General features: G+C 33.4%; 3 protein-coding genes and 1 pseudogene across 7 annotated transcripts; 1 reads left to right on the top strand and 3 right to left on the bottom strand.

Moving 5' to 3' along the window:
• Window positions 1–74,059: 74,059 nt before the first annotated feature.
• On the bottom strand, window positions 74,060–112,132 carry LOC124356973 (protein stoned-B). 4 transcript variants are annotated; one of them, XM_046808316.1, is made up of 14 exons: window positions 110,248–112,132; window positions 108,239–108,392; window positions 106,496–106,674; window positions 105,117–105,303; window positions 104,429–104,562; window positions 103,416–103,642; window positions 102,262–102,496; window positions 99,909–100,077; window positions 98,885–98,999; window positions 96,527–96,693; window positions 93,210–93,361; window positions 89,496–89,706; window positions 86,308–86,487; window positions 74,060–79,368 (listed from the first exon to the last, which is right to left on the bottom strand). In XM_046808316.1, exons 1-13 carry the CDS (start codon window positions 112,130–112,132, stop codon window positions 86,337–86,339), a joined length of 3,966 nt encoding a protein of 1,321 aa, XP_046664272.1. In that variant the 3' UTR covers window positions 74,060–79,368; window positions 86,308–86,336. The 4 variants fall into 4 exon arrangements, with proteins under 4 accessions (XP_046664272.1, XP_046664271.1, XP_046664273.1 ...); XM_046808315.1 differs by having other exon boundaries at window positions 86,319–86,487; XM_046808317.1 differs by having other exon boundaries at window positions 86,319–86,487; window positions 105,117–105,300.
• A 35-nt stretch (window positions 112,133–112,167) lies between these two features.
• Window positions 112,168–131,647, bottom strand: LOC124356974 (protein stoned-A). Its single transcript, XM_046808319.1, has 2 exons — window positions 131,386–131,647; window positions 112,168–114,749 (listed from the first exon to the last, which is right to left on the bottom strand). Exon 2 carries the CDS (start codon window positions 114,721–114,723, stop codon window positions 112,168–112,170), a length of 2,556 nt encoding a protein of 851 aa, XP_046664275.1. The 5' UTR covers window positions 114,724–114,749; window positions 131,386–131,647.
• A 12,367-nt stretch (window positions 131,648–144,014) lies between these two features.
• LOC124356972 (zinc finger CCCH domain-containing protein 14) lies at window positions 144,015–194,819 on the top strand. Of its 2 annotated transcripts, none has more exons than XM_046808314.1 (15): window positions 144,015–144,261; window positions 148,611–148,653; window positions 151,014–151,184; window positions 153,587–153,922; window positions 157,061–157,144; window positions 158,758–159,491; window positions 160,482–160,697; window positions 170,912–171,017; window positions 172,520–172,636; window positions 174,790–174,925; window positions 177,835–178,046; window positions 181,656–181,767; window positions 187,353–187,483; window positions 192,354–192,457; window positions 194,439–194,819. In XM_046808314.1, exons 1-15 carry the CDS (start codon window positions 144,223–144,225, stop codon window positions 194,541–194,543), a joined length of 2,646 nt encoding a protein of 881 aa, XP_046664270.1. In that variant the 5' UTR covers window positions 144,015–144,222; the 3' UTR covers window positions 194,544–194,819. The 2 variants fall into 2 exon arrangements, with proteins under 2 accessions (XP_046664270.1, XP_046664269.1); XM_046808313.1 differs by having other exon boundaries at window positions 172,517–172,636.
• Window positions 194,820–200,306: 5,487 nt separating this feature from the next.
• LOC124356971 overlaps window positions 200,307–213,111 on the bottom strand; it is a 13,877-nt pseudogene continuing 1,072 nt past the window's right edge.

Genomic DNA, 213,111 nt, shown 5'->3' with positions numbered 1-213,111 from the left:
ATGGTTCAGGTTTTATTCAACAATTATTATCGTTTTTTATTGTTTATAAAAATGATCAGTGTTTAATATTAGGTAATAGTGTACTGGAAATAGCAATAACATAATAAAACACACACACAGATATACGCGAGGACCTTTTCACTGCCTAGTAGAAGCCGCTAACAACAAACTACGAGTAAAATAAATGTCTTCTCTTGAATAGTAAAAAAAGTAACCTAAGCATAAAAAAATTGTAAATCCGTTTTTTATACGCGACGCATATTACTATTAATATTCATCGAAGAAAGCGTGAAAGAAATTCAATCTGATGTTAAGGCATTATTGTAAATTAACATTAAATGCTTTAAAAAATCATTAAATTTTAAGAGTCGGCTGGTGGTGTGTTAGTTGTAGTGCCATAACAACAATGATAAACCTCATGCACTTGTACACCTCGTAGAACTGTGGAAGATGTATCAATTAATTATACAATTTTACTTAATCTAAAGCTTTTTTTAGTATGTTTCGATATTTCTGTACTTATAGATTATTGAGATGAAGAAATAACACTTTTTTGCACTTCATCGTTTAAATATTCAAAAGTTTCATTGTACAAAAAAAATAACGTTTCAATGCACAATTATTACGTATTTTTAATAAGACACGGCCATAAAGCTACGGTCAAGGGCGATATGGGCGTAAAATTTAATGAGGTTTAACATTGTTATTATTGAAGAAAACTCAAGGTCATTTCAATGCCGGCTCGTAAGTCTTATCGCGCGTATTAAATCTTTAAGTCTTTTGTTTTAATATTCAGTTCATAATTAATCTTCAGAGTCAATATGTCGCAATAAATAGGCTATTAGGGCCGATAATGGTTTTGATATCCAGGTCACATTCAAGCTGTGGGAAGAAGTGGTAATTCTGGATTCTGGTTAGTCGATATTAATGATATAAGAAGAGATGAGTCAACGGTGTGGGATGACGGAGGGGGGCAAACCAGCATCAGTGGGCGTGTTAATCAAGTACTTGACATTGCCCATGCAAATGCTGGCAGAGATGCAACAATGGAAGCATTTGTTGCAAGCCGTCTCTGACTGAATTTGGGAAGATAAGAAAGTGACCCTACGTGGTTTAATTAAACGAGACATGACGTATCGTTGTTCTTCCTATACGACCGAAGAAATTAAGTTGGTGCATTGATTTTGGATTTAAAATACATTTGTTATTCGAAATTCATGGCTGATTAATATTTTCCTCTGAATGCAGAAAAGTAGAACTTATCACATGAAGTAACAGGCATTTAAATTTGTAAATTTAGGCATTTTGTAATTTAGTCCAACTAAAAGAGGCTGATTATAAAAAATTTAAAATCTTTACATGCTGTATGTACATGAGTTATATAACTAGAGTAGCTTGAGGGAATGACGTGATAATTTATTAAGAAAATAATTAATTTAGTATTCTTAAAAAATTAATTTCCCAAGTCATAAATGAAAAAAAGTCTAACTCTCTGAAACTATAACTCATGTACGATGTGCATGTTTTAAATACTTTTTATTTGGGTCTGATTAAAACATTGCCTATATTTGTTTAAATGTCTGAAAATTCACGTGGAAAAATTAAGAAAGTTATATGAAAGATATTAAAATTTACCATTAAAAACCATGTTTACCAACTCCAAAATCGTTCCACAACCTTGTAAATAAAAGACACTTAAAAATCAGAGTGCCTAATTTTTGTATGTCTGGTTAGATTAATAATGAACATTATGATGTTGAAAATAGTTTAATAAGAGATGATTTCACCAATGGCAAAATCTCTTATTTCATTAAATATGAGGTACATCGACCTCATCCATTATAATAGTATTAATGAACATTAGGAAAATATGAGACAAAATGGTTTTTACACCTAATGCCAAGCGCCCGTCTCATAGCATCTGCCTCTTTTAGCAAGTCCGTTTCTGAAGTCAATATTTTTTAACTACAAATTAAAATTGTTTTTACTTAGGACAATTTTAAACATGTACCTATTATCATAACATGACTGCCGATGTTCCGTTAAAAAATACGAAAAATAAACAGACTTGTCTTGCATTCAAAAACTAAATGATTTCTTATTTTTCCGATAGTAAATATTCTGTGTCATCATAGTCGTAAAACTTGTTTTAGATTTGAATTAGATTTTGAATAAAACTTGTTGCTTCTATTAAGAGCTAACTTGTGAGCCATCATCAGACGAGATACATGTGACAGACAACCACGATACATTGCCAAATTGTGCAAACCCCAAGCGAGCATACATATTGTAACTAGCATCCATACTATCACATGGAGAGTAGCTCTCTCTGAGAATACTACCGAATCTGTTTATAGCTGTATTACATCTTCCTTAACGCTCTTAAACTTAATGTGCGACATATATATTAGTCTAGTAGGCAGTGGATGATGCCAGGTTTAAGTGGTGTCTAATTTTACGTCTGCTTATTTCTGCGATATTTGTGAAGATAACAAGGAATGAGGTTACATAGATTTAGCGTTAAGCCTGGTTGCCACATAAAAGTCTAACGGTGAAAAAGTAATAATGGCGTTTAGTATAACGTGTCTGTAGACGAGTACGCAACTTTTAAGAGTTATGGTGACAATGGGGAACCATCTTGAAATCCACTCTTCTGGATGTTTGAAGAATTTTCCTAAGTTAATATCAGACATAATCTTGAATTGCCTTATTCGCAGAAGTACAAATTTCAAATTTGTTTTGTTTTAAGACATTTTTGTGTAACTTATAACTCGTACGGTTTAGACGGTTCGACGTTAAAAGGCCAACCGTACTAGACAAGACGTAATAATGATCCTTGGCACAATTTGACTTTTATAGTGATGTATCCAGATTTTGCCTTTCACTAAATGTCAGGATTTCGGACATACTCGTATCATTGTATTACAAGCAGGATTTTACAAGTGTACTACGATCCGAGCGTCAGAATCTATACCCTTCTTCAGGGTTTAACAGATGATGAAAAGTTGATGTACAGGGTTAAGCAACTACAAATCAATATATGGCGACGAATAGTAGATTTTAAACCAAGTATAAAATAATGTATTACTGCGGTAGCTTCCATTATATGCGTCAAATCGATCGCCGAACCTCTCAACTGATTGGAACTATTTTAGGTTTCATCTTTCCGATTTGAGGGTTTGATTAATAAAACCTAATGCTAATTTATCACTCATAAATCAATGATATTATTTTATTTCTACAACTGAACGAAGTTTCATGGAGTTTATAATTTAATGAAACAGTATACATTAATATTCCATATAGTACAGTATTGTATTATTTTTCTTAAAATGTTTGGGGATCAATCCAGTGTCCTTCCCGAACACGCCCCTGGTTATGATTAATGACTTCTTAGTCAGAGTTGTATTGTGACTAATTTTTGACTCTAGGCTCTTTATTATTGTATGGTTATTTCTAGGTTAAGTAAACAGTTCTTTGTTTAAAATATGTTATTGACGATGAGTGTATTGAGAGGATAAAAGGATTTCGGATATTTGCCACCATTATGTTACAAAATATATAACACTACAATTCGAGGATTGAAATGTACCCACTTCATCAGGTGTAAAAACTGAATACATGAACATATTCTTAAAACCTACAACGTGTGGCAATAGACTGCCAAGACAAAACTGTTACCATACCCGCCAACTGCTTGAAGTCCAGACAGAAGAAAATGAACCTAGGCACTGTCACTAACCAGATAACAGAGCAAAAACAACACGTCACATCGGAACAACCGAAAGTGGACCACTAACAAGAAAACCATTGTCGGCATTACCTGTGGTATCGCGGCGGGTCATTTGACATAAGGTACGAAATTTAATAATAATCGATGACAATTCGATGTATTTTGTAAGAAAATTAATACGTGCAAATGGGTTTTAAATACACATTCATTCCTTTTTCAACATGCATACTGTCACGAGCCTAAATGTTATAGTTAATACATGTTTTATAACCTAAATAATTTTAGTTGTGCCGAGAACTGACTCGAGTCAAAGAACCCGTTTCACATTTACTATAGTTGTAATATTTAAGTATTACCCACTAGTTTTATATAAATAATATGTCATTGTACATCTAATAAAATTGGATAATTAAAGTTATTATTGCAAATTATTTGCACAATGCTTGTGCTTTGAGGTATTTTTATTCACACATATTAAATGTCCACTATCTTGAAGTAGACTCATGCAAAATTGTCATTATAACTTTTTTAATAGACATTATTGACGTTAACATTAAATTAAAATAAAATATGACGTTAACATAATATTGGGTGTTAAAGGTTTTGAAGAAAAATGTGTTTTAATAAAAACGTATACATAAGACAGTTTGCCAAAAATTAAAAACTCCAGCTATATCTTAAAATGGGTTTACTATAACCACAGGAACGATCCCCTAAAATACCCGACAAAAGTTCTGAAACCCTCTATTTAATTAACTTTCATAATAGAATACTATCTGTATACTAATTTGTTTATTCTGCGTTTTCTCGTTGCTTAATCAATTATCTATTATACCAATGTAACCAGAGAATTACTTTGTGACAGACGAAAATCACGACTCTCAATGTTTAATCTCTCAAGGTCAACCCCTTCGATACATCTATACGTACGGATAGGGATTGGATTTCGTTCACCAGCTGGAGGGAAATGCTTCGCTAAACGCTGCGCCAACAGAGAAAAGTTTGTTTCAAAATTAGCGGGAATGGGAGAGAATACGGTCTCTGCACGTTTACAGACGACTGGACGTGAAGTACGGTTCACTACGTTCAACCAATTATGTGTGTACACAGTATCCACTATCGGAACATAACTTTTTATTTCCGGACACGGATCTCAAAAGCCAAAAGCAGCCAGCTTTGTTGCAACTGAAGAGTAAGTACCATTGTTCGTTGTAGTTTCGAACAGCAGTTACTTCTACTTTACAACAGCTCTGGAACTACCAAGTTTGTAAGTATGCTTTATAATTTTCTTTACGTTGTATATTTTCAACTGACACTTTACATTGAAGATGAATATGACTTTAAATGTGTAGCGACATAAACATGTACTGAATCTGCATACAAAGATAGTTTAGGAGAAGATACGATTAGGCTTGAAATAATTTATAAGAAAATAAAATGTTAAAGTCAAATTATAATACGTATTCAATTATCCTGCTTTATGATTGCATTATCCTAGAACCTTACATAGGCAAAACAAATATTAAAAAGAAGTATAGTATTTCCAATTACTGTTGTATCTTTTTACTAAAAAATGTTCACTTCTTCTGACGTAGTTGAGTTGTAAAAGTAATAACATGTCTGGCACTTCCTTATATTGGCTATTCCTCATTTTTATGTGACGATGCAATATCAAATTTCAGAGAAACTAAAATTCAAATAAACAATACGTTATAGACTTGTCACTAGCGCTTATAATCATTTTGGGATATTTCAACATGAAAACTTTTGAAACTGGGATATAAAAACTCGGAAATTAAAAATGTTAGTTTCTATACAGAAATTAATTAAGAGTGAATATACATTTCGGATATGTTAGTGATTGAAATACACTCACTGGATCTTTCCCATTAACTACTGCTAACCCTAGCTCGTAAAAATGTAATGTATAGTAAATTATTTATATATCTGCATGTAGATATTGGATATTATAACCCAGGGCAGTATAGAATATGTATTCCAATTCTCACTAATGCAGAGTTGCTAATTCTAGTAGATATGTAATGAGATAAATTCATTTACACACAAATTCGTTCATTGGATATTAAATTAAATTAATAAATACAATTTTCCGTTATCAAAGATTTTCAAACCAACAAAGTTTTCACGAGACATTATACCAACAAAGAAAATGAAAATCACAGACTCGTTTTATGTTGTTTAGTAATAAATTAAAGGCTGTTATTGAATCATAGTAATTTTATTTACAATGAATTTCATGACAGAATTTTGTGGAATTGTGTTGCATTTTCGCTTTTCAGAGTCCATATCGAATATCATGTGTGATTGTGAACACCATAGCTGCCGTAATTTTTAGTTTATTCAAATTAAACTTGGTACAATTGGAAAAGATCTTTAGGAAATCTCAGCCGAAAAAATTCAAGCATTTGCATTTGTGCAAAAGTTCACCTTGACGTATATAAACATAAATCGTGTATTTTAATTACAAGCAATTTAAAACAACTTTTATACTTCTATGGATTTGTTATACTTTTGAAGGCAATTGAATGAATGGTTTTATATCTTGGCTATCAGGCATCGTGAAGGAAATCAGAAAAGAGCTTTAGAATCTTATGCAATTACAATTATTGTCGTTCCTACGTTTTGATAACTTGTAAGGTTTCCATATGGTTGCCGTATAAAATGGTAGTATTTTAGATAAAATAAACATTAAGCTTGACCCCTAATTTTATTATAAACGATTAATTTTCTGTCCTTAGACTGATATAAGTATTAAACATATTTATTGAGATAAAAGACTATCGTAACATAATAATGCACAAAGCGTATATTTCTCAGCACTTGTGAACAACCGACTTAATCAGCCTGAGAAGAAGAAGCTGTAGCGTATCTACGACGTTACGCTACATTACAACAATGTATGGCAATTCCGTACTGCAGTATCTTCCACTTTATAAAAGCGCGGGAACTTCCGTCTGGCTATAAAACGCTGTTCTTTAACCTCCGTTATTGTGCGAACCAGATCCGCCCTTTCCTTTCTGCAGCTACAGTGTATTGTGGGGAAAATGTATATACGAGGACTTTATCATCTGCTATGTAATACAGTCACTAAAGTATCTTTCCTTGTGTGTACCCTTTTTAAGAGAGGTTTTCTATGGCGATGTTTTTTTTTATAGATTGAAGCAAACGTGTTTAAGGAGAAAAAGTCTAAACCTATTGCAGGTTTTTAAAGACCTTCACGGGAATCGAATCCGTGACCTCCCGTTTAGAGAGTCGTAGCTTTACTCTTAGTTTACAGTGTAGAATAATATTTTCACACTAAAAAAATCACTAATGATGATTATTTTCGTTGTATAAGATCATATAATGCCCAGTAAATTTAATCACTTATGAAACCAACTCTAAATTGTTAGGTTACTCTAAAATAAGGATCTAATCTAACGGGCAGAGAGAGAGAGAGAAGTAAATGATTGTTTATATCCGAGATGCTGATATTGGTTTTACTGTCATAGAATAAATACATAAATCATATTGGTATTGAATAAAATAATACATTTGTACTGATAAAACAGTACCATCTTGTTTATTATTTTACTTCGAGTAACTAACTTTTCACAATATTGACAAAAGTATGTTATTAGTAAAGATTAAAATAGTATTATGAATCATGTTCCTTACATCTACATTTTGTAGTGAACAATGAGACTAAGCACTAATAGAGAAGACAGCCATCATAGTTGAAGGTAGTAGGTCTTACTCGATCTCTGTCTAATGTTGTTAAGCAGGCAGAGTATTCCAAAATTTGGAAGGCGTCATTGTGAAGAACATTATTAAAAACTGTAATTTATAAACTTTCTTCATTTCTCTTGACTGCGATCAATGGCTGTGTAACTTGAAACCATTCTTTCAGCGCGTAAAATTTTAACATTTTTGTACGATAAGGTTTTTTATTCCCAAGTCATAGACTTTTGAAAAACGTTCTCTGAAGACAAAATCTATAGCAAATTTGTCTTGGTTTACTAATCAAGGAATTATAGGCACTTAAAGTAGTGAGTTTGGGCAATTTTGTAACGAGGCCTTAATAACAACGGCTCAAAATAACTGTGTGGACATATAACCTTCCTTGGGAGTGACGTTTTTAAATGCTTATGAAATAATTAAAATGCATATTTTAATAAAATATAATCTAAACAAAGACATGTTTCTTAATAAAATAATACTTAAGAAAATTAAATGTTTTATAAAAAAATAATGTATTCCTTCCAGACATATTTCATATAGAAACTGTAAAATATTTATACTTATCTCCAACAGCTTTTAATAATTCGATTATAAGATGCCCCTACATTATAATTTAAGTGTTTACACCTCGTGAAATAATAAGACTGGCGTTTTTGTAATTTTTAAAATTAAATCAACCACAAAGCGGTTGAACTTTTTCACATTTGATAAATAAATACTCGTTGGAATCTCAAAAAACAGCAATTTTTTCCACCTTTTCACATATTTTACCTCCTAATATGAAGTAGAGCAAGCTGATATTACTTTTTCGCTGGAGAATTACTCTGGTGGAGACTGCCATAGTGACTCACTTCCCCTTATTTCTTACTCGTTGCGAGTAACTTCCGCGTATTGTGTACTAGTTGTGTATTTACCATCCCAGGCTTTAGTTTTACTCAAAACAAGAAGCTTAGGAAACATCTCACTGAAATTTTTATTGTGAATGGATGTTTGAAAAGGATGAGACGACAGTTTTGTAGAAAGGAGGGAAAGTAGGAGGAAGCAGAGATGAAGGAAGAGGATGTACAACAATCCGCTGTCAAGTACTAGGCTTCACGGCGAATCGCACCGACCTACCTTCCTTGAACATACATAGTAACTTATTTTGTACAATAGAACATTAAATTTTACCGTGCACGTCACACAGGCTTATGATATTTAATACTTTATATGTTAATATAATACAGCATACAGCATTAACTTTGTATTACTACTCATAATTCTGCTGACCCCACACATCGCTACTAAAAGATCTCTTGTAGGTTATAAACTTGTGACATGCACTTCTTACTGAATAATAGTGTGGTCCTCAAATGTTAGCTGTCGTCTGATTTCAACACAAATGTTTCATGTAAAAGAATAATTGAGTATGGGTTATACAGAGTGGGCAATTCCAGATGGCCACCATTGGGGTCTCAGTATTAACTTTGCAGTAAACTTTAAATATCTTTACCTTGTAACTAAACTTTTGGACGCCAATTTCCAATATGGTGGTATAATTCGAAATTTCTTTTGGGAACCCATACTTTATCTGACAATATGTGTTTAAAAATGTAATTTCCGTTTAGCCGTCTGGAGTGCTGAAAGCTTAAGAAACTCTTTTCCACATTTATCAAAGAGGCATGCTTTACCACTTGCAAACAAAACAATCTAAATTACGCTGCAATCTTTTTCTGCGAAATGTTATAAAGCTGTTATAATTTCAAAAAATACTTTACATACAAAAAACGAACTTAAATTACTGTTCAAAGCAATTATTTGTGATGGTTTAGTTATGACTCAAAGCAGGTTTCAAAGTAGCCTCTATCTTCATAAATACAGGCATAGAAATAAGGATAAAGTTCTCAATTTACTGTTTTCTGTAAAATTAATACTTTCCGACACCACAATGGGGGCCATCTAGAGTTGATCACATTGTATAGGTATTTGTGTTTTAGTTATATACACAAACTAAAACAGTACAGTTAGTGGGACTTCGTTGGGTAACGTCTAAATACCTCTTTAGATACCTCAGTGTAAATGATCTAATTATCAATTTTATCTGTTTACCCTTAACAACACAGTATTTTATAGAGAATTTGTCAATATGTACTTACAAATTTTAAAAATCGTTAACATGTAAAAACAATGTTACTTACTTTCGGTCAGCTTGGTTCAGTCTATTTTTTCAGTCTTGAGTGTCACTGAAAACGGAATAAAAACTCAGTTTTATTTATTTATCAACGGACAACCATTTTTATAAGAATAATACAAATTAATTAATTCAAGACAGACAGCATAATCGAACAAATTTACAATAAAACATGGTGTGTTAGTTTTGACTATGCAATAAGTATAAAAAAATAACAAATCATAAATAACACTAACCAACTCGAAAACTAATATAACTTGAGTATAATAACATAACAATAACAACAAGATAAAAGAAAAGCAACGATAAACATTTAAGAATTAACAAGATAAATTTAGAGCAAATAACAACAACAAGAAATAAAGTAGCAGAACATATTACTTTCCGTTTTCTTTTTTAACATATTACTGTCAATTTTATTACTTGTGAAAAGTTCATACAATCAAGATAAAGTTCATACAATATCAGCACAATAAAACACGTGTTTAGTTTAATAACTTGGCATTTAACATTATTTAAGAATCATCATCTGACTAGATCAACAAAAATCACACTGTCTTAATAACGTCACGAGTATTTTTCATTGTGTTCTTTAAGTATCAGATTCATTGCGTATAAAAAGTGTATAAAGAAGTCACGAAATATGTCCTTAGTACTAAGATGTAAATGGAATGTCTTAATCGAGTGCTTTATGTGGCGTGAACGAGGCATAGTACTTACTGTACATAAACGTAGTAGCTAACGTAATCACTTCACGTTTACTTTCGTCTCAGAATGTTGAATGTAACATCGCCTTGTCATCGTAAGTGTGCAAGTTCTAGACAGGATTGAGCCTTTAAGATAGGCTGCTTAGGTGAATTGCCGCCAGGGTTCGTACCGCAGCCGTGTAGAGTAGACTCAGTAACTACCAGAACTGCAGGGGCTGTACGAAACCTAACACATCTGTGGAGGTATAAAGGAATTAGATAAAAGACTGCATTTACGAAGAAACGCTTGTTGGGTAATTTATATCAATATCCTTATCTGAACAAGCTTTAAAAACAGTGAATAAAAATCTCACGTGAATACTAAAATATCCCAGATGTGGCAGCATCACTAATTATTAAAATATGTTATTATAAGTAATATTTACTCAGATACTTTCTTATAAAAGAGAAAGGATTTTTTTCTCAATTATAATTATACAATTATAATTTTGCAATTATAATTTTACAATTATACAATTATAATTTTTCAAATATATGAATATTAGGCAGCATTATTGTGAAAAATGGTGTTTTAAATTTTTAACAACATTTTTTTAGCCTTTAAAGATACTATTTTGAAGAGAGGAAAATTGAACAAAAACCGCTTTGGTCATTCCACGAGAAGTGAGGGCATTTGAGGCAAAATTGTGTGGCAATATAGTCAGTAGTAGTGGCAATATTTTCATTCGTTACAATTTGGCCTTACTTCAAAATGTTCTAAATACCTAACTAAATTCTTGTAACTTCTCGCTGAGTGTTAAAATTTTATTCCTATTCTCTCTAATATATTAGAAAATATATTTTAGTAAAAAATTGTATTGCAAATTTAATTACCATTATTGCATTAATTACAGCATTACAAACACCATAATATCACTCTCTAAATACAAAAGAATTTTAGACATTATGTACAATAATTAGACAAAATATTCAACAGTAAGTAATCAATTAAATTATTTTCAGTTAATCCAACAAAAGACAAAACTCGGTGTAATATTTCAACCATGGCAGCAAGCTGTATGGATTTATCAAAGGGAAACCTTCTTTATGCAGTTTTCTTTCCGAGTAGAGTATCCAATTCCAAATAACGACAGTTTGAGAACTAACATTGGAACTTGAAACGTTTAAAACTTGGCTCCAACAAGATCAGCCATGAAACAAAATTGCGGCCATTCAAACCAACAGCTGAGAAAGAGTGGGAGGATGGCGAGTTTTATAACAGCCTGCTGACGTCATTCCTTCCCAGTAGTCAGTGGAGACTCCTGCGCATTCCTAGCACATTGTTAACTAATATGATGCCGTTGTTCATGAAAGACAGTGATGGATTTAAATATATCGTTAGTTAAAACTTGCATCGTAATAAAAAAAAATTAATTCAAAATAAAAAAAAATTGGTTTTGTTAAAAAAATTTTTGGTTTGAACGAGCCAAGACAAAGATGAATTGTGTAAATCTGAAAGCAGCAAATACATTTTTTACCATTCATATTTTAATTTCACCCGGGCACCTTTCCCGACATCGCGTCGTTAGGTTTAATTAGACGAGGTGCCCCAGCGGTGCCTAGTGGCAGAAACGAATTGGCTACCCTCATATCCGTCTGACACGCAAAGCACTGAGCCAATTTAGCAGGCATAATAACGGAGTTATACTTCAGATATTATTTTTACTTTAATGATTACGATAAGCAAAATAATTACGATTGTCGCATGCTCTTCGTTGTAATCAATTTAAAATTTATGGTTGTTATTAGTTTTGTTTGTTTTACTGTGGCTTATCAGTTTAAACATCAGTTATAACAAATTTAAAGATAGTTACATTATTAAAAGTTAAAAAAGCTTAATTTTATGTAAACAATAGCAGTTACCCGCGGCTCTTGAAAAACAGGGATATTAAGGAACATTCTTTTTTAATGACACTCCTAAGATAAGTCACAGTCACTGATATATTAAGCGACCACATGTTAATTTGGAAAGCAGTAATATTTTGAAGTGCAATACGTATTTTGTTCAATTATATTACCTACTAGTATTCAGACCACTGAGTCCTGACAACAAAAGGGTTATTCAGTCAATATTTAGTTACAGCATGTAGTTGCAGTTTTATTATCTGAGCGAGGTTTGTTTGATTAGAACTACATCAGGTTATAACATGTTCGACAGACTCAGGTTTGATTATTGATTTGTCTGTTTTTCTGAACCAAGCAGTGACAGCAGAGGACAGTCGCCGGACTCATACAATTGGATACTCAATGTAAGTCCAATTTTGGATAGAGATATTTTTGAAGTGAAACTGTTTGGAATGATATATGTTTATTTGTAACTGTATGAATTCTGTCTGAGCTATAAGTAAATACAAAATAAAAATAGTAAATAACGGTGTTTGAGACATTTGGTGAACGTAGAGAAGCAGTCCTGCTTACAGCATTCACTTCTGCACAGGGCACTCGTTAGAGCTGGTATCATTGAAAGTGGACTACACCCACTAGTCATAAATTTGAATAAGAAAATGTAAATTGGAGCTTTAGTCATTTGTAAAAAATGCAATTTAATAATTTTATATTGACGGAGAACCATTACTGGAACCTTTGAACACGATTATGAGAGATATAAACAATTTACTACTAAAACTGTTCAGCTTCTTATTAAAAATGTAAAACTATTGTCAAGTACAGAAACAAAAACAAAAATGAACAGGAATATTACACTTTATTGATGTTAAAGGTAATAGGTAGTTACCAAACTTTAATTTGAGAGAAATTTAAAACAAAAGTGATGAAATCTATGTAACAATAGTAAAAATGTCGAAACACTAACGAGAAGGTTAATTTTGAATTAGATTAACAGAAATCCATTAACTAGCAATCCCCTAGAAAATAAAAAAAAAACTAAACTTTGGTAAAAAATAAATGTCTAAAACTTTATTCACTGCTAAGTTTGATTATAAATACACGGTCCAGATTTCAGTATGTCAAGGAAGCGGCCCTGGTTACATTAAAATAAAGTCACAGAATAAACATTTATTAAAAAAAAACAAACAAAAAAAACAGTATATTGTAAATGTTGTTTTCAAAATAAGTCATATGGAATTTTTTGTAACTTACAACTGATAAAGCTAATTTATTAGATTGGTTGGTTTCAGTAACTAGGTTACAATCAAAGGTTTCATACAAAGCTTGAAAGTTTTAACTTAACCTGCAATGTAATATTTGTAGCAAGCTAAACGCTAAAGGGCTTTTTACCTGTGTTTTGTTGCCTTTGCTACCTCTGTTTCACAACTGAAAATAAAAACATCGGTCCATTGGGATTAGCTCTCCGAGCTAAAATGTCCGCTGTGCGGCGAACGTGTAGTCTCCCACTTTTACCCGAGTGTGATGTGGTTAAACTACGAGTATGTTGTAGAGGATAGAGAAAAAAGTACAAATGGAAAAATATCAATAAGTGCTGACAGGCATGGTAAAATGTCAATGATTGAGTAAGAAAATCATCTTTAGAATCTGATATTTTTGGAGTAGCGGGTTGGGTTTTTTAAATCTTGTTTTAAACATGGACAATATTAGTGAGATATTAATAAACAAGTATTTGTTGATAATCAAGTGTGGGTGAAATTACGTAGCACATAATGAATCTAATAGTTGTAATAACGCAATGAAAAATACTTTTGACAATGTGAAAAAAAGCGTAATTATTGTTGATTTGGACATTATATAGTCCAATGGAGATGTGTAAATAAGAAAACAATAAAGGCACTAAATAAGAAGTAAATTAAAAACAGTGAATTTTAGTCAAAACAAGTTGTGTTATATCGGATATACCATTTTATAAGACGTGGAGTGTTATTTCAATATATGAGTTACTGGTTGACTAGTACGGTTGATGGGGATTGAGTGGATTCAGCATCAAACTGACTCCTACAGTGCAGTTGGGCGGTTGGAGGAGAGGGGCATCTTTTCCAAAAACATCTGGCTTTCCCTTAAAACCCATTTCTCGGTATTCTCGTGACCCAAGAGCCAAAAACTGGAATATTTACTAATGTTTCGTGGATGGCTAGTAGAGCCTCGGCCGCGCGCTCAGATCCCTTGGTCCATCTGTAGATCTCCGAAGAGCGACAGAATATAGTGCCGAAGACTGGAGCAGCCTTGTAACTACACTCGGTAAATGTGCTTCTTCCTCTGTCTGGCCATCAAATGAAATAAGTATTGAACGGAAATGAACCAATTATATAAATTTCTTCTGCTCGGATACAAACTATCAGAAACAAAGTAGTTTTGTTAGGTTTATTTTGGAACACACTGAACTGGTTGATATTTGAGAAATACAGTTATACTATTTTGATAAGAACTGACTCGTTCATATATTTTGTATAAAGCAAAAACTAGAGAGTCTGTGGTCCATTGTTTTTTTTAGGTCCTGTGCATTTTGTATCAAATTTGTGATTAAAGCATAAGGTGTATGTTTTTAAGGTAAAATGTACAGGTAATTGTGATTGATCACGTTAATAATGTTTACAATGTACAGATTACTCCATGCAGTAATTATTTATTTATTTAGGAATAAATATAAAACAATAATACTAACCGCTGATTTTGAAATTAATACAAGACAAGTTTCTTCAGAAAAAATTTAGTTATTAAATTGATCAAGGGTTTTATGTAATGCAAGCAGTCACTTAAAGAAAGTATAAACGTGGACGTGATTGGATAATCACAGAAAGTGAAGAGAAGCGAGCGGTGTTGACAACCGAAAATGCGTGCTGATAACCGTAGAAGTAATGGAGGGTCTGCGGTCTGAGGAGCAGTGGTTACCGGGGTAGAATGGAGGTAATTGAAAGAAGCAGCTTCTTCACAGCGGATCTGCTGTCCACGACAAAAATTAAATCTTCAAATTAAAAAGTCTACATGAATAGCACATTAATCAGACATGATATTGGTTACAAAGGTTTGCTCGACTTTAATAGTCAGTTAGAATTAATAATGGCGTTAACTTTGGTGAAGCAAACTGCCATGTTAGTAGTGAGGACCTCTGTTGTGACGGTGTACACTTCTACAAGAAAGGGGTTTCTCGACTAGGATAACAGTTTCACTGTGTTTTTTTCAGTAGCGTTATTTAGTTTTGACACCGAGAGTGAGCAACCTTCTCTCTCGCATGTCAGTGATAGACCTAGTCTCAGCCTAGTTTTCAGGGTGAGAGATCCGTCTGGAGGCTGCCCTAAAGCTCATGGGGGTCTGAATGTCTCTGGACTCGGATACTGTTGTGATAGGAGAATTGAGGAGATGGAAGAACCTCATGATCACGCTTTTAAAATGCTATCTCTTAACACGGGATTCGATAAGATGAGTTCACTCTTGTTTTACCTTAACTTTGATGTGCCTGGGATACCTGCATGAGATATGGCTTCATCCTGACACTCCTTCGAGCAGTATACCATGCTGGGTGTTGGTGGTGGTGTTGTGGTTTACATCAAGAATGGCATTATTTTTCAGCAGTATTCTGCAGAACACATTGGCCCTGGTGTTGAGAATCTTTGTGCTGGCCTGAAGGTGAAGAGAGCTCTACTGGCGATTTATGTGGTTTACAGACCACTCTATTTAAGGTATCCATATTTAAGGAACTTGGTTCATTCTCTGTTTGTTGATCTGGCAAAAGGAGTCAAATCAGTAATATGTATGGAGCACCTGAATACTAACTAATTGTCTATTACATCCAAGTTTTTACTGCGTCCCCTGATAGATTCTAATTCCGTAGAAGTAATAAATAAGCCTACTGCAATAACAGAAAACTCGACAACCTTGTAAGACCACATTATAGTTTGGGCGAAGACTAGGATCGATGCCCCCAATATTAAAGATTATAGAAAAAATGTACATTACAGATCACAAACTAATTTTCTTCGTGCTAACTTGTAGAAAACAAAAGAAGTTGATCTGCTATAGAGCTTAAAGAAGTGTTCACCCAGAAGAGACGGTTGCTCGATTTGCATAACAAACTGGAATAGTGCTAAGAATATTTTCGATGTGGATGAGAAGAAAGAGTCATTACATAGAATATCAGTAACACTCGTCATTACATTGACGTGGCTCAAATTGTCTGTTACAAAGTAACCCAAGCAAAAGCTCCAAGGTAATTTATAAAATACATAAAATAAGAAAAAAGAAAAAGAAATTTTTAATTAAGAACGCAGGAAAAAAATACTTATTGAGAGCAGTATGAAAGAGGAATATTATGAATTAACTTCTGCTTCAGATAATCCTAAAGAGATTTCCTCCTGCCTAAAACAATGTCTCTACATTGTTCCAGGCATTGTTTCTAGCTTCCGGTTAGAAAATTATTAAACTATAATGATATAACAGTGAATGAGATAATTAAAAATTGTATTGAAATGGGGTCAGGACATGAAGTGGATACAGAAAAGAACGTAAATGGCAAGAAATAGTTTCATTTTACCAAAGTCGCTGAAACAATTTATAAGGTCGGCAGTGATTAAAATAAATTCCAGAGCATCTGCTCATGATAGAATCTTGATTCAAATTTTAAAAACAGTACGTACTCCCTTGTGTACAGATGAAATAATTAGTCTGGGCTCGCGGCTCTGGCACTACTAGCCGTTTCAACTAAGTTTCAGCTCGCTCGAGGTTCTATTTCGCTGTCACGCGCGCAACGTTTCACAAAACTCATTCCATTTAACACATGAAATGAGCATTTTGCCATTACTTTATCGTAATAAAAGTTATATCAAATTAAAGAACACATTCTTGTCTTTCCAACCAATACGTATAAAAAATTGTCAATTCTAAAATAATAATGTCTAAATTAGTAGAAACCAAGTACAGTTTAGTTTGGTTAATTTTATGACATGAAATTTTCGCTCTGCGAGGAAGTTTTTTATTATTCTGTCAGTATCAAACTTCCCGTGGAAAAGTTTTAGAAAATCGATTAAACTGCATTTTTTGTCTAAAAAACTTTTTTCTACGACCCCTCATTCCGGGGGAAATTAAGCGTTATCTTAATATTTATAAACACTCGGCGTGCGAGCTTCTCCCAGTCTCAGTACGGTCCTTCAGTTCTTTTAGCGTGAAAGCCATTGCTTACCTATAAACCTCACCTAATATAATTTCTAGGATAAAATAAGGATAAAAGTTCAGTTTTTAACATTTTAAATCTTAAACTGTATTTAAATGGCTTAAATATAAAGCTAGATCCTTACATAATAGAAATAGAACAGAACAGTGTTGTATTCAACATTCTTCACAGTTTTTTAATGACAGAAGTAATTTAAAACATGTTAATAAATAATAATAAAATATGTACAAAGTTAATACATACGCTTCAATCCAAATCTTCAATGCCGCTCAAGTCATCTGGCGCGTTTTCACTGCTTTCACTGTCACTCTGCTGCCGAGTGAAATGATCATTGATTCCACGAGATTGTCGATTTTGGGGCTCAGCTGAAGCATAATCATTTTCAATTTTTTTCACGTGTTCGCACTTTCTGGCCCATTTCTCTGCACCTATAAGTGAAAACTTTTCTTCCGCTAAAGACTTAATACTTGAAAAAACTGCACTGAATATTTCTACTGGCTACGTAGTTTTTCACTTCAGCCCAAATGAGTTCAATAGGGTTTAATTCCGGGTGGTATGGTGGGAGCCGAAGCACAACATGTCCTCCACTGCTGGTCACTAGTTTCATCAAGCTCATACCTAACAAATATCGGTTTATTTAGGAGAATAACCCTGTACAGCTCCGGGACTAGCAAATCATCCAAAAAAGGTATTTGATGTTTAGAAAGCCAATCTTTCGTCAATTGTTTCTTTACTTTTTGAAGTAGGTAATTTGTCTTTTTTGTACATTGTGATAGGGGGCGTTATCAACAACAATAACTGATCTTGGTGGGTATGTTAGGCAGAAGTTTTTCTCTCATCCATTTCATCATTGATTCCGTATTCACGTTATCGTGGTAATCACTCGAATGACTCGATGCCTTCCACATTGTCAATACATTGGGAACAAAAAACCAGCTTCACTTCCTGCGTGTATCATGATCAACCGTTCCCCTTTCGAAATGGGAACACGCATTCCTTTAGTTGATTCGTCAGACCACGATGAACTTGACACATGACTTGTCAGTATATAAGACTCGTCTAAGTATATAATTGAACGTCCTTCATCTCTCTGTAACGTTTGAGTGCTCTTAAATACGAAATTCTTTTTTTCTCTTATTTCATTAGTCTCGATCAAAAGCTTGCGGTTATTTTGTGTCCTTCTCCATCGAAAACCAAGTTCTTTAAGAATGTTGTTGAGGCTTGATTTTGATCTTTAAAGTCGATCCGCTGTTTTCAATTCTTCATGTAACAAAGATACAGTTGGTAGCTTGTTTTTTTAGAAGATGGAACTCGTACACAACTCGCCTTATCAGAGCTTTGTCAAAGTCATCCAATCCTGTAATAAATAGGCTTTTTACGATTCCTTTTCAATTTGTTTTGGGTGAGAAAGCTACTTCACCATTGTCATTATTAAAAACGGTTAAATGTTTAAGCTCTTTATTAATTCTTGAGATTTCACGTTCTGAGACGCCTGTAGCTACTGCTGTTCGGACACGGGCCTTTGCCAAGGGAATACTTAAATTTTTTTCATCAGCCTCCTTTTTCATGAATGTATATACATTACTGACAATTTCACGACTTTGACTGTGCAAAGATCTACCCTTCAGTTTTGATTTCACGCGGTCACACATATTGCTTATGAAATAAGCTTCTTACTAAAACAAAATAACACAATACAAAAACACTGAACGTAATAATTATTCTCAGTTAACTGCACACAGTAAATACACACAGCTTAGAACAACTCACTGTTAATACTGAAGTTTAACGATGCTCACTCTATGACAACAGATGTCACACTGGTAATTATATTGTTTGGAGGGAAGGTTTGCTGGAGGGAAAGATGAGTCACAAGTCTGCCAGCCCTTCCGCTGGCCCGACCTTGAAGTCCGCCACCGTGGCGCGGGCGTGATGTTTTCAGGAATGACCGATTCACACACCCCTCTTCCCCCCGCGCCATAGCCTACCACCGACCGGCCGCGCGCCCAGACTAATTATTTCATCTGTACTAGGAGCAATAATGTATTTTATATATTAATCGTTAGTGAACAGCAAATTTCCTAAGGCCTGGAAGATAACGATCTCTACCAAATGTAATAAAACCGACCAGGACACAGCAGTTAAGTCCATTATCAATTGTGCCTGTTATGTCGAAGATATTAGAGAAGATATTCATACGACAGACGATGATCCTCGTAAATTCTGTTGAAATTCTCCCAAAATTACGCTCTTGTTTCAGGAAAAATCATAGTACATGTACTGCACTTGTTAACTTATTTAGCGATACTTATCATGCTCGGAATAATGTCAGGCACAGGTCCCCCTGAAATGCTATATTTTCCCCAGGCTTTCAACTCAAAAAGCGAGATGTTGATAGCAAAGGTAAAATACTATGTCTTTGGAGGGTATTAGGTGTTCTGTGTGGAACACTTACCTGGTAGACAACGTGGTAAGATCACTAAAATGGGAAACCAGACGTCTACACCTCTTGTAAGGGAACATGGGGTTCCTCAAGGCATCTTCTTGGGTCATTTTCTGTTTAATATCTTCACACAAAATGTTCCTGTGTAAAAAATGTACAATTCACCACTACGCAGACGGTTGTCAGTTCCACTTGTCGTAAGAACCAGCGTTAATGAATGTAACCATTGATGAAATAAACAATGACTTCACATGAATTGTTCTGAAAAGCAGTATTAAAGTGAGAGACGCTTGGAAAATAAAGGCATTTTCATTTATTAAAAATATGTTATAAAAGATGAAATTGTTAAACCCCACATCTTAACCCACCTTACAGAACTGTAAGGTAAAAAGCAAGGTAGTAGCTTTTATTGCATCAGTTACGCAGTCATTCATAAATCATTCATGGAGACGAGGTTTGTTGAGGTCCGGGGTACTATTTCAGTTGATTGTGAGGTCGGACGCTAAAGCTGCACCACATAACTTTGATTGCTACCATTCAAATATTTTTGGATCAGCTACCTGAGTCTCCCTCTCTCTCACTTCACAGAGGCCATCCGAGAACTTTTATTTTCGTGGCTCAATTTACAGCATTAGCTGAGTAATTGATAAGTAAGTGTAACTAATACAATCCAAGATAGTAGGAACTTTTCACCAGGTAGTCCTTAGATTCCTCCAGTGGTTTCGTTTTCTACACGCTTCTCTCCGAGAGAAATTAATAACCACTTTTAAATGTTTTCCATTGTTGCCTTAATTTAAGTTTAGCTGCAACTTAGTTATAATACAATATTCAAAATAGTATAAATTAGTTTTCATTACATGATGTTTCACACAATTATATCAATGTACTAAAAAGTATACACAGCTGATTAGCAAATTTATAAACATAAATACCTACTTTATAGAACTGTAATTGAAAAATAATAAAAGTAATTACAACATTTGATATTCATGTCTTCGTGCGAAATAAATATTCAATTTTCTATTCATAATAATTCCTTTATGTAAAAGTATGTGAGATTCAACTATTAGATGAACTTATTTCTAGGGATTTTTTGAAGAGATTATTTAATATTGTATTTCACTGCTTCTCGGATACGGCAAAATTAGACATGTGCATGTCGTGTGAAGTTTTACGATATTCTCTATGTTTTGAAGGTAATAAATGCATTGAATACTTAAAATATGACAATATGAGACTAAATCGAGCTATGTAAGTTAAGCTCCATTTCACTTTCCACTTAATGCAGTGTTTGAGATCTGATACTGGCACATATTGGTTCCTGGAATCTGAAGTTCAGATCTGTCAAAATTACTCTTTGCATATTTTCAAAATCTGAGACACTTAGGCTACATATGAGCTCAGTCTGGTTACCCAGTAGTTATCCAATGTAATCTAGATGAAGAGTTATTCTTATTGTCTCATCAAGTACATGATTGTCAGGTCTCAGTATTAGCTTTACATCAACCCTTCCCGCCATCTTTAAGTGAAGTGGAGAAAATTCGGTTGCTACACAGTGCTTTCAGATGATGTCTAGAATATCGTAGAGCACTCAATTGTGCACATGTCTAGTCTTAATAATGGCTGGAGGACATTAATTGTAAAAATAGTTTGGGGAGCCGATAACCTTAGCAATATTTCAAGTTTTAAGTCAAGATGAATGAAGTGTTTCTATAGTTTAAATATTTCTCTTAAAACTATCTCAAAGTTATCAAATTCAAACCTGCATTTTATGTAAGTAAGTATTAAGATACTTAGTAAGTTAAGGTTAGTGTGTAAATTAAATTGTATAGTAAAAAAAATCAGTACTGTTTAAACGGACCCTATTAAAATGTAAATGAGGATGTCAAACTATTAAAAACACCCCGTCAAATGGAACTAAATAACATTCTCCGGCAATAATTCTGTAATCACCTATAGAATCGTGGCCATTGAAATGTCCGTGTGTGCTGTGCGAAGTATAAACTGGCAGGAACAGACCAACACTTTAATTGTGTGGAATCCAGCACCGTCTGTCGGCGCCGAATGTAACTACGTAATTATCTCCGGTAAACACAGCACGTTGTCACGATCGGCGACATTTAAATGCCACGGGCTCGTTCACTAGAATTGCGACACTAAGTAATAGACAGGCGCCTAAAGTGTCTTCATAAAACAACGAAAGGCTATAAACAACGCATAGTTGTCAGGGGCTGCACCTGAAGAAGGGCTCTGATGTGGCCGGAGGACACGTAGAAGGATTCTGTTTAGTGTTTAGCATTACTATTGATTCCTATTTGAAGCCAAAAAGAAGTGAAAGGACGGTGATTGCAGAAGTATACGCCGCGGGCGGTGCTTAGCTGTGATTTATTGAAATGCCGTGCACATCCTCTGTTATTGGCTGTCCTTTTAGTCAGAGTTGTCCTCGTGCAGCTCCTAAAACGTGTTCTAGAGTGAACAAACCAACTGGCATCATCTGATTGATTTCCTTAGAATACCAAACGTGACAGAAAACAATTGGACCTGACCTTTTCTGATTATTTCACCATATGCTTTGAGCGAGGCCATTTGGTTGTCACATTTCGTGAAAGTGAAAATTTCTCTTTATTATTCTCGTGCAAGCTGACGAACTGTCAAATGTGATGACGAAGTATTGTGCTTTACGTTAGTGGCAATCACATCAGCAACGTCATCAATTACTTTCTCCCAGGAAGGAAAATCTGCGTTTCCTACTTAAATACTCAATTCTGGACTACGTATTTAAATTATATTTATGAAAGCTCTAAATATGAAATTTAATATTTTTTAATCGGTTATATCAATTTTACCTGTAAGAATATGTATCTACAATGTGACCTATAAAATGACTAGTACAAACAAAAGTCATGACTTTTAATAACTAGCACATAATCGTGTCGTTGATTTGCCATCAAATGCTAAAGTTATCTTGTGGCCAACAATGCAGTGAATTTAAATGTAGAATCGTTTATTCACGAAACTGAATGTGGCAATCTTCAAAAAGGTCCAATATCTCTCAAGAGTACTTTGAACATACATTTTTACCACATGCCTGTTTCACTAATTACTTCTGCTTTGAAAACCCTTTTGCAATAATTGCAAACAAGAATTATTCTTGTTTCATAAAGTAGACCGGGGGTATGCCCATACAATGTTCCAGAAGTTTTTATTGTTTTGCTGATGATGCACCATACGTGGACATAACCAATTTATATTTATTTATGTATTTATAAACGCATTGAATAAGATGAAGTCGTAATCTTGTGTACATGAGAGTAGGCCCTACGTTAAAAAGTAATAAATTATCTAATTTCTATATGCGTCTTTACAATTACATTACTAACTATGGCATTTTCAACATTTTTTAACTGCAACTACATCAACATTTTGTTATAAAACCTATAATGATGTATTGACATTTTATATGAATATAATACGAATTAGTAACCGAATGAACAAAGTGTAGAGAAACATTGCAGTGTTATGCTTACCGATATAAAAATTAACATTTGGTTAAAATATCTAATATTTCCCTTGTTAGATTCTTGAATAAGTATGATGGATAAGATTCAGTTCATTCCATTGAGGTTATTCATAATTAGTAATATACCTTTAAACCACTTTGTAGGTAATTATCAACCTTAGCCTATTAGTTCATAACGATTAATAGGTAGACAATTCAAACACATACATGAATGAATGTACTAAACATCTGTTAATGATTGAATTCTTATGAATTAATGAATTATTAATATATTTATATTGCGCAGCTAAACAAAATATTATGCTTGTTAGCGGAGTGCCTGTTTGAATAAAGTGATGTACAAATAATGGTTGTGTAAATAGTTGAATTTTGTTCTATTAAGGACGGTTTGCATCAGTATTAGCAGGATCTAGTGGATGTTTATCATCTGTGGATAACACATTGATCCAGTGCTAGATGCCTGTAACAAAAGAACAAACTAAACGGTAAATTGCCATAATGAGAGGCATCAAATGGTAAAGAATATTTTATGTTGAGAAAATTACGGAAGCTGTTTTGGTAAACGCACTATCCAACAATGATCTTCTTTCACTATTTCGAAAGTGAAATAATTAATTTATAATATATGCATTTTTATTTAACCGACTCAACTAAAAAAAAAAACATGTAGACGGCTGGCCCTCAAAAAGACATTTTTAACTGTAACGACACACCGCTTTTATTCCTTTAGAATTGGAACCACAAACTTGAACTACGTGATGTCCAACAAGGTCTACATCTGCCCTAATGTGAATATCTAGCTCTCTTGGATTATAATTAGCTTTTCAAGAAGGAAAAATAATTAGCTGGAAACATATTATGTTCTTCAATTACTGATGGAATGGCGGAAACGAATACATAGTGGATGGATTTCGACCACTCAAATTAGGTGGAGCGAATAATAAAACTTGAGCAGCATTAAACTGATTTAAAAGAACACTGCGTTGAAAATATACTTGGTTAATTCAGAGAAAACAAATCACTTTCCAAGTTTTGCAGTGACTTTATAGTTAATGAACCAGTATATAACAAAGCTAGACATTTAATACTCGATATTAGAGCTGGTTCTATCTAAATAAACCTCGGAGTAAAGAAAATAGAATTAGTCAATGAAAAACTTACAATGGTAATGTAAATGTAAAAAATGAAATAAAGTAAATGTAATCAGAACAAAATCCATTTTTTATATTTGGAAACGAATTGGATATTTTGTTTAGATGTTAATAAAATAGATAAGAAACAATCTAAAGATTTTTTCAAATATAAGAAAATGGAAAAAGCTGTGTATGTTACTACTGTACTATGTAGTTTCCGACATTTTCGTTTAACGCGGACAATGGACGACCGGATATAACTACAACAAAGAGTTTAACTCTGTAGTGAACATGAGGTTTTACTGTAACGAAGTCCTCTATATTACTCCTGCTTCAAATTAAAAGTTAGTAATTATCAACAAGGATTAAAAAATCTGTATTTAAACTGTTATAGGATAGTGATTTTAAATGTGTCTAACGGAGTTCTAATTGGACTTTTATCCCTCTCTCTCAAACAACACTACCAAAAGTATAAACAAATCTTTACAGTATAATATAATTAGGAAAAAAAACAGATTTACTGCAATTTTCTAGGCTCAAAACGAGGTAAATAATCTAATTCGGTTTTCAACCACAAATCTCCATAAATTACAACAAAGGAGGAAAACTAGTATTTCTCATTTATTATTCAGTTTTATGGAAAATGTAGAAATAATTCCATAGCAGACAAGGACGTTCATTATTTTTATTCATACAATCTGTATACAATGCCAATGTTCTTTTACTGTACAATTTCACGTTCCCACTTTGAGTTTTAAGTTTATTTTTGACGAAGGATTGTAAAGTAAACAGAATTTTCCGGACATTCGCCATCGTTCAGTGAAACAAAAAATAATTAATACTACGTTTCGAGATCTGCAATCTGATCTCTTCTTCAAGTGAATTACTAACCTAACACATTACTAACTAGGTTCAAATAAACAAATTATACCAGAGCGTTGTGCCACGCGTACGTTAAGAATCACAACCCCCATGTTGTGTGTCAACTTCACTAACTCTAAACAGTGTACCTAATAAAAAACTAAACACAACACTACTTATTAAAACTGAAGTACAGAATACAGGTTACAATAGGCCTGCGTTCGCAGACCAATCACCTACGACGGATTGTGGTTACTGACTTACGCGTGTCACAACGCTCTGGTATGATTTGTTTATTTTAACCTAGTTTGTAACTATGTGTTAGGTTAGTTATTCACCTGAAGAAGAGATCAGTTTGCATATCTCGAAACGTAGTGTTAATGATTTTTTGTTTCACTGAACGATGGCAAATGTCCAGGCAAAAATTGGGAATGTTCCGTGAGTCTCAATTTGTAGACATTTATGGTTTCGTCTTTTAAACGGACAGACAATTAATTTTTTCTATACTATGCTGTTTTAGGAGAGACAACTTCACTAACTCTAAACAATGTACCTAATAAAAAACTAAACACAACACTAATTATTAAAACTGAACTACAGAATACAGGTCACAATAGGCCTGCGTTCGCAGACCAATCACCTACGACGGATTGTGGTTACTGACTTACGCGTGTCACAACGCTCTGGTATGATTTGTTTATTTTAACCTAGTTTGTAACTATGTGTTAGGTTAGTTATTCACCTGAAGAAGAGATCAGTATGCATATCTCGAAACGTAGTGTTAATGATTTTTTGTTTCACTGAACGATGGCAAATGCCCAGGCAAAAATTGGGAATGTTCCGTAAGTCTCAATTTGTAGACATTTATGGTTCCGTCTTTTAAACGGACAGATACAATTAATTTGTTCTATACTATGCTGTTTTAGGAGAGGAGACCTCCTTGACCTTTGACCTCTTATTTTCAACTTTTTTAATAAAAAATAACAATATTAGGAACGATTTCATTAGGTCGATTAAACTACGGGTCATTTCGATCGATTCATCGTTCCAAGTGATTAGAGAACTATCATAGTTCAAACTTGACTAGAGGACACTGTGATCTGGGGCACGCTATTTTACATGAACTATAGTTTTCGTGCTGAACGCCTGTAAACTGCCGTACAGTCCCAGTGTCGACTCCCGCTCCCGCGCCAGCCACACGGGCGCGCCGCGCCGCCTGAGGAGTCAATCCCAGCTACAATTGTTTCCCCCCAGATTACGTTGCATTACGCGGCACCTTTGTGGCTCTCACTGCGGCCTCCTCAAAATTACACATTTTCTTAGCTAATCACACAAAGGGTAATCACCATTATCTTTGTTCGGTTGCAGATTTGCCTGTAACATTTTACTGCTTTTATAGTTTCGAAAGGACGTATACCGTGTAAAAAAGATTAACCTCTATTAAAGTACATTTACTGGGAAGAAATACGATTATATATCAATATCCTGTATTTTATAATGTTACTGTGGATAGTTCGTCAACGAAAACGTTTGTAATACCTGATCTCACAATAAGAGCTAGAGAAGACTTCTTCACTGTGAGATGACATTTCTATCCTGCAGAGCCACTTATTGTTTCCCGGAAGTGCAATAATAGAGTCTTCCTGTCGTCTGCATCCGGTCTCCATGGACACAAAGGTGCCTGCGAAAATTGCAGCTGTTACGGACCCTTTATTTGGCAGGACGACATAATAGAAGACTCAAGTTGTTTGACAAAACAATGGTTTCCTTGTCTCTTGGTGACAGTTAATTAAACTGAGCCTGATAAGTTGAATCTGCAGTCTTAATCTACTAAATTATCCTTTCCTCCTGATTTAACTCTTCTCGGTGAGGAGTCCTCGTATTCCTGACTGACATGACATTTTTTATACTAATTAAATAAATATTTATTCACACATTCACACCACAGCATAAACATAATGTACACTAGTTTCTCTGCTATAGCGATATTATTAAGTACTATTTATGAAATTGCAAATTTTTAATTCGTTAAGTATTCACAACATTTTAAGGAAACAATATGTTTTAAATTATCTATCCTTCATTTAACGTTTGTTTTTTTTAAAATATAAAGGAAACATAATTTTTACGGATATTTACCTTCGTCCGGTAATATAAAAAAAGCAATAACACTAAGTTTCGAGATTTGCAATCTAGCCTCTTCCTCAAGTGGCTAATTAAACTTAACTGCAATCTAGGTTGAAATAAACTTTCCTGAGCGTTGTGACACGCGTAAGTCAGGAATCACAGCAAACATGTTGTGTTTCAACTGGATATACAGTACATGTCTAAAATGCAATACAAATCTTGGATATAATAAAAGTGGCACACTTTAAGCGAGATATTTAACTTCTTTATGAAAATACAAATTTATGCTGTATAATAAAATAATTTTAAATAAATAGATGATACAACAGGTAGCATACCTTGTATTTTTAACAAAATGCTATTCTTTAGACGTATACTCAATAGAAACACCAATGTTCGTATAATTAACTCAAAGATAAACCTTGAAAATGTATAGTTTTATTTTGTATATACTTAAATGCAGTCCGTTGATATTTAAAATATTAAAAATTGCATGAGCAAAATAACCAAATAGGTAAGTATGCATAATAATAAACTATGTTAAGGTAATCAACAAACAAAGAAAACAAATAAACACCTAAGTTCACTACAATCTGTCATAATGCCGATATAATGTTTATCTGTTATAACAACAGATAAAAGTGTCATTTGAATATCGGCTATAGAAATGTGTCCTGGGGAACTCCAATGCACATTAAAGTAAATATTTACAATAAATTGTGACTCGTCTTACTTATTAAACTGGAGAATATGATTTTACCATTCAAATTTCAAATATATAGTTCGATTCGTTTTCGGAATATCATGCAAACAACTATACCCTTCAAATCCTATGGAGTGACATGGGCCATCATCGAACTCAACATTCCTTAAATTAACAATAAAGAAATTAAGTTTAATGCAACATTTCAAGTCTATAGGTCAACAAGTCCTCGAATGATTATTCGAACAGAAAGACAGACATAGAAAGTGATACTAGTTTCCTGTTTGAATGAATGCTTTGCTAGCGTTGAGTCGTGAGGTATTCGGTAAAGCATTAAAGCATGCTTTAGCTATTAAATTTGCTGTTTAAAATGGATGAATGTTACTCAATTGAAATCTCTCTTGCAATAATATAGTTAACGTTATTTTGTTTATACGGTTTATTATTTTTCGTTTTAAGTTAATTATTACATATGGAGATACGCAAACGTCTTCCAACCCTTCTACAAAACCAAAACACTCGATAAAAAATTAGATGCAAACAAAAGCTGAAACGTTTAAGAAACCTTCACTATTTTATTGATTTATTAATTCTACCGATTATAAAATCAAGAGACAAAGTGTTATACTACCTTTTTCATATTTGTTACCGTTTAAAATATCATAAATTCTTATTTTAGTACTGTAAAAAGACTAAATTCAATTAAAAAACCTCTATTAAAACACGTAGTATTACGTAATATTATTCATTCAATGGATATGATTATGACTCTTGAAAATACCAATCAGGAGTTTATTATCTCTGGCCATGCGTTGTTCTTTCTTGACTCTTTGCAACACTACCTTGCAGAAGAAAATAAGAAAATGAATTCTAAATTTAATCTAAAATAACTACGAGATCGAAAATACGGGAACATCATCAAAGAAACTGCGCCTGTAGAGGCCTCCATGAGCAAGCTGCGGTCTACAGGTGGAATTAATTTGAAGCCAACCAGGCCCGCAAATGTAATTATATCTGGGAAGATAATTTGATGACCACATTTTGAATACAGCTTATACTGCGAGTGAGTTAACCTTTAATCTTACGGCTTTTCTTTAGATGTAGAAAAGAGCCTTTGTAAAGTAATTTGAAAAGTAAGAAAACTTCCAGTTTGTATTTCTATTATACTTTTATAAATTGTTTAGGTGTATCTGACAATGTAGTATAGTCGAATCGAAATGAGAAGATTAGCCTATACTGCCAATATAATGTTAAGTTGACTCAACCTTTTTCCTTTTAATTCGAATATAAATAAAAACCAGTCTCTGGTTGGCTGTGCTGAATATTAAAAACAATTTCTAGTTTTCTTAATAATCCGTCTAGTTTATCAACACATAAAAATTGAAAAATCATGAAGGTCTAAAATATAACAATCACTCTCAGTTTTGCTCCAATTTTTTTAAAATGTTTGATCATTTCCCATGCAAGAAAAACTGAAGCTTTACATTGAACAATTTATCTCCTTATATATACTTTATGGATTTAATTTCTATATATCACAAGTCAGATTGTTTACATAAGGAAAAACTAGTAATAGTTTAGACAATTACTTTTATGCTTAGGTTGTTATCTACCATTAGTTTGTTTTTTAAATAAGTTAGAAAATGCTATAGATTTGGTAAAAATGTAAATACAAAGAAGGAAGAAGATAGAGAACAGCTTTTGTAATAAGCACTAACATGATTCCTGAGTATGGAATCTTTTTCTGATTATTTATGTTGGCACAATATTTTTTGAGTGGGTTAAGTGTTTACATCCTATACCCAATCTTATGAATTTATTTAGTAGTTTTGGGCAATTTTCTCCTTCAATACGGCTTTAGGAAGAATGACAGAGAATAAGGCTATAATTTTTGTACGGTAACGTGTTATATATGAACTATAACACACAGAAATGACATGCACGAAAGAACGAATATAGCACAAAAAATTAAATATGACAAGCCTCTTATTAGCATGACACATTACAGCTCTGCCAAAGCGATAATGAAGGATCGGTGTACATACAAGTTATCAAGATGACTGTGTGGTCTAAGGAAATGTTACTCTCGGCCAAGGAAATGACAAGTAGTTATATCATCCTTTCTACATACACATTCTGCAAAAAATTAGTGTCTATTTGAAAAATGTCATGATACCCCACATTAATACTATTAAGGATTTTAATTGTAATGTGTAGTCAAGAATTATTTTTATGTTTATTCTTTAGAGAAGGCATCTTAATGGGCGGTGGAGTGAAAAATAAATCAATAAAACGTAGCCAAAAAGCAATTGTACCTGATTTTCTACGCTCCATCCTCGATAAGTGCAACAAATACTGTAACTAACTAACATAAAAAGTGAACGGTATTTTAGAATCGCATTTTTATAAGACATTGTAAAATTTAAACATGAATAGCCGAATTTATGCATAATCTAGTAATAACATTATGAGGTATTTCGCGGACCAATGCATTGAATTTACTGCACTGTTGGCTGTGACGAAATAACAAGGTTTACCATCTTGTGAAGAAAGTTTTCAGCTGTTCAATGCATTTATTATATTTTCTTTTTTGTTATAAAATAAAACTAAAAAACTCAACTGTTGGTAACATGTACTAGTACTCTTACAACTAAGCAATACTCTTAACACCGACAAAGACCACATTTAAGAATGTTTCGATCGCTATTTATGAACTAATCCTTACTTACTGCCAAGCAATCCAATGGTCATGGTTTTTCACGGTGACATATTTCAACGGCCTTTCATTCCTTCACCATTGGAATTTTGTAGCAGTGGTAGTGGATGGCTATGTCATAAAGTTAAAATATACAGCGTACCACCAACATTTTCAGGTATTATTCCTAGACCAAGGATAATTGTAATATAATAACTTTCCAAAAAATCAAAAATTACCCAAACAGTGGCCATTTTTCTACTTAATTATTTTTAATTTGAGAACGTCCTTTTGTAATAAGTTGAAATTTGGCATATACCTTTATAACCTAAAGGACAAATGGCAGAAAAATATGAATATTTTGAAAGTTTTATTTTCAAAATTGTGGTTTCTTAAGTTCTTTAAACGTAAATATCTAAATATGAAAAATTCACAGTCATTGCATTTAAGTTAGACAATTTAATAAAAATCCAACGATACCAAGGTTTAAGAACATAAGGGGGGATAACCCGTTTTTTAAATCCGAGTACTAAACAATGTCAACTGTCATTATGTGACAGCACTGTTTGTGAGCCACGTCATTTTAATACACGGTTTTTAAAAAGCACGTAACCTCCCTTATTTCACTTTCAATAAATTTTCTTAAAGCCTGGTATTGTTGGATTTGTAATTAAATCATCTATTAACTAAATGTAATAACTATAACTTTTTAATCATATGCAGTTTTTTTTTTAGATATTTACGCTTAAAGATTTTAAGAAGCCATCATTTTGAAAATAAGCTTGTATAATAACACAATTGTTTCTGTAATTAGGCCTTTATTACAGGATTAATATTATAAAGATACATACTGTACCATATTACAGCCCATTAAAACATACCGGTTATAAATTATTTAATACTTAATTCTTAATAACAAAAATGGCTGCTGCTCGGGTAATTATTAAGTTTTTGATAGTTTGAATATTATATTTTGGTTTATATTTGGTCCAGGAATAATACCTGAAAAGGGAGGTAGAAAATTCTGGGATACTCTGTATAGCACGCAAAAGATTCTAAAAAACAAATAAATATTACTTAAAGAGTTCACAAATTTTACACAAAGTATGATGGCGAGTGGTACTCTTCCTGGCTGCAGCGCGGCTACGACAGGTGGAGTGTTTGAGTGAAATGTGAGAACTCTATCAACTGATAATTATTTTTTAATTTACTTGATCGTATCTGTTTTGATATATTTTTTACTTTGTAACGAATCCATCCACCATCACGACTACAAAGTCCAACGACGAAGGAATAAAAACCCTTTGAAATATGTAACCTTAAAAAACATAACAATAGGATTGTTTGATGTTAAGATATAAACCGAATTTTGAATCATTATGACGATTTTTGGCTATTCACAAGAAATTATAATTTAAAAATCATTCGTAATTGGTTCAATGATTTCTATATACCCAGCAAAAATTAATTCCATTATTAAATTTGAGATTGTCTTTACTACACATTAATATTTTTCTTGCAACACCAGTGCTGTTTTAATAACTACAGATTTGAAATTCAGCAGTGTGTGATCGTAATTAAACGAAAGGGTGTGAATTTTGAATATAACATTCCTTAACAATAAATTCCAGTACTTGTAATGACTAACAATAACTAATGCGTAGTGTGATATTAACCACTAATCAAATAATTATTATATGATGTAGTTATAAGTGTGAACTTATTTTACTAATTGCAAAGTGCTTAATTAGATCTAAAACTACTGCTGTATAATAGCTTTTAATAGAATACTCGGTAATGAGATTATTTCTGACAGATAAATTTAAATAAAACGTTATTACTTATTTAGATTGTTTTTTGTGTACCACTGTTCAGTTTTTACCAATTGTACTGAACATATTAAAATTATTTATTATAACTGTACTTCTCTTTACGGGAATTCATGGGTTGCGTCATTTATATGTAATACATTATTTAAAATACACTATAAATGATTTAAAATATGATTTGTTTAAAGATAGCAGAAGTCTATATTTTATACTCACATTCATTTGACGACATTAACTTCTATTAAGATATAGAATACATTTTTTATAGGTTATTTTGGTTACAGCGTACAGGTGTGTTCTTAGTGTCATTGTGTTTCAATTTAATGTAGCTTTAAAATGACATGTCACAAAATAGGTGCAATTTAAAGTTTTAAAGTTACTTCCATTTAACCCCCTTTAAAAAGAGGTTGAAATTTTTGTTATCCTCAAAAAATCAAAAAACGGAACTTTATATGTCTGGTGAAGGTTGTACATTGATATATCAATCCGTTTGGAATATATTCAGGCCTATCGGGACTTACTTTACACCCTTAGAAGTAAAGGGTTGTTTGCCCATACCTTTGATAGGATCGTCGTAGAGATGTATTGTTCATGTTATTGTGCTTCTTTTAAATTTACCTTTCAAATTATATGTCATAAGACAGAGGTTGCAATTTGAAATGACCCTCCTTTTCCCCCCTTTGAAAAGGGGGAGGGGGATAATTTTATCCTTCATAAAGGCCCAAAAATATTTTAATAGGTTTGGTGAAGGTTTTACATCTATATCTCAATCTGCTTGGAATATATCCAGGCGTATCAGGAATTAATTTACACCTGTATATTTTTACAGTATGTATATTAATTATGAGTTGAGAGAGTGGCATAGATTGTTATTATCTTATGACCTATACAAATGATCTAACCGAGCAAATTCTTGTTATTATTACTATTATTTAAAGAAAAATCGCTGAAATAATTATTAACTGGTTTCAAAAACGGTAAATTTTATATACTTAAACCAGTCTCTATATCTTTTGTCCGTTTTCCATCTATTTATCCACACTAACCGCATAAGCGATTTTGATTATTTTTTATAAAAGAAGGCCACTTCCCACTACTAAAAGTGCTCCCACTCTAACTTTCTTAAGGATTGTGGCTCAGTTTATGTACTGGGAGTTGTTTTGGAAGTCGCACATATAAAGCCTTATGGAAAAAAACAAGACAAAGCACTTTGCAACGATATGACTTTCTAGCACACCTCAGGAAACATCATTCATCGAGTTTGTTTCCGGGATGTTGTGTGGATAGAGTCCGTCCTGGAGCAATTGGGATGGACAGGATACAGAGATTGGATATTATCAAAAAACCCAGAGATAGCTCATAGTTGCTTCAGTAACATTCTATAGGGTACCAAGAGTTTATCTATGGGGCTTTTATGATATATCAGTGAGAAACGATAAGCAAAGATGTCATTTTCTTCCAATAACCAACACTTACCTCATAAATGCTATAACAATCAGTATGTTTTTCATGCTAATGCTCCAAATATCCTTTAAGGATTCTCCTGCTAGGAACAGGTTCTTGCAAATGATTCACGTAAAAAATGGCAAATATCGTGCACTTTTTCGACCCTGTTTTTTTGTATTATAAGGTAATGAGAGATATCTCCATTTGAAGATCTTATTAATACACATCCGTACGCAGTTTATTTTAAACTATTTCAATATTTAAACACCGAAGTACAGGACGGATTTAATTGTTGTTAGTTTAAGATTCTATGTGGTGTGTGTTGTGTACATCAATAGTACAACGTATACTAACAGGTGACAGTAAATGAGTGCGCTCGGAGCCGGGACACACGTTGCTATCCCAAGTTAGTTTATGATTCTATGTGGTGTGTGGTGTTTACATCAGTAGTACAACGTATACTAATAGGTGACAGTAAATGAGTGTGCTCGGAGCCGGGACACACGTTGCTATCCCAAGTTAGTTTTATGATTCTATGTGGTGTGTGGTGTTTACATCAGTAGTACAACGTATATGCTAACAGGTGACAGTAAATGAGTGTGCTCGGAGCCGGGACACACGTTGCTATCCCAAGTTAGTTTAAGATTCTATGTGGTGTGTGGTGTTTACATCAGTAGTAACATATGCTAATAGGTGACAGTAAATGTGTGCGCTCGGAGCCGGGACACACGTTGCTATCCCAAGTTAGTTTATGATTCTATGTGGTGTGTTGGTGTACATCAGTAGTACAACGTATTCTAACAGGTGACAGTAAATGTGTGCGCTCGGAGCCGGGACACACGTTGCTATCCCAAGTTAGTTTATGATTCTATGTGGTGTGTGGTGTTTACATCAGTAGTAACGTATACTAACAGGTGACAGTAAATGAGTGCGCTCGGAGCTGGGACACACGTTGCTATCCCAAGTTAGTTTATGATTCTATGTGGTGTGTGGTGTTTACATCAGTAGTAACGTATACTAATAGGTGACAGTAAATGAGTGCGCTCGGAGCCGGGACACACGTTGCTATCCCAAGTTAGTTTATGATTCTATGTGGTGTGTGGTGTTTACATCAGTAGTAACGTATACTAATAGGTGACAGTAAATGAGTGCGCTCGGAGCCGGGACACACGTTGCTATCCCAAGTTAGTTTATGATTCTATGTGGTGTGTGTTGTGTACATCAGTAGCATTAGCTAATGCAGACTAACAGGTGACAGTAAATGAGTGCGCTCGGAGCCGGGACACATGTTGCTATCCCAAGTTAGTTTATGATTCTATGTAGTGTGTGTTGTGTACATCAGTAGCATTAGCTAATGCAGACTAACAGGTGACAGTAAATGAGTGCGCTCGGAGCCGGGACCGCTCCACGGGTCGCCTCCCAATGTCAACATGAGACCCGCCCATATGGTAATGTGATGGTTATCACTGTATTGTTGCTGGCTGATTACAGTCTCTATTGTTCGCGCATGCGCAGATATTCCATTGTTGCTTTTTAATTAGCCCACTTGGACAAAGCATCTGAGACAAGGCTTGCTTTATTTGAGCACCGATTAGTATCGGCATGGTGCCGTATGTTCTTTAACTTTGTTCCGTGCGGCAACCTTTGCCCATCGCACCATCTAAAAGTGAATTGTTAAGCTTTAAAAACTGTATTGTTTAATAGAGCACAATGCAGAGCACTTTGGGTCGTTTTCAATATTCCGGATGTAATTAACATCTGTTTGTGTGGGATATACTGTATTTTACATAATTGAATAACCCGCGAGTCATCTGTAATGTAGCAACATATTCAGCAACCCACTCAGGGCTGTCATCCAAGCAGAACACCAAAAGTTTAGGCCACAACTAAACTAAACTTTATAAATAACTGAAACAATTTGATATAAGTTATGTTGTAAAACGTACGGTACATTTTCAAAAAGAAGTAAAAGTTCACTTAATAATATAGTCAAGGGCTACATTGTTATCCGTTTATTTTTTCTATCGAAAACTAATTTGATTTTATGAATGAGCAAGAAAATGAATGGCTCGTTCAACTTTTGAAACATTTTGAACGTTCCTCTTGTGGAGACAGGTTCATGACAGTTTAAAGTGATTTCATTATTATACGGGCATTTAAAAATGTTTTAATGTGATAGGGTAAGCCGCAAAGTACAATAAAAGACTAAATTATAAAAACATATTTTAGTGAAAACTTTATTGAAATGCTTTTCAATATAACAAGATGTCATGTTTTCTACTTAATCTTTCAATAAATTATTATTAATGTTAATCTTAGATTACTGTTAGCGTGAAACATTAACTGTAGTCACTTTACTAATTTGAACGGCTCGTTTTAGAAAGTTAAACATGTTACTTATTTACGTGTAAATCTCTCACTTGGCTTTTTATTTGAGTATTAACTTCCATTAATGTTAATGTATTCCAGCAACTATTTGATTTCCACTTCAAACCGAATTTACTTTTAATGCAATATTTCAATATTATATTTTTCAGTTACGCTCTAAACACCTATTCCATAGTGTTGACTTTCCTGAAGGCAACTGAGAAACACATATTTGAGTTTCCATTGTTCATTCATAAAAAGTACTAAAAGTTGTAATATATTCTTATCCACTGTTCATGTAAACGTTCAGATCCTCAGATTTTTCTTTTCTCAGGCTTTATAGCATCCTTGCTCCATGAACGTCTAGCATCAAAAAACATAAACCATGTAAAACAAAAGAAATCACAATCTGTCGATGACTTGAGTTGTTTAAGAATCCACTAGATTGCTTGAAAACCCATCCCAAAATCCCGTTTTTGTATCCATTCCTACCATTAGCCAAATCCTGAGTGACCATCGCTTATGGAATAAGAAGTGTGAAGATACCCGTACGCCGGAGGCGATATGAGATTACAAGATGCTGAAGTTACGGTATCCTCTGATAACATCACTGATCAACTCCTGACTCTTCGCTAAATTACCCCAGCGCCATTTTCGGTAACCACCGACTTCTCAATGATCATTTTATTGTAAATATAGCTATTTCATCCCTCATATCGTCTTCTCTCTTTTGTAACTTAACTGCTCTTCTCAGTATATTGATACGCATCAGACTTCGCCACACCTTCATTGTTGTTATTACAGCTCACAAATCTTTTTGATAATTTCTATAGGGCTCAAGATTAAAATTATTACAGAACGTAGGCCTAAAGATTTTAAGAATAAATTTTGAATGATTTATTCATATCGGTTTGCCTCAGTTGTATATACGTTGAAAAAGTCTATTTAATTAGAAATACTCTTAGAAAAGATCTTAAAAACATTTTTGAGAAAATAGTTATCAGGTACTGTTCTAAGCCTTCATCCGATTGGTGGTTAAGGAGTTATAAATCTGAACTCCACCACATACTACATGAACCCATTAACAACATGACGGTTAAGGTTTCATGGCCTTGATAGTATTTTCAAAAGTAATTAGTAAATTCGGTCAATTATTTATGGATTTTTGGAGTTTTTACTGGACTTAAAATGGTCTTGATTGATCACGGCCGGCAATGTTAGTTGCGTTAGACTCTTAAACTTAGCGGTATTATTTACTTCCCGTTAGCCAAAAGACATACTCGTATTTCTTAATCTTATTCATTTATAGTTTTGTAATGTTTGATAGTATTTAATTATTTACGACAATATTGCATTTAGTCATGTGTACTTGCTATGTATTCTATAATCAGCTTTTAACTGTTAATTTTTTTTAATTTTCATAAGAAAAATGTGATAAATACGGGATGATTTTTTTTATCTAATACAGCAACGATTGTATTAAATTGTAAAAGAATTATAAAAATAAATCTATGTATTTATTATAATATGAATTTCCATAACTTTCCTTTACAACTTATTTGTTGAGGAGCCGTCTAACTATCTCTACTAAGGTGTTCGGCTGTTTCACTTCATGGAAGTTCATACATTTCCTCTGGCTTCTTGGAGTGAATACTCGAAACTTCAACATGTGTACTCTTTAAACTTGTCAGTCTATCGTTAAATTATCACACTTGAACAGAATTTGCATTACCAACGCTTTTCAGATGAGAGGTAATAAAGAAGAAAACACTTTTTTAAGAGTTTTAACCGTAAATTACGTTCTTAAGACAGACTCCATAAAATGGAATAATTGATGCAGTAAAGACAGGGCATCACGGGTATTTAGGCACATGTGGTTAGGCCTACTAAATAATGCGAGGCATTAATATGACCAAATAATAGAACACAGTTGTAATTTCCAAGCTGAATACGTCCATAATATTAATTGTTGATTATTGTACTCGTAATGCGAGAGAAAATCCAATTATCCTGTGTTTTGAAGTTTAACAAAATTTTTGAAGCCTAATTTGAAGAAGGAGGTTAAATTCAATTAGATGCCACAATTATTTTAAACTTTTCCCTCCGATACTTTACCAAATGAAAGGGTAATGCAATCCGAAAAGAAACAGTTTAAACTCTTGTGAACAAGATTAGAAAGTATTTTAAGTTTCCTAATGTCTTCGGTTCCGTTTCACACTGATGGCGATGAATAAAATACATTCTAAACAAAATAACAATGTGAGTGGTCCGATCAGGTATTAGATTTATAAACTTAATTGGATGGATGTATTTCTATTGAAAATCTATTAGTTTATAAAGTCCAGCTGGCCAGTCCGTTATCTTTATAGTTTCATTGATAACGCTGTAAATCACACTGTCAAGTAAAGTTGCCTCACGCATGTGCAACTGATGTCGCATAATGCAAGTAAAGAGGCAATTACGATCGCAAGCACTTGCGACAGCTGCATCGCTGGTTGTTGAGGGAGTCACACATGGCCGTGATATCTCGACATTGTTTAGAATTACAATTTTTATGTCCGATAATTGTCTGCAATAGGACCTTACTTCCTTTCAAACTAGCTATATTCTACTACTAGCATAGCTTCATTTTCAGAAGCGTAGCTTATGAAACTGATTTTTAGTAGTTATTAACCACAGACTTATCTATTGAATGGTTTTAGTGGGGGAGCAATTAATATTTGGGGCAGTTAATTAAATTTGACCGCACATCACTTTACAGTGAGATTACTTAGTAACAATAAAGTTAAAATGAATACGATAGTTATGTTTTGTTTAAAAAGTCATCGATGATAGTTAAATTTTTCTTTTACTAGACAGTTTCATACCTAAAAGTAAAGTTTGAAAACAAGAATTACAGTTTGAAACGTTTGAATGTCTGTTACAAGTCAGTCATAAAAGAGAATGACGACCATTTTAACCTACAGCTGAGAGAGAGTTGAGTTTACAGCTTATTATAGCATGATGTTGACGTTAATGTTTGCGAATTAGTCATAATAATTTCTTGTGAAATTAATTGAAATCGAATTTGACTATTGCCACTTCTGACTTCTAGAAGTGAATGTAATAGTCCATGTTAACTTCCAAGACGTGAACTTAAAATTTTTTCATCTTAATATTTGATCAATCAAAGGAGTATTGAAATTGTGTAAATTGATTATTCATAAAAAAACTTAAGCATTGCTAAGTGGAGAGAGTTTTCCACTTATATAAAGACAGTACGGTAGGTATCTTGTCGGTGTACATATTTAATCTATTTCAAAAGACTATACGTATGAGTAGGAAAATATGTATGTTTTGTTTGCAAACAAGCTCAGCTGTGTTTGTAATTTTGTTATCGTACTCGTTAAAATACAAAAATGACTTGCTAATTATCCTATCACGTTAAGTTATTTATACAAAACGCTGAAATCGTGTACAAAATCGCCTTGAATTTATTAAATCGAATGTTTTAATAGAGTAGCAATTGAAAGAGCTGTTAAGAAGGGAAAAAACATACCATTTAGTATTAAGCTAAACAATAGGACAACCATAGGAGAAATAAATACATATTTCATTCTGTGAAACACGAAACAACACCATGAAAACCAAAAAAAGAACCAACACTATCTTATGAATTAGAGTTACATTTTATGAATTTCTGAATTTTCAAATATACTACTGTAATAATTTTAGAAGTATCACTTTCATTTCAAACATAACCTATAGAAATAAAATTGTTATACTAGCTTTCACAAAATATTTATACATTAACACATTGGCTGCGGTGGATGCAACTACCTTCGCAGCAGTGAAGGTTTTCAATGAAAGATTTGTGCATTTCGGATTAATTACATGGGTCTTTAATTTATTTTTAGACTTCAAAAGGACAAATTTTCCGTTATTACTGAATTTCAGTTGCATTTTAAATATTTGTATTTTAATATGTTGTTTGTGTTTGTATAGCCGATTAACTTATCAGAAATTTTGTTATTATGGAAATACTTAATAACCTAAACACAAACTTGTACCGGGTGGAACACAAGTAAAACAATAAAAACGCTAAGAAATGTGTTAACACGCTTGTGCTGAAACACATATTATACGAGTGGAGATGTAGGTGTAATAACCCACACGTGCTCCTGCAAGCTCCGGAAGGATAAACCAGCAAACAAACCATAACTATTCTGTCTACATCCCTTAATACGCCTTTCACACCATATATCTCCAGGATTGGTTCCCTCCTCACGTTGCCAGGCGTATATCAATAACGTATATCGTAAAATCCGCGGCCCGTGACCTTACCTTGGCACAGCCACGATATTTGAACTAATCAGTGTATAATGTTTATACACATATAACTATATGCTATATTTTTGTATTGGTTTTAAACGTATGTCGATATAATATTTCAAAGCATTGGCATCCTTCAAATTTTAACTTAAATCAATCGTTTCATTGGCTGAGCGTTAGCGAAGCCTAACCACCCGCTGGAGGCTGGAACAATTTTATTTCTAATTGTGTGTCTGTCTGCACAATTCTCGAGAATGATCAGACTGCTTTTGTATGATGCTTCATTTCTACATATACAAGAATGAGTTCTGTGGTAGTTAATGTCCATCAATGGGAGTTTCCTGAGAGTTATTGGCTGGAAAAATGTCTTTTAGGGGGCAGTAACGTTTTTTTCTGTCCGTTCGTTCCAAATCTCAAGAGTAAAGTGAGTTAAACATCTATAATTCTTTATAGAATCTCAGAGATACATGTTACCTAACATTTGGAGTGCCATACACCTATCTTATTTTTATACATTGGTTATTAGTTTTATTTATGCATTTGTATGAAAAATAAGATATTCCGTCTCAAACAAAATGTGAGGCTTAAAAAAGCGTGTGAGCCATACTAACTTCATACATATAACATTTTGGAAGTTGGCCGCCCAGATGTTCTTTGTACAAATTTGATCAAATTGAATGTTACACACAGAGTATTGTGCACAAATTGCAATGTTTCAAATCCTAATATAGCACACATTTTACGAGAATTGTGCACAACCGTACGAGAATGCCAGGACTTGAAGCAGTGCTGGTGAGTTCCTATCACGAATCTCGCAGTTGTCTAACAGAAAACCTGTAATTTTCAAAATTCTTCATGATATCTTCGGGTAAAATTCTAAAATTTGCAATGCCCACTCTAGGAGTGGCCACTATGTATATTGCCACAATTTTGTATATAGATTGACATACACCGTAGTGCTAGGCTACAGCTCTCTAATCAAGAGGTCACGGTTCCGGTTCCCGGGTAGTTCAGTACAAATGTTCAAGTATACTCTGACCTTTTTCTTCCAAAATTCAATTAAAACATCACTGGCGTAGATACGTCCTCTTAAAATAGGCTACTACTTATAATAAAATCCCCAATCTCATACTTTTATTTCAGAATAACATTATTTACTTTTTGGTACAATAGGGGCACCTTAACAAACTCGAACTTTATTATCTTTTACAGAAATTTTGCATTTCCGTTCCTCCAATTATCATAATACTTACACCGATAAATAACTGAAGAACTTAATTTCAGGTGCAAGTAAATAAAACAATAATTGATTATAGAAATAGTATTTGTCATATATCCTGAAAGATTTAAATATGTATAGGTGTATTGGTATTCTACAAAGCATAGCTTCAGTTGGTTTGAAAAAACAAAATAGTGAGCAATCTATCTGAATCCTTTTAAGTTGTATGCAATTAATGATTAATTTCTTTCCAAACCAAAATCTCTCCAGAAGCTTGGATAAAATAGAGTTTTAATAAAATGCTAAATTGTTTACTAAACTAAAACAATATTTTGTGGAATTTGGAAAATTAACTACAGCACACGCCAGCCATACACAAGGTTTTTACTGCCAATACTACAACTAAAACCTTTAAAATAAAACTGACTCTAAAAATTAACTGTAAACTTCATTAATACATAAACCGAATAATATTTCATTAAATAAACCGTAGTTTTATTTCCAAACAGAATTTAGTGCAAAATGTATTTTTACGAAATATGACCCAGATTACGCGAAGTTGGTACTTCACATCACAGTGTAATTGCTTAATACCACGCCTATAACTCAGTTTAGTGATAAACGAACTTGGCATAAAATTGCTGTTGTAAAATGTCATAGACGAAATACTAATTCATACTTTATTCTAGTAGGTACGTAGTTCTGTAAGTCATTACTTCTCATTAGCGCAGTGGCCGTTCGTCGATATGATTTAACGGCAGGGCTTTAGTAAAACCGTTGATTGAAGCCGATTCAATACACTCTTTATGTGAGTCGCACTAAATGCAAGCGAGTTAAAACAGAATGGTAATCGTCCATTAAAATCATTTCGTGATGGGTTCATTAATACGTTGTAATTACATTGAAAGCTGCACCACACAGGGGTATAAGCAGCTTCATTAAACGTGCTTTTCATCGCATTACAAATTAATATATTCAATAATTTCTGTGTTAAAGCTATGCAAACTGTATAAAGCTCAATATTTGTCTGTGCACCAAATGGAATTAACACTGTTATTAGCTCTCAACTGAATGATGTTGCTATATCGTTTTGTGTTATTAGAGAGGTATATTGCCTATGTTTGGTTATTAGTAATTCAAATAATTATCACGTTATGCTGAAGTAGATGTAATGTGTAGTGAAATATTACACTGGTGATTATAAGAATACATTAGTTTTAACAACGTTAACATAAAAGAGCTTTAAAACATTTTACAGTTCAATTACTATCCATAAGTGAAACCTGTCAGGATTTACTTGAAAACATAAAACATAGGTTACAAAAAGTACAGACTAATAAACTTAACAAACATAATACAGATATAACAAACAAATACCTCCGGTATAACCTGTTTATAGATACCTAATGCACATTAAAAACTATTATAATGCTAACTATGTTAGCTAAATTCTCATTAAGTAAAGAAATATATGTTTATAAATAAAAATAATTTCTCAATAATACTTCACACGTTATATAAGTGTTAAAAGTTCAAAGTTGTTAAATACAATGTACAATTGTACATATGACAATTTTCAAGTTATCAATGGTTGATGAATTTTATTATTTTCATTATAATTAAATCAGTATAAAGGTTTGCCTCTTTTGTCCTGATTCGTTCCAAAAGGGTCTTCTCAAAGACATTAATGGTTTTTAAGTAACGCGTTTCTCTTGAAAAACAAATGTACTTAACACAAATTTTAATCCCCATCATGTAACCCAAATTTTATGTTAGCAATATCATTTTTCTAATTTTTTAATACAATATTTTTAAAACGCTCTCAAGCAACCCCTTTACTATAAATATATTATTGTTTAGGTTCTTTAGCCCAACGTAATCAGATCATTATCATAATCAGATAATTAATATAATTCAATTCATAATCAGATAAGTATCAAATTTTGAATCTGAAAACTGCATATAAAAATGCTTGTAATAAAAAGATTTATTTGTACGAGTAGTTAATTTACGTATTTCGATGAAAGAGTTACAAATTTCCTGGTTCTGCCATTGCACCTTCTTACCATTCAAAGTCGGGTTTGTTGTTTGGTCTAAGATCTACAGAGTCTAAGGTTATCACAGTTATACTTCAATGTATTAATTTTATTATGTTCGAAAATTTACAACCTACCTGCTTAGCTTAAGAATCTACAAAATTAGGAACTGCTTAATTAATTTAATTTAATAAATTTGTGGCAGTAGGGTAGTTTTTTGTCTAAAATGTTACTACATAAACATTGTTCATTGGCTAAGAAACACACACAAAACTAATAATTTGTAGTTATTTCAATATTATAACGAAAGTAACGGTATACGACAAGTGTCTATGTATCTTCATACATGTTGGTTACTTCAAAATAGATTTTTACTGTTTGAAATGTTTTTAATGTATCCATTGTGGCATACAGATATTCAGTGCAAAAGAAGTAAAATAATATGAGTAATTAGTCACTGTTCACATTTCGAAAATTTTAAGAAATACTTCAGATCAGATTGAGATTCGGATACTATACCATAACGAGTAATTATGTTTTGTTTACTATCTACTCTGTTATAAATAGTATTACAAAAAGAGTTGAGAAAAATATTTTCAATCAATATACATTAATAACATTTAATATTTTTCATATAATAAATGTCAAGACCCAAACGTTTTATGTCTAAAGCCGTAGAGTAGATCGACAGAAATAAAGTCATTTGCTATCATAAGTATTTTATTTTTCAATAAATTTTAACAGGCCTGATATAAATAAATGTGTTATTAAATGACGACAAAACAATATTTTTGCAAAATGGTTGTAAGAGTAATGGTTTTTGAGGTATTTTGGAAAACTTTCAAATGCCTCAATTCTGAAACTGAAAATGGTATTTATTTAGTGTTTTGTAATGTTCCTTTAATGGGCTTAACATAAATAGATAGTTTCAAGTTAATATCATTTACCGTTTTTAGATCTGAGTTTTAAATTAAAAACAAGTATGGTAAGACAGACAAATGAAGCGAGATAGGACATAGATTCTTCTTTGCTTATTCTTGTTTCTACTATCATTTCCCGAGTTATGCCAATCTCTGGCGAAGCAGTTTGTATATATTAGCATACCAACCTTTAAAGAGTTGTCATATAAAATCTTCATTCTTATTACCCCATAGAAATATTATCATACTCACTTTGATATTTTCAGGTGTCAGTTATACCAGAAATCTACCATTACTTAGACTCAGTTGGAAGGAATACCGTATTTCACTTCTATCAATGCGGTATGATTGCCAACCTTACAGTTTTAGTATGATTAATTTTGGCTTCGTGTAGTTTTATTATTGGGTGAAATGAAGTAACTGTATTCTCCATTGCATATTTTACATTTCAGTTCGATTCACTTAACATAATTACAGCAGAGAATGCATGTGTTTCACAAAAGCGAGGCTTCTCTAATCTCGAAGTTGCGAACAGATCGTCGGTAAGATTTATGGACGATAATAATAAGTATGAAGGTGTGACGATGGGTATCAGTTTAAAGCGCAGTTATGCCACAGAGGCAGATCGAGCGTGATGAAGCTGAGATAACTGTCTTTACAATAAAACTGTTGTCCAGGAGTCGGTGGTTACGGTAACTAGGACGTGCGGTAATTTTGAGAGCGGTGCTTCGAAGATAAAATTAATTTGAAGCCATAACATTCTGTAAGTGAGAGTATTATACAGCAATACGATGAAAGTCTTGTATTCGTAGAAACATATATGGAGTTTTTGTGTGTCTTCAACATCTAATTTAATATGTAGTCCGCTACAATATCTGGACAAAGTTAATAATGCGTGTATCTCTTTAAAGCACATTACTGATTGCTGGAGTTTAGCCTTTATTAAATACTTGAAAAGTGGCAAAATATGTTCCATAACTGTTAATCTCTCAAATTCTTTAAATATACACACCTGACATAACTTTAAGAGTGCATGAAAATTAATAAACAAACAAAATAAAATGACGAACACAATAAATTCATAAATGATAACAGAAAAGTTTAACATGGAATATGATCCAACAACATCAGAAGAAGTATAATTCAAGTTGCTTTCATCATCTTATTGATAACACAAATTTGCACATCTTTAAGAAGAGAATAGATGTTCTGAAAATCGATTTTTTCAGTTTTTGAATATGTTACGAATAACCTATCATTATGCTAATTTACAAGAATCGAGTTTATTTTTTCTACTTCATTCCGTATCCACTTATGCGAATGGATTTCACCTTCAGCTCCATTTCAATTTCCACTAAGTGCAGTTTCTAAAATCTGAGGTTGTTACAGCCTTCATTCTTGACATCTCAATATATCAAAATAGAAATCTCCTAGAACCGAGCAATATAAAGAGTTGTACATATAATATAATAGTTGTACAATATGCAATGCAATTTCACCCTACACTATTCACTTCGTACAAGAAAAATTGCCATCGTTTCCTACACCTGTTCCTTCAGCTTTTATGTTTAAATGGTGATATACTTTGTTCTCATTGTAACAATTTGAATGAATTGTAATTCGTTCCTCTCCTGTCTGTCTGCCTTTCCACAGGATATCTTAAGAACAAATTAAGCTATATACTTTAAATTGCTTATGAAACTTATAATACTTACAAAAGAAAGGCAGTATTTAGATCTCCACTGCAGGTCTGGTTGCCACGTATTGTATTCTGCCATACATACCATACAAGGTTGAAACGAATCGGGTTTTGGTGTATTCAACAGAATAATATTGTGTGTGTGTGTGTGTGTGTGTGTGTGTGTGTGTGTGTGTGTGTGTGTGTGTGTGTGTGTGTGTGTGTGTGTGTGTGCACTTGCGTACCCAGAATTCTTCTCTGGGAGGTGTCCGGTACACCTTTGATTCAGAAGTGAGGAATGGGGTCCCTAGAAAAGTTTTGATATATTTGGTCCTAAAATGGTTATTTTATAGTGCTTTTAAACTAATAAGAGGAGGGCGAAATGGAGGGCCAGAGTGTATAAATTGTGCAGTAAAATCACTTTACCATCAAATCACCACTAAGCCTATACTGGGATAAGTAAAATCTTCAGCAAAAAATTCAGTTTGTATGAAGTTTTTTTTAATAAGGGGAGTCTGTCGTCTCATTAAACCTAATGTTAAGTTTGTCATATATCGGTACCAGTTATTTAAAAACTACTATAGTCAGGAAAGCCAAACTTGTAATGACTCTTTAACTAACTTTTACACCTCAAATTTAAGTTTTTATACCTTCAGAATGTTTTAATATGCATATATACGTTATGAATAAAAACAACAACATTAAAAACTTGAATAGTTAAAAAAATACACCGTTTTTTAAACGGTTATTACTGAGTAAATTCAGTTATATCATTTAAGGGAGATTGAAAGAGACATTTAGTGAAAATTAAACTCTTTTTGAAAATTAAACTGTAACTAACGTTGAAATTTTGAAGTTTTCGGGAAATCAAGCCAATTTCAGGCCCATAAAGCCCTTATTATTCTTCTAGTGTCCCAGCTTCCTCTTCTTAGTTCTTACTGCTACTCTGATATTTTCGATCATCTCAATCCGATCAGTTTTTTTATCGGCTTTTATTTGCCGCATTCATTCAAACGCCTTTAACGCACAGTTTGCATCAGCATCACCAAAGAGTTCTTGCAACACCTTTACCCTTAATCTAAGTAACCAGAGTTTTAAATTCATACTAGAATCCTGTAGATAGACTTGGTTTTATTCATAAATTCCAAAGAGAGTATATCCATAAAATATGAAGCAAAAAACTCAATACATCAAAAGTTATATTAGTATAAGAATAAAAAATGGAAAAAAACCATGTGCCATATAACGTTGATAAATGTATGTAAATGTAAAGTCACTCAAGGCTTAGTAAATTTATATATACATGTTTTTTTATATCAAATTATTGATAAATAAATAAAAAATCAATACAAAATAATAAAATGAAAAATATATATTTTTAATTACGTCAGACTCTCCTTAACTAAAGAAGATTTAATCATAACATTAACAAAATAGTTAAGTTTAAATCACAAATCAAGACTAAAGCTAAATCTTGAAGTCTACTCTGGGATCACAAACTAATAGAGCTCCTATAACAGGAATTATACTAAAATTTAGCTTATTCATTTTTGTGTTTCTACAAATAAAGCTGTTTACTAACAATAACTTCAATAGTATATCAATGACAACGAGAAAAATACCAGTTTAATGCCACTTTTCATCCAAACTTTGCGCATAACTCGGAAACTTGTGATTCAATAATGATTAAATAAAAGTTTATGTATGCAAGAGTATTGTAATTGAGTATAGCCTATATTTTTAGAATCTTAGAACAGTATGGTAATAACATTGTTATAAAAATACCATCTTAACTTTTATTCTTTACTTAGTGATCCTTAAAATTTGGTGTTGCTCACGACATGGAGCATGTAATTTTGTAAACCACTATTAAAAGTTACAAGTTTTAAAACAGATTAAATTGAGCACGTTTTGTTAATTCACCGCAACCGGCAACTGCTCGTTTTATCGCACAAATCGTCACACTGCCTAGGGTGGTTTTGCCTCGTAATGACAACGATTGACAACAATCTAACACAGTTCAGAACTGCTCTGAACTTGTTCAACATGCTCACTACTGTAACAACTGACCATATCGAGACTACTCCAAAAGATATTTTGTACAGGGTACTTATCCTAAGAGTACAAGTCATCGCAAACCGGAAGTAGCCGGTACAGGTTACAGATACTCGTATTATACAAGTTTACTGTTCCTGGTACAAAGTACTCGCACTAGTTTAGCAGTAACAGTAATTGGAACATTTTAGGTGTACTCTGTAACGTATGATTTTCAATCAGTACGAGTACATTCTGCACTCGGTTAATGAAAGTACCGGGTACAGGGAGAAGCTACAAGAAATAGTAAGAACTAACCTCACTAACGTAGTTGCTGCGTGAGGGTGAAATATTAAGCTCGTTTTGAACTAATTTGTGCAGTATTTAGTATTTCGTGAATCAAAATAGTTATATAGTTTGAATTTATACATTTGATTAAAATAAAATAAATTTTATTTTTATTTCAAAATAAACTAATAGTGGAATGATTTTTGAAATAAAATTCTCTTGGAGGACTTGATCCATTCGTAACCCCCACCCCTCAGTCGGTTCGCCCTTGCATATGTACCACGGATGCTGGTGATATTAAACGGAATAATAACGTATGTACCTCGATGCTGATGGCGTTTTAACGTGGCTGAACTGTGATTTTTGGATCATTAAGATAACCAATCATGAGTCTGAACTAACCTATACTACTAGTTGTTACAATGAATATGAGAGGCATGGATAGTTCGTACACTGTTTCAGATATGAAAGTCACGTAAGATAAAGTCAGTGTAGTTAGTGCCAAAGCCTTCTCTCTTATTTCAATTACCTTTTCTCGAGTTTTCTGCTACAAATGTAGCAAAAATTACACAGTAGGCTTAAAACTGAATTTGGGTCAACGTGAGTGGCTTCAAGTGTTCTACTCGTTCTCATTTTCGGTTTATCCACTATCCTGTTTCTACTTCGTACTTCACTGAGGTCGTAGAAATCTCTCAACAGAAAGTACTAGTGGTGATCTGGTTTACTTTTAACTAACGAACTAAAGTTCAAATGTGTTACTTGAGTAATATTCTAAATCAGAAAATAAAGTGAATATGAAATAAAACAAAAAGGTATAGTGTTAATGGCAAGCAGCACCCTCTCCAGACCAACCGAGAAAAAACAAGTAATGGATTTCGAAATGAACATTAATTGCATTGCTCATCTCATTTTTACGGTCGTGTATAGCCAGCTATATCAATGACCGACTGTCGCACTGTGGGGAAAATTGCTATTTATAGGAGCTCAAAAGTAAAAAACTGAAGGTCATGTGAGAGGAAAATAAAAATACAAACCATCAATAAAGTCATAATTGTTATTGGTAGTTTCCTGCCTCTTTTGATTGTACGAGTATTGTAGGTCACTATCTAAATTATCTCATCTGACAGCTGTTTTTCTACCTTAATATATACCTAATTTTTAAATATATATAGTTAGCAGAAAAGAATTTTTACTAAAACTTTTTGTGAGTTATTCATATAGCAATATTACCGAAAGGTAAAACGCCAATAGAATGTAAACATAGTAATATTTAGGAACGTGACCTACAAAACCAACCTGTTCTAAAGATTACTTAATGTTAATAGTAGTGTGCAAATAGCAAAAATCTAACCGCTATAGCTCATTTTTTATTTAATATTAGAATAAAACTTCAAAAAAGAATGTAAGGTTTGTGTTTGGTCCTTTTTTCCTGCAACCACAAGTGCTATGTCATGTTGAAAACAATGCCACGTGTTTGCAAATTTTTTATCCATTATGCAAAGTATACCTGTATATTACATTTAAAAATAATATATTTGGCATGATAAGTAATTAATTACCACACATTTTAAACTTACTTTTAAAGGAGTTTCTTATTAATTGAATTTTTATTTATTTCATTATTTATCGCTCATAATAAGATAATTATCAAACTTTCTTGAATATAAAAACTGAAAATCAAAATTTATTGTACTAAAAAGATTGATTTCATTAGTACAAGTAGTTATTTAAATAGTAACTTATTTACATATTTTGATGAAAGCGTTACAACATTGCAGTACACCACTACTGGTTCTGCCACTGTATTTTTCACCATTCCAAGAGTTTGTTTGGTACTCAGTCATTATTTTGAAGCACATAAACATTACGAGTCCAAGGCTATCATTGTTATAGCTCAATGTATTAATTATGTTCGAAAATGTACAACTTACCTATAAGGACTTGGCTATCATTTCTTGCAGTAGGCTAACTATTGGTCTAAAATATTACTACATAAACATAGTTCATTGAGTAAGAAACGCTCACGAAAGTAACGGTACACATCAAGGTAAAATGTATACATGTTAGTTACTTCAAAATTAGTGTTTACTGTTTGAAATTTGTTTAATGTATCTATTGTGGCATATAGATATTCATTGCAACAGAATTTATTTATTTATTTACGGTAACACCATTAGTACATGGAAAAAACAATAAGATATTCTTATATCCAACAATAAGCAAATGAAAATGATCCACATTATAAATTATTAACAATGCCAAAATAAATTGCTACAACATAGCAATAACATATAAAATAGACTATATAGAAAATAACAATAATAGCATAGCAACAATAATAAATAGTAACAGTAATTATACAATCAATTATACATCCATCTGCACTTACACATATACTACATAGGAATAATTTATTACAATAAAAGGGGAAAAAAAAGAATCAAATGTATGCATGTAGAAAAGAGTAGAGGAAAAAATAGAAAGAAATAAATATATACACATATTACTATGAGCCAGGTGTCAATGTCTACAACAAAAGAAAATGTTTTTTCAGGTGCATAACACTATCACTGAAAAAGTCATGCTGGGAGGAGACGAGGTTTCCAAGTCTGTGAAGTCTCGGGATAGTGCTGTGATGTACATAATTGGTTGAGTAGACACGACGGCAGAAAGTGTGAAGGGACCTGGTCTGATGAGGCACTCGGAAGTCGATCCGCCTGAGCAGTTCTGGACAATTCACGTCTCCGTTAATTAGTTTATGGAGAAAAACCACATCTAAAAGTTGTCTACGCTTCACAAGCGAGTTCAAACCCAAGGAAATTCCCAAATCCTCCAATGGCACAGTTCTGCATTCAAATCCACATTTGACTCCAACCACCCGCAAGAAGCGATCCTGGACACTTTGGAGCTGCTGGATATGACCAACCTGATAGGGCGACCAGACAACGCTGCCATATTCAAGCAATGACCTCACCAGAGCAGTAAAGATAAACTTCATAGCTGCAACACTCAGTCCGCTTCTTGAAGTTCTGATCAGAAATCCCAGATTACGAGAGGCTTTAGTGGTGATGGCATCAATGTGGGATTCAGGGCCAAGACTGTGGGAGATTACGATTCCAAGATCTCTAATAGAAGTTTTACGAATGAGAGCAGAGTTATTGAGTATGTAATCAAACAGTATAGGAGCGGAGGAACGGTGAAAGGTGATGACTGCGCATTTAGCAATGTTCAACTTAAGGTTCTGCACACACCAATCATCCAATCCAAGAAGGCAACGTTGAAGTTTTAAGCAATCCTGCAGGGTTGAAACGGATGTGAATATTTTTATGTCATCAGCAAACAATAAACATTCAACATCGATACAGTCAATGATGTCATTGATAAATAAAGTGAATAAAAAGGGACCCAAGTGGGAACCCTGTGGTACGCCAGAGGTAGCAAGAAAAGGTCGGGAGGTGGCACCAGAAAATTTTACAGTCATGGACCGATTTGAAAGATATGAACGGAACCACTGAAGAAGGATGCCCAAAAAACCATAAGTCTCCATCTTAGCCAAGAGATGTGCATGACTGACCGTGTCAAAAGCCTTCGAGAAAAAAAAATATTATGAGTAATAATGTACTGATATTATGATAAAATTTACTGTGGAATTGTTCACATGACTAACTTCCAAAATTAAAAAAAAACTTCAGATCTCCTCAGGGAAAAAGTAGGATAATGAGTGACATTCCAATACTATACTACCATAACGAGTAATTTATTATGAATTGTATTATAAAAAGAGTTGTAGACAAAATATTTTCAACCAATATGCAGTAATAACATTGAATATTTTCATATGAGTAATATCTAGACCCAAATGTGTAATGCTTAAAGCCATAGAGCAGATCGACAGAAATGGAAGACATCAGTTATCGTCACAAGAAACCTTTTGTATATCATAAGAGTACAATTTTACCTGAAGTAAAATTTATCATAAGTCTAGATAGAATCTATAATTTTTCTGTAAAGTATTGATTTGTAGTAAGCTCTTAATAATATTCTAATTTTGTAAGCTATAATATATTAAACACTAATAGATGCATCTTTTTCATTAATAAGGCATTTCGTGTAGGGTTTATTTACTTAAACTATGATATAACGGTTAAAGAAGTTTTAATTTTAGTTCAGAAGTATTGTGTTGTCTATATGTATTCGATACTTAAGAGAAAAGTAAGTGCTTCTAAGCATTTAGTGTATATTATTTTATGTCCTAAATAGCCGTTACCGCACTGTGTCGTGGCTAGCCAGCTATACCGGTGGCCGACTGACCTTTGCTGTCAAGGCAGCGATAGCATTTCGGCGCCAAATTGCTGCCTTATCTCACGTAATTGTTGGTGATCTTCGCACCTGCCTCAGCTCGGGTCTGTAGCACTCTAGGTACCGTTCGGCGACCGTTCGCTGATCGCAGATCCACTTCCCACGACTTGGAGTAATCAAACAAATCAAACGCTTTACTTTTAACACTGACTACAGAAAGGTAGCAAGGCGCTATACTACATGTCACGTAACAGGCATCGCTGAAGTTTCAAGCAACATTTAAAGTCATAGATCAATATTACGTTCTGAAGATACTCTGCTTAGCAAACGCTCAGCTAAATCCCACTGCGGGTCATGCACCATCCTCGGGTTCAATTTTTGCTATGTAGAATTTGTTTCTTGAAAACCTAAAGTTTATAGCTCATATCGTTTTCGAGATACACTGCGGTAGACAGTAGAATAATTTTTCCTAACTCCCTAAAATGATAGCAAAATATTAAAAATGTCAAGTCTTTTCAGTTTTTGTTCTCTGCTGACACTTAGGTTCGCTAACTCTGCTACAAATCCAGCGGATGGCACCATTGAACTTTCTGTTTCCTAAATAGAAATACAGCTAGCTTCATTCAAAATTTCAAATCTATAGTTGAACTTGTTTTCGATCCATCGTACTCTCACCGCTCGAGACAGATGCAGACAGACAGATAAATAGACATGCAGGAAATAAATTCTGTCAGTCTCCTGATAGTATTGAGTTTATAAAACAGAAAACATTAACAATTGATATGTCATAAATTCCTTTTCATGGGCATAATACTCAACATTTTATTTCAGTGGTAAGTATCAATACAAATCCACATGATCAGTATTATTTTGTTATTTTAATTAGTTATTGCTTAGGTAAATAAAAATGAAATGCTAATAAGTACTAAATATACAACTTTATCCTTGGAATAAAACTGTTTTAAAGATTATTCCTCATACAGTTGAATTCAAAAATGTTAATATGTTCTAAAGTCGTCATTAGGTTACGTTTTTGGGTGGATATACATCTATGAATATAAGTATTATATATGCATTATAATAGAGATGTTAATGATAAATTTTTTGTGTTCATTGAATTAGATGTTGTGTTTCCAAAATATTCCGTTTCTATTTAATACAATTTTATTCTTCCTTGTTGAGTTCTCGTATTTTCTTGTATTCTTTACTATACTCACTCCAAAAATATTGTTTTTTATGTTAAACATTTTTAAATTTCTGTTACTGCTTACATTAATCTTTTTGGATTATGTACGTTATACCACCAATAGATAGTGAAAGCCATAAATAAATAATGTTGCCGATCCTTGCTGAACACGCGATTAGCGTTTGACAAGATGGTTGGGGAGCCAGTGTCAACTTCACTAATGTACTCGTAATATGTTCCTATGTTCCCAATATTAACGGCGATCCCTGGGCTCAGATCGATTACGACACTCGTGATATAATATTTTGAAAATTCATGTATGAAATTCCATTCTTCAAAATACCATTAAGAATTAAAGACAGCTCATTAAATGTGATAGAAAGGGCATTCAGAATCAAATGTGACACGTTCGTTATTGGAATTGTGAAATATTTTTAGTAGAAAATTGATTATTTGTTTGTTTATTTTTCTGTGGATGATATACATCTCCAGCTTTAAAGCGTGTATCACATTTCAATTACTGATAGGCTCATGCGATTGTTTGTTTTCGTGCGAAAATAACGTGCCAGACACGAGATTCTAAGGTTTGATACCCTAATAAAACACTTGTAACATATGAGAATGTATGTTATATACCACAATTATTAATAATCTAAACTTAAAATAAAACGTTTGCACACAACGGAAAACGGGCGGTCCAATCGTTTGTCAATGGCAAAAAGTCCTAATATTATTTTTTTTTTTATTTATTTGCTTGACATTTTCTGCTAACTTGAAAATGTGTTTTGGTGGCATTCAAAAGTAACGATTTAGATCTTAATTTTATGTGGGATTATAAAGTCCAGAAACATTATTAATTAATTCATAAATTAAGTCATTCATTATTAATTAAGTCATAAAAATTACGTTGTAGGAACTAAATATACGAAATAGTAAGACATTTATTTCATTTTTATATTATAAAAAGCATTTGATTAACCCCTCTGAACCTATTAAAAAATAACTTCTTTTGTTACTGCTTCAACTTACTAGATGAATGCTTCCACGTAAAAAATTGTGTTTCTCGTCAGTTCCTATTGACAATGGTTTGAGCGGGAAAAGCGCTCCACTTTTGTCGGATAGTGTTTACGCGGGAAACTGCACTACATTGTCTTCATAGGTTAGAAACATCTGTCTATTGTTGTTTTCCTAAAAGTAAAATTAGTTTGCGCAACCCTTCAAAACATTTGATGATCATGGTGGTAGACTTCTAATTTATTTTAAAACCAAAATCTACAACTTTGGTTACTGTCAATAACGGACTTATAAAATTACATACTTCATTTAAACTGCCAATGATTTATTTTAGAAAGGGATTTTATAATCATTGATTTAATAATGTTAAACACAACGCAATATTGAACGTCGTTATAGTTTTACATCAGTTACAAAATGGAGTTCTGGAACGTTAACACTAATAGTAGCAAATACTCTGTGAAATACTTAAATATTGAAATCCGGATCTACCAGACATCATGCAATGAACTTTGGAAATAATATTTTGGGTAAAAAACTGGTGAGCACTTGAAGGCCAGTCTGCCACTAGATTATACACCATTACTTGCAGCTGTTGAGTCATGCCGCGCTGCTCCGTCTCCACATCTCACTTTAGAACGTTATTGTAGCTCATTATACGGGCGGACATTCAAAACAGGAGGTAGTCTAGGAGTTAGACGATTCTCTGTTATACACAAATCAATAGCTAATGCTTTCAACACTATGCATGATACTTATTCATGTTATGCCTTCTGTCGGTCTTTTGTATAAAACTATCAATTAACTTTACAGTTATGGACTGTTGAAAAATCGCCATTAAGTGCAATGAAGCGTATGACAATTTTAATGAATCATATGATATTTCTGATTAATTTTCCAGCTATGATTATATTTTCCGAGAGTAAAGTGCTCTGGGTAAGATTGTGAAGGAATACAGTCTAGCATACTTATTAGTGAGCAATTTCAACACATATATTGTTTTATATTGCGAAACATATTGGTTTTTATTTTAAAAGTGTTACTTTTTGTAAAAAGCAAGTGTTTTTTAAGACTACAAGAATGATAATGCTTAAGGTGGTTCATGGGTAAAAATTACAACAGTACAAAAGGTTTTTAATTATCTAACGCTGCTCTAGAAAAGTAAATTAAATATAACAAGTGCTCTTTGAACACTAATGGTCCTTAATGTGATGGATGTAAATAAAACACGAACTTGCATAGATTATATTGAAAATGGCTGTAAATAAAGTGTTACATAGGGGAGTAAGCTGAAATTATTTGTGCAAAAAATTGATTTATGTAACGAATTCTTCTTCCTGCCGTTTACCACTTAAATAAAAAGTACCAAGTAAGAAATAAAATTGGTTAAAACCCCTAAATTCCTGTGCTAAGGAATAAGGAAGAAGACGACGTAAATTCAGAGGTATCTTTACCCTATTCAGTTTTAAAAATGTAAATGCATGATTGATTTATTTTTATATACTTTTATTTTTGCGTTCTATTCTGCAGAATAACGATGGTATACAAATTCAATTACAGTTCTTTAATTATTAGTTTAAGAGTTACTAATAATTAAATTAATTGAATCTTCAAATTAAAGGGTTAGACTGCACATATATTATGTATTTATATTTAGAAATAAATTGTATAAAAATTGTTTTCTTTTAAGCCATCAAGTTAAAACAATCTGGTTTTATTTCCAAACATTATAAAATTAAAATAATTCAAAAGCAATATGAAATACAATATGAGTCATTTAAGTCGATTTTAAAAGATAAGAATTGGAAAGTAAAATTAAAATACTATAGTCATATAAATGAAAGGGATTTAATATTTTTCGAAACAAATCTCAGCAACTGGAAAGGAAAACATGGAGGTCCTAAATTTTATAGTGGTTGATCAATTTCGTGCATTGTTATGAAGCTTTTGATTTTTAAGTTTAAAAAGTTCGTTAATACATGAATTTAGCTTGATTAATAATTAAAGTTTAAATGTGCTCTCCAAATAAACCATTTGAATAACTGTTACTAATGTGAATAAACAGTAACATTTAGATTTCACCATTGTTCATATTCTCTTCAGCACAAATATGTGTTATATATATATATATATATATATATATATATGTGTGTGTGTGTGTGTGTGTGTGTGTGTGTGTGTGTGTGTGTGTGTGTGTGTGTGTGTGTGTGTGTGTGTGTGTTTTAAAACTCATTTTAGAAGGAATATCTGTATTTGGGGCACTTGCAGGCTAATAAATATTTTACCTATTGCAGTTCAAATACTTAGAGTAATGGGAGTAAAAGTTATTCGAGGCAGTGCTCAAATACTACCCTGTTAAGCTAAGAAGAAGAAAAGTGAAGCAGGAAACAGCCAGCTCTCTGTCTCATTGGTGAATGGTCGTAAATTATCAAAAGCAATAACAGAAGTTATAATTTAAAGTAAAATAACATAACTACATTTTTTAATATTGACAATATTATAGACTTATGTATGGAGAAATAACGATTACGATAAATAAATATTCATACTAATTTCAATAAGCTATATAATGATTAATGGATTGTTATGTAAATAAATAACCATTTTATAATTAACATTATCAAAGAAGTAGCTACAAATATTTTTAAAACTAAAGGCGGAGTATGTTTTATGTAACCGACATTATGGTTGGCTGAGCTTTAGCGAAGCCTATCACTCGTGGGGCTGGAACAAATTCTTGTCTGGCCAAATATATATTTAAAGATAAATATTAAAAATACATAAAACGTTCTGCAGTACACTTAAATAGAATTCCAATATTGCTTTTAAGTTAACAAAGTGTACTTTTGTTTTAATAATCGGCTATTTTCAGGACTATGTCGATTTACGGGCCAAATACTTACTGTATTAAACATAAGAGCTGATTATCATAAAACTTTGCATACCTACTTTAGTCGTAGTCTTCTATACCATATTACAACAACACTCATTCTTAGACCATGCCTATTATCGGAGCTATATCGATTTGAAAGGCTAAACACTCAATATGTGGGTGTTCCTAATAATGAGTGATAAAATGCAATTACAGTATACTATGTCTAGAATATGTATGCAAAGTTTGATCAAGATTGGCTGGTACGTTTTTGAGGCACGGGACCATTTTAACTTCACGGATTTTGGCTCCTAAAATCGGTATAGCTCCGAAAATTTGCGTGGCTTGAGAAAGAGGTTTGTCATATAACATACCAGCCTATATCTAGAATATGGATGCAAGGTTTTGCCAAAATAGTTTTGAAATGTATTATATGTTTTATGAAAATGGGTTATTGCGTTTTTGAGTTACTAGAACATCCACTAATTCAGTATTTAGTCCGTGAAATTGATATAGCTCAAAAAATAGGCGTGGCCTAAGACTAAGGGATATTAATTAATATAGCAGGATATGTCTCGAATATTTATGCAAATTTTTATGAAAATCGGCTCATACGTTTTTCAGGTACGGGACCATCTATAGGATTTTCAGAAGATGGCCTGTAAAACTAGTAAGTCCCATAAAAGACGCTGCTAATAAAGATTATTATAACAGTAAATTATTATAATAACCTATATTAGAATTCCAATTAATTAGTCTCGGTATAATTTATTTTGTATTTGTTACATTTATCTACATATTACAAAACTAATGTAGTTTTTATATTAATTAGCTCAGGAACTAGGTTAGCAGTAGTTCAGGAAGTGGGTTAATAGTTGTATTTAGTGTCTTACAATTCGTTTTTTCTATGGATGAAATCTATGGGCAGTTTCACGCTGTTAAAATGTCGTATGCGACCTCAACGAAGCCTGTTACGACTGTTAGTGTGGCGTATTTCTACCTTGTTTATTATTAATGGAAGAACCAACAGTTTATTAAATGTCACTCTAAAATGTATTATAAACAAACTATTACCCTCCATATGTTTATGAATTAAGTTGTTAATTCTGAATTAAAATTTTCTCATTTTTCTGCATTGTACTTCCTAACGGATGCAAAAGTTAGAATGTTTCTGGGTCTATTGTAGAGGAAAACGTCTATCACCATCTCTTCACATTGTATGCAGATGTGAACTGTTCCCGAAGAAACGTTAAGTGTCCTTTCAAGTAAGGTCCTGACTGTAGAGTAGTTGAGCAGAAAGGAAAAATGAGGTCGCAATGATGAGGTCACTCTTATTAAACCAAATCAGACAATCTAAATGTGCATTTATTCATCGGTTTACTCCTTTATAGTTTATAAACACACAGCAATCCTCATAAATATTTTAAGAATGCAATGAATATCTATCTGTACGTCAAACTAAACATTGGACGAAGCAGCACCACCATATATTGCTTTTAAATAACCATAAGAATGTTTTTAAGCTAAGGTCCAAGCAGGGTCATACTTTTAATATTCGATATGTGAAGATTGGAATTTAGTGATTGGATGGCGTTGGAAATATCAAGAACATAAGTCTTGGTTATCTGAATTTACAGTAGAATATTATACCATACTTTTGATTGAACTTTCCAATCTTCTTCTATTAGCAGACTCCCTTATGAAAAATTAGTTATTGCAGTCATCCTCTTAGGAATACACAAGTATAAGAGGACGAAAAGAGGCCCTATCTTAGCCCATAAAACACGTTTTAGGTGTTTTAAATCGACATCTTAAAATTTTTTACAAAAGCTTCTTTCTAAATTGTCTTTATGTGACTCCATTAACTAACAAAATCTAACTAACAGGAGGGGAGTTTAGGATATAGTAATTCAGTTCAGTGAGTACGTATTTTTGTAACAAGTTATTCTATATTTTACTTATTCTAAAACGTATTGTATAAGCCCTTGGGTGTATTTTTATCTTAAATCGTTGAGTTTGTAATTTTACTTTACTCGATGACCTTATATTATTTAATAAAAAGTGAGTGTGAATTACCAAAATACCGAGATATCTAAAATGAGTTTGCAGAAACTAAAAATCATTACAATTTATTTTTCTTACCAATAACTCTTAGTCTGTCACTATAATGATTAAATTATAATAAAAAACATTTTTTAGTATTGTATACGTCACTTTTTCAGATTTAGTAATAAAATAACAGATTTATTTTTAAATTTAAAACACTGATCTTCCTGACAGTTTACTATGTCCAGTATTATAAATATGTTCTCAAAGCCCAATGGTACTTCATAAATACTAGAACACTAAGCAAATGTTCCTCCTAGGCTCGATAAACTTACTTCTTCTGACTAACTGGCTATAGAAAGCTATTTTTATTTCCTGTACCTTTGGAAAACGTAAACAATTACGGATGTATGAGGAATATTAGGGTGCTAGGAGCTTTCACTCTTTTGTGGCTTTCACTCTTATGAATAACTATATTTTAGAAGTCTGTGGCAACTTACAGTTTCAAAGGACGTTCGGAGTCTTCTAGAAAGAAGATTCTAGGAATTATTGGTTTGTAGAAGATACTGAGGTCTGAGATTTTGTATCCTTTCGAAAATTCCAGATATTAGAAGCTCCCGAGCTCTTGTAGTTTCCCTTGCTTGGCTAAGGAAGGATCAGTTTCTAAAAGATCTCATTATCGTTTGGTCTCTGGAAGATTTCAACCTCTAGTATATCGTGTCCTCTGGATTCTTCCATCTTCTAGAAGTTTCCAGGCTATAGCATTTCACGTCCCACTTGGCTATTTACGCGTATCTTTGGGAGCATCTCCCGACTTCCGGATTATTCCATTCTATAGAGGATTTCTGAGCTCATATTTAGAATGCTTCTGTCCTTTGTAAATTTCCAGAATTAAGGAATTCCCGCGAGCAGTAAGTACCAGGCCTTTACAAGAATTCTATCTTTAGAATCATTTTTTCACAAGATTCTCGCAGCCCTTGGACGTTTTTGAAACTTCTATCTTTTCCACGCAATTCTTGGCGCCTTATACTCATCACTAAGAAACAGTTTGTTCTTGTTATTAAAATCAGAAACTACTTAAATTTCAAGAAATACTGAAATAAATAGCTCTAAGCTTTGTACACATACATACATATTTCCTCTTTTGAAGTTGTTATCATCTTTATGCACTGCAAGAAACTGCTACTTCTCTGACTTTGAGGTTGTGGCCAATATAGGTTCTACTTAAATCTGAACACCTACTCAACCATATGCCGCGAATCTTTCAATTAACCTTGACATTACCTTATAACTGCACTCAGAGATATCAGAGATATCGTTTCTCTGTCCGTGTTCAAGGGCCTAACTCACTAGCCTTTTAACTTTAATCTTAGCCTTACAGTAACTATACTTTGGTTTGCATATATTATTTTTCTCCCGTTCAAAGTATAACTTTATGAAACGCCTTGAGTTGATGTTTTATTGCTTCAAACACAGTTATCAAAATCAGCTTAAAAATCACTTACCTATTTCCATGGATTCTTTTTCCATGTGCATTTGGTTTTTATCCAAATTACAACCATATTTTCGCATTAAAATCTCCTTTCCTCCAAGGAGAATTATATATTTTTTAATGAATTTTCTGGATGTGCCATAGGGAAATACCGATGTTTTTACTAATTCTGAAAATAACTTTGAAGAATTGGTGACAAATTACATTTGTATAAAAGAAACCCGTATTTAAAGCAGCAATGCAATTTAATAATCTGTATTAAAATACATTTTATATTTAAAACTATTATCTGTAGATTCCATACACAGAAATCTGTTAGGCTCCAAAAGGTGACAAAGTTCCCAGAAGAGGAAATATCCGTGCGTATAAGAGATTCCACTACTCGGCAAATGCACCGAGGAATTCAATACAAACCCAACACGAGCCGTCCTCTAAATGGATTGTGTTGTGTTAATGCAGATTGGATTCCTCAGATTAATTTAATCACAGGGAATTGGTTCTGGTATCAGCTGTTTGTTATACGGGGGTAATTAATATTGTTGACACCAGCTGGTAATTCAAGATGGCTCCAGACACTCTTAGGCTGCAGCTCTCCTTGCAAAGGGAAATTAAATAACATATACTGTTACAATGTGTGAACTTATAACAGTTAGGTCAGTCTGTATAAAAGTAACACATCTCTACACAAGTAGTACATACCTTTTAATGCTCTTTTCTGATGTTCGACATCAATACCCACCAGACGTTTAAAATACAATTTACACAAAGCCAATGCATTTTGAGTGCTTCTTTTTTCTATGATTTAGTAGTCGTCTAATCCATAAAAAGCAATATATAAAACTTCGAATCATATCTGAGAACTGGAGCTATTCTTGCTTGACCGTAAAATAAACAACATATATCAACTGGAGACTAAATCACGAATGACATCAAAATGATTAACTGACACTTTAAATAAGACCACCTCGACGAACATAACAATATAATGTGAGCCGCTCACCTTTAAAATGTGATAGTGACCATCTTGAACAGTCTTCACATACAGCATACGATTAAAGTACCTATGGAATATAAGAAAATTCCTAGTAATGACCTGGAATTACTCGTTCCTTTAGAGTATGCATCCAAAAAAGTTACTTTTAGTTTGGACGCAATACACAAATTAGGTATTTATTATTCCATGAAGGTATTTATTAAATTAAACGTTGGTAATGTGATGTTCATGTTATATAGAACAAATGGTCATATACATATACGAACTAAACTCTGGATAGAAAAAAAATATTAAAAGATTATTTTTGATATTTGCTTCAGTGATTCAAAAATTTAGTAACGCTATGTTTCGAGATCTGCATTCTCATCTCTTCGTGTTATACGTGTTACAAGTTTTACAAGTTGACAACAACTCTTTGACATGATCCAAAAAATCATCTGACCTCGAAAAACCTTTCGCTATCGAAAAACATTTGAACAATACATATGTTACAATTTTATTGTTCTTAAAACACATTTAACAGATTTATTGTCAGTTGTTACTGCTAAATACAGAATAAATAAACATATATCGATTTTACGTTACATTACTATTTATGTATTCAATATAATGTTCCTAAATCTGATATAGCGGATTCAATAAGTTCACCAAAATTAATGGACCCCAACTAAAAATATTGTTTTATTATAGAATCAGTTCTGATCAGTACCGTAGTATCTTACATTTGCAACCTCCTGTTGCATGCTTAATAAGTCCATCTTGATTAGTTCAGTTTGTGATTTGTTAATTGAAATACAAAACGCTACTAACATTTTCGATAGTACAGTTTAGAAAACCAATCAGCTAGTTCCGCTAGTTGGAACAATTAATAAATATTCGCATACATCAATATAGCTGTGTCCATTAGAGTGATCGCGGGGGGTCGAGGATTTAGTGGCTTTATTTTCCATTAGCAGTCGGTTTCAGTGCTATTAACACTCTCCACGAACAAACAACTAACGACGTATAGTATTCCCGTAACGAAATCGTTTATGAGGCAGTCATTAAAGCAATCACCGATGTCGCAGCAGGTACTTTAGTAGTCCTGGCGACACACCTGATTTGTTGTCTTCCTGTAAGTGGCTATTACTGTGTCTTGTGTAGTAACTATATGATCGGAAATAAGACCTCTTCTTAATCTATATCCTTTTTTACTGGTCCAAGAGCTCTGTAATTTTGCTATACTTTATTTTAGCCAACCCTAGACTACGGTCGAAAACGGAAGGTTACAAAGTTGATCTTCAAAATTGTAACAGCCATTTAAAATTACGTTTTCTGTAATTACCTAATTTTCCTATTGCAACATAAACACATTCCTGTGAATCGGAAAAAATACCTATAGCTTTAAATACAATTTGTTTTTATAGTATAGTTGTTCTGAAAAATAAATTTTGGTTTGATGTGGCTCGAATATGCGCCTAAAATGCATGCACCAATTAATTAAAACATTTACAACAAAGAAGGAGCCCCATGTTCAAAATAAGCAGCTGTTTTGACGCCTGTGACACGGATTTTAACCAACTTTGGCATATACATAAGTATAACCTATTGACCACGTTTAAGGACTGTAAGGAAATAGGTAGGTTAATAAGCTCATTCATTAGTAAATCATTCATAAATGACGGATAATTATTTTGTTGTCACAGAAATAACAAAGTGGAAGGAAAAGACAAGAGCAAAATATCAAACCTCAATATTTTTTGTTGATGAAGCAGCTGTGGTTCGGCTTATATCCTAGGATCGATTGGTCTCCGATTGTAGCAACTGAGGATGTCAACGTTAGGGTGAGTTTGCTTCTTACAAACAATGCACAAAGATATTCACGCAAGATACAAACAAATCAAAACTTAGATCACTAAAAAAATCAATTAAAGCAATTAGGGATAAGGAAAAACTCAGTACACAAATAAAAACAACCCTTCAGCCCCATTAGCAATAGAGAAATTAAAACATTGTGGTAATAAGGTCAATACATTAATTAGAAGTGCTAAGGAAACTTGCTATAGGAATAACATTTTATTAGCAAAAAGCAACGCAAGGGAGCTTAGGAAGAATTTGAAACAATTTATGGGAATCACAAAAGCAAAAGAAAATTTCTAACTGGAAACAATAGAAGCGAAACTAACTAACTAATTTTAGAAGTTGGTAATAGGTTTAATGATTACTACGCCAATGTGGGTTGTAGTTTGGTTGGAGCTATCCCTCTTCCCTCAGTGGTTGGAATTATAGTCACTAAGGAAATTCATGAAGCAATTGGTCCTAATAATAATAAATGCATCGTAGTGTTGATTGACTTGGCGAAAGCTTTCGAGTCTCAGTTAAACGTAGTATTATGCTAAAAAATGGCTTAATGTGGTATTAGGGACATAGCACTTAATTGGTTTGAAAGCTACTTAAGTGACAGGCGTCATTTGGTGTCAATATTGGGTAATAACAGCAGAGAAACAAAAATTGATTACGCGGTTATACAAGGGAGTACGCTTTGTCCATTACTCTGTTTTATGAAGAACAATTTAGGTAAGGTTATACCGAGATTAGGCTGAAATAAGTGGCAAGATATTTCTTTATGCTGATGACACTGCTCTTATATTCGATGGGACGACCTATAAGGAAGAATATGATACTGCTGAACAGGGGCTCCAAACGGTTAAAGGGTAGTTTGACGATAATAAGCTCACTGTCAATATGCAAAAAACCAAACGCGCATAGCCATCTCCCTTAGATCTTCTTCTAATCATGTAAGATTACAACTCAGGATGAGCCATTGTATATTCGTGTACCGAATGGATGAAACGCATGGGGTTGGAAATACCGATGAGGTCGTAATAATGAATACTCGATTTCCAAAGTTTAATTAAATGTTTAATTGTGACAAATAAACATAAAAGCACCATTTCTAGATGTTAAAAATGAAATAATGTATTGCCACGTTGCTTCCAAATATAGTGATAAATAACTAAATGATATCATGGGTGTGGGCTTAATGGTTCCATGGAAATTTTTGCATACAAACTTAAGGGGAGATGGACGTCCCTATCTCGCCTATGTTAAATTGGTAATATAAATGCCCCATTATCTCAGGAAGTATATAAGGTAGACAGCTAAGATTTTAACCTAGTATTGTAGGCCTAATTATACATACACCCTACCAATTTTATCTAAATCACTCAAAAACTTACTGGAAAAATTTTTTTTTCCTAAAAAAATTCAAATTTTTTTAAAGAAATCATTTTATATTTTCAAAGTTTATTATTATATTTCAATAAAAGTGGTAGGGGTTGTGTATAAACATCATAAAATACATGCTGTATAAATTTCATTACTGTAGCTCTACTAGTTTCTGAGATAATGGGTCATTTATAACAAAAATTGCGTTTTTCGGGAAACTCACGGAAACTGTAAAAATTCAACAAAAAAACAAGCTGATTATGAAAATGAGTTTAATTTACCTTAAAACATCCCAGGGTTGTAGTCTGTGTCATCCTGGTTTACTTCTTCATCTTGCTTTTTCTTCTTTAACATCCTAGCATGTTTTCTTGCTATTTTCTTGACGGGCTCGTTTGCTTTCTCTGCTTTTAAAACACGCTGGAAATCTAGCTTACTAAGGATGTCAGTGCAGTTTTTCCCAGGATTTATACCCATTTTCTCTAACACATTAACCCTAGCCTTATTTCCTTCATTGTAAGTCATCACAGCATCAAATGTGCCACACTCTAGAGTTTTCAACCCTACAAAATTTGCCTTCGGAATCTCGTCCATAAAACTGGATTGAAACTCTCGTTGACATTTTGAGTCTTCCCATGAAGACATTTCTTCAGAAGTTGAGGGTTAGCTAGATGCTGATAAGTTGGCTTGATTACATCAATCACTGCTGGGTCCAAGGAATTGTTGTGGTCATAGGTTAGGTTACGTACATCAAGTGCTTGCAAATACTTACACCACGATTTATCACAGAGGTTGTGTTGCGGTTTTGCATTTGTAGAAGCTTTATGGAAGAATGTCGCCCACACATCTCTTTTCATGCTATCTAAATTGTTTTTATTCCTTCTTATTGCTTGGCCATAGTAATTTTGTAAAGATTCAATTGCAGAATCATTCAACCTACCTTTCCTTCCACTCAAAGCTTTGCCATCTTCAAGTTTTTTTCCCCGATAATCACGTCGCAATTTTCTCAGCCAAGACCCCATCCTCTTATGAACATGGCCAACGCATTCCAATTTTCCAATTATAAAATCATCACCATAAGGCTTTGATTCTAAGACTTTATGAAACCCCTTCGAATCACCGTCCCCCAAGTAATATTTATATCGGACATTCCTCGAGGCCTCAGATCGGGCGAAAACTTTGAGGGCACCTGCTACTTCCATGCTTCCACTCGCTCCAGTAAAATTCTTACATTTATGGGGAGATTTACTTTTTGTAGCACATGAATGACAGTATTTTGTAAGTACTTCTACATCTATTATCTTACAGGTATCTATACTTGAAACAGAAATAACTCCATTGAGTGACGTATGCCCCCTTTTTTGCCACGTTCCGTCAATCCCTACGCTAAGATCACGACTAGGTAGGCCTACTTCATCTTCATTTTCTGTGCAAAGATATAGGCTTACAGACTCAGATATAGGAGTGCAGAGATTTGTGTGTTGTAGGCTTACAGACTCCTCAGTTGCTGAAATCATTGTTTCAGTGGCTACTTCTTTTAGAGGTTTCAGTAGTACATCATTGTATCTTGAAAATTTTTCTGGTGGGTTAGGTAGATTTAGCAGCCCGAACAACGGTTCACTACTAACACTCCCTTTGCCTATGGCTCTGAGGCCGTATACACATCTAATGTTTATGTCAAAGAATTTATTTGTACTGTCTGAAGTGTAAAAAGGAAACTTAGAGCCACAAAAATTACAAGAGATAACTAAATTGCATGCCAGACCCTTCCTAAGAGAAACATTTTCTTCCACGTAAAGTGTTTCTGAATTTTTACAATTTTTGCAGACACAACATTGCATTATAGCAGAAGACAAAAGGTTTATACTTACTATAACATTACTATCACCCTCACTATCATCTAAAACAGTCTCTGCAAGGTTCCGTTTAGATACTGAAATAGGATTGCTAACTAGGCCTACTTCACTGTCTAATTTAGAGCAATTAGCATCTGCAGAAACTCTGTCACTGTCACTAGTACTAGGCCTAGGATTATCACTTGTGTGTGCTACACAATCTAAGCCTACAACACGGTTTGATTTTGAAAACTGGTTGCCACGGAAACTTCGTTTTCTCCACAGTTTCTTACTTTTGGTCATCTTGAATGAGCTATAACTGACTAACTTTCAAAAATAACCAAAACAAACAAAAAATGTAAATGAATCACCAAAACAAAGTTTATTTGGTCTGCTAATAACAGCTGTCAATAACAACTACAGAAAAAAGTCACAGACCTACAAAATATAAATGCTGTTACAACAGAATTGTGTACTATAACCAGTGAATCAACTTTGGTTTGCAAGGACCAAGATCCAATAAAATTGTCTTGTAGTGAGTTATGTTATGCACGATTTTGGATTCAAAATAAATACATACATACACAATTAGCATACCAAATTGTTCAGAAAACTCCAAATAATAATAATATGCAATAAAAAAAATTTATATTTTTTTTATTTTTGACGTCCATCTCCTGTCTGAACGTTATCTCTTGTATCTTAATAATTATTTAAAACTTAAAATTGACTTCCATTCACGTTGATGTCGACTCACAAGCGCGGGCGTCAGCATCTTGGCTCAGCATTGCAGCTATAGTTGGAAAAGTGACGATTATTTAATTAGAAGACTAAAAGGACTCGAAGTTGTAATCTGAGACTCGAATTTGAAATAAGAGACTCGAAGTTGAACTCGCCTAATACAAAATCACGACGGTATTAGCCATTTATCGAGATACTTAAGATACATGACAACGTGGTCTCGTCAGAAGGAGGTCACCTTACTATTGTCAATAATAATCTGCCAGATAAAACATCAGCCAGGGTAAGTTACTTTACTATTTACAACTTTTATTTTACTTTATATTACATAAAAAATTAGGTGTCTCGCATGAAAGGGCTAATTTATAATACGATAATTTTAATTACGGACATGGCGCGCGAGATGTTACTCCTCAGCACGAACGGCAGCTGCAAAGTTTACGAGTGAAAAACTAATACGCGTGCCAATTAGGTTATTAATCTGCCAAGAATTTAGTACCAAGAACGTCGGATGTAACTTATACTAACCAGTAACGAGTAACAGGATTTTGAAAATATGTATTGTATAAAAAACATATAAATAACGGTACACATACTTGTGGCAGAATGAATCACTGCATAACGGTGCATAAGTGTGTTGCAAAATTGGATGAATACAAGTATATAGGAGTAACATCTGATAAGAGAATAAGTTGGTCTCCTCACGTCGTTAGAGTAAAGAATAACCTTAGAAGATTTATATTTGTTTTAGCCTATTTAAGCAGGGTGGTTGATTGAACGTTGTTAAAAATGTTTATGCTTCAATCGGTTCTATAGTTTGGAATGACCGCCTGGGGTGGAGCAAATGAAAATGAAATTAATCCATTAGAAATAGTACAAAAAGCAATTAAGAAAGCCATTTTACTAAAAGAAGAAGATACCCCACTAATTTAATTTTTTATGAGATTTAGAGTTTTCAATTATCCCAACTCTATGTTAGAACTCTTGTTTTGTACACCTTTGAAAACAAGTTTACCCTTGTCACGTACATATGCCACCGCTACTTTTTTATTAGAACATTTTAGAATCTTGATTCCTAGACTATCGAAATCTGTGAATAAAAAATGTTCATATTACATAATCAACGTGCTATATGCAAATTTACCACAACATCTAAAAGTCAACAATGCATTACAAATAAATTGTTATAACAAATTAGTAAACAAATAACTAGTTGAAAGTGGGAAGAGATAAACTATTTATTTTTCCTCCACATTCCTAAAAGATAGTTGTACCACAGATATTTTGGTTAAGAGTGGTGTGTGTTTGTGTGTGTGCGTGCACAGATAGGAGGAGAGAGCCAGAGGGTGAGTGAGAGGTGGAGAGAGGGAAAGTGTTTGCTAGATTGATTTTTATACATGGATTTTTGTTTAAATGCAGGACCGCACATTTTTTTGCTTTGTTTAATCCTCTTATAATTAGTTTTTATACTTTTATAGTCACATTTCGATATAGACTACGAGAACTCATTCCCAGTACACAGGCAGTTACCTTTCCTGGAAACATAATTCACTTTGTAAAATATATTGTATATGGAAATTTGTGTGTGTGTGTGTGTGTGTGTGTGTGTGTGTGTGTGTGTGTGTTTTAAATAAAGCTTTCTTCAATTCAATTCTAAAAAATAAATCAGTTGTATCCAGGAAAGTTATTGATTTAGGGAGGCGCAGCTTCAGAGGTAATCTGTTGTCCACAAAACCACGTGACTAGTATCAGATAATAAGCTACAACAATTGGTATGTACGTTATATTAAACAAAATTGTATCTGAGCTGTGAAGTTCTTGGCAGCCAAGGAGGAATTCCAAGGGCAAACCTTTGTCCACACAATTACCCTCCCAGGCCAAAATTATTTTTGACACTACACTTGGATATTATAGTGTTTTCATTAAGAAATATTCGCATTGACTTGCAAATAGAATAAATGTTATTCCTGGGTATATGCTCTGCATACCACATTTGTTTACCAACCAGCTACCAAGCACGCTTAAGAGATGATTTGGTTTGAAAAAACTACGTAGATACTCTAAAGATTGATTTTTGAAATAGCAAGAACTTTGAGTTAAAACTTTTTTCCATTAAAAAGTACCAAAATGTCTTTGAATGCATTATTTGTCCAATCAAAACAGAATTCTATGCAATGAGCTTAAAAGTTACATATGAGAAATTTAAAAAGAAATTATACTGAACTTTTCCTGATGCAAGTGTCACTCAAGGAAAGACAATGTAATGACTTTATATAGAAGCAGAACGAGTGGGTTTGTAACAGGTACATCTAGCATGCAAAACCAGTAATAAACATATGGATTTGAACTACTCATAAGTTTCTAAGCAGATATAGAATATCAAGTAGTGTTTAGTAGTAAATGAGAAGACATCGATTGCTTCGTTGAAGTATTTGAACATTTTTAATCAGCATCTTATTGAGATAATGGATCCATGGTACTTATACGTAAGATGCATTATACGACGTGCTACTCGTTATCAAGCACTCTTTGAGACACCAAAGAACCTGGCTGCAAAAGTTGGTCCGACGAGATGCTGCAGATGACTTTTCCCATTCATCGTCGTTCCAGGGCGTACGTACGATGTGATCAATATACGACGTGCTACTCGTTATCAACCACTCGTTGAGACAGCAACAGAACATGGCTACGGAGGTTATTCCAACGAGAAGCTGCAATTGTCTCTTACCAGATTGCATCATCGTTCTAGGGCGAGCGTAAGATGCAATCAATATACGACGTGCTACTCGTTGAGACAGCAACAGAACCTGACAGGGAAGGTTATTCCGACTAGATGCTGCAGGTGTATCTTCTCATTCATCGTCGTTCTAGGGCGTACGTAAGATGCAATCAATATACGACGTGCTACTCGTTGAGACAGCAACAGAACCTGACAGGGAAGGTTATTCCGACTAGATGCTGCAGGTGTATCTTCTCATTCATCGTCGTTCTAGGGCGTACGTAAGATGCAATCAATATACGACGTGCTACTCGTTATCAAGCACTCGTTGAGGCAGCAACTCGGAACCTTGCTGGAATGGTTGGTGAGGCGGAGACGGGTTGGATTACGAAATAGGTATGAGTATTTTCTAGTTATTTAACACAAATATAGAGAGTTATACACAAATTCCAGTTATTTGAACAGATTGACATCTTACACAAAGGTGGCGAAGTGTGATGGATCTTTTACTTTCAAAATTGATCTTTATTTTCCATACATATAAAGTCTAATCACTACTCTCTTCTTCCCAAATTTAAAGATTTTCCCATGTTTTGTGATAGAAGCGAAACGCACACCAAATCAAATCATACATTACATTTCTTGCAAAAACACTGAGTATTCCTCTCTGGGTATAACATTTTGGGTTGTAAAAGAGCATTCCAAAACTTTTTTCTCGATATTTTGACAACAAAAAAGCTTAAAGTGCATTTTGTATTCACCTCTGCATTCTAAACAACAGCTTTAATCTTAGCTTCGGATGGCCTTATTGGCTTCTCTTACTTTCCTTTTGTTATGTTGATTTGGTAAAAACCATGAAATTTATAGAGCATGAATCTTTAGAAGAAAAATTATTTGTCTCTCTTCCCTATATCAGAGGCCAAGCAACACGCGAGCGCAGCGAGTCAGGTTGGCACGCGATGCATGTAGCTTGCAGGGATGTGGCGTAGTTGACCTCTCTACACATAAACTATAAATGTACAACATAATTTTAACACTATACTGGATGCACGCAAGCAGGTTTATCATGCAATCATGTGGTGTAAACATATCAAGATCCGTTACGAGCAACAGGAATTAGCCCTGTATGTTACTTAGTTATGTTTATTATATCAATAACTCCGTCATCTGTTCTCAACAGAAATTATTTCTCCGAATTGCAGGACTTATTTCCTTTTTTATATTATAGGGTTTTGTAGTTTCTTGTGTATGTTTCCCTTTTAAATAAAATCAACAACACACGTATTTCACTTTAGAACAATATAACTGTATAAACCTTGACAGCGGTTGGTATAATCTTTGATATTAGTTACACAACTGGTATAACCAGAGGTATAATCGACCTTCCTGGAACACCAAAGTGGTGCTAAATTAACTATGTTTAAGAGCCAGAATGTACTGGAACGGCCAAGGTTGTTGCTGGTTTTGTAATAACAATCAAAAACTTCTAACACTTTCACTGCCTTATTTTTAGTTACAGATTCATGGAAGATGTCTCATTAAAATACGTAACAAACCAATACAGTTCAAATTTAAATTTCAAATGGTTCGCGCAAAATCAGTAAGCGGGAGTTGTCTTCCATTAATAATATATGCGTCAATTTTATTTATTTATTTTTTTTAGATAAAGCATGGAAATGCTTGAATAATACAAGTTGTATGCATAATACTATATTAATATTGGTATTTTAAGTACCTAAAACAATGGAACAGGATAGCTGTTATTTTATGTAATATTTTACACTTTAAATTTGTGACATATTTATGACAAAACATACGCCAGTATACAATATATTAATTAAATGTATTTAATTAACATATTAAAGGTGTACGATAATGTACACCTTGATAAAATAATTAAGGTATTTTCTGTTGTATATTCTTCTCTTATTTTTAAATATTGCCATTGGAAACTACAGTTTGGAAAATTCAGTTTTCGAAAAAAGACACTTATATACGTGGAATTTCCTTTAAAGCTTACCTGAAATCAACGAAAAATCTGTTAAAAACAACTAAAAAATCTCTGCTAAACAACTGAATAACTTTTGAAAAACAACTGAATTTCAACTATTTATCATGACAAATTAATCAACAATCAGTGAACGAACTGATCAGTGATCAAGTATGTCTACTGATCAATGTGTTGGAAATATTTCTCGTAAAATTTACAGGCACAATGAAAACATATTCAAGTAATTTAACACTTAATATACACTTAAATATTTTTTCAAAGGGATGAAACATTTCTTACATAATGTATTCATAGATAATGAAATCATAATTATCAAATGAGTAAAATAATAATTCTAAAATAATGAATAACGTAAACTTAGTCCACTCTTTATATCATTTGTATACCAAAAGCAGATTTACACAGAATTATGTTATAGATAATGACTCTTTATGTATATACATTTTCTATTGTTACGAGAAATATTTTCAACTCATTGATGAGTAGACATTATTGATTAATTTTTCAGTTCACTCACTGAATTTTTCTTTATTGATAATTGATAGTAAGTCAAGACGCAATGAAACAACACTTTTTCTTATAGAATTTTAATCATCTGCAAACAGAATTAGACAACAACTTACATCTACTGACCATTGTCACCCGGCCCAGGCGTGCCTGGAGAGCTCAATATTAGAACCAAACATAACCAAATCATACTACAAGATATTATACATAACAAGATGTACACAGTCTAGACCTATGATAACATTAACATCGTTATAATATGTATACCCTATAATAATCATGTTGATAGGTAGTTTACAGATCAGCAAAATACATTAGATACACTCATTTACGATACAGTATATACACAGAGCAGACGAAAATATAATCCTTATAATATATAACACTGGAATATACAATGAGTGACTAGCACAAAGCAGGCCACCTTCACGATAACGTACAGTTCACTACGTACAAAGCGGAGGGGCGTTGCAACCTTCCCACATTGCACGTACAGCTCGGGCAAACTGCTACATATTTCAGGAGAGGGGTTCTTGAAATGATTTCGAGTATGAAGAAGAAGAACTATCTTACAACAAAATATATGTATGGGTTTATTGAGTCTCGAAGTAAACTTATAATTTTTGTTATGAAAATGTTGTGACAGGTTCAAGAATTATTTGGCATTATATTAACCTTGACCCACGAAAACCCAGTTCTTTCATAACCATCACGTTAACATACCACTCAAAAAGTACCAAACTTTGAAAAAAAACTCGGAATACCAAAAATATTCAATCATTTTTTAAATTATACCCTAACCAATTTATTTGTTTAATTATGTTATTTTGTAAATAACAAATAAAACGGTTTAGATTGAAATTGTATAATTTCTAATGTTTGTACAACATACACTTACATGTAATAAGTAAGTGTGTTATTGTTTGTTGTTGTCAGTTAAATATTTTGAACATATTTTTACTCAAACCCAGTGCTGAAAATGAAAACTTTTTTACTGATAAAAAATGAGTTCAGTAAAATATTTGGAATTTATTTCCACTATCAGGATATAATATTAGAATACTTTAAAATACGTTATAGATCCTAAATGAATATAGTGCTTCGATTGTTTAACCGATTCACCGAAGTCATATGTTCACTTAAGTGTGGATTTAGGCTGTGGTGAAAAGACCTTTAGTTTTCCCCTTAAGAACAATTATATACTTCAAACAATTTACCACCTTATTTTAGTTAGTATAAATAAGGAACACGTCTCTCATTTTAAACAAATAATTATTATCCATTTAAACTCTGTTTTTATTTTCTTCTAAAGTGTATACTTTTCGAATTGTTCAACGATGAAGTACAAAAGGGTTTGAGACATTTAAAAACAACCAATTAAAAATTAAAAGTAAATTGGCTAATTACATCATTAAGTAAGACACTTTCCGTAATTGTATAACTAAAAATTAGGTCGTAAAATTGTTTGAAGTTTAACTTGGTACTTATAGGGCTAAAATGGGGTGGTCGTCAAAACAGCTGGCTCTTAAGAGTGTAGGCATATAAGAACATCGTATAAGATGTTATATGGTTCAGTATTCAATTTTAAGGAAATACTGGTATCATAAAACTTATGGTAATATTTTTGGAAATAAGACACACAATCATATAGAACATCACAATCACATGAATCATATAGATCCAAGAAGGTATTTATATGATTTTTATTTTGAGCATTTTTGTAAAATATGTGCCTAAACAAAATTATTGAAATTAAATAGGACATCATACAAGTTTGAACACTCATGTTTCTTTTAATGTCCAAAAGTTTCACCATCTACATGTTAAATAATCTTTGACCATCTTTACAAGTGTTTGTAATCTGTTTGGAAATTGAAGTTTAAAATTATAATTTTAACACTGAAATCTCAAAAATAAGATAGTGGGTCTTCATAAAATGATAGTCTGTAACAAATATCTTGCCTGTCGTCTGAACAGACGTCACTGATATTTAAGAAGTGAAGCGAGCGGGCACGGTTGAGAAAGGTTGCAACCTTGTAAGGGGAGGAGTTAGGCCTAAGCTACAGTTTACACTAGACTACATATAGACACAACGGTGGACCGACGCTGTGTTGCCTGGTGTCTAAAGAACTATGGGAGATTAGATCAGATTAGACCATTAATGATCCGGTACCACATACACGGGCAGGTAACTTTAATCCACGTTGTTGCATACATTTGCCTAATGTACACTAACAATTAAAAAATCAATCAAATATTGAGCAACTTATGTTCTCTACTATTTAAAAAAGGTGCAAAAAGGTTAAAACGTTCTACTTTTTGTAAAGTTAAATTTAACACGTACATTTTGACATGCATGTTGTTAGGAAGTTCTCCACACAAAACGGACCGTGCAAAATACATATTTGAAAAATTTCAAGGAAAACCACGTGTGGAAATATTTTAAACGTGAATGGGAAGTGTATTATGAACTTGTTAAAATATTTAGAATCTGCTGATGACGCTATATCAAAGTTTAAACCATTACAAAGTTATTGACTTATCCACAGTCTTTGATCACATTACATAGAAAACGCAATTTACTTAAATATTCTGTAATTAGTTTCACTTCCTGTAAAAGAGATCTTTAAAAAAAATATTGGCGTTGGAAGATTTGATAGAATAATAGAATTTCGGACATTTGCCATCGTTATGTATTAAACACAACAGTAAGACAACGTTTCGAGGATTGGAATATATCCTCTTCGTCTGGTGGGTTAGGTATTACTCCATATGAAAATAATACCTCCCTTTACGTTTTTCTTTCTGTTCTTTATTTTTGTATGTACTAATACCTCCCCAACCTGACGAAGAGGATAGGTTCCAATCCTCGAAACGTTGTGACATACATTTTTTAACGTATAAAGATGACACGTGTCCGAAATCCTGTTATCCTTTCAGATCTTTATAATTGGAAAATGTTGAGAAATGTTAATTTTTCCTTTTTACGATTTTTTAAAGTAGGATAAAGATTAATTTATTTTCTTAACTGCTAATACATTTTAAAGGTAATACAATACAAGAAATGTGTATAAACTCTCAAAACATAATTAATTATAAAGGTGTATAAGTACAATATTAAATTTTTAAGAATAATTGGCCATAAACGACCTATGGCCAACTCTGATTGGTTTAATTACTTTGCTGAAGTTAATTTAAAGAAGAGCATTGTTTACTAGATTTTACTATGTTAAATTAAATGTTCTTAATGTAATAATAAAGAAGCACTAATAATAAAACTACCAATCTAATTAATCTTATTATTTCTTGTACTATTACACTAAATTTAATGTTATAGTGTTTTTAAGATATAAAAGTGTTCAACTATTATTCTTTATCAGTCGAAACTATTGTTTTTACGTTTACAAAACTTTAATACTGAGATCATAAACGTGGTTAAATAAATCGTGACTTTCTAGCAACCAGGAGGAATTTCAAACTGATTTTGAATGTCACGCCATTTTGTTTTCGTAGACACCTATATGAATAAATATAGATCGTGAAATATCTGTCCACCTTCTGGCAAAACATAGAATCACACATTAAGAAAGCTGGTTTACGCCGCGTATAAATTTGTTCAAACGTAACTTAGCTTAGCTTACCTACAAAACCCAAACGTAATGCCAACAATGCATAACTTCAACATACCGCAGCGGAATATTCCTCGTTAAACAATATCTAAACTTACTAATCAGTAGATATTGGGTAAAAATATATTTTCCTATCCTTCATTACACGTCTACAGCATAACTATGATATCTGCTCATTTACAACGCTGATATGCTATAAAGTCATCTATTATAGTATTGTATTACAACTCTACGCCATAACGCAATAAACACGGTACATGGCTGAAGATCACTCAGGCAAAAGACGCTCCTTACCATTACATTATTGCAGTTTGATTACATAGTAAATGTCACACAAAATAAAGCAATAGAAATTAAATATATAAACATAGTTAATACAATCAAAGTTTATAAAAGTAGTATCTCGGTTTATACAATTATCTATTTTTAATTAAATAAATAGCTAGAAACCCCTATTTGAACGAAGCTACTGAGAAAAATAAATTAAAATAAGCTGTGTTTCCATCTAAAACCAAGCAATACATTTAATTATAAACGTTTTATTTTTATATCAACATATTTCTCTTCACCATCTTACAATACAAAATAAACTGACATTATTAATGAAAACAAACATTTGAGCACATACGTACATTTGGTCCTCGTGCTCCGTGAAAGGCTCATTTATAGAAACCATAGTTATTTTCAATTATAAATAAAATTATCATAGTTGCAAACCTAATTTAAAAATACATTACAAGTTTACTAGTTCTCATTATAATCATTAATATTGCTAAACGTATAACAAACTTAATGAATTTTTGATTAGTTTTGTGCATGTTTATAATTATTATTACTTAGTGAATTATTTACTAGAACCGATAAACTCATGTATTGACTTTCCTATTTCCCTTGGGAAACTACACTATTGGTCATCCATTACCTGAACAGCTGAGAATGATTTTCTGTTGAACTTGTATAACAGCATTTTAAGGCATCAGTAATTTCACTACTTCTTTAGATTCAAGGCCGTACGAGTATTTCTAGTAAGAGAATCGTATTTTGATAACGTCTGTGTATTCATAAAAAGGGCGATAGAAACACCTCATATTCATTAACTGTAGTGTAGTTGATTGTATTCCAACCGTAGCTTAATGCATGAAGAAAACAATTAATTTAGTTAATTATGACGTACTTTAAACGAGTTAATTATGGATAAAATTGTTTTAAATAAAAAACTACACATTTGATTTAAGAAAATGTCAAGAAAACATCAATACTGAAATGCGACTACCCATGTTGACACACTGTAGTAATAAAACACTGTTAGTGTTAAATTTACACATACAAAGGAGTACTCACACGACAAAACGATATCTAAAGTCTAGCAACTAGCGTTAAACAACTAAATTTCTGAGTCCTACCACCAGCTTTGAACTTAACTTTACTATACATAAGCCTAGCTAACGTATTGGGGGAAGCTTTGGAGTATGTACACGAGCTAACCTACTGATGCAGAGTATTGTCCATTACTGGGTGACTGTACCCTACCCTCAGGTATAGAGACACTATGCACACCACAGTCTTTCTAAACTACTAACATGTACAGTACAATACATGGAACGCGAGAAAGCTGAACAATTATTTTAGCTAGAACATAGATAAGTACAGTCAGTTTCAGTGAAGGGGAGAACACCAGACTTTGTACAGTCTTTCACTGTGGAACCATGACAACTTGTAACAACAGATGGGAAGGGACAGTAAGCTGCAACAGAGACAAATGTTTGATTAGATGAAATTCAAATAATTTGTTTTGCTATTCATAAACAGTGCTATAAAGAAAATTATTTCAACTCTCAGACATGAAATGAGCCACTTGGATCTGACATTTTGATACACGGTAAAATAGAGGCAGCTGTTTGTATTCTAACTAAATAAAACTAACTTTCTAAACATATTTTTTTGTATATTGGTTTATACATGCTACTTCGGTGAGATGAAGCCAATATTTTTTACATGTATAATTTAAATTTTACAAATTAACCTAGAAAGTACTCAATGGCTTTCAGTAGTTTTAATTTCTCTTTAATGAATCAATAACAATGCTCATGTGAGGAAATTGAAAATTATTGAAAGTAAATCACCCAAACCTCTTCCTACAATGGGAAATAACAGGTTAACAAATTTATTAACACTATTTTGAAAAGAAGGTAGGAGCTACACTGCAAGAATATTTTATGGAAAACACAACTTTCAAAGTGCCCGCGCTTATAAATAAACTATTTTGGAACCGCACTCATCTTGTATTGGACCCAACATAACCTAACGAAATTTGTTACCGAACTGAGTGACTTCAATAGCTATAAGAGTAAAAGGGGTTATATGGACTTCGAATTTTCAATTTCAGTTTATTATAATTGATTTTCATACCAAATACACTAAACATTAAATTATGTTTAGACTTTATTAAAAAGTAAGGGATTAAAAAACTTTGTGATAAGGACTGTCCAAATAGATTTGATGAATAACTGAAAACCAATTTAGTGTAATTGAACATAATCATTTCAAATATATTTGAAAGATATAGGAATTTGTGTTTTGTAGGAACGTACGACTATATAATATACAAATAATAACAAGATCAGAATGTAGTAAACTTGATAACAAATTATAGTCATTTTTTTGACGTAAAATATTTATTTGTAGTTTAGATCGTACAAAATAATCGCAAACGATAAAACTAAAACAACCAAATTTTAAAGCAAAAACCCGTATCCTTTAGAAATATAATTAAAACGGTTAATATTAGTATTATATATAGCATTGGCTTACATTAAATGTACAACTAATGTACTATTATTAGTATTGAAGTTTTTTGAACAGTACAAATATGATACTGAATATCCATACTCATTTTACACATTATTTTACTACAGTCTTAAAATCTCATTATTGCATGACTTTTGTAAACTCTGCACAGAGCGCTTAGCTAGGTGTGTAGCTGTAGCTGCTAGCCGCAGCAGGGGCATGCTCCCATCTCATTACTATATGACGTTTGTAATGCCTGCTACTTACACACAGAGAGCGCTTAGGTAGGTGGGAGGCTGTAGCTGCTAGCCTTAGCAGGGACATGCTCCCATCTCATTACAGTATGACGTTTGTAATGTCTGCTACTTACACACTTGACAGAGAGCGCTTGACATGTCGCTGTTGCTGCTAGCCGCAGCAGGGCCGTGCTCCCATCTCATGATAGTATGACATGTAATGCCTGCTACTTACACACGTGAAAGAGAGCGCGTAGCTTTGTGTATCGCTGTAGCTGCTTCTCACAACAGGGCCGTGCTCCCATCTCATGATAGTATGACATGTAATGCCTGCTACTTACACACGTGAAAGAGAGCGCGTAGCTTTGTGTCTCGCTGTAGCTGTTTCTCACAACAGGGGCGTGCTCCCATCTCATGATAGTATGACTTGTAATGCCTGCTACTTACACACGTGAAAGAGAGCGCGTAGCTTTGTGTGTCGCTGTAGCTGCTTCCCACAACAGGGGCGTGTTACCATCTCATGATAGAATGACTTGTAATCCCTGCTACTTACACACGTGAAAGAGAGCGCGTAGCTTTGTGTGTCGCTGTAGCTGCTTCTCACAACAGGGGCGTGCTACCATCTCATGATAGTATGACTTGTAATGCCTGCTACTTACACACGTGAAAGAGAGCGCGTAGCTTTGTGTATCGCTGTAGCTGCTTCTCACAACAGGGCCGTGCTCCCATCTCATGATAGTATGACTTGTAATGCCTGCTACTTACACACGTGAAAGAAAGCGCGTAGCTTTGTGTGTCGCTGTAGCTGCTTCTCACAACAGGGGCGTGCTACCATCTCATGATAGTATGACTTGTAATGCCTGCTACTTACACACGTGAAAGAGAGCGCGTAGCTTTGTGTGTCGCTGTAGCTGCTTCTCACAACAGGGCCGTGCTCCCATCTCATGATAGTATGACTTGTAATGCCTGCTACTTACACACGTGAAAGAGAGCGCGTAGCTTTGTGTGTCGCTGTAGCTGCTTCTCACAACAGGGGCGTGCTACCATCTCATGATAGTATGACATGTCAATGCCTGCTACTTACACACGTGAAAGAGAGCGCGTAGCTTTGTGTCTCGCTGTAGCTGTTTCTCACAACAGGGCCGTGCTCCCATCTCATGATAGTATGACATGTAATGCCTGCTACTTACACACGTGAAAGAGAGCGCGTAGCTTTGTGTCTCGCTGTAGCTGTTTCTCACAACAGGGGCGTGCTCCCATCTCATGATAGTATGACTTGTAATGCCTGCTACTTACACATCGTGAAAAGAGAGCGCGTAGCTTTGTGTGTCGCTGTAGCTGCTTCCCACAACAGGTGCGTGTTTACCATCTCATGATAGAATGACTTGTAATCCCTGCATACTTACACACGTGAAAAGAGAGCGCGTAGCTTTGTGTGTCTCGCTGTTGCTGCTTCTCACAACAGGGGGGGGCGTGCTACCATCTCATGATAGTATGACTTGTAATGCCTGCTACTTACACACGTGAAAGAGCGCGCGTAGCTTTGTGTATCGAGCTGTTCTACACACAAAACGAGGGGGGGGGGGGGGGGGGGGGGGGGGGGGGGTTAATTGCTGCTTCTCACAACAGGGCACGTGCTCCCATCTCATGATAGTATGACTTGTAATGCCTGCTACTTACACACGTGAAAGAAAGCGCGTAGCTTTGTGTCTCGCTGTAGCTGTTTCTCACAACAGGGGTGTGCTCCCATCTCATTGATAGTATGACTTGTAATGCCTGCTACTTACACACGTGAAAGAGAGCGCGCGTAGCTTTGTGTGTCGCTGTAGCTGCTTCCCACAACAGGGGCGTGTTACCATCTCATGGATAGAATGACTTGTAATCCCTGCTACTTACACACGTGAAAGAGAGAGCGCGTAGCTTTGTGTGTTCGCTGTAGCTGCTTCTCAAACCCCCCAACAGGGGCGTGCTACCATCTCATGATAGTATGACTTGTAATGCCTGCTACTTACACACGTGAAAGAGAGCGCGTAGCTTTGTGTATCGCTGTAGCTGCTTCTCACAACATGGGCCGTGCTCCCATCTCATGATAGTACGACTGTAATGCCTGCTACTTACACACGTGAAAGAAAGCGCGTAGCTTTGTGTGTCGCTGTAGCTGCTTCTCACAACAGGGGCGAGCTACCATCTCATGATAGTATGACTTGTAATGCCTGCTACTTACACACGTGAAAGAGAGCGCGTAGCTTTGTGTGTCGCTGTAGCTGCTTCTCACAACAGGGCCGTGCTCCCATCTCATGATAGTATGACTTGTAATGCCTGCTACTTACACACGTGAAAGAGAGCGCGTAGCTTTGTGTGTCGCTGTAGCTGCTTCTCACAAACAGGGGCGTGCTACCATCTCATGATAGTATGACATGTAATGCCTGCTACTTACACACGTGAAAGAGAGGCGCGTAGCTTTGTGTCTCGCTGTAGCTGTTTCTCACAACAGGGCCGTGCTCCCATCTCATGATAGTATGACATGTAATGCCTGCTACTTACACACGTGAAAGAGAGCGCGTAGCTTTGTGTCTCAGCTGTAGCTGTTTCTCACAAGCAGGGGCGTGCTCCCATCTCATGATAGTATGACTTGTAATGCCTGCTACTTACACACGTGTAAAGAGAGCGCGTAGCTTTGTGTGTCGCTGTAGCTGCTTCCCACAACAGGGGCGTGTTACCATCTCATGATAGAATGACTGTGTTAATCCCTGCTACTTACACACGTGAAAGAGAGCGCGAAGCTTTGTGTGTCGCTGTAGCTGCTTCTTACAACAGGGGCGTGCTACCATCTCATGATAGTATGACTTGTAATGCCTGCTACTTACACACGTGAAAGAGAGCGCGTAGCTTTGTGTATCGCTGTAGCTGCTTCTCACAACAGGGCCGTGCTCCCATCTCATGATAGTTATGACTTGTAATGCCTGCTACTTACACACGTGAAAGAAAGCGCGTAGCTTTGTGTGTCGCTGTAGCTGCTTCTCACAACAGGGGCGTGCTACCATCTCATGATAGTATGACTTGTGTAATGCCTGCTACTTACACACGTGAAAGAGAGCGCGTAGCTTTGTGTGTCGCTGTAACTGCTTCTCACAACAGGGCCGTGCTCCCATCTCATGATAGTTATGACTTGTAATGCCTGCTACTTACACACGTGAAAGAGAGCGCGTAGCTTTGTGTGTCGCTGTAGCTGCTTCTCACAACAGGGGCGTGCTATCCATCTCATGATAGTATGACTTGTAATGCCTGCTACTTACACACGTGAAAGAGAGCGCGTAGCTTTGTGTATCGCTTGTAGCTGCTTCTCACAACAGGGCCGTTGCTCCCATCTCATGATAGTATGACTTGTAATGCCTGCTACTTACACCAGTGAAAGAGAGCGCGTAGCTTTGTGTGTCGCTGTAGCTGCTTCTCACAACAGGGGCAGTGCTACCATCTCATGATAGTCTGACTTGTAATGCCTGCTACTTACACTACGTGGAAAGAGAGCGCGTAGCTTTGTGTCTCGCTGTAGCTGTTTCTCACAACAGGGGCGTGCTCCCATCTCATGATAGTATGACCTTGTAACTGCCTGCTACTTACACACGTGAAAGAGAGCGCGTAGCTTTGTGTGTCGCTGTGTGGTACTAGCTGCTTCTCACAACAGGGCGTGCTACCATCTCATTGATAGTATGACTTGTAATGCCTGCTAACTTACACACGTGAAAGAGAGCGCGTAGCTTTGTGTATCGCTGTAGCTGCTTCTCACAACAGGGCCGTGCTCCCATCTCATGATAGTATGACTTGTAATGCCTGCTACTTACACACGTGAAAGAGAGCGCGTAGCTTTGTGTGTCGCTGTAGCTGCTTCTCACAACAGGGGCGTGCTACCATCTCATGATAGTATGACTTGTAATGCCTGCTACTTACACACGTGAAAGAGAGCGCGTAGCTTTGTGTCTCGCTGTAGCTGTTTCTCACAACAGGGGCGTGCTCCCATCTCATGATAGTATGACTTGTAATGCCTGCTACTTACACACGTGAAAGAGAGCGCGTAGCTTTGTGTGTCGCTGTAGCTGCTTCTCACAACAGGGCCGTGCTCCCATCTCATGATTGTATGACGTTTGTAATGCCTGCTACTTACACACTTGACAGAGAGCGCTTAGCTAGATGAGTCGCTGTCACTGTCTGCCGCAGCAGGGGACAGGGGAGGGGGTGCTCCCATCTCTTTATTGTATGACTTGTAATGCCTGCTACTTACACACTTGACAGAGAGCGCTTAGCTAGATGAGTCGCTGTCACTGTCTGCCGAAGCAGGGTGGGCGTATTCCCATCTCTTTATTGTATGACTTGTAATGCCTGCTACTTACACACTTGACAGAGAGCGCTTAGCTAGATGAGTCGCTGTCACTGTCTGCCGCAGCAGGGGGGGGGTGCTCCCATCTCTTTATTGTATGACTTGTAATACCTGCTACTTACACACTTGACAGAGAGCGCTTAGCTAGATGAGTCGCTGTCACTGTCTGCCGCAGCAGGGGGGGGGGTTGCTCCCATCTCTTTATTGTATGACTTGTAATGCCTGCTACTTACACACTTGACAGAGAGCGCTTAGCTATATGAGTCGCTGTCACTGTCTGCCGAAGCAGGGGCGTATTCCAATCTCATTATTGTATGACTTGTAATGCCTGCTACTTACACACTTGACAAAGAGCGCTTAGATAGATGAGTCGCTGTCACTGTCTGCCGAAGCAGGGGCGTATTCCAATCTCATTATTGTATGACTTGTAATGCCTGCTACTTACACACTTGACAGAGAGCGCTTAGCTAGATGAGTCGCTGTCACTGTCTGCCGCAGCAAGGGGGGGGGGGGGTGCTCCCATCTCTTTATTGTATGACTTGTCATACCTGCTACTTACACACTTGACAGAGAGCGCTTAGCTAGATGAGTAGCTGTCACTGTCTGCCGCAGCAGGGGGGGGGTGCTCCCATCTCTTTATTGTATGACTTGTAATGCCTGCTACTTACACACTTGACAGAGGGCGCTTAGCTAGATGAGTCGCTGTCACTGTCTGCCGAAGCAGGGGCGTATTCCAATCTCATTGTATGACTTGTAATGCCTGCTACTTACACACTTGACAGAGAGCGCTTAGCTAGATGAGTCGCTGTCACTGTCTGCCGAAGCAGGGGCGTATTCCAATCTCATTGTATGACTTGTAATGCCTGCTACTTACACACTTGACAGAGAGCGCTTAGCTATATGAGTCGCTGTCACTGTCTGCCGAAGCAGGGGCGTATTCCAATCTCATTATTGTATGACTTGTAATGCCTGCTACTTACACACTTGACAGAGAGCGCTTAGCTAGATGAGTCGCTGTCACTGTCTGCCGAAGCAGGGGCGTATTCCAATCTCATTGTATGACTTGTAATGCCTGCTACTTACACACTTGACAGAGAGCGCTTAGCTAGATGAGTCGCTGTCACTGTCTGCCGAAGCAGGGGCGTATTCCAATCTCATTGTATGACTTGTAATGCCTGCTACTTACACACTTGACAGAGAGCGCTTAGCTAGATGAGTCGCTGTCACTGTCTGCCGCAGCAAGGGGGGGGGTGCTCCCATCTCTTTATTGTATGACTTGTCATACCTGCTACTTACACACTTGACAGAGAGCGCTTAGCTAGATGAGTCGCTGTCACTGTCTGCCGCAGCAGGAGTGTGCTCCTCGACGATGGGTGCTGGAGTGGGAGCTGGAGCGGGGGTGGGTTTGGAGGTGGCGGCAATATAATCATTTGGCCCCTCAGCTTGCGTAAATTCTATCTCCACCCTAAAACACAATAGAAAATATAAATTCGTAAATACATTTATATAATAAATGAAATTCTCTTAGTTGTATTTGATTTTAATGGTGTTTTCAAGAGACCAGACCGTCATTAATTAAAAGACTTCCTAAGTCTTCTTCAACCTGCCATTGTATTTGTTCATTTCTAATGGAGTTTGTAGAACCACGAATTAGTCCCTTTTAGTTGAGTAGTTAGTACCTCAGTTCATCACCCAGAGGCCCTAGGTTCGATTCCCATTCCAATCACAGGGTTTCCGTACGTTAAGAAATTGTTTTCAGAGCGTAGTCTGGAGTAATGTGATATACGGATCCAAGATAAACTTACCACAGAGGTTGTGTGTCAACTAGTTGGAATGATAGTCCCAGGAGTCAAGATCTAATTTGCATTGTACTAACCGAAAACCAAGGGTTTTTCAAATAGATAGTATTGAAAGTATATCCCCTAAGAAATAGATTGTGTGAGGCACGCTTGTTTTAGTACAGTTCTAAATGGTAGGGTATAAAAATGAGTAATATAAAACGAAATTTTTATCAAATCATGGGTTTGTATCTTAATACACACCAACCTAACCATCATACACATGAATAAAGGTTAATCATCGCAGTCAACCATAAGAAGATATTTGATATTTAGTTGAAAGTGGCGATTAAAATTTTTTTTATTTAGCATAACTATTATTTATGTGCCAACGGGTTATATTAGGAGTGCATAGCTAAAGAATATGATTTGAGAACAAAATTATCATTTTTATGTTTAACCGTTTAATACCATCTGATATCGATTGCGAAAAACTGGCCCGACTGAATATTGGTTTCTTTCTTAAGAGAAATTTCTCTAACTACTTCAGGAATAACACTAGTTTGCGAGCTTATATAATGAAAATTAGCTCTCGACTCGTAGACTCTTTACTTTTACAAAACAATATTAAAGTCATAATTTTCCTTACTTTAACAAACTTTTCTATTATAGTTATAAACTAGTTAACTATCGGATGACAATGGAAGATATATCGTCAAATCATGTTCAGTCGAAATGACCTATGGGCGATATATTGTCCATGTGTGTTGTTTGTGGCAAATGAGCAGATTTGTGCTGACATCGTGTTCAATGGATTTGGGAAACCTTGGTTCAATGTATTTAAGTTTGTTCTGAGCACTCTGATTTTTTTCTACCACGAAATGGAAACTGGTTGCAATGTGTTTAATAAAGATACTGTTTAAAATAACTTCTAAATTATTTTTGTCTGCAAAGTTCAAAGAAAATTTTTAATTCAAATATAATTTGAGATACATATTGTTTATTAAGTATGCTTATAAAATATATCTTTTCACTGTAAAAACATAATTGATTTGGTGTTGTAAAGAAGAAAACTTAGAAATTAAACAAAAAAATAGGGTTTTTATATTTAATCTCTATTTTTATCCAACTATTATACTCAAATATTATTAGAACGTTTTTTTAGATACGTTTTAGTAAAATAATTATAAATATATAACTTTGTAATTCAAGTTATGAATTATTTTGTAGATCTATTAAAATTTTTCATATTGAGCACTTATACCCAATGAAACAGAATAAATATAATATTCTATTGACATTGAAAAACGTTTTTATCACGGATCTCGAAGGGTTGACTGGTTTATAAGGAAGTACTATTTTTGGAGTAGTATGTGTAACTCTATAAAGAAATTATTACGTAACTAATGAACGATGAAGGTCTAAGTTTTATATTTTATATAGCAAATCAATTATGATTCAAAATATAATCAACTAGGTTTGCTCTTATCAGTATAATTTTGTAATAAATACAGTAATGGTGATATTATCGATTTGTTATTTTATGGCCTTATATTTTTAAGTTTTTAAACGTGTTTAAACTTTACTATACGATGCCTTCCTTAGCTGCAATATCTTTGCATAGAATTTAGCCATAAGAAGTATAACTGCTAGTGTTTTCTATAAATATAAAACTATTCACTTCTACCAAATTAGTACTATTAAATTTGATATCTGTAGGGAGTTTCAGTACGCGTAACCGCCTAACTTTGACGAAAAGTGAAATAATGCATAGACTACATTAAAAATCTACTACAGTTATGTATTACAACAGTTAAAACACGTTTAACATATTTTCGTAACCTTTTCCATTGGCTTTTATTAACATTATAATATGATTAATAATTTGTGTATTTAATTATTTATGTAATCAATAATATAACATATTGAACTCGATGTTTACCATCTAGAATAGAACAACATAAAAGTTATACATAACGATTTCATACCAGTTATTCTTGATTTAAAGTTTGTTATTGACGATGGAATGTCTGAAAGGATAACAGGATTTGCAGTAGCAATGCCTGGAGTGGACTCTAAGCAGCTTATGGGTATATATAACATTTAACCCTTCTCTTTTCCTTCTTTTCTTCTTTCTGCTCTTTTTTAATGTATCAATACCCCCCACCTGACGAAGAGTATAGATTCCAATCGTCGAAACGTTGTGTTATATTGTTTATAACATAAAACGATGGCAAAGATACGAAGTCCTGTTATAACAATTAGGATTACTATTGTTACAGCGAGATATTGTAGAGCTAAGTACAAATATGACAAGAAGGAGTTGGCTTTATGATTAATAACATAACGTGCTGATGATCATTTCATTGTGGTCTACTTCTATTCTTTCCTGCCAGATATTGACCATGGTAATAATTAAAACAACAACTACTAAATTGTTTAGTGGTCAAAAGACACGAACCACTTTTTTATACAAGCAAAACACATTACGGCTGTTATTACTTAGCATTGAAGTGAAGACTAAGCGTAGTACTGCATGATATATAAGTTATTAGTTATAGTGATTAATTTTTTTTTCATAACAGTCAAGCAACAAAAGGCAGGTATTGCTTATTGCTTACCCACCATCCCTTCCGTTTATAAAGAGACTCTCAGAGCCGCTTGTACGATCTGTAGGACTACACTGAAAACTTACTTGTATTCGTGCCTGGCCAGCTGCCTGACGTACTTCTCTGGCGGAGAGTCACTGTCACTGTTGCTGATTGACACGGAGCGCACGGTGGTGTGTGACACCTGCGTCACTGGCATGGTGAACTCCACGAAGCAGTACTTGTCCAGCTCCTCGGGGATCTGGTCGTAGGAGGTCAAGGCCATGTGGCACACTAGGTTGTGAGTAGTGTATGCACCTATAGAAATAAATACGGGATGTGGTGTTTAGAGGGAAATGCAAGCTGGCAAAATCACCGAGATTTGAATATTTGACCAGTGTAAGAAAAGTACTTTTGATCATGAAAGTAATGCTGCTAATTGTGACTATCACATTGGTTTAACAAGAAAAGAGATTAATTTTATAAAAAAAACTTTACTGCACACCGTATGCTATAATTTGTTACCTGTAGCACATAAGTAGCACATGCATTTGTTTCTACTTATATCTATTTCAAAAATATGTATGCCTGCATTTAAACAATTATTTTTCAAAAGAGGTTATTCTGATTCTGGGATTATAGGCTATTCTGTACTTGACGAGCCGATGTGTCTGGGGAATGGCACAGGATGGATGACAGAAATGTCGGGTATTATATGAGAGACATTAACAATATTTTAAACATTTCCTCATGTCCTTAATATAAATCTTTCTTTACATAAATTTAAAAATATAAATATAAATTGTATAGATTTGAAATATCCTATTTAAAACACTTTATGAAATAACTAAAACATTTCATTCGGTTCCGTTGAGTTAAAAAAACTTGACTGTATAATTATCTTACCTCAAAACAGCTGATGTTTATTTTTAATTACAGAAATTTATAAAGTCTTTGATTGATTCCATAGATTACAATAAGACCAATAGATAGGACATCGGGTGCTCGCAGGTGAAGCTAATACTCAACAATATGGCGGCGCGGGCGTGAGTCACCCTACTGAGGAGCGTTGCCTTACACCCCCGCTCTTCACTTCGCCCTTGTCGAGTTTACTGTAGTGACCTGCTATACACTCCGCTTACTGACCATTTTTTACTTCTTATAAAGGCAATAGCTAAGAAATATTTTAAGTTGAGACTACACCATTTTTCAGAGAAATTCAATGAATCAATACACAAAACCAAACTTAGAAATTATCTCTTGAAAACAGTAACGTTCATGGGGCAATAATTGGTTCATTGAATTTTAAACTGTTCAACTTTTTCAATTGTATTGTAGTTTTTGTCTTTTGTTTTGTTTGTCATCATGGTTGGAAATGATCACTTAAAAACAAATCTATTTCTATATTTTCTTTCTTTTTAGCGCAATTTTAATTGAAAAAGGTCAATAAAGTAACACTTATAATATATGACTTAAAACTTCCTCCTCTTCTCAACTGAATATTACAGATTAGTTACAATTAACTGAGTTGTAAAGTTGAAACTATATTTTATTGTACATTTAAGAAATTTTCCATACTTTATTATAATTAATCTATAAATCTTACTTATTGCCTTACTAATTGTATAATAAAATAATGTTTACAGACTTAACAAAATATTTTATTAAACCTTTATACACTTTGTTATAATATGTAAACATAAACTTTAGATATTGTGTTTTGGGATATTTTGAGCTGAAGGATTATAAGGTTTAAAGTCATGTTTCCCTCATCTAATAATTTACCCGCATATACAAACTTTGCTCATATTATAGTATATATGCAAAAAATAAATAGCAAATAAACTCTTAGTTGTACTTGTTTAGAGTATTGACTCAGATTGAATTCCTTCATTAATTACATAACTTATGTGATTTTATTTGAAGTAGTTACTGTAAACAAGTACAAATAAAGCGTGTTCTACTCACTTTTTATAATATGCTATAATGTACGACACGAGGAAACAGATGGCCCGGCACGGACCGCACAGAGCGTTGAGCTCCAAGCGGTCGCGGCACTCGTAAACTAACGTCTCAAAAACAATAACTTTCTGGCCAAACTATAAGAGCTAATTAAAAAAGAAAATATGTTCTGAAAACTTCAACTATTCAACAACATTTTCCACCGTTTTTAAACTTGCCTGACCAAAAAACGGCAAAAGTAGCAGCCGACTAACTTTTTTATGTCAAGTTTTAAAATGTAAACATAATACTCGACTTTATTTAATTATTTAAATTGCAAAACTAAAGTTTTTGAACACTTGAATGATACCACAGGCATCCATAGCTTATTGACTTCACTCATACAAAGTTTCAAAGTATTTTCTTTATTCTAAGTAGTGTAGATCACGAGTTGATTGAAATGGGAGAACTGAATTTTACACTAATCGGAGCGTAGTTTTGAGTTTCTATCCCACGAAAACCGGCTTCACCTGCCCCAATGTTGGCAAGATAGGCATAGCCCATCTATTTGGTCTTATTGTAATCTATGATTGATTCCTATGGATGAGGTAAAAACTCATTATACTTATTGTTTTTAATGCTTTATTTTATTAATTATTTAAATTTTCTAACTGATTAAAAGTTTTTTTTTTTAAATAGCTTGATGTGCCCACAGTGTTTTAAGGAATATATTTGTGCATATCTGAGTCTATTGTGCTTTATTAAAATAGGTAAGTATTGTAGTATTTAAATTATTATCTAGTGCACCAATTGCTAGAGTACAATTTTTATCAGTTTTTTTTAACTAAGGTCACCTCAAATTGTCTCTAATTCTGAGAATAGATTCCTTCCAATTCCAATTTTTATACATTTACATCGACAAGAGAAAGTATGGTAAACAATTTACTAGTGTACAAATATAATAGTTTATACAAATACATGCTAGTTTCAGTAAGAAAAAAATGAAACAAAGTTAGTAACACTATTGTTAAACCTTAGAGAAGCAATTTCGAGTCTCATTCACGGTTCTTTTCAAATTGTAATGCCAATGTTTAAAATGTATTCTTAATACATTAAATGTTTGATTTCGTCATTAACGTCATTATTCTCGCCTCCAAAGCCCAAATAGTGCTCTAAACGAGGATAGATTCGCATTTTGGCTTTAAAAATATCATAATGTTTAGTCATATTAAATTACCAATTTGAAATGTGTATCTCATGATTTTAAGTGGGGGTTTGTGAGACTTATATCAGATTTATTAATCTTAATTCTAAACACCACTGCAAATATCACAGTGTATTTTTCAGTTTGCAGACATATAAACTCATAATTACTTTTTGGGGCTTAGCTAGCTTTACAGATGTGTCAATTTAGTTGCAGCCGGTGCTGGGTTATGAAACGGGTATTATTTATTTCACCGTGTAATTAGATTTAAATCATCTGGTGCTCTAAAGATTTATTAATATAAAATGTAATAATAATTATAATAATAAAGATCCATAAGCCAGTAAGGTGAAGCCCTGATGTTAAAAAAATGGTAATGAAAAAGGCACCCCTTCACAATGAGTTAATTTTAATGACACTCAATCATCTGTACAAAAACTCTTAGCATATTAATATATGATAGATTAATTCATCTTTGTATCGTAATCAAGGTGATAATTTAGGAGTAATTAGAGAACGTTTGCAGGAGAGATTCTCATTTTACAATAATTCCAAATCTTAGAACCGCTTTATTGTAATCCGTTTGAAATAAACAAATAATAACTAAACAGTAATTAGTAAATAACTATTACCAACATATTATCAAACAGTAATAGATTATAACAACGAAGCTAACCTTGCCCTTCTTTGGGAAGTCTTGGCATGCGCCAGACGATCGCCCGGTGTTGATGCTCGTACTTAGCCTGTCCTGAGGTAACCTCCATCAGCTGAGGCTCCAGGTTGTCCACAGCTCCTAGAAACCGCTCCAATCCCTTCACCTTCCCAGTCCTGCAATAGTACAGTAATGCATCATTATCAAGCCACTGTCCTGAGGTAACCTCCATCAGCTGAGGCTCCAGGTTGTCCACAGCTCCTAGAAACCGCTCTAATCCCTTCACCTTCCCAGTCATGCAATAGTACAGTAATGCATCATTATCAAGCCACTGTCCTGAGGTGACCTCCATCAGCTGAGGCTCCAGGTTGTCCACAGCTCATAGAAACTGCTCTAATCCCTTCACCTTCCCAGTCCTGCAATAGTGCAGTAATACATCATTATCAAGCCACTGTCCTGAGGCAACCTCCATCAGCTGAGGCTCCAGGTTGTCAACAGCTCCTACAGACAGCGGTAATCTCTTCACCTTCCCAGTCCTGTAGTAGCAAATTAATTTTCATTAGGAAGCCACTGTCCTTTTCATATCATAGTAATGTTTTCATTTGACCTTACAGATTTGGTTTCTAATTACGATATAGACATTAAAAAGTATCGGCAATAAAACAGGGCCTTGGGGAAGTCCATTGTTTAATTTTGTAAAACTACTATTATAATTTAGTATATTTTTAAGACAGCTTTTAAAGTTGTATGAAAAAAACAAACGATATTTTTATTTAAATGTGGAGAATTATATCGGTATAGCAATGATAATTTGCAGTACATTTGCTTCTTAGTTTCAAGTTTTTAGGAAAATTCTTAGGCCCCTAATATTACAACATTTTTTATATATTTTAACATATAATATATAAAAAGTATAAAACATATAAAAAGTAGATAATTACAGTACGAACATCAAGATGATTGCATGAACTTTACCTCCAGAACCTATATTCTTGAAAACAATAGTTGTTGAACTTACTATATCCTTTTCGACGTATGTATAAAATTTAAACCACTAGCATTACTTCAAATATCGAGATATATTTTGGTAAATTCCCTTAGTTGTTTTTTTTTTAAATTTTGTGCAGGAATCGTATCTTTAATTGTTAACTAGGTAGCACTTATGACCATACTCGAATACAACTCAAAATTACACTGCGCATATGTAAATGTGTTCTCTAGGAAAGTTTAAAAACTATGTAAAATTTATAGGCTATTTCCAATTGTTTAATATATAAGCAAATGTGTTGTATCCCAATCCTTAAGTAATTTTATATCCTTAAGTTTGATACTTCGCGTGTTTATGAAGCACGATTCAGCTGCCTCAGTTCTCACGCTCCTTTTTCTCATTGATTTACCTTCAACATCATTCATGCACTCTCCTCTGGCACCGGGCCCAACAAACAGTGTCAGCCAGTTGTTGAGATTGCCAGAATCAGTGGCCAAAAACATTTAACCACATTATATATTGTTTTATTAAATTCTTTAACTGTCTTCGCAAGTAGCGTTTATTTGATCTAATTTTATTTATGGAAATTATCTATTGAAAAATATATATTTCAAAATAAAATAATGTTTTCTTCATCATAGTTTAAATGGAAATAAGTGATTGAACTTTGTCACATTTTAATCATTGTAAGGCATTTTTACTGTAAGAACAAAACATGCAGCCTACTACTTAGCACTATAATAAACTTAAGTTGAGAACACAGAAAGGTCTATGTTTATCGTTATACTAATTTAGCAACTAAGCTTTGTAACAAATATCTGACAACATGAAACCCTTAAATAAAAAAAACTATATTTCGGAAAAGTCGAGAGAACGGCTTTTTTGCGATATATTTGTGTTATACGATAAAATATTGCAATGTTCTGACAAACAGCCAACATTGGAGCTTTTATTAATGTATTTAAACGCCAATTTATTTTATTTGTGAATGATAATTATGAAGTACATTCGGAAATTCGATTGTATTAAACAGAATATTTAAGGCTAAATAAACAGTTTATAGCAATTTACATGTATACATTTTTAATTAGCCTAATGACTGCATTGCCTGTACGTATTTATGTTTCAAAATAAAATATTTTTTATTAACATTGATATTTGTAAAACTGTAACTGTTAAACTTTGGTTAACATTTCTTTATTGAGTAAAATATTAGACTCATTAAAATACACAGACTCGTTATCCAAAAACCATTCTTTTAATAGTTAAATAAAAAATCTACACATTTTCATAGTATGAATGATGGACTTCTCCTTTATTTTTTTATTTCTGGATACACAATAAAACTAAAATTATTTAATAAGACAAATTTAATTTGCAATATGTTAATCATTTTTGTAAAAGAACTTATTATGAATAATTTCAAAGGGTTATGATAGTCCTCAACAAAGAGCTCTTCAATTTGTGAACACTTCAGGAGCTAATTATCCACGGCCACCGCCTTGATTTATTGATTCTGGCGGACTCTTGAAAAGCCATTTAATTTAAAACCTTGTTTAATTTCTACTTCAGTTTTCGCTAGTATAAAAATGTAATTTATGAATTGTTTTCGTTATATTTTATTTTATTAATTCGTTTTGTAAAACGCTGCACAATTATTTAAAACAAGTTTCTGCTACCTTTTTAAATAGACTATGTGAATAGTTTGTAAACTCCAACTGTCAAAAATTAAATTAAATTTCCCCCCTCAACAGGTAATACAAGGAACTCGAGATATTTCAATAATTTATATAATATCTCATAAGGCTGGGAAGGCAGAAATACGAGTAAATACCGGTACTAGCATTAAAAATACATTTCGAGTGGATTTTCAAATCAGTGTGTATATGTTAACAATTCTATATACTTCAGTGTTTAGAGAATTCCTTCACATTATGCAGAAACCTTCATTTATAGTCTTTGATAAACTTACTAAGCAAACTAAATCCTGTTAGAAATTTGATTTTCGACTTTTTTGGTACCATTTAACGAGAAAGAATAATAAAATTATTCTCTGGTATCACCTGTGGTGACTTTGGAATCAACACTAGTCTTTCAGTTGTGCTTGTCCTTAAAAAAATGTACATTAATGTCAAATAGGATAAAATAATTAAGCACACGTCTTCGGTTGTTTGTTTTATCTTTTATAATTTTTGCGCTCTATTTTAGTAACTTACTCAAAGTAAAGAATTGAATAAGGAACATTTCGAATATCCTGATCCACATTCCAGCAAGAATAGCAAGTCACATCAAACCATGGTGCGCTTCTAAGCTGAGTAAATAAATATTTGGTTTCGCGACAGAAGTAACTTACCTCCTGTGTGCCGACTTGACAGATCCGTAGCGGAAGTGCTTCTCGACTCTGAAAAGGTATATCCAACACTCCGGGATCGGGAACCTGATGACCACATCCTCGCAAGGGATCTGGCCGAGCTTTCGGCTTGAGAATCCAGGCACTAATACGTCCGCCTTCAGGTCCACCTGTACAAGCGTATTATTTTATCATGTGTAGTTCACCAATTCTACCTCCAGACGTAAAAAATATGCATAACCTAACCGAAACAAAGAATCTAACATTTTTTAAATTAATTGAAACAGAGGTTTAACTTGGTATATTCTTCTGGATTAAGGAAGAAATTGTTCTTATGGGCCATTCCAAGGGATAGATATCATACAAAACAATGTTTTAGAGTTAAAAAATGACCTCATGGAGAATAATGTCGATATTCTTTCAGCATACACAACCTCCTGACTCTGGCTAGTTCGCATGTACCGGAGACCTTCATTGCTTGTCTGCTCTAATATACGGTATACATTTAAAATACACTAAGATTCTTAGATGCAGCACAAGAGTTTAGATACCTGTAGAATTGCTCAAAACAGCCTCTAGGTTAGTAAACAGATGTGAATTAATATTTTCAATAATGTATCTAACAATATTAAAGCAGCTGAAAATAAAAAATTTCAAGGAGCTCTAAAATTTTACCAAATTAGTGGGCTATATGATGAGCGAGTTCCTGTACTTCCGTAATTATTATGTTCTGATCCGAAAACAGATATTGTTCCTAATTTATTTGACAATTAATTAAATCAATTAATTAATTTATTGATTTTAATTTATTTGACATATCGTGTTTTAAGACATTTTCTTTATATTTTAAATACATTAATGCATTTTATAAGATGTTAACACTTTTTAAAAGTGTCTCTCCTATTTATTGTTAATCACTTTGGAATCCAAAGTACGTGACTGGAATTTAATCTTCTTCTTATAAATAAAAATTCACCGCATGGTGTACTGTTAAGCGCTAGTCTGAAGAATGGCTGGTGCAATTCGGCTAAGTCCTTTTTTAGTATTTGTTGGAATCCGAGGAAAGTATACAGGGAAAGATTGGAAAAGTGACCCGAGCACTTTAGAATTTAATGCTCCACATGAAGTTCATCAAAGTGACTGAAACATTTATTTACATTTTAATTGTACAAGGTATTAAGTATACAGGGCTTGATTAGTAGTATAATGCAAACAACAAAGACAAAAGTTACCGTATAACTTTTATTCCATATCAGGCCAAAGACGAATTAAAATATGTAATGAATTTGAAACAGTGTGTTAAAGTTTACACTAACTTTGGAAATACTATTAAAATACCATAAAACCCATCTTAATGAGCAAAGCTGTGAATGTTTGACATGAGGTTCTCAATCCCACTTTGCACGTGTTAGCTTCATAGACATTGTGATATGCCATTTTCACAGTAGCTTAAATAAAATCAGAGCAGTGAAAACATACCCATACTGCAGTCCTAAAAACAACAAAACTTCGGTAACTTAAAATCTATTATAAAATATTATTTTCAAATGTTGTATGAACTTAGTAACGATTTGCCCTTGTACCGGAAGTAGATGTTTTTTGAGAGTTTTAGGATCCTTCGACGTCTCAAGTATGAATACATACTTCCTTCATCGGCACAATAAGGCAAACCTTAGCAGTGGTGTGGGAAATATAATTAATCGAAACAGAAATTCTCCTATATGCACAAAACCTGATATAAGAGTAAAGTCACTTAACTTCTGATCATCTTTACCACGAACACTGAAATAATATGTACTGATATATGCCTACCTACGATATAGTGCTTAATCATATTACATCTTAAGTGTTTAAAATAAGTAGGCTACGAGCTTCGATTTTAACAATTCTGTGCGAAGCCGTAAGTTACAGCCAGTTACGTAATATATCATGAACAACATGTTATATTAAAGAAATGTCGCCGTCACCCTTTATCGGAGACAAACCTGAAGGAAGGTTTTAATTTCTTGATTAAAAACGTAGTTGTATTTTTAAACTTTCAATAAATTCGTGATCCACGAATGATAAAAATGCTTAATTAAATAGTTTCATATACAGTTATTTAGTATGATACATATACTAGTAATGGTTGTAATATTCCTATGTTGTAATATGTATCTGAACCCAAAAATAGGGTCCTGGTAAATGAACTGATATAGCATAATAGTTTAATGCCTGGTTTCCATACAAATTCAGGAATAAATATGCAATGTTGGAAAAAAGTAATCAAAATAGTATTTCAAATGTTTTTTTACTGAATTTAAACAGTTTAATCACAAAACCATTCAGAATTACCAACCAATTTACTGCAACAAGCCATACCTTGTTCCCTGCGATACACATGGTTGTCCGCAGTTGTAGGGGTAGTTCCCTGTTACGGGGCGGCCTCACTCTGAACCTCATAAGTTCGATGTAACAGGCATCTGGAGGCTTGAATCTGAGGAATTCATTGCATTGTAATTAATTAATAATCTATTATACAGGGTGTAAAGTCATGATACGCCTAGATTTAAAATACTTTTATGAACTTTTTTAAGGATACAGATATTTCCCTCCTTTTTCAAAGAGGGGGTAGAGGGGGGTTACTTTAAATTTTCAAATTGCAATTCCTATCTTGTGACATGCCATTTGAAAGTTAAGTTTTAATACACACACTTACATGAACAAAACATCTCTACGATGATCCTAGAAAAACGTTATGTGTAAACAACCCCTTACATCTAAGGGTGTCTATTAAGTCCTGGTACGCCTGGATATATTACAAACGGATTGAGGTATCAATGTAAAACCTTCACCATACACATTAAATTACTTTTTGGATTTTTTTTAAGGTAACAGAAATGTCACCCCCCTTTTCAAAAAGGGGTTGAAGGGGGTAAGCAACCCTTATCTTGTGACTTGTCATATTAAAGGTCTATTCAACATTGTGTTTCTTTTGAATTTACCTTTCAAATGATAAATCACAAGATAGAGGTTGCAATTTGAAAAATTCAAGTAACCCCCCTATTCTCTCTTTTAAAAAAGGAGGAGATATTTTTATCTGTCATAAAGCCCAAAAAATGTTTTAATAGGTATGGTGAAGATTTTACATCGATATCTCAATCTTTTTGGAATATATCCAGGTGTATTAGGACTTAATTTACACCCTGTACGTTACTATATTACAATCCTAGCCTGAATTACATTGCATAGTATAATTTGTTAAAATAGTTTATGTTGCCTATTACTATAATAAGTTATTTGTTTGCATTGGACTAAGTCGTAACTTTGATCATAATTTTACTAAACATTATGTTGTTCGAATTACAAGTATACACGGACAACTCCAGCGTACAGTCCGACTCACTTTATTGTCCTTGTCCTCTCGTACTCGTCCTGTTGGACACAACTGTGGAACTCCACGGCCTCCAGTCGGATCCACTCCTCAGTCACCACAGGGATGATATCATGTCTGCCCACCACCTCCTTGCCTTGTCTTACCAGGTCGTTAACTCCCAGCTCCACATCAGGCATACCTAGGCATTACAATTAAAACTGTCATATATGTTGCCTTGCTTTCAGATTCATGAATTTCATTCAGATCCACTCCTCTGTATGATGTCCTGGGTATGATGTGACTTCTTCTCACAATCTCCTTGCCTCGACAGACACGATAGATACAGTAACTCCAATCTCTAAATCAGACATAAAAATTTCATTATATTTGTAAACTCCAAGGATTAATCTTATTTCTGATTTATCAAATTTGTTTAATTTCTTTGAAATTTTAAAATTGTTTTTCGTTTCAATCTTACAGAATTATCAAATACTGTGATTAAGACAGAGAATATGTTATGTAGACTGAGTCTCAAAAGCAAGACGTAACAATAAACTCGTAGACAGGTATCTATATTTTACGTCATTACCTCAGAGTACTCTGTATCCCCGTTACCATTAAATACATTTTACTTAATTGCAAAGTAACTGTATTGTATTCTTACAACAACTCTTGTGGTATTTTAAATAAAAGCGGATTAAACAACGGCAGCGCTGAAACAATGCTTTTGATAGACAGGATTAAGAAGATTACAAGCCACGAGACAAAACCAATGCGGGTTCAGTTGGAACACAGAAATGCACTCAGTTGTTTAGTTAGTTTCCATCTGCCATTTGTGAAACTTTTCTTTTTTTTAGTAGATTTCATAGATTTCGTATGAAATGTTTTACGCATTTCTATATATTATAGTAGACTAATATAAGAGTAGTCTGTCTCTTATCTTGTGCATAGCTTTTTTAAGTAAGCAGCTTTTAATGTTACTTCAAATATTAATGTCTCCAATTTATTCCGGATTTTTTAGGAGGGCAGCATTACTTGTTTGACTACGGGTACGACTTTTAATACGAGAATGGAAATTTAAACTTCTACTGAACTACCATCGTGGCTCGTTCCAGGACGGCTGCATAAATGAGAGACAAGCAATAAAAGTATTTATCCTATCAGCAAAGAATTGTCGACACATTTTCAGAGTAGCCTAGTTACTGTTATGAAAAACACATCAGATTTTCTAAAAGGTGGGAAAATGATATGAAAACTTGGCTACGTTCAAAAGTTATGATGTAACACAGAATTTTATGCAATGATGATAGAGAAACTTACGAAAATTTCACCGATTTGCTTGTGGATCCGTGTTAAAAAACTGTTTAGATGAAGCTGCCGATGCAAGGATAATTGTGACATGCGTATCCTGATCGAGGGCAAGTTCAGGGCGTCAGCAGTCGGTGTCTGACAGTGGTGGCAGCAGAGTTTCTTCAGTCGAAAAGTACCATAAATATTATTGTTTTGGGTAAATAAAGTTGCAATAGTTTATCACAAATGGTGAGCTAAACCAATAATTAGCTTCATCGACGTAACCAACTGTAAGAGTGGTCATGGAATACATTATTGTTAACTCTATGGACCCTCGTTTAACTAGGATAATTCAAACCTTAAAGTAACCAGTGAAACCTTTAGTAAGAAAAAAACTTGCCGAAAAAAATCAAATAAAAAATTCATTCTTTCACAATCTGGATGCTGTAAAATAAGTTTAATGTTAAATAACTGGAACCTCCAAACAGGCCGAGTGCCTTGGAGGCTCTACACTTTCTCTTCAAGTAAGTATATTTACAAGTTTTTTATAATGATTAGATATGTAAGGAGACTGAAAGAAGTTATATTAAGTTAGTTTTTAAGTTATATTGTGTTATTTTTTAAATCTCTTCTAAGTTTTTGCACTAAGTTTTTATTTAGTGCACTTAGTCAGTCTTGGCAAGTATAATTATATTGTTTACGATTCTTATTTATGTAAGTTTTTCATATATTTGATGTACGGTATGTTTTGTTGCAGAATGAGAAAATAAATACATTTATTTATTTATGTAATCGTCGTCCATAAACAGTGGGGTGATATTTACCGTCATTCATGTTACCTCGAATCACATTCATTTAACAGTTTAGTTGACCGGTGTAACATTTGGTGTTTTTTTTGTGTAAGAAGTTTTTTATTTTGTATTTTTAGATTAATGTGTGCAACTGTTCCGTTGAACTCTCCCCGCTCACAGGCCTACAGTCTTTGCAGGGATTATTCCTGTATTTTAATTTGTATTTCTAAAGTGTGCATTTGTTTAAGGAATAAATGTTGATATGATTTGATTTAATCTCTGGCAGTTCTAGTGACCTTTACCTGACAAAAAGCCGAGGAAGAACAATCGGACCCTGGCTATCTGTCGGATGACTCCACCGGTACTGTTCTGGTCCACATACAGCTCGTCCACCGCAGTGATTTGTACCTCTTCCATCTTGTAGTTGAGGGCACGGTCTCGGTGGGCTGGCAGTCGGAAGAGCGCCTCCTCCACGCAGACACTGAACTGCTTCATGTCTTCGTAGTTCTGCGAACCTATCTTGAACAGCTGCGAGATCTGTGTCACACATCATAGCCTTTATCAATGCAAGCAGAATATACCATCCGTTTGCACATGCTTTTTTGTACATCAGGGTTGCGCTGGTTCTAATGGAAAAGCAGATATCGCATCCGGAATATTGTGTTTGAGATGTACCATTTATTTCAAACAAAGACCGACATTTTGCAAACCTGTATTTTCTGCCACATCAATTAGGATTCTTTACTATTTTAAGTTCAGACAAAAACATTATCCAATGCGGTCAAAAGTGAAAGCTATAATGTAATAGAATGCCCAAACATTGATAAACGTTAGCCAACCGTTTACCAATAGCCATTTTGGTTTTTAATTCTCTGCTAACATCTTTTGTACATACAATCACGCAGCACTTGTGTTGCTATTTTCAGTGTTTTAATTTTAAAAATTATTAAAAATATTATTTTACTAAAATGCAAAATTCTATATATTTTTATTTTCAGTTCAACTCTAAGTTTAGTTACTTATTGAACACTTGTTCTTAATATACGTTGTAAATTTAAATACCAAACATTTGTAATTTTAATAAAACATACATTTTTGCCATTTCTGACATTCATTTCCTACTTACTTTTTTTCTGAAGATAACTAAAAGACCTCTTCTCTTCTGGGCATCATATATGTCTAAATATAGATTATGAGATTATCTCTGTGGCACCTACACCATTTTTAATGTTAATGAGTGAATTGAATTTTATAAATGTGATGGTAGGTGTTATATTTGTTATCTCTTTTGTTATATCTTTTGCATAATAACGGTTGTCTCTTGGAATTGTTTTACCATATTTACATAATAAGATAGTAAGATTTTAACTTTGGTAAACAGTGGAATGATGATCTAAGGTTAAAATCAGTTAACTCCCTACCATAAAATTTTCTCCTTGTTCACAAGTTAGCATACCTGAGGAGCATGCTCCACCGGGAGTCCCAACTTCTTGAGATCACTTCCGAACTCCTTAACTCCCTGGTAGTCGCCCTGGATTGCGTAAGCGGCGAACTGACTCAGCTTGTTGGTTATCCTCTCCGCCTTAGTCACCTGACCTGGCCGTACACCTGGCCGCTCCTTGTAGAATATGAACTGCAGCTTGACCGTGAAGATCTTACCGAAGTTGTCGTACTGCTGTGCACCTGCATCATACATATTATAGTACTTCATATTCACTTTTATAGTAGGTTCTATCTACGCCGTGGAATTTTTATCAGTTTTACTTACTTTTTAAGGCAAGATGTTTGAAATCAGTTTACAAATATTTATAGACCTCCCTGGGAACCTAACTCATGACCTCTTGTTGCCACACTCCCACGCAATGGCGAAGTTCAATACTATCGACATGATTAGTCTGATTAGTTAGTGCTGGGAGGCCTGTGGGGGTGACGGGTGGTACTGCTTGTTGCGGTCATGTGGTCAGTGGGTGTGTTAGAGAGATTGAATGTGTCTTCTTGTTCTTCATTTTGAACGTTTCTTGTGTTTATAACAAAATAAAAGAACAATTCTTGTAGTTAGGGCTATCAAGCCCTCTCTACCACTCGACCTCATATTGTATACAGTAGATTTAATAGTTTTATACAATTTCCGTAAATTATTAAATTATAATTTAAATATAAAATTTAAAAAATTCTTAACCTATACAAAATTAAATGAACTTAAAGTAAAAATCTACATATCAAAATGAATTCAAAAGTTTTATATATATATATTATTTTATCAAATGTTTAACTCAAATATATTTTACTGACTAAAATGTAATGAATTCATTCATGAAATACTCTACCATCTCTAGTGGTTACAAATCATCTTTTGATTCTGTTCTGCAGAAGTAACATAAGTTTTGTCCTTAACTCATTTTTTTATTATCATTACCTCATATTTTTGCTCTTTCGTTTTACATACATATAAATTTCATTGAGTCTTACCGATGTCTGACACAGAGTAACAAGGCTGCAGAGGAAGTTCTTGGAAAGGATCCTTGTCATCCTTGTTGTTGAACAACTGAAGAACTGGGTTCTCCCCCTGGTACACTAGCTTCATAAACACCTTCTTCCAGAACCTGAAGTCAATGAATAATATTATTTTTTAAGCTATTAGATAAATTCTTATATAAACTCAAATGTATGTTATTTACTGTATATATTTCATTGAATAAAGTTACATAATTCCATCTGTTCTTTGCCATTGCTTCCTCTACTTGGTAAACCTCTGCCCTGAACCAGACTTTTGACTAAATCCTAGAAAGATCCCGAACTACCGTACTTATAATTGGCTAGTAGTGATAATTTATGAAGTGTTTAGGTTTTCATAGCTTAAATTAAATTAAGGATTACATCAACCAAACAATCGAACAAAGTTGAATTTTGGCTATTCGAATACTAATGGCTAATATCGAACCATTCTAAAACCCATCCATATAATAATTACGTTCTTTACTACATTGCTAGCCATTATTACCTATGCTTTTAACAGAAACAAGACAATTGTCGCCCATGGGTGTAAAGGAACCTAATCATGAACACCATTTACCTAACCGTTGTAAATACGTTAACATTTATACAACTATTTAAAACTATCAAAGAACGCTCTACCAATATTATTCATTTTGTTTACCTTTGCCCTGTGATTTTCTTTTTGTTAGGTTGTCGCAGCTGCATCTCCCATCCGGACCCCACATAGTGTATCCTGGGGAAGGGTTCCAGGGGCTGCGAAACATCCTCGTCAAACAGTGGTGTGGGGGGCGTCTCCTGGGAATCCGTCCTCTCAAGAATTTTTTCACCCTCTCCGGGCAACACTGCTGCTGAATAAAACAAGGCGTGAATGATAGTGAAATTATACTGCAAAGTTATTGGATCCGTATTTCATATTCATAGTCACATTATGAACTTTAAAACTAAATACTGTGTAAAAGCTAAACAATAAGTAGCATTAATTAGTAAAGTCTCAATATACTAGTTAAACAATTATTTTCCAACGTAAATTTCAAAGTACAATGAAATAAAAAATTATAGTGTTAAAAGGTTAACGTAGGATTTAAATTTCTCTATACAACTTAATCCCAAAGTATTAACTAATATATTACTGTCAAATAACTGAACACGATTCCGAAAAAAAATAAACAGAAAAACGAAACTTTATGCATCAAGTTTCCTGCAGGATGCAATAATCTATCATATGCAGATCATGAACAAAAATATTATATTTTCTTATGTTTGCGATTACAATTAACAAATATGTCAATCAAAAATCTGTAAATATCATCACAGAAGTGACCATCCAAATTGTTAATAACACGTTGGAAACATTAGCCGATCAAGTACTATGTTTTCAGAACACACAAGAATGAAATTGGATTCTTCATATTTTCTGATGTTGCAATCCAATATTTCAACAATACATTTTTTTAACATTCATATAACACAAATGAACATTTCATTTTGTGTCCATCTATTTGCATGTAACATTTAAGAGTGTGGACGTGTATACTGAATTGACTGCGCTGTTAAGCTTTACTAACTATTTGGTATCGACGCATTATGTGTTGTATACACAAACTACAAGTGTTTATATTTTTTTGTCTTTAACCAATATTATCCTACCTTTACTATATAATACACTCTGGTATTGTGTATTAACTGCCTTTGGTTATCATGGTCGTATACTGCACAGACAGATGTGACGAAAGCTATAAACGACCAGGGTAAAAATGTTAAGTGGTTTCTATTAAATTTATAGTGGCTAGAAGCTGGCAAGGAAGTTGACCAACTAAAGTAAAACTTTAACTGACAATGTAAATAACGAAAATCTCGAACCGATTTCAGTCAGTTTTAAGAGGGCGAGCTAGTATTCCAGACAACTTTCAGGCTCTTTTCTTTTGCACCTTTTGGCAAGGGGTTTTCACCCTTTTTTGGCAAGTTTGAATTTACGATAACAATAATTTATTAATCCTCTATTATTTTCAACCCCAATAGAGTAATATAGTTGAGACCGACCTTGTGCGAAAATATTGTCAGTGACTTGTGCGGGAATCTCTTGTGTCTTGTCGAAGGGGTTGAAGCGAGGGCTGGTGTCCTGGAAGGCATTATTGATGGGACTGCGAGGCGGGGGTGCCAAGGCCGGAAGTACTCCTCCGACCTCAGCTGCAATCCCCATTTCTCCCGCCTGTTTCGGTCTGAACACGGGAAGCAGATTTGTTTAAACAGGTGAAGAATAAGTCAATGTTTTGTTTATTCGGTGTACTATTTATTTGTAAGAGGCTTCTTTCTACGCTGAGGACATTAGTTAGCTGAGGTAATAATTAAAGTATTGAAAGGATAAGGGTCCAAACCCTTTATGAAATACAAATTGCATGTTGTAACAAATAATAATTGTACAATTGCTCACAACAACGAAAAATGGTTTTATAGCAACCCCTCACACAAACTCACTGGGGTATTTATGTCACTGAAATTACGTAATTTATAAATTAATCAAAAATTAAAAAATTAATATTGATAATCACTAAGTCCAATACAGTCTGAGAATCACTAGAACAAGTTTTAAATTGTACAGTAAGTTATTAATATTAGGGGTGTAAAACACTAATATCTTAATAGAGTACATAGGAGATTTTTTGATTTATTTATTTTATTACGAGATTTATTGTCTATAATAAAATAATAATAATTGTATTTCCAACGAGATAATCCAATTTATAATTAAAACCGCAAACTCCGCTTTTTCGTTTTTCTTATAGCACGAAAAGAATTACTTTTAGAAGTATATTTAATCTTTATACGATGAAATATTTGTATTCCTATAAATGTATAATAATAAATTTTAATTAGAAGAAGAACTAGAAAACATAAGACAACATTAAGGCTACCTCAAGACATGAAACAAGAATTTATTTGCACAACATACAGCACTTTCTCGAACCAAATATGAAAAAAAAATTAAAAAACATACAAATAAAACTGTCACTCACAGAACAAGCAATAAACTATCCCAAATTTTATGAAACCCTAAAGAAAAAATTTCAAATAATAATAAATCGGGAATTTATGAAATTGGATGCGATGACTGTGACGAAATTAATATTAGACAAACAAAAAGAAAAAGAAAAACACGATTTAAAGAGCATTTATCGCACACAAAATATGGAAGAGTTGAAATATCTGCTGTAGCCAAGCATTGCATCGAATCAGGACACAGAACATCAATTGAAAATCTAAAATTAATAAAAGAAGTAAAAAAACCAATGAACTTAAATGTTTGGGAAACACTATACATAAAATAAAGAAAAACTCATAAACAATGAAGAGGGTCCTATTGAAAATTCCAGTCTTCGTTCTTTTCAATTTATTCCAAAATTGCACCGTAGCCATATCTAATATTTTTTCATACTGGCTGAAATATTTCCAAAATCTTTGTATTTAAATATTTACACCATATGGTATTTTAATTGTAATATAAATTATGTAAATATTTATTTGTGGAGTCGCCTCGCCCGAAAAAAAATACATTGGAAATGCTATGTATTATTTACATTTAGTAATATTTAATAAATTTTAAGTTAAACATTATTTACTGATTGTTTTAATTTATAATTTTCTCATTGAAATTTCAATTCCTAGCCCCCTTGAGCTAAGTTCAAACCACAAGCTCTCAGTTTCAGACATAAACTTATAGCTAAGCTATTGTTCACTTTGAGCTAGTCTACATTACGTGTGAGGCATGGGTATAATGAAGCTTACTTAATGAAGACGTTGAAGTCATTCTCGTGCTCGTCTGACTCAGCCGAAGCTCCTCTGCTGAACCTGGGTGTAGTGTGAAGGACAGTGGCGGGCTCCTGTGTTGCTAGAAACGCATCAAAGTTGTCTTCTGCCCCGAAACCAACTGAAGCATCACCTAAAACAAATTTAAGTTTTCTTTTAAAATTTGTTTATAATAATTATTACATTTTCACAAGTGTATATATTGTAATGCAACAAAATACACGCTAAATACAGTTGATATTCTACAGTAAAAATGAATTACTACAAATAAATAAAAATTTCATTTTCTAAGAAATAAATTAAAGATAGAACTTCTAACGATTAATTATATGCAGTTGATACTTTTTCGTTGGTTAGAATATGAAATAAATTCGTCTTCCATGACCACTACCATATTATGAGAATATCAAAACTGTATCGTAACCTAAATTTTACAAAGTCAAAACCGAGGGAAAACAAATCAACATGAAGTATCGAAGAACCCTACAAAACGTAACCAAAGAAAGTAGTGCACAAACAGACAGAAATACAGACGGACAGACAGGCGAACGGAGGGACTGCCCTTTTACATGTTTATCCGAACATGTCTCGTCCCTAAACCAAGAGGAAGTTTCAATTGTTTAGGGCCTTCTAATCAAGAGTTATCGTACAAACAGACAGGCAGATTGCCCTTTAACCTTTTTACTAAAAAATCGATAGCGTTCTTCCTCATTCCAAGAGGAACCCATGTATCAAGTGTTTAGGACCTTTCTATCAAGAGTTATCGTACAAACGGACAGGCAGATTGCCCTTTAACCTTTTTACTAAAAAATCGATAGCGTTCTTCCTCATTCCAAGAGGAACCCATGTATCAGGTGTTAAAGGACCTTTCTATCAAGAGTTATCGTACAAACGGACAGGCATGCAGATTGCCCTTTAACCTTTTTACTAAAAAATCGATAGCGTTCTTCCTCATTCCAAGAGGAACCCATGTATCAAGTGTTTAGGACCTTTCTATCAAGAGTTATCGTACAAATGGACAGGCAGAATGACCTTTAACCTTTTTACTAAAAAATCGATAGCGTTCTTCCTCATTCCAAGAGGAACCCATGTATCAAGTGTTTAGGACCTTTCTATCAAGAGTTATCGCTCAAACGGTGAGACAGATTTCCCTTTGACCCTTTTAGCAAAAAATCGATAGCGTTCTCTCTTAGACCAAGAGGAACCTATGTGCCAATTTTCAAGTCTCTAGGACCTTTCTACAAATAGTTGTCGCACAGACGGACTAACCATTGAACTTTTGACCTCAAATCAATAGACTTCTTTCTTAGACGAAGAACTATGTGCCAAGTTTCAATTTCGTAAAACGTTCTATCAGAGATATCGTTAAACAGGTAGAAAGACAAGCGGATAACGACACAATTTAATAAGTCCTTAATAATTGGTATGGATCAGCGTACATACCACATTTCAAATTAAATTTTGATTGCAGTTTTAGTATTCTATAATTAAAGTAAATACGAAAAAGAATTTTGATACTATTTTTGAAGCAAATATTAGTTGATAAGTTACATTTAACGTTAAACTCTTCTCGTGTAATGTTTATAGCTTATTCAAAGTGTCAAAATCACGTGTAGGTGTAAAATATTTGCTAAATTTAATAGAATAGTTTTCACGGAGAATAACAAAAATTACTTAAATAAAATTTATTTCACAGGCAAGAATAACAATAACTATTTCAATAAATGTTTTCACAACTTTAAAATCTGCGTAATATACAACGATATTATGTGAACCAGTTCATTACTCTCAATATCTAGCAGCTATTCAAACCAAGTACAATTAAAAGCTTTGAAATATAAGTAAGAGTCATTATAAGTACTGTTCTTTCGTGTCAGTTAATGTACAGATTTTTCGTAGCAACACTTTGCTCTGGATTAAATCAGTTTTAGGTAATTCATTATTATAACAACTTATTATCAAAATGTTTAGATTGACACTTAACTTACCTTGTACATTATCTGTTCCAAATTGCGAAGAACTGAACGGATCGAATGGGTCAGATGACACAGTTGTATTCTTGTTGTCGTCAAAACCAGCACTTTCAAATTTTGCAGCAAAGGCGTCAAAGTCGTCAACAGGTTTAGCACTTGGGAAGGACTCTGGCTCTCCGAAAATGTTGAAAGGTTGGGAGGGTATGACCGGCGTTGTGTGTAGGACAGTTTCTGTTGGAGCGAACAGGTCAGTAGCTTGACTCTGGAAGGGTATAGTGTCTACATTGTTAAAAAACATATTGTCCGTTTGTGAAGAAGGAACACTGAAAGCAGAGTTATCCAAGTTATTGTCCGTCACAGCTGGCGATACTTCTCTCACTGACACATTCATCTCCGAATCAAATCCTCCTACAAAACCCGTATCTTCAACTCCATTGATATTTTGATCGAATGGAGAAGTCGGAAAAGTAGATTCCTGTTGCGTATCTTCAAATACTGAAGATGTAACTATTGGCTCAGGTATCACAGTATTGACTTCTGCCACTTCAGCTGCAAAAATAGACGAGGATTCTGGAATCTTCGTCGATTCAATATCAGAATCAAACACCGAAGTAAACGTTGAAGGTCCATTTGACTCAAACCCTGTGTCAGTAAAAGCTGTGGTATTACTATTATCTAAAACATTTGATGGTTCTGCTGAAACATAAGGTGACGAGAAGTCTAGTTCAGGCTCTGTATTTCTAACTGGGGTTTCTTCCAAAGGCTGTGAATCAAATATGTCTCTTACTTCTTGGGGCTGTACAGAGGAAATTATATTAACAGATGAAGTATCCGGTTGTTTAGAGATTGGAGGTTGCTGTAGAGGTTCGTTGAAATCAATAATATTTTCTTGAACCGGTGGAATGTTCGGTGGCAACTTTGGTCTTTCCGGCGGTCTTGGTGGAAGAGGTCGCGGTGGTGGTGCTGTCGTCGTAGGAGGCACAGGAGTAATTTGAGCTGTAGGAGCTACAGGAACAACTGGAGGCACAGAGGTAGGTACTGGGTCTATTGGAGCCATTTGACTGGGTTGCATAGATGTTGTTGAAAGAAAGTCGTCTTCCATGTCACCAAGTAAGTTAACCTCTTGAACAGATGATGGTGGAGGGAGGTCTTTATGTACATCGTCAACCCCTAACAGATCACCAAACATGTCAGGTGTTGGACTAGGTGAGTTTAAGTCTCTTATAGGAGTTGGACTTGGTGTTCGTGTTGCTTGAAGTCTGTCAAGTAAATGTGAAGATGTTGCTTCCATTGCTCCTGTTACGCTTAGTATTAAGTCTTTAGTTTCTTTTGAAGGAGGAAGTCCTGGTCTAGGTGGAAGACCCGGCGGTGGAGGTCTTCTTGGCGGCGCTCCTTTTGGTGTGCTCGTTCCAGAACCTTCCCTACTGGTTGGCAGATCAATTGGGTCTGAACCAAAGAAATTAATATTGTTGTCCATCAGAAAAGATGATTGATCTATTGATGATCGAGCTGAACTACTTATTGGAACAGCGGATAACGGTTTAGATTGATCAGTTTCTACAAAACTTCCAAAAAAGTCGTTGACTACTCCATTAGCTTCTTGTGGTTTGGCGGGCGTTGAAAATATATTCTCATAGTCTTGCACTGATGGCTGCATATTGTCAAGATCCTGTGCTGGGGAACTAAAGAAGTCTGTAGTTGTATGAGTATCACTCTCTGCAAAGGCAAAGGGGTTAGTATTTGAACTTGCTGTATTATTCAATGAACTCATAAAAGGGTTTTCAATTTCATTACTTGAAAACTCCATTGGACCAGAGAGAAAGGGGTTGAAACTAGCGCTGTTGGAAGACACTTGAGTGTCTCCAGCATCTAAATCTCCCATTAAAAATGGATTCGCCATTTTGAATGCCTTCTGTATAATTCTTTTTATTCAACTCAGTTAAATAGTTCTGACTCTAACAGTTTAAGCTCTGCCTTTCCTGGAACTAAATTATCAACGCAAGACGTATCAAAAGGATCAATGTCATCACCAAGCTCAAATGATATTTTACTGTTCACAGCAGATTGCGGAGTAAGAGGTTTTTCTGCCACAGAAATATCTTCCGAGTGATCTATAAAGTTATTGATTACTTCCTCGGGTTCTTTTTCCTTTTCTGGAGAATGTCTAGGGTTAAAGTCTGGATCCGTATAGCTTCTTTTTATTGATGGTTCAACACCTGAATCTGAGTGTATAAGTTCGCTTTCAAGAAGCCTCAATTCTGCTTTCCCAGGAAGTACATCATTCACAATAGATGTATCAAAAGGATCTACGTAATCGAATTTATCCAAGTCTTCCTCTATTTTTTTGGGCACAACAGGGGTATGTAGTTTCACAGTAATGTCCGTGTCCTCTGTAAGGAAATCTGGTTGTAACTTTTCAGGTGATTGATAGACAGCTTTTACAGGAAGAGTAGAAGGGGGTTGAGGTGGTATAGGGTTATTATCTTTAGTTTTCTCTATATCTTGTCTAGGATTGAAGTCAGGATCCGATAGACTGTGTTTTAGTGCAGTCTCAACAATTAATTCGCTTTCAATTAATTTTAGTTCAGCTTTTCCAGGAGCGTGAGACACAAAGGATGTGTCGAAGGGATCAACAAAATTGCTTTCACTTTCACAACTTGGTCTATTGTTTACCTCTTCTGGATTAGCGTAATACGGAGTAAGAGGTTTGCTTACTTTTGAATTTTCGTCTTGATCAACGGCTAGAAGGTCTGTTTCTGTCTGAAGGGTTTCAATATTAAATGCAACTACTTTAGGGATAGAGAGCCTTTTCTCTCCAACCGGTAATTGATCTGGTCTTACAGCGGGCTTTGTCGATCTGGGTGGTGATTCAGCTCTAGGATCAAATATTTCGTCACCTTCTATATGAGATATTACACCATCCAATAACTCCTTCTCAAGAAACTTTAATTCTGTTTTTCCTGGTGCTACGAGGTCGTTAACAACCGAGGTATCGAAAGGATCTGAATATGTTAGTTCTTCACTTCTTTCGTTTGGTATCACTGGTTCTATTGGACAATCACTGATTTTTGATAGGTCAGTTGTACTTCCTCCAAGCAGATCTCGATGTTTAAAACTTAATGGGGTTTGGTCTTCCTCAAGAAAATTGTGTTCATTTGTAGCATCATTCAAACGGACACTTGGTATATCTTCCAAGTACTTTGGCAAAGTGGTCTTGGGAAAATCGTGTTCTTTCAAAAGAATTTCCTCTTCTATCAGTCTTAACTCATACTTACCTGGTAAAACATTTGCAGCAAAAGTTGTATCAAAAGGATCTATACCATCAACATCTTCTAGTGTTTCTTCAAGATTATGACTTGCCTCAAATGAATCTTTAATAGTTTCTTTTAAAACCGATTCTTGAGCTAGTGCAGCGAATTCATCATCTAATTCGTCATCGAGTTCAAGATTAGGGATCGTATCTGCGTTTACCTGTCCAACAACATCAAATTCTTCAACAATAGACTTAGATAAATGTTGCTCTTTGTTTTCTGTAACTGAAAGGTCTTTTCTCTCTACCAGTGGGCTTGGTTGAGGTAATGTTGTTGCAAGGTTTATTGAAAGATCGATTTCTTCTGATACGAATTCTGACTCTTCATCAAGAATTGATTTCAATTGTGGCTCGTCAATTACATTTATTGGCTCGTTTGTTGTTTCAACTTCGTCAAAACTTCCAAGCAGAAGATCTTGCTTTTTAGGTCTTTTCCTACTTTTTGGTAGAGATTCAACAACTGGAATAGCTTTGTCTACTTTACCCGTGAGAACCTCAACAGCACATCCTAAACTTACAAGATTTCGTTTCTTTGGATCAACTTTTATTACTTTATCAACGATCGATGTGTCAAATGGATCTGGGCCAGCTTCTTCTTCAGTTGGACTGTCAGGAATATAGGCTAGTTTTACGTCACCACTTGCGACCACATCTACGTAAGAAGTGTCAAAAATATCTTCATCCTGTTCACTTTCTTCTTCTTCCTCTTCTTCTTCTACTGGGGGCTGATCTTCTACCTCTTGTTTAACTTCTTCAACTTTATTTTCTTGTTTTTGTTCTGGTTCCTCTTCGATAACAGAACCGTCTTCAGCAAATCTAGTCCACTTCGTTGACTTTGCTTCAGGCTGTGTATTTTTTGTATCCTTTTCAACTTCAGTATTTGAGGGTCCAGGTGGTTTACGCTGATAATAACTTGTAGATTTTATACGATCTAGGTCACCTTGGGTTTTCTTGAGAATGTCATCTACACCAGCTGTAAGAGCTTGGAACTTTTTCCACTCTTCACTTTTTTCTGTAGACGAAGTACCTTCACCTGCAGTTTCTGAAGCTTCACCAGCTTCTAACTTTTGTTGGTGTTCTCTACGATACTGTTCTAGTTCTTCTGGATCAAAAAGGTCGTCTTCCTTATGCTTTCCCTTTTTGCCCTTCTTTTTCTTTTTCAATCCTTTGATTTTCAGCATATTCTACATCTACTTCAAGAAAACATCTGTAACAGAAATAGCATTTTGGTTTCAGGATTAAATTTAAATATCACAATTTAAATATTTAAATATCACAATTAAAACTGAAAAATAACCAGGAACAGATTTTAAGCAAATAATATACATTGTGGACCAGAAATTTATGTTAAAATGCGTTCGTAGGTTATGATAAAATATTTCGACCAACCATATATGTCGGCATTCATTGCTTACAATTTTGTACTTCTGTTTCTAAATTAGTTATACACGAAGGTTAGCGATGATGTGTTACGTCATCCAGTGCGGACTTCGGCTTTACGCCTAAGCCAAGTTCAACTTTTCAGCTACGTCCTTTTAATCACAGGGTTATTTTAACGGTTTAGACCTCTGAACAAACTATCGCAAATAATCTGGATTCCAGGGAAACGAATCAGCCGATCTTTGACACCAATCCGAGCTGACCATAATTATCTGAGGTATTCCAATACAAAATAGAATCTGTTACAAGAAATTGTTACACTATAATGGTTTTAAACTGCTGCAACTACAAAATATTGTCTCAAGCTGTGACAAAAACCAATGTACCTAAATACAAAATGCCTCCAAAAGACAAAATAATTTTATTAAAGACTTTTTCATTTAACAGCCAGGTTTATGGCATACAGTAATCACGCCATAAAATCGTGTCTCTCGTTTTATTAATTTTCAACAGAAAACAAAGCGCCAACGTTTCTCATTTTCTAGGCCAAACAAACTTTGTATGGAAATAGTGAGCTACGTATTATATATGCATTACCTTAAGTTTGCAAACCAGTCCCATTCAGTAACAGTTTCCATACACTGACTCCTCATAAAAACCCGTAAGAAGTTTAAAATCTTGAGTAATAACATTCGCCCAATGAAAGTACGTAAATGCGTAGGTAATATTTCAACTAGTATCGTAACGCAAGATTGATAAGAATTTTAAAATTTTGAGGTCATGTACAACACTTTTTAAATAGTTATTTCGTACTCTACAAGTTCGGAATATTATTGTTTTCAGAATTATTGAGTAACAACACGAGAGAAGCTGCCTACTACCGTCAACTTTATACAAGGAAATCTTACATTACCCATGGATAGGTTAATTATATGCCTGAATCAAGACGAATTTAAAGATTACCATCATGGCATTTGTTTTAAATTTCCATTTTGGTTACTATGTAATGTATACCAAAAATTAATTAATATTTTAAACAGATAACAATCTCAACCAACTATGAGAACCCCATAACGTGACTATTACCGAAATGTTCGAATCGCCCGGTAAAGAATAACATTTATGATGGTAATTTAGTAAAATCTTTTTTACATTATTCTAAAAACATACTCAAAAACAGTACACTTAAACTTGTAGGCCTAACTGTATAAAATTTTGAATTAATGAATGCACAAGTTTCCGATTTATGAATTTTCAAAGTTGTTGTTTGTTTGAAAATAAAAAAAACCGGTATTCATTTTTCTTGTTATTGAAACAAAAGTTATTGTCCGTAAACTGTATATAAACAGAATTCAACAAGTAAAATGTTAATGTGCTACGCGTTATTTTACCTTAATTGGTTAGTTTGTGGGTAACTTTTAATTTCACGTATATAACTTTTTGGTTCGAGAGTAGAAGCCGAGAGCCAATTTGAATTGTGTAAGCTCACAAACAGGTTTTTCTCACAATCAGTAAAGGCATTTCTTCAAAAAAGAATTCAATCGTCAGTTGTGATGGTTTTGAACGTCGAAATGAGAGCTTATCGAAAGGGTTAAAAATAAGATCATATGTCAGATCATATGTTTTAGCTTGACACAACTACAACAGACCGACAGACACACAAAATTAGTACTTACATCACTGCAAGACTGAGAAAGTCGCTACTTGGACCTATTAGTCGGACTGAGTATGGTGACGCTGATATAATATTTATTGACGAGTCTGATAGTTGGTTTTCAACACACTATATAAATAACGTATTTCAATAATACAATGCAATGATATAAATTGTACTGTACATTTACACTGACAGAGATACACTGACTGGATTTATTGCACTGTACTATATTCTACATCGGTGACATGTACTGCGAACTGATCTGTAAGTGTATATATTCTCGGCCTAATTATATGAGATTTATGCTATTTCAGTACGATATAACGGATTATTTTGAATAGTGATACTAATAATGAGATTTTATTCCCAATTTCATATCATGTGAAATTTATTATTCCTTTACACTGTGACTCCTTCGGCACAAAATACGAACTTCACAATGAGTTCTGTATACGAAGGCAATGATGAAATTTGTATTCCTAAAATACCGAGGGCTTTATCAGTCAAATTATTCTTCTCACATCGTATAATAAAACATAAACGTAATATATGCAGCTTTTTAAATTTTGTATTCCTCAACATGCTATTTTAATTACCACAATGTTAATTAATTCTATTTAGCTACCCGTAATTTGGTAAATATTGACAAACTTCCTTCCAAAATATTACACTTCAAAATTAAACACTTTGAAATACACGCCCTACATTAATTGTAATACTTCACTTATAACAGGATACATTATTTTTAATAAGGTTTCGTCGTTCAAAATAAGCACGTTATAATCCAATTGTATGGTTATAACAAGATACAAGATGTATTGATGAAATTGTTTTACATTTCTTATTTCGTCACAGTTAAAGCAAAGAGTGGTTTGACCTTTGACACTGTGCCACCCTCAAGCCAAAAGTCAATAACCTTCTTTATGACTGAACGACGAAGTTTCCGTCATTTTGTTGACTGAAGGCAGAGGCGACGTACATTACTCGTTTAAACAGCACAACCCGTGGGTAGACAGTTATACTATGGCCATGTTATACTCATTTGAATATACTAAATGATTTGGAGACAAAAATTTATCCTACAGTAACTTTCACATTCCAGTTCCTGTTTATCTTCAAAGTCACTAAAGTTTTGTTTTTATACGTATTGTTCCAGTAAAAGTTTGCCTTAAATATATTTGTTCGAATTGCAGGCCTTAACGCCAAATAGTATTTAATTTTTACATAAACACAAAATCTAACTATCCGTATCATCATTATTGTGTAGTTAAAAACGCAAATTAGCTGAAGATCATATCTCAATGATCGGACAAACAATGGTTAGAACGTTGTCTTAATACTAAAGCACATGCCATCTTGTAGTTGCTAATTTATACCACTACTATGATTATTAATTTAATAAAACTTTACTATTGTAGAAAACAAAAACCTAAGTGTACTAAATGTAAGTAAATCAACACTATTCTAGCTTTTTCGCAATTCAAATAACCATCCATAACTTATCATTGAGCCATTTAGTCCGATTCCCACAGTAATTTAATATCGTTATCCTTCTAGCACGTACTGGTCCTATTAATCCTATTAATTTTTCAACTGCAAATTAATATAATATACTCGTAAAAAATCTAGTGAAATTTGGGATTAAAATACATTTAAAATTAAAATGAGAAAATACGTACGATGCATCATTGCAATCACCCAGAGAGTAGAAACTAGTATGCGATTTTACTATTTCATTAAATTGGCTCATATGTCAACATTTGACGTCGATAAATGGTCAAGAAAGTGTGATAACGATAGACGTTCTCTTCGCGGCTGGCGATCTCACATATTAATGGCGCTCCGGAAAGTGCTCAGCGACGTAAATAAACCTTTCAATCTTGTCAACCCGAAAAGAGACTATTAATCTACGTGGTTCTACAACTCCACAACCTTTTATAGTTGATTTTTCAACATTTTTCAAAAAACTCTCCACGATCCTATTTACAGTGAAATTTTAGCCATGGGCTGTTCAGTTAATGTCAGGAAAACAGACATTAAAAAACTAAAATAAGAGTCAAGAATGTTATAAGTATCTGTTCTAAGGAATAATAAACAATTTATTTCGTATAGTAGTAGATAGAGTGTTTGCATTTGTATTAATTTGTCAAAGTAAAATACATGTAGCAGAGTTTTGAACATAAGAGCACATACTATCTACACCTGCAAGAGCTAAGTTGGTACCAATCACATAACGTAGCTATGGTGGAAAGAGTTAATTCATTGCGAATGTTGATTTCAGCTCCTTTTCCACTGCTGCTTAGTGCAGCTTCTTAAATCAGACACTGTTTGTGGCGGACACAGAGTCCAGATTCCAGGGTTCAAGACTGCGACAGTGTTAGGTTTCAGACGCTTCACTAAGCGGGAACTGAAAAGGGACTGAACTCAGCGTTCGCTTAGTACTAATGTTTGGGGGTCGCTTAAAAAATGATTTCGAAGAAGCCTTCTTTAACAACAGGCTCATCTGCTTATGACAGGTAGATGATACTGAGTGAGTAAGGTCACGACAAGTGCCTCGTTCGAACATGGTATCTTCAGCAAAATAGAGTCCAAGTAACATGTGAAAATCTGGGTGGAGAGAAAACATAGGAGCACCAATTTCCACATGATTAGCCTTTGGAGTTTTAGAAGCATCTGATAACAGAAGAGAGACAGGCATATTTGATGACTCGGGCAAAATGAATGTTACTGTCATAAGTTTTAGGCTGAAGAACTGAATTTGTTACGTCACACGTTAAATGAATGGATGAAACTTCTAGTGTTTATATTTTCTATAAGTCTTGGTTGGATTGTATTTGGACTGGTAAATTATGTCATTACGTAAAAACGACTTATTCCAAGGCGTTTGTTATAAGCAACCATCGAAGATATCATGTAATAAATGTAATGTCTTTAGGTTTTTAATGTGCGTGATGCTTTATATTTATAATATCTAAACTTGTCAAAGATTTAGCAGTTAAATTTTGTATTACAATAAAAGTGTTGGAGTACTTCAGGAACAGTCAGTAGAAATGAATGAGTAAATCATAAAATTGTGTGTATTCAAAGGTAATTGTTTACTCCAAAGTAATAGTATGAATTGACAATTAGCCCTTCAAAGACGTAGTCTCTTCCAATAGATCAGTCAAGATTAACCGCCCAGCTCAACGTAATTATTGGTCTAAGAGTTAGTAAGATTGATTTTAGACATGACCAGAATGTAAATCGACAGAAACTCTTAAGTAAATCAGTAAAATGCAATGAGGTGTACTTCCTTCTTAACAATGCAGTTTGACCAATGTAAGGGTTGACTTTAGAGGAGCAAATCTGTAAAATATATTTACGTGTACTTTCCTTATAACAATGCAGTTCAAATAATCTTAATTGATAAAATATGAAGCATTAAAAAGCTTCATAGATAATGTGTATACAGGAATAAATTCAGGGCAGAAAGTTAGTGGTTTATTTTTAGATATTAAAAAAGCGTTTGATACTGTAGATCACACAATTCTCTTACAAAAGTTATACGGATGTGGTATTCGGGGGAATATTTATTCTTGGTTTGTTAGCTATTTAACAAAAAGAAAACAATGCGTCAAAATTAATAATTCTTTTAGTGACTTCGGGTTTATACAATGTGGCGTACCTCAAGGGTCAGTTTTAGGCCCAGTACTTTTTATAATCTACATAAATGATCTTTGTGATTCAAATTTAAATGGAAATATTACATCTTTTGCAGACGATACAGCTTTATCGTATGTAAAAAATAATTGGGATGATATAGAGCAAGAGATGAATTCAGACCTTAAAGCACTGCAGTGGTGGTTTTCAAAAAATAACATGTTATTAAGCCCAGAGAAAACTAAGTACATCAATTTTAGTTTAAAAACAGATCAGCAAATTTTTAGTAATTCAATTTTGTATCGATGTGTCAATTGTTTGTGTAGTAACAGTCAGTGCCAACAGAACTGTGCTGTAGTATCCCAGTGCGAAAATTTAAAATATTTAGGAGTCATGCTAGATAGAGAAATCAACTGGAAGACACATATTGAAATTTTAAAACGCAAACTAAACAATATTTTAAGATTTTTTTATTTTTTACAATACATTTGCACTGAAGAAGTGTTAAGAATGCTGTACTTCTCTTTGGTCAATAGTAGGCTTGACTATGGAATATTTTGTTGGGGTGGAGCCTATGAAACAAATCTAAAGCCACTTCTAACTCAACAAAAGAAATTCATAAGGTTGATTAAACGAAAACGAAGAATGGAGAAATCTTTTCCTCTTTTTGTTGATTTAAATATTCTTCCCCTTAAATATATGTTTGTTTATAAAGTTTTTAAAAATATTTTATGTCATAAGTGGCAATTTACCAGAATTAAAAAATAATTACAAAAACAAATTAAGAAAGCAAGAACCAATACCAGTTCCAAAGCCTAACCTAGCATTTTTTTCAAATAGTTATTGTTTTTTGGGACCTAAAATGTTTAGTATAATTTCTTCAATTATTAGTTGTGAGAATATAAAGTTATTTTCAAAAACATTAAAGAAGTGGTTATTGGGTTTTGATAAATTAGATTTTCTTCTCTGCATAGATTCCTAGTTAATTAAAGAAAGTAACAGTAAATTTTAGTTTGAATTTATTTAAGTGGATTTTCATTTGCTTTGTAACTGCAGCAGCACACTTTTAATAAATTTTTTTAGGAGCTTATAAAAAAATCAAAGTTTTATTGAAATTTTCTTTGAGCTAAAAAATATTTTTGTAATAAAAGGAACCTCTCCACAGGCACTTGCCTCTAGAGGCCCTAGTTATTTTTGAAAATATTTCTTTTAATTTACGAGTGTTTTTGTTTTAATTTTATTTACAAGAATGTTACATTTTTATTTAAGTTTGCTCATTAGGTTTGTACATTGTGTATGCATTTGGTTGTTTACTTACTTTATTGATGTATTACATTATGTATACCAATGTATATAATGTGTTATTGTAATATTTTCAAAAATAAATTCTATTCTATTCTATTCTATTCTATTCTATGATCTTCATTGAAACCTTTTTTTAACTACACGAAAAGAAAAGAAAAATTTGGAAATATTAAAAAGGTAATACTGAACTAGTAAAAATTCTACTGGAATTCAATTTTTCATATTTCAAAGAATGCGAAACTATCTAGTAGACATCCCTATATTCTAATCAGGCTACCGTATCGTTGTGCCACCTTTATTACTAAACATTACGTTACGTAAAGGGCGATGGAAAATTGTTTGTGTCATGAGTAATCCGTGTGCTAGATTATTTATTTTATTTCTGACTTGGTTCAATGTGACGAACCAATCCAATCAAAAATTGTTCAGCCAACAATTAAAGGATGGTTAAAATTTTCAGTGTTTAAATATTCTTCATTCATAAATTAATATACAAAGTAAAACAGTACTTAGTGTATAGTACTTTGTTACAAAGAACACAGTGGTATGTATCAATATTGTTTCAATAGTTAATTACTATTTCGATATCGTATCTTGGTGTTGCTCAGATTATTTAACCGTACGTACTATATGGCAGTGCGGTTAATTACAAGTACTTCAACTTGCTTCCATTCTAAAGGTACTTAGATTATAAAAAAAAAACTAATTGTGGATCGATATTATTTTTCATGGGTGACCACAGATCATATTTATTAAATTATTTATTATTCATTAAAAAAGTCATAAAATTATCTTAAACTGATATTGAAAATTTTAAAGTTTGGCTCACTTTGAGGTTAGAATATTGCCTGGAAATATTGGATATAGACATTCCTTAGTCAGATACTTTTTACTAGTTGAACTTTTGTAAAATTGAAACTTGGATATTTTAATACCAAGATCAAGGTTTGCCGAATTTGTTCAAAACCAATATGAGGGGATGGCGACTTTGTAGAATGTGGAAATTGTTAGGCGAATTACACCATCACTGCTGGTCTTTAGAATTATAATTGAAAAGCTAAACTTCAAAAAAAGAAGTCCGCTTGGAAATGTTCACTCTGCAAACCCTCCACTATTGAAACAAGGTCGGGAAGTGTAGATCAAGAAGAGGAAATAGAAAGTGACGACCCTATCTATCTAGCCTTGAAGAAGTCTCCGAAGAAATGTTTAAAAGACAGGAGAAGAAGATTTCGTCAAGAATTAATACCATAGTCACTTTGGTAAGTAAACTAGAAGAGACAATTAACAACTTAATTGATAGAATGTAACAGGTTGAAACCAACTCATTGAAGTTCAGGTTTAGACTTGAACTTGAGTGTGAGAAGCAATATTGTGGGTGCAGCAACTTTATTGTGACAAATATTCTGATCTCATGAAAAGAGCTGAGGAAATGAAAGACAAAGTTGGTTACAAGTATGTATAGTTCAATGGCAGTAAGATTATGATGAAGAAAGATAATGAGTCACAACCTATTAGGATAGTTAAGATAGGAGACTTGGATAAGATAGCCTAAACGTATATGATAAGAACCATCCACCCTAATAATATACAATCATACGTAACACATATTTATACGTTTTTTCTTACATTTACGTCTCAAATAGCTTTAGCTAGAGAGTATAAAAAAGAACTGCATTGTAAACAAATGGTTATTTTTTAATAAAATACTTGGATTCATTGTCGTACACTCCACACTCTACAGTTAGCTTTCTAACCAGCACGTAATGTGATAAAAAAAAACAGTATTGTCTTAGTAATCGTTATCATTTTACTATGTTGATACTTTTTTAGTAATTTTAACATTTTCGTGTACCAGTTATTTCTGCTAATTTGTAGGTTTTGGGGGAATACACTTTTACAGAGACAGAACTAAAAGCCGGTAAACGTTAACAGTCTATGCATTACATTCTATAGTTTACCATACAATGATGGATAACTTTCGCATGAATCAGGGGAAAAAGGGAGGAAAAACGCTTTTCCAATATAATTTCCATACAATTTTCCAATATAATTTTTAATTACTGTTACCTTAGTACTATTATTGTCAGGATTATTCTTATTTTATTAATTGTTTAACCCGTTACATGGGGTCCGGCCAGCCTAGGGTAACACGTATAGTAGACATATATTTCAGAACATTTTAATTGCAATATCACAAAACATTCTTTTATTCAATAAATATTTAAATAATATCTTCAAAAGAGTCCACATTATAATTAGCAAACGCTAAACAAAGTTAAATAATAGAAATTTAAAAGTGAAAGGCTCAATACGTTTCTCTCTTGTCACGAATGCAGTAAATGGACTATTAGAAGAAAGTTCAATTTTATAATTAGTGAATATTTTAACGAATAACTATAATTCTAGTGCACCGGCATCTATGATTCAGCTTTGCGTGTATTGTAGGCACGAAACAATGACAGAGATAAAAAACTGACAATGGTCAGGATTGTCTGTCACTGCTGTCTATTTGTAGTGTGCGACACAGGGGTGGCGGGAGGGGGAGGTTGTAGCTAAATTGGCGATTGTGTAATCTTTGTGTTCCATTCACCATTTTGACTGTGATAGTGGTTATTAGTTTTGTGTTGATCATTTAGCGGTATACGGTTTATGTACTCCGTGGCGTAAAGATTAAAAGAGACATCTGAGTACATTGCTTTAATCTCGACACTACCGGTAGTCTTAATTACTTTTTATAATTCTTACTTGACGGCTCACTCTTTTACCAGAGATGTCGGGGCCTACAATGTGATCTGCACCTAACATTATTACATGTATCGTTCGTTTTACAAGAAGGTAACGTTGAAAAAAACTCCATCGTACTGTTTAAGAAGAAATGTTGAATCCCCCTTCCGGGGCAGGCAGAAGAAAGGCTTGATATCACCAAATACAATTTTAATTGGTTCTAAATAAACTAATTGGTTTTAAATCGCCATTGCTAACATATAAAATTAAAATTATAGTCTATAATATCCATCTTATATAATAACTACAGTAAAATATGTTACGCATAAAATAGATCGCTAAATGTGTTGCTGAACCCTGTTGAGTAATTTTGTTATTAATTCTTCATGTTTATATTAGTGTAATTTGATTACATTATTATTAGTTATTAGTTCATGTTTTGTTATCATGATAGTAGGTTACGTGATATGATGTAATATTATATCAAAACTACAGGAAAGGCTCTGCTTACTTATAGTGTGGTTTAACTTTGTAGATATAAAATGTCCTCCGGATTGATATAAAACGCCAGTTTAGAGGATTTCGGTGAACCGATGAAAAATTAAATAATAAAGTGTAAGTTCGTGTAAAGGAAAAATAATCGAATATTAAATTGTTTTAGTTAGTTGTAATACGAGTAAGAAGTATTTTATTTTTTGTTGCAATTTACCAAATCGATTAAGGTTCACGAAATACATTATGGATTAAGTAGGCAAAATCATTCTGATATGTGATATTAAAAAACAATATAGAATAAAACTATAACTTAATAGTTGGGTTAAGTTTGTAAAAAAATTAAATTGAAAAGAACATTACTCCACACAACGTAACAAATAAAAATTTGTTAACATGAGTAGACTGTAATATTATTTAGCAGAACTCCATTTAAATATTTATGATTTACGAATTAAGACTAATCTGGTCATTATTATTTGTGGTTGAATATCTCCACCAGGGGTAACAGTGCATAATTAATAAATATATTTTTATTAATGCTACTATGTTACAGTGTTTTTATTGTACGTTCCTTATAAATAATTGAAATACCTTCCAAATTTAAGGATATTTTCGTTATGAAATACAACTAACAGATACATAACAATTTTCTTGTACATGTAAAAAACATACATACATACTAAATTTTACCAAAAGCATTAATCGAGTAAAACCCATCTCACGAATTTTAAATAATTGATCACTCTCCTAAGGAAAATTGCACAGCAAAAGTCGGAGAGGTCACGTGGAGAGATCAAATAAAACACTTCAATCTATCAGAAAGTAATCAATAAAGAGCTATTCACTATTACCTACCCAGAGCGTTGATAGAAGCAATGGATAGTTTTAAAACAATCTACTATAAATGTACCCTTTAATATAGAACGTGGTTTTGAATATATTGTTGATAAACAAGGTTAGTGGAACATTCACGTTAAATTAAATTCTGATACAGTTTCTGCTTCCAGAGCACATTTTGATTGCTGGAAGAGACGGGTGCGGGGGGAGGGTGAGAGGTGAAAGGGGAACAATCGATGCTCACACGTCATCATCCCCCTTGTCCCCATCACCTCACATCATCGCTGTAAGTTGTTGACTAGATACCTATTACTAGGTGTACGCCACAACGCTAAGAGTGTCACAGACAACACTGCCACTATACTTTGTACATAGTCTGTATTAAGATTACGAGGAACGGTACTGAAATTCAGTAGATAAACGCTTGTTGTTACGCTTATCTTTGCAATTATCTTTAATGACAATTTTAGTAAAGTTGTTATATCATGGAATAGGTTTTTGTTTTTAAATCTAATGTTAACACTAATTGTTTAATAAATCAATCAAGGTAACTGCGTCATACTAATCAGGACAGACAAATACACGATTCTAAGAAGACCATGTCGCGTGCTTAATAAGTATTTACAGATTAAAAGAATTTATAATAGCATATAAATAAACAATATATAAATATATTCACACAGACTCGTATGATAATAAACAAGAATATATATCATATAGACAAATCCTACCCAACAACCATTATATCAGTAAATAGTACGAAAGTATTTTACTTTTTTTGTGTAAAAAAGTAAAGACTTATTGTCAGTAACGTTTCTATTTTATATAGTTGGCCGTAGAATAGGTCATCAAACACTCTTATTAAGACAGCAAGATGGCTCTGAGAATGTCGGTCTGATTTATAGGCAAAACGTATCCTCTAATTGCATTCTTGTTTCGTTATAGAAGAGCTCCAGCCTCGTCAACAACATTCTTTTGGAGGCGAGATAATCCCAGAACTCCGTGTTGAAAACATGTGGCAAAGCATCGATGACATGTGTTGTAACGACTGAGGAAAATCCTATATCTACACATTACCAAGTCTCATTGTATTAGGCCCGGGATTCCAACAAAGGAATCTCCCATCAAACTTTTCTATATAAAGTACGTATCGTTCCCAAAATTCACGCATGGTCTTGCGAAAACTCCTGTTTTACTACTCAATCCTGAGTGACTACACCAATTCGGTAGCTCGGGGACTCCTGCAAACACAGGTGTTATCACACCCTTGGCGAGGTCTAATAATCTCTATAGTCAGTGGCAGAAATTTCCATATCCGCGATCTAATCCTGTATCGCTGTCCACACCCAAGAGATCATGCTCGGCCTTCGAGGATAAATTATTCACCATATCTAAGTTTTACCAACCACGTTTATATGACTATCGAGAAACTTCTCATTTTCAACGTTCTCCTGCATAATGCATAAATCTTGCAAATATGTAAATAAAACATAACTGTTATTTGGAGTCACTAAGAAGTCTGGAAAATGTCTCAACGTTATCCTAAGTTTAGATGTTGTCATTACGGGAAATAAATTCAACGGTGGCCGTTAAAAATCTATATTTACAAGAAAAACATGTCATAGCCTCTAAAAGAGACATCGTAGGATTTTTTTATGAATTGACACAACGAAGTATCGAAGGACACGGCAGTAATGAATGAATGTCTGTGCCGAATTGAAATAATTGAGGCAAACATTGTGTACAATATTCATTTGAACTGCTACCGTCGCGGTACGTTTTATTGATTGATACCGGTTAAATAGGTTTTCCGATGTATACTATTAGAGTGTAAGTCTTTATTTACATAATTTTCTCTCCAACTTCCTCTTTTATGTGGAAAATGTATTTAATACTATAATTGCGTCGTATTTTTTAATGAAAGAATGTTAGTTTAGATATTTTTAAAGCGGATACACTCAAGTTGGTAAAATAATTTTATACAAAATATACGGCTACGTATATATCTGCTTCCGATTCAAACCGGTATTTGATATTGTTATGGAGAGATCGTTCGTTAAGCAAGGATAATGTGCCTTGCTCTTCACCTCCCTGGGTGAATGAAATCTGTCACCAGAGTATCAGAGGGGTTGGAATCTGCAAATGCTTAGCTAAATATCAGATATTCATACTTAGAATTTATGCGTAAGTTGAGGTAAGTATTCAGTCACTTAAAGAAGGTTTGAAATCAGGGCACTCCAGAAAGACGGAGTTTGTAAAAGCGAGTCGACCGCTTTTATCGCCCAATGATTAGCGAATCCAAGCTACGAGAATGGTATTACTGACATACTGAAGAGACTAAACAAATTCGAAACAACAGTAAGCACACTCTATGAGCCTAAGAGATGACATTTAAGTATTCAACTAAGCGTAGGTTCAATCGATTTTGTAGTTCGAACCACTCCGTGACGCAGAGTTTCACACGAAAAGTTACTCATACTTCTATTCTCGGTAAGAGCGTTTGACTTGCTGTAACAAAATCCGTCTTTCTGGAAGGCCCTGATACCAAAATTTCACGAACCTCAACTTACGTATAAATTCCATGTGTGAAATCTGATTTTTCGCTAACAGTTGCAGATTCCAGCAACTCTGCTACTGCTGATTCTTTCCATCCCATAGCTGTATTGTGTTCCTTTAAATACCCATCAATACAGAATGTGGGGAACATGTGTGGTGCCGTTTTCTCTTTGCTCGTTGGTACTTTATAATTTAAAACAAACTTTTACTCATAAAATGTAAATAAATGTAAAAGATTTATTTTTCAAAATTTTCATTGTAACTTACTCCCATAATTTAGATGTTTCCACTAAAATATTGTCTAGTCTTTAATTTGTATTTAGTTGGTTTTCTACTGTTAAAACTGTACTACCAAGATAAACGAATCTAGTGTTTAGTAGCGATGGTACAATAGATAACACGACACGCATATAAATTATAGGCATGAATAATGGTGTGTACTGCCATTGTTCTTCTTGTAGCATTCTTTATCACATGGACTGATAAACCGCTCTTGCATTTTCAAATAAACAAATCGTTTATTCGTTCAAAACACATTATTAACACGTTATAAGTACAATAGTTAGACAAATATAGTGCTTCTTAAGATAAAAAAAACAGCAACAATTTCTTTGTGACAGTATTAGGTTCCCTAACAGTACATGGCATTTTCCTTAGAAGTACATGGCTAGAGTTCTTTCTGATAAAATTGCAGGTCACTTAACCCACCAAGTCCGATGGGTCAGAACATTAAGTGATTTAAAATTGGGTCTTACAGAGAGAAAATAAAAAGCTAAATAAAATTATAAAGATTAGAGCTTTTTATGTATTTTTATAGTTACATAACTCATAAAAAATGGATTTCAAAACAATTAGGCTATTATTTAATCAGCAGCCACTTAAATCAAATTCCGAAAGATTGATAATATTAAACAAATTGCTTTTTCATACATTGTGCCCTTTTAGTACAGAAGTAAAAGTTATCTCTGGAAAAATTAACCATAATAATTCTCAAAACATAATGATGACGACATATAATTAATAGAAGTATTTAAATATGTAGATTGTACCAAACTACTAACGTTAATATCCCAAGTAATTAATGATCAGTCTGTAGCACACACTACAATTATTCCTGTTTTTACTATACAAAACATAAATTTGGCATAGGTAATAAATAAATAAAAAGCTTTTCCAGACCCAAATAACAATATTTCGTTTTATCTTCCACTAAATTGAGTTCAAGAAAATGTGTACGGTATAGTAGACACAAAAATTGAATCTGAAATGAGAAACTTGGAAGTCAGGAACTTACTAGGGAACTTTTTAGTTACACGATAGGAAAATATTTAAATGGAACAACATGTGAAAATTTAAAACGACTTATTGATTACAATATCAATTAAGCTGTAGATATTATAACTGTATGAATATTAATAATGTGTTATTAATTTTGTTAAGCTAACCGAATAGCTAATAAAAATGTTATAAGAAAACTTAAAAAAGACTAAGTAAGCAAATAAAGTCTAACGTTCATAAAACTGTCTGACTAAATATATCCAATTATAAAAAAATATAATATAATTATACAGACATATATAGGATAATAATTCGAAATCATGGAACACAAGGTGCCTGAAGGTCAAAGAGAATCTCTTAATACCAAAGTGTTTAATTTAATTTGTTTGGTCATAACTCTAAACAATGTTATAAAATTCACAAAATAATGGTAGATAACTCCCAAAACAGGGTAACATCTAAAAGTTACTCTGTTACTCTCGTGGTACGACCTGTTTTTTTAACAATAGACATAAAATCGTTCAACCCCTTTTACACACCCACGTAACAAAGAAATTCAAGATACAAACACTAAATATTTTCGTAAATTTCGGATTTGAATTGAAGCTTTCCAAAAACAGCACATACAAGGCCTGTTTTATTATAACGCGCCTCTAAATAACGTTTTTTATGTTTCCTTCCATTGATAGATGTTTTATAAGTATTTTACCGTCATTTGATTTACAAATTTATTATTATTATTATTTAACGAAGTTTTTCTGATTAATTAACATAAACAATATAAAAACTATAACACGTACGACTATATGTTAAACCACATTACACAAAGTTACGATCATTACTTTCTGCACGTTTTGCAGATGAACTAAGGAAGCTTGTTAAGGAATTCGTTCTGGTTTAGGGCATAGATAAAATAATAATGAATTTCAATCTTATATAAAACACTGCATATTATAAGAGGACAGTAGAATATTTATCATTACGGCAGTTTTAATAATTTACTGAATCTTAGATCCTAAATTGATTAGACAGCTGATATATAAGACTGTGAAGAATCAAATGAATTATTACTAATGAAAATTACTAGTTCACCGGTGTAAGAAATAAAATCATGAAGTTTAAAATAAGCTTCGGTCGATACTGTATTTTATATTCTGCAGACAGATTTATTACAAGTATGGTTTAATAATAAGGTTTTATTAATAGTAACAGCCTTTCTCTTCAATAATAAGTTTTTAATACAAGTATTTTTTTATTTTATTGGTTATCTATTGTAAATTTCTGCGAACGATCCCAACAGTAGTGTCTTAATCACTGTTAAACCTAATTTTTTTCAAGGATGCCTTTACGAAAGCAGATATATTATGTGCCTCCTTTTTACAAATTCCCGTGCCCCATTTAGGGTTGATTAAGGCCGCCATTTTGGAACTTGTTGGATCCATTTCAATTGGGGAAACACCTCCCCCCTCGAACTTCGCCCCTTTCTAGTGTAAATTCACATGTTTTAAATCTGTGTCTACATTTTCGCACTTTATCTTAGGAAAACTAATTAAGCGAGTATATTTATATTCGTTAATTGTACAATTTGTGGGTTAACGGAATTTCTGTAAATATTAATCAAAAAAGAGACTTCAAAAATTTATTTTTTTTATTTTTCAACTATTGGTAATGTGCGCTAGCTTTAAAATGAGCTGACAGTTTTTCGTTACAATCTAAATTAATAATCCCAAGTTCATAAATAGAGCCCTACGATTTGCAACTCAAAGTGGGGAACTTGTTTAATCTAAATATTGTTTACGATATCTATAACATCACTGTGAATCTTGATCTAAATTATGCATGAAAACCTACAAACATTATAAAAGACAAGTCTCTGAAGTGATAGACACTTAAGCCAAATGATTATTAGCTGAATTTGAACTACTTATGGAACTAAAATATTGAACGGTCTAGTTACTTACTACCCACCTACCTTTCTCCAGTCATTACATTTTTCACTTTAAATCGCATATTTTACACATTTGTACAGAAAAACCTTCACCACGATCACAAAATAGATCTGTGATTCACTAAATTCAAATCTACGATGGCCCTATTTATGTATGCTCACACTTATGTACAAAATCTGAACACTAAGAACCACTAAACCCTGTTTTATCTTGCTAGAATGTGAAAATTCAACTCATACAATGTCTTTACACCTACGGTAGAAAATTTCTGAGGAATAAATTCTGTTCGGGTGTGTTCGTGGGTGATCGGGTGGGTCCGGTGCGGCGTGGCGGTCGATGTAACGAAGCTCTGGCGGAATCACCAGACACTAAAGGGTATTGATTTCGTCACCGGGTGGGTAGTACTTACCCTCCCCAATAAGTGACGTCATCGAAACTGGTGAAATATACCAAATTTCACCTGATTAACTGAGAAATTTGGCTTGATAAACGATTATGAAAAACAAAGCTGGTGATTCCCGCCTCTTCAGGTTTTATCTTCAGCCACTAAATATATATGTAATTTTATTACGGTTTATTTATTTTATATATAAAGTATTATATCAAATGAAACGTATGTTTGTTGTAAAGTATTCAGCATTTTCTGTTAACCTATTTCAGTAAGTCGAGTAAAAAAGTTCAGAGTAGGTTTGCATGAAATATTCGGTAATACTTCTCGTTATATTTTATAAAAATACTTATGATCAAATTGGCAGAAGTTTATATAATTATTTGTAGGATATTTCCAAACAGAATATGAACTCTACTTAAAATGTGCCTAAAATGTATATGGATATTATTTTTAACCAAATGGACTGTAACAGATTTGAATATTACCAGTTACCCTATCTGTGGATGTAATATTATACTGTAATCTATAGTCTTGAAAATATAAAATTAAATAATACTACTCTATTAATACGCTAAATTTATATATTTTTTATTATTCTTTTATACGGAGACATAAGGCATATGTGTATTAGTAAAATTTTAATATTGGCAAAACAAATAATAGAATTAACTGAATACAGATCGTACTCAAACTATTCTTTTATTACCAGAGTAAATTCTCCACGCCAAGTATTGATTCTATATTTACATAACTTACTAATATCTCAAATTACAAGAACCGTTCTTAAACACAAACAAAACTAGTCACTGAATATGGTAAATACACAAATCTACATAAAACACAAGCACGAATCTACATAGTTTGTACCTAATATAAATATGTATAACATTTAGATTGGCTTATATAACACGAAATTTGTTTAAAATCAAAAGTAAGAATATGCTTTAAGAGGCCATTTGGTTACCTTTCAATAATCAGTTACGAATATTCAAATTCTTGTTATTTTAGAACAAATCTCAAGAAATTTGAAAGCTCAGAATTGTGTTCTGTCAGGACCATTGTTCCACAGCTATGAGTTTCACAAGCCTATTAGGGCCAATGACCCTATTCCAAGATTCTACAGAATTGTACATGGTGTGTCTCACCACTATAACTTCAATGGTACCTACTAATGCTGCATTCAGAAAAATGTGTTCTGTATCACACTTTATTACTTTTCCTCACTCTTGCACTTGATATTGCTGCTGATTACTATTGCAATAGTTCTTTGTTTGCTTATATAAAGACTATTTTGTATTACACGTCATAAATATCTAGCGGCCAAACGGCTGACTGCAGAAGCTTAATTTAGATGTTTTCCCTACTACATTCACCTCAAAGTATTTAATTAAATTATTTTCAATTATTTAAAGTTACGGAATGTTTAACGTCCCAGACACAGAGAGTTCCCTATTCAAATCTCGAAAATATTATATGTAGACATAAGTAATGCATGATTTGAAAATTTCTTCACCATCAATAATCTGTTTTCTTTTTACTACTTTATATTCTATGGAACTAATATATCCCAAAATACAATATTTACTAGATAATAATTATTGCAATAGGATTTTTAATTAATGTTATGCATGATCATACTTTATGTTCTATTGAACTAACCTGTGCAAAAATAAAATATTTGCTAGGTAATCCATGGCAATAGGAATTTAAAAACAATGTTATGCATGATCATACTTTTCAAATGCTCAATGATCTCATAAAAATTAATTGTGAATATATAAAAATGCCCACAACCTAATATTTTTAATGTTACTTTAGTTTATTAATCCTTATTTGCATTTATAGTGCAAGCGATTAAACAAAAAATTATCATCAGGGCGATGAAATACCTATGAGTAGAAATTGTGCAGTTTTGTTTATATTTATTATACGACATTTCTTTTAATACGACTTGTTCTACGTTATTATATTTTATTTATTATACAGCCGTAAACATGAAAAAATATTTCGTATGACAAATAACCAACAATTATTACAAATTTTAAAATAATGTCTATCGTAATTTATATGTAGTTATTCGTGCGCCGTTATTATTACTTGATATTATTGTGGGTTATAAAAGTAACATTCCTTTTCGAAGAACGTTAAGTGTAGACGCGTGGTAATAACATTTCGGAACAACACTATTCCTTTTCCTGTCTAAATATTAGTATTCTTTACTCCATATCTAAAACTAAGATAGAGTAATATGTTGTACTGTTATTATTTGAGTAAACATATTGTTTCATAAGCTCATATAATGAAACATGCCTAAAAATAAATTATGAGGATATTTTACATTGTTATAATAGGTCAGTACGATAACAGATGTATAAATAGAATAGATCCTAAGAGTATACATTCGATAGGATTCTACAAACGTACACTACTTAATTATCCTATTAATAAGTATAGTATTATAGATCAAGGTTAGGCCCACGACAGGCTTCGGACATGGGAGGCTTTGCGTTCGCCACACAGCAAACATCCTGGCCAGAGAGCGTCTCCAATGGATCTATGTTTACCATTATGACTATTTGTATAGAGGTAGTAGAGGTGGAGTATTACATCAAATGTTAACTCTCTAGATTAACCCATTCGACAGTTATCGCCACACAGCAAACATCCTGGCCAGAGAGCGTCTCCAATGGATCTATGTTTACCATTATGACTGTTTGTGTAGAGGTAGTAGAGGTGGAGTATTACATCAAATTTTAACTCTCTAGATTAACCCATTCGACAGTTATCGCTCATACAAGCGAACACACAGACACAGAGCTTGCTTTCGTCATCAACCGTAGGAGAGATTACGCTAAATGCTCGCCCAATTGAACTTCCAAGTTGCTAAATTTATGAATACGTTCCAAGGGAACAATCCTAGATTTTGCAATAAATCAATATTTCATTTTACATCTTTTATATGCAAGCAGACACAAACCTACATGCGTGTACAAAATTATTTAAAATTAATAAAATATTGGTACTTAACAGAAACGTGTCAACTATCATACATAGGATTCACGTTCCGCCCATACTATTTTTCATCAGTATTCCCTGTCCGTTTCCCGTTTAGCTTATCATGAAAATAACATTGTAGGTCATTGTATACACCGAATTATATAGTAATGTCCACACACTAAGATGCTCAAGCTTTATTACGTGAAACCAACCAATCCAACAAAGTAACATCATAACATGTGTTGATTAATCTTTACACTAAACAAGACGACGCAGGATAATCCTTAAAAATAAATCGGCTTTTCCTATATGTAAAACATACTCTGTTTATGTAATAATTTCTTTATTCTGTTTTTCTTACTTTACAACATGGTTACCCATTGATAGGATCATTGTAATCAGAGTTACTTTTGAACAGATATTTACAATGTTCAATCCCGATGTACATGTAGTAAAGATAGTATTTTAAAACCTAATATCGATCCTCTAGGTAAAACAGTTATCGTGCGTACAGACCAGAGAGAAAAGAATAAAAAGTGTTTTCTTCCCTGATACTGACAGACAGAAATCGGATTTCCTCATCAACTGGCGTGAGAAGCTTCACCGCTCAGCCAATGATATTGTTGTTCATATGATATAGTTTGCACACTGTAAAATGTTTGTTCCAGTGCAAACTTTGTTCAATTTTATAGTACAAGAGTCGAGATCTAATTTCCACTGTATAAGCACACAACATTGGCTTTTCTTCAAATTGATAGAGAAATTTATCCTAAGAAGGAAATCGATCGTCCTCCATACTACTTTTGGGGGAGGTCGAAATGGGAGAGTATAAAAAAGTTAAAGGAGGGTTAAAAATATGAAATGGTAATTCTTTAACAGATAATTTTCTCTCTCTTCGTCTAGTATATTAATTTCAATTTCTTTTTCTTTTTTATTACATTAGATGTTTTCTAATGCTGTACAATGTTAATTACATAGAGATAAGGAATAAGCATGCCATTATGTAGGCCTACATATATATGTAGATTTTCATAATGATTTTCTCAACCAGTTTCGTGAGATTTGGGAGAAGGTTGATTGAAGATAACTTACTGTCCAAAGATGAGGGTTTTAATGTTTGAAAATCACGATAGCTGGATTATCGTCTACATGGAGATATATTATTTGATAATAATCAGATCTTTAGGAAAGCGTTAAGCAGAGAGTTTTGGAAAGCAAGCCTAATTTATCCTGGGTAAATTGCATTGGCTACTACAATGTAAGTCAGCAGCAAAAGTATTAACTTTGGTGGAGCTATCTTTGATTATAATATAAGAACTCAGAAGTTATATATTCTTTAATGAAAACAACAAAAACACTGATTTATAGTGTCGGTTTGTAAATAAGGTAATTACGTTATAAAATAATGTTTTCGGTCACTGACAAGGTCACCAATTAAAGTCCGTTGTTAGAATTGTGAAGAAATGGACACCCATGAGTTGGGATTTAGATTAGCAGATGTTTATTAATATCATGGGGTTAAACCAATTTTTAGGTAGCTTTTGTATACAAAATCAGCATATTGCATTTGTACCATATTGATCACGACCATATCATATCAAAGACAGTGAGAGAGAATTTGGTAACTTCTTTATTTATCCCGCCATGGAATATCTACGATTCAAATATATAACACAGATTGTAGAACCAATAACTGATAAAAAAACTAAAAAGTTTAAACCTAGTCTAAACTACAAAGAGAACTTAATCTTATAAATATTATTGGCTAAATTTGTTAGCCAACTCGGTATGTTATTTCGTGCCAGCATGGTACCATTTAAACGTTTAAACAAATTCACAACTCCATTATTTATCTACCTATAAAAAGGTGTACTTAAATTCATATAACGTTATCCAAACTTTTTGTTACAAAGAACTGTTTGTACCTCGAATGGACTTAAAACATCGATTAAATGTAAATCCCTTAAGAATTTATCAGTAGTCAAGAACTTTGAAAATAACTTTGAAAAGGCTCAAACTAGGTACAACAACGATATATCTTACAAATGTGTCTCCCACATTGATAGGCCAACTTGGTATGGTTTTATATCAGTATAGAGCAGCTATTTAAAATTTTAAAAATATTTTAACCCAGTTATTAATGGATTTAGAGGGCAAGTTAATACTGTAGTGTTCTGGAATGCCAATGACAATTACTAAGCTTTTTATTATAAACAATGGTTTTTTATTTCGAATGGTTTTTGAGATATTTAATACATATAAGTTATTAATATTTCTGTTGTTACTAAATTACAAAATCTACCTACTTCTTCTGACTGAGCCAGATTTACTATTAAAATTACAATTTTTTTTTTTTTTTTTTTTTTAGGGAGAGGAAGGAAAAATGCATTTACGCACACAGGTGGCCAGCCTGTAGTGTGGGACTTCTCACAAGGTGGTAAACTACCCACTAAAAACCTCCTCTATACTTCAGGATCCTAACCGGAAACTGTTTGTCACATTACTTCAGGTTAGGTCTGAATTTTACCTAAGCACTCAGGGCTCGCGCCTATCCAGCCATCAGAAAGTCAAAGGTCTAAACCGCATTTAGGTCTAGATCTATCTTTTTTAGCGCGGAGAATATATCCTGGACAAAATGAGACACACAGTTCCAGTTGTCCTGACCCTCCAGCATCACTTGACAGACAGAGTCCACCGAAAAAAAAAACACCCAGAGTGCGTGGTTGCCTCAAGTTCGGGGCCATTTCCCAATGTGGGCAGCGGAAGAATGTATGCTCCGCATCATCGGGAACACCCGGGCAATAAATGCAGTCCGGTGAACCGGGTCTTTTCGCATCAAGAAAAGGTTAGGACTGAAAATATCCATGACCGGTGTGAGAAACTGGGTGAGGTAATAGTCCACCTCACCATGTCGCCGTTTCACCCAGAGCTGGACCATCGGTTATCAGCCGTGCTGTCCAACGTCCTCGGGTCTCTTGATCCCACAACTCCTGCCAATTGCCGGTAGGTGCGGGTGCGCTCTTCTGCATGTGGCACGTTCCTTGCCGATCTCGCCTTTTCGCTGTATATTGCTTTTCCTCTCCTCAGCCAGAAGTTTGACCGGGATGACTCCAGCAATATCACCAGGACGGCAGCTCAGAAACTGTTACGATATGCTGATGCGACTCTGAGAGCTGCTTGTCGCTGCACCCGAGCAAGCCGCATCCGATACACCTCCTTGTTTAATGCATCTGCCCACACCTCAGCTCCGTACAGGAGGACGGACTGGACTGCAGACATGAGGAGCCGTCTTCGGCTAGACCTGGGACCACCGACGTTGGCCATTAGCCTACTAAGGGATTGCACTACCTTAGCGGCCTTGTCCGCAGTACGGAAAAATTTGGTCCCTCCAGGTCAGCTTATTGTCCACCATAATAACCCCCAAGGTACTTGGCGGCACGAGTAGATTGGACAGTCACCCCACCCACGCGAAGAGGAACGACAGTGTCAATCCTCTTCTTAGTCAAGATTACAATCTCTGTCTTAGCCAAAGCAAGAGATAGCCCATGATCCTCCATCCAGTTGTTCACGACGCGCATGACTTGGTTCAGCTTCAGCTGGGCCAGCTCAACGTTGCGTGCGGCAATCAGTGCTGCGACGTCATCGGCGTTACCCAAACTAAAACTGTCTCATCCGGCATCTCGGACCTCAGAAAGGCTGTCATAGGAGACATTCCAGAGATCCGGACCCAGGATTGAGCCCTGCGCGGCGCCGGAGGTCACATTCATTGTCCGCGTCCCTTCTTTAGTGTCGTATATAAGGAGTCGGGCTCGAAGATAGTCTTCGATTGAGCCCTGAGCAGGTACGCCGGGATGCGAAAGGTGTTCCGCAATGCATCCAACATATCAGCCCATCTCGCCGAAATTGAATAGCATTCTTGACATCAAGCGTAACAAGAAGCACAACTCGACGAGAGTACCGACTATGACTCTCAGCCATCTGAACTGCTCTCCGGACCTCTTCAATTGCGTCAATGGTTGACCGCCCCTTCCTGAAGCCGTACTGGTGGGGGCACAAATCCCCGAACAGCTTCCACGGCTAATGTCAGTCGGGAGCGGATCAACTTCTCAAAAAGTTTCCCTGCTGTGTCCAACATACACAAAGGCCTGTAAGACGAAGGCAGGTCAGGGTCACCTTTCCCCTTGCTAATTAGTACAAGCCTGGCTCTTTTCCACCGGGACGGGAACACCGCTTCAGAAAGGCAAGCATTATACATATTTAATAGAATCCTTGGATTGACTTGGAAAACTTGTTTAAGAGCTTCACTCGGAATCCCATCTGGACCAGGAGCCCTTGTTGTTCTTCAGGGAGAGGACAGCCGTCTCCAGCTCCTCATTACTGAAAAGCGGGATGTCCTCCACCCTATCGAATATGACCTTCTTGCCTCGGCGGATGAGTTGGAAACAGGGACTGGACAACCTTCTCCATGGTGGCGGCCGGTCCATGACGGATGGAGGTGATCGTGCGCCAATCTTTCGGGTTACAATCTTGTACCCCAGACCCCATGGATCGGAATCGACGTCCTCCCTGAGTTTCCGCCAGCAGTCATGCTTGCTCCGGTTGATAATTAAAAATTACACTGTCTCTTCTGATAACGTTTGTAATAACAAATAATCAACGTATAGCTTATATTTTACATTGCAACTGTAGAATATTCATAATAACGTTGATTACATTATTAACTAATAAAATAAAAGATGATAATACTAAGAATAAAAGTGTATTTTTTACACGATTTTATTGAGTTTGTGTGAACGCCGGTCTGTGTTAATCAATTCCCGTCACCATGACAGCAGGGCTAGTGGGCTAGCTTTCTTTCTTAAATGTTCAGCTATAAACGCGAATATTTGCTATTCATCAAAAATGATTTATGGATAATTAAAGAGCGCAATTTAATGGCGCAGTGGGTTAAGTGAGATAACTAATTGTTATTAGAGAACACTGGATTGAGGTCATAAATAAATATATAATAAAATGTGTAGTTTAAAAGCTCAACAGATTCGTTGACATTAAGTATGTAATATATAAATAACAACTGATTTCATGTAATATATTTTATATAAATATGGTGCTTCGCTTTCAAGTAGTTTGCCATGGGTAGCATTAACTTGTAAAGGTCATAGATTTCAAAAGAAAACAATCAAGGGTAATTAGAAATAAGTTAAAACTCCCGAGTAGCGAAATCTGAGAATATTTATAAAACTAGAGTACTGTTAAAATTACGTAGCTATGGTGGGCAGGGTCGATTCTATGCGAATCGGTACGAGTGTCAGATTTCTTATGCTGCACTTAACTGATAAGAAGAAGAAATAGAGCCCTGGGTAACCAATTTGAGTTCCTATGTAGTGTAGCCTAGGTGTATCTGATTTCGAAAGGATCCAATGAGACTTTTCATGGATCTTATTAGACAAATTTGGACTTCAGATTCTAGAAGTCAATCTGTACCAGTGTCAGGTGCCGTACGCTGCACTAAACAGAAAGAGAAATGGGGCCTAGGTAACCAGACTGAGGTCCTTTGTAGTGTAGCCAAGATATCTCTGATTTCGAAACGATGCATAGTTCGTTTTGAACGTCTTCGCTACCGACTTTTTATGGATCTCTTCAGACAAATGTAGACTCCAGGTTCTAGAAGTCAATCTGTACCAGTGTCAGGCGCCGTACGCTGCACTAAACAGAAGGAGAAGTGGAGCCTGGGTAACCAGACTGAGGTCCTTTGTAGTGTAGCCAAGATATCTCTGATTTCGAAACGATGCATAGTTCGTTTTGAACATCTTCGCTACCGACTTTTTATGGATCTCTTCAGACAAACGTGGACTCCAGATTCTAGAAGTCAATTCTGTGTCAGGCGTCGTACGCTGAACTAAGCGGAAGGTGAAATGGAGATAAACATATCAATCGCAACGAGTAAAGATAATAACATGGAGAGTAAATTGCATTCTATTTTATCCTTGCATATCTACGACATATTGCGGGTACCCTGATTCTTGATTTTGGCTAAGGATTCAATCAATGTTTTAATATCATAAAATAAGATTTTAATTTCTTGAACATGTTTAACGATCATAAGCAGTAAAAGCTACTGTTGTACTAGTTTACCTAACTAGCCAGTTTATCAGTCTAATTAATTTAAGTTACGTGTAAAATAATATGTGGCATAAACCACAGAGAGTTTTGTTATTAAATATTCTCATATATACAGTAAGTTACATCTTCAATCATTGTATATATCTCTTTTTGTAGGCATATCAATAATTAACATCTAATAATTATGTTTAGTCTTTTGATATTTACCAAGAAATGAATTTTTATAGAAATCAACTTGGTAACCTGTTTAATATGTCACCATTTTGTTTCTACAATTGTTAGAGAGCTTTGATTTCTACAGAATATGTTAAAACCTACTTTATTAATTGTGTAGAGTTTAAAAATGTTCAGTGCATAAATTGGCAAGTAATATAAAATCAGACGTTTAAACCTCTTCGTGGGACACTCTGTGTAAGAAATAAAGGAAGAGGAGAAAAGGATTACTCGATCGTTGTAGATTACTGAAAGCAGAAGATAATGAAATATAAGACCCCTGGGGAAGATTTATAAAATAATGGCGGAGAAAGCGAAAAGGAATCAACGTTGGTAAGTCAAAAGGATGATAGGCCTTAAGGCTTACCTAAACTTTGACTGTGGAAGAGACCTTGAAGAGTCTTTTGGGGGTATTGTTGCCAGAGATAATAAACATGAGAAGGATAATGAAAACCAGCGTGCACAGATGATGCTAGAATTCGAAAGAATTGATAATCCATATTTCGCATCTGAGGAGCTTGATAAGTAAATCCCAGAACATGATGGTATGTAAGGAAACAAAACGTGAAGTAGCTTTTCAGATAAGGTAAGCTATTCGGATAAGGTTGATAATGGCAGAAGGTAGGTATCCAGGAGTGTGAAGGAGTAGTGTAGTGAAAGTGCTTGTAAAGAATAAGGGAAGATTCGAAGTTTGGTGACGAGCTACAGACGAGTCACGTCATCGGTTTCCGGGAATGTTGGAGAGAAGTTGATTGTTGGCGGATGTTAGAGTGGTTAGAGAGTGAAGGGAGACACTATGGTTTTACTCAGAGAGTCGGAATATCCTGTGTACTAGTGGGCAAGAAACGTTCAGTGGGTAGAAGTGAAAAACGTATGTCGTAGGATTAGATATATCAGTTATATTTAGCTCGATTGTGAAATGTGGGGAGGCGCGATGACGATGTAAGCTAGGAAAAGGCAGGTTATGAGTGTTTAAAGGAATATACTTTTAGCCGTCATTAAAGATTATACAGTACAATATCACGATAGAACAATAAAGAGAAATTTGAAAGATAGAAAAGGGTGGATACAAAAGTAATCAAAATAATAAGTGAAATACTGGATTAATGGAAAGGAAGATAAAAGGGTAAAAAGGATCTGCGGCTTCCAACTAAGTATCTATTGTGAAAAAGAGGAAGAGCCAAGCGGTTAATTCATTATTAGACTACCAGTTTTTCAAGTGGCATGGGACTTTTAGGATCAAGTTGAGAGGATTCAACTTGATAGAAGGTGAAATATTGTTCACATTGTAGAAAGGCAGGAGCTGCATAGGGTGTCCTAATGGATTGTAAATTTTATAAACAAGAAAGAAAGAGACCTGAAGAAACCCTGGCTGAAAGGAACTCCTATTGGAAGAAAATGTAGTTTTCGCTCAAGGAACATAGCAAGAGAATTACCGGTGATTTTTGGAAGGATAGGGAGAAACAGTTAGACAGTAACATAAAGTTCCGGTAACAAGACGAAACAGTAGTATATGATGCAATTATAGGAGTGGGAGAGCATTAAAAGAAGTAGATATTCAGAAAAAGTTAAAATTAGATGATTCTTAGTGTCGGGACGCTATGGTGACGGGAGAGATGTTTGTTACGGAAGGCATAGAATGCACAGGATCTATACAAAGATTTAAAACGAAGAAGATTAGAGTAAAGAGGCCAAATTATAAAGAGTGGAGGTAGGAACAAGAGCTTCGGCCAAATATCCCTACCGAGCCTTCGACTCAATATTTAAACTCAATATGAGGAGTACATAAAGTGAATCAGGTAAACGTAAAGTCTTCTGTGCCAGCATGCTTTGCCTCCAATTAATAACAAAACATAATTAGGTTCAACCAGGTAGATTTTGGAGCTTTGAATAAGAGCATATATCTAGACAAGTCATTCCCTAACCTGGGCAACAGAATAAATATGAACAGTCCGTGCCTATTTTCATCAAATTCTCAAGGACCAATTAACGATTTTCGCCGATAAAAGCTCTAGAAAAATGCAGCCTTTTAGTTTATGTACCTAAATTAAAATAGTACGTTAATATAATTGCAATATCTTAAAGGCTAGGAGCTGAGACCCAATTTACATTGTAAAGCACACAACCTGTTTTAATTTTTTTTAATCAAGAGACGAATTTTTCCTAAAAAGGAAACTGATCTTCATCAGCGCTAATTTTGAAACGAAATCGGGGAATGTTAAAAGATTCGAAATATAAAATGACACTTTTTCTCAATTCATATTTTTCTTAGCTTTAAACAATTAAAACACCCGTCGAACTCGTAAATAATTGTTAACTCGTTGTTGACTAATCATATGCAAAGCCTTACAGTGGTGATTTTTAAGACTCTTTATCTCGTTCTGACGATTATAAATCATTACAATATGCATGACTGTCAAAGATTGTGTAAGTGTATGAAGCTAGGAAACATATGATATTATATAAAAAAATATTATGGTTTAATATTGTTAACCCTTTCGATCCCTTCCCATTTTGATCTAAACCAAATAGCGCGCCTGACAATCGATTTCTTTATTAGAAAAATTGCTTTTTGGATTTCATAAAAAGCAGTCTTTTGCTTATATAGAACAAATTGGAGCTCGGACCATGGATTACATCGTTTTGTTAATAGTATCAATATAAACTTATGGCGTAAACCGAAAGTATTTTTGTATTTACTGCCTACAGTTTGAGTATAATCAATACAAACTATAGTTAATTACACGAAACATCTTGATTACCAGTATCTTATGTTATTCGTGAATAAGTGATTGAGGATAACATACCCAACCAACTCATTTGGGTTGGTACTGAAACACGGTTATAGTACGCTCATTTTTTGTGCATCATTTGAAGCACCAACATTTGTGTTGGTAGAAATGATAAGTGAAAAAGAAGAAGGGAATTGATATAGATATTAGAAAATTGAACATAAAAATGTCGTGACTAGACTAGCGGGCGATTTCCAACTAGGGCTATGAGTGGTTGGGTTTGTGAAAAGTAGCTGTTAAATTTGTAAAATTAACTTTGAATGTGGAGTTAATTTTATCGTTGGACCGTTGACTACAAACATTTAATTTCAGCAATAAGTTTAGATAGTTAAGAACTAAACAATATGGAGGGCATAGGAGCCGAAGTTACCCAAAAGATCAGAGTAAGTTAACCATAAAAGGAGATCACTAGTTTTTATCAATAAACATTTCTACTTGATTAATCCTAAGTCTGGCAAGGCTAATCTTCCGCCGGCTATCCTTTTCCTTTTTGCGGACTTAATTTTAAGAATCATAAATAATAGTTTACTACTACAGTAGTCTACTTACAATCTTGCACTTGTTAACTAAACCTTGTTACTAATTTGGTAGCTGTACAAGCAATTAGCAGCAACCACTGCAATCGAATATGTGTTAATGTTATTATATCTACCCTACTGAACAATAAAAACCAAATTGTAAAACTTGTAGGTATTTCATATCATAATCTGATTCAGCTATGGTTTTATAGCCTAGCCTATCTAGAGAAGTAGTAATTTAATAATTAATTATAATATATAGAGTATTTATTATATATAATAAATAAAACATAGTAAGGCTACAATATAATAAGTGTCCAACAACACTCAAGTGATCAATATTATTGAATCATCATTTAGAACCATTTAGGCTAAATGCTGTCAGGCATGTTGGTTTACCATGTTAACAAATTATAACTGCCCAAACAATATAAAGAAAGTTGTATTATTTTATATAATCTAAAATACATACATTTCTGTGACATAAAATTATAGCTTCCCTATAATACAATGTTAAAAGAGTCTATAACATAATTCAGATTTACATTATTGTTCCAAAGTAATTAAAACAAAATTAAACCATTTGTGTGGTTTTTTAGTAATGTCCCCACTAGAGATGGGATATATACTGTTTTTGTCAATACCTATTACTAAATAACGTGTTGAGTTGTTACGTTCCTGTGACCTGTTACCATGGTAGCATGTTGGTATAGGCTACAAAAAGTTTAATTGAGGCTTAATTAATTTAATTTTGAGAGTTAATTTCTGTTATTATTTTTGTATGCAAATTGAAACAGAAAAACTCCTGGCTATTGGTCTTTCTTATATAAAAACCGAAACCTGAACTGGGTGATGATGAATTGTGGCTGTGGTTTATGCAGGAGCATAGAAGAGGCACTCCAAAAAATGCACCACTTTTAAAAGAAGAGGCAATATTATTGTTCATACAAGTGTTGGTGAAAAAAGAACATTTTCAACTAGTAGGCTGACACGATGGAAAAAACATCATGTGGAGTGCATTTCCTAGGAGTGTGTGGGGAGAAGCTCTCAATAGTCCCAACAGTCTGCTAGTGAATTCCCAGAAAAACTGAATCATGTACAATATAATAGCCTATAAGAAAAAAATGGTACTTTGGTAGTATTCAAAGGTCACTATTTTTGGGACAGTTTTCTTAGCTGGGACCTAAAAATTACATTATTAGAGAGAACAGGCTTTATTTGATTTACTGTAAAAATAAGATGTTATGATAATCGGTTCGTTTTTTTTTTTTCCAAAAACAAAGCGATGTCGATGAGAAGTAGATCACTCTGTCTCGATATACTTCTTGTTATTACGTGAGGGTAGATTTTAATAAGCGACCTACACTCGTTACTCGATTGCTATTATCGAATGGTTCGGTTTTTTTTTATCTGAAGGATAATTCAATACTACAGTATATTTAACTTCTCATATGATTACAACTTATTAGTTATAGTAATTTTAATGTAAACAATAAACAGCAAGAAGTAACTAAAATTCTGAGACTTTGGAAATGGCGATGAATATGAGGAAAATATGTAAGATATTTCTCACAAGTGACGAGATTTGTTTTAGTAGCTTCATCATGTGGATTTGGTTCCTGGTAACACATGGGAAGAATACTTTCCTCCTGTTCACACAAAAGCGGTTACTTATTGATATCAAGCCCTGGGCAAGTTATAAATACGAGTACTGTAAGGTTTCTTGGATATTTTATTCTAGGCCTTAGTTAGTTTTGTAATGTTATTGTGGAATTTGTGTATTTAAAATTGTTAATGTACGAGATTCTTCTAGTAATTTATTATAACTCTTATTGTGTATGATTTTTACATTCATCGAAGTTTGATAATATATCAAATTGTTCGATAATAGCAATCGGATAATGAGTGTAGGCCGCTTATTAAAGTCTCCCTTACATGATATAAGTAGGTTTAGATTAGGTATTCATAAATATGTTACTAGAAGTACCAAAGTTAAAGATAACCTTTTCAAGTGCTCACGAGATCTGAGCTTGAATTTGGGTACTAACTATTTTGAGGGATGTATATCTGTCTTCGCCAGATTGTGGAGGCGCCACCAAAGCGTTACCTGAGGTCTGGAAAGTTTGATTTGAAATACCCTAGGCTATCAGTGCAGGCATCGGTGGCACCTTTGGACCCTGTACTTCTAGCGAGTAAAGAAAAAAATATGTAAGCTCAGATCACGTTATCACTCATAAAGTTGACTTTTATTTTTTATATTTGTAATACATAAATAACTATAGGCTAATAGTAAATAGGGACTGAGGCCTCCTTCTTGCCGACATCGCTTCATTTCAGACGGCAGAAAACAAGAACCGATCGTCATAATGATATGTAACTTTCATAGTACGTCAAATAAAGTCTGTTCTTTCTAATAATGTTGTTTTTTTAGGTTGTGGGTGAGAAAAACTGTTTAAAATAGTGACCTTTGGATAATACCAAAGTAACAAAAAAATATATAATAATAAAATATAAGAAACATATGCATGAAGTGGGTACCTAAAAGGAAAGTGCGGAATCTGCTGATTACGATGATATAACTTTTATTAGATTTGATTGAAGATTGTTAGAAAGACGATGTAATTAGCAGATGATATATAATCACGACTATCTAAATAAATGAAAATGGCCACTATAAATGGCAATTATTAACATAAAAGTAGTGTTTGTTCATTTAAAAATCTTCATTTGTAGTATTTATCTTCACATTATTAAATTAATATATATTTTGTATGGTTTACGTTGATGAACTAGGTTAGGATTCAGTTAGGAACTAGGTTCTTTTTATGGATGGAATCTATGGCTAGTTTCACATCGGCTATTATAGTAGCTTAATTTAATTACTTAATTTGTTTGCAAAACAAAAGTTCTTATCAGTATTACCTTAGATAAGTTTACTAACGTTTCTCAAAAGGGTGGCCAATAGAAGTGGTTTAACTTAAAACTAAAAATGCCCAAAATAACATTTTAAGGGGTTGCAGTAGGCTAAAAAATGCAGACCTTATTTTTAAAGTATATTTTTACACAATTTTTGAAAATGTTTTTAGCAAATATTATTGAAAAATTATCAACCTAACTTATTTGAATTTACATTTTATATATATATCAATTAGTACATCGATCTAGTGGATTGGGAGTAGAGGTTTCTGGCCGAGGAGGAGGATATCAAACTAAGGAGGTATAGTTCAAGATGAAGGGGGGTAACAGAGTTATCAACATTCACAAGAGGAAATAGCAGGATCTTCATATATTGTAAATATTTATTAAGATTCTGTATTTTACAAACTTAGGTTAATTATTAATGGTTATCATATAATTTATCTGTGTAAAAGAGCAAGCAAGTTCAGTTAAGTTAGTTGGTTTGTTTGTACTTGGGAGCCAGTTACGTATTTTTTGTCTTAATCATTCAATGTTTTGTTATTTATTCTAATAAATTTTGTATTGTAAGTTAAAGATTTGGCCTTTAAGTGCATATTATGATCATGTTTAAGTAATTTGATCATGAAATGTGATATAGACTTTTTTATAATTTTCTTAGTTCTAATATAGTTATTATGAGAATTATTTTAATAATTTAAAAAAATCAGTTTGTTATTTAAATATTTAGTATCTAACTTACTTAAACACGGTTTTTAAGTTGTGTGGGCAGATTCTTCATTTAGTTTATGCACTTACTGGTGCAAACTAATCTATAATGACTAATGATGTTTTGAAGTGCTGGTGGCTACATTAGGCTAAATGTGTGATATTTTATAAATATTCTGCATTACATTTTAGATCATTTATTATTATTTTTCCAATTGTTCATTTTTGTTGGTTGTTATAACATTCATGCTGATAGGTTAATATTTACTTGAAATCCAAAGGATTATACATGATGACATTTTTTTTCTTATCTTATATTTCAGATATACAAAATAAGTCATATAACTTATATACTTTGATAAAGAAAAAATGTTTTTGAATAATTGATTATAACTTTTTTTATAACTATACCAACTGCATGTTTTGATAAAATCTTCTTACATATGTGATGATAAGCCAGATACTATAATACCAAAGGGTTAAGTCCTGTCAATATATTATATTTTGGTGCTTACTGTAGAATAGTGATATTATATGTGAGTACAGTTTGGCACATTGTTTAATATTATCAATGTAAAATCCTGTTTCAGTCTGCTATCAAAGCAAAACTCATGGAAATTGGTGTATACGTTGGTAAGTATGGAATACCAATCATCAACTTTCTTTTTATTGTTATATCCACTTTAACTACAAACAGGTAGGAGGGAAGGGTTGAATACGTTTTATGTCTTTTAATGTTTTAATTAATTTTCAATGCAATACTATAAGAATTGTTCTTCAACCACACACTTATTTAATAAATCTTCTATGATAAAAATCTTTTAATTGGATGTTAATAATTTTGAGATATTATATATAGAAATAGAAAATACAAACCCTGTTTAAACATTATTTTAAAGCCTCAATAAGAGATAAGAAATTAGAGTACAATTAAAAATAAACTTCTATTTAAACTAAAATAGCTTGAATAACAGAAAAAGGTATTATGTTGTGATTTCTCCAGATTAGGCAGTTCAATATAAATATTACAGTAAATTTATAAACTCTTGAGCTAGTTCTACTATTTTACATTCACTTTACCAAGCCATGTCACCGACTATTGATGCTTTGAATTGCTGGTGGGGTGGCATATTTACATGAAACTTTGCACATTTGATTTCATTTATGGCCTAAGAAGACCTGTGACGTTTATTGTTCTAATATTTATACTTTTTTATAGAATAAAAAAAAGACAGTATTACGATAATTGGGTTCCACAAAATCGCTTGCAGGGAATCAGTAATATGTAACCTACATCATATTTCAAGTGCATTAAGATTCAGTGTTTGCCAACGTTACTTAATTATATGATGGTTTTGTTCAATATAAGTATCTGTGCAAAAAAACAAGCCATTCAGTACAGTTTGATTGGTTTGTACCTTTAATATGTATTATAGTAATCATTCTCTGTTTGGTGATTTAGTCTAATAAATGGTGTATTGTAAGTTACATTTGGTTAGTGTAAGTTTCAGCCTTTTAAGTACGTACATGTTATGATTATGTCTTAAGTAATTTGATCATGAAGTGGCATATTTACTTAAATTTTGCCTGACAAAATTTAAAGATTTTGGTCCTACAATTTTCCCTCGTTTAATAGAAGTATACAGTTTACAAAACAGCATTAATTTAAATAGCCATATTTAAAAAAATATATACAAATCTTACTGCATGACATTATTATGATTTTGAAACTATGAAAAATGCTTGTAACTTTTTTCTCCAAACAACTGGGAAGCTGGTATAGGAATCAAATAAAACCTAAGTGTATGTGTTTTATTGATAAATAAAACCGAGTGGCTTTTTTGTGTGTTCAGTCTTAAATATTAGGGCTTATGATACTTGTTTAACTTTGCACATGTTTTAAAACAGACATGTTTTTCAGCAACAGTCTCTTCAAGATTTTATCTTTATCTTCCACCTAATATGTAGCTTCTTTGTACTTAATAGTTTACATCAAGAAATATAATTGTATAAAGTTTTAATAATTTTCAGCGAAGTAGTATGTTTCTCCAGAACCACTTGAGTGTACTGACAGTACATAAAATATTATCCAAAGGCACAAAGCAAGTCTTCTCTCTAAGGCCTAAAGAATGACTGCTGGTTCAGGTGTGTGAAGGAAGAGAAATTCAGTATCTTCTTCATCACAGATATTTATGACAAGTGCAAAATACCACCTGTCATCATGAACTGTGGCTACAAAAAAAGTTTTGTTAAAGATGAATGCTTGTCCATTTTTGGGCATCTTCACTAAATAAAAAAAAGAAGAAAGATTTTTTCAGAATCAGTCATTTGTCTAATTTTTGTTAAATTGGATGTAAGAAGTTTGTAATTATGAAAACTGGTGTCAGTTAGTGCGCCTGTTGTACTAAATGTTTCCTCCAGTTTATTTCTTAGCAAGTCAACATCAGTTTTAACCAAGAAGTGAAAAGTAATGTCAATTTTTACCTAAAAAAAACTGTAAGAAGCAGTGTTTATTTGTTCATCAGGTAGTTGAAGACTAGCTTTCCTCATTGTCCGCTTTACAGTTTATCAAATTTAAAAAAAATAACAGAATTAACTTTCTGTAAGTGGATTAATTACATACATATCCACATTCAATTTCTTCTAAAAGCTGTAGAACTTAAAAAGTATGTGACATTCTGTGGTAAGATATGGACATGTCAGTTTGTAGGTACTGTGTCCCCCCCCCCACACACACACACACACACACTTTATATATATATATATATATATATATATATATATATGTATATATTTATAATGTTATGTGTGTTTGTGGATTGTGCAAAATTTTGGTCTTCACCGATTTAAAATTTTGACACAATATACAATCCGTTTTTAGGATCAATTTATTTCTAATTCAATTAATTGTACAAAAGAATAATTGAAGTATTAGGCTTACATAGACAAATAAATAGTTTAATAGTGTATATAAGTTTGAAATTTTCTTGTAGATGAGGAGCTTCCGGACTATGTAATGGTAATGGTGGTTAACAAGCGTAGCAAAGCAGATATGGATGATGAGTTAGCGCTATTTCTGGGAAAACACACTTCTCTGTTTACTTCATGGCTTCATCAAGTTCTTCAGAAACTTCAAGAAGTTACTGTGGCCAATTTAGGTCCTGGTATGTCACAATATACTATTTTGTATATGTAGTAAGAAAAGGATCCCAACATTATAGAACAGAATTGAACCATTAAGTCATAGATGAGTAGGCATTTCTGGGTTCCATGTTAATAATAGTTTTAGTTTGACCTTTCTTCATTTTATAATTTATAGAAGATTAGTTTTATAAGGCCCACTTGTTGACATTTGGCTTTGTACTTAATTAATTTTGTACATATTAAATCAAATAAAGATATATTATCTCTAGATTTGATTTTAAATTACAGCTCGTAAAAGCTATTTGCCAAATATGAGAGATAACTTTTATGCAAAGTATAGATTTTCAATATTTTGCAGTAATAAAAAAAATCAAAACTCAGTATTTAAGATACTTCCTTTTTTTAATTTAGTAATTTACAGTTGTTCTTTACACACACACACACACACACACACACACGCACGCACGCACGCACGCACACACACTGAATTTTAATATTGCTTTTACGGGGTAACACATAGTCGTTTAATTACAGCTGGTTCTTAATTTGTTGTTAAATATTTATGACCTAAAGAAATTACATTTTGTCAGCGAAATAACATTTTACACTTTTAAGATTATATCTATTTTAGTTATCTTCCATGTAAATAATTTAAAAGTTCTATTCCTTATTTTAATTAGTTTTTCTGTTTTTCCTGTTGGAGCGTGATTTGAAGATACCCTCAAATACTATTTCAAATGCCTACAGTTCCTCATAGAATGATATAATTTTTAAATTTTTTGTATTCAGAACAAAATGTTATTAAAATTAAAAGTTAACCCAACCAAATGCAGATTGTACAACTTACAGACCTACAACTCATGGTTATGTGGGCTGTATCCTAACAAATCACTAGTCTTGAGGACTTGACATAGTAAGTGTTGATATTTATTAATACTTTGGGTGGCAACTATTTTTCCTAATTCACTCTTAAAAATCCCAACATATGCTTGCTAGTTGTATTTCAGAGTCCCAGGATTAATGTAACCAGTGTCACCCAAGAATCCCAGCCAGTTTAAGGCAAATTTTACTATGTTTAAAGAAAAACTCATAGCTTTCTTAAAAATATTGTATAGTCAATATTTGTATTGTATTTAAAGCTTAAAATGTGGTTTCATATAACATTTAAATTTATAAAATCTTTGTTATTTAAAAATATTTGTAATGTTTAGAAAAAATAGTTATTCAAAATACAAACTAGAAATGTTGTGTTGTAATCTTTTTAATATACACTCAGTACTTTGTCAAGATAGCACGTTGCAGATTTTAACTAAAATTATTCATAAATAAAATTAATACAAATATTATTACCAAATAATGTATTTACAACAATTCATACAATTTCCTCAAACACCACATTAGTATTACATAGTATACATTTTGGGTGTTACTTGAGTAAAATCAGTATGAAATATAGGTAAAAATACCAGTTAAACCCATAGCTATTAATAATATTAGTAAAATTGAAGATATTTAGGAAAAACATAGATATATACAGAGTGATCATTAAGTCATGAACATCAAAAGGTAATTAAGTAGTAAAAAGGAAAAAGGAATCAGTTGAACCAAAATGTATTTATGAACTTTAATTATTATTAGTATACACAAATTACTTACATATATTCTCACGATATTTGTTAACAACATGCGCATATGATTGGCTTGATAAATACCGTTCAATAATAAAAACTTACTGCTCTTGAGTAAACTTCATGTTTACAAAGTAGTAAGCTCAACAGTACTGTAGACAATGTGGCTAGTATCCATTTTAATGGGGTCTATATTATTTTTCTGTAGTAAATTAGGAGTCAATAAAACTAATTCATTGAAACTGCTATTTACAGAAATGTTACTTTCGATATGTGCGACTTAATGATAACTCTGTAGAATACACAGAAAGGAGAACACGCACGCATTATTATGGTTTCTTGTAGTCAAATAAAATTTTTGACACATAAAATAAATGTTGAACTTTTTTAATGTATATTTCTTAAAAAAAAAAACCATTAAAATGATGAAAACAAATATAAACCTAACAGTATGTTTGATGACTGCTGTCAGCTGATGCATAGAGTAACATAGTATGACATTTCCAAAATAATTGGTAAGGATATATTTTTTGAAGTTTTGAACACATTCTTGTTTCTTTAGCTATCGTTAGACATGCTATATTTGTAAATATTGGAGGAAAAATTCATTTGTAGTGATATATATTCAAAGAGGTGATGTAAATATAATTAGAAATCTAGTGTTACAAGTATGGGTTCTATCTTCTTGTGGATCCGTTGTCTGCATGACTGTCTGTCAGCAGTTAAATAGGTTTGTTGGGTTTGAAGTTAATTTAAAATATTTGGGTATGAGTATATTTTGTAATTTTTTGTAGGTGGAATCAAAAGAAAACTTTCTGACGATTATAAAAAGAAGAAAAAATCCAAACAAGACCATGAAAAGAAAGAAATTAAGAAAAGAATTAAAATAGAACCTGTAGATGATGAAAATAAGGAGATACAAAGAAGTAAAGAAACTGAAAAAGAAAAGAAAAAGATGATCAATATGGATGAAAGTGAGAATATTCCTAAAAACACTGAAACAGTTGGACAGAAAAGAAAAGAAAAGGCTGTGTCAGGCAGAACAGTAAATGAAACCAAAAGTATTAGTAGGCAGAATGAACGTAGGGAAAGTATGGAAACACGTCATAAGCAAGATGAAGAACATAGAGGTAAGGTAGTTCTAGGTTAGCCGTGGTTGTATGTTAAAGGGGTCAGCAACTAAAGTAATCCATTTTATAAAACCATATTCTAAGTTAATTTTAATTTAAGAACTTATTTTTAAGTTATACGAAAATACTTAATTAAAAACTTTAAAAAATTTTCACAATGTACCAATATGATTGTCAAATTCATATTTTAAAAGTATACTTAACATTGTTATTAATAAATTAATTGTTGGCTTAGCATTTAGCGAAACCTCTCCTACCAGTTTTTGATGAATAAAATCCAATTTCAATCCGTCTCTACACATAGTAAGTATCGAACAAGGATACTTGGAGGGTTGAAATTGTGTGTGAAACTCTACCCCCTTATCTTTACATCACCATTGAAAATTATTATTATTTTATAGGTCCATCAGGTCTCGGAACACGAATTGATTTTTGTCTCTCTCAAAAGTGACTAGTTAAAATTTGTCTTATGGATAACTATAATCTCAACGAGAAAAACTGAATAATCAATTTTGTAAACAGAGTTATTATGCAGGTTAATCATATGACTTTCCAGTAACTCATCACATATGTAATGAAGTTACTTTATTGGATTATTTTGTTGGTTTCAGACAAATGTGAACATTTTAGATTAATCTGCCATGTTATTTTCATAGCAAGTGTTTTAGTGATATAGATATCATGTATGCTAGATAATTCAAAAGTTTCTATTGATTCACTTTCTGTTGATTGTCTGTCTGTTGAATACAAATATTTTATCGATTTAAAAATAACTCTGCAAAGACCTAAAATTTGGAAATTTGGAATGTAGCTCAGAACTGGAAAACACTGCAATAATATGCATTTACTGCTTTACATAGTAATCACTTGTGTATACTTATACGAGCGTTAGCGTGTTCCTCAAGGATAATGCCTCTAAGACAGAGGAAATATGTTACTACCTGAAAATAAATGTTTGTCACTGCATAATGCAGTATTTATTTATTTGCATGGTTTTGCAGACACAAGTACACTTTGTGTCTATTTGTGTACAATAGATATACTTAACACGTTGACTGCTGACGGCAAATACATGTAAATTGCCCCAGAACCTAAAGTCTAATATTTATTAATACACTTACCATTTGCTATCAGAGGCTGATTTATGGGCAGATAATAACGTCTGTGATCCAAAATGGCGGATTACATGACGTCACAGATTGACCCGCGGATCCGCGGGGTCAGCACGCGGAAAGAGTTTTCTCGCACAGAGCGCGGCTAAAAAGTCTAATAACGCGAGTGGCTACCGTAAAAACAATCCAATTTGAAACTATTTCATTATATAGTGCAAAACAAAAACAAATAAAACTATATACAATATTTACAAGGTCTTGAGGGCATGGCTTTTACTGCTGGCCTCTGTGATGTATGTCAAAACAATTGACAGCACAAAGTCCTGGTTTACCTGGACAAACAGAATATGTATATGTTGTCATCTTCCTTTTCTTTTCATTCTTGTAGCATACCCTACAATCTTTACGTTTTCTGTCACCCTTTTTATCCTGTTCTTCATTTTGTACAAGTTTGTGGGTTGGGTATCTTGGCGGAGTAATGAGAGGAGCTTGCTGCTTTGGGGGTAAAAGATTCCCATCAACATAAAAAACCAGTCAATCGGTGAACCATTACCTGGTACATCTACTAGCAATCTATTGTTTCCGGTGAAAGGGATCTGTCTTAGTCCATTTGTATTATTAGCCCATGAAGGGTTTATTACAATATCTTCACTATCACTACCCGAACTGTCAACAGCAGTGTTTCCACTGGATTCACTATCCACATCTGATGCTTCATCGTCAGTAGCACTATTTCCTGTAGCACGGTTGGCAGACATGGTGAAATGCGATATAAAACTTGTATAATACAATAGTACAATGTCACTACACATAAATAAACAACTCACTAAGAACGCATCACTTGCACATGCTAAAAACGCGGGAAACAGAAACGAAGTACAAGTCAAGGTCAACTCGGAACCACACGCCACGCTCAACGAGTACGAACCGTCCCGGCCGAGAGCTGGGCTCACACTGAGCAATAGTCGAGACTATGGCAACGCCCCGCGGATCCGCGTGGCGCGCACTGCTACGCCGCCGCTTACCCCGCGGAACCGCGGGGCCCGCACTGAACGTGTTAAGAATACAAATATCTAAATTTTTAAAAGACTTTCTTGAATTTTGTACTGCTATTTTAGTTATCTACAACTGTTATTTTATTTTATATATTTGGTATAATTCAATAGCTCTTGACTCTAGATGTGCCTTCGTACAGTGAAATACATCTAACTGTAAAAGGCTCTGCCCGATAAGCTTCCAAAGTTCCAGTGTTAATCTTACAAGAAGAGATTATTTCTCTTTAATTCTAAGATTATTAAAGCAGCTCAGGCAGTAATTCTTAATCCACTAACCAACTTGATGTCATCTGATTTTACAATAGTAGAAACCTTAACGTTAATGTGAGTTTGATACTTCTTAAGTAAATATGGGCTGTAAGTACAACCCATTGATTGTCAATTGTTAGGCCAAGAACATCTGTAGTCTGACCGCCTTCTCTGCATTGGTAATTTGGAAATCCACATGGACTTTTAGCAGTTCTCTCATAAATACTTAAATCAGTTTTTTTTGTGAGAAGAAATTTGACAAGTTTGTAGAATGTGAGATATAAGTCTATGTCTGGTACAACTACTCGCACTCAGATCATTTGGTTTAGATTCTAAGATTTTGTTTCTTCAACTACATTACATTTATGTCAGGAATGTGTTGTACACTTGAACCTATTGGTCTAATGTCATTGGCCAGAGAGAGAATTGCTGGGTTGTTAGGATTAGTGGAGAGGGTCTTTAGTGGTTTCAATGACCATAGTAGCAGCCAAGTTATCTAGAAAGTTTGTTAATTTTATTTTCCATGTACACTATTCAATTCTATAGCTCTAATTTTAAAGATTGTTTTATAATAAGTAAAGACAATTTTTAATATACTTGAAAGTTGTGGCTATTACGAATGTAGCTGACAAACATTATGGTGGCTGTAGTATTATTTAAAATAACATTTACTTGTTAAATACTTGTAAAATTGCAACTTTGATTGTGTTTGATATTTTCAGTTATGAGGAGCAAATCTCACAGTATATCAAGTCAGGTTGGTGATCTCGATGATGATGACTGCATAAACATCAGGACAGATGGAGGTTAGTTAAAAAAAAAACAATTACTTAAGCATTGTATTTTACAAAGAGGAACAGATTTTTCCCAAGTTGTCATTCTATTTTAATGTTATGCATGGTGTAGGCTACCTACGAATATGTGTTCAGAATGTTTAGATATAAATTCCTGAAATATTGTTTACTGTTGATATAAATGTAACGTATTTATATAGAAACAGCAGGTACACTAGTAATAAAACATATTATCTCAAAATTGATTAGGAATATTTTTGTCTAGTATATTCATTAGATTTGTATGTATATATATATATATATATATATATATATATATATATATATATATTAATATTTAAATCCAAACAAAAATGAACGCTTTTAAAATAAATTAGATAGTATTTATTACCAAGATCACTCCTATTTTTTCAATAAATATATATTCTTAAATAGTATATTATTGATTTTTTTAAAGAAATGAATTTTTAATATTGCTATATATTATTATGAGTGAGTATGGTATATAACTAATATTTTAGTATGAGAGTGGTTATCTTACAAAGTCTTGAGTGTGCCTGTTATGACATCCTGGCAATTAAACTACATATCTCATCTGTGAAGAGAGACAAGGGAAATGAGGTAGTATTAATGTATAATGTGCAAAGACCCAAGGTAGATTTTCTTCATTGCATCATTATTAATAATATGAACAACCATAGGATTAAAAGAGTACTCAATTTTAACCCTTCAGTCCCATCAGAATTGTGATAAACTCAGCACACGGGAATGGTAACACCAGTATTGTGTTATTTTTTGCTTATTGTTTACATTATAGTTCATGAAAATGCTACGTAGGAATGTATAAATGTATTGATTTATGACCTTGGGAAGCAAATTGAAATGCATGTTGTGTGAAAAATCAATCAATAACTATTGCTGTCCTTTTATTGACGTTTCCTCTTACAAAACTAGATTTGGCATGCAGATATAACACTGTGACATGCCCATCTATACTGTGCGTCGACATGCAAACCCCACCTCCAGTACCCGTAGCGATTAATAAAAACCAATGTTTTGTATATAATTTCTTCTTTCCAGAAGGAAAATAGATTTTACTCTGGCAAAAGCTTAATTTTAAAAAAATCTATCAATGCACGCTAAAATAAAATTGATGCCAAATTTTACTTAGCCCTTTAAGGGTTAAATTAAATCAGGTTGAAGGGAGATAGCAACTGTACTCTAAAAATTTGCACTTATCACAGTTAAAGGTTCGCATCACAAACAGACCACTTGTGGATTACCACAACTTCCTAGTTAAGGTCAGCTGACATCATCACTAAGTTTTGAATTACCGTGTCGTAGAGTTGTTTAATTTCTTATTTTATTTGTTCTCTATAATTAATAAATCTGTGTTAAACGAAATAATGAATTGGCTCTCTTTAATTGTTATATTTGTAACAGATAAAGTCTTATCTGTGATCTGTTGTGTTTACTAAATTCCCAGTTTATTGGGATATATAATTATATTTTAATATTTTAATTATCACTACATTAATCCTATACCAAAGCTTCACATACACAGCCTATATTCAAACTTGAAATGTAACTGATCCATTGGAAAAATTATGTCTTATGTTTTACAGAGTTACTTGATACTGCAGAAGAAATAAATACAGAAGATGTTTCAAGAAAAACTAAAGACCATTCTCTTAATTCCAAGATAAGTGAAAATGACTTTGACAAAAAGCGCACAAACGTACGAAGGAGTCCACACAGGCAAAATGAGAAATTGAGATCAGAAGATCTTAGTGCAGAGAGGCCTAGTGAGAAGCAAACTGTTAAGAGACAACGTTCTCCGACTGAAAGTCCACCGAAATCCAACGACAAGCTAGTTGACGCTCGTGAGTTACTTAACCGTAAGAAAGCTGCTAAGCTATCAGACAATAGGACAAAGTCAAGGAGTAGAGAGAGGAGCTGGAGCACATCGCCCCCTCGCAGAAGAAGAGATTATGACAGGGATAATCAGAGGTACAGAGATGACAGAGACAATAGGAGAGTGACACGGGAAGAAGAGAGAGAACATGCAACTCGTCGTGTTGGTCGGGAGGACAGAAGGGAGCGGAAATGTACACGTGAGAGGGATACGTATTCTACCAAACGTAGAGGGGACGATAGGACATCCCGCCGAGATCTGGACTCAAGAGACAATAGGAAGAGGGATTCGAGTGGTGAACCTCCTTCTAGCAGAATTCCTCTTGAAAAACCGTTCAGGAACAAAGTTAACGAATGGGAATCTAGTCGGACATCTAAAGTGAATAATTTGTCTGAAGGTCGCAAAGTGGGAATGGATTCATCAGTAAAAAGGAGAGATTTAGAGGTAAATCCAATTTACAAAATATTTAGTAGTTACTTTCTCATTTTTACAATATATAGTAGGATTATTGTAACTCTCATGATGATGGTTTACTTAAGTGTAGTTAAAGGAAAAGTAGAAGTGTTATGAGCAGGTCAGTTGAGAGGGTCCAAAATTTAAAAAATATATACCTTTATAAATGTATAATGTTTTTTCTAAGTGGAATTTGTTTTAAAATCTAATTCATCAATATAAAATTTGACTATTTTTGAAGAAAGATGATTGAGGTGAGGATATTGAGTACTCTTCCTTTCTAGTATTATATGAATAAGAAATATATTCATTTCTTTTAAATTACTAAAATATATCGTCTTTAAAAATACATAAAATGCATTTCTTGTAAAATGTAATTTTTATGTAGTTTTAATCTCAGTATTTTTAGAAATTAATATATATTTTTCCATCTTTATCCCAAGCTTGGAATTTAAATTCTGATTACTACTTACTGCAATTTCTATTGGAAATTCAAGGTTTCCAATCTATAAGTGCTGAAAAATTTTAAAATTTGGGTTTGCAGTTAACTTTATTGTTATTATTGACATTCGGATGCTGGTTATAATAAAGGTTGCTCAGAAAAAGTATTAAAAAAATTATACTTTGATTTTACTCATACAAATAAGGAAAAACTCTCTCCCCTTAAATTTAATGTTATTTTGAACAAAAAAATTAATTACATTAAAATAAATAAAAGATAGATAGGATTTTTACAGTTAATGATTTGAAATATAGTGATGAATATTCAAAGAATATGAAGCAATTAGAAATAATTAAGCAAATTTGGAAATTACAATGATCAGGAATAAGGACTTTTTAAGTTGTAAAAACAAGTTATAAATATTTTAGATTTCATTGGAGTTTGTCATATTAGCCGAGCAAACGCAGTAAACATACTGGCTAGGGCATAGTGGTGTAAGCAGTCTGTAGTAGATATAGTGAAAAGCCCTTGTGTTGTAGGAATCTAGCAAGCGAAGTGGCCTGGTGTCTCACGTGGTAGCTAGGCCTCAAGAGCCTGAAGACTCCGTGGACACTCCTGTACCTAGTGTAGTTAAGATAACTCCGAGACCTCGTAGGCCTCCCTCCCAGCAGGCCAGCAGCAACCTTATCATTAAGGCCATCTCAGAGGCCAACAAGTCCCTTGCTAATATACCACAGCGCCCAGATAGCACACAGGTTAGTTATACTTTTGCTTTATATTGTCCTATTACTCCACTTCATTTACAACAATCTCATTTGCACCATTCAGGGCTCATTTTCAGCGTGAGCTAGATCATGTTGGGTTTTTGACACTTGGAACAAAATCAATTGTGGGCTGGAAATGGTTATTGATTAATTCTTGTTCTACTACTTCTAAAACCTAAATATACAACATGTACAATTTCCAAGATTTTTCTCCATTGTAAATTTTTAGGATAGTAATTAATTATTGTTATAACCATATAAAAATACTATTTATTTTAGTATAATATTTAGCAGCTCAATGATAATGCAAATAATAATTTGAAGGAGTGTATCTTTTAGTTAGATATGGAGAGGTTAAGAATTCAACGATATTGAGGAGATGGTCATTTTGCCTCATCTCCTCAAGATAAAAACACCATTGTTACACTGGCAGAGAACTAGGCCTCTGTTGTAAACATTGAGGTTAGGGCAAGATAAAATAATTGTACTAATATCAATTACACGTACCTTCATCTAACAGTTCAAACTGTCAAAACTGTTTGGACTGTTTGTTGAATGTACGTGTTATTTTTATTAGTCAATCCGCAGGTCAGGACTATATAATATAGAAAATAAGAAGAAAAAAATTATGTGTGCAGATCTTATATTCGATTGATCTTTAGTATAAGGATTCAGAAGTAAAGCATTCTTGGTAGATAATAGTCAACATATATTATTATTCTATATTTACCTAAAATCATTTTTGTGACATCACAATATTGTTACTGAAAAATTAAGAGAAATTTATCATATAGTAAACATGTCTGTGAAATTTTATTTTTCTTTCCTGTTAAAAACTGTTTACACTAACAATTTCTCTGCTCAATAGCTTAATATTTTCTATTTTGATCTGATTCTTTAATTGCTGATATAAGTCTTATATTATTTAGTCACACATCGAAGCAATCCTTACTTCTGATGCATGACGCATTTCGCACAATTACGGCATTGTCAAATGAAAAACACAGTGAAAGCTCACACACTCAAACATATAACATTAAATAAATAAATTAAAAGTTTCCCTGGACCGCTTCTCAAAGTGAAAAAATATGGAGAAAGACATAACAGTACAGCCGAGTGGAACGTCATCGTGCACGGACTGGTTGATTTGTTTCACACTTTTTCCTGGTCGAGACATCTTCTTTGTTATCAGTTATGTTTCGCTAAGTCAACCGTTTTTGTTTTTATTTATAATAATGAGATCTTGTTGTATAAGATGGCTCCTACCATTGATTTTTTAAATCATTGCTTTAAAAAAATTATTGCTCTTATTTGTAAACTTTTATATATTTTTATGTCTTCTAATTTGTTTTCTTTGTCCCTTGTGACCGTGATGCAATATTTCCATATTATCTGCTATGCTGTATAACAATGGTTGCAGTTATTCAGGTGCTCAACAATTTTAGACTGTCTGTTAAACGAATTTAAATGTTTAAACAAATAGGGATTATCAGTGGCAAATTTTATTTGATTATGCATTGTCATATATCATTTTTTCATAAAAGTTTGTAATTTTTACTGTTCATACTTTTATAAGTAATTTTTTATTTTTTTTATTTAATACTTCTTTATGTATTTTGTTTTGTTTTAGGGGATGGGACCATACCTACAGAAGTTGTATATTTGTATTAAATCTAAATTGCAAAATATAAAAATTATTTATACATTTCTTTAGTTTTAGAAAATATATAACTTGATGGACTCATTTCATAAATTTTTACTTCTATATTGATAAAACTTGCAACAGAGCATTTTTTTATGAAAATTTATATTACCCTGGTAACACTATATTACAACAATAATATTTTTTTCATAAATGAAATGGTATTATATCACATCACGAGTTTAGCAATAACATATAATTGATCAATAACGATACAAGTACAAAATTATGTATCATAAATCGTCATATTTATAAATCCGGAATGCATCAATTTTCTTATGTGTCAAAATTTATATCTTCGAAGTTAAAAGCAATGTTCAAATTTTCTTCTCATGTTAAAAAAATACAATTTTATTTATCTACTAAACATATTGTGAACACATATCCCTAATTGTTTTAACATTGTATTTACAAAAATGTACAATTATAAACCTAGTTTCAGTTGGGGTACTGAGATCTTACACTGTCTAATCAGATTCACTACCGCTGTCATGGTCTGGTACAATTTCTAACAACTCTCATATATCATCAAATCGATATAAATAGTTCCTATCCATTTCAGTTGCATATAATGTTGATAAACATTCAAAATAAAAAATAAATAAAACTTGCTAAAATACAAATTTGATAAGGCCTACATAGATTACGAAACATAAGTTATTTTGAAACAAAACACTAATCATTTGTTTCACTACATCATCCATCACTCCTGTGAAGGGGAATACTTTTTGAAACATGTTTATACAACTTGACTAAATAATAACTTCAAATAATATTACGTATTTGCAACAAGAAACATAAACAAACTAACCAATACGTAAACAACAGCTCAGCAATGACAAGAATAAAATTGAAATACAATATTCTACTTCTCTCTGACTTGTAATGAAATTGAAAAGTACTGAACTTCATAGTAACCGATACGACGATTTATCCGTTATCGAATGTTACCATTGCTTATTCGAAAAGCATTGTAATTACTTTCTAAAATGGTTTTTTCACGATGATGTTTGACCATCGCTACAGTGGCGATCACTGTTGAGAGTGATAGACCGTCGCTGCAGCGATCGTCACCAGTACCTCAGTTAACACCTGCTTTGAAGAGCATATTAAAGCACTTAATAAAACTTATGCAGACAGTCTAAACTCATTGAACATTTGAATAATTACAAGCATAGCAGATAATGTGGCAATATTCCATTGCTGCTATAATAGATAAAGGTTAAGTAGATATTAATAGATTGTAAGATAGAAATATGTACAGTATATTGAACAAGTGAGAACAATATTTTTAATTAAAGAATTGGCACACAGTAGTCCAATTAAAATTTCTTGCGAATAAAACTTTTTTTAATCATTTAAAAATTGACCAAACCAGTGAAAAAATACTCAGATTAGTTGGGGAACAGATAACAGGTCCATCTGATGTATAATAACTGGCAGCAACCGGGCCAGTCCGAGTTTCCACTTGTTATTAATGCAGCATGTTTAATCAGCTCTTGCAGTTATACGCCTTATCGCAACATCACCTAATCGTAATCATGAATTCCGTACAACATGGTGAGTAAACTCATATTTTTATAATAAAAATATTACCTAAGATGTTATATTTTAGTCCTATTGAATGTTATGTTGTTAAAATAATATAATTTTTAAATTATAAACCTGCAGATTGTAGGGAGTGTAATGAAATCTCAGAATTTACTTACTAATGTGTTGCTGAACATATCAGGAACTGAGTACCACTTATTTCATCTGCAAATACTTGCAAAAGAAAATTAATTTTAAATTATGTTAAAGTTGAGTATTGAGCTGAAAACATGTATGAGAATGCTAAATAAGGTAAAATGTGGCTTCACAAGTCATGTTAAAAAAATTCAATAGATTAATACGACATATTTTTCCAGGGAATGTTTCATTTTGCGTAAAGACATGAGAACTTCTTAAAACTCTGAGAGAAAGCAGAGCATCATTTCTTAATCCCGAAAAAGATATGTTTGGGTTAGATACAGTGACAGACGTCCAATGTCATGAAATTAATTTTTGAGTTAGCAGGTTTTTCGAAGTTCTGAAACAAAAATGGATAGTGTTCTAGAGCTATACCAATTTTTCTTCCACGCATCAAGAATGGCTAGATAGTTACTTTGTATTTAATAATGTAGATTTACCATAAAAATGAAAAATGAGTTCCAAATAGGAAAACCTAGTTTAAGTTTTTCAGCTAGCAACCTGCAAACTAAAAAATGTGGCTTCCTTGCACAGTGAAAAATTTTTAGACGAACTTAGTTTTGAAACTCAGCAAAAAAGCAACACAGTGTGGGAAAATAGATGCTGCTTTGTTAGTCAAAGCTATTCTAACACATCCCAAATGACCAAAAATAATAAAAAGAGCATACTACAGTGGTAAAATAATTAGCTCCAGCAAGGATTTCTCCTGTATTTATTCATTATACAAGGCCCTAGCTCTAATAGTATCATTGAAATTTACTAAAGATCAGTATGTAGTAATGAGTCTGAAGTACAAGTACCAGCTACATCTATCATGCAGTGAATAACAGTACTTAAAGCCAAAAGTTATGCTATCTGCTGTCAAAATGTGTTAATGCAAAGCATTATAGACTTGACAATAACTAGTCAATTTTCAGTAAAAGAACTTGAGTTCAAGATGAAGCTACACCTAATTATATATGTAAAATGGGGAACTGATGAATGTGGCAGTTTAATTAAATATAAACAGAAGGTTCAAGAAATAGATAACTCCAGCATCATAGTCTCTTCTATGATTCCTCTTCAGCTAGATACCAGCTAGATCTGTGACAAATAAATAAAAAGTGTGGTGGCAAAATCCTTATACGTCATCAACTTTGGTGCTGCCTTGCAATTCGATTTCAACATGTACAAGACTGAAGTGTACAAGATGAATCAGGAATCAAATTTGAGATCTGGTACCAAGAGAATTCTATATAAACGGAAAGAACATTTTAATTACATACAGTTTTGCAGAGACAATAGTAGATGCGATAGTATACAACACTTTGGAGCACAACAGTCAGACAAAGGTTTGCAAGATATTTCTAAACGTTAAAAAAAAACTGTAAAATCAAGAGTGTGATTATACTTCATTAAGTGACAGCAATAGCAATTTAGGTTTAAGTGAGATGTGCTACAAATTTACTCCAAACATTATAAAATAACATTTTTAATATATATATAAACATATCTTAGCGTAACTACATCATAACTTTTCATTCCTTTCACTGTTTATCCGCTAGATTTCTTATCTGGACTGTGCGGCATCAGAAACCATCCTATTTATGACAGGACCTCAATAATAGAAATACAAACAAAGCGGTTGACTTGACCACCGAGATGTAATTGATAACAAGGAAAATGTCTTGACCAGGGACATGTACATTAACAAACCAACTAGTCCATGGATGACGCTCAATTCGGTTGTAATGTTATGTCTTCTCCATATTTTTAACTCTGACGAGCCATCAAAGCGAACTTTTAATTAATTAATTTCCTGTTATGTGTTTGAGTGTGTGGGCCTACACTGTTTTTCATTTATTTGAGTGTGATTTTGACAATGCCGTAATCGTGTTAAACGTCATGCATAAAAATATATGAATTGCTTCCAGCTTTAAGGACAAAATATAAAAATTTTAACAGCTTAAATAAGTAAGTAAATAACTGACACTAGGAATTAAAAACACCCTGGTAAATTTTATTTAAAAAATTTGGAAACAACATTCATTGGTATTGTTACTGCTAATGATTGATATCAGTTATTTTTATGCATTTTGTAATGTAAAATGAAGCTATCATCACATTTTTATACTAATCAGTGTAAAATATTTGTTAAAAAATATTTTTTTATAATTAGAATATATTTTAAAACTAGGAAATGTTAGTACAATTTTAATATGCCTTAAGTTTGTTAATTTTTCTCAGGATTCTCGAAAATTTTATTCACTTGGGGTTCATTACATATTTTTTTATGTCAAGAACCGTTTCAGCATAAAATTTCTGTTTTTTATTTTTGTTTTAATTGGATCTAAAAATGCAATAGATATTAAAACCAAACAATGATCTGACCTAGACATTCCAGGCCCCCTCTGGTGAGTGAATGGTGAACTAGACTGTCTAATATGTAAAGGTCAAGATTTGTACGTTATTTGGCACTATTTACTGTATTTCACTCAATTAACTAATTGTCTTCCAACATCCTCCATCCCTTTCCCATGACCATGAGTGTTCTGTGTGCCTGTGCGGAAGGTGTTTGATTGTGAAGTGCATGACACAAAATATGGCACTGACAGGAGGACGCAAGAGAAGTGGAACACAACTCGTCAAAACACGTCAACCATAGCGATGCAGTTAGAGCACTCAATACAGCGATACGTTACATCAAACAGACCGACCAGTCAAACAGTGATGTAGCAGTGCTCACCAAGTGGCGGAACTTAGCACTCTCTGCTCTCAACGATTCGTAGATTTTATATGTTTATACATAAGGTTTTACACATACAAAAATTACAAAACATTTTTTATAGATCTCAAAAATGAAACCTATCCATAAGTAGTACCATAAGGTAATCGTTGTAAATATTTATTCAATTTTTAATTTTAATACACCTTAAAAATATATAAATCATTTGAATTTTATGTTAAAGTAGACATTAACTAATAAAATAGAAAAATTTCAGAGATTGGAATAATATAATGTGCTTTATGTTTAGGAAAAATTAAACTGATATCTTGACTTGTTAGCCCTAGTAAAAGGTGCAATTATTTATATTTATATTTTGATCTTTAATGCTATGTAAGGTCACATTATTTCTATAAAGTTTGTTGTATTAAATTATCCACCTATTAGGTATTAACAATCACTTTGTGTGAATAGATATGTAATGTTGCTTATGATGCTAAAAGTATTCAATTTGTTTTATTTATTAATTTTACTAATTATTTAAATGTTGCATGTATTTAAAAAACATTTATTTTTAATACCGCAAATCAATTTGATATCTGTTGAGTTGGAAAATCTGTTTTTGTACTTTTTTGTAGTCATGTTCATTCTGATTTTGAACCTTATATAAAGATTGTTAAAAAGTATAGGAATGATGAGAAAACAATATAACGATATTATTACAGTAGTAATATGACAGTTTTCATACTAGAGGAAGAGGAGGCTTATCTTGACCAGATTGGGAGGATATTCCTCTTCTTAACATAGAGAGATTAAAAAGATACACAAAAATGGGATAATTCATGCCCACGGGGTATTTTGTCATCCACATTGTTTCTCATGTGTTCTTTTTAATGTCTGTATGTCAAGGATAAGTGATAGATCCTTCCAATGTGGCAGGTAAGCCTGCTCTTTCTATTCTATCAAAACCGTCATGTTAAAATGTGGCTTTTTCCCATATTTAATTTTAAAATCTGAATTTTGTATTAAGAAATAATGTTATAAATAAACTCAGCTCTTAAAATACCCCCCTGAATACTGGAATATAAAGTAGAGGGTGAAATAAAGGTACATGTTCTACACAAAACTTTAGTCAAAGTCCATATTACTGTGATATTTATTTCAATTAGTGAGGATCAATTTCGTAAAATTATTCTGTTTGCATATTTTTGTTTTAGAATATTTTTTACAATTTTAAACTGTAACACGCATTTATATTTATTGTCAAATCTTGTTATAACTGTATACATTAAAGAATTTTATTATTGTTATATTTGATTGCTTGTAAAATAACCCTTGTAATAATCCAACAATCATGTTGATTAGTTTGAGAGATGTTGAGAAAATAAAGAGATCCTGACTCAGAGGACAAAAATGTATCGTATTGAGAGTGTAAATATCTAGAGTAATTAAACAAATATTGATGTGGCTCGGAGGCTAAAATGTAACGTATTTACTACAAATTAGGGTAAAATTAAGACAAAGAGACGTCTGGTTTCAAATGATTGAAGGATACTGTACTTAGAGAGCAATTGCAATAAAATGAAACAGTTACATCCAGAGATGGAAGGACAGTTTATACATGTGATAGAAAGGGTGAACTTAATGTGGCTAGGTGCCAACCCATCGATGTTGATGCTTCATCGAACTTCTTACTTTGCTTTATCCAAGGGGGGGAGGCTTCCAGCTCTTCCAAGGCTGCAATGGGATTCATGGAAGAACAGGTCACTTATAACACCTTTACATTGTTGCTAGCATAAAAGTAGGACACAGGCTTAGAGAGGAACCATCTGTCCATCGCACGCGATGGGAGTTCAGCACAGCACTACTTTGGTACCATGTTTACAAAGGGTATTGGGACCCAGGATGGCACTTCTACTAGAAACAAGTATGAGACAGGAGCATCGAGACCCAAGACGAGACTTCTACTACAACTGAGAACAAAGGGCTTAACCTTTGTGGGTGACCAGAGCATGTAATGCTCAGATCTACTCTTAACAAGTACGAGAAAAGAGCATTGAGATCCAAGATGGCACTACTCTGATAGAGAGAAAAAAGTGTGAGACTGTTGAGCGACCACTACCAGACTGTCATCTCTGACAGGACCAAAGATACACTAACTGCTCAGGCGTCTTTGGGACGCTCCTGGACAGGCAGACAGACATACGAGACCACGTGATGAGTCCACCAATGAAAGACGGCCGTTAGATCAGATGATAGATCCAATGGTCATTGGATCAGCTCATCAGTTTATATTGTATTTTTTAACCATTTTAACTGATAGCAAGGATTCCTATTCTGAATATTAAACTAAAGCCTATGCTAACTGGACATTATTGTAAATATTAAACACATTTGACTTCTTTCATCTTTGAATATTTATCATCAATCAAAGAGATGATTAAGGTAACTGATGTAAATAAATAGCTATAATATATTTTTTATATACAAACAATGGGCATTGTAATCTCTTATAATGCATAAAATTGAGTTTTCAGTTGACAAAAATTCTAATGTCACCTAGTGTTTGAATTTATCTTCTGTTCTATATGGCCCAATAAAACTATATACAGACAACAATTTGTTCTTTGGAATTTTGAACTGCTGCCACTTCAAACACCAGTTCAACTTTGTATTCATTTGTTAAAATTTCTTCTGTCAAGTTGTCAATGAAACCGGATTAACAAAAGGTTTACATAAAAGAAACCAGAATTATCTTTTAGAGCTATATATGTATATTTCTTTTACAAGGCAACTTATCCCTTTCAACATACCCTCATTTGAAATATTTATCCAATCTGTAATTCCATTGTTAGAAACACTTTTTTATATCGATCTTCAGTAATGGCTGACAGCTTCCTCCCTTATTTTATCCTAGTGTCATGAATGCCCTTCCATATCCTTATTTATACTTGGAAATAAGACAAAAATCACACAAAGCAAGGTCAGTATTGTGTGTGAGGTCGCAAGTGTAAAATTTAGCAAATAGTTTTGTAGAAATAAAAGTTCTATTCACATTACTGTTATACTATTTACACACTAATTAGTTCTCTCAAAACATTCTGATGCTATTATTCTCATAGTTTTCTTCAATCAGTACTACTTCAGTTTTTAATCTGATAAAGTAATTAAATAGATATTTCTCTGTCATCTACCAAATTCACTCGTTCAAGAAAAAATGTAGTTCTAACATAAACTAAATGTTTGTATGTCTGAAGATAAAAGAAAAGCACAGTAAACAACAACAACCTCTGAATCACAATTTAGCACAGTCTTTGATTGATAGTGTAAAAATAAAAATGATGATCTTATAATAAAACATTAGTTCCAGAAAATGTTCAAAATGTTCCTGTTATTCTAATAAAATAATCTCACTTTTGTTCTTAGCAGTTAGAAGTAAAATTTGATTCACAGTTTGAGCTTCTCTAGTTCCTCATTCTTATTAACCCCTTGAGTGCCATATAATTCCTGTGTTGCAACACTTGTGAGCTGGTTTATACAACTTACAAAGTTATAAATATTTTTAATGGTCATTTCCTAAACTAACCATTTAAATTTAATAGAAATATGTGACATAATATAAGTCGATGGATTTACTGTATAGATAGCATGGCATGGTCCATATCCCCAACTGTCACAAGAGTCTTAAAAGTGCTTTAGAATTCAAGCATGCTCAAATCCACAAAATAGAAACTTACAAAGTACTTGAATTGCACAACATTAAACCATCTACTTTGGTAACACCTTTATGTATTAGCCACTAGTGTACTGTTATGGCAATTAAACATTGTTACTGTCAAGTCCTCTTAGTTCAAGCACACATTGCAGTTGTAGGAATTGCAAAACCAGGCATGAAACATGTTACACACAGGCATGGTAATCAAGGGGTTAATGTACTTTCAAGGAGTTATCTTAATAAATGCTACATTTAGTATCAGTGATTTTATATTCCTTGTACTTATTCACTGAGATAGTCAGCAAATGAGGTTACAGTCTTCAGTATGAGTAGTTTATTGTATTTGTGGTGACTAGCGAACAAGAAAAGAGCCGGTATTTACAAGAACTCTGCGTCAGTCGAAGAGGATTCCTCCAGAAAAAATTGCCATTTCTATCACCAACCCACTAGCTCTTCAAACTGGTAAGTGAACAAAATTTAGTTTGTGCAAATTTTCATTGTAGTAATATTATGGTTATATTTTGGTGGGAAGTAGGAGTGTATCAGGTGGGATAATGGGGTTCAACTTCCTCTCTTTAAAAAGTTAAATATTTTGTACATTGAGGAGTGACTTGTATTGCAGAAAATATATGTAGTTTTAGTTTAGTCACATTTAAAGTTTATCGCAGTAATAAAGATTACTAATCTATACTGTATACAAAAGTCATTTTGTAGGTGTAGACTGTTAAGCCCCGATCCCCCCCCCCAATTGAAATTCTGGGTAAACCCTTGAAGACAAGTTACTTGAGTACTAACCAATGATACTCAATAATGCTTTTTAATGAGCATTTTATTTTACTATATTGTTTGTTGTCTGAAACTTTCAATTTTTATTTAAAGTCTACAATTTTCTGAGAGTTATTGATCTTATTGTAGGAAAGATAGTTATATATCTGACGATAATCCAATTTCAATAATATGCCGAAACTGTTAATGTCATCAAAGACATAGTACTAAAGACTTATGGTAGCGAAACAATTTTTTAGCTCCAAGTACAAACTCTCAGAACTATAATAACATAAAATATTTTGTATTGGTGTTTATATTGATTTGGTTACCATCTGGGAACTGTGATAAACTACTTTTTCTCAATTGCTAAAATTCTTCACTTCATTTATAATATATCACATAGAGGGAGGAAGTGAACCAGTTAAATGAGATTATAAAAACAATTTTAACATTGGAACAATAATACAGTCGTCTCAAAGGTTTTTTTATAATTAATATTGTTCAGTTACATTTTAGTACTTTTTTATAGTAGATTTATATTCAAAATTAAGGATACATTTCATGCTTAGTGCTTGTAACATGCTTTGACTTGTTGATTTTTGTTATAACTCATAAATGTGTTGTAAAAATAATAAGCAGTTATCCTTATAAACATAAATATGACTGGTCATACAATTAATAGACAAAATAAATAAAAAGCAGAATCTACTCAGTAGATACTATTGCCTAGACTTGGCACTAATCATTTTTGATGTGAATAAACAGAAGCTAAATCTAATTAGTAGTAACTTATCCAGTCCGGAAGAAAACAGAACCTACTGATAATTTACTACTGATAAGTAGAATCTACATGTATCAGAGAGTTAATGAAACGCATTGTGAAGTTTTGTCTGTGGTTGCTTTTTATCAGTACTAACAATCTTTTACTGTACCGATTCCTATTTATTCTGTATGATAAGATCCTCACATAGGCCAGTTGACCATGAGGACTACACAAAGTTATTATCTCAATGAAAAATATTTTTTCTCTGTAAAAGTTACAATATCAGCTACAATTATCATGTTTTTAATAGGGTTTGTATGACAATTTTAAATGTGAAAAAGAGTATTATGTCCATTAAGTATGTAATTTAAGCTTAGTTGTAAATGTAACAAGAAATTAATGAATATAGTCTATTCTATGTTCTTTTCAGCAGATAGCTCAGAAATGATGTACGAAAGTGATGATCCTTCTTTACCAAAAAATGATGAAATCATTAGCAACCGATCCAATACAAACAATATTGAAATTATACCAACTTCTCCTGAAACAGGTATGGTATATTTTTATTTCTTAATTAATTGAATCTTTCCCAAACAGAGGTTTAAACGTTTGATTTTATATTACTTGCCCATTTATGCACTGAGCATTTTCAAACTCTACAATTAATAAAGTAGGTTTTAAAAAATATTCTGTGAAAATTAAAGCTCCCTAACAATTATAGAAACAAAATGGAGATATATTGAAAATTTTACCATTTTGCTTCCTATAAAAATTCATTTCTTGAACTACCTGATTTGATTACTGTGTTGCAGTTTTAAAGAACAGCTGTTTAATAATGCTCATTGTTGGAAATGGAGTTTTCCAACTCTTATTTATGAGTGAATTATAGCATTTTGAAGAGACTTTGCTAGATAGATTGTGCAGGCCTAAAATGTAGTGTTTAACCTTTAAACAGGGTTATAATTCGGTTCGGTGAATATTATCATGTGTTTGATGTAAGAGATGCAAACTGGTTTTTGAGTACACCAGAATGTCAGTTGGATTTTTGCGAAGCCTCATAAGACACCTTTTAGAGACGAAAATAGTGGGTTTTCAACAACAAGTAAAGCCGAGAAGAGTTTTTTGTGTCCAACATGATGCACAACAATGACAGAACACCTGAGGGCCCAGCGGCAGGAGAAAAATTTAATGTCTGGAATTGGCGGCAGATGGCAGTGTGGTATCACCATACTGCTCACATCTGTTGCGGTCAGTGTCGAGCGTTCTACGTATGTGTAGTACAAACATTAAATTGTCACAGCTCTAATGCTCACCACCCACTACTTACCGCTTGTGTTGCTGCCAAGGCCTCGGTTGGTCTATGAATGATTGATCCTGACACACATTCAGAATGGATGTCAGATAGATTACATAGGTTAAAACAAAGAAAGTGATGTTATGTTTTGATATCGTGGTGTCCAAACCTCGACGGAACTAGCTGTGTTTACACTGGCAGAGCTGTCATGACCGCTGCTGCAACCAATGTCCGACAGTTGTTGGCCTTTAAACTTTCAATTATAAACATTGCCGAGACATCACTGCTGTGTGTGAACAGACTTGTTCGTATTGACTCCCACAACAATCAACGATACACCCGCAGCACGTTCTTTTGACAGTTCTAGTGAATAAAATTGCTTATCTTGTTCATATAATGCGACAGTAGTTGCACAATTTCGCATTTTTACTTGCCAACCTAAACTTAGCTTAATATTGTCACCAGTCTGCAGACGGTCATCAGGTTGAATCTACCATGCATGAAAGCTTTCGTTGTCTAAGTGGCATTGGCAGACCTACAACTGGTAGAAATCCCATTAGTTCTCTGATCAACTATTCATCTGAACAACTTCTCCACACACAGTGACGATCAGTCAAACAGTATTCAAACCATGTTTCTAACTAACAAGTTATGACTTGAATTTTTTGTATTTAAATACTTTGTGTTTTAGTTGTCGTGATGGGGTGATTTGATTTACGTTAATCTTTCTAGCATTCAAGGGGAATGACAAAAGTTCGATTTATCAAGGAATTCAATACATTATGGTTCAATATATCAAAGCTCCATTGTTTTCTGTGTGATATATTAAAAAGAAAATCTGCACAAACGTAATTATGATACTAAACATATATTTACCTATTTTATATTTATTTACCTTTAGGAGTTGTTTCCTGTTCGGCTCTCAAAAAACTTTATAGCAACAGTTTTGTATGAAAACAAGATTGTTTAATAAATTGCCGCAATAATCCTGTACTGTTGGTCAGCTGTTACTTAAGAAATGTGATAATGTACATATAATTCATAAAATTAGAGTATATTATTCAATAAAGTTCTGAATGAAACGTAATGCTAAATTATTTCAAATCTAGTACATTAGTTAACAGACAGTGCATCATTAGTGAATTCCTGCAATAGAAGACTATTTTAAGTTGCAATCCAAACTCTTTGGAAGTGAGATCATCATTGTTCTTAAAATTGTTATTAGAATTTTGAGATCTCTAATGGTTATCCAGAACTATTTAGATCTATTTTAACAACTGAGGATTCTTTAGGAAATAACTGAGTTTGTTTTTATTTCCGAGGTTGGGAACAATAAATGTATGTTTCCATTAAACATTTAGTGTTCTTTGGAAATGTTTTAACACATACTGTATATTTTTGTCTTGTAGAGGAGTCTGCTCAGAATAAAGCCATTCCAACTGAAGAACAGGAGAAGGATGAACCAAAATCAGCAGAACAATTGGAAGAGCCAGAAATCGAATTGGAAATTAGTACGGAACTGGAACCATTTGAAGAAGAAATGGAGTAAGTAAGGATTGTGATATTATAGGAGTTTTTTGTTTTGTTTTAGTAACAGATATATATACATTTACAAAAAAGGTTGTATATATGTAAAAAACCTATCTTTTATAAATTTCATATAAATATGGTTTTTGAATGAATTTATACCATAATTCACCCTCTTAATTTGGCACCATATACATAAAACTCCCATATGCTATGTAATATTGTTTAATAAGGCTTTAGCTGTGATAATACAGTATCTGTTATAAGTATAAAGACATCAGCAAAATGCTGTTAAATTTGATTTTTTTTTGGGAATAATCTCCACTTGAAAGTTTCTAGTATTATAACGTACCTAGTTTAATTAGCTATTATAGTGTATACAACTTGTCAGCCATATAGATCTAGATTTCATGAGTTAGTATAACTGCTTAAAACTGTTTGTTGTCACTATTTGTTCTATGAACAGCTAATCTTAATTTACACGGTTTTTAAGTTAAGTGAAAAAAACAAATTTAACTTTGTGACAGATTTGTCACAAAATTTTTATTTTTTTAAAAATTAAGCATGCTTTATTTATATCCTGTTTATACTTTCTATGGAGAAAATGTATGGCTTGTCAAAGTAAAATGTCTTTTTACCATGCATGGGATATTATTATTGTCATAATAAACACAAGAAAAGGACTTCCTGTCCTCTGAGAAAGTCTGCTGTATCACCTTTGTATTCAAAAGCTTTATTGCATGTAATGCATAAATCCATTGGTTTTGTTTTAGCTTCATAGATTCAATACATCATGTCAGAGTTTAATTCTGATTCGTATCAAACAAGCTTTTTACAAAAACCAAGAGTTTTTGTTGCTCTGTATATAAATACTCTATATGAGGATTCCAAGTTAGTCTATGGAATAACTCCTAGAAACTTCTTGGCCACATTAGAATACATTATTTTAACCCATTGCGGATCGTATTGTTTTGGCGCGCGGGCACCAGCGGGCGCGAATTAATTCACGGTCAGTAGCCGCACGAACAGCAATGGTGCGACACATCGTATCGCTCGCTATTGTATACTAGAAAATTCAGCTGCGAAGGTATTCGTTCAGATGGAACATGGGCCTGCTGGGGTTTCCGTGATGTAGGAACGATAACACGCGAGCAAGGTTATGGCGTGGCAGGGATGATGTCTGAATCATAGTCTAAATAAAGCAGATCGGGCGAATCGATTGCAACATCCGGGCCATTGTCTAGACTAAACCCACCAACATGTACGTCTGCGTCGTTTAGTTGTGTTACTAACCTCAAAAGTATTATAATAACAACTGAGGAAAACACCCAATCAGAAGCGCTAAAAAGCAGAGAGTAAACTCATATGAATGATTTTTCAACTTCGACATACAACTGCGATCTGTAGGATATTTATAAAACTTTTGAAAATTCTAAGCGTAGACCGTTGTTAAACACTCTTAGTAGACCAGTGAAGACGATCGCCCGATCTATCAGACATTAACAGAACTATTTTGAGGGAAATTTAAAAGCAGACCGCTTTTGCGACCTCAGCTCGTCACTGTGCCGTTAGGCCCGGCCGCTGCGTGACGAGCCCAGCTCGTCAGTGATCCACAATGGGTTAATATCCTCCAGAATGGATTGAAATAAGTTGCTCTTCCTGGTAAATGTTACTGTATTTGTTTTAGATTAGTTGATATTAAGATTCTAACCATGACATCTTCTTATTAAGTCAAAGGCTTTATGGGTGAAGCACTTCAAAGTGCTTTCCAAGTACATCACCTGACCTAGGGTCAGGGGCATAATCAGCAAAGCACTCTAGTGTTATATCTCTTTCATCCACTTAAGTCAAAAGATAATTCACCATCAAGGCCCACAATAGGGGGGACAGTTGCTCTTCGTTTGAAGGCAACTGAAATGTGACGGTTTCCGAGCTTTGCTCTGCTGTAATGACTGTCTAAGATGGTTACTATCCGTTCTATAGTATCTGTCTCTTCTTCATTACTGTCTCCATGGAACATGTGCTATCCTATTGAATCCTCTTTCAATATACATAAATACGCTAAATAAAGGTTTCTGTAATTCCTCCACTAAGCTGTGGAGAGTATATTTGTAGATATTTACCTTCGACAAAAGCATGTTTAAATAAAATAGATTCAGTGAGCATACTAACGAGATTTCATCCCCTGTTTATAATTTTTACAATTGCTTTAACTATATAGGATCTATGAATTATTAGTTTGTATTACTAGTTTGTGATAAGGCAGAAAAGAATCTCTGTCCTTCAGCACAAACACAACCAAAGCCATCTTCCAGTTCTTTAAAGAAGTGTAATACTAATCTTAAAGAGTAATAAGATTGTCTAAAATAATATCTTATATTTCTTTATGGACAAGAAATGCTCAACTGTCGTGAATCCTGAAAACCTATATCCTAGGGTACTTGCAATAACAATAGTGGCAGTTTATCCTTGTTGATTGGATAAATGTATGTGTAGTAGTGAATTTTAGCTGATCCAATATGTATGGACTAGTTCGGAAACTGAGATATGAATACATCATTGCCAATCAATTTAAGATCCGATCAGAATCCTAAAAAATGGTTTGTCTTAAATTCTACTATTAGGTGTGTTACAATTTATGATAATGTTTAGTGAAGAACAATACAACAATATCAAAGCTTCCTATTTAACCCTTAAGCGCATATTTTTTTAGCGTCCACAGCAACCGCTACAGTGGACATGTTAGAGCAAAGTTAGTATAAATACACAAACATCTACTAAAGCCTCAATATGTTGGGTAATTTCGGCTACATCTCGTGCTTTTTCCACTCAAATATCCACAAATCTTTTATTATTCAGATAACAGAGAAACATTGTCTAAACAGCAGTTGATTTCACTATCCTGGGCTGTCATTTGATTGTTGCAGGGAGATGTCTGACCCACAGTTTGTGGTAACCCTGAACGGATACGATCCGGATGGTCTATTCTCACAGAGTGGCGAGGAGGGTGATGATGAGTGGCTCAAGGAAACGGTGGATGAGGAACCCTTACTGACCTCCACACCAGATCATATGCCTTCACCCAAACGGAACTCATCACCAATTGTCTTCAAAAACAACCCTAATGTCAACCATTCTAGTTAGTCATCAAACAGTTACTTATTATTATTTATTATAGATTTTAAAGGTTCAGATATAATACTCTTATTTTATTTCTGTAAAAACAGAAATCATTTTATTCCTTTTATATCTCTTTACACAGTTCTTAATATAAATAAAAGTTAAAAGTATACGAATAAAAATGTATTAGAAGACTGGGAGCCAGAAGTTGTTTTATGCTTGTTTCGTACGAAGAAATTTTTGTCTGTTAATTTGAAAAACCACAGGCCTCAACTGTGGATCTTACAAATAATTGTCTATCTAAAACATACATTTAGTAGCTAGATTCAAGTTTTTTCTGACATTTTGAAACCCCCTCTCTCTAACAATATCAGGAAGCTGCTGAGCCTTATGAGAGAGAGAGTTCAAGGTCAATAAAATATTCATGACAAGTTGAGGAAACAAAGAAAACACTGCATTGCTGGCAAAGAAAGAGAAACATTTATAATTAAAAAAACATAAATAACAATTATTCAACAAAAGGGTCAATTATGCAAGCCCGCAGTTCAAATGTTTTTTACTCAAAATTTTAAAAAATAGGACACTACCGCTTGAGAAAAGAGTACACAAGTAACCAATACAAGATATCAAGTAGTAGAAGTTTTCCAGGTGTTTTGTCTCAACAATTCTTTCTTATTTCCTGGCTGATTTCGTGATGGAGGATGCCACGTTCTGGACGAATTTTACCACATAAATGGCTTTAATTATTATTTTATTATTAAAAAAAAATTGATTTATTTATAAATTCTAAACACAGTATCTCTCCTCAACTGGTTTATGTTCTGTATAAGTCTATCTGATAAATGATCACAAGAACATTTACCAACCTAATCGTTTCTCTGAACAGTGCTGGAATTTTTTTGCACGTTTGGTAAACCGTTCCGATGGGACAGGGAGTTCCAAAGAAGAAATTAAATGAAATTTTACGCTCTCATTTGAAGGGGAAAATTTTGTTGGGAGAAAAACTCTATCATTTTTTTACTCTATCAGCAGTTCTTTAAATCCTTTCAGTTTTTCATGTAATTAATTCTGTAAATGTACTTCAAAATTCTTTATATCTTCATGTTAGTTATATTTCCTTATTGGTCTTATGAAGAGATTCAAAGTAATATCACTTAATCGAGGCTAAAAATATACATTTTGTTTTGATCCTTTGTAAACCATCTCTCTGAATAATTGAAGAGTCAATAGCTAAGTAAGATAGTTGATTTTCAGCTCTGAATTCATTTGCAGATTATAATTTCTATAAATTAAACCATTGCAAAGTATTAAATTTCCATGTTTATAACCATAGTGTATACAAGGTGTGTCCAAAAAGTATCCAACCTTGCCGTCTGGCATGAAATGACGTTACTCAGCGGCAACGGCAATCTTGTCGCCTTCAGAGTACTTCCCTCCACAAGCCACTACCTTATTCCAACGCTCCTCCCACTTCCGGAAACGCTCCTTAAATTCATTTTGCGGAATGGGTAACAGGTCCTTCGTTGCATTTTGTTTTATTTGTTCAACATCGTCAAATCTTTTTCCTTTCAAAGGAATTTTTAATTTCGGAAATAGAAGTCACAAGGAGCTATGTCAGGACTGTAGGGAGGCTGTCGTTGTTGGTTAATGTCGTGTTAGACCAAAAAACGTTGAATAAGATTTGAGGAATGAGCTGGCGCGTTGTCGTGGTGCAGGAACCAGTCACGGCTTGTCCACAGTTCAGGTCGTTTCCTTCGCATTGCATCTCGTAGCTGCCTTAGGACCTCAAGATAAAACTCCTTATTCACTGTCTGGCCTCTTCGTCATGAACAACGCCGTCCTGGTCAAAAAAACTGTCAGCATTGTCTTGACATTGCTTCGACTTTTTCTTGCTTTTTTCGGCCGTTGTTCTCTGCGAGTTTTCCACTGTGAAGATTGAGCCTTTGTTTCAGGGTCGTAGCCATAAACCCATGACTTATCACCAGTAATAACTTTTTTAAATAGCCATGGGTCACTTTTTATCAAATCCAGATTGTCCTATGCGATTTCAAGTTAACAGTTCTTTTGGTCTTCTGTCAGCAGCCGAGGAACAAATTTTGCCGAAACACGGTTCATTTATAAATCTTTGTGTAAAATGTTACAAACTGATGATTTTGGTATTCCTAAATCTTCTTCCAGCTCTCGGACAGTCAATCGACGGTTTTCATTAATTGCTGCAAGAACACGTTCATTTTCAGTGTCTCTGGTCGTTGAAGGCCTGCCAGATCGGTCATCACTCTCCACTGATATGCGGCCATTTTTAAACCACCTAAATCACTCTTTTATTTATGTATTGCCCATAGACACGTCACCATAAACTTTCCGTATCATAGTAATCGTCTCTGATGCTGAATGGCCAAGTTTTTGACAAAATTTAATGCAAATGTGCTGCTCGACACGTTCAGTCATAATGAAATGCGACGCACACACATAGCAGTACTGTATGGAACAGAGTGCTGTGACTCATTGAGTGGCCGGATCGTATTCAATACCTAATATGGGAAGGAGTAGGCTCGCCCCTCCCCTCCAATAACCGGTTCGAGCCGGTCGGTTACGCTGCGGCCGCCTACTGGTCGGTGGTCGGATACTTTTTGGACAGACCTCATAATACAATTCACCCTTTTCATTCCTTACTATTCTTGTATTCTTAGTAGTACATTGTGGTACCACTAAGAATTTATTCTTGCAGCATCTAATTTTGGCCCTTCCTTTTGTGTTATGTTTGTTCATGTTACATTCTGGAAAGGCACGTTCTTACAGTTTTGTATTACAGTGAACACAATGATCAATACTATTAATATGATGCTTAACATACTCATTTACAAGCTTTTTCACTTAGCCTTAGCCTTAAATTCCTTTCAAAATTGATTCTTTATAGTGATCGTAAAGTGAATTAAAGTATATTTATTGAAGTATAACATGAAACATTTTCTTGTGAACACTCATAACTCAGAATAATTAAACAAAAGGAAGATTGGTGGACTCTATAACCATGTGTTTAACATATTCAGTTGAAGGAAATAAAATTGATTTGAAAGTGGAATGATTCTTAATATTCCGACAATATATACACTAATTGGTGAATAATTAAAGTCTTATCTACATTTGAGACAACTAAGCATTATCTGTTACAAGGGAATACAAAATTAACAATATGAACTTTTTGACATATTGTAAACTATCAGAACAAAGTGAAGTTATCTGAATTTAATTAATGTGACAAACAACAAATATATATCCGATCACACACAGAGCGCATAGACAATGTAAGCCTATAATAATATCCCACACACAACCGACACACTTCACGTGACTATACACACCTATTTGAGGCCACGACGTATAACCGATCGTATTCATAGTACTACAGCCACGTTGGGCTAGATGGTGATACACTGACCCCGTCCAGTGTTACATCCTACGTGTGGCTACTTACACTCAACACGGATCTTGCACTAGACAATCAGAGAGGAGCAAAACTGATATAACACAACGTGTATATAACAACATATCTAACGCGTGTTTACTCTGTAAAACTTTTCTTGTACGTTGAAGTTTCTAAGAATAAATTTGTTGATTGATATTACAGATTTGATAGAAGTGGAAGTGGTGAAAACCATGAGTACAGAGCGTTGCAAGTACTGGCCAGCTTGCAGGATGATAGAAAAATGTCCATTTTATCATCCAACTAAGCCATGCAAGTAAGTTACAATTAGTTATATATTTATTCTTTACTTGTATAACTTGGCTCTAATGGTTCCATTATTGTTCTTTTAATATTAAACCCAATGAAATGGAAAATAAAAGAAAGTCATAAATTAAAATTAAACTGTAGCTTTATTCATTGATTTAATTTAGTATTTTGTATTTAATTAACATTAATCAAATAATAGGTTTTTTACTCTACCATGAATCCAATCCAAGTTCATGTGGTTTTATTGGTGATTTTTTTCCAATAGATTTTGGGTAAAAGTAGACCTTTGTTTATTTAATTTTACATTGGGATGGTGTTCCTTGTATCTTTGTTTGATGAACAAAGTTTGTCTTATGTAATTTTTGGGACAGTCATTGCATTTTATTTTATATGCTCCCATCTTGTGTAGTAAGTTTTTTCTATTAAAACATGTTTTTTATGCTATAATTTTGTTTCTACGCAATTTGATGTTTAAGAAATTTGCTGTCACTTTATCACTAATTTGTATGCTTGGGCTGAAATGTAGTTAACCAGAGGTTTAATTGGCATGTTAATGTAATGTATCTGATTAATTAATGTATCTTGTACATACCTTTGGTAATCTGCACAGAGAAATAGTGCTGTTGGGTTCATTACATGGAGATAAGTATGTATTTAATATTACATACATATGAACATAGGGCTTCTGCATACAACAAGTGCAGATATTCAACTTTATCACTAATTTGTATGCTTGGGCTGAAATGTAGTTAACCAGAGGTTTAATTGGCATGTTTATCTTGTACATACCTTTGGTAATCTGCACAGAGAATTAGTGCTGTTGGGTTCATTACATGGAGATAAGTATTTATTTAATATTACATACATATGAACATAGGGCTTCTGCATACAACAAGTGCAGATATTCAACTTTATCACTAATTTGTATGCTTGGGCTGAAATGTAGTTAACCAGAGGTTTAATTGGCATGTTTATCTTGTACATACCTTTGGTAATCTGCACAGAGAATTAGTGCTGTTGGGTTCATTACATGGAGATAAGTATGTATTTAATATTACATACATATGAACATAGGGCTTCTGCATACAACAAGTGCAGATATTCAACTTTATCACTAATTTGTATGCTTGGGCTGAAATGTAGTTAACCAGAGGTTTAATTGGCATGTTTATCTTGTACATACCTTTGGTAATCTGCACAGAGAATTAGTGCTGTTGGGTTCATTACATGGAGATAAGTATGTATTTAATATTACATACATATGAACATAGGGCTTCTGCATACAACAAGTGCAGATATTCAACTTTATCCCTATTTTGTATGCTTGGGTTGAAATGTAGTTAACCAGAGGTTTAATTGGCATGTTTATCTTGTACATACCTTTGGTAATCTGCACAGAGAATTAGTGCTGTTGGGTTCATTACATGGAGATAAGTATGTATTTAATATTACATACATATTATGAACATAGGGCTTCTGCATACAACAAGTGCAGATATTCAACTTTATCACTAATTTGTATGCTTGGGTTGAAATGTAGTTAACCAGAGGTTTAATTGGCATGTTTATCTTGTACATACCTTTGGTAATCTGCACAGAGAATTAGTGCTGTTGGGTTCATTACATGGAGATAAGTATGTATTTAATATTACATACATATAAACATAGGGCTTCTGCATACAACAAGTGCAGATATTCAACTTTATCACTAATTTGTATGCTTGGGCTGAAATGTAGTTAACCAGAGGTTTAATTGGCATGTTTATCTTGTACATACCTTTGGTAAACTGCACAGAGAATTAGTGCTGTTCGGTTCATTACATGGAGATAAGTATGTATTTAATATTACATACATATGAACATAGGGCTTCTGCATACAACAAGTGCAGATATTCAACGTTATCTCTCTTTTTGATAATAACTGTTCTGAGAAACAATTGTGGATTGTTATTTCAAATTGAAATCAATTAGGACAAAGTAGGATGACTATTGGATGAATACATGAACGAGATGAAGCAACAGGTGGTTATCTTGGTGGTTTGCAAACAGGTCAGTGGTGTAGCGAAGGGGGGGGTCCAGGGGGTCCGGACCCCCCCCCCCCGAAATTTTAAGACATTAAAAAATGAAGCATGGAGCAGGAGAAAAAAGGAGAGTTATCATTACTCTTGTCTACAAACATTAAATTAATAGATTAAAGTGACTGTTGTTAAAAATATAATTGTCCTTTCGTTTAAATCATAAAGGATCAACCGATTCTTATGAGCTCGGCATTTCGGATAGTGTAGTGTAATCACGGTATTTCTATAGGGCGGGGTCACGTAACGTCGCAAAGTAACATGAACCGTAACACGGCGAACAGTTTAAATTAGCGACCACTTCGTTCAAATTCGTATTGGGGACGTAAAATGACCGCTTAGAATTAAGTTACGACGATGATTTTAGGTGTCATTAAACTGTAGACGTGTATATAATTATCGAAAAAAAAAATCACTTTTGGTCGGAAAATGCACTTGAAAAACTCTATTGATTAGAACTTCAACTAATTTGGACTTCAGTGATTGAGGTAAACGTGGTGTTTTTGAATGAGCTAGGGCGATGTTGTTTTTATTATTAAACTGTACTCGACTAACTATATAATTATCGAGAGAAAAAAATCACTTCCGGTTGGTAAACACCGAAGAAAAGCTCTCTATAGACTCAAGTTTTGACGATTTTGGACTTCACCGGTTGAGTGGTTGAACAACTTCCGGTGTATTATCTGACCGGAAGTGACTTTTTTTCGATAATTCTATAGTTATTAGTCAGCGTTGAATTGATAACCAAAATCAATGTCCTAACATAATTCTAAGTACCACTTTTATCTCAACGACTCAACCAGTGAAATCCAAAATCGTCAAAACTTGAATCTGTAGAGAGCTTTTCCTCGGTATTTTCCGTCCGGAAGTGATTTTATTGTTTTGTTTCTCGATACTTATATATGTATTAGTCGGCGTTCAATTGATACCCAAAATCAATGTTCTAACATAATACTAAGTACCACTTTTATCTCAACGACTCAACAAGTGAAATCCAAAATCGTCAAAACTTGAATCTGTAGAGAGCTTTTCTTCGGTATTTACCTACCGGAAGTGATTTTTTCTCGATAATTATATAGGTACAGTGTACAGTTTAATGATAACAAAAATCGTCGTCCTAACTCAACCGAAAACAACACGTTTACCTCAATCACTGAAGTCCAAATTAGTTGAAGTTCTAATCAATAGAGTTTTTCAAGTGTATTTTCTGACCAAAAGTGATTTTTTAAATTTTTTTTCGATAATTATACACGTGTACAGTTTAATGACACCTAAAATCAACGTCGTAACTTAATTCTAAGCGGTCATTTTACGTCAAAACTCGAATCTGTAGAGAGCTTTTCTTCGGTATTTACCGACCGGAAGTGATTTTTTTTGTCGATAATTATATAGTTAGTCGAGTACAGTTTAATGATAAAAAAAAATCGTCACCCTAACTCAATAAAAATACCACGTTTACCTCAATAACTGAAGTCCGAAGTAGTTGAAGTTCTAATCATTCGAGTTTTTTATGTGTATTTTATTTCTGACCGAAAGTGATTTTTTGTTTTCTTCCCGATCATTATGTAAACGTATACAGTGTAATGATACAAAAAATCGTCATTATAACTCATTCATACATACCTCAATCAGTGAAATCCAAAGCAGCCGAACTTCTAATCAGTTTTCCTATGCATTTTCCGACCGTTAGTTTGATCTGTACCCGAGCAACGCTAGAAAATTGCCCCCCTTTTCTAAAGGGTTTTCGGCCGTCAGTGGCCCAATGTCCCCGAAGGGGTATTTCATTTTTTCCTCAGAATATAGTTGTGTCAATTATACGCTCGAGTGAAGTTATGTTTTATTCTTCTTCTTTCTTATCCAGTGAATGCAACATCACATTGGTGCCTTCTACTCTGCCAGAATCGAACTTCGTAAAGTTTCTGTAGCTATACAAGAAAATTTGTGGTACTAGAGTTGCTGTGAGAGTTGAATTTGCCTATTACATCTTTCCACTTTATATAAGGCGTAGTTACTAAAGCTCCATATTTTTGGTATTTACCTTTTACCAGTGAACTCATTGGCAAATAACACAAAAACGTCCCCCGGATCCCCGGTTTCGGACCCCCCCTGAACGAGATTTCTGGCTACGCTACTGAAACAGGTGCTTCATCTTGGTGGTTTGCAAACAGGTGGTTATTGAAACAAGAACGTGTGATTATGCAAACTTCCAATCCCAACTTTTTTTTAACTCTGTGATGGCGATAAATCATGTGTTTATGGTATGGCCTAGAAACCATGATGCAGTCTCATAGTGGTAACATCCATTATACCTGAGGCCATATAAAAGCGTGGCAGGCCACAGTCAAGTCAAGGTCATGTTGACAATTTTCTTAACTCCGGTTCAGTGATATGTTGTGAGTACACACCACAAGATTAACCATCACCAAGGAACACCACCTGGAAATTCTTGGTTGCCTCGTGATGCTGTGTAGTGCAAACAACCATATCTGTAGAGTCACTGGTCAAAGTACCAGACCATTTGCTTCTCTGTTTGTGACTTTCTTTTCAAAACACAATGTGCTTTTGGTTTGAGAGGCTTCCTTATTCTCATGGTTCCCTGTGACTTTTCTTTAAATTTCTTAAAATGAAAATACATCTGTAAAGAACCTGTTTTGAGTCAGGCTTATTTTGAAACAGTTTGTCGTTTAGGGTCCTGTAGACCAGTGGTAATGTTAAAAGTAATGCTATTATTTGTTATGGATATGAAATAATAAAACAGTGATAAGAAGTAAATAGATTTTGTAACAACTAAAATATTATAAATTTATTCTCATCAGATTTACATGCAATCAATAATCATACATGTAATTAATATCTCGAAAACCATTTGAGACACAAAAAAGTGTTACTCAACAAATGTTTAGTGAATGTTATAAGCATTCCAGAACATTCTTTTTCTCTGAGTTCATAAATAACGTAGTTGTAAATTTTTTAATGTGTGAATGGCCGCCATATTGAAATAAAATGGTGTACCAAGCAGACTAACAAACTTAAGTGAGATATTTACAACATCAATTTTTGTACCAACTTGTTTGGGGTTTTTTGTATATGTTAGAGAAAATGTTATTGGTTTTACTTAACATGATTGCAACACCTGATTTAAACAAGATCTTTTAACACCCAATATAAAACTGGCTAAGAAATATAATAGCTACAGTTGCCAGCAATTTAGAATATTCAGTAAGTTACCATTGGATATAAGGGATAAATAAGTTAAAACTAGGTATTACAACTTGGTTTAATCTCAAAACCTTTTACATAATTGATAAGTATATGGAAATTAATAGGTTGGCTTGTTAAGGTATTAATGTATGCAAAAAACATTTTTATTTTACTCTTAATATATATTATTATTATTGTAATATAGAATTATTTAAATTTAATGTAGTTTTTCATGTAATTGTTAATTATTTTGACAAAACCTACTGTAAAACATTTTTATTTAGTAACCAATAGATTTTCTTTATTCTTCTTGCAGGATATTTCCAGCGTGCAAGTTTGGGGATGCTTGTTTGTACATCCACCCCCAGTGTAAATATAATGCTTTATGCACACGAAAAGACTGTGTGTTTGCACATACTCCAGCCCACACACCGATGCAGCCAGCAGGTATGAATTTCTCTAAAGTTTAAGTTCTTTTATGGAATTTCTGTTATTTTCTTAAATTTAGTTAAGTGATAACAGTAAATGAAAGTACAACATTTCAAAATACTGTAGTGATATTTTAGATTTTTATGTTCAGATCATCTTTCAAGTCTGAAAACTGGTTTTTCTAGTGTAAGTATTTTTTAAAAATTGGGTAAATTTCAAGATTTAGTCTATTAGCACTAATTACTAGAACTGGAAGTAAACAATTCTATACCATTATTATTATTTATGATTCTATTTTAAATATCCGAGAATAACATATTGCTTTAAATATGTTGAATCTTATTGTTTTGATAAAAGGGAGCAGGGTTTCAGGTTTGGTTGTTCAGTCATCATTGATTGATATGAAGTAACTGGCTTAAACATGCATTTGTGCAAGGCTTTCAATGGTATTTCTCATATTAATTTTAGTAAAAAATTTGTATATTAACGGACTATCTATTGTATGGTTAAAGTGATACCTAACCAAAACTACAATGTTTACATGTACCAACTAGACCAGAATCAATTAAGCTAAACTATTTATCACTAAGCACATTGCTGTACTTGGCTTAATTTTGGAGCTATTTTTATTTTTTTCTATATAAAGGGTTATCTAGTATATCTATTATATTCAGATTGTCTATTTCAAAGTGAAGTAAAAAAAGTGCAGCGGATACAGCAATTATCGTAAGACAGTAAGACAGCCGAGTCAAGCAACGTTGAGCATGGCTGCTGCTTGGTCACCTGCCTGGCCATTGATTGGGTTTCAGAAGTCACCTTTAAGCCGTTGGTCCCAGTAATGTGCCAGAGACGGCTTCTTAGTACTAACTACACCTGGTGAAATAAGACATCTTTACTTTTACCTTTTTTAAAAATTCAACCATAGAACTAAATAGTAAACACATTAATGGAACGCTTGCTTATAATATAACAACAGCATTATGATCCACCAGTGTCAAACTGGTAGAATAGACAACGTTATAAATATTAATATTGTAACTAATTATTGTGAGTAGTAGTGACTCTATTTATTTGTTATGATATTATAAAAGGACACATTGTGCAATATTGTTTTAAGCAATAATTATTTACCATTTAATTGTCTAATCTTTAAAATTCTACTTAGTTATATTTAATTTATGCTATTATTTTGTTATTTAATAATAATTTAATAACTCTTAAAAATATTAAACAGTTCACTTTTTAAAGTATTTTCAATCATATTTTATAACATAAAGAAATTGTATTGCCTACTTTTGTTATAAGAGGAGTATTGATTCTACGAATGGCACTAAACTGAAAACAACTGTTGTATGTGACTGGAATACGGACTTCTTTAAACAATTGTTCATCTTAGTATCATATCAAAAAGTGTTCAGGTATCAGAATTGATTCTTTTTTTACATAAAATATATCAATATCAATATATATATATATATATATATATATATATATATATATATATATATATATATATGAGTAGTTTCAAACATGCTGAATCCATTACACTAATGTTATTATGATATGTGCCAATACTCTTATATTACATGCCTGTTAGCTTTTCTTGGAGCATGTCATTAGTCTGCCATGTATGGGTGGCCACCCAACCGGGAATAAGCTGAGAATTTTCCTATAGAACCAGGGAAATTTCAAAAACAAGTTTTACGTCTCCAAGAAATTATAAAAATCAGAACATAATTTGACAGTTCCTTAAATCAAGAATTGATTAATCTCGAAATATTTTATTTTACTCGAAGTGGTTCATGAAATGTTAGGTGAACATCGACATATGTTTGCGAGCTCTATCTGATGCCGGCTGATCCAAGGTTACCTCCACTAGAGTAGTGTTATTTATTTTGGTTACTCCTACCCCTGTGCAGTAGCAAGCCCCCTCCTCCCTTAAAAAAAAAAGTAACAATTCATTGGATAATTAAAGTCGGCCCGACCAATCTTTCCGGACTTCGGCACTGTATGAGCGGTATCCTTTAAACGGCAGTGTTGTAATGACCGCGATACAAACTGGTTTTTTGTAATTAAATTTTATTCAGTCACTGAAGTGGGATCCCTGGGCAAAGTTGTTCGACTCTTGTTCTTGATGTATTTTGAAAAGACGTGTACTAGATAGATAGCATAGGCCTAAATGAAATGTATAGTTTACCCTATAAACAGGCTTAGAGTTTTGGGAGACGTGTACTAGATAGATAGCATAGGCCTAAATGAAATGTATAGTTTACCCTATAAACAGGCTTAGAGTTTTGGGAGACGTGTACTAGATAGATAGCATAGGCCTAAATGACATGTATAGTTTACCCTATAAACAGGCTTAGAGTTTTGGGAGACGTGTACTAGATAGATAGCATAGGCCTAAATGAAATGTATAGTTTACCCTAAAAACAGGCTTAGAGTTTTGGGAGACGTGTACTAGATAGATAGCATAGGCCTAAATGACATGTATAGTTTACCCTATAAACAGGCTTAGAGTTTTGGGAGACGTGTACTAGATAGATAGCATAGGCCTAAATGAAATGTATAGTTTACCCTATAAACAGGCTTAGAGTTTTGGGAGACGTGTACTAGATAGATAGCATAGGCCTAAATGACATGTATAGTTTACCCTATAAACAGGCTTAGAGTTTTGGGAGACGTGTACTAGATAGATAGCATAGGCCTAAATGACATGTATAGTTTACCCTATAAACAGGCTTAGAGTTTTGGGAGACGTGTACTAGATAGATAGCATAGGCCTAAATGAAATGTATAGTTTACCCTAAAAACAGGCTTAGAGTTTGGTTCATTGAATAGTGTAATATTTTTGATGGTTTGATAAGTAACCCAGTTTTTAGTACACCAGAGTATTAGTTGGATATTTACCAGACCTGATAAGACATCTTTTGGAGAAGACTAGTGGGTTAGCTACAACAAGTAACGCCAGAAGTGGGCGTTTGCTTCCAACATAATGCACAGCAATGACAGAATGAGCTGAGGGCTGAACGGCAGGAGAAACATTTCATGTCTGGAGTTGGCGGTGGATAAGCGGCATTGTGTGGTACCGCCCTACCGTCTGTCGTTGTTATTGCTGAGTGTTCCCCATATGTACAATTCAAACATAAAACTTTTAAGTCGATGCTTGATCCAGTGCTCACCACCCACCGCTTACAACTCACATCATGACCGAGGCTTCGGTTTCGTCTATGAATGATTGTTCCTCGCACACACACGTTCGGATTGGTCATCCGATTACATAGGTTAAAACGAAGAAAGTGATGGTTTTTTTTTATGCCATGATTACATCCAAACCTCAACTGAACTGCATTACATTGGCAAAAAGTTGGGCAAGTTTTGTGTCCGACTATTTGTGCTAATCTAAACAAGCACAACAGTTTTGGACAATACAACTGAAGCAAGTACTTGCGTCAGTTTTCATGAGTAAAATTGTCTATCTTGTTCACATATGCGGCTTTGTGAAAATTCTCTTGCAACTTTACTTGCTAGTGTAAACTCAGCTTAATATCGTCGTCTGTCTGTAGGTTGGACGACGTCTGTTTTCCGATCAACTATTTTTTAAACGACCTCCCTGTACACGTGACGATCGGTTAGACAATCAAAAGTTTTCAAACCAAATAGTCCAACATGTGTGAGAGAGCCATGTCATGTTGTTTCGTAGTTATTTATTTAGAAACATATATAAACAAAATGACTTGATTTATAAATAATATTTTTATTGATGTTCGTATTTCTATGTCTATACACCCACCATTATGCCTGATGGTTCTATGCGCGGGCGTTAGCTGCTTACCTGAAAACAAGCAATCATTAATTTTTATTTCATCTATACATTCATACTTTGTGTTGTGGATAAATAGATTCTACATAAATAAAAATATATCTATACATTTTTGCCTAAAAGGAATGTATTCTATAAGTTCATTTTGGGTATGACTTGTAGTTTTAGATTGATTTATATCCCTGAATTTCTGCAAATTCCTTTGAAGTAGCTAATATTCTTAGGCTTATCTCACCTTCCCCTCCAAAGAATAAATAAATTAAGTACAATTCAGATGAAAGCATTTGGTTTATTTGTTTATTGTACTGAACCTCCTTGTGTACCGGCAAAATCATTATCTCATACCGAAAGTTTGTTCATTGTATATCTCAGACTCGCAATGATGGACTGCAGTATGCCCCACGGTAGTGCTGGGTCGGTATTTATTTGTTTTCTTTGTTTTTTGTGAATATACGTATTTTCCAAAAATCAAAGAAAGGAAAGTTATTAGGTATACATAATGCTATATCTATACATCGAAAGACACAGAGATGAAAACTAAGAAGCTTAAAATAGGTACAGTGATAAATCGTCATTGAATTTCTTGCATATTGCTAGTGACGAAATTTGCTAGACTACCGAAGCGTCAGGATATTTCTTGCAAATACAGCTGATGACGATAAACCATCACCGTTGACCTCGGCGTAAAGATTAAATACAGTATTACAGTTGTTTATTTGGTTTGAAAATAGGCTAAAGAATTGGAAATGTTCAAGCGGGAAAACTGGAGAAAAAACCAGGAATTTGTATAGAGGTTATGAGTGGCTACCCTGTATATGTCTGTGACACTGCTGGTTTTAGCATATTTTAATAGTGCAGTTTACTGCTCAAACATAATCCAGCATTCACAGCACTTTATGTCCTAGTTCTCATTTCACGAGCTATTTCCCAAATACATGATGCAAGGTAAAGACAAGGGCTAACAGGTAGCTGGATCATGTGAACATCAGCTCTGTTCCGAGTCTCCTCCTCAGTTACAGAATGCAAACATGATTGTAATTGTTTTCACATCACTACTTTTTTCAGCTGTGCCAAAGGCCAAGGCTATATATGCTGCTGCTGCCCCACTGCCCTGCAAGTACTACCCCAACTGTACCAACATCAACTGCCAGTTTGCCCATCCACCCAGGGTAAGCCCATTCATATAACAAGTTTCCTAGACAGAACATTTGTTGTGATTTCATTCTGTTTTTACAACAAATGCCTGTATATGTTTTATGTACGAGGCCTTTATGTTAGACAGATAACTTCTTCCGGATCTGTGTCATTCCATTTTTAGTGCATTGTAACATTTTGTCAAGTTGATTTAACCTTCCCACTCGTATTATCTGGGACCTGTTCTCATTGTTATGTCAATTTTGTTTTGAGGTAAAACTGCATATTTCACATTTTTTATGTGACTGGCAACTGAATTGTCATACAAGAAACTCTCAAAATTAAAATCTTTTTATATTTGGTTTAACACTTTACAAATGAAAATAAAACATATGGTTGCAATAGTATGCTAGTAGTTGTGGTCAAAGATACATGCCATTTTATTATACCTAACTCATATAATTAGTTCCTTTTTAGTAGAATCAAAGTTACTAGCAGAATTAACTCATTACAGCCTACGGTGCCACATGGACACATCAGTATGTAACACTATTTTTTCCTTACTCTCGGATCAAAAAGTATAGACACCCGAGTTTGAAAATGGACTTTTATGTTGATAACAATGAAAACAACTGTAACTTGGAGAATTCAGTATTCAGAAACTTATGATCCGATTAAGATTAAGATTAAATATTTATACAAGTGTACTGTGTTTTAGTATGTAATTTTAGAATTATATGAATTTTATTTTTGACCAGGACGACCAAAAAATGTGGCGTTGGTAAACATTATGGAGCTTTTGAAGTCATTATCTTGGGTGTGTAATTTGAAGCACTATTTCAAGTGTACAATTTTTAACACAGATTTAATTCAACAGAGTTTGTTAATTTACTGCAGCCTGTGCCTGCTTATTTGAACACACAAACAGCCATACTCTTGAGGGAATATGCAAAAATTGCTCTGGAGTTTCAAGTTAGGAGTTTTCATATTTTGATTGCAGGTTTAGTATAAAAACACACTGTTGAATGACAAGAGGACAACACCACAAGTGCATGTCAACAATATATTTTAATGAGACCATGAACCCCAAATTTCTGGTGACAGACTTTCAGTAGAATTCACTTGCTGTATATTTGTGACACCATTTCTAGAATTTCAAATTTTTTTAACATGATGATAACCAACATGATAAATCATCATGTAAAGTCAACTTAAAATAACATTAACAGAATTTTGAAACTTGAAATATTAGATCAAGTGTGAAAGTGAGTTATACAGTTTCATAATAATTTTTTTTTTTTTTTTTTTTTTTTTTCCTTTGGGATATTGGGGTGGATTCCTAGATCCTCACACGTCAACCTGAGCTTATTGTGTGCCCCTTATAATAATTTTACTGTAGTAGAGTTTTTTTTTTACTGTCACCTAAGTTTATTTTAGAAGCCATAATGTTTATTAAATAACAAAACATATAAACGTTTACTAATTCTCACGAACAAACAGAAGGAATATTCAGTTCGCCCACTAAGGCTAGTTGCACACACACCGATTTTGGACGACCGATTTTTTACCGGCCGTCCAAATTCCAATAGTGAACTGAATGAGGGAACGGAACCTGGCACACACGCCGACAGCTGATCGGCGCCGGTTCACATTGGAATTTGGACGGCCGGTAAAAATCGGTCGTCCAAAATCGGTGTGTGTGCAACTAGCCTAAGCAAAGATTAATGTCAAAGAAAAAATTCATATATTGGTTTCTTTTAAGATAAAAAATAAGACAGAAATGGTGTTTTAAGATATAAAATAAATTTATTGTAAAACTAAGTATATGAAAGGAACTTATATACTGGCTGGGAGAAAAGATCTCCCAATATCAAAACTCCCCCAAGCAGTACATTGATTAGTATCTTAAATCAATCTATGAGAGTGAATATGTTTTAGGTCAACATTCTCTAGGTGTAATATACAATGTTAACTATTATTATGATTTGTTGTACAATGTGTGTTGTTTGTTGGCAGGCCTGCAGGTTTGGGTTGTATTGCACCAAGAAAGACTGCTCGTTCGAACACGGACAAGTGGCTCCGGTGGATAAACTCAAGTGGTCCCGTTTGACTACCACTTGATCATTCAGTTTTATGTTCTTTGTTCTGTGTTCAAAATCCTTTGTACTGCTTACTTAGTTTGATTTCTATACATAAATAGAATTCTTCACAGTTTCATTGTACATTTATTTTAGCCTGTGATAAAACAAAGTTGTAAATATTTATATTGTGTTACATGTATTATACGATTATACTTTAAGACGTTGAGAATTCGATTCCCACGTTTGTTATTGGTTTATTGTATTTGAGTGTAATTATATCTATAAGGTAGAAAGAAATAAAGTGATATTTTTACTATTGTGTCTTATTAATTTTGGCATTTCTTTTATAATGTAAATACTGTCACATTTATTTGGAGTTTATCAATCTTGTAGAGTAATGGTGGTGCAATAAGTTTGGAAAAGTAATAAAAACCACAAAAATGTTAAACATTCATGTGGTTTATAGTCTCTAGATGGAATGCTCATGTTATTGTGCTTCTGTGGAGCATGTGTAGGTGATATTACCAAGAGCTACGCCACCAGTTCAGTGCACAAGATGGAGGCTTTTGGCGCGTTGCATCAAAGTGACCAGTATTGGTTGCAGTGTAATGTGTATATGGTGCTTATAATTTGGCATGTCTTGTTTTGAAGGTTGTAATAAATCTAAACATTGCTCACCATTTAATAATGGTTAATTTTCAGTTTACTAACCACGAAATTTTGTAATTAAAGTGTGAATCAGTTGAATTAAAGAATTTAAAAATAAAACAATGTGCATTATAAACATTTTAGTTTAATAATGATTTAATATCCACCAAGGCTGTCTATCAACAGATACAAATATTCTGTAGAACAGAGATCCAAATAAGTAAATGCTGCTGCCTGCGAAGAATACAATTCAACACCATTCCTCAACACTCTGGGAAAAATACACTTAGTTGTGCGATTTGGTGACAAGATTTGAAGCTGTAAAAACATTCTCAATTATATTTTCTACTGTGGTACTGTTAGTAAAATTATACAGTTTGTAGGAATTTGTATATACTATCCATTTGAGTAAAACAAACTTATTCTTTAAAGGGAAAAAATACTTTATGCTCTTGCTGATCCAGGCAAAAACCAACATAATGGCAGAGTTTTGCACTCTTTAAGTCAAGTTATTTTTTTTATACTCCTATAAAAAATTTTAATGCCGACTAATAGATGGTTAAATTTTTCCTCTATGGAATGAATTTATGAATTTACGTAATTGTCCCTCAACCCCTCGTTAATCTATCACCGCATTTTGTAAAATTTATAATTGTTTATCATAGTAAATCATAAAAAACTGACTATTTCCATTACTTACGGCTGAATTAAACTGTTATCTTCCGTTAGCCATAGTAAATCAATGGAATTTTCTATTTCTAAATGTTCAATATAAACAAAACTACTGGGTAACTAATTTAATGGAGCAAAACCAATTATAATTTACTCTTTTGCAGTATAATAGCTAACGGGAAGAAAACTGTGTAACCATTTTTAAGGAAATGCGGATTTATCACGAACAGTGAGTTTAGATCTCATTTCTAATATTGATTATATAATTCTCTATGAGAAAATACGTCATCCAATGCTAAAATCTGTTACATGCAGATTTATCAATCAATATAAATATCAGCAAAGAATAGAAACATTGATTTTAAATATATTACAGGAAAGTATTAATCATTTTATATTGAGACACTCTGATAATGTTAAAAAAACTAAACATTTCAATTTAATGAATAAAATTTGTATCATTAGTAGATTATAATGAACTACGACTCCAAACAAAGTATTTAACATGGCAGCGTCGTTTACAAATCACTGCACAGAATTTGTATTACTACACAATCCTCGTTCAGTGATCCAATACAATAAGTAATACTACATTTCGAGGATTGCAATCTTATCTCTTTTTCAGGTAAATGTCTAAACTAATAAATGACTAAAATCGAGGTTAAAGTAAACAAAACATACCAGAGCATTGTGACACGCATAAATCAGGGAAAAAACCATGTTGTGTGTCTATTCCATGCACACTACCTCTAGAACATTTCTTAATAAAAACCAAACCCTACTTAATAAAACTGAACTACAGACTACAAGTCACAATAGGTCTGCACTCACCAAATAGTTCAATAACCAATAACAGATAGTTAGAACCCAATAGTTCTAACATTGGAAACATTTTTTTAATTTTTACTCTATGAAGAAAAATGTCACATGTTAAAATCCAATATATGCTTGTATTTAGTTTGTTTATGAATTTATTTATTCTGCTATGTTCTCGTCATCATGGTTAGCCATTAGACCAATGTAAAGATATTCGCTAACACTCTGCTTAATCCCATGGAGTGACATGCACCATCACCAACTCAGTGTTTTAGCATATAAATGAAGCTTCTTAAAAAATTTCTATTTTATAAGTCAATTCGTTTTTGAGATATCATGTGGATAGACAGACAGTCAGAAATGAACATTTACCAGCTCCAGATATAAGCTTCGCTGACGCTCAGTCAATAATATATAGTAATGTTACCTTTTTAGAGCCAAGTTCTTAGCCTGTTTGTTACTTTTTATAGGTATTTCTAGCACACTGACAGAGACTGTTGGCTCTGAAAGGACCAGTGCAGTGTAGTATGGAGGGATTTCAAAATAAGAATAGGCCTATATTCATATCAGAGACACTAAGAGTGTCCATCTAAACCATCAGTACAATCTACGTGAAAACACAAGAAACAAACAAAGGCACTTTTACATTTATAATATTATTGGTATGTCCAAATATTATTGTTTTAAGGGATATTTTAAGAATATTTTCTTTTTAATTCAGACAAAACAATTGACAATATTTCTCCATATTTAGAGCCGTAAAGAGCTGAAATGAAAAGATGAATTGAAAATATAATAAAAGGAAATAAAAATATCATATATCAAATATCAATATAAGTAATGATTCATAACGCAACTATCCAAAAATATCAATAAGTATCTATTGAGTTATGAAGAAATATTTAATGTTGTGCCACTGCCAATTTCAGAAATTTATGACGCTGAATTAAATCTTGATTTGTTATATAATATACAAGAAACTAAATTTCATTTTAAAGACAATGAGATTTAGTTTCTTGTATTAATCCATCTGTCATAAAGATGACAGACTTAAATATACTTGTATTCCCTCAATTATCCAAAAATAAGAGAAAAAGCTTATAATCATGCTGATGAATTTTATTTTTAATACAGTGGTTTAGCAAATCATTTAGAGATTTATAAGCAAAATATGGTCTGTAAACCAATAACAAAGGTCAGATGACCTCTTAAAACTATTATAATGAATTTCCACATCCTCATGTGATTTTTATGCATATTAAAAGTATTTTAGAGAAAATTCCAACTTGTAAAAACAATCCAGTAAAGTCAGCAACAACTAAATTCAAAAGCATATTTCTTGCTGTTTTACATTATATTTAGTTTCAAATGTTACAAATCATATCCACAAACCTATAGGCCTAGAAAAAGATTTCACCAACGTTACAACAAAATTATTCAGAGAACAAAAAATTGTAAAAAATGATATCAAAATATTCAATTTTAAAACAAAAAGCCTATGAAATTGTCTGAAGAAGAAGAAATTGTATATCAAAATTCAAATCTGTCATGTTTGCGAAAAACATTCATATCAAGATACAGAAAAAAATATTAGGTTTAACTGGAAAATTTAGAGGTGCTACTTACTCATAATGTCTGTAATCTAAATTTGAAATTCTTCCAAAATATTCCTGTTCTCTGTTATTATATGTCACACCTCGACACTAAAAGAATCAGTGAAACAATATGAAAACGTTAATTTAACTACAAATAATAGCGAGAAATATATAAATTATTCTGGTTATGAGTTAAAAGGTGATAGACCTAGAAAATTTATAAAATTCTCGTGTGTAGATACATTTAGATTCATGGATTGATCTATAGAAAAGTAAGCACAAATCATACACTACAATTTTGACACGTCTAAAACTGAAAATTTAACATAAATCAGTTTTTGTAGACTCTTGGAGCAATTGGAAATTCTTTAAATATTATTAAATATTAATAAAAACACTACTTTTCCAAATTGTTTATTATCAAATTACATCAAATCTATTGCTATGTTCAATGGTTACACTACACAACTCATTGACAATATACTAAAACAAGCTTTAAAAAGAAAAAGTAGAAAAGATAAGACAACATTAAGACCACCTGAAGACACAAAACATGAATTTATTTGCACAACATACAGCACTTTTTCAAACCAAATATGCAAAACTTTTAAAAAGCATACAAATAAAACTGTCACTCACAGAACAAGCAACAAATTATCCCAAATTTTAGGAAACCCTAAGGACAAAATTTCAAATGATAATAAATCGGGAATTTATGAAATTGGATGCAATGACTGTGACAAAATTTATATTGGACAAACAAAAAGAACAATAAAAACACGATTTAAAGAGCATTTATCGCACACAAAATATGGAAGAGTTGACAAATCTGCTGTAGCCAAGCACTGCATTGAATCAGGACACAGAACATCAATTACAAATCTAAAATTAATAAAAGAAATAACAAAACCAATGAACTTGAATGCTTGGGAAACACTATACATAAACAGAAGTAAAGAAAAACTCATGAACAATGAAGAGGGCCCTATTGAAAATTCCAATCTTCTTTCTTCTGAATTTATTCAAAAATTAAACTCTAGTCAAATATAATTTTTTCATACTGGCTGAAATATTTCCAAAATTTTTGTATTTACATTTTACACCATATGTTAATTTAATATTAATTTTAACAAACAATATGTAAATATTTATTTGTGGAGTTGCCTGAAGATGAAACCTTTGGTTTTGAAAGGCCTCGCCCGAAATAATAAACAATTTGGAAAAGTAGTGTTTTTATTAATATTTAATAATAAATCAGTTTGTTAAATTTAACTTTTTGCCTGTATTATGTCATACAATTTTCATCAAATATTTTAAAGCATTTACAATTTGCTTTCTTTGATTGACGCATTGCAAATTCTTTGTGTAGTAGTTTATATCACATTAAATTTCAAAAGTTTACTATCGATTTCCTAAAAACTTTATAAAAATCTTTCCAAAAGTGCATTAACTCTATTAACATTTTTCAAATACATTTCTTGTTTTAAATACAATTTTCTAAAGTGAACGACATATTCAGTTTTATTAAAAAGAGTTGTGCGTCATTTTATAATGTTCTTGAGCAGTTAGTAAATCTTTATGATTCGTGTAAATTTGATGGACATTCTAGATGATTTTCAATAGTATTGCCGTAAGATTCATCTCCTGTAAGTTCCAAAATTGTTTCAGTTGTATAAGTTTTCGGATCAATCCATTTTATACATCATGTATTGTGAGATAAAGCCCATCCATAAAAATTATTTGCATCAATATACAATACAACATTTTCTGTTTTTGTTTCATAAAAATCATTTAAATAACGAGCCTTCAAGATCAACATACCACACAGTAAGTCAATACACCAGAGCTTTATACATTACATGATATCAAATAGTTAAAATAAATCATAAATAGTTCATTGTCAATATAATTAATTTCTTAGGGATTTCATAGGAAACTTTGTAATCATGCCAAAACAATCCAGATAATGAAGATCCAAGTGGGTCAACAAATCCTAGTTAGTCCAACTAAGATAATGTGACAACCAATCTTTAGGAAGTGAGAGGTTGTTGCCCAAATTAATTGCAAATGAATTAGTTTATAAAGATTCATTTCAGTCTTTTGAAACAGCTTTATTGCAGACTCCATCAGTTGTGATTGTCTTCTCCTCAGCCCAGGCTTGTATCTCACCAGAAGCAAATATACCATACAGCACGGCTCCCAACAGGTAAATAGCACTTGATATGAAGAATACAACATGCCATTGATCTGGGCTCTGAAACATACCACATTATTGTGAACACCATCTGTTTTTAAATAATAACCATTAACAGAGTTTTCTCATGTACTGCCCAGGCTTGTATCTCACAAGTGATGAAGTGTACAAAGCCTCAAATAGTACTGGATATGTAGATTATGACGTTCTTTTGAGGAAAGCTTTCTTTTTAAGAAATCTGTGAACCTTGAAATACTGATTTATATTTAAAAATTTGAGAGTGGAACAAGGGAGCTTTAGTTGTGTATATTCTGTACATGAGATCTAATAAAATTATTTTAAGTTATTTCATTGAATGTGGTTTTAAATGTTCCACGTTTTTGTTATACTTCTAATTGTTCTTCCCTTATACTATTAGATTATATATTAAGACACTTTATCAGACATCCAGTATATCACATCTTGAGTAATTGCTTTTAGAACAGTTAAAATGCCATAGTTATACAGTCCTAACAAGTATATCGCTATCACGCAAACCCTAAGCTGATAACTAGAAAACCTATAGTCTTTAACTACTGTTTATATAATTTTGAAGCAACTCTTTTGGTGCAGAGCTCTAGGCTGGAAGTAATGATTTAAGCTCAATCTGCATCAAATAACTTAGAAAAACAATGTATCGTGTACTGTATAACCTTATCGGTGACAATGTATCCAGTCAGCAAGGGGCTTACGATGCCAGATATGGACGCAAAAGTATTTGAGATTCCAAACAACACACTGGCGTGTCGGGGTGCAATGTCCAGATGGTTCACTCTAAAACAAACAAACAATAATTACATTGAGTATGTAGCAATATATTTTATCTATCTTTTTATTGACCGATAATGACAATTAGGTCAAATCAGGCATCCAGATTACATTTTCCTCTTGTAATATTTTGGGCATCAGTTGGTTAAAACTCAAAATAACGTAACATATTCATTAAAATTAAAAACCTTCTTAAAATGACAAACCGTTAATAAAATCGTATTTTATTAACTGTTTTATCTTATTTTTGAAGTACCGTTTTATTTATATCACATATGAGTATAAATAGCACATACTCATGGCTTGGCCCACAATTTCTGTGCAACATTCTGTGTATTTTGTTGAACAGTTCCCACGATTTCAGTAATACTTGAACTAATTTAGAGGAACTCCAATGCTGAATTTCATAGCTTTCTTAGTGAAAGCACTTGAGATGAAATACAATAGGGTTCTATGGTATTTTTAAAGTAGAGTCATATATTATGCGTCAGGTATTCATTTTTCAGTGTTCATAACTAAGAGGACCAGAGGTTAAGCAAATTGAAAGTTCTTATGTCAGGTTTTGTACTTTTAGTTCAAATTAATTATATTTCCAATGCAAAATTTTAGTTTGCTATTTTGCCTCAAGAAACAATATAGATCTATATATAATTTTGTAATGCTTTTAGATTCTAAACAGTACAGTTTTCTAAATTGTGTAGATATAGATGTTGTTAGATATTAGAATTTCTTAAAGGCGAAGATATACCTTTTGTTCTAGACCTTGATATTCCAAAATTAAAAATCATACATGAGGTGATTTTATAAACATCCGTAAAATATTCTTATTAGATCTGAAGTGGTTTTTAACCGTGATTTTAGGAAAATAGAGTAAAATCACAGTAACTCACTTTATTCATTATTTTGTCAATTAGGCTAAAAGATTTCAAGTTTGTTTTCAAATTTGATCCTAAAAAAGTAATGTCATTTCCAAAACAGTAGATTATTACAAAACTAGAGACCAGGGAAGATCATTAGTGTTCTCTCTAATCCAGAAATTAGCAAAGTACTTTCATCGATATTTCAATATTTGTCATTTGATTTTTCTCTATACTTGTCGCGGAAACTTATGAATGAAAGAATACCTTATGTGTTCTTCAAACCAATTGTACAAATATTTACAATATTTACATACAAAAAATATGAGCACCAGAATAAGTATGGTAGGTTTGTCTATCTCTCCTGTATTTTAATTACATATAAGGAGTTAACTACTGGTGTCAGCACACAGCCCGAGGACACTGCTCCGGAATATGTTTAAACGCTATAATAGAAAAAAGTTTGGCAGCCTTTTGGGAGCATATTATTCTTATTTTATGTACCACAAAACAGTTGTAACTTAAGTCAAAATTTTTGGAGACCACCTAATAACACATAAAAATAAGAAGACAATGTTATTTAAAAAAAGGGATTTACATATGAGTTTTACCTTAGCATGGGAATATATTTTTATTATTTAAATAATAACGTATTGTACATTTAAATGTCGTTTTAATTTCAAACCATGCTATCCATGATTAAAACTTGTCATCTAATTATGAAGTGGCTGAATTGAAACTCAACAGGCTACCATACATGATCTTCAAGAAATTTCCACATAATTACTTTATTGACAAAAATTCTGGTATATAATTTCAGTTTGATACAAGTTAAAATATATTTCTAATACTTTTATCAATGAGGAGTTAAAATCCCCGCCCCCTGGATACGCCTTGGGTGTCAGTGTTCTTCCCATTACTTTATTCTTACTATCCATATTGTTATAATTTTCTTCTCCTATTTTCGTTCATATTGTAGAAAACAATCTATAGACACTTTAGACATCTGAACGTTCTGTAGTTCCTTCGTAACCATTTGTTTTTTGGTGGCATCGGTGATGATTAACTGATTAGTACGTTTTCGTGTGTCATTATCAATTGTTTATTGTGTTGTTTATTTATTAGCGCGACGTTTCGGTTTCAGACTGAAACTGCGAATTTGATATACATTTATCAAATTTGCAGTATATACATTTAGATATACTGCGTAAGATATACATTTTAAAACAACAACTATTGGACCTTACATTTCACTTGCTTTGTTTCTGTAGACCGTATAATAATTAAAATTTCCATAAAAACTATGGTTTTTTCCAATAAACCAAGTATTTGTGAAATGTAAAAATGTGAAAGGATATTACCCAAAAGAGGCGATAGCAAACGCTTCCAGGCCAGTCCCGATTACCAAACACAGGACAACTCCTGTGGCAGTCTCCAGGTACACCGCAAGAGCCATACAACCGGCCTGGAGAGTCAGGGCACCGCAGTTGAACAGTTTACGTACCTTAACAAAATAATTTAATAAATATAAAAACATAACAATGTTTAGTTGAAGCATTGGGATTATAAAGCGACAACCTAATCAGAAGTGAAAAAGCCAAAACATTATTTTATAGGAGCTATTCTGCAAACGATTCATTTCACTTTTAACACGATTTTGTGTTATTAATAACACTATGATAACTAAATCCGAATTTCCGAAAACCCGAATAATCCTGAGATAAGTTGTTGCCACTGAAATATATATTCCAAATATAATATCCAAATTTAAAAGCAGTGGGATCGATCCGTGAAATTAGAGAATAAAATATTTCTTAGTGAGTACTTATACCAACTTCCCAAAATGTTATAACATTTTGATAATCACGTTCTGAGAGTTGAATAAAATTATTGTTTCAGTAAAAGCTGTGGATTTACTCTGTTTTACTTTCATTTGTTTCTACCAAAATTATTTGTAATTAATTAAAATTAATTATGTGTATATGTGTAACACATCACAGATTCACCTGAAAGATAACATTCTAGACGTCTGCCCTTCACACTTCCCCGTCCCGACAATCGCCTTCCTCTCTGATTCGGATGATGCGCCGCGATTACACAGGAAATGCCGACATTGATTCCGCATGTTCCACTCTGATAGTGCGTGCGTGACGTGTTGTTTGTGCTTTTTGCTCCTTGCATTATCGCTGGGGTTCATTCTCTTCAGCTGGACTTCATGTTGTTGGTGTACCAGTTAGGTATTTGTGTGGGTGATAACTTTCTTACAGGTGATTAAATGTCATATCAATACAAAATTAAATAACGTTCCGCAGTATAATTTAACTGGCCCTATTCTAAAAGTAATTTTAAGAATTCTCCTGAGAACTGTATATATCCTACTGATACTTGAATTGTTTGTATTCTGTTTTGAACCTATTCGAAATTGTTGGATTATCTCCGAAGTTTTGTTTATGTACAATAATTTAACATATTATCACCGTTATCTTGATTAACACTATCCGTGAACCAAAAATATAAAGAATAGAATATGTAGAGTAGTTTCAATAACTCATGCAATCCATTTCAAGGGAATAATATAATTAAACATATAGTAAATCTAAAATGTAACTTGTACTTTTTATGTTTTTATCAAAAGTTTGGAAACTACGTATTTTTCAGGTTAGATACCGGTACCTACTTAAATGTATTGCTGATAGCGATTATTTTATCCGAATAAAGCCAAATGTTTTCCTTCCCTACAGTTAAGTACTCTGCAAGATGTACCTGTGTTACTGACAGGATACGAGAGGACTGGATCCAGTCACTAAGACTTCCGGCCACCATGAGCATGATGCTCATCAGTAAGTATGGCAGGGAGGAGATAAACCCAGCCTTCGAAAGGTCGAATTGGAATACGTCTGCAAAAATCATAAAAGGGCTCTTAAAGTTCATTTATGATTAGAATGTTTAATTCAAACTGTCGTTTTTAAGATTTATCATCACTGTTCAAGAAACTCCTTACCATTACATAGAATGTCTATAAAAACACATTAACCTTTAAGGAAAAGTCGGTAGTTGTGTCTGGAGCGTGTAGAAGCCCCAGAACTCACAGAAATGAGCAGCCACGATCGCCCACACCGGCATCGAGGTTAGAAACTTCTTCCATGGGTGTTTTATCTGTCAGAACATCACTTGCATTAACACGCTGGATATATCAGATTTTGGAGGATGGTGGATGGTTTTTATAATCATATGGGTTGTAGATACAAAGTAGCTAGTATACATTGCTATAGAGAGCAAGACTTCGTATAAGAGATTCCTAGTAGTATAATAGCTGGTTCTAGTATCTACCAGCACCTATAGAAAGAACCCACAACTTAATCCTTTTTTAGCATGTCAATCTGCGGTACATTTCTTGGTTTTCTATAGAGTAATGTGATTGTTTATCTTCTGTACTAATCTGAATTGTCTCAAACCATCAAGAAAACAAGCAGGAGAGTTCCTGGGCATATCTGCCACATGAGAAATGTGTTTGTTTATTTGTATTTTGGTGTATTTAACTCAACAATTATACACACTGAGAACTCAAATACCTTTAATGATTAAGATTTGTTCAAAACACTTTAAAATTATTTTTCATGTGACATCGACATGTGAGTTATTTATTACTGTGTAACGTACTTACTCAGTTTGTTAATTATGTCTCATTTTCAAGTGTTGTATACGTCTTAGGCATTATCGTTGTTTGGGATTTTAAATTTTGTTCTTGAATTCCATTGGCCACGTTCCATTAGCTAGTAAACTAAATACTTCTTACAAGGATCGTCCAGCTATTTTTCACTAATGCTTCTTGTATAACTACTGTCTCAGCACCGTTTTTTTCTGGCTTAACCATATCTCCCACATGTAGAATCTTGGAGCATTGGAAAAAAGGTTTATTGTACTATCACTAGCATAAACGATTTCAACATTTTCCAATATAGTTTTTTATTTTGTGCAAGGCCTTTCTGAATCAAAGATTCCATCATCAGGCACTTCACAAATTATCAAATTTATCCATGCTTATAAACATGCCATGTGTTTCTATGGAAAATATTTATAGCCTATGATCTCCACTTATTTGCCTTAACTCTGGGGGGTTTAATAACTCTCTTGGTTTGAAGGTTATTTTTGACGATGGAAGGATTGTGAAGGAAACAGGATTTTCTAGACATTTGTCTTTGTTCAGTGAAACAAGAAATCAATAACACTACGTTTCGAGATCTGCAATCTGATCTCTTCTTCAGGTACATAATTACAAACTAGGTTAAAATAAACAAATCATACTAAAGCGTAGTGGCACGCCTAAGTCAGGAATCACAACCTGGTCAGTCGTAGGTGGTTAGTAGATGAACGCAGACGTATGTGACCTGTATTCTGTAGTTCAGTTTTAATGATTAGTGTTGTGTATAGTTTTTTACTAAGTGCATGTTTTTAAAGTTAGTGAAGTTGACAAACAACATGGTGGTTATGATTCCTGACTTAGGCGTGCCACAACGCTTTGGTATGATTAGTTTATTTTAACCTAGTTTGTAATTATGTATTAAGTTAGTTCTTTACCTGAAGAAGAGATCAGATTGCAGATCTCGAAACGTAGTGTTACTGATTTCTTGTTTCACTGAGCGATGGCAAATGTCCGGAAAAAATCCTGTTTCCTTCACAAACCTCTTGGGTTACAATAATAGAATGTCCTTATAAATTTTTATTTCATGACTTCCTACGAGTCCGTGATATTCGTGGAACAACTGAATTTTAAGTGCTTAAATAATACTCTTTACCATATCTTTTTAAGCCTTATTCTTCCCGTTCTCATTAGCCATTGGCCTGTGCGATGACTTACGGAATAGAATAAATAGGAGAATCAATACATGGTAATGTCGAAGGCACCAATATAAAGTGCTAAAGTCACATACAAGATTTGAACTTGCGCTATCTCTAACTCTGATCAAAAGTCCGACGTCTAAGATAATCCTGCGATCAGCACTACCATAACAACACAACTGTTGTAATTTTCTTCTTGTCATTTTTTAAATTTTCCATTCATGTAAATTTTAAACTATCAGTAATGTTTTAAAATTAATAAACGCTATACTGTAGTTACATTTCCAATAGTATACAATATTTAAACCCACCACTTATTCCACATGTTTTACATTTCTCTTAGGGGAGTCAAAACATCTGGTAATATTGAAATTAAAGTTAAAATATTCTTCAAAAATAATATAGACGCAACAATTATCAAACATCCAAGTAATTTACTTTTTAGTTGAAAGTTGGGCTGATTTTCCGTTATAGAAAATGATTACACTTAATAATGTAATACAATTGAAAATAAAATAATAACAAAGACATACTTGTGCTTTATAAACCTAAATTAGTTAACATTGTATTAGTTAAAATAAATACATATTTTGTCATGTCAGCTATTATCAGGAGTTAGTTGAGATTTAATTAGTTATATTACTGAAAAACAATATGTAAAAAATATGAATAATACGACTGGCATAGTTACAATATTAATGTATCTGGTGTTATAATTATTACCGGACTGTTAGTGCTGTTTTGGGCACGACCCAATGAATCCTTGATGTACTTCAGCTCTTCAGGAGAGATGTGAGGATCATCCTCTGGGCTGTCCTTCACCACAGCAAACCAGATGGCACTGTACGCCAGCCCAACTATACCTGAAAAAAATTACAAATCTTTTACTTCAGATTTTTAGAAGGAATGTTAGGATCATCCTCTTCACAACAGCAAACCAGATGGCACTGTACGTCAGCCTAACTACACTAGTAACAATTCATATATCTTTAAATTTTGAATAAATATCCTGCAATCTGACAAAGTGTGTAAACATGGTCAATCATTTTTTTAATGACTGTTGTTTAAAATTGCTTCCTTCATTGTGTAAATATTATTACGTTTTAAATTTGGTAACTACGAAAATACATTATTCAAATGGATATAATAACTAAATACAAAATAAAATAAAACACCTTGCAAATTTTGAATATCATCTTTGGATTCTTTGGACCTTCTGGATATTTAGTTAGCCGATAAGGTAAGTAAAAATTATTATATCTTTAATAACCTGTGTTTTTGTAAAATGTTGACCATCAAAATTATAGCAGTACATTTTTTGAAATACAATGTTCTGTCTTGATTATTATTTACTTCATCGCCCATAAATAGTACCCACGATTGTACACAACATGAATTGGTCATTCCAATAAGTTCTCATAATGCCAAACTTTGTAACTATATTATTATGTGAAGAATTATTTACATATTAAATTTATTTTATTGTTCACGTTTTCGGTTATTCAAATATATAGAGCAATACAAGCAAAAATAGATAAATAATAGAAATATGTCAAAAAAATCGTTTCAGGATGACTGGTATACATTTTAAAATTTAAAATATATCCAATAACATAGTACAAGCTTAAAGGGAGTGTGTGAAATAGAACTACCTGAGCAAGATATTTTTTAAATAACTGTTTTACTATCTATTTTTCATGAAAAGAAATCGACTACAAATATTATTCCATAACGGGAAGTTTATATTCAATTACTGACCTGAGAAGTAAAATATGCTCGGCCAGCCAAGTAAGGAGCCCAGCAGTCCTGAGATGGGTAGCGCGATTACAGTACCCACAGAACCGCCGGCGTAGGCCAGAGATGCCAGGAGGGAACGCTCGTGTGGAGGAGACCACTGAGCCCACAGGGCGTGCATGCACGGGTATGCGAATCCCTGGAGATTGAGATCTAAGATTATTTGTTGCTGGCATTGTTAGTTACTGTAGGACAGACTGATACTTAAATTTTAACCTGCACAATATAATGATTTAAGGTCTCAGTATTGGCGCCAAGAACGTAGCTAGGAAAACAAATTTGGGGTCCAGATAACTGATATTTTTCTGTAGTGGACAGAGAGTAAGACCCCATTTTGTTCCTTAAAAAGTTCTTGGCCTGTTTCTTTGTTGAGAACGATCTTTCAGTATGATGTCAGTAATACTGAATTACTTAAATAATAATAATCATTTACTAAAAAGGTAATTAACACAATTTAAAATTTGGAGGGGGATCTGGACCTCCTCGCTGGCTACGTCCTTGATTGGCGGATTATGACACAAACTCTCAACTAACTACAAAAAATGATTTAACGAGATTTAGTGCCAGGTATTTTAGAATTTCAATATTTATTTGGTCACCTGTATAATATCTTGTTTAGTTATGATTGTTCTTGTCTTCTTGTTGTTATTTAATTGTACTTATTACATTGTTAAAGATATACATTAGCCTATTTTAACGGATTTACAATGAGTTCATTAATATCATGTATTTTATTTTTATGCAATTATAGAAATGGCTGAAAATCATGAATAACAGAAGTAAAATTTTAAGTATTAAAGTTTGAAGACTATTTTTTGGTAGTTGTTTATAGTTTATTTTCTGTTAGATGTTGTATTCTCTTTTTCATTAATAAATTTTGTTTATTAATACATATTTTTTTTGTTTTCGATCTTGAAAATTGAAGTAAAGAATAGTGTAATATTATTCGTAATAGTTAGTTAATCGCGAAACTTGTTTTTATCACAGTGAGTCCAATTTTTTATCTGTAAATTTGTGTTGTTTGGTTATTAAAGCATTTTAAATAATAATTGACTAGCCAACTTGTATTGTTACTTCATCTCAAATAATTAAAACAAACTATTCCAATCTCTGTTATGAGTCCAGAAACTTATCTTAAGAAGATTTTCAGCGTACACCAAGATTGGCTTTGTACTTTAAAAAGGCCACTTTACTCCCCATACATTACCAACAGTAACATGATCAATGATCATATCATTTGGCCCTTGTAGTATAGACAAAGCAGTTTACTGATGATTTAGGACACTTAATAATAATCATTATTAACATTACTGTCACCACCAGTTTTAATTTTAGGTTTTTTATAACAAAAATTATTATTTAGTTACTGAATCGTATACAATATTTATAGCTCTAACCTCAAATGCTCCCTCAAGGACTCGCAGCAGCAACAGCAAGTAGACGCTTATATTCACAAGGGGGTGAGTTATAAGTGTGAGGAAGGAGGTGACCGCCACCCCCACCCCGTACACTATCTTGCCCCCAAACCGTGCCCCCAACCATCCACCCACAAGCTGGGTGCTCATGTACCCATAGAAAAAAGAGCTTAGAACAAGCCCCCTCATTTTCGAGTCCCAGTTGAAATCTTGTTTCTGAAAAATAAATTGTAGTCGATTACAATCTTTCATTAATATATTTTTTATTACAGTGTGGTAATATTTATTATAAACTCGTACCATATCGTAAAAAGAAATGGAAAGAACTAGTTACTTAAAAAAATTAAACACTATTTAAACTTTTTACGATTTTAAAGTGTAACATGTAAGTTCAAAATATAGCAACAATGAAATATAAGAATTAAAAATTCAACTATTATCAAAACCGTTATATTGGACAGACCGGCCGTTCCTGTAAACTAGATTTAATAATTATATAAAAGCTTTGAAAACATGATCAAATTCAAAATATTTTGGTCATTTTATTAATACTGGCCACACATACATGAATATTGAAAGGAACCTTGACATTTTAAATATACACATACAAAGTTACATAATGCGAACTTTAAAACGTTTTGAAATTTATAACAGTGCCAAAATTCATGCTGACATACTATTAAATGACAAAGATATTAAAACAAAGAATTTTTTATCTGATATACTTTTAAACAGTATAAATTAGTAACAAATAAATTAAATATAACATTTTGCCACAAGGGTACTTCTATAACATGATAATTGATTTAAATTATTATTTTTATTTATGTTTATCTTATCCTGTTACTAAACTTTAACGGATGTACCGGATTAACTGAATCAGAAATATAATAAAATATTAAACTAAAAAAAATTATGGTTGCCTGTAAAGTCGGTTTTACGGGCGAAGATTTTACGTGACAACGTCTTTTTCTCGGTAGAATATTTATTGATATGAATATTATTAAATTGCACAATAGGAACAAGGAATTGAATGAAAATAAGAATTGCACAAATTTTAACTATAGAAATATATTTTGTTTACTAAAACATTGTACATAATTTGAAATTAATTAAAATTTGTTATTGTAAATGGTAAAGTTGAATAAAACATTTACTAAAATTGTAATTTGAAATTCTTGCTAAACACAGTTAAATTCTAACTCGGCGCGTGGTGATTGGTCGGTTTAGTTCGTTTGTTTGGTCGCACTGTTATGACAGGTTAGAGGTTATAATTTGTTATTTTAAATGTTTGACTAGCAATACGCGCTGTTTCTTCTCAATCGACTGAATTACGATTGATTGCAGAGTGATTTAAACTAATAATTTACTTAACACTATCAACATTTGTCAATAGTATGACATAACCTATAAACTCAGTTTCTCAACTTTTGTGTCAATCTAACAATTAATCAATCAATCATAGTTTACGATAATGAAATATCAGTGTACAATTATTTACCTTTATTGTTGTAGTTGTTGTAAATGACGAATCTAAGCACTCCACATTTTCACGAATAAACATAGTTATCTGCTTTATCCCGTGCGGCGGACCCACAGTTATCTGCTTTATCCCGTGCGGCGGACCCACTGGACGGGCATCGTAACGTTACCGGGCGTTACACTTTTTCATGAGTGACTCCGAGCCGCAACCTAATTTAAGACGTTGTCACGTCAAAAAAAAAAATATACCGATCATTGTGGCTTCTTCAAGGGCTGCAAAGTTTATGATAATTTGATTTTGGTTGATGCTCTAACTACATAAAAATAAAAATTACTGTTTCAGATATAAGTAACTATAATACAGCTCTTCCAAGGTTTGACATAATGTCGTTGGTTTCTATCCACCCCATAGTGAATTTAAAGTATGGTTGGCCTGAAAACTCCAAAATCTGTAGAGGCCTCTTTTAAAACCAAAATATTGCAGTTCAGGGTAGGTTGTTCATAAATGAAAGGTCCACTATATCCTCCATGCCTGATTTTGCATGAAAACTTTCGTAAACCACCCACCAAATTATATTTTGAATCATTTTCTTCTTAGATTTCTTGAGCATTTTATTTTATACCACGATATATTACATAAAGATATTATAACTTAATTACAACCATATCTCTCCACTATTGTTAAAATGCTTAATGAATGTATTACTATTCTTCATCTCGAGTGTATACTTGAGATATCGATAATTCTCTTTAATTTAGAAAACTACGAGTGAGACCAATAACAACCCTGACAGCACATCGTCGAGCTACGAAGATTTAGACATTCATTTAAAGTTACTGTAGCCCTTGAAAGAGTTACAATAGCTTTAAACATTTAAAGTACAACCAGTTCTGTCCACGAAATTTAAAGAATCAAAATAAGATGGAGAAAGTATATCACATTGTTTTAGAACCTTAATGATAGTTGTTACCGAATCACGATCTCTTTAGTCACTCTTATAACCACCCCTCAATGTCCCTAGAGTCTTTAATGGGGTTCCTACGGTTTCTATCTAACACATTTAAAACAGTGCAATTCTTCAGTTTTTAATTAAATGATATAGTTCCGTAATGTAAGGTGACCTCCACAACAGTTCCATTGCCCAGAGTGACGTTGTATGGAGAGTTCATGGCGACGATTCCAACGCTCAGGTTGACCCTGGAGATGAACATGTTGAGACACCCCAGAAAGGCAAGGAATGTTAGCAAGTAGCGCCTCTTCTTCCAGAACTTCCATTGTGAATTCAGATTCCTGAAATTGTTATGAAAAATTACTGTTCACTACGTCTTTTTAAACTGGAACATTTTATAAAAATAAAACAGTAAACGCGTTTCCTCTAATTAGATAGGAAATTGTTACTTCCTTAGTAATAGACTAAATATTAATTTCCGCTCGACATTTAGTTGCGTGTTAATCACCAATAAGGAAACAGTTACTTTGTCACCCCGA

This window comes from Homalodisca vitripennis, chromosome 3, assembly GCF_021130785.1.
Source record: "Homalodisca vitripennis isolate AUS2020 chromosome 3, UT_GWSS_2.1, whole genome shotgun sequence".
Taxonomy (NCBI): Eukaryota; Metazoa; Arthropoda; class Insecta; order Hemiptera; family Cicadellidae; genus Homalodisca; species Homalodisca vitripennis.
The sequence above is the reverse complement of the archived record's forward strand: the minus strand, read 5'-3'. Positions and strand labels throughout refer to the sequence as shown.

Bases quoted from the DNA above. Each gene is read 5' to 3' on its own strand.
- LOC124356974 (XM_046808319.1), bottom strand. From the start codon at position 114,723: ATGCTGAAAATCAAAGGATTGAAAAAGAAAAAGAAGGGCAAAAAGGGA.
- LOC124356972 (XM_046808313.1), top strand. From the start codon at position 144,223: ATGGAGGGCATAGGAGCCGAAGTTACCCAAAAGATCAGA. The intron at 148,654-151,013 runs GTAAGTATGGAA...ATTTTCTTGTAG, and splicing joins GGAAATTGGTGTATACGTTG to ATGAGGAGCTTCCGGACTAT. The intron at 192,458-194,438 runs GTAAGCCCATTC...GTTTGTTGGCAG, and splicing joins AGTTTGCCCATCCACCCAGG to GCCTGCAGGTTTGGGTTGTA.
- LOC124356973 (XM_046808316.1), bottom strand. From the start codon at position 112,132: ATGGCGAATCCATTTTTAATGGGAGATTTAGATGCTGGAGACACTCAA. The intron at 96,694-98,884 runs GTATGGCTTGTT...ACGCTTGTACAG, and splicing joins TGTGTATCGCAGGGAACAAG to GTGGACCTGAAGGCGGACGT. The intron at 86,488-89,495 runs GTAAGTTTTCAG...ATTGTGTTTTAG, and splicing joins CTGGCCAGGCACGAATACAA to GGTGGAGATAGAATTTACGC.